This window comes from Tachypleus tridentatus, chromosome 8 (assembly GCF_004210375.1).
Source record: "Tachypleus tridentatus isolate NWPU-2018 chromosome 8, ASM421037v1, whole genome shotgun sequence".
In the NCBI taxonomy this organism is placed as follows: domain Eukaryota; kingdom Metazoa; phylum Arthropoda; class Merostomata; order Xiphosura; family Limulidae; genus Tachypleus; species Tachypleus tridentatus.
The window spans coordinates 63,015,854-63,304,211 of NC_134832.1; the positions used below are offsets into that span (position 1 = coordinate 63,015,854).

Below are 288,358 nucleotides of genomic sequence, written 5' to 3' on the forward strand. Positions count from 1 at the left end.
GTAGTCAGCCCAAGAAAATTTCGCTGGCGTAGAGCAGGACGATTCGACAGGTTGTCCGGCAAGACACCAGTCGATCGTAGAACCAGATTAAGGCCCTTACCGACGCAGAATGCAGCTCAAGAACAATAAGACGGCATCTACGAGAGAAAGGCTTTAAAAACCGTAAACGTCTTCAAAGGCCACGCCTCCTTCCACACCATGAAACAGCTCGGTTAAACTTTGCTGAGAAGCACCAAACATGGGGCGTAGAAAAGTGGAAAAAGGTTTTGTTTTATAATGAGAAAACATTTAACGTGGATAGCCCAGATGGCTTCCAACGTTACTGGCACGATAAGGATATCCCCCCGGAGACATTTTCTACACGACACAGTGGAGGAGGTTCCATCATGATCTGGGGTGCTTTCTCCTTCCATGAAACAATAGAACTTCAGGTTATACAGGAGCGTCAAACAGCAGTTGGCTAAATTGGCATGATGGAGAGAGCATCCTTATTGACTGAAGGCCCTGAAAATGACTGGATCTTTCAGCAGGACAACGCTGCAATCCACAATGCCCGCAGGACAAAGGATTTTTTTATGGCGAATAACGTGATTCTTTTGGACCATCCAGCGTGTTCGCCCGAACTGAACCCCATTGAAAATGTTTGGGGGTGGATTGCAAGGGAAGTCTCTAGAAATGGACGTCAATTCCAAACAGTGCATTATCTTCATAAAGCCATCTTCACTACTGGAATAACATTCTAGCCAGCCTTCTGCAAACGCTTATATCGACCACGCCAAAGCAAATGTTTGCAATTATTCTCAATGACGGGCGTGCAACTCACTACTGAGACCTCTTTTTGGGCATTTCCTACCCTGTTAAGGACTTCTTTTTGGTATGATCTTAAACTTTTGACCAACTAGTATTTAGGCTAAATTCATAGTGTTCACATTTTCCCTATTAAATGCTAAAGAGTTTTTTATTTCTATTTTCCCTTTTCTTATTTTCATTTTTCGAAGCTCTACTCAAATGAGTGGTTGAATCTAATAACACAAAATGCATATTTTTTCATGTTAATTGGCCTTTAGATTTTGGCCAGCAGTGTATTTCGATAAAAACCAACGAGTATAGCTAATAATATGTACTGTTCTTACGTTCTTTTTGTAAAGATCAAAATGTGTTATTTCCTGAGTTGGACGCACACTTTATTAGCAGTATTTTCAGCGGTAAACTGGGTGTTATCTCACATGTCACGAGAATTTCGTGATGTTTATGATTTTAATTTTATTTATTTAAGATATTTATGTTATTCCTAAATCCATAAACTAAACTGACAATGAGAAATAATTTCTATAAGAAAGATGAAATAATAAAAATTGATATATTAAACTTTTAAACCGATACTAAGAAGATTGCTGAAGTTATATTAAAATGGTTTTGAAACTAGTCATCACAGTCCATTTCGCTACATTCACTCATGATCTGTCTTCCGCATCATTGGTTTTATTATGGTTGTAAAAGGTTGCAACTTCGGGCTGTAAGGTCCAAAGCACACAACTTCTTCTTGAGAGCTTTCAATAGATCATTTATTATATCAGGTCATTACATAAATAATGTCCGAAAATTCAACACAGAAAGTGCATCATCATTTCTATCTTTGTAGAAGGTTTTAATGACTAAAATATGTAGTAGGACGTGTATAAAAATGTTCAGACAAATAGAAGAAACTAACCCAACTCCACTCTTTCAGATCATTAATCATATAAATCTATATGAAGATGGATGTGTCTGAGGAGCACATTAGGCATATAATGCTTTATGAATTTAAAAAAGGCAATAGTGCAGCAGAAACTACACGAAACATTCAAGGTGTTTATGGTGCGGTGTCTCTCAATGAAAGAAAATGTCGAAGAAGTTCAGATCAGGTGACTATAGCTTAAGTGATGTGCCACGTTCAAGCCATCAAATTGAGTTTTACAATGACTTGCTGCTGGCTGCACTTGGTGAAGATTGTACTGTAACAGTTAAAGAACTAGCACAAAAGCTTAATTAAACCCATTCAACAGTTCACCGTCATTTGCAACAGCTTTAAAAGGTGTCATAACTTGGAAAATGGGTCCCCATGATTTAACAGAAGCCAGCATTAGAGCAAGAGTGGACATTTGCACTTCTATGCATTGTCGTGAATGTAACTCACCTTGTTTGGATAAGTTAGTGAGTGGAGATGAAAAGTGGATATTTTATAAGAATGTTAAGCGCTGCAGACAATGGTTCAGTGTAGGTATGCTGGCCAAAGCACAACCAAATATGGACCTCCACCCTAGGAAAATCTTGTTAAGCGTTTGGCTGGATATTGCTGATGTGATCCATTTTAAGTTGCTGCCACTCAATGTAACGACTACATTAGACTTCTATTGTCAACAGTTAGAACGCTTGAACATTGCACTGAAAGAAAAGAAGCCTGCTTCGATCAGTCGTAAAGATGTTGTGTTACACTAGGATAATGCACGGTCCCATACAGCAAGGATCACATCTGCAAAGATTGAAGAGCAAAAGTGGGAAAACTTCCACATCATCTTTAATCTCCAGACCTTACCCCATCTGATTATCATCTATCTATTCCAAAGTTTGCAGAACTATCTTGATGGGAAAGAGCTTGGAACACATGAAGATGTCAAAACAACCCTCTCTACATTCTTTTCTTCCAAACATCAAAAATTTTATAAAAGTAGCATTCACAAGCTTGTGAATCGTTGGCAGGAAGTAGTTAATAATAATGTAACATACACTATTGATTGGATTATATTAACAGCAATTGAAATCTCTTCTCTTTTTCTAAACCTAAATTCGGACATTACTTAAGGGTTGACTTGATACGATAATAATGATTTCATAGTGGTTATTTTAACGGTCTGGTTGCACAAATTAAACAGAGACTGTGTATTCACATGGAATACCATTCTCCAGCTGTCTGAATTATGTAATGGTTAGGTGGATATGTTGTGAAAGCTATGTCATTCTTTCAGATATTTCTTGATTATGTTGCGCACTGTTACCTGGGTCACGTAGCTTTTGCCACTGACCTTCCTGTTTGTGTATTGTTATGTATTACAAGACGACACATTTTGCCTATCATGAAAACATACAACTTTCTCTGGGTCTTTTTCTGAGTGGTTCTGGTTACCCAAGTTGATTCTTTTTTGTTTGTTTTTCAATACCATGCAATATACAAAGTTAAGTTTGTGTCTGTTTGTTTGCACCTTTAAGCTACCTGTTCCTTACACGTTTCCAAATTTCTTGATCAATCAGCACCAAACTTGAAACAATAATATAGGATGACATGAATAAGGTCATGAAACTTGAAACAGTAATACAGGATGACTTGAAGAAGGTCATGAAGAGGGCGGGAGCAGGACTCTCCATTTTCTGTATTAGTAAACATCAATATGTGTCTTTCTGTTCCTTATTGATTGAGAAATGTGTAAGAACCAAATTTAACACAATAATACAGGATGATACGAAGAATATCATGTCGAGGAAGTCCTTCCATCTAATTTCGGGGAAAAAAACAACTACCAAATCAGCACAACTTAGCACAGTGATACAAGATGCCAAGAGAAGGATCATGAGTGGGATTGACCCTATCTAATTTCATATTGATAAAGTTCTCGAAAACAGTATGTTTTTGTTCTTGTTTTGATACCTTTATGTATTTTTACTGCACGTTTAATGTTCATTGTGTTAAGATGATAAATAGAAACACAATTTCCTTTCATTTTTTACAAACAACTTTTTAGTTCACTCGTCCAATAAAAGGGGACTCCACTAGTTGAATATAAAGGAAACGATCTTGATTCACAAAGTAAAGCACAATCAAAGTTTGTGTATTTTTGCACTGGGGCACTTCGGAACTCTTGATCTCCTTTCTGACCAAATTTGCTCCCCAGTGATACAGTTGTATGTCTGCACAAAGCTACACAAAGAGCTATATGTGCTTTGCCCACCACGGGTATCGAAACCTGATTTCTAGCGTAGTATGTTCGCAGACATACCCCTGTACGACTGGGGAGGTGTCATTTGAATAATTAAATATATAAAGGAAACTAGAAACAAAATGAAACAACGAGAAAACATAGTTACTGTATACACAAACAAATTAATGCTGCTCTTCTCATGATGTGTGCCCTACCCACTTTACTATTAATCGTTCCCATAGCAAAATAAAATATGTTGAAGTTTAATAATGAAGATAGTTAAAACATTTCATTTAGAAGTTCGAATGTTTTTTAAATTATTTGTTTGTTTTTGAATTTCGCACAAAGTTACTCAAGGGCTATCTGTCCCTAATTGAGCAGTGTAAGACTAGAGGGAAGGCATCTTGTCATCAACACCCACGGCCATCTCTTGGGCTACCCTTTTACCAACGAATAGTGAGATTGACTGTAACATTATAACGCCTCCACTGCTGAAAGGGCGAGCATGTTTGGTACGACCGGGATTCGAACCCGCGACCCTCAGATTACGAGTCGAACGCCTTAACCTACCTGGTCATGGCGGGCCTTAAATGTTTTGGAATAACTTATACCATCATCATCAAATTTTTCATATTTTACTGAAAGACCAAGTAAATAATCTGTGGTTATAGAAAGATGTTAGTGTAAGTTTTTAAGTGTGTTACGAAAGTTTATAGGCTAAAACATGGAAGGTGTTGTTGGTACAGGATATTTAAAAAAGGTTATTTTTTAAAAAGAGAAACGTGACTTGAAGTTATCATATTTCTTTATGGTATTTAATTTTTTAATAGAAATTATAATAAATTATAATTAAATCTAAGCGAAATATTTATTCCAACAAGCGAATCATGTACGTTTTCATAACATCTGACAATACATAAAATACTTCCCAAGTTCGTTTACAGTTTCCTAATTATTTTGTCCTTGAAAAAGAAATGGTGTAGGAATCTAAATAGCTGTGAAAAAACCTACTGTTCACAAAATCTCATTAATGAATATAGTTATTAAGATAATTAATTTCGTTGTTAATATTAATTATAAATTTTCTGCAACATTCTTGCGATGAGTCATTTATAAAGCTATATCCGGGCATGTAGTAGAATCACGTGATTTCATAAATGTCTTTCAGGAAAATGGCGACTAACAATTATTATAGTTTTACTGCCGGTGGTGTTCAGTATGGGTAAGCATATTATAATTAATACATTGCCCCAAATCTTGCCTAATTGGTACGTAAATAAACAAGTGACTTTGAAATTAATTGAATCCTTATTTTTAGGAAATATGTTAGACGTTTAAATAAATTGTTTAACTACCGGTGTTTGTTTTTTTTTTACTTAGGTGGTATACATAATAAATACAGTAATACTAATAGTAGGCCTCGTAGTTGTACTGTTGTAGTACTAATATAAAGTTATAGACTCTTAGTAATATTTATTGCTTCGGTATATTTACTGTACTACTGGTTATTATAAGCGCTCGCCTTTTTATATTATGCTATTTACTGTTCGGAAAAATGAAAACTAATGCATTTTCAAAAGTTTTCGGTGGTGTACAGAAATGAGAAACTACATAAACACTGTTTATTGTCGCCTAGCCGTTATCTTTCATGTAAACTTGGAAAACTAGGCCTAACGCTTTCTTAATACAAATTGCTGTGCCATTGTTGATGTCAGTCTGGCTACCACAGCGTTACGTGATAGTGTTTGGACGTTAATACTGTTCTTGACTTTGTATTGCTGCTACTTTTACTAGCATTGTATTTTTGTTTGCAGTTTTAAACATTATGCTATAAATATCTGAATGTTAAGCAACATCTTTAGGCTTTGTAAGAATTAGTAGAATACCTGCAACATTGAAGTTCAAATACTGATATACACTACTAATAACTAATATATTTCAAAGTTACTGTTTGACTCAGCTCATTTGATGTCTGTAAGACAAGCATATTAATTTATATATTATTACACTTGTTTGATTGTTTTAGAATATTTAATCATAAGGAGCATGTAGAGGCATTGACTTCATCAAATATTGTCCTGAGAGATGTCAAGGTTCAGGATGTATATATGTGTTGCATGTCTTAACTATGGCTTTGCAAAGAATCTTAGTATTTGGCCATAGAGCATGCATCATTGCAGTCACAGTTGCAAATATATAAATCTTCCATCATTAAAATGCTAAAATTTTATACATCAAACAATAAATGAAAAATTCTGTAATACTGTAACTTGTTATGTTCTTGCTGTTTTTCTACTTGTTGTAAATCAGTTACAAAAAAAAAAATCTAAACATTCCTTTATGAACAATTGGTGAATGTTGACTCCAAAACCACATTGATGGTTGGTGAGTGCTTGGTAAGTTCAGGTCAATAACATGGTTGATCAGCAGCTTATCTTCATGCTTTTCATTGTTGTGGTGTGTTTTCTTTCATGCAGAAACACATAAAACTTTAAAACTATTAATGGATAATTCTTTGAAGTAACTAAGCTGTATGATAAACTTTGTGGTTCTTATTTGATAATTTAAAAGCTGGTATATGTAATTGTTTATATCCATATCTGCACAATTCTTACCAATAGCGAATCAAAAATAAAAACAATGAATTGGAACTGTAAACTGTGTGTTGGTTTGGTAATGGTCTGCTTGATAGCTTAGAGAATGGCTAAAGCCAAGAACTTGTAGCAAGTACAATAATTATATGCTATGTAATATACAATAATGAAAGTGATCAATGTGAACAGTGATGATGTCATTTGTAAATAAAATCAGTGTAATGTGAAATAAATTATTTGTAATAAGGATCAAATAATACAACTCAAGCCTACAGAGATATGATACAATTAATATCAGTATTAAACTGAATTCAACTACCTTATAAAACTGAATGAAAATTGAAAATTACTAACTTGACCTACTTGTTAAAGTGGTTCATGTCAACAATTTAAATTTGTAATGCACACCAGAAATGAGAAAAACAAACAAACCACATTCTCACTCTCTCTTTCTCAGTGTATTTTACTTTAGTTTATAGATGAAAGTAACTTAGACATAAAAACCCCTTGGTCTGGCTATGTATTGCATATGTCACATTGCTTGGAATTCTGTTTCTAAACTTTTTAGATTTCTTCAGGTATTGAAACAGATGTTCTGCAGCTAGTTTTTAACAATAAACTTCAAAGGACCTATGTAATTGAACAACTTCAAAACTTTTACAGGGGTGTTTCTCTGACTAAATGTCAAATTTTTATATTACAATCATATCCATCTTTTGAGGAACCATTTCCCACCAGTTCGTCATGCCTTACTGACTTTTATCCTCTTGTGTTTATGGGAATTATTGTCTCTCTTTTCTTTGGTTGTGATGTTTTTGTACAGTGAAAGGTAGAGACCCTGTTAGAGGGTGATGATTTGACGTACCGACAAGGCTTAGTTAACAATATTATGTTTGAGAATGGGCATTTACGTATAGAAGTAACATAATACATTAGATTCATACAGTTGGTATTTATCGAGGAATGTAATGCAAGTACATTCCATATAATGCTAATAACTTTACTAATCAAGTTTTACTAATAGTATAGCCACTCATTATAATTCATTTCATGAATAAGTTATTAAAAAAGTTTGTCTTTCACTTTTCAAATTCAGATACACTGAATGAAGTCTAATATCCTGAACTAGAAGCTATAATGTGTTAATTATTCTGTAAAATAATGTAAAAGAGGTGGAGTTTATAATGAGTATGTATCTCTCAATCATGGATATTACATTTTAAAAGTAGCTAGAACTCCACCTCTTGTACATTATCCAGTAAATTGGGTAGAGTTCTTAATGGGTATGTATCTCTCAATTATGGATAATACATTTTAAAAGTAGCAAGAATACAAAATCTCTCCTGTATTTAATAAGTAAATATGTAACTTCTTACTTGCTTTTTTAACATGTGGTTGTTAACAGTTTTCATTTATCAATATAATTCAAAACTTGTGCACATACATTTTACATGAAAGAATCTTATTAGGTATACATTTTATCTTGCTTTGTCACAATAATGCAGTGTTTCAAATTGCCTGATAAAAATAAAGGTTTTACTTGTATTGTTTCGATTATAAGCTTGTGTGGAGTGAAATGTCAGCTTACTGATATGATTATTAAGTATTTATCATTGATTGTTCAGTAATTAATTGAAATTTCATTGTAAATTTAATCTTTTTTTAACTGTAGAGTTTAATGATGAGTTTTTTTTTTTGTTTTTTTGCTATTTACAGTTTAATAAAACTCTTAACCATGGATGGCAATGGTGAGAAGATATGGGGGGGGGGACCTGGAAGCATGCTTCTCCAATTGTTGTGTTTTGAGAGAGCAAGTAGCATGAAATACCTTAAGTTATATAATAACAAATTCAAATCAAGTGGAAGTACAATTTATAATTTAAGCATAGTAATTTCACTACACAGAAAAAGACAGCCCAAGGGAGAGATCTGTGGAAAGTCATTTTTATAATAAATATCTTGAAATAAATTACTATTTCGCTTGAGGTATGACAGTGTATTAGAAAATTGTAATTTATTTTAACTTTTGGTTCTTCTGTTACTAGTTCTTACTTTTCATATCTTTGTTTTTAAGTCCATTTTACTGATTGATTTTGAATTTCTTAGAACTTTCAAAGTTGGCTCAAATTTATAGTATGATCCAAATTTAGCTAATTTAGTATTAAGAGTGACTGAGAGTTTTTTGTTAAGTCCATGATATGGATGTAGTGATGTCTACTTTCTTATGAGGCAAGGGAACCATCTCTTCCCCAGCATTAGAATGTGGTGTGGCCAAAATTATTTCTGTTAATAAGTTATGATTTGTAAAAAAAACAAAAAAACAACAACTTTTATAACATCTATAAAGTATGGTGGTTTTCTCTGATTCTTTGACTTTTGCTTCATACCAACATTAGTTGGTATTCAACACAATTTTCCATTAGTTTTTAATATATTTTAATAAGAGTGGGGTTTTAAAAAAAAACAGTACTCCAGTAAGAACCACTTTATTATAATCTGAAAGGTGATACCAAACTTGTTGACATAGTCGTAAGATAGTTGTTCAATGAACTTTTTAATTCAAATCAACAAATGTGATAACATAGCCTTTGACATGTGACCTGTGTTGGTAGAGTTGATCATAAGTCATATGTTGTATGTCCTTAACATTTGAGATATAACTGTTATTTCAGTATAAACCATAAAGGATGTGTTTGCAAATCAGCATATTACTCTTGATGGAATAAGATGTTGCCACATCTAAATGGAAAATATTTTTTTCTGTACACATCAGGTGATTGAACCTTAGCTAAAGGATCACATATATTTCAGCAAGGCTAATATTATGAACTTAATAGAGAGCATTCAAGCAATTGTGCATATACTTTTACTAATAAAGCAGAGAATAACCTGAAAATGACCTAAGAAGGTTGAAACATTGTTCTCTGCTTTATTAGTAAAAGTGTTAATATCCATATCAGCCACCCTGAGATACATTTTTACTTTAGGTGGGTTTCTTGTCATCACAAATGTGTATATACTGGTAGAGATAGACTTTAATCAGCCACATAGACTCAGATCAGGGATATATCTATCTTACAGGGTTATGATGATTTCATGACTTAGCATCCAAACTTCCATCTGTGAAAAGTTTTGTGGACGTGCTTAGATATCCTGTTTATTTTGCTTCATACTTTATTGTCAAATACTTTCTGCCAAATGCTTCGACAACTCCCCCCTTCCACACAGAACAACTATATTGCCTTGCAAAGCTATTTACCTCTCCCACCATCAATAATGTCACATTTTGGTGGAATACAAATTCATTTTTGTAAAGAACTTGTTATTCAGAACTCTAATGATCAAACGTGGCACAGTTATTTGTGAAGGAAGCTGAATTTCAGCAAAACCTCCAAAGAAAAATATAAATTCAAATTTGTCTATGGCATAAGTATTCTGCCCCAAGTCAATATTTGGTGGAAGCACCTTTGGCAGCAATTACTGCTGTGAGTCTTTCTGGATAGGTCTCTACAATCTTTGCACAGTGGGGTATTGTTTCCTCATTCTTTCTTACAAAATTGCACCATTTTCTGACAAGTTACTTGGTAATTGTTATTGGACTGCAATCTGTAAGTTTTGCCATAAATTTCCGAATAGATTTAAGTCAGAACTTTGACTAGGCCACTCAAGGACTTTTCCTTTGAAATTACTGTAGTGTGCATTTGGCCTTGTGTTTTAAGTCATTATCATACAGGAATATGAATTTTGGACTGTTATTTTCTTGGCTGATACAAGCAAGTTCTCTCTAGGGTTTGTTTGTATTTTGCACAGTTCATCTTCCCATTAGTCTTGACAAGTTTCTCAGTCCCTGCTAATGAGAATCATCCCTATAACATGATACTGCAACCACCATACTTAATTGGGATGGTGTGGACTGAGTAAAGCATTGAATTTTAATTAAAAAATTTAGTTTTTGTCTTGTCTGACCATAAAACATTCAGTCACATGTTTGAGGTGTCGTTTACATGCTTTTTTCTTGCTACTTGCTCATGCAGCTCAGCTTTGTGTAGGAACCAGGATGTTGTTGATGGATGAACATTGACTTTCATCTCAGATGTGGAACCTTGAAAATCTTTCAAAGTCACTGTTGGCTTCACGGTGATATCCTTAACTACTTTTCTGCTTGCCTTGCTGCTTAGTTTGGAAGGGCAGTCTAATCTGGATAGTGACTGGATAGTATCAAACACATTCCATTTTTTAATAAGGGACTCCACTGTACTCAAAGCAAAGGGAAAAGCAGTGAATTTGAAATTTTCTTGTAACCTTCTCTTGATATGTTCTTCTTTATCACTTTATCTGTGACTTGTTTGGAAAGCTCCTTGGTCTTCATGGTTGGTTTATTATAACACTGTGTGAGTTGTAGCTTGAACAGATGCATTTACTCTGAAGTTAAACCACTTTATGTATCAACAGACCATTATACTAAAGACCTTTCATTCTAATCTTTTGCACCTGAACTGATTGAGTTGCCATAGCAAAGGGAATGAATATTGATACAGTTGATAATATTTTAATTTCCTTTGAAAATGTAACTTATTTGCACAATATCAGCATTTTTTCAACTTTTTCCGTTTTGAGTATATTGTGTAGATTCTGAATATAAAGTTCTGTTTGAAAGTTTCATAATTGCAAGTTAAGATGACAACAAAATATGGAAACTTCACAGAAGGGTGAATACTTTTGCAAAGCACCATATTTTTTCGTGCATCTGCTAGAGATTTAAATTACTAGTTTTGAGGTAACCTCCACCTAAGTTCACATGTTTAATGTGAACTGCACTGGGGGCATGATCATATCAGCACAACCTCCATGTACAGTAACTTCCCTTGACTGCACTTGCACTTTTTATTATTTTCCAATGCATTGTCTGGAATAGATGTATATTAGATTTCTTCAATTGCATGAGATTTGCAGTAGTTTACAAAAGCTTAATATTTTTATTGGTTTCACTGGTTTCATTTATTATTAAGGAAGGCTACCCAGCTAGTTTTTTATTCTACTTCATCACACAGTAGTGACGATATTCCTAAGATGGTACCCATTGTGGCTACTGGGGCTCATTGTTTGTGGTGGATGTGACATTGTTCCACGTACTTATTAACCTACTTACTAAGGCTGTACAATTTCTCTGTTAAAATATTTTACAAAGAACCAATTATACTTTTCAGTTCAATATCATTGGCAAGTTTAGAAGTTTTGTACTTATACAGTAGTCTATATCATTGACAGATAATAAACTGAAAGGTCTCAAGATAGGCCCTTGAAGTTATCAAGTTACATTTTCAAAATGAGAATGATGCCTATTTATTTCAGTATTCTATTTACTTTAAAGACAGTTTTAGTTTTTTTCTCAATTCTCTAAACTTATACTAATTAACTAATTATGAGAAATCTTATGAAAAGCCTACTGAAAATCTATGTATGAAATATAATATTTGCCACATATATTTTTGTAATTTATTTCACCTTTAATTCTCATATTTCTTAAAGAATCAGAACTTTAAACATTTCAATTTAATACATCTTAAAACAGTTTCAAAACAGTGAGGAATATTTTCTTGATTTTTATGTTGACACTTGTGGCTGCTTAATATAGATAATGTTTGGTTTATATTTAAAAAATGTTGTAAGTCTCAATTTTCTGTTTTTAGTATCACATGATTAAATTGATTAATTATATTATTTTGGATGTGATATTTTTTGTTAACCATTTAGCTTATCCTCAAGTTTGTTTTCCTCCTCAGAACGGCCCAACCAGCAACTTACCAGACTAATCAGACTGCAACACCTGCAGCAGGATATACTGTGCAACATCCAGCAGCTGCAGCTGCTCAACCTTATGCAGGAGCAGCAGCCGCAGTGGCTGTAGCAGCAGCATCTCGTACAATCCAAGCTGGGTATGAGACTTACCAACCTTCTACAGGTCAGACCACTACAACCTATCCATTTGCATCTCGTCAACAGGTAAGAACTGCATAAGGTCTCATGTTGCGATACTTCTTTTTTGAGTACTACACTAAAGAAACATAAGTTTCTTGGGATGTTTTGTGAATAATAATTGTATTTCAGTTTTAATGAGTTTTTTACAAATATATATCTGTTGTTGGTATATTTCCCTCTTATTTAATGTGAGATCTTGATGTGAAGGTCATGTTTATTTTAATATTGCCTTTTAGAAAATCTCTATGATAACACCTTATAACATTAGATTGGAAAGTGCATTAAAACATTTCACAGAAGGTGTATATATATTTGGAAAATGTGCCATACTAGTATAATTTTTTTGTTATTAATTCCATGAAATTTGTTAAGAGTACTCTGCCAAAATTTATATTTGTTCTCCAATTACATAACTGTACTTTCTTAAATAATGAAAATGTCATAAATTCAGATGATGTCTTCTTATTTCAGAGTGCTTATGAAAAGGTTCAGGCATATTATCCACAGGCAGCTCAAGTTGGATATTCTACAACTGACACTGCTACAGCAGCATATCAGTCAGGTGAGTTTGTTAGTTAATGGCATAATAAAAGTTCAGAGGTTGTTAAAATACATTTCTCTGATCAAAAGAGACACTTTAACCAGAATTTACCCATTTATTTGTTTTCAAGTAATTTTGTATTAAGTAACCTCAACTTAGTAAATGTATAGTAACATTTGAATATTTTCTGTTGTCTTTATTTTTACTTTGTTCCCTGCTTCTTGATTCCTCCTCTCGAGGTTGATTCTTGTGAGTGGTGAGAAGGTTCTGTACTTTGTTTACCTCCTCTGGGATCTGAACATGTGGTTGCCATGTGTGAAAACCTGTGAAAGGGAGGAGAGGATCCTGGTGGTTGATTGATGTCTGGAGCACAATAACACACCACATTGGCCTTCAATTCCTATAGGCCAGTAGCCTTGGTATGCCCCCTCAGCATCAGTCAGCTGGTCCTTTTGGGCTAGGGTCAGTTAAGTATCAGTGTTGGGCATTCTCCACAATTATTCTTGTCATTTTATTTGATGCTAGTGTTTTGGAAATGTGGTTGCAAAGTCCTGGTGTTGCTGCAGTACATCCCATTGTAAGACTCCATGATGGGTGGGGTCAGTGAGCACTGAATATTTCTTTTATTATGGATTCCCAAAAATCTCAAAGAAATAAAACTGTAAAAACTCAGCTCATTGGTAAATGACCACACCTTGAAGACTCTGACCATTGCTATTCATTTTGCTACTGTACCTTCTTTTATTACTATTTTGCATTCCTTGTTAGAAAAACCTTTAGGACAACTATTTCCTTTTTTTTCTTCTTATTTTGAATGGATAACAGGGGCTTGCTGATTTTCCAAATCACTCAAGAAGCTATATCTCAGAATCCACAAAAATTGACTGAGCCTCCAATATGCAAAATTATATAGTATCTGTAAGCTTGGAAAAGATCATTCTTATTAGACAGAAGATCACATTTTAAAGACAGCATTAAATTTATCTAAAGGCTGTATTGAATCGTCATAGCTTTTCATAATTGATGAATATACAGAAAAAAATTGGCTGATGCTGATTTCGGGAAACCTTAGTAGAAACCTCATGACTGAATTTTATTTGTGGTTCTAAGTATGGAAACTTTCCAAAACTTTCAAGTAATATTTTGACCTTTAATTGAGAATGACAGAAGTATTGTAAGTTTTCAGTTAATTTCAACTAGTGGGATATGGCTATAAGAAATATGTTGTTTATCTTATTTCTGGATGTTCCTCTGTACCATTATAATAAAAAAACAAAATGAGAGTGAATGCTCATTGCCAGCGATATTTTTGAAATTTTATTTTTTATTGCAAAAATTATGAACTATAAAATGTTTACACATAATATGAAACTTGTAAATGTTGGGTTAAGTGTTAAAACAATGTTTATTTTCTTATCCAGTGTTTAGTGAGTAATTATATAATATTAAGAAGTGTGCATCTATGGAATTTTAATATGAAATAAAACAAATTTTAAATTTTGTTATAGAAATTGTACAATAGATTCAGACATTAGGATGCTTTAGTGTATGTACATCAAAACACTTTTTTTAAACAAATAATATGAAATGTAATGAAAAGTTAAAGATTTTATGAGCAAGAATTGCAGTGTGATATTTCTAAGGTGTCCTGTATCTGCTAAACCAGCAAAAAGGGAAGTATGGGTAATTATAAAACTTCCCTGGATCTTTACTTTTTTTCTAGGTATAACTTCAAATATTGTTTATGGATACAGCAGTAGTACTGCTGCTCAGTTAGCAGGAGTCAAGAGTAAAACAACTGTCACTAAATATCCTCATGCTGGAAACAGTGTTGTACAGTCAGTAGTGGGTGAGTATAAACTAACTTGTTTAATATTTTGTTGCTGGAAACAGTAGCATGAGTGAGTATTGAGGTGTCAGAAAACTGAATGTTTCTTCAGAAAGTAGATTCTTTGAAATAATTTTATTTTATGTTGTAATGCAGACTTTAGTTTACGTAACCTTTTTCTGTATTAGTTAGACACAGTAACAAAAAATTTGTGTGTTCGTAAATAGATGTTACTATTGCAAGAATTAAGCTATATATAATAAACAGTTGTGGTTTACTGTTACAATTTACAGTCATTCTAGAAAGAAAAAGGAAAACTTAGATTTATTTCCTAATTGTTCGTGATAATTACAAGATCGATCAAATTGAAACTCCCCTCTAAAGTTAGGATAGAGAAAAATTTAAAGTTTTCTAAACAAAACATTTGATGTTTATTTTTGAGGTTATAGAGATTATACAAATCAAATTTGACAATTTTCAGATGAAGAAAAATATTTTACATATTAATATCAAATTAGTTTGTATGTTTCATAGTCAACATTCTGAAACAAAAATTCGGTGGCAAATTGTTAATTAAAACATGTAAGTAAAGAACCTTATATTTTGTGTACAGAAGCCATATAATACTGATAGTCTGCAGAATTTTGTGAAGATACAGAAACAGTGTAAAAATATGTAACTAATATCATGGTAACTTTGATGGTTACATAATAGGTGCAATGTGCCTAGCCCTGTAGTCAGAGTTAAAGGAGTGGTATTACTTTGCTGACAAAATACTTTTAAAGTACATGCCTTTACCAGAGTATTTAGAATTGAAAATGATGTACAAATTATTGGAAGGTTCATCTATTCACCATGGTTTGTACAGTTGATACTTTCTAATCAATCCATAAAATAATCTTGATTTTTATCGTCAGCAGTGCTTGCTGTGATATATTGTTGTACAGGCTTTTCTGGAATCTTGAGAGGAACTGACATGTGTAAGGAAAAAATAATTGATTTATTGTATGACAGCACATAGTGGAATGTCAGTTGACAACATCTTGTGTAGAAGTTTTAAAATAAAGAATTCATGTGTGTGTGCAGCTGCAGTGTACAGAAAAAAAAATTAATGTCGTGTAGTGAATGGGTTAAAATATTTTTTTGTATACTTTTCAAAACTCGTAAGCTCTAGTTTGACAAAAACAAAATCATAACAGTGGTATGTTTTATGTAAAATGTGTACGTATGTCATGGAAAATATTTTTGTAAACTGTTGAATTGATGAGTACTGTACCTGGTCAGTGTATTCTTGGCAATAGCAGCAATATATCTTTAGGTTATACTCTGTCATCTGAATGACGATAGTCTTATATCAGTAAATTAAAATCCTCTCTTTTTATTGGTTATGAACAGAATATTAAAATATGCGAGAGAATTATTGTCCGTTTTTGAAAGATAGGATTTGCTACAAGAGGCATGACATCAAAAAGTTTTGTGTTATTGTATAAATATCACACTGAAGCAAGAGGATTGAGGTCTGTGAATTGTCATTTGAGTATGGAGATATGTAGAGTATGTGTGAACATTATCAGAAATGTAGAATTTTGTATAGGGGAGAAAAATCTAAAATGGACAATTTGGGACAAAGATGTGTTAAGTCATTTGGTGAAGCGGTGATTAGAAATTAAATACTTAGTTTTGAATGAAGAAGTTAACACTTATTTTATAATTCAAATTTTAATATTTGTTTTTCAGAAGTACATTCCTAACTACTGTTTAATTAAATTGTGAACGTAAACTCTGTAAACATTCATCATAATGTGCACTCTTTGACCTTGTCATATAATTAAGGTTCATTAGAATAATAATGAAATAAAACATGTTAAACTGTTTGAATATACAGCTATTTATTATTAGGAGTCATAAGTTTCTGAAACATTTTACTGGAAAGTTAAAGAAATAAGTAAGAAAAACCAAAAGTTAGACTTTAATTCAGAGTTTGATTGGATGTGACATGTGAAATGTTTTCATGCTAATTTCCATTGAATATAATTAGTCACACAGCCTGTAGTTGAAAAACAGAATTAATAAACACTTGTATTATGAAACTTATTGTTTCATTGTCATAAATTAAAGTGCTACTACAAAGCTACGACTTCTTTGTAAAAAAATAAACAGTAGTTGATACTTCAACAAATGTAATTATTGAGAAAATTAAAATATACCTGAGAACTTTTACCAGTATTTTTTAGATGTATCAGATGTGTTACTCATGTAGGTAAATATATATACCTTTTAGATAAATATTTCTCACTCTTTTGTTGTTTTTTAAGCTACAGGAAAACCTTCATATTCCACAAATACAGCATATGCATCCCAACGTCAAGTGCAAAAAAACCAAAACCTCCAGACTGGAGCTGTTTCATCTTATTCTTACACAGGAAGCACTGTTGGAGCTTCACCTTCCACTTATTCCACTTATAATACAGGAAGTACAGGAAACTACTCAAATAAAAGTATTGCTATGTTTTTATTAGTTACTCTAAAGACCATGAGATAAGCCTACTTTTAACTGCCTGTTTTATGTGAAGCCTTTTAAATTTTTTATTTTGGGATTTCTTAAGATCATAAATTACTTAATGTTTTAAAAGATCATTCACTGTTTTTGTAAATAATCATTTTGAAAAATGAAAAATAACTCACTGTAAAGTTTTGGTAATTCATATAAAAATAATTTGTTAAAAATCTGTTAACTATTCAAGTAAAATAATTTTTTTCCTCAGCTTCAGTATATGGACATCAACAACAACAGTCAACCCAGTCTAGTGCAGCTGTTGCTTCTAACAACATTACTAACCAGCAAAATACTACTTCCATTGTGCAAACTCAGAAGACCCACGTTAACACTTGGTCAGGTTTTAAAAGAGGACCAGTGAGGTTTCAAAAACCAAAACTTCCACCAAAACCAGAACAGTTACATTATTGTGAAGTGTGTAAGATTAGTTGTGCTGGACCACAGGTTAGATTTTGTTTATTTGTTTGTTGATGTACTTAGTGTAAACTTAGCACTTGATAAGAATTTTACACACTTAAAATTCTGATGTATATGTAGTGGTTATAACTGTTTAACCTTTTCCATACAGGTAGGAGTCAGAGCACATCATTATATTTTGTAGTTTTAGATTCAAAATTTTAATAAAATATATTATGAATTTATTTTCATAAATGTTAGAGTTTTTAATTCAATTTTTTAGTATTATACATTATTTAATTTATTAATTCAAAAGTAAATATTTGTTTAAAAAATGGGTAAGTATTGATTTATTTGGTGTCTTCTGATTTTACTCTGATTGTATTTCGCCTGGCATAAAATGCAATGTCTACAGTTTTTAATAAATTAGAAGCTCAAATTACCAATACTTAAAAGGTCAGGTCAACTCACATTTACAACTAATGTCAGTATTATTAGTTAGATGCAGTATAAAAGTCAGTAAAACAAAAATATAAGTAAATTTATGCTTTTATGAGATTTAAGATGTTTCAAATAAACAGGTATTGTTTCCTATTACAATTTGCTGTCATTCTAGAAAGAAAAAGCATAATTTAGATTTATTTCTGAATTTTTATGGAGTTATGAGGTTGGTCAAGCCAACAAATCCCATAGAGTTAGGATAGAGAAAATAACATAAAATATGCTTTTTTCTTTAAAAAAAGCATGTGGAATTTAAGTAGGAGGTTACAGAAATTATACAAATGAATTTCACAATTTTCAATTGAGAAAAATATTTTTATTTTAAAATCAAAATTATATTTCTTGTTGTATAGTCCAAAAACAAAAAATTCAGTAGCAAATCTTTAAAATACTTATTGTAAAATCTGACATTTTGTGTACAAAAGCCATTTAATTTTTACAAATATTCTGCAAAATTTCTTGAAGGTACTTTGTTGGTCCTGTAGTGTTAAATGGTTAACTTTCAAAATATTTAATCCTTTAAATTCTGCCTAAATCTTCTACTCCCAGTTTTTACAAGCACTACTGTATAAACTCAATTAGATATGAATATGTTTTTGAGGTTCATGGCTTTATATGTAGTGTTTCATTTCTTTTTAATTCCATTAACCTAGTTATAATTTCATCAGTTAATTTTCTTGAATAATGACCAACTATCTCTTAAATTTTATAAGTGAAATTTAAAACCTTTTTAAAGTTTTTAGTGCCTGCATGCCTCTAAACTGTATATTGGTTTGTTTTATTCATGATGAGTACTAGCACTTACATTTGTTTCTACCACTAAATTGTTATTTGATAAAAGTGTTTGTGTGTATCTGCTTATAATTGGCAAATCTAGCACATAACCTTAGGGAATGGCATTCAGATCTGCTCCTCATGTGTTACCTATCTCTCCCCTCAAAACCCATGTGTCTTCCATTTGCATTGCACGGATACATCAGCTAGTAAGCTATATAGATTCACAAAGAAAGTTGTGTAATTTTAATCTTCTAAAGGCAGTAAAAACTAAACTGCATGTTTCTGTTTGAGCTTATGTGTGTTCTGTATCTCACCAGGGTCTTTACATATAGGTGTGTCTCTAACTCTTTAAAATAAATATGCTCTCCAGCTAAAATCTGTTGTAAAATGGAAATGAGAAGTTTCAAAATGATGTAAATATCTTTTCATTCATTTCTAACAGCATTTTTTCTCCTTAAACAAGTACACTAATAAATGTTACAATTGAAGATTGAACAAAAATAAATTTATTATTATTATTATTTATTATATTATAAACAAGTTTGTTTAGTAATTGTTCCCAACTATTTAGAAGCCTGTGATATTTCATTACTTTCTATATTTTGTATTTGTGTTATTTTATGTCTGTCTGTTAAATACAGAAATATTTGCCTCCATCAGTAATTCTGGTTAGTATATTCACATTTAATGAATATGGTGATTTTAAGGAATGTGCAATAATGTATGAACATTGACCATTATATAGTGTTTATACACTTTTTAGAATGCTATGTATTTATTTCAGAGGACAAACAGATACACTGAAGTGAACGTAAATGAGTTAAAACTGTTTGGTTATATAAAATGAAACATTTTGTTCATTGACAGCAAATGAAAATTGATTTTTTTATTTTTTATATTTTAATTTGTGTGTATGTGTGATTATTAATCACAAGCAAATTGTGTATGGTGTATGTTCATTTAACTGTTTCTGATATAATTGTAAGGCTTTGGGCTAATGGTATAAAAAGCAGCTGTGTAACTGAAAATGTTTGTTTTTTTTATATAAAAGTAGTGTTTCCTAACAAACTTTCACATTTAAAAGCTCACATTTCCACAAATTTCAATTCTAATTGTATGATTTTTTTTACACAGTATTATTTAGAAAACTTTTCAAGTTTTATACAGTTTGATTCATTAGTTTGTGATCTCAATCTTTATTTGTGGAATTGATATACATAGGTTCCAATGGCATTAAGAAGGTTAAGCTCAATTGCCTTGCTGCATACTTGAGCAGAAACGAATTAGTTTAATCTGTTGTTTATTTTTGTTCAAATACAGAAATAAAATACCTACAGTGTCATATAGTGTGTGGAGCTTGAAATCCTGAAGAGACTGTCAAAAGAATGAAACCTAGAATGATAATTATTCCATAGTGGTCGTGTTGAATGAATGTGACAGTTGGATAAACGATGCTAAGCTCTTTTGACCTGTTTGAGGGAAAAGTTTTTTTTATTAATCAAAAGAATATATAACTTATTAAATGCAGTTGAGGAAATACTTAATAATAAGTTGTTTTGTGTATAGCCCTGTGTGAATGATGTTAGTATTTTGCACCACCTTGTTTTTATAAAACTACACAGCAGTGTCTAATTCAAAATATGCTGTGAGCATCTTCATAAAATTTTACAAGTTCATAGTAAATGTTAAAAAATATTGTACACAAAAAAAAATTATAATTTTTACTAAAGATTTTTATGTGAATTTACTGAGTCAGTCTGACTCGGACACTGATTAGTCTGCATGCAAGGTGGTATTTTTGTTAAAAATAAAAATACCTTTTCATATTTCATTTGCATAGCCTTTATAACCTCCTAAGTGAAGATCAAATAATGTTTTCATTAGAATTTTATATCTTATTTTGTTTACCTTAACACTAAATGTAGCAAAAGTTTAACAAAATGAAATAAAATCAAAAATGCTTTTGTTTTTGTTTACTAGAATGAATACAGATTGAAGTAACAATTACAATAACTTATGTTAAGAGCTATTAAGTTTCCACATTTTTCACTTCGTTTTATTGTTCTAGTGCTGTTAGAACTCTGTATAACTCTTGTGACAAGAAGTAAATCACTAAGTGATATTCCAGAGTAAACTCAGGTCACATTACATCGCTGATGTCTGCTTATTCCTTCTTCAAGGAATGATAAGATTTTTTTTTCTTCCGTTTGAGTTTCATTTTGAAACATAATAAATTTTTTAATTATTACATTTTATTTACTTTTGTTAAAAACTATATATCAAAAATGAAAGATGTACATAAAAAATCTAGAAACTTATTACTTTACCATTGCTCTAAGCTATTTATGCCTGCTTTTGTATATCTTATTTTTATGTAATTATGCTGGTTGTTCAAAAAATATTTCAACCCGTAAAATAGTGTGTCCCAAAAGTTCTTTTTAGCTAACCTATAAATAAGTTCAAAAAATTTGTTACTTTGTAGAGTATCAGTTTTGGTCTGCTTATCAAAGTCTGCTTGAGAACTGATGTGTTTTATTAAAATAAATTAATAGACAACTGTCATAATCACACAGTTCAAAAATGGCCTTTACACTGGTTGTAAACATGTACCATTGACAATTTAGACATGAGGAAGTAAGTGATTTTACTAACATGAGAAGTTGGAAGGAGTTTTTGTTGGATGTAACAAATTTACTGATAAATCACAGAATTAAAAAAGTGAAGGTTCTTAAATTCTGACCTGTCAGTTTCTATAGCTGGTGTTATGTAATTGGTGGTCATTCTGAAACCCATTTAAAGAGGAAAATTCAGATAGATAACAACTAACACTTGTTAAGAATCTATTTAAATATATTCTGTTAAAAATTATGAAATGTTTTGATGCATACATTGAACTTACATTCAAAATTTAATCTAATTATTTCAATTCCATAAAAGGTTGTAACGTGTATTTGACCCAGCTGTACACACAAGAATAAAGAATTCCTTTTACTTGATTTTAGGCTCAAGCACTAAAATATTATTAGAGGAAAGTTTTCTCTTAAATTTTGTGTAATTTCTAACAGACATACAGGGAACATTTAGAAGGACAAAAACACAAGAAAAAAGAAGCATCATCAAAACAGGGAAATAATGTACAGAATCCCAGGGGTGGAACATCTCTTCGTTGTGAACTGTGTGATGTTACCTGTACTGGAGCAGATACTTATGCAGCACACATTCGTGGGACAAAGCATCAGAAAGTGAGTTTGCAAGTGCTGGATATTGTTTAGACTTAATTGTTAAGGTCATTGTGTCTTAATGGTACCTGTTTAAACTGAATGTGATCAAGCTATAAATTACAGGTTGTCTATTTTTATGTGCCCAGTGTAATATATGGTTATCGATAATAAAATAATTAGTTCTGTTAAAGAATGACAGTATTCATTGATTCACTGTAACTCATTTTCAGTATACAAATGAAAGGCAGGTCCTGCTTTTATGATAAATGTATGACAACATACATTTTTTTGGAAAAATACCTTTCTGATAAAATAACTAATTTGTTTATTTACAAGAAGAAAATGGCAAAATCCTCATTCTATGTAATTTTATGGGAAACTAGTATCTGTCTGTAAGTTTGTAATATTGACTAAGCTTGTAGTTGATTATATTCACACACTACTCACAGGTGTTTTTCATACATTTTGAGAAGGTGACAAAAATGAATGATTAAAAACAAGGAATCTTTCATTTAGTTAACAAAAATTATTGTAATTATTGTTGTTTTATTATTATAGTGATAAAAACTTGTTAGGAAATTCATGGTAATAAGAATTAAAGAACATCTTTAGAATTTTGAATTTGGCACTATGCAGTGATAAGTAAAGAAGTAAATAAAATAAGTAACAATATGTAACAAAACTTTTACTTTTTCTTGTTCCTGGGCAGAAAGTGTTATTTCCCAATTCTTATGCCTAAATCAAATGGAAAAAGACACATTTTTCTCTTCAAACTTTGCTTTTGTGACCTGGGAGCATATAACAAATACATGATGGAAGACTATATTTGGGGGCTAATACGTGAAAGTGATTTGCATTGCAGTCGCAAATCTCAAAATTACTCACTTCTAAACATTTTTGTATAACTTTAGTATAAATACATGTAAATATTGATGCATATGTTTTTATTCGGACCTTATGTAAATAAAAATGTGCTAATGTGCCCTTTTTTTACATAGGAAATAGGTTAATTTCTAAATTTCATTATCCAGGTCATAAAAGCAAAGTTTGAAGGGAATAATGGCCATTTTCTGTACTTTTACAATACAATCACTTAAGAAATAACACATACTATCCAGGAACAAAATTTGTGTTACATAGTATAATATTGGATTATTAATTCTTATTTTAATTTTAAGTGACTTAATGATAATTTCAGTTTATTTGTTTATTTACTGTTATTCACATTGTGACTGTTATTATTCATGAAAACTGATGTATATCTACACCATTGACCATTAATATGTCTGTCATATCCCAGCTGGCCTGAGAAGCCCTGGTATGGGGAAAATGCTTTGTCATTGGATTTAACAAATGTAGTGTGGTTGATACAACATATTTTCCTTTACCTTCACTTCTATGTTTTTAAATAAAATTTAATTTATTTCTTGTTAGAACTGTTCTTATAAATGTTTTTCATGAATTCATAGGTTGTAAAGTTGCACACAAAACTTGGTAAGCCAATTCCTTCAGATGATCCTGTAGTAATTAGCACCACCTCATCAAAAGGTTCCAAAGGTAGTGATGGCAGTAGTGTTAAACCAGATGCTGCATCTGGAGACAAGAAGACAGTTTCGGTGCCCAAAATAAATTTTGTGGGTATGAATTCCTCTGACTTGTGAAAACATAAAACCTAAATAAACCAGTTTTATTAATATTAATTTTATACATCTTATATTTCAGCTGCATATAGAAATTATTAGTTCCTTATTCATCGTACGCAACAGTAGTTTCAATTTCATTAAAAAAAACTAAATATGTAAAAGAATTTAATAGTTTTTACTTAACCATAAACACTTCCATAAAAACAAGAGTTGTATATTGATAATCCATACTGTAAAAGTTTTATTTAAAAATAGTAATGCCTTGTCTTGACAACAGAATCAAGAATTTTTATTAAAATTAAAATTCCAATATTAAATATATAACTCCAACACAGAGCTGGGCAATTTGATTAATACTGTGTGTTATCTGTGAGCCTGGATTACATCAGTTGGTGTAAAAAAACTAATTTATTAATCTTTTTTTTTAACCAGTTTTTCTAATTATTACTGTTTTTTGTTACTTCAACAGTTGTTTAATTAAGTTTTGGTTTTCCTCTTATTTGTTTTTCAATTATTACAACATTTCACCAACTCTATATGGGTTTGACTGACCTTGTAACTGATTGAAGTGAATAATATTGTAAAGGCAATGAATAGTTTTGGTTCATGATATTTTTTCATATTTAACAGTGACAATAGTAGAACTAGGCAACACAAATATAAATTTTTGCAGGGTAGGAATCATTTTCAGCTAAGACAGTTTCATTTTTCTAACAGGGAAGTTGGTTTTTGAAATGGGTTGCCTTCAGAATTTGTAGAGTCAGCAAATTTAAGTGAGTTTAAGAAAGGCTTGATAACTAAATGAATAAGTGCTGCCTTTAAAATTTTTTTTTAATTTCTAGAATTTATTTGAAAAGATGGAATAGCCAAGATGAACTAATAGGTGTCCTGTTTTCCCAAAACCTTATGTTAACTACTACATGACCATGAAACTACATACTCTAATTCTGAATGTAAACTTTCATCAGACATAATAAGCCTGTTTTACAGATTTATGTTTGAAATTTAATTTAGCTATTTTAGTATTAATATATGGTAACAAACTTGTCTTAAGAACAGTTTATCAGTCATTTTATGTTAAAAAATTGTATTTTTTTTATTTCAGAAGATAGTATGTAAACTAATTCTTTGTTTTGCACCCTCTGAGTCACACAACATGATTGTACTCTGTCTTCTTGTTTATAGTTTTTTCATCTACACTTATAAAGACTTTAGATTATTCAACCAATTAGAAACACATACTGTAGATACTAACAAGCCAAAATATGAAATTTTACTTTCTCTTTGATATACTGAGATATTAATATATTTTTTGTTTATTCAACTTATAAGACATACCCCTCCCATCCTCTGTCTTTCAAGAAATACTTGTAATTCTCTCTGACAATGCTATTAGACATATTTATAATCAATAGAAATATCATGTTTTGTATCACATGAATCAGGCAGTTGGTTTCTTTTGGCTGTCAAGCGGAGAGCATATCCTTGATGACGAGAGAACATGTTTAAGCTAAAGATATTGTTCAGAGAGCAGGAATGGTACTTTTAACCTGTTTATAATTATTTAGAAAGCAAGAAAAATTATAGTAGTTTTGGAACATTCTATTCTAGTGCCAAATATATTTTAATCCTGCTGAAATGCTTATCTGAAAGATCCATGAATTATTTTATGACAACCAACATATTGAGAATAAAATACAGGTTTACCAAGCCAAACACAAGTGCAAAAGGCTCTAAGGCTAAAGTAAATACTAAATTTTGTTATATATTTTAATGAAAATTTTATTGATTAAATAAGAAAAAAATTTAAATATTTTTTTTAGAAATGCACAAAGAAGTGTCATTGTATGATGTAACTCAGTATTTTGTTTACTTTAACCCCAAGTTCTTGCCATGTAATGTATTACATTTGTTACACTAATTAAACACAATTTAAAGAGTGAATAGTACAAACCTGAGGTTGTTCAGAATAAATGTTATTTGTCTTTTGCTGTCTGTAGTCATTTTTAAAAATATTTATTTTATACCTTCAACTTTTTTATACAGTTAGTGTTAGGATAGTAAAGTATAAAGTTTTTTGTAACAAAAGAAAAAAATTATATTCCTTTAAGACTTTGAGGGTATGCGAATGAAACATTAAGATTACAAAATGAAAAAGGTGTTTTTGTTGTTACCAGTAACGTCTTTATAAATTCACTAACAGATCTTTAGTCAAAATATTTTACTAAAAAATCTGATTTTCTTGTGTACAATAGAATTGTTTGTGATGTTTGCTTATTAGATTCTGTGAATTTACCCATTAGTACTTTAAAAGTTACAGTAGTTTTAGTTCCAGTGTGGTTAAGATTAATGAAAGTAACATTGAAGGAAGAAAATATAATCTGTTAATAACAGTTTATCATACATATTGGTGTTACTGCTGATGCTACATCATTGATGAAGCCCTTCATATGGTGAGTGTTGGATGAAAATGAAGACCTGCTTTTAATAAATATCATGTTATATATGAAGCTCTAAATAATGCATGCTGGGAGATGCAGTTTTATGTAAAATTGTTTTAAACAATTATACATATGAACACACTATAACAGGCATAAGAAAAAGCTGAAAAAAAATAAATGTAATAAAGCAAAGATGCAAATGTCAAGGGGCTTTTGTACTAGACTTCTAAATTTGGAGTAGTACTACTGTATATTATATTTGGTATTATAAATCAAGTGAGTAAGTTAAAGAGTCTTAATTACTTGAATCCAGGAACACACAATCTCAGTATGTAATTTATTATTGCCTTTTTCTTTATGTTCACAACAGGTGGAACAAAACTGAATACAACTGGATCTCAAGACAAACAAGAAGAAAATAAATTGGAAGAAAAAACTGAGGGTAATACAGGTTTTCCTGAATTATTATTCAACATGTTTGATAAATATGTAAGAAATTAAGAAAGCTATTCCTAGTTTGTCTAATTCAATACATTTTAATGTAAAGGTGACCTAACTTGTACAGTAAAACCTGTCTAAGGCTGAAACCTGTACAAGTCAGAAATATCAAAATTCAGCAGCATTATCTTAAGATTCTTCTTGTAAAAAAAGGCCCTCTATATGGTGAAACCTGCATAACATGGATGGAAAACTATCTTTCACCTACCTCATCTACTAACAAGTAAGATTAAAACCTTAGTAAGGCAGAAAAAATTTTGATTAAATTTTAATTTCTTATTTAATAATTTCTTTAAATATTAACAAATTCTTGTTTAATTAATAATTTGTTTAAATGTTAATAAATTCTCTATCATTTTGTTACAGTAAGTATTGGTTAAATATATTCTGTTCTTTTTTCTACCATCATTAATTTTGCGGTTAAATTAAACAAAAGAATGGAACAAGAAAATACGAATATTCTACTTTTCCTAAATAATGCAACCTTTCACCTCAAAGTTTAACTTAAATGTTTGTTTAGTCTTTCTGCCTCCATGTACAACATCAGTTTTACAGCCACTAGATAATGGAATTATACAGTGTATAAAATTGAAATACCGAGTATTGATGCTTCACCATATTATTGCAAACATGGACAACTGTAAGAGCATCTGAAATGACATAAAAATTGATGTGTTAGATGCAATTGCATTTTTTTTAAGTCATTCAATCAAAGGAGTAAAAGATGAATGCATAATAAAGTGCTTTGGAAACTGTGGATTTATTCTTAATAATGGTGGAGATTGTGGCAAAGTTGTGTGTTATGATGATTCTAGTGAAATCCAAACTCTGAGAAAATTAATGCAGATGATTCTGTGAACATGAAAAGCTTTGTGAATGTTGACAAGAATGTTTTAACAGAAACTGATGAAATTTATTTAAAATCTATAATGGAATTGCAAGATGGTAACAGTTTGAGAGATTCAGAAGATGAACAAAATGGAAAAGATAGTGAAGAAATAGAAATTCCTACTTCATCGCAAGTGTTAAGTTACATTGACGCTATCAAATTGTATGCAAAAATGAAGGGGGAAAATTAACTGTGAAAAGGCAGTAGAATTGGCGTTCTCTTTTAACCACATGAGAAAGCCTGTGAAAAAAACAAAACAGTTGAAATTGAACTCTTTCTTCAAATAAATTTCATTAAGTTTTTGTGTATTTACATATATTTTTGTTCTTATTCTAATAAATATACCATAAACAGTATAATAACTTTATTCACAAACGTCTTTCTTCCTTTGAGTCAAGCAAGTGTAATGTTCTGCTCAAAAATTATATATAATTAAGGAAATGCATATTCACTATGTCTAAGCCAGAAAACCTGCTTGAGCTGGAAATTTTACTTTGTCCTGTGCGATTCTGCCTTGGGCAGGTTTTACTGTAGTTTGTTTTACTAAAATCATTTTAGTCATAAATCTTTTCTTTTGGGGGATTATCTAAAGGATATAGAAGAAAAATGTTCTGTACAAAATAAATATAAAACATTAAAGTTTGTTAAAAGATAGGCTTTGAGGAGAAAATAAACTTGCGATGAAACATTATTAATTATTTCTTACCCTCTTGTTATGGGTATGTGAAAGTATGTGTTAGGATGTGTTTCAGACTTACCTTGAAAATGTAATTAAACTACTGTATTATTAGTGTATACAAGTAAAAATGATATAAAAAGGTTGTTAATAAATCAAACAAGTTCCTACAGGCAGATCAAGTGTACATTTACAGAGTTGCATTCAAAATTTAATTAAACTACTTTATAATCATAGTATATAGATAAATTGTAAATCAAATTTTAATATTCTTTAAGTTTTTATGTTCCTATTGTTATAGAAAAATATTCAAACACTAAATCTCTCATAGTATGAAAATTGTGACATTTTCTCTTCAGGTGCCTATTCTTTAATTTATTTATTACCTGTTAAAAAATGATGGAATTTAATGTAATTTACTCATTATAATATAGTTATTACTCAGGTAAAGAATGATTTTTATTGCTTTTAATCTTGTATGTTTATGGGATCATAAATTATAAAATTAGACCCACTTGCCACACCCACCTTGTTATCTTTTGTATTTCACAAATTGCCAATAGTTCTCTCTGACATTTAATACTATATTATTTATAACCAATAGGATCTATCAATTTAACCTGTCAAATGACCTACTATATTACATTCCTTTTTGTGTAAACAAATTGTCCAGTTTGTTTCAAGTTCAAACTTGATTGTCATGGGAAAAGCATAAGGGAGCTTAGCTGAATTTTAACAGTTCTTATTGTATAGTTAGAACATCAGAAAGATTGAGTATTGAAAGACGATGTGTGTGCATTTTACATGTTATTATCCTGTGTTATTAAATGCATTATTTAATAAGATAAAAATTTTTGTAGTGCCATTAGTATAAAAAAAGTTGGGTTATTTTTCATTGAAAGTTTTCAGTTTAAAAAGAACATACCCAGGTAAGTACTGTCTTGTTTTACACATGTATTCTGTATTTAGTATATTATTTTATTTACTGTAAAAGTAACTAAAATCTACAAATAAGAAATGGATTAAGTTAGATTGGGTAAAATACAGATTAGTAATGATGATAATAAATTTTCAGGGAGTATGCTCGTGAGTAGCTCCTGCATTACGTAATTTGGTATGGTAACATGAGCTACACATTCCAAAAGTGCTTTACAACTTATAATGCCCCACACAAGAGACAAAACAATTATTCGTTCAAGTGCCTCCTCAGTCACTGGATTCCCCTTCCAATAACAAAAACCTGCCCACCCGACCCAGAGCAGGATCCATGGAGGTTGATAGACCTCCTCCGACTAAAGACAGTAAAGAAAAAAGACGTGGTCGTAAACCGAAGGGTTCTCCAGCCACTTCACCTACCCGCTCTTAAAATGGCCACCTTGATACAATGGAACTGTCGAGGTTTACGTTCTAATCTGGATGATATCAAAACGCTGATTGCTTCCTACCATCCTGTTTGTCTTTCTTTACAAGAAACATTTCTCAAAACTGCTGATACTGTCTCCATTCGGCAGTTTTCTCTGTACAGAAATGACAGGTTGTGTGATGGTCGAGTACATGGAGGGGTGGCACTGTTGGTTGATCAACACGTGCCCACCCTGTCTTTGTCACTCAACACACCCTTGGAGGCTGTAGCCATCCGTGTTTCCTTGGGTCATACCATCACTGTTTGTTCTCTGTACCTGTCCCCTGGAAAGACATATGATCAATCAGATCTTGATGCTCTCGTTGAACAATTGCCATCTCCATTTCTAATCCTAGGGATTTTAATGGACATCATCCCTCTGGGAAGTGCTATTATTGATGGGAGGGGCCGATCTGTAGAGCGGATGCTCTCTGATCACAATCTTTCTCTTTTCAATACTGGTTCTTCCACTTACTTTCATGCACCTAGTCAGTCCTTTACCGCTATTGATCTCTCAAACATGAGATATATTGAGTGGCAACTACAAACCGCCCTCAATTGTGTACGGAAGTGGACTCTGGCGAACGGCTTTAATTTCTCTCTCTCCAAAACTGTATGCATGCACTTTTGCCGCCGACGGGTATTCACCCTGATCCTGAACTTCATATCGGTGAAGTTTTGCTGCCAGTGGTCCCGGAGACCAAGTTCTTGGGGCTTATCTTTGATCGTAAACTGACCTTTATACCACACTTAAAGCAGCTTCGGGTCAAATGCACAAGAGCACTGAACATCCTCCGTGTTCTCTCTTCTACCAGTTGGGGGGCAGATCGCTGTTCAATGTTAAAGGTATATCGTGCTCTTATTAGATTGAAACTCGATTATGGATCAATGGTCTATGGCTCTGCCAGACCCTCGGCCTTAAAGATGCTGGACCCCATTCATCACCAAGGACTTCGACTCTGCACTGGGGCTTTCCTGCCTCTCCAGTTCAAAGTATATACATTGAATCTCATGAACCTTCTCTACACCTTCGCCGTTTGGAACTATCTTTACAATATACTTCGAAACTTCATTCCTTACCAAAGCATCCCACCTGGAAATGTGTTTTCCTTCCTCGGTGGGCAGTACTTTTTCAGAACAGACGATCTGTCATTGCTCCATTTGGCCTTCGCATCCGGGCGCAATTGGATGAATTGGGTCTGTCCTTGGATAACATTGCAGATTCCACAGGTCAGCCCATCCCACCATGGCTTATTACAGCCCCCAAATGTGACCTTTCTTTCAGTCACCTAACAAAGGTAGATACTCCAGATTGGAAGTACCGTCTTTTATTCAATGGATATCTTTCAAACAATCATTCAGTTCCCATTTATACAGATGGTTCCAAATCAGGTAATTCAGTGGGCTCTGCTATGGTTTGCTATGGGTCAGTAGTTGCGTGCAGAATCCCTTCTACAGCTTCTGTGTTCACTGCTGAACTGTATGCCATATCTCTTGCCCTGGATCATATTGCAGCTGAGCAGTACTCCAACTGTATAAATATACTGATTCGCTTAGTTCTATACTTGCCTCGGAATCGCTACACGTTAGCTCACATCCTATTCTCGCTGATATTCGAAACCGACTGGCCCATTTCTCATTAGCAGCTACTTCAATCCAGTTTTTCTGGATACCAGGCCATGTTGGTATTCGCGGGAACGAGCTTGCATGCATGGCAGCTAAATATGTCTACTTCAGCACCATCACTCCTATGCCTATTCCGTACATGGACTATGGTGTTGTCTTCAAGGCTCGGCTCCGTGCCAGCTGGCAGTCCACTTGGAGTGAGCAACATGACAACAAACTTTTTCAACTCAAACCCAAAATTGGACTTTGGCCGTCTAGCTTCCGTAAAGTTCGGAAGGAGGAAGTTGTTCTCAGTAGGCTACGCATTGGTCACAGTTTTTTAACTCATCATTTTCTTTTATCTGGTACTGATGCACCAATGTGTAGTTTGTGTAACACTCAAATCACTATCAGCCACGTTTTACTTTCTTGCCATCGTTACAATTCTCAACGACGGCAATATTTTAAACATATTTTTTCCCAGGGTCAATCTGTAACATTGGACAGAGTTATTGGTGATGGTGACTCTGTCCACCTTGATAATGTTTTTTAATTTTTTAATGGCCATTAATCTTTTTAATCTGATTTAAGTGTTGCATATTTATTCATTACACCTTTTTAATTGTGGTTCCTTTTTTACAGTTTTAATCTCTCTCCTTCAATTTGACATTGGACAATGGCCAGAACATTAAATAACTCGACACCAGGACTGGAAAGGCCAACTTCAGGTGACTAACGCTACTGTTTGAACTACTCGTTAGTCGTCCTGGCGAGTTGTTGTTATACTTTTGCTGCATATCATTTCACACTTTTACTACTTAACTTTTTAGTCCTGGCCATATTGACTCATAACCCGGAACCAGGACTGGAAAGACCAACTTCAGGTGACTGACGGTGGTTTTTATACTTACCTGTTAGTCTTCCTGGCGGGTTACGATCATTACCATTCTGCTACAGGTAGTTCTTTACAACTTTGTTGACTGGATGTCAACATTGGTTTTTACACCATTTTCTGTTTTAATTGCTGTTTTGTTTTTACCTTCATTTACTTTTACAAATTTTACTCCATTTACTTGACTTTATCTTTTTACTGGACATTTGGCTACTCATTGTTACAATTTTGCTATGTATCTTTTAAAACTTCTATTCTTTTACATTTTGATACTGGTTGCCATGACACATAACCCGGAACCAGGACTAGAAAGACCAACTTCAGGTGACTGACGGTGGTTCTTGAACTTACCTGTTAGTCTTCCTGGTGGGTTATGATCATTACCTTTTTGCTAGAGTAAATACCTTACAACTTCTTATACTCTGCCTTCTATCTTAACATTGTAGACTGGGTGTCAACATTGGTTTTATACTTTTTTGTTTTACCTTCATTTCCATTTATGTCTATTACTACATTTATTTATTATTTTTTTTTACATTTTTACCGAATGTCTGGCGCAGATAGCCTCGCTGCTTTGTGCCATAAAACACTAAATCAATCAATCAATCAACTTATAATGCACAGGTACTAGTTAGACGTGGTTCAAAGGGCATGAAATAATAAAATTTAAATACAAATAGATGTATATTGCTGTGAGTTTAAAGCTACTTAGTATAAACATAGTTTCATACTACAACTTGAAGTCATTCTAGAAAAAATAAAAGATTAATTTTGATTTGTGTTTTTTCATGTTTGTGTTTTTTAGTGGTTACCTTTTATGGAGTTAGGGTAGACAAATAATAGAATATAAAGTTTTACTTTTAAAAAAGTTTGAAATTTATTTAGAAAGTTTTTAGAGATTACACAGTATTTGACAGTTTTCATATGGAAAAGAGTATTTTAATCTTTACATGGAAATAACTTTGTACTCACAGCAGTCAACACGCTTGACTCTGTGTATATTAAGAAGAAATTTCTAGTAAAACATTTTATTAAAAATTCTTATGTGCTGAGAGCTTGTGAAATTTTGTGAAGACAGACAAACATAAAAGATTAGTTTGGGGTCACGAACTTGGCCAAATTGGCTAAGCTCATTGTGAGAGAGTTAATTTTAAAACAGTAGCTCATCTCTTCATAAAGAAATGCCATCCTTCTTACCTATTTACTTATGGAATTTGCATGCCACTAGCCTTGGATTAATTTGCACCTAAATGTCTTGCAGCAAAAGCCTTCCACTAAGAAGCACAGCATCCATGCGTAGTAACAATTAGCTCCCTGTGCTCTTACACTTGCGATAACATCATTCTTTTTCTCAGCATTGTGTGACACAGACATGTTCAAATCTCATATGGCTTTGATTTGATGAGACTTTCATTTGTTAAAGAAACTTTAATTTTCTTTTTCCTGAGCTTTAGTTTCAAAAGCTTTAAAATTTGTCCTGCCTTTACTAGGAACAGTAACTTCTACTTAGTCCTACCTGAGTTACTATGCTGTGGACACAGGTGTCCTTACTACTACTGCTCCTAGGGTATTGGGAATGTTTCAGATTTTTTTTTTATCGTGCTATGAATTATCACATGCTTACTAGGCATCCTACCGTATCCCAGTAGCTGATGTTTCTCCTTGGTTAGGAATGGCTTATTTGACTACAAATTTAACATGTTGTGCTTTGCATGGTGCCTTATTCAAGGTATGACTTTACCCTTCCACTTTGGGGATTTCCTTCTTGATTATTTTTCTTTCATTATCCCTTGTCTGCATCTTTTGCTATATATATATATATTTTTTTTATTTCATTGACCCAAATTTTGGGACTTAATATTTTAATCCTTCCATCTTATTAAGTTTTATACTCTTTCATTTCTTTAACAGTTCCTCACACACCCAAATATCTTGTCCCTTTCATGTTCTGATTTGCAGGAATATTTCCTTTTCTTTATAAATTGTCTTTTATATTTGTTTTGCCTGCTTTTGGGATAGAATGCCCCTTTTGTTTTCAGTTTTGTTTGTTGGTTTAGTTTCCCCTCTTTGCATATTTTTCTTTTTCCTACCACCCTCTTATTTGAGGTTTTTCATTGTGCCATTTTCTTCTTTTTTGCTAGCCTAACCTGTTTCACTTCTGCTCTATTCTTCCTTACTTTGTTTACCTGCCATAACTGTGTACTTTCTCCTTGTATGCATGGTTTTCATTGGACTCCCGTTTTTTGCCTGTCCATCTGTGGAGGTATTTATTTTTTTCTCACTGAAGACCTAGACCAAAGTTGTACAACTTTAGTTCTCATTATCTTCCTAGGTTTTTTCTTCTTCTTTCTTAACCTTGCCCTTGATTTCTGTTTTTTATCTGGATCATTCTACCCATAATTTTTTAATACCCCATTACAGGCTTTCCTCTTTTTTTTCTCATCTTTCCTCTGCCTGACGTTTGGTTCATTGCTCTACATATTAGTGAGTATCATTCCTATTATATTTGACTTTTTCTCTTTACTTGCAGTTTGTCTCAATTTCTTTCAGCAGTTGTTTATTTTCTCCCATGGTCTTTTTCTCAACTTCTTTCCACAACTCTTCTTACTTCCTTTTGTCCTCACTCTTTAGGTGTTTAAGAGAAATAGTAAGTTTTTTTATGATAGTCAGTCATTCTAGAAAATAAAAATGAATTAATTTATATTTTGTACTTTTGTGATGGTTACAAGGTTGGTCAAATCAACCAAGCACATCTAGAAATGGGTAGAAAAAATAACGTAAACTACAAACTTTTCTTTCTTAGGATATTTAAGAGGTTATATAAATGAAGTCTGAAAACTGTAAGATGAATAAGTGTATTTTTAATCTGAACTTGAAAATCACCTTGCACTTGTCAACACTGGACAGATCTTTAGAAAAATCATACTTCATTAAAAAAATTGATTTTTTTTGTGTAAGAAAAAGACTGTTTACTGGACTCATAGTAAAAGGTTATAATTTCATTGTTGTCTGGCTACAGGGTCATTCAAAAGGAGTATTGAAGGAGATAAAAACTTTTCATTGCTGATTTTCTGGACTCTGTTATAGATGTGTGTGGGCTTATAATACTAAAAATCTTGTGATACCTGCAGTGGATGAAGCTAAAATTACGTAGCTTTGCACTTAACAACAATCAAAATATTTTTCAGTGAAAAATAAAGAGCAATGAATTTTATGAACAATTTTTATAAAGTGACTGGATCGTGGACCCATTCTGACCTGTATCAGACCCGTGGTCTATTGTTGAAAGATTGAAATTCTTTCATGTGTGATATGAGTTATCTTTGTGCATCAATAAAACATTCATGAGACATGTCAGGAAAGTAGAAAAAAATTAATAGTATGATCAGTTATGGGAACTGGTTGATCATAATCTTATGATCATAGATGTTTTTTAGGATCACATTGTTGTTCTTTACTGTTGTAGAATTTTCAGTTTGTTATATTTTGTTTTTGATTACATAATTTTTCTAATTTACACTTTTATCTTGATTTGAAAATAGAAGTGTAAATGTGTTTTATAACAATTCATAATGAGCAGCTGCAAGTGAACTACGAAGTAGTCCAGTTAAAAAAAAAAAATTAAAATGCTTTTTAAGATTAATTTAGAATATTTGCTATTTGTTGATTTAACTCGTAACAAGATTGATATGTTTATTAATTTAAAATTAGCAATGACCCACAAAAAATTGGTGGTAGTTTTCCTGTCTTTCACATGATCTTTTCTTATTTTTATTCATGGCATTTAAGTTGTGCTTTCTTGGAAGAATTGTATGTTAGATGAATAAATCATGGTCTGTTTGAAAACACTTTATGCAGTCAGATAAACTCATGTAGACATAACTTTATTAAAAACTTCACATGTAAAGTAAACAGTGAAGTAGTGGTATTTATAAAAGTATACAGAGTAAGAAACAGTTACAAGCATTCATTGTATAACACTGTTTTAGAAGTTGAAACGAAGAAACACTTCAAAATGAAGAACATAACCAGTAGTAAAGAAGAAAGTTGCTAAAAGATACAAGACTTTAAAATGGACCAAAGTTAAATTATTTCAAACTCTGAAGTAAATGTCAACTTGTAATGAAGGCAAACTAAACTGAATATGCAGAAACATCTGAATATGTCATGATAGGCATGTGGTTTTGAATGAACTGTGCATGCATATTTTAGACTGAACTAAGTTGAGAGTACCCATAGAAATTGTATTTAGTGTTCATCATTTTTTGGTAGGAATCTACATGTGGGTTAAGTGTTATTTCAGTGAAGTACCTTGCAAATAAAAACTATAGGTGAAATCTAATCTTTTCATGCCTAAAAATGACACTGCATACCTTATTTTTACATTGAAACTTTTGACTAAGCAAAAAACATGCAAGGTGATTCTGAATTGAAAAACCAATATGCAATCTGATTACTTAAGATAATGGCTTTTCTAGTAATGTGACACTAATTAACATCTAATTGAAACAAACAGATGCAAGTGTATTATTTATATAGAAGATATATTGGCTGGTGATGTAAAGTCAATTTTAATAAAAACTGGCAAAAGAAAGGTAAATTTCTAGTTATATAGTCTTAAAATGTTTCAGAAAATATATGCTTGTAACTTGTTTTAATAAAGCATGCACCACATGCAAGCTGTTATAGTGAAATTAGCATAATATTGGCATTGTAATGTTGCTAATACAGTGAAAGTTAAAAGAAATGTTTACTGTAAACTAAGTGTTATAGCATTTTGCTTAAATTTTTGTTGTTGTTTTTGTGGTTAGATACCAAAATTTATCTCTCTAAACTGGATTCAAAAGCTGATATTCAGCCAGTAGGTGAGTTCTAATTTTTGTACATCATGTTTAAAGGTGTCTTGAGTTTTCAGTGTTATTGATAAACTAAATAAAGTAAGAAGAGAGAGCTGTTTTTTACATATTATTATCTTTCATACATCTTCATGGAAGTCAGTTTGATAATTTGTATGCAAAAGCTCAATTAACCATTTCATTTTATAAATATGATGTAGCATTTTGAACTTTTATCTAAATCTGTGAATGGCTTCTCCAGGTTATTTTACCAACATATAAATTGTCAAGTTGATTTATACATTGAAAGTACTTTTAGAACAGTATAGTTTTTGTTATAGGGCAAGATTATATAGATGAAATAAAGAATGATGATGGCAAAATAATCAGCTTCCAGTGCAAGTTATGTGAATGTAGGTTTAATGATCCAAATGCTAAGGAAATGCACATGAAGGGCCGTAGACATCGGTTGCAATACAAAGTGAGTATAATAACGGAAAATTTCTGAAACTGTTCCAAATAGGTAAATTTGTACTTTGTTATTATATTAAAATAAAAATTAATACTTAAAAGCAGAAAGTAATTTTTAGCAATATATAAAATAATAGAACTGCATGTCCCCCAAACCCAGTGGCACAGTGGTATGTTTACATACTTGCAACGCTAGAAATCGGGTTTCGATACCCATGGTGGGCAGAGCACTGATAGCCAGTTTTTAACATTCTTTTTTGTTATAATTGTTGAATGAAAATATAGTTTTATGTGATGTAAGGATATGTATCTTGAATATTGCTTTCTTTGTTGTGAGCCCAAAACAAACAAAAACATTAATATTTAATTTTGTTCCATTGTTTTTTAAATATTTCATTTTCAAAAAGGCTTATTTGGTTTAAAGTTGTAAAATTTCTTTATATCTTCATATTTATTGTTGTTAACAGAAAAAGGTGGATCCTGAGCTTGTAGTAGATATCAAACCAAGTTTACGTCAGCGCAAAATTCAAGAAAGTACTTTACGTCGGCAGCAGCTTCATGAAGAATTTTACCGACGTCGTGAAGAAGAACGTTGGAGAGAAGAGTTGAGGTAAGGTAATTTAGTTTGATTCAGGATATTTGTGTTTTGTCTCAAAACATTTCATGTGATACATTCATGAAACTTTCACACATAAAGTTGTTACTAACATGTTAAAATTTCTTTTTCATTTCTTTCCATAAGCATCATTAGTCTAAACAACCTTAAACCCTATATCTTCCCCTTTAACACCATTATAGCTGGTGGACAGCTTTCTAGACTTGAGAAGGCCACTGAGATTGTTTTTGTAATAGGTTTCACAGCTAAAGTAAGATAAGTAGTTTTTACCATGTTTTAACATTTTGTTATGTAACTTTGAAAAATTTATTTCCTCTTTTATCGAAAGAAACCTTTTTTTAATGTTTTGAACTTTGACCCTGTATCCAGTTTCATTTATTTTTCGTCTGAAAAACAGAACCCTAACATATGTTTTCTGTAGTTTTCTGGCTATCTCAAAATGTTTATTCATATTTACCCAAACTCTAGTATCTTTTACAAACAGAATTATGTAAAGTTTTGTAATTTGTGACATAATTACTGCTTTCCAAAGAAATATGTTGATAGGAGGTTTTTTTTATAATATTACAGCAAATTAGCTGGAAACAATAACTAATAAATGTTAGCTTCCAAATGAGATAAAATCAATGGCTGAATGTTATTGGAAAGAAAAAATTATTATGTGTGAAAGTCATTATAAAGTAAGTAACACCTGTGTAAATAGAAATGTATACATCAATTTCTTGAAAAATGAGTAATGCAGATTCTGAGGCTGAAGAGCAGGATTCTAATGGAAATAGAAATAAATGTAAGGTATTTAATAGTTTCAGTTGATTGTGTTTTGTGTGTGATAATCTTTTTGTGTTACATAAAGCACAGGAATATTTTTTTATGAGAAGATGAAATAATGATATTTGGAATAAGTGAGTATAATAAGCTAAGAGTTGTATGACAGCAAACTATTTAGGTAATAGTAAAGCAATCTTATTAATATGCCTTAGTAGATTACTCAACACATACAAATACAAGAACTCGTTAGTTATTTAGCATAGGTGTATTTTACAAGTGCAGATTGTATTTATGGAAGTGAATCCTCCTACTGTTCATCAATCCTTTGTTATTTTTGCACATAACTATTTTGATAGCTCAGTAGATAAAAATACATTAATGAAAATAAAACATATTAGGCCTAACTGGATATATAAAATGGAACTTTCTGAGTGATAGTATTATGAAAACAACAAAGTTGTATTTCTATCTTTATTTTTCAGTTGTAATATTCTTTTTATGTTAGAGCTTTCAAGTTTTATGAACCTATAATAAAATTTATATAATGTCAGTAGAACAACACAGACACAGTAATTATAGTTTTTATTCAGATGGTAACTAAGATAAATTTATATGGTTTTAAGCACACAATTAAAAGCAAAATTTTGAAATTTGATACATTTGAACCTAAAATATGATACAAATAGTAAACCAGTTTATATTTTTTTAAAATCACATATTGTTTTGTAGAAAATGGGTTAAAGTTCATGCAGTTAGGTTAAACATTTTAAGTGTAAAAACAAATGAGTCGCATCATGTTGACTCTCAGTGACTTGTTGGTATGTCTGTGAGTTTATGATGCTAAAAACCAAGTTTTGTTAACTGTGGTGAGCATAACAAACATAATTCATTTATAGCTTTATACTTAATAAAAAATAAATACACCGTATTACCCCATTTAGGTAAAATTAATACTGGACTTCAAGTTAAAGTAAGTGTCAAAATACAATTATCTTTAAAAACAAAATTTAGTGCTGTTTATGAGAATACATGAAGAGAAAATATAACTATTACCTGTGGTGTGGTATTCACTCTATAGTTCTTAATGTACAATACACAAGTCTGAAGCTGTTATTAGCAAAAACATGTTAACTATTTATATGCAAAAACAGCTCGTTTGGGTTCAGAAAATATTTTACATAGAAGAGAGAACAATGTTTCGACCTTCTTCGGTCATCGTCAGGTTCACAAAGAAAGAGGTAACTGACCGGAAGCTGACCACATGTATGAAAGGGGTTGTGTAACTGAGTGTCAAAATGTAGAGGGCGGTATTAGATGTTTGAATATATAATTTTATTTATTTTATTATATTAATATAGGTATAAAGGCATTCCTTTATATTGGTTTATTTTGGGTTTAAGTTGTTGTATAAGTAAGGCTTCTTTAATTTTGCATTTGTTTATGTTTGTTTCTTTATTTAGTATTTGAGTGTTTTCTGTGGTTATGTTGTGTTTATATAACTTGCAGTGTTCGAAAATGTGTGAAGGTGACTTTTTATGTTCTTTGAATCTGGTTTCCATTTTTCTACTTGTTTCTCCAATATAGAACAATGTAGAAAAGAACAACTAACCCCTAATTTTGTAAAGGTAAAACTTTCAAAAGATTTTAATACATACACAAACATTATCCAAAATTTACAGAAAAAACTACTTAAAGCCATGTTGAACACAAAATACAAAGAACTACATGACTTACAAAAACAAAAAATGAACCTAGACCATCAACTGGCATGCTGCATTAAACCAGAGATTTACGGACTTGTACAACGAGACATAAACCAAATCAATATTAAGAACGACAGAGACAAAAAGATCTGCCACAACAAAAAACTAGAAAAACTAAGATGCAAACAACAGAAAAGACACCAAAACGACAAACCGTTGACTAACCTCATAATTAACAGATCTGACTGTCAATTAAACACAGACGAGATACATCTACTTAACAAAGGAATCAACTTCGCAATAGCACCTAGGTACATTCCAACCATAGAAATCAAAACATGTTTAGAAGACCTAGCCAGGAGACTTGTGATACTTTCTACAGAGAAGAAAAACAAGGAAACAACCAAAAACAACCAACAGAAAGAAGACAACTTAGATCATTTTATTGACATCCAACAACAGCCAAACTTCCCAGGTAAAATTACAAATTTATATTTTCCAGAAACACCTAAAAACAACATCTTAAACGATTTTTTCAAAGAATTTTCTCACAAAACCATCAACATAATTTCACAAAACAGAAAACTAAAAAACAACCTTACAAAAAGAGACATTAATTCCATTAAAAACCTAAAACAAGACAAAAACATAAAAATTATAAAAGCAGATAAAGGTAACGCTATAGTCATAATGAACACAAATGAATACATCCAAAAAATGAATAACATCCTATCAGACACTAATAAATTTAAACCAATACACACAAATCCAACAAAGACACACGAGACGTAACTGAACAAATTACTACTACAAATGAAAAAAGCCAACACAATTTCACAAACACTTTATTCCTACCTACATAAAACCGACTCACGCCCACCGCAAATACGGCATCCCCAAACCTCATAAACCAGATTGTCCATTACGACCAATAATGTCCACATATGAATCGTTTAATTACAATCTTGGTAAATACATGGCATGGGCATTCTCCAAATATGTAACATCAGCCAGCTCATTCATCAAAGACTCTTTTAATTTCAAGTCTAATCTAAATCAACTTAATCATAAAGCCTTAATGGCCAGCTTCGATGTTATATCCCTCTTTACAGAAGTTCCAACTGCTGAAGCCTGCAAGATAGCCTTATAACTCTATATCCGAGACCCTAACCCATCTATAGACATTCCCAGCAACCAATTAGCAACCCTCATAGAATTCACCACGATGAAGACAAACTTCATGTTCAACAACCACAACTATATACAAACAAATGGTCTAAGCATGGGCAACCCAGTGTCACCAGTTCTAGCCAATATTTTTATGACACAAGTTGAAACACAAGCAATTAACACAGCATTGCATCCACCACTGTACTGATACAGATATGTAGACGACATGATTGTGGGATTCACATCTACAGAACACACGCTTAATTTTTTCAATCACATTAACGCTATACATCCCAACATCAACTTCACATGTGAACAAGAAGGAAGCAATCAAATATCATTTCTTAACCTCAAAATTACAAGAACCGATACACAATTCAAAACAGAAATCCACCAAAAAATCACCATAAAGCAAATAAAACAGCTATAAAACTATGCTCACAAGATAAAATTAACGACAAATTAGACAAAATAAAACAATACTTCATCAACATCAATAAGTTTCCTCCACAAACCGTAGAAAACATTATACACACACACCTAGACATAAAGCAAAATCAACAAACAAAAGTAAATATATCTCACAAATCAAGAAATCACAAAACCATATACTGCTGCATACCATATATTCCAGACATCAGCAGAAAAATAACCAACATTTGACAAAAACTGGTAGCAAAATGTGACATTCCAGTTAATACCAAATTTATTCAAAAACCAGGCACAAAACTGAGGTCTATACTATGTAAAAACTACACTGACAAATATTACACTAACATTATTTATAAAATACAATGTGATGACTGCCACGACTTCTATATTGGAGAAACAAGTAGAAAAATGAAAACCAGATTTAAAGAACATAAGTCACCTTCACACGTTTTCGAACACTGTAAGTCAAATAAACACAACATAACCATAGAAAACACTCAAATACTAAATAAAGAAACAAACATAAAGAAACGCAAAATTAAAGAAGCCTTACTTTTCCAACAACTTAAGCCCAAAATAAACCAATACAAAGGAACACCTTTATATCTATATTAAAATATAATATAATAAATAATAATAAAAAATAAATAATATAAAATTGTATATCCAACATCTAAGCCTGCCCTTTACATTCCGACACTCATTACACAACCCCTTTCAAACATGTGGTCAGCTTCTGGTCAGTTACCTCTCTCTTTCTTTGTGAACCTGACTTTGACCGAAGAAGGTCGAAACATTGTTCACTCCTCTACGTAAAAAATGTTCTCAACCAAAACGAGCCGTTTTTACATATATTTATTTCTCTACAAGTGGGTTTTCTCAACATTGCTGAATGTTAGTCAATCCCACTATTTGTTGGTAAAAGAGTAGCCCAAGAGTTGGTGGTAGATGTTGATGATTAGCTGCTAAATTAGGGATGGGTAACACAGACAGCCTTTGAGTAGCTTTGTGATAAATTTAAAAAACAACTAACTTTTTACAGATCAAAAGTGTATAAAAAAAACTAAATGAGTGCCAGATGTTCTAATACTTAAAGCTAACCATGTTTTTATATCAGTTAAGTTTTATTTTACACAGTTCTGCGATTGTTGTACCCATAAGCTTGATTTCATTGGGTTCTGAAAAGATGTGGAAGTTTTTTTCTTCAACTCTTACCAAACTATGTATTTCAAAATGAAAATATATAAAGTTAATGTCTTTTACAGCAATAATTGGTGCTGCAACTCAATAAAAATTAAAGTTTTTCAAGTGTTTATTATTCAAACTACTACATTATAGCATGTCACTAAGTATTCTTTGTCACTAATTACAAATATATATTTTCTTATGTATTTGTTCTGTATTATAGTATAGCTAACAGTTATACTAAATGTCTAAACAACACATACCTGTTTGTCAACAACTATATATCAATATTTCAAGACTTATGGAAGAAGAAGAGAGAATGTATTGGGAAGAACGTCGTAGATTTGAAGAAGAAATTGAATTTATGGAATGGCAAAGGCGCTCTGGTCGGGATCCTAGAGGTCTACCCCCAATTCCTGTTCCACCACGTTCAGTGTTTGGACCTCCTCCTATGATTCCCCCAATAATGTCATCTGTGGTAAGTAAGTCATTTAACAGAATTATGAATCTTGCTGACATATGTCAATTTTATCATTATCTCTTAAGTTTTATTGCTTGGTGATAAAATGTGCTATCTTCTAAAGAAGTCTTGAGCTTAAAATTTTAAACATCAATGTACAGGGCTACACTCATTAGAAACACGTTTAGGTTTCTATTTAAAAAATGGAAAGTGAGTGCTACATGGAAATATGAGACAACTTCAGAAGTAAAATGAATTAATAATAATGAAAAGTAATAGCAAACCTGAGTCGGTTTTTCACTTGAAGTATTGTTTTTATGAAGAAGGATGTATTTAATATTTCAAGATATGTGAAAACTCCTTGTTAGAAATAATGATTTGCAGTATGCTCCTTTAATGTCAGCATCAGGCTTTATAAAAAGTATCTCTTCTCTGGTGCAGAACAAATTTAAGTTACTAGAATTTAAACATAATCTAAAAATCGAGTAAATTATCTATAAAAATAAAATTATAGATAACACTAAAAGTAACTAAAACCTATAGCTTTAAAATTAAGGTCATTTTATAACATTCAGTTTAGATACTTATGTGTCAACAAAAATACTTTGATTCTAAAACTTGAGTAATATAAATCTTGTAAACATACATGAAAATCTCTTTTGTTTCAAGACTTTAATTTAGTGGGCACTTAAAAACGTGTGTAAAAGAACCCTTGTCCTGATTGTAACCTTATGTGTATGGGGTCAGTCAGTTGACCAACCCTTAACTGTAGAATGAATGTTTGCAGTAATTCCAAAATTACTTTGTGCAACTTTTTGTTTTTCATGAGATGTTCGCAAAAAAAACGCAAACTAACGTGGCAGGGGTTTAGTTTAGAGAGAGAGAAATTGTAAGAATTCTCTCTCCAGCTGGGGTGTTCAGGAACGTTGTGGTTCCTCTTCATCCCCTTTCGTGGAAGGTTATTGAATTTAGCTGTTTTTGTTGTTTTTTTTAAAAACTTTTTTTTGGGTGAAGGAGTGAAGTTGGCCATAATTAACATCATTCATGAACAAGGCTAAGGTATCACTGGAGAAAACAGCCAGATCCCGTCTCGAAAGGCAGCTGTCACAGTAAATGTGAACACAAACAACCCGATTCAGGGCATGGCATTAAAGTTGCCTAGGCTAGGATCCAAAGATCCAATGCCTTAGTTTTTGCTGTGGGGGGGGAAACAGGAGCACCCCGAGAAAAACCCACTTTCACAAGACAAGTGCCGAAAGTTATACCTGTCCCATGAGATGTTCTGTTTGGCCAGTTATTTTTAACATTGAGTTCTTAGTTTACTCTGTTGTGAGTTTTCTAGAATTAAAAGAGTGTATAATAACACTATTTCAAACACTGCATTTTCATTTCCATTACTGATGATGGGTTTCTCCCAATTTTGAGCTCTTAAAATTGGTTGAGATACAGGATACATTGAACACTGTTGAAATACTATTTATATTGGCCATTAGAAACAACAGCAGTTGCTGTGGTATAAATGCCTTTTAGAAGATAAGAAAGTATAATATATATTTATATTTTTCATAAGGCATTATGCTAGGTCTATTATTATGTTTTTAACACTTAATTCATGATTTAGTTCTTTACAAATGTTCAAAAATTGGTTTGGTTTGTTTTGTTTTGAATTTTGTGCAAAGCCATATGAGGGCTATCTGCAACAGGCTTTGTTAATCTAGCATTAATGAACTAAATGTAAGGCACTAGTGTACAACACCCACTCTCAGCTACTGGTCTACTCTGTTTACCAGTTACAGGATTCACTGTCATGTTCTAACTCCTCTCATGGCTGAACTGGCAGCCTTGTTTTGTGATGGGGATAAAACTATATGACTTCAGATTGCAAGCTTGAGTATCATAACTACTAGTCTTCAAGAATTGAAAGAGTGTACAATAATACTATTTGAACTATTCTCATCTGTCCATTGCCCATGATGCATTTTTCTCAGTCCAGAGCTCTTTTGTATAAACTGTTCTTTATGACAACAGTTGTTACTGTGTGATTGTCTTTGACCTTATTGTTACAAGCCACAGGTCAAAGATCATGTCACAGCATTTGTTGAATGGCATTCATCTACTGTTCTATGAATTTGTCATTAGGTTTAGTATCAAATTGTAGATTATAGTTCAACTTTTCATATAATGTGTTGTTTAATTTCCTAATTTAAAAGTAAATCTATAAAAATAAAACTTACTTAAACATTGATTTTGTGTCATGGCATGTTGAATGCAGCATTGGTTCAAATTAGATGATCGTCAGAGTACAAACTCCATAATTTTATGCAAATTAGGATCTCAAATTATCAATATTTAAAAGGTAAGATGTAGAACAAAAACATGTCTCTTCTGTATGATGAGATATCACTGTTGTAGTGCATCAAACACAGTGGACCCCACTTTCCTTCTTTGATTTTTATATATACTTAATTCTACCTATATGATGTATGAATGACAAACCAAAACCTCAGAATGTCCCAGAAATGGTTTTCCCAGCCATTTTCAAATATAACAACATTGTTTCTTTTAAGATAAGCCTTTGTGCTGATAAGTTGAGTTTTTAGTTTGTTAGAAATCATTTTTATTGACATATAGCTCTCTTACTAAACTTGATACATTATAATAGGTTTCGTGGTTATTTAAAAGTATATATAAAAGCTAAAAAGATTGCTATGTTTCACATTCTTCATGTGTGAAATTTCTTAACTCTTAGCAACCTTTGACAAGCAAGTACAGAGTTCATAACAATAAGAGGTGATTGTTTGCTTTACTTCTTTATTTAATATAATTTTTAAGAAAAAAAAATAAAATCTTATTTGTAAATAGTAGTAAGATTTGGATTTTACAAAATACTTGTCCACTTAAACACTGAAGACACATCGCTAAGTAAAGACAAGAGGTCAGTTTTATATTTCTGGGTATGGTAACATCAGTGCATGTGTGCTGCATCATTGTAACTTCTGTATCTTAGTCCTTTAATGCTGAAAAGTCAATGTAATAAAAATAATATATATAAATGTATAATGTTATTTAACTACTTAGATTACTTTTCTGTTTTAGAGTTATAATTGGCAGTCATTCTGGAAAGAAAAAAGCATAATTTATATTTACATCCTAATTTTTTTCATAGTGGTTACAAGACTGGTCAAATCTATTGACAATGTGTAGAAATTCTTATTTATAGTGAAAATAAGAGTTTTTTTTTATAAACATTTGATGATTATCTAGAAGTTAAGATTTCACATATGAAATTTCAAAATTTTCTTATGCACAAAAGTATTTTTAATCTTAAAATGACAATTACTCTGCATGTTGCCTAGTCAACAATCTGAAAGAAAAAACTTACAAGAAAATCTTTAAAGTATTTTAATACTTAATTTAAAAACCTGGTATTTTGTGTATGAAATCTTTGTAAAGGTTATTAATAATTCTAAGCATGTGCATATATTAACAAAAATCATGGGATAATTACCCTCATAATTATCTTAGTAGTTATGAGCATGGTAAATTACACCCAACCTGTAATGAAAGGGCTAGAAAGCATGACTAATAACCCTCTTGCTACGGCCATCATCTTCTGTGCAGGTCATGAGGTTTTAGTGAGTTACATTCAAAATGTGATTAAGCTACTTTGTTATCATGGAAGATGAGTAAATTTGGCATAAAAATATAGTTAATAACTGAATGTTAATAGTATACAAGTTTTAATTTTAATCCTGAGAATTATGACTATGCATTCCCTCTTCTCTAATATATTTATCAGCTTTTCAAGAAATACAAAATTTAACATACTACAATGTCACAATCATTCAGGCAAAGTGTAATTTTCACAACTTTCGAACCTATTTAGTTACAGAATTATAAAATAAAATATCAGACTCCTCTTGCCACACACATTTGTCACATCATCTCTTTCAGAAATTGACAATAGTTCTCTCTGACATTTAATATACATTATTTATAACCCATAGAAAGCTAAGATTTTATTCTATCAAATCATATATTCTTTTGTGTTGGTTTTTGTACAGAATACTCATTTTTGTGTTGTTGTTTTTATACAGAATGCTCATTTTTGTGTTTTTTTGTATATAGAATGCTCATTTTGTGTTTTTTTTGTACAGAATGCTCATTTTTGTTTTTTTTTGTATATAGAATGCTCATTTTTGTGTTTTTTTGTACATAATGCTAATTTTTGTGCTCAGTTCAAACTTTATTCCCACTACAGTTTCAGTGAAATTAGCTGCATTTTTAACAGCTCTAGTTGTATTGTTAAAAATTTAGAAAAATTGTAAGAATTATTTTATATTGTCTGTTTTGAAAATTGATTATTTTGTGTTTTACCAGTATTTAATTAAGTAAAAACATTTAATGGAGTAGTATCATTAGTATGAAAAAGTAGGGTTAAGTGTTATTGACAGTTAAAAGAAGAAGACCCAAGTAAGTACTTTATTTCTTGTTTTTTCTGTGTTTTCTTTACTTATTATAAAACTAACTAAAATGTAAAAATTGGAAACTTTTAAGATTGATAAATTAATTGACTTTTCATGGGTATTCTCAGGAGTAGTCTGTGCATTATGTAATTTGATATTGTAATGTGAGCTGCATATTTGCTACATGATTTGCATCTTGTATAGTGTGAATATAAGTTAGACATGATTGAGGGCAATAAAACAATAACAAAGAAGTATGAATAGGTGTGTAATATTCTCTTTGTATGTGTTATGAATATTGCTATCGTAAGTGTCGGAGAGAGATTTGTTTTTGAAAGACGGTGTAAATAGTTTGTGCATTTGATGTTTTGGCATATCTCTGTAAAGTGGAATGATTAGGGGTTGTAAGTTAAGACATTAGTAATATATACAGTAAAACTGTGGAAATTATGTGACAATAAGATATCATAAAGGGTTGATTTGCAACAATTAATTATCATATACAGAGAAGATTTAGAATTTATTTTAATATATTTCTCTGAAATTAAGAGATTAAATTTAATATATAAGGTCATCCCTTAAGTAATATGCAATTTTAGGTTCAGAAAGAGAGAAAGGATTTCAAATGCTTTTAATGTTATTTAATCAATAATGTATGTTCCATTATTATTAATTACTTCCTACCAACGATTCACAAGCTTCTGAATGCCACTTCTATAAAATTCTTGGGGTTTGGAGGAAAAGAATGTAGAGAGGGTAGTTTTGACATCTTCATGTGTTTCAAGCTCTTTTCCATTAAGATAGCTGTGCAAACTTTGGAACAGATGATAATCAGATGGGACAAGGTCTGGAGGTTAAGGAGGATGTGGAAATTTTTTCCAGTCTAGTTCTTCAAGCTTTGCAGATGTGGTCCTTTCCATATGGGGCCATGGATTATCCTGGTGTAACAGGACACCTTTATGACTGATCAAAGCAGGCCTCTGTTCTTTCAGTGCAGCGTTCAAACACTAACTGTTAACAGTAGAAGTCTGATGTAATTGTTACATTGAGTGGCAGCAACTCAGTGGATCATACCAACAATATCCCATCAAATGCTCTACAAGACTTTCCTAGGGTAGAGGTCCATTTTAGGCTGTGCTTTTTTCAGGTTACCTGCACTGAGTTATTGTATGCAGTGATTAACATTTTTATAAAATATCCATTTTTCATCTCTAGTCATTAACCTGTCCAAAAAAGGTAAATTACATTCATGAGAGTGCAGAGAAATGCAAATGCCCACTCTTGCTCTAAGGTTGGTTTGACACCTTCCAAGCTGTTGCAAGTCACGGTGAACTGTCGAATGGGTTGAATTAAGCTTTTGTGCTAGTTCTTCAACTGTTACAGTGCAATATTCATCAAGTGCAGCCAGCAGCAAGTCATCGTAAAACTCAACATGATGACCTGAACGGGGCACATCACTTAAGCTGTAGCCACCTGATCTGAACTTCTTTGACATTTTCTTTCATTGAAAAACTCAGCAGCAGAAACTACACAAAACATTTAAGGTGTTTATATGCCTAATGTGCTCCTCAGACACATCCATCTTCATGAGGGTTTATTTGATTAATGATCTGAGAAAGTGGATTTGGGTTAGTTTCTTTTATTTGTCTGAACATTTTTATACACGTCCTACTACATATTTTAGTCATTAAAACCTTCTACAAAGACAGAAATGATGATGCACTTTCTGTGTTAAATTTTTGGACATTACTTATGGGATGCCTGATAGTATTCAAATTTGAATTATAAATTTTATTTTAATGTCAGAGTTACTAATAGTAATAATAAGTTGCTTAATTAAATTTTGAATGAAACTCTGTTAAAGGCTATGATGTACTTTTGTTGGTACTATCAAGCATGTATACATAGGGTTCAAGCCTATAATTTGTGTGATGGTGGATAATAGGAAAGAGAAAAGTCATTTATATCCAGTTGCCCAGGAAAGTTTGCATTGTTGATATATAACATTGTATTACTATTATAGTACAGGTTAGTGAATTGAAAAATTTGAAATGTGTTACATTGATGGTAATTGTTATATATACAGTATCCTATACTTGTTTTTGCAGGGTTCACCAGTCTCTCGACCAGATTCTGCTGATGATCGTCATATCATGGCTAAACACTCTTCTATTTACCCAAAAGAAGCAGAACTGAATGCAGTACAGACTGTTTTAACTGACACTGAAAAGGCTTTGAAATTAGTTTCTGATTACTTAACTGAAAGGTTTATATTGTATCATTTTTTTTGTTCTTGTGATTATACAACAAAATTTTATGTTTTTTTGTGACCATTTTTCAGAAAAAGACAACCAAAAACTTATCTTTTACTACAGTCTTGGTGAATGCAGCCAAGTTCGTAACCCCAAATTGACTTTATTTTTAATAATAAATGAAGAATGCACATGAAAACAACAAATACAGCCTTTTTCTTGTTGTTGATTGTAGATGAAAATGAAACCTACTTTTTTTTATACCAATGGTACTGTTATGCTAAATTTTTTTATATAATTAAGTAATGCACCTAAGAATACAGAATAGTATCATGAAGTCAGACAATGTCCTACAACTGTAATTTTTCTGACTTGTGTGATAAGAACTGCTGAAATTTTAGCTAAGCTTGTTTATGTGTTTATCTGGTTTGAACTGGAAACAAAATAAATAATCCTCTCTATGCAAAAAGTATAATATGTCGTTTGGAAGATTAAAGCTCTGGCTTCTTATTGGTTGTAAACAGTATGGTATTAAATGTCAGAGAGAACTATTAGGAATTTGTGAAACAGAAGAGATAATGGGGGTGTGACAGATAGGTCTGATTTTCTAGTTTGTGGCTCTCTAACCAAATAAGATTAAGGGCTATAAAAATTATACTTTGCCTGAGTTATAAATATATAAAGTAATTAATGTTAAATTCTATACTCTGTGAAGGGGTAGTAAATACATTGTAAAACATAGAAAAGACATACAGCTGTATTCCTAAATCAAATGTTTTAAATCATAGAAATAAAATTTTACAAATACATCTTTTAATCTGTAAATCACATTTTTAAATAAAATTTCAGGCATGACTGTCATAATCCAATTTGAAAAATACTGCTTTATTTCTGTTTTTTATATATTTTATTTTTTGTTATGAGTTTTAGGTTGTTTCATGTCACAATGAGTTGGACATTTCTCATAGTAACTATTATGTCTAAAACATCTTGCAGAATTTTCTTCTAATGAGAATTGATTTTAAAACTTAAATTTTAAATAAAAATTTTACTTTTTTTTTATCTGAATAGTGAGTCAGCTGAAAAGAACCAAGAAGAAGAAGTTGAACCAAAAAAAGATATTAAGGAAGATGTGAAGAAGGAACCAACTGATGAAAAGGAAACAAGGTATATAAATGGAAAATATTTGATTTAAATATTTACCTGTTCTTCACTTTTCTGGATGTAATAAATTTGATGTTTATGTTGTCACTGAAATCATTCAGCTTTCTCAGAGTAAGGATTTAACTGTTTCAAAGTTGAATGTAAACAATATCTTATTCACAAAGTGTAGAAAGATAAACTGTAATACTGTAAAGCTCTTTATATGAACTTTTATGGTGCTAATAATATAATATAATCCATGGTAATATTTCAAAAATGTTTTTTTGTCTTGTCAGTATATAGATCAACACTAATTAATTAACATAGAATATTAACATTAAGGTTTTAAAGTTTTGTCACAATAAAGAAAAATATCTGTTCTTTCCAAACATATACATTATGTAGTAAAGTAAAATGTAATTTTGACTCCCAAATTGTGTAATATCTCTTTATAATGTATTACCAGATGAATGTTGTATTGTTAGAATAAAAAATGTGACTATTGTGTTATGAAGAATGTTTTAACATTCTGACATTTGTTTATGATCACATTAATAAAAATTTTGACTGCACACTTTTGCCAGTGTTTTTAAACATTTCGTAGAAGGAGTGTCGTTTAAGCTAAAACTTTTCCCCATCCTGAACTTTCAAACAGACATAAAATAACATTACATTTTATTCAAAAACATTTCACAAATACAAACATTGGATCATAATTTTGAAATTATACATAAAAACAGCTTGGAGCTATGCTGTTTCACATCTATGACAATAAGAAAATTGTTGAAAACATAGTATATTTCTTTTCTTGGACTAAAGAAATCTGTTAGATAGTACAACTGTTTTATATTGGGATTTTTAAATGAAGACTATAGTTTGTACTTGTTTTGTAGTTTTCATTATTTCTTTTAATTCAGTTTGTGAACTGATAATGGTTAGAGTAGTGAAATAAAGTAATTGCATATTGTGTACCTAATTCTGAAGAAAGGCAAATGTTACTTAGTTTCTGACTTTCCTATTATTAACTATCTCTCATGTTTCTGAAATTGTATTTTAAGGTTGAAAAGAAAATAACATCAGTATAAAAAATTGAAGCATGATAATAATTTAAAACTGTTCTTCAGATCTGTCTGTGAATAGCATCACCTTGCATTTTTTTCTTATTATATTTATTGGTATACTATGATTATTTCTCTGGTATTCAATGTTCATGATACCAAAACATCTGTTGACTGTGTTTTTCTTTAATACTGAAGGTAAAAAGTAATTAAAACACATACTTACTCTTACTTAGTGAGCTGAATGTTTCTAAAAACCAAGAAAAAGTAGTACAACTGTTGGTTCACCCTCAGCGTGTATTGAAAGGTGTTATGCGGGTTGGAGGTTTAGCCAAAGGATTGTTGCTTACTGGTGAAACTTCGGTTCAGCTTGTGGTTATGTGTGCTGAAAAACCAACAAGAACTTTGTTGGAAAGAGTAGCAGACAATCTTCCAAAGCAGTTTGAGGTAACGTGATACTAGTTGTTATTATAATGTGTTTTAACTGAGTACTCCTTCCTCAATAATGAAGTAACTGTTATGTGTCCAAAATGCTCATCTCTTAAGACAACTAATAATTTATTTTCAGTTTATAGGGATGCAAAAAAGCTTTTTATATGCCAGATTAGTAGGCCTGAGAAATGTATTATCCTGTTTTTTTAACTTCTGAGAATTAACTGAAGTGTAAAGCACATGGTTAACAGAATAGTTTACTTGCTATTGGTCATCTTATTGGACAACCTTATCATTTTTGTCCTGTGCTTAACAGTATTTTATTTCTCTATTGTATTTCTTCTTTACGTGCTACAGTATAATATTTTATGTTACAGTCAAAGTTTATGCAACCACATTTTGGCAGTTGTATTGTAGTGCATCCATATTGTCTCTAATTTTGTCACATTTTGCAAATTTCAATATCCTTGTTTTTTTATTAGGAAAACAACTAATTAACTTCTGTACTGAGTAACATACTTCTTGGTTGGGGCCTGTAGTATCACTGAATATAATACTACTTTAGTCTGTGAAATGGCTTAGTCACAACTATAAAATCACCTAAAGCTTGCAGCAGAAGAATTTTACATGTATTAAAGTAAACATATGAATTGTATATGGATGTATCATAATTTGAGCTAGCCATATTCATCAAGAAAAGAAACTTGTCTGTTTTGCTTTCAGAACCAGTTGAAAACATCTGATAAATTGGTCAAAAACAAAATGTAATTAAGTGTCCTTGTTTTATTTAATAAACTAGATTAACCTTATAAACAGTAAGTTAAAAGAACTTAAGTAATTAGTAAAGGGCACCAGTTCTCTAAGATTTATGTTGAGACCACATTCTTTTTTTTTTAATAAAGGATCTCCATGTGCAAAGCTGTATTTCTTGTCACTAATGTTTCAGAGAACAATGGAAGGTAAATCACAGGTGAAAGATCAGTATTTTATTGATCTTCATATTTAATACACACAGTCTGTGGAAGTGATTGAGTTTAACAAGAACTTGATATTTTGTGTATGTCCTCTTTTGCTTTAATAATTGCAGAAAGTCTTTCAGGCATTTTGTAACATACCTAATCAAAGTGTCATTTGGTATTTTACTCCAAATGTCTTTAGTACATTCCCATAAAATTTCTTTTAAAGTAACATCTGATTTGTGAAGCTTTTGTTCTATTAAATCCCAGATCTGCTCATTTGGGTTGAAATTGGGGCCCTTGGAGGACATTGCATCATTTGAATGACTCCAGAAATTTATGTAAACTCTATGCTCTTTGGGCCATGTTATAACAAAGCTTAATTTATTGTGTTAAACACTGTTCTTATCAAGGGTTATTTGTGGAATGCTACTCAATTAATTTCTTCCAATAGACACTAGAACCATATGATATCTTCTTTCTATATAGTGAAGACACTGTATGGAGTACCATGACAGTGATTTCTCATACTGTAAATTTGATCAGTATGTTAATTCAATCAGAACCCTTATGACATGTCCTTGGTATAGGTATATAGGAATTGTGCAGAATGAAAAGTATTCTTACCATGGTTGTTTCAATTGCAAACAGGGATCAGTGAATTATTAATATAGTGTTAAACTTCACATGATGTAATGGGATGGAAAAATTAGCTCCATAAAATGTAAATAATGATAAAATAGTTCCTTGTTCCAACACTTTTGCACAATACTATATGTAATGGCAGTATTTTTAGTTTTGTAGTATGCAGTTATTTTAAGAGGTTTGTTAAGGAGTGAGAATAAGGTATCAGTTGATTTTCTGTTTTTTCCTTCCTTAAAGGTTGTTGCATCACAAACAAATTACGAAGTGAAGCGATGTGTAGAAGAAGCAGCAATTGTGGTCCATGCAGAATCAGAACCTGCTGTCAAGGTGACAGTAACGTTAACTTCTCCACTGATGAGAGATGCTAAAGATACAGAGGGAAGTAGTACTGGTAGGTTTTGTTAACCTTTCTTGAAGATTAAAATGTTGCTGTATTTTCAGTGTAAGTAATTTTTTCAATGCCTGATGGTTCTTGTTAAAGTTAGTATAGATACTCACTTTTATTGTGTTAGCAACAATACATTGAATAAATATAGCGAATAGGTTATTTGATGTGATCGTGTTTAATGCATCAAAAGATCTCTCAGTGAATCTTTGTATTCCTATAGATTTTTTTATTATTTTTGAGTTTTCAATAGCAAAAGAAAAGATTAAAAATGCTCTAGGTTTACAAGTACCATTTACATCTTAAGTCTAAACTGTTCCAAAGTTTTAAAATTAAGATTGTAATGGAAGAAATTGTTTAACTGTTTCAAAAAACATCTTTTGTATACTATCACAAAGCTTTGTTTTGATCAGAAATTTTACAGTTAGGTAGATGTATATATTATGTCCCCCACTTGTACAGCAGTAAGTCTACAGATTTACAACACTAAAATCACGGGTTTGGTTCCCCTCGGTGGATTCAGCAGATAGCTTGATGTGGCTATAAGAAAACTCACATGCAGTACTGGTGTAATGTGTATATATTCTGTTAGATTAATTTTGATACAACTTTTATAAAAGTACACAGAAAATATATATATAGATACACATTAATAAACAAATATAATTGTACAGTCAGGTATATACACATTTACACACGTGTATATTTCAGAGAAAAATAATTCAATTTTGATAAAGCGTATTTGTTGTCCTAAATCTGTCGTATTGTATCTGCCTGATATCTAGTGATGAATATTAAAACTTTTATCAAATTTCAGTTAGTTACGTTCACACCAAATCTGTCGAAGAAATTGGCATATAAGTTTTAAAATTTTAGATAAATAATTTAATACTTGTTGTGATAAACCAGTTATACATGTACACACTTGTATTTGAAAAATACAGCTTTAGTTATTATAAAGAACACTCAATATCATACTAATTAGAATAGCTTAACTTTTTATTACAGTTAAGCTTTAATATGTATGTGGGTTACATAAGCTATGTTTCTCAGTAGTGTTGTATTTTTTCATTTTAAATTCATAAAGCTTTAAAATTATGTTGTTCAGTTTTATTTCACCAGTGAAAATGCTATACATAGTGGGCAATAATATTTACATACACATAGAATTACAAATTCACATCAAACTTTGTTTGTAATATATTCTTTTGAACATCATAGTTTACCAAAAGACTATTATTGTTTAATAAGAGTTCTCAGTGCTTTAGAAATCATTTACTTTATTCTTTGATAACTTTAAAGATGTTATTTTTAACAGTATTTTCATCATATATAATTCTTATTATATTAATTTTTTTAGAATTTATACAGTAACTATGAAGTTAAAAAAGTACTGTCTTAGCTATTGACAGAAAATGAAATTATCATTTAGCTTGGAATATGTACAGTAAATATTTTCTGGTCTTTGATTTAGTGAATATTTTAATTTTTTTTTTAGAATTACATAGTAGTTTTGTTTTATTTTTATCACAGTATTATGGTTTGGTAAGTTGGTATATGAATATATTTGTTTCCTGTGGTTTATATTGATGTTTTTTTTGAGTCTTTGAAACTAATTTTATTGATGTATCTATGTAAATTGCACATGGTTACTAAGATTTAACTTTTGGGCTTTTAATAATGAAAAAATAAATGTTTGTAAAATAAAATTTACAGTAATTGTTCCAGTAAAGCTTCGGTACAGATTGTGTTGTTGTTATTAATTGTTGTATATTTGTTTTGGTAACTCAGAAGCCTCTGTAGTTGTTAACTGCTGTTGTGTAATATGTATATTTTGTTTAGTCCAATTACACAGATTCACCAGCCCTACATTTAAAAATCAACACCACGAGGGGAGAATGCTCTGTTGTTGTAGGTGAACCAGAAAGGATTTTTGATCTTATGAACACTGTGTTCATTTGTTTTTGATGTAGAATATCATGTAATATAACTTGTTTTTTTTTTTTTTTTCCCAATCAATACTGAGAAATAGGATGAGTGTGCCTTGTGCATGTACATTTGTGTGTGTGTGTGTGTGTGTGTGTGTGTGTGTGTGTGTGTGTGTGTGTGTGTGTGTGAAAAATATATAATATATATTCAAAACACTTCCAGATTTGAGTTATTTTTTATACTGTTTTTGTTAACTTTAAGACTGCTTTTCAGCCTATCACTGTACAGGAGAATGTGTGTTCTCCTAAAAGTCTTAAAAGTGGGTCTTACATTTGTTGCCTCCAGTTTCTTCATTTTGAAAACACATTTTTCAGCTCTATAACTCACATTTAAACTATGTTTGACACACTTTCTCCATATATGGAGATCTGTCAGTAAAGCAAATTTTCCAGAATCTGATTATATATCTATCTTTATGCACATAGGAAAAAAAAAAAAACATTTTGTGACTAATTTGTCACTAGTTGTCATTGTGTAGTGAATTTTGTATTTAAAATTCTGAGAAGTGAAATAACCAAGTATTTCTGTATTTTAAGTAAATAAGTTATTTCAAGAACTTTCTTTCATCAAACAAAGTGTACTCTTGGCCTGAGATTGCAGTAGTGAATGAATCCTCTATAGTTCTTTCAACTTCTTTCAGAAGCTTAACATTTCATGAATTGCATTGTTTGGCAGACATTACTAAAGCATTTGTCATGATTGACAGCTTTGGAAGAAGAATGGATTGAATTCATTTGACATCAACAGCTGCAAAAAACATTACAGTTGCAAGATAACTTATAATTAGATTTAAAAATAAATCTTGGAACAGAATACAACTTAGCAAATAATTTACTGGGCAGATCTGTAAGGGAACGTTACATTATTTTTAGTGAGTTTTAATAGTTCTGTTTCTATTGAAAATATTATTCAAGATAGTAATGCTAATAAAAATCTGAAGACCCACAAAAAAAAATATGTAACTATTGCATTTAAAATGTTGTATGAGTCATTGAAATCTTCAGTTATCTTGTAACTATTACATTGTAATTTCCTTTAGGCACATACACTTCATCTTTCATTATTTGATAGACGGAAATCTCTCTGTAGGTGATGACTTTAACATATAGTTTTATAAGAGAAAATACAAGGTACTGGTTAGGTTAATTTTTTGCATGCATGAAGCAGAATATAAACTTGTTCAAGATTTTTAAAATACATGTTTCTGATTTTTAAAGGTATTACTTTAACCATGTTACCTAATTACCTGCAGTTTCTTCTCAGCAAATTAGTACCAAGTATTGTTATTCACCTTTTATATTAAAATAAAAATTACTTCATTTTGTGCACTCATAGAATAACTTGTACATTGTATGCTAGTATTGTACTGTTTTAAAGTATTGTTTCACTGTTTTAATACTTAAAACATAAAACTATTTTTACAATAATATTTAACTTTACATAATTGAGTACTCACAGCTTATATTTAAGGATGTATCTGTATGTGTATTTGTACGTATGTATAAATGTATATTTTAATCATAAATTAAGTGTACGTTAAGACAGTGCTGGGAAGATGTGAGGCATTAATGATTTTGTCATTTTTGGTTACTTTGTTATTTGTTGTGACTTCTCAGATGTGATAGTGATTTTATAATTTTAGTAGATGGGCACAGTGGTGCTGTTTTGAAGATCAAAAAACCTTTCTAATGTTGGTTTACCTTAATGCATTAATCAACTGCTATCATCTGGTTTCTAGAGAGTGTTAAAGACCCACCGGATGTGTTGGACAGGCAGAAATGCCTGGATGCCCTGGCCGCCTTGAGACATGCTAAGTGGTTCCAGGTTTGCACCCTTCTACTTTTCAGCCTCTTGTTGGTGTAATCATAACATTGTTTTGAATAGCCCTTGTGTTCACTAGTTTATTCCAGTGAATGAAATTTAGAAAGAGTTCTGTTTTACAGTATATGATCAAGTCCACCTAACATTTTTTAGAGGACGTCCCCATGTGAAACTGTTTGACCTAACACTGATCAAATCATCTTAAGTATTGTGATGTCATGAAATTACACTCGTCTTTAAGCCTTGTTTCTACTTTCAATAAAGGACAAGGTTTGTATATTTTTTGTTTTTTTTTGTATGGTTCCTCAGCAGTTTGCAGCTTCCTAAAATTTAAACTATTTAGAGTACCCTAAAAAATGTTACATGGATTTGTAAGTATCTTGAGCAATAAGCTGTTTTGAACTTCTTTAAGTAAACATGTAAACTTGTTTTTTAAAGTTTTTGGTAACTTACAGATTTTTCATGGACAGTGAAATTTTTGAGTAAACACTTTTATATGATTTTGAAATGATCAGTTTACAGGGTTCAACACATGAGGCTGGAAAGTTCAGAAGCAAGGTTATTAAAAACTATTCATAATATTGAAAAAAATTCTGAACTGCGTGTATTTTATCAAGTTTTCTAGCCAAAAAATGAGCATTCTTTTACTCAGTTATTCTTATTGTTAGAGTAATGGATCTTGCTTGTAGGCAGGAGGAATGAATAGGATTCCACAGTTTGTATAATTGATAGTTACCAGCTATTTTTTAACTGAGAATTGTACAGAATTGACTTCAAAAAAAACTTACAAACTCATTTTATTTAGATTAAGTTAAAAATTTGACAGGTTCTGAAAAAATTAGAATGTTGAATGTGCAAACTGCTTTTCAGTGATATTTCATAACATTGAATGGAAAATGCATTCTTCTATAAAGCTGAAAATAGAGTTTTATAAAGCTGAGTAATTTTCAGAGATATGATAAATTTATTTTCACTATTTGATTACATTGCATTAGAAGTATTTGGTAAAGGCATGAATTGAAAAAATACATAGACATCACGGATTGTTGAAAAGACTAGGTTTGTGAAATTGATAAATTAGGAACTCCTGTGCAAACCCACAAATTGAGAAGTTAGATACAGTCGTGATCTATGTGCTTCATTATTTCTACAGTTTATAAAAAAAATGGTAGTTTTTTTTTTAAAAGGAGGAATATATGGCAGAGAGTTATAACAGGTCTTGGTTAAAAAGCAACTAACTGGTAATGCTGCTACCACTCCACCTGGCTGTTATGTCTACTAAATTCTATTTTTACTGGTCTAATGACTACACTGAAAAAGAAAATAGTTGTCACTGATGTGAAATGCTTTTGTTTATGATAGAAATACTCTTGTGTTACAAACATCCATATGAACTAACAAATAGGTTTCCTACATCACTTCAAACTGGCAGAATTCAAATTTTAAACTTTAAGTTTAGAAATTCCTTCACTAAGTTTACTTTCTAAGCCTTAAAACTGATGCTTAGCATATAAATATGAACTTTAATTGACATGATAAAAATATGGCAGATATTTTGAAGCATATGAAACTACAGTTGACACTTAAAGATTAGATCTCAAGCATTCCTCAGCTTTAGAATTGAGTTTGTGACAAAAAAATTCATCAATGCTTTAATGAACAGCCATTATACATTCTTGATGATGAGAAACCCACTTGAAATAAAAATGTATCTCAGAACAGCTGGTATAGGTATTATCACTTTTACTGATAAAGCAGAGAACAACATTTCGACCTTCCTAGGTCCTCTTTAGGTCTGTTACTCTGCTTTATTAGTAAAATGGTTAATACCCATGCCAGCCATTCTGAGATAGTTATTATATAGGCATGAAAAGAGATAACAGAGGAATTTCAAACTTAGGAAGACTAAGATATATTAACAGAGGATGAAAATACCACTTCTATTGATAATGCAAGTTATAAAATGTTAAATAACTGTAGTTAACACAAGTTTAAAGAATTATGTTTAAAAGGCAATTTTAAGTGTTTTCTCAATGTTTAGTAAACTAAATTTTTAACTGACTGGTTGAATAATCATAAGACAATGCAATTTTTTTTTTGCCTATGAAACCTTAAAATAATTTGCCTCTAAATAAAAGATTTTGCAGTTTTTGTGAGACAAGATTTTGTTTAATGTTAAGTTTGATTTAGTAAAAAACCTACTGGCTGTAAATATAAGATCAACATTACAACCAGTATAATTAATATTTGTGATAAAAAGTAATGTCAAACTACAGGTGTTTTTTTACAGGCTTCTTTAATTTGTTCATTGCAGTTTTGAACTTAAACGTCATAAAAACGGTCTAACTTGACTGTCATAACTATCAGGTCTTTTGGTATACTGTACTTCATCAGGTTTTGCTGTTCGAATTCCTAACATGAAAACCAATATTACATTTAGGGAAAAGAATAATAATGAAAATAAAATTTTAATAGTGTTATGTTCCTTGACTTGTACTTGGAAATTTCATGTCAGTATTTTTAAGCAGATGTTTCTTTAGTTATTGTTCTATAGATCTTTACTATTTATATGTTTATTTTATACACTTACAATTATTTATTTGGTGAATGTGATTTATTTTTAAAGGTTCAGTTGCCTTCAAACACTTGATTTTGCTTGTTTTGGGACATTTTAATGTGCTGTTGCAGGTCTATCAGGCTAGTACAGTTAAATTGTGATAATTGTATATCTTAAAGTTGACTATAGAAAACTGCTCTTTAAGCTACACAGATGTAGCTTGTGTGGTTGTAAAAAATAGTTACAATGGCAAGTTTAGACTCGGTGAGTTGAGTTGGTAAAGAAAGCTTAGGTGTTAGCTTATTGTGATGTGACGACAGGCATCCAAAGATTGATGAGTTTTGTATCTTAAATTCTCAAATATTTGGTATTGATTATATGTGGAAGTATTTTTTTTGTATTTCTCCTGAATATCAGTTGTGGTACTTTGCTAGCCATAGGAATTGCATTTCCTAATATAAATGATATCTTTGGGAAGCCTAGATATGTTTTACTTGCAAATGAAACATGTGCCTTGCCTAAAACAACTTACCCTATCTATACAAACTACTAAACAGGTAGAGACAGTTTCAGTGATTTTTCAGTGTAATAAATTGGACATTAATGAAATTTGAAGGGCCTTGCATATGCATGCAAATCAGCCAGTCCTAAGTAAGTGGCTCAAGTTCAGAAAAGCCAATTGGAATCTCATCTTTTGACACTTCACTCCACCACTAACACGAGTATTCTATTTCAGCTTTTTTGCTAACATTTCAACACAACTGTATAACAGATTTTTGTAGGAATGTGATTGCATATATTTTACAGCTTTATCTCAGCATGACAACAACCAGCTATTTCACAGCCACACCATCCAATAAACACACCACTTCTAATTTAACATTGACAGGATGGAGGTTTGCCCTAGCAGATGAAAATGCTGCCTCCAAACCAGCTCAATCAAACGAATGAACATTGTAAAACCTTCCAATAAATGAATAAATGTCATATATCCTCCCATAATAAACTTGATAAGGTTGTTTTTATACTCCAGTTGGTGAACAATTTTGTTTTTATGGTTTCAAGAAGGTGCTGGGGAAGAGCCATTTCTGCATAATTTTTTTATTGGTAGTGTATTTTAGTTTCTTCATTAATGAAGAATTCAAGCCAGTCTATAAAAACTGTTGTTTTGGCCTTATGTTTCACAGTACAGCTAAAGGTAATTATAATTCATTTTGGTTGTGTAAAGATAAAACTGTCATTAAGTTTAATCCTAAAGGAAGTAGAGATTTAAATTTTGCCTTTAAAAATACTTGAAGATTAATATAATTTATTATAGAATTTCTATTTTAAAAAAAGTCTATTAAATTACTTGAACTCTGGTTTATACTGGTTGTGTTTCACTAGACTTGTTGAAAAATGTATTGGTAAAGGTGTTTTTGATTTTGTGTTATTGTTAGAAACAGCCAGTATATTAACTGTAATGTTTTTAGTGGCAGTTTTAAATACTGCCAGTTTTTGTAAATTATGGGTTTTCTGAAGATGTTTGTTCATATTAATATCAATACTTGTAATTTATACACTTGTAGGACCAAGTTAGGGTTATGGTGCAAAATAGGTGTACAGCTGGGTGTTTCAATAATAATAAAAAAGGTTCTTGTGTGTAAACCATCTGAATTACTTTAGTCCATACTGAACAAAAGAAAACGTATTGATTTAAATTAACATTTCTTGAAAGTATTGTAGCATTGTGTGTAAGTGAGAACAGTCAAAGGCACAATACAGTTCACTCTTCATTGACAACCAGCCAACCTACATTCTATCAGCTACTTTTCACAAAATCTATGTTGTTTCTTTGGAGCCAGAGGATCATCCCCTGCTTGAATACCTGCATTGTTTGTGGCATTATGTGATAAATCAAGACATTTGGAAAACTGTTTGAATTATGTGGTTATGCATGTTTGTAGAGTGGTTTAACAATAAGAAATCACATAATACTGAAACAAATGAATAGATTACGCTGAGTGGTTTAAGAATAAAGTCCAGCTGATGCACGACTTTGTTCTTGGCGATTGGCTGGTGAATAAGCATTACTTCTTTAGATTATCCTCATAAATAGTTAACTAATTATATGGCAAAGGAAGAGGGAAGAGTCTGATCACCTGATTTTTTTGTATAGCATTAATTAAATTTTATTTAAAAATTGAAAATAAATAGTTTAATGAGTTTATAGTAACCCAGTGGGTACTATTACATTCCAGCATGGTTTTCAAAGCTGGTTAGTCAAAGAGATGAGCAAACATTGAATGATCCATTTTGTATTAGAGTTTATATAATATGTGCTAGCAAAAAATCTCCTAAACCTCACTGAGAAGCTTCTTGAGGATTATTTTCTTTGTTAAATCCAGTATTTGTTTTGCAGCTAATATTAAATTCCTTTAGCTTCAAAGAATTTGAAATATGATCTATTTAACAACAGATAATATAAGTATATAATAAAGAATGTGATGGAAAACAAGGTTCTTTGTTTGTAGGATGAACACAAAATATGAACTAACAAATGATTTCTGTTATTTTGAATGTATTACACTCATTTAGAGATATCTTCCTGACAGTGATAATGTTTAGTTATTCAGAATTACTTGGATCTTCTTGGATCTGCAGGAATTTTATATGAAAAAATATATCTGGATAGTTAGGCAAACAAGTGATTATTTTAGTTTAACTGCCATGGAAAAAAACTTTTCTTTAAACAATCATTATAAAGAAAAAATCAAAACGTTGAAGAATTGATATGAAAATCTTGTGCAATGAGGACTTAGTGTTCTTAAAAGTGTTAGTTCTTTACCATTGTTGTTTGGGATAAACAGTTTTCAATTTTCAAAGTCCTTAAACCACCACGCTTAGCCAAAAGTTGTTTAAACTAAATGTAAATTTTGCCATGAGATCATATATTTTTCCAAAGGAGAAAAGCTTATTCTTTACAATTTCTATAATAAAACTCCGGATTTTTCAAGATGACTTTGTAGTGTAATGATTATCAAATAACTTTACCCAGAAGGTTTAAAAAGTTAAATTTTCAGTATTCTTACAAAAAACTTGATCTCTGTTTGAAATGTTTTTAAGAGACATCAAGAATGAGTGATACATAACAAAGTCTGTCAAGAACAAAAGCAGACATCTGATTTCTTGGTAACATGAAGTTTGAGACCACATTTACATTTTTTTTATTTAAATACTGAACACAGCCCTACCCAGTTGCTCAGCAGTAAGTCTGAATGCTTTTAATACTAAAATGATGGTTCAGTAACCATGGTGGGCAAAGCACAGATCGCCCATTGTATTTTGAGTTAAATATGAACATTTGAATGTCAATTTCTGATTATTTTCACACATTTTGTACCTCTTTGACGTGTGCTGATTTTCAGTAGAATTAGGTTGCAGATAGCACGTAACATACTAACATTGAGGTTTAATAAATGCTGTAAGATAAATGGTAGTTTAGTTTGGTATGAGAAAGTTGCAGCTTAGTTTGACTTGCATTTATTATCATGGTAAATAATTTTGTGGTGAAAAATATCTTATAGAAAGGGGGAAATATATCATTGGCATGTATGAAGAAACATGATGTATCTTTAGAGATTTTCACTGCATTTTTTGGAACAGAATTAGTATCATAAGATTAGTAATAGACAACTTTTGTATAGTTATTGTGATTAGTCGAATGGGAATATTGCCCTGATAAAATGGTAAAGTAGATAAAAAACTGGCAGAATATACCTTTTTTGATTTGTAGTACTAACAACAGGTAATGTTTCCAAAATAAAACTGATTGAAATTACATTTTGATATATTATTTGTACCAACAAGTAGTTTTTGTAAACTGAAACTTGCTGGTGTAGCAGTGCACTACATGGTTTGAAGTATTTATGGTACTCTTTACCTGTAAGCTTATAAATTTAAATTTATGTAATTTCTCTTAAGATATGAAAGTTGTATTAGAGTTTCACTATTTAATCTTGTTTTATTTTCCAATGTATATTGCAGGCAAGAGCAAGTGGTTTACAGTCCTGTTTAATTGTTATTCGAATTTTGCGGATTTGTGTCAGAGAGTTCCAACGTGGAGCAAATTAAATAATTGGGTAAGTGTTGTTCATGTGTGATGAACCTGCTGCTAATTCTAAATGTAATACAGAGTAATTTATATGAATTTCCATATTGTATTTTGTAGTAACTTTTGGTTTTTAAACTCAAGTTTACCAGTTATCACAAAATTACATGTATTGAATATAATACCAGTTAAACAGTAGAAATTAAATAATAAATATCTTACAAAAAATATGTGATGTTGGTAAGAGTTTAGATGGATTGTTTTGTTTTAGGCATTAGAACTCCTTGCAGAAAAGGTGATCAGTAGTTGTCCTCAACCACTGAATCCTGGTGATGCACTTCGTCGTGTTTTTGAAGCAGTGGCCTCTGGTGTTATATTACCAAGTTAGTAGCTTGGACTCAAAAGTTTTTTAATGTTTCAAGTTGTATTTGACTTACAAAATATCAAACAAAGAACTTGTAATGGATCCTCTAATAATATAATTCAGTTTTTTTTCATTTGTAAGTAAAGCATGCAACATGTACTCCAGTCATACTTACCACAGCTCAAATTAGTTTCAACAGTATAATACTATTGTATAAGTAAGTCTTGTTACAACATTACAGTATAGGTAGGACTCAAAAATCAACACTTTATTTTTCCTTCAAACTAACATACCTTGAAGTCTCATGTAAGAGGTGAAAGTGGTAGTTAAACTTTAAAATTTTAAGATATCAACCATATTATAGAATTTGTCTTGTTATTTGTATACATACAGATTTGAACTACCCTTTTGTGTTCAGCAGCTTAATGTTTTTAGGTAATGTTACATCACTATTAACTTTGTTTAAATTATATTTTTCACGTAACATGTCAATGAATTACGCCTACAGTTTATGTCAGTCAGTTATTTTGAGAATTAATCAAATACAGATGTAAAACCACTGAATTAATCATTTTAAAAAACTAGAAATTTAAAAGTCACATTACAGAAGGTGAAATTTAGATTTGAGAGTTCAAGTTTATGAAGGAAAAGTAGCAGTAGGAAAACTTAACTTGAGAACTAAAAGGCATTGTTTAAATTACCACATGTTTAAAATGGGAAATGTTTAATTAGTTCTTGTTTGTTGTTCTCTCAGTTTATATTTAATGATGTTTTATTACACATACTTCTGAAAGCTACAGTAATGTGTCATTAATTCTTCATACTTTTTCATGTACGCCTGGAACTACAGTTTAAATTAACTTTTTTTTTACTCAGTATAAATGTAAATATTTTTGACAAAATATTTCAATATAAGGCAAACATCATAATTCATATAAAACTTGTTTTTATTAAAGAATAATTTATTTAGTGATAATACTATTTGTTAGGACTCAATATTTGAATGAAAATTTAGTCTAAATGTTTAGGCGTTTACACATAGAATATGAAATTGTCCACTCGCATATCTGTTACAATGTGAAAGAAGCATGGAAGAAATTTCACATTTGTTTTTGGCCTTTTTATCAGAAAAAAAAAAAACATCTTCCTACTGTGCTCTTTTTTAATGGAAAGTATATTGAAATGGGTACAAAGACATATCCTGGCACAGTTTGCATATAATAGAAATAGAGAAATACAAACAGAAATGTCTTATATTCCTGATTCCTTCTACGAACATGACTGAATTTTCCTCAAAATGGTTCCAGACTTTGATGGGATGTGAAAAATTAGTCTGTACTAAGGAAAACTGAAAATTAATTCGAGCTCATTTTACAGCACTAATGAGTAGATGCCAAGTAAAATGTGTGTTAATGGTTATTTAATAAAAACCAAGCCTCTTGTTAACTGTATCTTACTATACACTAGTAATGCATATTTTTTGCCAAAAAAGAAGTGTATAGGATCAGTAGATCTGAAATTATAAGTTAAAAATGACTATAAGAATATCAGTTGTCAGATTTTGAAGAAAACATGTTTAAAAATCAGGTGCATTAAGACTGGGAATTTAGATAGTGTAAAGATTGTGTAAATTGTGCAATTAAGAGTGAACAATTGTTGTGATATAAAGAAGTGGTGATTTGAATATTTATATGAATATCTTTTACTCAAATTAAAATATTAAAATATATAATGTTATGTCTTGGATTATTAACTGTTTTTGTTCCAGGTTTAGTGTCATTAAAATAATTTAATTAAATTCTGAATATAACTTTTTCTGAATATAACATGTTTGGGAGACCCAGCATCTCAAGTTTGAGAGACTACCAACACAAAAATTTTAAAACAGTTTATGCATTGGTTCCGAAATGACAATAGTTTGAAAATATATTCTTAATACGTGGCATTATCTACTGAGCGAAACCAATGTTAAAAAAAAAGTGTTTTGTAAGTGTTTTACATAACTGTGTAATATTTTCTAAATATATTTCTATGTAAAGTATTTTTTAAAAGCTCAAAAATAAGATCAATTTAATTTCACATGCCAGTGTTCCCCAAACTTTTTGTGACGTGTGTAGATAAGTCCATACAGCAGACTTGCAGTACTCCCCCAACTAAGACATGGAGAAATGATTGTGTATCAAGGAGAAAATAAATTTGAAATTATAATTAATTTACATTACTAAATAAAAATTACTTAAAATTGAAAAACATTCTGCAGCACACCTGGGACCCTTCCACAGCACAACTGTGTGCCACAGTGCACAGTTTGGAGGAAGCACTGTTTTATGTTACTATACAATATAAAATATAGCATAAATGTCAAATTGTGTAGTGGCTGTTGATTCTTTATAGTAGATGTCTGTGATTTGTTGGTGATAAATATAAACAATGAATGGGCAGCACACAGTCCACATGTTTCAGAATAAGCAAATCTGAGGTAGCATATGTACAAAACCTTGTTACACTATAAGTTATCACATTTGCATCCAGAACTTTAAATAATTGTCTTTCTCTCTTTTGTCAAAGCCCATACAGGTGAGTTTAATTAATTTAGAACACCTATTGACAAGATAATATTATCTTCTACTCTGTTATCACAATATAATTAGTGATAAATTCACTTACCTCATGGGTTACGACAGTTGTGTACAGAACTTTAAGTAATCCTCTTTTATGTTAAAATCCACACACGCTGGTTCAGCTACATTAGAATCCAGCTGATGAGTTATTCTTCTCTACTCTGTTTATTACAATACAGTCTACAATTATAGCTTTTTAAAAAGTCACCTCTATACACTTTTTATGGCTAAACTAAGACATAGTCAAGATCTATATATTTATTTATATCCCTAATTTTTTCTATCATTTTCATTAACTTTTATTAACTGTTTGGTTTACACAGTTCTATCCAGAGCTTTAAATAATTCTTTTACATTAAAAGTCCACACAGGCTGGTTTAGTTATTTTAGAACACAATGACATAAGTTATTCTTCCCATCTATGTTGTTACAATACAGCTATGAAACTTACTTTAAAAACTGCTTATCAGGGCTAAACTGACAATCTCTCAGTCTAGATCTAATTATCTGTCACTTCTTTCCTCATCCTGCATTATTGAACATCTATTTATAAATTTTTCATTTAAGGCCTAGAACTGTCTAGCCCTCTAGTGATGATTATGTTACACACACCAAGGAAAAACTTAGAAGCTTAAAGTTGCAGAGTGTCAGCAATAATAAAAAACTTGTTATAACTGTCTCAACTTTTAACACACTTGTTATGAAACTAAATAATCATTAACAAAATGAAATAACTCTTAAGCTAAACAGTCTTTTCTCTCCCATCACAGACACAAATTGTGTGTTTATTAACTAATACACAATTTATAATTTCTGTAAATTTATTAATGTAACTCTTGAATCTATGATACAAATTTCTGAATTAAAATATGAGTTAAACGTTATCCTAAATAGTAGTGGTACTCTCTTTAACATGCATAGTACCATGATCATTATTATGTTTTCCTTTTAAAACTGATCTTGAAAATTATGTTTAAACATTATCTTATCTGAAAAATTTCAGGTATTATCATTTGCAATTGTACTGGTTTTAAGTAAAACTATTTCACTAAAAATAAATTTCTAACAGAAAAATATCTTTCATTTAAGTAAGGAAAACATTGAAATTTCTCATGTGATAAAATGAACCATTTTTGCCAATTTTGATCCATATGACACCATCTGTTTAATGCATCATTTAACATTTCAATTAACAGTTGTTTTTCTTCATGTTTTGCCATAAAAATAAAATTATTACATCCAGGTCTACTTGACCAGTTTATCTTTTAATGTCTGTCATTTATGTATTATTCAACATATTTTGAATGAAGTGTCCAAGAATTTTTATTATTATTGATATTATTGGTGGAACTTGTTTTATTTAAGCTGGTCCTGGATTGCTGGATCCTTGCGAAAAAAATCCAACAGATGCAGCTGCTAAACTTGCCAATCAGGAGAGAGAAGACATAACTGCTAGTGCACAAGTAAGTTCCTCAAAGCAGATTGTAATTTTATTACTCAGGTTATCTGAATAAAGTAGAATCCCATTAAAGTATACCTCAATATAATGCAGATTTGGATATAACAAGGTCAATGTTATTCCCAGTTTTCTGGCAGGATTATTAAACCACAAGTTGAGAAGTTTCATTATGACATCAATGGAAAAAGTTCTCAATTTAAAGCTAATGATTGGCTGATTGGATAGCTTCAGAAATGGACACATCATCAGCCAAGTTTTTGTTCTCAGAGAAATTTACTTACAAGATAATAACGCTACCAATTCCTACCCAAGTGAATTGAAAGTGCTATCGGAGGGGGGTGGATACACTGCTAAATATTAATCTACAACTGTTATGAATGAAATACTGATTATGAGTTTACATTAACAATACCAGAGAAACAGTTTTAAAACTATTTAATATTTTTATTATATTTTTTAGCCAAGCTACATGGGTCGTACATGATTTGTAGAAAAATATTGCATTGTAAAGAAAATAAAAATTCAGTCATAAAATGTTGAAGAAACTTCAATTAAAAAAATGAAAAATTGAATCAAACTTTACCATTATTATTTTATTACAAGTTACAGATTTTACATAGAGAAGAAAACTGTAAAAGCAAGTGAGGATGTTTCAATCACTGATACAACCTTTCTCAAGCACACAAGGGTCTTTATTGATATGTAGAATAACAAAAAATAGTTGTAAACATCTCACTAAACAATTGTATTGTATATATGCTTTGACCTAAGAGATTGGGTGTACTGCATATTTTTGCTGTCCAAGTTACTGGTTTATCAAACTTGCAGTGCCTTTTATATGTTGTTTACATGTTAACCCCTTCTTCTGGCTATTCAACAGTAAAAAAACTTGTGGGGATTAGAATTGTTATAAATGAACTAAATATAAAATCAAGATAACATTCTATGAAATAGGTTTATTAAAATGTATCAAGTAACACCATACCTGGGTTTGTCCTGTCTCATCAGTTTCAAGCTTCTTTCTCATTGGCAGAGAACAAATAGCTAAGGAACAAAATGATAGGTTTTTTGTGTATATTCAGTACAGACCATTTTAGAATATTACTGTAGGGCCATAATTCTCTGGCTGTTCCTCACTTCACAAAACAATTGCTTTTGGAACAGTAGAAAATTGTCTGATTTAAATTATTTCAATATTAAAATAATAAAAACCATTGTCAGGTTGTATTATACATTTTTTTTACTAGATTGTGCTGTAAGCCTTTTAACTCCTTTCATCTCATACTTTTTTGGAAATGAGCTCTAGAAAATTTATTTTTTTAGTTTGCATTTTGATAGCCTTTTCTAATATATTAGTGACACAGAAGTTCTTGTATGATCTGTTACACTGCATAACAATTGCTTTGAAAAGTTTTTACTGATTGTGACAGTAAAGTACAGTGGGTGTGCACACTGTAGTTTTGGTTTTGCTTCATCACGTAGTAACTCTGAGAAATGGACAGTTAACTGTTTACCGGCAATAACGTATTTAATTGCGTTTATGTTTCTAATACACTGTTAAGTTCAGCATAATTAAAAGTGTTTTGCTTCTGATTTTCGTTTGTATTCAATGTCCGGTGCATCGCGTTGCAGTGCCCAACAGTAGTCAGCAAGCATTGACATATTCCAGTTGCTCTGATATTGTTTTTTCATTGTAGCAATGTCCTGGTGAAACTGAAGATTTTGATGAAACAGTACGTGATGAGCAAATTTGGATGCAATTTTCGTGATCAGCAGCCAAAAATTTATAAGGAACACACAACAGTGTTCAAGAAGCAAAAACTTTGTTGTGCAGTGTTATTTTACTTCTGCAAAAAATATTCTTGATAAAATAGTATTACATATCTGGAATTATACTTTAAATACTATTTCAGTGTGACAACACTAATAATGTTTTCTTCAGATACATAATTCAAAATAAATTTGATAGAAATCAGCACAAGCAGTGTTTCTAATGATGTTTAACAAGTAAAGATTGTAACATATAATAACGTGAATACATTTATTAAAAATATGACAAGAAATTGTTTGCCTAAATTAATTATTTCTCACTTTATCTTTATTCAAGCAAATATGTTTTAAAATATGAATGATTCCTGAGTTATCTTGAACAAATCACAAAAAGGGTTAATCTTGCTGTTAAACAACACAGTGTAGAATTCTTGAAATGTGCAAGCACTTGGCCATAAGTTAGGTTATGGAATATTTTGATTCTTTCAATTTCTTGTGCTTATGGCTTTTGAAATGTTTATCTAACCATCCTTTTAGAAATTATTACTTAAAAAACTACTACTTTTCTATGTGGCTTCATTAAAAAGATGCTTATGTATAAATGTATATGGATAAGTAATACTCAGCTACACACTCTCAGCGTCCACTTTGTTTCTAGGTTCTTTCTTCTTGGAGCTATGGTAGTCACACACACAGACATACCCTTTTGTTATTATAGATTTGTTATTAACACTTTTTCATATCTTGTATTAATTAGCACAGTGTGAATAACTGTTAACTAAGGAAATTTCATAATTTTCTTTCTCTTTTTTTATTTTTATGTGTGTGTAGAACAAATTACTTACAAATTTTCTTATGGCTTTTTACTCTCCAGCATGCCTTGCGCTTAATATCATTTCATCAGATCCACAAAGTACTAGGCATGGATCTCCTACCTCCTCCCAAATATAATAGAGGACAGTTTAATCGCAAACGGCGTCGTGACAACAATACAGAAGTTAATGAGGGAGAAGGTGAGGTGCTTCAAACTTTATATTTGTTGTTATTTCACTAAATTGTATATTGCATGTGTTGTGGAATAAATTATGTTTCAGTGTATATGTTTTACCTTTTGAAGTTCTAAGCTGATATCTTAAGTAATTGCCACTTTCTATATATTGCTGCAAGAAGCACGCACACACACACACACACACACAGACATTTTTAAGTATTATTGTTGAGATTCATTGGATGAATGTCATGTAAAGCTGGAAACCCTGGAATGCAGTTTAAAATGCTTAAATATTACTGTAGGTTAAATGCTGGATATGTACAGTCATTGTGAAAATCTGTATCCTTTATAAGAAATGAGAATATGTATGAATAATAAACTACTTAAGAAACCCGTTGAAATATAGTGCTTTACAGACCACAAAATGAACGTGTATAATGAAAATAATATTTATACAAATCTTTGTAATTTTAAAAATATTTGCAAGCTTTTCCTTACAAACATGATTAAATATTTAATAGCTTTCATATGTGGGAAATGCGTTAAATTATTAATGAATTTATAGACAGGTTGTATATGTGTTTCTAAACATTGATTTTTGTGTGTGGTGTGAATGTAGCACTGGTTCATACTGTGTTTTGACATCACAGAAATCCAAAGCCTATAGTTTTGTTTATATTAGGAACTCAAATTACTGATATTAACAAGCTAGACTGTAAAATAAGAATCTCCATTTCTCTCTATTTTCTGCAATATCACTCATACAGAATGAAACACAATGGCCCTCTTTACTCACTTCTTTCCACTTTTGGAAATGGTCCCTTGTATATACTTACTCTATATATGAAATGTGAGGAACTCATTGAAAGCTCTGAATGTCTCCCCCAGTGGTTTCCTTGTCCATTTTCAAATATAGTGGCATCATTTCTTTGTTTCAAGACAAACCTTCATGCTGGTGAGTTGAGTTCAAAGCCTGTTCAAAATTTCATATTTTTCAGACCCAAATACATCTTGGTTACTAAACTTTATAAATTATGATGGATTTCTGTGGTATCAGCATAGTAATGTATGATTTTTTGGTATTATTTAAACAGAAGACCTGAAATAATTATTTATTTTACAACCTCCATATGCGAAACTTCGTAAGGCTTAGCAAACTATGATGAGCAGCAACCAAATACAATGACTGTAACTAGAAGATAATTATTTTTTTCCTTTTCTTTATTTACTGTTCTATGTTTTTAAGAAAATAAGCTCAAAAAGTTATTTGTAAATGATACTAATATATATATATATATATTATAACTGAAATGTGATTGTATTTTATAAAATACTAGCCCACTAAAACACTGCCAAGACAGATCACTTTGTAAAGGTCAGTTTTATATTCTTGGGTATGGTGACATGGGTGCATGCATATCCCATCATTGCAACTTGTGTTAGCCAGGTGGTGCTTCTGAAAAGTTATTATAATAAAAACAATAAATATATAAATGTATAATGTTATGACATTTAAGCTATTTAAACTAAACATTTGTGTTTTCAAGTTATTATTTGTAGTCATTCTAGAACACAAAAAAAATCTTTATTTCGTAATTTGTATGGTGGTTAGAAGATCATTCAAATCTACCAAACACATACAGAGATTCCAATTTTATTGTGAAAATAGTTTTATCTCAAAACATTTGATATTTTTCCGGAGGTTTTAAATATTTCACATGTAAAATTTGAAAGTTTTCTAACACACAGGTATTTTGAATCTTAAAATCATAATTACTCTGCATATTGTATAGTTAACATTTTGAAAGCATAAAAATTATGATAAAATCTTTATAATTAAAATATCTTAATACTTAATTTTAAAACCTGATATATTGTGTACAGAAGCCTTGTAATGTGTGCCAGTAACCTGCAAAATCTTGCAAACGTGCATACAGTTCCAAAAGTCACAGTTCAATTACTTTCATGGTCATGAGCTGGTTTGATTCCACTAGCTTTTATAATAAAAGGGTTTTTGAATCTGCCATCAGACTATAGGTGATTTTAATTTTGCAATCAAAAGTGCATTTTGGTCAGCAGTAGTGTTAAAAGTGTGTATATTCTAATACAGTGAGAGTTTAAAGAATATGTAACTTTCAAATTACCAATTCATTTTAGTATCCTTAACTATATATAAGTGGAGTTCACACGTTGCTTTCTACTTTTGTATAGAATATACAGGGAAACTTGTAGCAGTATTTATTGCATTATTAACAATACTTGTTTGTTCACATTTTTTTTTCATGTGTGAATCCTACAGTACTAAATACCCTGAAACCAACAGTCATAATATCAAACAATTTGGTGTATAAAGTATGAAAACATATTTTGAAAACCAATAGGGTATTCATGTTTTTATTTTCATTTTTACTAAAAATGTTTTCAGGTTCTGTACAAATTGAGTTTCCCTGTTTGGTATTAAATACAGAAACTGTACATTTTAATGAGTATAACTTGTATATTTTGGTGTTTTAAAAGTAATTGCATGATAATTCAGAGCACATTTTACTTGTAAAATAACCATATTAAGTAATAATCTTATTCTCATGTAGCACCCAGTGTATATGTGTAATGAAAAGGGAAACTTAACAGAAGTTTCTTTGATTGTAAATTGAACATGCCATGCATGATGGAGATCATGTAAAAAAGTAATGTCAAACTGCAGGTGTTTCTTTACAGGCTTCTTTAATTTGTTCATGTAAAATATAAAAAATCATGTAAAAAAATGTGCTATATTTCAGGAACAGATGAGAAAAAAGATAAGAAAGAGGAAGACACAAACAATATAGAAGGAGCTCAGGAGAAAGAGACCTTACTGTCTTAGCTTAAGGGCCTAATGGTTTTAAATGAAGTCTACCCAGCTTCTTTATTATTATGTCTTTTGTATAATCTATACGTGACAGAAATTTCCTTGATGCTGTGAATTTTGTCGATATAGTTTGTCATGAAAAGGAACGTGTTTTTGTATGTGGTACAACTTTTATTTCTTACAGTGTCAGTATTCCTACAGTCTCATAGAGATTAAGCATAGACCACATACTAGCTAATTATACTGTTAGGTCTTCATCATTTAGTTGAATAGAATGAATGATTTGAAGTTTTTTTAGTTTGTTTTGTAGATTATTTGTCTCAGTTTTGTGGTGTTTCTTTACGAGCCTGTACTTGCAGCCCTCAATTTTTCAAGTATTTTACTAGTTCTTGGGTGATCTATATTCATTTTTTCATATCTCAACCTTGGTTAAAATAACATATGTAATAGATTCTGTTAATATCATATTTAAGTATGAATTGCCATGTTTCTTATTGAATTATATTATTTTCATTTTTTTCTCATTAGAAGTAATGGATACAAAATGGCATCATGAATTCAACTTGCATTTAATCAGTTTGATTTAGATCTGTGCATCTTGTAAAATAACGTAATCATATCTACATATTAATAATAAAGTTAAGCATAGAGTAGCATATATATAATCATTACTTTTATTAATGAAATATATGACCAAAGTTTAAAAAACAAATTTTGTATTCAAACTCAAAATAAGAGGAAATTGTTTTTGATTTTTTAAATTATTAAATTTTTGAGCATAACTGAAAAAGAACAACTTTCTGGTCTTAAGAAAAGTGTAAAACAAAACAGTCAGGAATGTTTGAAGTAAATAGTAATTAAGATAATCTCAGTGTGTCCTTATTATAAATTATTTCCAAAGGACACAACTGTTTCATATGTTTAAAGTAGGTAAGTTTGAATGTATGATATTGTCTATTTAGCACTGTTATGACATTTTAATTCATTTGACTAAAATTGTCAGTATTTACATGTGGCATTAAAAAGTAAATAAATAACACTGTGTTACTGATGTTTGCTCTAATTCTAATTTCTAAATTACTTAAATAATTGATGGTCCTTAAAGTTTCTTTGTTGGTGTATGTCTAACATTAGTAATCTACAGTTACATTTCTCAAATTTTTGTTTTTGAGTACACAAATCATATTACTCTTGCATACTTTCTGTAAGTTGAAACATGATAAGTAAATCATAATTCAAGTGTATTGTATCTTGTACGTGTAAATTTATTTTGTAAAGATGGAGCAAAATGTTCACAAAATGTAGACAGAAGTGAAACATTTCTTGCCCTTTGTGTATCTCATCTAACTTTTGAAGTTAGAGTTCATTCATAAATGTAAGAAAGAAACTAAAATATTAGTGTTATGCTGTTAAGTAAAAGTACAGAATACTTGTTTTAACAGTTTTTCATCTACGTTTACTTGAAGAAGCAACCTATAGATTTAGGGTTGTAAAGAATTTAAGTATAGTTTTGGATTGTACCTGTTAAGTAATTGGGCCAAGAATGAGCCACAGCAGACTTGTATCATAGGTGACTGAAATTGATAGTCAAGTCCTACTATTTGGTCTGTTCATAGGTAAAGATTTGTTTGTGGGTTGTGTTTGCTAGCTTCTTTCTGTTTTTTTGTCTGTCATCTGAAAATCATGGATAAACTAGTGCTGACAACTCTGATGTATCTTTGTGTGAAATCTAACAAAACAAACGTTTTTTATTTTTTTAATCTTGTATATTGTTACACTGATACTGTGTTTTACTTCTAATACTAATCATTACTACATAGCAGTGAAGTAAGCTTTCTTGTATAATGAGTACAGTTGGTGACCATCAAAATTTCACAGCCATGTATGAGTGTCTGAAATCAAAATAACTTCCTTAGTTAAGTGTTTCAGTAAATATATTCATACAATTAAATTGTCCTTTTACAAATATAATTACAAGTGAAAGTTGCTCTAAGGGATTCAGAAGATTGGCCATGACCAGCTTATTGTAAAGTATAGTGGAAGACTGTATTCTGTCATGTATTTAAATATATGGAAACGGGAAATATTTATTATACAGTAGACTGTAAAAACATACCAATCTAGTTGGACAAAAAATAAAGTTAACATAGAATAGTGTGAACACTAACCTACTAAAATTAAAAGTTATTATTATTACAGAACCTATAAGATGCGTGGATAATTTGTGCCCCTACCTTTTGTTTTTTATACCTCATGATGAATCAGTAGCAAGCCTGATGACTTGTATTTCCTAAAATTTGAGTTTTGATACATGCAGGGTAGAGCACGGTTAACCTGTTGTGTAGCCTAGTGCTTATAACCAGTTATTTTTTTTGTTTGTTTTTTTTTTCTTTTCGACTCTTACGTTTGCGGGTTATGAGATACCTTGGTTTGTTGCTGTACATTATTTTATCTGGTGATAATTCTCTAATTCTTTGTTTGATGGTAGGTTGAATCAAATATTTATATTTCTACCACTTTATTTTCAACTATTAAATTGTAATGTTTTCGTTTGTAGACCCCTCAGTGTGGATTCCTGTACGTGGTGAGGGGACCTCCCAGGGAAGGTTCTGTTCTATCTGGTTACCTTCTCTGGGATCTAAACATCCACCCACGTGTTTGCCGTGCGTGTACACCCGTGAAGGGGAGGAGAGGATCCTGGTGGTTGAGGGGTCCAACCCTAACACACCACTTTGGCCTCAAATTCCTGTAGACGGGCGGCCTTTGGGTGGCTCCCTTGGGTCAATCGGCTGGTCCACTTGGGCTAGAGTCAATCAAGTACCAGTGTTGGAAGTTCTCAACGGGTGTTGTGGACATTGTGCCTGATGCTGGTGTTTGGGTATAGTGCTCACAAAACCCTGGCGTTGCTGCATTGTCCTTGCGTGACTTTGTAGTGTGTCCCCTTGTAGGGCTCCATGGTGGGTGGGGTCAGTGGGTACCGAAATTTTTTTTTCCTATGGATCCTCTAAAAAATTTAAATAAAATTGTAAAAAACAGTCAATGGGTAAGCGACCACGTCTTGAATACTCAGAACAGCAATCTTCAACATCAGTAACACACGTACCTCATTTTCTTATATTACATTCTCTTTCAGAAAAACCTTTAGGGCAAATGTCCCCTTTTTTTATTCAAAAGGGACTAGAGGGACTTGCTGGCTCTCCAAAATCAGTAAAGAAACTTCAATCTGGTGACATATTGGTTGAAACATCCACATCCCAACACAGTGAACTCCTCTTGAATTCAAAGGCAATTGGGGATATACCTATTGAGATTACACCCTATGCTACCATGAATTCTTCACGAGGAGTTATTGTTGAAAGGGATTTGAAGAACGTTCCCGAGTCAGAGATTCTCGCTGGTCTCTCCACTCAAGGAATTTCTGCAGTGAGGCACATCTCCACTCGCAAAGATGGAGTTACACTGCCAACAAATACCCTCGTTTTAACATTTACTTCACCACGTGCACCTGCCACCATCAAGGCAGGTTATCTCATTTGCAGGGTTCGGCCATACATACCAAACCCTCTTCGATGTTTCCAATGTCAGAGATTCGGCCACTCAAAGACATCTTGTCGTGGTTCCCTGACATGTGCTCATTGTGGAGGCAAGGACCACGATGCCTATGACTGTGACATGAACCCACATTGCGTAAACTGCAATGGTTCTCACCCCTCTTACCTTCATTCTTGCCCAAAATGGTTTGTGGAAAAAGAGGTGCAGCGTTTGAAAACAACACATAACATTAGTTATCCTGAGGCTCGGAAATTGCTGTCCACAACTCCATCTCCGACATATGCTGCTGCACTTCATTCCACAACTACAGTGGGAGTGCAGACAGATCTCTCTGTGCCTCCAAGAGAATCGTTTTCAAAACAAATGAAAAGCCTTTTGACCTTCATGGTTAAAAAGGTTGATGAATCGACTTTCACACCCATCTCTGTTCCTCCCATACCTTCCAACAAACCTCAAGATCCACGTCCTTCAGTTTCAAATACAGGCATTTCTTCTGATACATCTTTTTCTCCCACCACAAGAGACAAAACAATTATTCGTTCGCGTCCTCAGTCACTGGATTCCCCTTCCAATAACAAAAACCTGCCCACCCGACCCAGAGCAGGATCCATGGAGGTTGATAGACCTCCTCCGACTAAAGACAGTAAAGAAAAAAGACGTGGTCGTAAACCGAAGGGTTCTCCAGCCACTTCACCTACCCGTTCTTAAAAATGGCCACCTTGATACAATGGAATTGCCATCACTGAACAACTCCCTCTCACTGTTGCAAATGGGCTGTATGTCGACGACTTTCACATCTCATGTCAGTCGTCAAACATGAGATATATTGAGCAGCAACTACAAACCGCCCTCAATTGTGTATGGAAGTGGACTCTGGCGAACGGCTTGAATTTCTCTCTCTCCAAAACTGTATGCATGCACTTTTGCCGTCGACGGGATATTCACCCTGATCCTGAACTTCATATCGGTGAAGTTTTGCTGCCAGTGGTTTCGGAGACCAAGTTCTTGGGGCTTATCTTTGATCGTAAACTGACCTTTATACCACACTTAAAGCAGCTTCGGGTCAAATGCACAAGAGCACTGAACATCCTCCGTGTTCTCTCTTCTACCAGTTGGGGGGCAGATCTCTGTTCAATGTTAAAGGTATATCGTGCTCTTATTAGATCAAAACTCGATTATGGATCAATGGTCTATGGCTCTGCCAGACCCTCGGCCTTAAAGATGCTGGACCCCATTCATCACCAAGGACTTCGACTCTGCACTGGGGCTTTCCGTACCTCTCCAGTTCAAAGTATATACATTGAATCTCATGAACCTTCTCTATACCTTCGCCGTTTGCAACTATCTTTACAATATACTTCGAAACTTCATTCCTTACCAAAGCATCCCACCTGGAAATGTGTTTTCCTTCCTCGGTGGGCAGTACTTTTTCAGAACAGACGATCTGTCATTGTTCTGTTTGGCCTTCGCATCCGGGCGCAATTGGATGAATTGGGTCTGTCCTTGGATAACATTGTAGATTCCACAGGTTGGCCCATCCCTCCATGGCTTATTACAGCCCCCAAATGTGACCTTTCTTTCAGTCACCTAAAAAAGGCAGATACTCGAGATTGGAAGTACCGTCTTTTATTCAATGAATATCTTTCAAACAATCATTCAGTTCCCATTTATACAGATGGTTCCAAATCAGGTAATTCAGTGGGCTCTGCTATGGTTTGCTATGGGTCAGTAGTTGCGCGCAGAATCCCTTCTACAGCTTCTGTGTTCACTGCTGAACTGTATGCCATATCTCTTGCCCTGGATCATATTGCAGCTGAGCAGTACTCCAACTGCACTATTTATACTGATTCGCTTAGTTCTATACTTGCCTTGGAATCGCTACACGTTAGCTCACATCCTATTCTCGCTGATATTCGAAACCGACTGGCCCATTTCTCATTAGCAGCTACTTCAATCCAGTTTTTCTGGATACCAGGCCATGTTGGTATTCACGGGAACGAGCTTGCATACATGGCAGCTAAATATGTCTGCTTCAGCACTATCACTCCTATGCCTATTCCGTACATGGACTATGGTGTTGTCTTCAAGGCTCGGCTCCGTGCCAGCTGGCAGTCCACTCGGAGTGAGCAACGTGACAACAAACTTTTCAAATCAAACCCAAAATTGGACTTTGGCCATCTAGCTTCCGTAAAGTTCGGAAGGAGGAAGTTGTTCTCACTAGGCTACGCATTGGTCACAGTTTTTTTAACTCATCATTTTCTTTTATCTGGAACTGATGCACCAGTGTGTAGTTTGTGTAACACTCAAGTCACTATCAGCCACGTTTTACTTTCTTGCCATCGTTACAATTCTCAACGACGGCAATATTTTAAACATATTTTTTCCCAGGGTCAGTCTGTAACATTGAACAGAGTTATTGGTGATGGTGACTCTGTCCACCTTGATAATGTTTTTAATTTTTTAATGGCCATTAATCTTTTTAATCTCATTTAAGTGTTGCATATTTATTCATTACACCTTTTTAATTGTGGTTCCTTTTTTACAGTTTTAATCTCTCTCCTTCAATTTGACATTGGACAATGGCCAGAACATTAAATATCTCGACACCAGGACTGGAAAGGCCAACTTCAGGTGACTAACGCTACTGTTTGAACTATCCGTTTGAACTACTCGTTAGTCGTCCTGGCGAGTTGTTATTATACTTTTGCTGCATATCATTTCACACTTTTACTACTTAACTTTTTAGTACTGGCCATATTGACTCATAACCCGGAACCAGGACTGGAAAGAACAACTTCATGTGACTGACGGTGGTTTTTATACTTACCTGTTAGTCTTCCTGGCGGGTTATGATCATTACCATTTTGCTAGAGTAAATATTTTACAACTTTGAAGACTGGATGTCATAGACCTCCCGCGGGGTGGGGCATATCTGCAAGTAATACGACGTATATAGATGCATAAAAAGAATATTAATACGTGCTAAGTTCCCAGCTGGTACAGCGGTAAGTCTACGGATTTACAATCCTAAAATCAAGGGTTAGATTCTTCTCGGTGGACTCTGCCGATAGCCTCATATGGCTTTGCTATAAGAAAACACCCATGCATGCTTAAGGAGAAAGTATATGTAGATACGTGTATATATAAACACAGCTGCAAGTGGGAGTTTCAAATTGAAGAGTGGTCAGTGGCGTGTCCAGGATGTGATTCATTGGTACTTTTAAAGTAGTTTGGTCGCCCGCGTCAGTTGTGTTTTTTTGTTATGGCAACCTTATAGGGTCCTGTAATTTTCGGATTCTTTACAACCCATTTGGCCTGTCATGGCCAAGCGCGTAAGGCGTGCGACTCGTAATCCGAGTGCACATAATTTGCCTTAAAGGCTGGAAATTCTGATCAGCATCTACAAGTTGATATCAACGAAATCCCAAATATATCACAATTACGACCCTAATAATTTCCAAAGCCTAATAACTTGTTCTACATTTCGTAATTGTAAAATATTTTACTTTAAAGTTTGTGTAAGACCACAATGAGAGATCTGCTGTTTACATTGCGGGAAATAAAGCCTAGACATTGTAAGTCTGCAAATATACTGTAGGTCTAGCGGGTTGACTTATAAAAAGTTAAAGTAAAGAAATATTAAAAACTTAAATCCTAAAATTTAAACTTGTAATATAAAATAATTTGGGCCTGGGCGTGCGACTCGTAATCCGAGGGTCGCGGGTTCGCGCCCGCGTCGCGCCAAACATGCTCGCCCTCCTAGCCGTGGGGGCGTTATAATGTTACGGTCAATCCCACTTTTCGCCCAAGAGTTGGCGGTGGGTGGTGATGACTAGCTACCTTCCCTCTCGTCTTACACTGCTAAATTGCGGCCCTATGTTCCTACATGTAATTTAATGGTGATAACTAACTAACAAACAACCCATTCAGCGACACTGCTGCCTTAGAGGTATTGATTGATCCCACAGGCGCTTTTTAAAGGTAGTGGTTTAGTTTGAATGACCGTGTCTGACAACAAAAATAGTTGTACGGATGAAAATAAAGCAACAGAACCAAGAATATTGAAGACGTGATTTGTATAATGTAGTTTTAGATAGTTCGTGAATTGAAAGGAATGAGGGTTCGTATCCATTAGTGTTCTAGCTTGAGAAGCATCTGCATTTACAATATAAATTGATATATGAAAACTCCAATGATTCAGATATAAATGCACGTATACCCACACTGTTCATCCAGTTAAAGGCCTCCCATGATTAAGAGGTAAGTCTGAAGGCTCATAATTCAAAAATCCGGGTTTAGATACCCGTAGTGAGTACATTACAGATCACTTTCTCGTGTAGCTTTGTGTTAAACTACAAACAACAGTTAAAATAATTATAAAATGAGATACGGATAGAGAAGTTTAGCTTCAATATCTTAAGGGGATAACCGCTATTTCACTGATAATTAATATCAAACTCTTTACAAATTAGTAATGGCATATTAACGCATATTTTTTTTTCTGTTATAAAGGTTAATTCTTTTAAGGCAGATGGGGCTGGATGTAAACTAGGATTCAGACTGTCGAAATATTGAACTGAAAGTTCATGGTTGAGAATGGGGAAGGGGGTATAAAAACAGTATTTGATTGGACCAACCAAATAGTGAGTGTCACTGACTAGCTGCTATTTCTCCAAAAAAATATATCGATTCAAAATTAGGGACGGATAGTGCGGCTCATCGAACTATACAGTCAAGAAAGTTTCGTGTGTGATTGTTGTAGCTGCTACGAAGGGGCGCTAAAATCGCAGTTCCTAGAACTGTATACTTGGCTCAAAAGATGGAGGATAAAGATTTATCACTTTTTTAAAATTATTCAAGAAAGTATTTAAGTGATTCAGAATATTTTATTTTGTTAGAAGTTTAGAGATAAAGGTAAATGTAATGCTTTTAATTCATTTATGTTGTAAAGAATTGAATCTTAAATACTTAAAACTACAGTAATCGGTGTTTTACCACAGGACTAGTAACTGTAAGTTAAAAATATTACGTATATATTTAGAAACTAATAACCCTGACATACAGGCACTTTCGAAACTGAACCTACATTACTTGTTCTTGAATTAGTAACTTGTGTCGATTTGTGCCATCGTTGACCAAATTCAAATGTTTTTAAAAGTATTGTTTTTTTGTTTGTTTGTTTTGGAATTTCGCACAAAGCTACTCGAGGGCTATCTGTGCTAGCCGTCCCTAATTTAGCAGTGTAAAACTAGAGGGAAGGCAGCTAGTCATCACCACCCACCGCCAACTCTTGGGTTACTCTTTTACCAACGAATAGTGGGATTGACCGTCACATTATAACGGCGACCGGAATGCGAATCCCCGACTCTCAGATTACGAGTCGCACGCCTTAACACGCTTGGCCATGCCGGGCCTTTTAAAAGTATTTAAACGTTTTTGTCCAATTTTGTGGTTTTTAAGTATGATTTTTAATCAGTAGTAGAATATTATTGTAAATCACAGAATAGCCTTATTTATTGGAAGAATATGTTTGTTTTTACTTTAATTAACCATAGTTGACAAGTGTTGTATTGTTTGTTTTGAATTTCGCACAAAGCTACTCGAGGGCTATCTGCGCTAGTCGTCCCTAATTTAGCAGTGTAAGGCTAGAGGGAAGGCAGCTAGTCATCACCATCCACCGCCAACTCCCAATGAATAGTGGGATTGACCATCACATTATAATGCCCCCCGGCTGAAAGGTGAGCATCTTTGGTGTAACGGGCCCATTGGTATCAATAGCAAACCCTGATGCATGCCTCAGTTTGAATAATACATACATTTTAGTAGAGGTACGAACACTACTTGTGCGATATCATATTCATATGTTTTTGTTTTTTTGAATTTCACACAAAGCTACTCGAGGGCTATCTGTGCTAGCCGTCCCTAATTTAGCAGTGTAAGACTAGAGGGAAGGCAACTAGTCATCACCACCCAGCGCCAACTCTTGAGCTACTCTTTTACCAACAAATAGTGGGATTGACCCTCACATTATAACGCCCCCACGGCTGGGAGGGCGAGCATGTTTGGCGCGACGGGGATGCGACCCTCAGATCACGAGTCGCACGCCTTAACACGCTTGGACATGCCGGGCCATATTCATATGTACTTAATATTTCTATTATATGTAAAGTGCCTTCAAAGTTTCATGTTTTATAAATGCTTCAAAGAGTCATTACGTAACAACAATGTATACTTCCACTGGTCTTACATGGCTATACATGAGGGTTCTTCATCTTTGCACCTGCACTTTCTAGAATACGTAGGTTGTGTTTTACAGCCACACTTAAGAAGTTATTTGTAAGCCTTTGAAGTCTCTGCTAAGAGGGCTCGCTTTGATGTCCATGCCGTTGCCACTATGATCCATCCAAAACACTTTGAAGATGCTGCACGTTGTAAAAGTCTGAAGGATGGTTGCCCATATGCTTGCCTGATATAGTGCTCTATTCGAATGTTGCAGAAGTGTTGTCTGAAAAACAAAACAATGGATTATTATCTTTTATTAAATATTAAGGAAAACAGAAGTAGAAGGCAAACAGTTCAGTAAAAAGATTGTATTTGGGTTGAAAGAATGTGTTCCGTGCAGAGAGACGTCTTTAGAAAGAGACCACTCCACAGTTTATTGACTGTCTCTACATACATCACATTGTCATAGAGAAAACAAGTGTATCTTTCCAGCAATTGAAATGTAGAGAAGATCAACTTAGGAGTCTCAAATGGTTGTGTTACCATGGAGATAAAAGCCACTTTGACGGCTGGAAAGGACTTCCAAGCCTCCCAGGCTGATATTGAGTTGCTGAAGGTTTTTGCTCATTCCAAGTGCAACTTATAGGTCAATATCAACAGACAGTAGGTGGACGTTGAAGAATCACATTGTATATTACTCATGTACATATGGTCCTTGTACATTTCTTAAGAACACCTCTGACGTGAAGAGCATACTCTTGAAACACATCGTAAATCTGAACAAACCAGTTGCAATGAAAAATCGTTGATGCTATAAATTAATCTTCTGTCAAATGTACAAAGTATTATCGTAGTCTAATTTGTTGCAAATTTGCATGTAAGAAACAAATCTGATGGGATATAGACTTCTTTTCCAGCATCACAGTGTTGGACGGACACCTTTTCTGTAAAAAAGTGGAACACTCCTCCTTGTTCTTTGGATATTGCAAAAGTTCTGGAAATGCGGTGGAAGGGATCCCTTTTTCTATCAAGGTCATGGCCAGGTGGTTAAGGCAATCGACTCGTAATCAGAGGGTCGTGGGTTCGAATCCTCGTCACACCAAACATGCTCGCCCTTTTAGCCGTGGGGGCGTTAAAATTTTACGGTCAATCCCATTATTCGTTGGTAAAAGAGTAGCCCAAGAGTTGGCGGTGGGTGGTGATGACTAGCTGCCTTCCCTCTAGTATTACACTGCTAAATTAGGGACGACTAGCGCAGATAGCCCTTGTGTAGCTTTGCACAAAATGCAAAACAAACTGAACCAATCTATACAGGTGATATTTGCTCAGAGTGCAACATTGGGTTGATCTACGTTGTCCGATATAAGAATTGAAAATTCCTAATGGTTGATAATAAAACTTACTACTGTCACATTGCTTATACATTATATACAAACAACATCAAATAAACCTAACATTTAAATCGTAATATACGTCTATATGTTTTAAAAAAAAAAAAGCCATCCAATGGCTCACAGGTAAGTCTCTGGGCGTTTCACACTGATAATTAGATTTCGATACCATTGGGTGATGACAGACCACTGTGTTGCTTTACGTTTGACAACAAACAAACAAATTTTATTCTTGATTTTGATTCTGCTGTTGCCACACCTACGTTTTTATTTATTGAATTTCGCGCGAAACTACACTAGAACCACCAGCGTTAGCTGTCCTTAATTTTAAAATGACGAGCTAGAGGGAAGGCAGTCAGTTAACATCCCTCACCAACAAAGTTTTACTACTCTTTACTACCGAATATTAGAACTGACTGTCATATCATAATGTTCCCCGTGGATGAAAGGAGGTACTGTTCTATGGATTGCAAGTTGAGGGTTCTGACAACCTGGGTACATAAAACCACTTTCACAGTACACACCTCTCAATAATCAATATTTAAGCCATAGATACAAATTTTCAAAATTAACTGTCATAATAATCAGATTGTTCAGTAATCAGTATCACATAATAATCAGATTGTTCAGTAATCAGTATCACATAATAATCAGATTGTTCAGTAATCAGTATCACACTAATATCCAAGAAGAATAAGTTTTGCTCATTAGTTTCGACTATCGAAACAATTTCTTGACGTTTTGTCTTTTATTCTGGCTCTAACAGAAGACAATTAAAATATACATAAATTTCTGTTTAACGAAGGCTTCCTCATATGAGTTTGAGATTCACTGCTAAATAAAAAATAAATATATAAGAAACCTAACTTTTTGTTTATAGAAATATGAGAAGGTCAAAGGTTTTTACTGTGTTTTTACTCAAAGTTTTGTCCATACAATGTTTTGATGTTTGTGCGATCATTGTCATGTACACAAAGTTTATGTTAAAACTCAACTTCTGTTTGTGTTTTAAACAACAATCTATCGATGAACAGTTGTGATCCGTGATGACGAACAAATCCACTTGCAGAAAAAAATATACACGTAAAAACGGCTGGTATAGATGGAGAAAACCCTGTGTACAGCAGCGAACAACGTTACGACCTCCTTCGGTCACCGTCAGGTTCACAAAGAAAGAAAAAGGTGACTGACCGATAGCTGACCACATGTTTGAAGGTTGTTCAATTGAGTGTAGGGATGTAGAGGGCGTGCTTAGATGTTTGATTATATTTATTAATATAAAAATAAAGGTGTTCCTTTGTATTGGTTTATTTTGGGCTTGGGTTGTTGTATTAGTAAGGCTTCTTTAATTTTGCGTTTGTTTATGTTTGTTTCTTTATTCAGTATTTGGATGTTTTCTATGGTTATGTTGTGTTTATTTAACTTGCAGTGTTCGAAAACGTGTGAAGGTAGCTTTTTGTGTTCTTTGAATCTGCTTTCCATTTTTTTACTTGTTTCTCCAATATAGAAGTCGTGGCAGTTATCACATTGTATTTTATAAATAATGTTGGTGTGGTGTTTTTCAGTGTAGTTTTTACGTAGTATAGACCTTAGTTTTGTGCCTGGTTTTTGAATAAATTTGGTATTAACTGGAATATCGTATTTTGTTACTAGTTTTTGCCAAATGTTGGTTATTTTTCTGCTTATTTCGGGAATATATGGTACACAGCAGTATATGGTTTCGTGATTTTTTAATTCGTGGGATATATTTACTTTTGTTAGTTGATTTTGCTTTTTGTCTTGGTGTGTGCGTATAATGTTTTCTACGGTTTGTGGAGGAAACTTATTGATGTTGATGAAGTATTGTTTTATTTTATCTAATTCATCGTTAATTTTATCTGGTGAGCATAGTTTTATGGCTGTGTTTATTTGGTTTCTTAGTATGTTGAGTGTTTCTTTTGTTTCATGTGCTGAGTCCCAAGGAATGTATAGTCCAGTATGGGTGACTTTTCGGTGGATTTCTGTTTTAAATTGTGTATCGGTTCTTGTACTTTTGAGGTTAAGAAATGGTATTTGATTGCTTTCTTCCTGTTCACATGTGAAGTTAATGTTGGGATGTATAGAGTTAATGTGATTGAAAAAATTAAGTATGTGTTCTGTAGATTTGAATCCAGCAACCGTGTCATCTACATATCTCTACCAGTATAGTGGTGGATGTAATGCCGTGTTAATTGTTTGTGTTTCAACTTGTTTCATAAAAATATTGGCTAGAACTGGTGATACTGGATTGCCTATTCTTAGGCCATTTGTTTGTATATAGTTGTGGTTGTTGAACGTGATGTTTGTCTTCATCGTGGTGAATTCTATGAGGGTTGCTAATTGGTTGATGGGTTAGGGTCTCCGATATAAAATTCTAAGGCTTTCTTGCAGGCTACAGCGATTGGGACATCTCTAAAGAGGGACATTAACACGAAACTGACCATTAAGGCTTTATGATTAAGTTGATTGAGGTTAGACTTGAAATTAAAAGAGTCTTTGATGAATGAGCTGGATGATGTTACATATTTGGAGAATGCTCATGCTATGTTTGAACCAATAATGAACACGAATGAATACATCCAAAAAATGAAGAACATCCTATCAAACACAAACAAATTTAAACCAATGCTCACAAATCCAACAAAGACACACGAAACACAACTAAACAAAATACTACTAAAAATTAATAAAACAACAACACAACTTCACAAACACTTTATTCCTACTTACGCAAGACCGACTCACGCACACCACAAATATACGGCATCCCCAAACCTCGTAAACCAAATTGTCCATTGCGAACAATATTGTCCACATATGAATCGTTTAATTACAATCTTGGTAAATACATAGCATAGGCATTCTCCAAATATGTAACATCAGCCAGCTCATTCATCAAAGACTTTTAATTTCAACTCTAACCGTAATCAACTTAATCATAAAGCCTTAATGACCAGTTTCGATGTCATATCCCTCTTTATAGATGTCCCAATCGCTGAAGCCTTTAAGATAGCCTTAGAATTCCATATCCGAGACCCTAACCCAACTATAGAAATTCCCAGTAACCAGTTAGCAACCCTCATAGAATTCATCACGATAAAGACAAACTTCATGTTCAACAACCACAACTATATACAAACAAATGGCCTAAGAATAGGCAATCCAGTATCACCAGTTCTAGCCAATATTTTTATGACACAAGTTGAAACACAAACAATTAACACAGCATTACATCCACCACTATACTGGTAGAGATGTGTAGATGACACGGTTGCGGGATTCACATCTACAGAACACACGCTTAATTTTTTCAATCACATTAACTCTATACATCCCAACATTAACTTCCTATGTGAGCATGAAGAAAACAATCAAATACCATTTCTTAATCTCAAAATTACAACAACCGATACACAATTTAAAACAGAAATCCACCGAAAAATCACCCATACTGGACTATACATTCCTTGGGACTCAGCAATGAAACAAAAGAAAAACTCAACATACTAAGAAACCAAATAAACACAGCCAATAAAACTATGCTCACCAGATAAAATTAACGATGAATTAGATAAAATAAAACAATACTTCATCAACATCGATAAGTTTCCTCCACAAACCGTAGAAAACACCCAAATACTAAATAAACATAAACAAACGCAAAATTAAAGAAGCCTTACTTATACAACAACTGAAGCCCAAAATAAACCAATACAAAGGAACACCTTTTTACCTATATTAATAAATATAATCAAACATCTAAGCACGCCCTCTACATCCCTACACTCATTTACACAACTCCCTTCAAACATGTTGTCAGCTATCGGTCAGTTACCTCTTTCTTTGTGAACCTGACGACGACCGAAGAAGGTCGAAACGTTGTTCGCTCCTCTCATAAGAGTTTTCTCTACTCATACCAGCCTTTTTTACGCATATACGATGAATAGTTGGTTGTTCAACATAATTTATAATCGTGTCTTAGAGAAACTGTTTCTTGTGTGTGTGTAAAACGTTTGATTAGGTTCAAAATAATAATCATAAAAATATTCAAAAGGGTTCCTGGGTGTTGGCTAACTGTCGTTTCGTTAGTTGTAATTATTAAAGCTAGTTTAGTTTTTCTTATTAATGCATAGTTCATGTTTCAGCAGTATGATAGCGTTTTCTAACAGAAAATTTGTGGTTATTTTTTACTCGTGTTCTTGATAGGGAGGTTTGTGATTCGGGTACTTATTTTACGTCATGTTTCACCAGGCACTTGTTATACTGTATAATGGAAATATTTTATTAAATGACGGAATAGTCTTCTTAGCAAATGTTTGATTTTTTATTATTAGAATAAAAAGAATCTAGTTGTTATATCAAATGAATTCTCTCCACCAAAAAAATAAAAAAATAATTTTCTGAAACAATCTTACGCACCTTGCGGTTCTCAAAGCCTACAAAAAGCACCCAATTTGAAGGCCTTGTAGTCAAAAGAATTTTAGACAAAAAGTTTAAAAACTATCTTCTTGCAGCCAATGCTTCGAAACAAAATCTGCTTCTATAAAGAATAAGCCAAATATGCTTGTCAATAAACTTTGAAAATTATGCACTATTCACGGAAGAAAAAAAAAATTGTAGCGTCTTAAAACTAATTCTTGTTTAATAATAAGAAAGAGAGGTTATGGATAATAATTAGTCATTGACCAATAAATAATTGCGTTACATTGAATCTAATGAATAATCACATAATATGTGTTTTAATTAGAATGAAATTTCAATATATTATTTTTGTCATATCTTTATTTGAACCACGAGGCCATTTGTACTTCATTATTAAATAATTGTTGCTACAGATTAATAAAAGTGACTATTTCTATTCGAATAATAAGTATACGATAATCAGAATGTCGTGTAAAAAATGTAATAGTTGTAATATTATAGGCCTCACAACATTATTTAAGAGGCTATGAATATGCATTAGGGCAAACTATAGTAGGCCTGTCATTTGACGTTATATTGGACTTTTTTTTTCTGATTGGGTAGATTTTATTTACTGTAGTAAATCTAATTACAGTTTTGTAATTACTTTGGTTTATTTATTCTTCGATTGTAAGTTTTCTGTAGGAAATAAAATAATAGAGAGAATTTATATGTCATATGTATAGGAAAATAAGTACCAAAAGATAACTGTGACAAAATTACAACCCATTTGATGTCTAATGTATTGATATTAAAATCAACACTTTTTTGTATTTACTATTAGACGTTAACCCTGAGGATTCTTTGTGATTACTATCACTAGATGGCGGAAACATCTGCACGCAGTATCAATTCTTCGCATTCTCAAACTTGACATGACCTATACCTCAGAGGAAAGCATTTTAAAAAATGAGAAAATATTCATTTTTTAGTTCATAAATATCTAATTATATGATTATTAATTTAGTAGCTAATTTTCTTGTTTGTACTGTGCATTCTAAAGGATATAAAAATTAAACCTATTCGGCTGTATTGGTAATATTACAGTACAGGCCATAATGTGTTTTTAAATATAAATATAGTATAACTAGTAGTAATTCAAACTTAGTTTAATAGAAATGGTACTAAGATAATCACAGGGGGTTACTAACTCGTAAAATGGGAAAAGATACGTATAAAAAGTTTTGAAGCAAATTTGATGAATTTAAAAAACGCATAAACTTTACATGCTGTATTTAATATACTAAGAAATGTAGCTCGTATCAAATTAATAAAATTACTATAAAATGTGATATATAAAATGTATGAATATGTTTATCAATAAAATTTCAAGTATTTGTTAGGAGTTTTTTAGCTGTTATAATACTGAGAATCTCCTAATGGCTTCATAATAAACAAATTATGCAAGTGATTAAATCTATTTCTGTCCAAAATTGAACGTTTACTCTTTAGATTTAAACAAAAAAATATAATTACAAATGTAAAACCATGTTTATGAATAATTTTTCAAATGCAAAATTGTTAAAAAAGAAAGAAACCGACCTCCTAAATGAAATTATATATATAGTTTTCTGTGATGTCGAGAAACCCACTTGTTGAGAAATTTATATGCAGAAACGGCTCGTTTGGGTTGAGAAAATGAATATAGTTTTCTGTTTAAAATATATTTTAAAGCTGTAAAGAGATGGCGCCACAATACGATATTGTTCATTATCAGGTCCGTTGTTCTCTGTTCAGTTACACATTTGATATGTGTAGATAAATAAGTAGGAAAGCTGCAACAAAAGTCGAATATTTTTTTCTAAAAGCAATGCTTCACCAGAGCAAGAAAAAAAATCTAAATTACTATAATTATGTATTAAGTGTAAATTATTTGATTTAAAGACAACTTAGGCTATTAAATTGATACTAATAATAACAACGTACAGTATGAAAAGCAATCAAAACTCGTCTGCAACAGTTAAAATATGCTTAGAGTTTTTCATATAGGATAAAAATAAAAACTATATAGGTTTTATTTTGAATATTTTAGAATCAAAAGTTTTTGTTTTGTTTTTCTACTACGATTAGGTCAAAGTTTAAACTGTGTGAAGTGGAATTATGAATAGAATTATTGAGAGTTTTGCTATTATAAATGTATTTCTTATGTTTTTTGTAAATACCTAAATAGATTTAACATATATTTTGATGAAAACAAGAGCTGTTTACGAGAACCTATATTTCTTTTGTTGCTCTTCGGTGGTTCAGCAGTAAGTGTGAAGGGTTATAACGCTAAAACTCTGGTTTCGATACCCGCGGTTGATGGAGCAAAGATGCCCCATTGTATATCTTTGTACTTAACAATAAACAAACAACAAAAAGTATTTTCTGTTTAAAAATCTTTTTAACTCAAATATACTTGTGGATGTATCTAGATCATATTCTGGTATAACATACAATTAGAATGAAATATAATTTTATTTTAAAAGCAGTTTTTTTGCGTTTCGTCTATGATTCATGTCGGTTTTCGACCCAGCATGGCCACGTGGTTAAGGCACTCGACTCGTAATCCGATGGTCGCGGGTTCGAATCACTGTCGCACCAAACTTGCTTGCCATTTCAGCCGTAGGGGCGTTACAATATGACGGCTAATCCTAGTATTCGTTGGTAAAAGAGTAGCCCAAGAGCTGGCGGTGGGTGGTGATGACTAGCTGCCTTCCCTCTAGCCTTATACTGCTAAAATAGGGACGACTATCGCAGATAACCCTCGTGTAACTTTGCGCGAAATTCAAAACAAAACAAACAAACCAAATCGGTTTTGATCGTTTTATACCTCGGTAGGCCAGCGGTAAATTTAGCAACTTTTATTGAAAAATCTGGGGTTCGATTTTCCTCGAGGGACAAAGAACAGATTACTCATTGTGTAGCTTTGTAGCAAGAAAAGAGCAACTTTCGACGTTTAACCAAATATCCAGCTGTAAATCCGTATATTACTATTTTAACTCAAAACCGAAGAAATAAAGATATGATAATAACATGTATCGTATTCTATCTAAAGTATTTTAGTATTGTAATGTTTCTTGTTTTTTGTTATTGTTCGCTTGATGTAGTGGAAACACGCAGGTTTGTGGGAGGTGTTATGAAAACTGAGTTTAAGCTGTCTACATTCGATGTGCCTAGGAGAATAATATTAAGAAAAAACGTTGTTGAAACAACACCTGTAGACAAATTGTTGATCTTTGGATATATATTACGAAACATGTGAAAGACACTTTTCTGGTCGAGTTCAAAAATACTTTAATATTGTGACAAAAAAGTTTGTAGGTACGCTATTTCGTTTTTATTTGCGCTCTGGAGGACGTAAACAGAGAAGTCCTTATTGTTTTGATTATGATTCGTTACGTGCACGAGGCAGTCCCAAGGGAGAACCTTGTCAGCGAGGCCCGCCCAGAAACGCCGAGACCGATGACATCTCACTTCACTATCTTTACTGCAATCGGCTTCTTTCCTAAACAACCTTCTGGGACAAACAGATAGATATTAATGACCTCCACAAACTTCGTTGTGAAGACGCGAGTCCACGTGGTGTGAGTATCAATAGAAATACCCGGATGTACAACGATGTCTGGTGCACACATTGGCTGAGCTTGTAGGAAGGTGGAGCCAAACTCTAGAGAAGCGGAGAAACCGGGTGCTGTTACAAATAGAGCGAACTGTTCCTGCTCTGGGGTGTTTAAGTAACCGCAGTAAAATTCGGGCGTTATGAATATATGCCACAAAATGAAGCCAGCTACCTGGTTGTTTTCACGTGTTCAAGTAACGAACGTCGAGGAGAGAACGTGAAGTTTCAAAAGTGAAACATAGACTTCATTATTAATTTGTCGAGAAACCGATGGTGAAGCTGATGGAGCTCGCTATGCACTTTGCGGTAGTCATTGCCGTAACGGTGGTGGGTTTGTTATCCGCCACGGTACCTGCTGCAACAGCCCACAGCTGTGCGATCGCTCGGATGAAATGTGCTTACCGGAAGGGCTGTGGGACAGCTCTCAGGAGTTATATTATCGATTGTGCGAGCGTATTAGCCGGGAAAGCTTCGAGCTGCTCCACTCTGTGTAAACGCGCGTTGATATCTTTGACAAGCACTCCAGAAGGTAAAAAACTGATGGCGTGTAACTGTAATGGCTCGGAATTCTGCCAGCTGAGTAAAGAACGTGTAGAAATTTGTCGCCCCGAGGTCAGTCGGGCTACAGCCGAAAACGTTGTGGTTTCCTGTTCCGTGGCTCATTGGATTTGTGTGGCTGATCCGCCGTGTTCAGCGGCTCTTGGATACTACCATCACTTTTGTCGCAAGATGTTCCACGGATATCAGTGTACTCACCGCTGTAACAATAGTCTAGCAATACTCAACCGTCAGGCTAAAGCCGAAAAACTCAGGACGTGTTACTGCGACGGAAACGAAGATTTTCCCTGCCGACAGATGAGGTCTAACACGGAACGTTTGTGTTTTGGCAGGGACGACTTTGAGCTGGGAAAGAGTTCAGCTGGAAACGAGAAAGGACACAGCCGATCAACTGCTCCTCCAAAACATGCTCACGTGGGAACGTGGGCGCTCTGGGTTTTAGCCTTTATTTCAATTTTTAGATGCTGGTGTCGTCTTGAAATACAGAACATTTATAGAAGGTGACAGAAAAAAAACAGCTGTTCTAGAGATCTCATTGGATGATGTTTGGTAAGTTCCAAACTTTCATATAGATTTGAAAGTCATTGAATTTATTAAAATTGTTTCTCGTTCAGATATCACGTGCTGAATTTGTGAAACTAAGTTACCAGCAGTGTTGTAGTTTTCTAGAAGTTCGTTGTTCGGGCGTGCACTGGGTTTGGTGGCACTAAGTTACCAGCAGTGTTGTAGTTTTCTAGAAGTTTGTTGTTCGGGCGTGTACTGGGTTTGGTGGCACTAAGTTACCAGCAGTGTTGTAGTTTTCTAGAAGTTCGTTGTTCGGGCGTGTACTGGGTTTGGTGGCACTAAGTTACCAGCAGTGTTGTAGTTTTCTAGAAGTTTGTTGTTCGGGCGTGCACTGGGTTTAGTGGCACTAAGTTACCAGCAGTGTTGTAGTTTTCTAGAAGTTTGTTGTTCGGGCGTGTACTGGGTTTGGTGGCACTAAGTTACCAGCAGTGTTGTAGTTTTCTAGAAGTTCGTTGTTCGGGCGTGTACTGGGTTTAGTGGCACTAAGTTACCAGCAGTGTTGTAGTTTTCTAGAAGTTCGTTGTTCGGGCGTGTACTGGGTTTGGTGGCACTAAGTTACCAGCAGTGTTGTAGTTTTCTAGAAGTTCGTTCTTCGGGCGTGTACTGGGTTTGGTGGCACTAAGTTACCAGCAGTGTTGTAGTTTTCTAGAAGTTCGTTGTTCGGGCGTGTACTGGGTTTGGTGGCACTAAGTTACCAGCAGTGTTGTAGTTTTCTAGAAGTTCGTTGTTCGGGCGTGTACTGGGTTTGGTGGCACTAAGTTACCAGCAGTGTTGTAGTTTTCTAGAAGTTCGTTGTTCGGGCGTGTACTGGGTTTGGTGGCACTAAGTTACCAGCAGTGTTGTTGTTCGGGCGTGTACTGGGTTTGGTGGCACTAAGTTACCAGCAGTGTTGTAGTTTTCTGGGTTTGGTGGCACTAAGTTATCAGTTGTTCGGGCGTGTACTGGGTTTGGTGGCACTAAGTTACCAGCAGTGTTGTAGTTTTCTAGAAGTTCGTTGTTCGGGCGTGTACTGGGTTTGGTGGCACTAAGTTATTAGCAGTGTTGTAGTTTCTAGAAGTTCGTTACGACTGTTGTTATTCCCAAAGTGATTTCATTTATCTTTTGAAGTCTAAGCTGGTTCATATTTAACACTTCTTTAGGTATACAAAAATGACCCATGAAAGTCAGTCTTTATTTTCTGTTTGTTTTCTCTTAGTTTTCATATTTTTTTACATAATATCGACAGCGAAACGAACATTTTGAATCTTAGTTACAGGTGATATCAAAGGTCGGTACTTACAAGCAGAATTCACTGTTAACCTTTATTTTAACAATTGCATATACATATCATACACACATATTTTTCATCAGTATAGTGGCTCATTACATGTATTTTCATTTGTCTAAAAAATAAAATCTCCTATAAGTAATGTAGTGACCACCAGTAAGGACACCACATACTTTACCGGAAAATTCAAGCATGAATTATAATTGTTTAAATGTTTGTAGAAATAGAAAACAATGTTTACGTCACGGTCTCATTTGAAACTTATCCTTTGTTCTTTAGATTACTTCATATAAGCACAAACTACTGAAAATTATTCGTATTAGCTAAGCCTCCCGAACAAAAACAACAAAAAAGAAGAAATGAAAAAAGTACACGTCACAGATACGTTTCTCTTCTCCCACGTGCTTCTGGCCAGGCAGGCGGGTAACAAGAACAAACTAATCGACCAACGTTGGTTTAACCAACGTTATTGTCCGCTTTGCTCGGCGGGATCAGAGCTTCTTACCATCTGTCGCCTCATTGACAGACAACTGGTATCCTTGTGGATCTCTCGGGGATATCTTAATTTCACGGAGGGCGGGATGTCGAGGGTGGGTTGAAACATTGCCGCAGGAAATATTGCAAGATGTACGTTCTTATGTTTGGAACTAGTTTGTTTTGAAGTTCGCGCAAAGCTACACGAGGATTATCTGCGCTAGTTGTCCCTAATTTAGTAGTGTTAGACTAGAGGTAAGGCAGCTAGTCATCACCACACACCGCCAACTCTTGAGCTACTCTTTTGACCAACGAATAGCGGGATCGACTATTATAACGTCCCCACGGCTGAAAGGGCGAACGTGTTTAGTGTGACGGGGATTCAAACCCGCGACCCTCAGGTTACGAGTTAAGCGCCCAAACCACCTGGTCTGTTTGGAAGGACAATAAACAGTTACTTGTACAAAGATCACGTGATACATGCAGATCCTATGGAAGGTGTAAAGAATGAAGGTATTTCCTGACGTCACACTAAACCAGATAACATAAGTACAGAAGTAAATGAAAAAGGAATAGCTGATTCGTTTGTATTCTTTGGGCAAAGATAACAAGAATTATTCATCCATAACACTTCTAATTTCGAAACGATGGAGTAGAAGGAAGGTCAGCTGATAAACACCAACCGCTGTTAACCTTTGAGTTACTTTTGTCCAAACAAATAATGAATCTTATGTCGCATCTACAGACCCAAAGTACGGAGGGTGTTCTTGCGGCAAAATAAAGCAAACCACAATTCTCAGGAAAATCCAAAGCGATTTATCAAATAATGAAACTGCCACCATTCTTCTACCGATTTAAACACAAACATAAAACATTACATTTATTATACATCGGACACTTCTAGTAGTTTGAAATACCTTGGAAATAGATATGATTGTGTTTTTATCAAAGATATATTTTATTCTTAGTTTTGAAATTCTAAACAAGTTCCCTGTTTGTTTCTTCCATTGTGGGATATATCGTTTACATAAATTAGGCGTTACTGCAGGGTTAACAACGGTTTGTCTGTTTATATTTTATATTTGTGGTCAGAACTAATGTTTCATGCGATGGTTAACAGATTTCGAAATTGTGTACCTTTTAATCGTATACTTCAGATTATTACACCTAGTATTCGGCACAACTCATGAATTAATATTTTAAAACTGGACTGGTTAAGTTACTGAACTGGAAATGTGTTTATTAAAATAAATATACAATGTAATATAATTTCAGACAGTTCACTAATCAACATATATAAAAACACCTGACAAAAATGTATTGTAAGCCATACTTAAAACTCAGTTACAAAAACTTCCTTTTCATACGTAGTTTTAAAAGTTGGTCCGGTTCCCACTAGCTAAAATAGAATTTTGTTCCTCAAAACAACAAAAACGGACTGTCATGTTTTCCTAATATGGAGAAACGTCGATTTGTTGATTGGCTGTTCTAGTTGCACACGAACTAACAAGTCACTTGACACTTTTCTAGTAATACATTAACAAGTCACTCAGCATTTTTCTAGTAGCACGTGTACTAACAAGTCACTCAATGTTTTTAGTAACACATGCACTAACAAGTCACTCAACATTTTTCTCGTAACACATGCACTAACAAGTCACTCAACATTTTCTAGTAACACAAGTACTGATAAGTTACTCAACATTTTTCTCGTAACACATGCACTAACAAGACACTCAATATTTTCTAGTAACACAAGTACTGATAAGTTACTCAACATTTTTCTCGTAACACATGCACTAACAAGTCACTCAATATTTTCTAGTAACACAAGTACTGATAAGTTACTCAACATTTTTCTCGTAACACATGCACTAACAAGTCACTCAACGCTCAAAAATTCAACTACATGTGTTTCTGATGTCAGAAAATTAATTAATTAACTCTTTAATGAGCGGAAATGCAAAACTTTCAGTTGAGTTTAGATAGTAAAACAATAGTTTTATTTTATTAAGTTAAAATAAAACATTCTTACTATTAAATTATCTCAAATTAATATTTAAAAAGTTATTATTTTAATTAGTTAAATTAAAATTACATGTAATTATTATTTAAACTAGCTTTAAAAAGAAAATATTGATAATTGTTTTATTACATTAAAATAAAAAAATTGTGAAATAATCACTAATTTGCGCTTAACAACAAACAATTATTGTGTTTAAAAATCTTTTAATTTGACTACAGTTGTTCATGCATGTAGATCATATTATGGTATAACACCAAATTAAATACAATTTGATCTCCTAAACAAATACCGTGAACTCTCGGATAGATCAGTCCAAGATTAATTTATAATCTCTGGCGCTTCTTATTTGTGTGTGTTTTTCTTATAGCAAAGCCACATCGAGCTATTTGCTGAGTGACACTTCTCGTATTTGCTAAAATGGTTTCATTTGACTTTCGAAATCTTAATAGCTTCTTAATTAACATTCAAAAATGACCCATGAAGGTCAGTTTCTAGGGACATGACTTTAAAATCCCTTTGTTTTCTCTTAAATTCCACATTTTTTCCGTATTGTCTTCAACCAAACACAAAATATTAACTTGAAAGGTGACTTAAATCGTTCTCTTATCTTTACATCCAACATTTGAATTATCGTGTGTGTTATAGGAAACTACAAGTTTAAGATTTGTTTTTCTACTTTGTAGAACAGGAATTTACCATTACAAATAGACAAGGCCCGGCATGGCCAGGTGGTTAAGGCACTCGACTCGTAATCCGAAGGTCGCGTTATAATGTAACGGTCAATCCCATTATTCGTTGCTAAAATAGTAGTCCAAGAGTTAGCGGTGGGTGGTGATGACTAGCTAGTTGCCTTTCCTCTGGTCTTGCACTGCTAAATTAGGGGCGGCTAGTGCAGATAGCTCTCGTGTAGCTTTGCGCGAAATTCAAAAACAAATAGACAATTTCCTGTAATTACTATACCACATAAAGAAACGTATATAAAGTGGTACTGAGAATACTATTTTTATTGACAGTATAACCAATATTACCGACAACCACAGCCTAACTTTCACACTATGTCGTGCAAAGTATGTTATGATATTACGCTTAAACATATAGGTTTAGCACCAGTTAACGATGGTGGTATGATTTTTAGAAATTATGGACACATTTTACTTCAAGTCCTTTAGTGGACTTGCTGGGTTATTTTCACATACATCACTATCTCGATATTTTAGAACAGTGTGTAGGATTGCCTAACTTACATTTGTGGGAAGACATTTATTTCACAGTGAGTGGTTTATTTCCTTCAATAAAAATCTTTTGTTATCAGTAAAGTAAGGTTTTATCTCTGTTCCATTTTCAAATACCTGTTCAAGGACTATTTTGTAAAATCTCCATCTCTTTCTAGGGATATATACATCAGTCTTTTCTCTCTCTCTTTCTAGATATATATACATCAGTTTTTACTCTCTCTTTCTAGAGATATATACGCCAGTTTTTTACTCTCTCTCTCTCTATCTGTCTAGATATATATACCTCAGTCTTTACCTCCTCTCTCTCTGTCTAAGATATAAATACCTGTCTTTACTCTCTCTCTCTAGAGATATATATACCTCAGTCTTTACTCTCTCTCTCTAGAGATATATACTTCAGTCTTTACTCCTTCTTTCTCTGTCTAGATATACATACGTCAGTCTTTACCCCCCTCTCTCTGTCTAGAATCTCTAGATAAACATACGTCAGTCTTTACTCTCTCTCCATAGCTTTGAGATTTCAAACGTGAATTTTTGTAAATCTGAATTTTTATTATTGTTTAAGAAATCCCTGCATGTAAATATAAAATTTTCAATAAAATTGGTTCAGAGAACCAACAAACCCCCTCTACTTCCGACTGTCTTTACCCCCTCCTTTTTACAACGCTTCAAAATGTATTTATTTCTGTCTTAGAAGAACGTTAAGAGAGAAAGATCACATTTAAGTGTCTGTCTCTTTCATATATATTATATATGTATACATGTATGTAAGAAAAATTGAAACTTACTCTAACGAGTAACACAAACTAGTTAAATTATCGGGAAAACAACCAATACGCAAAAACCACACTTGTTTGGAACGATGATTTATTTCCTTTTATTAGTTTTTCAAGTAAATCAGTGCAGCCACTCTTGAGAGCTGTGATTAGAGGTCTTCTGTATGTAGATCTCGAGTATCTGGCTAAGTATAGATGCTTGCTTTCAATGATCCTTTGTTTGCCCTATACTAATTATCATATGGGCCACTGGATCCATTCCTGATAAACCCCTGAAATCCATCAACAGTTACAGTGATTAAGAATCTTTCAGTGGTAAGCCGGTTTCCTACAGTTATAACTGTATACATTAAAATGTACAAAAAGGGTATCAAAGTTAATGACACGATTAGCTCTGATGCTATCGTGACCCGCTTTGTCGCGTGCTTCCGAGGTTATTCAATCCCAAAAAGTCTAGGAACGAAGAACGGATCACAAGCGTTTATAGTTTGTTTGACAATTGTTTATTTTCTACTTGTCAATGAGCTCTTATGCCTCTTAAGTGGGCGGTAAACATTCCTTAAGAAAAAGAAAAGAAGAACGTTCTCCACCGTTCGTAAGTCTTTGGGATCTGGTTCCACAGTTTCACCAGACACGATTTTATTGGTGGAAATATCGTTGACGTTTTGTAGAGTGTATCTAATAAATGTAAAACCAATATATTCTAGGAAAACTGTCTTTTAAAACGATCACCAGTTTACTTGTGGAAGTGTTTTGTTATTTTTTTTAGTTTGTAGTTGATAATCTATTATTTATATCATATTATCAAAACTGGACACTAGGGTGCTTTTTCCAACTGTAAATATTGATTGATGAATAATTTAAAAAACAAAGTAGAAGGCCGTATACTTTGAAGGTTTTCTAATGTCATCTTCTGTAGAGTAAATCTAGGATTTGAAATTTGAATGAAAAGTGCTTTTCTCTTTACTTATAATCCGTGAATTTTGCACATTCTATGTCTCTAAACATCAAATTACAGTTTAAGGACATTTTATCTTTCTTAAATTAGTATTTGTTTGTCTTCAGATACTTGCAGCCGGTTAACTGATCCTGTCGTTAACTCTTGGGTTACTTTTGTCTGACTAAATAGTACATATTTACTCCACTCCGTATTCTCTCTCTCAATAGAGGTGTATAGGTTAGTCGTTGCTACACTTCAGTGAAGAGTCAACTGTCACCCTCATAACGCATCCACGACTTCTCAGTTTTTTCGCGGTAAAAGGACAATAATAATAGACACACAAATTCACAGCCCATCATACTAACCACGTAATTAAGATTATCACTAGTTGTTGTGGTTTCCAGATTTTAAAATACCATTGAGGTCAAGAACTTAAAGTCCAAGCTGTTATTTATCCAATTTTTAATCTAATTACCAAATGGTGTCAAGATTGATTTTAGAGTAAAATAATTACAATACAGTAAAAACAACTATGTTACTGCTTTTAGAATCGTATTACTAAATGTCTTTCAAACTTTGAGTTGAACGTTTATGCATTAAGAGTGTGTGTGTGTATGTTTTCTTATAGCAAAGCCACATTGGGCTATCTGCTGTGTCCACCGAGTGGAATAAAACCTCTGATTTTAGCGTTGTAAATCCGAAGACTTTCCGCTGTCCCAGCGAGGAACTATACATTAAGAAGGTGTTAAGAGCAATGACGTCAGCTTTACGTGAAAACTAAGTGAAGAAATTAGATATTGTAAAATTAGTTTAAGCCAAATTTGAGTTTCACGTACACTCCTAACATTTATAGACTCGCTCGTATTTTCTTCTTTTCAGTTTGGCAAAAATCGAACCACATGTTTGTTAGTTGTGACATAAAAAACAACTAAGCTTTTCCCATTGATGGGCAAGTTCTAAAAAATTATTTTTGCTACTATGTTTTTCGTTATTTTTTAAGCATTAGTTTGGGGTTTGTACTTCAAAACATTTAAACACAAAATGGTACACGAGTCTATAGAAATAACTACACCTTTTCCATCAATAGTTAAGTTTTAAAAGGATTATTTTCTGTTACTATGTGTTTCATCTTTTTTGTTTTTTAGGTAGGCGTTCGTACTTCGAAAACTTTAAATAAAAAATGGTGCACGAATTTGAAAAGTTTCAGAACCACTGTATCATAGAATATATCCATTTAGATCAGCTGATTACTTATACTGCGAGGAATTTCATATTTTTAGATATAATACATTAATATTCATTGCTGATTGGGCACAAATTCCACATACACGTTTTATACTGTGAGCTACAAACGTATATTGTAGTACTTGAGCCCAATGTGCAAACAATTCCTACATTCAACTCTTACATTGATAACCAGAAAAACATGTTTCGCAGTATTTTAGCTCAATCTGGTAAAACAATTGATACATTCAACTTTTTCGCTGGAAACCAGAAACGTGCCTTCCAGTATTTCAGCTAATAAGCAGCGCCGGTAATAGTAGGTCAAGATTACTAACGCATGACGAACTTAACCGCCCCCTACAGGCCTTCGACAAACACCAGGCATGATTAATCGAACTTTGAATCTCATCGTAGCATGATTCCAGCTTCACCTTGTTGATGGTGTTTTGTACTCGTTTGTTTTTTTCGTAGCTCACATATACCTCTCCTTTCCCATACAAATTTTACCGCCTCTTGCTTTAAATTGTTAGATTTTTTTATTTTGTTACAATTTTAAAAACACTTTTCCTTCCATCTGTTGCGAGTATACAGAAGGATACATGTTGTATTGTTTTGGAATTTCAACCTTTGCTCAGCTTCATTAAGCGCTATGAGGCAATGTTTTTTCGAAAATATATTATAACAAAATAAGAAATTATCACATTAGATTATAGCACGGTGCAAAAGATACTGTGCGTACAAATATCATACTGTGCTAACGTTATGTGCTCAGTGGGTTTTTATGACAGTAAAAGGTTTCAACCAGTTCGTCAAATTCCAATTTAAACGAAGACTAGAAACTGCGTTTTGGTGGAAATGACAAAGAAAACAAAAAACGGTTGATTTTCCTAGTAATATGTAGTAAAAGCGCATATAGAAACTAATAAAATATAGAACGTAAGACTATACACCAGATATGCGATTGTTAGTTGTACGTGCACTTCCTGATGAAAGTCCTGCAGATGTGGAGCACTTCTCAAATGGGTGAAGTATTTTAAAACTGAAACTTCATACACATGCAGCTGCGAGCATTGGAATTCGTAAAAGCATAACTGATGAAAAGCTACTCCGCTAGGGTTCGCTGGCTGCAGACTGTTGATAACAAGGTGATGGCAGGCACACTGCGGAAACTTTAACTGGAAACTAAGTATAGTTACAAAATTGAGATAAATTCACTCGCAGCTGCCACCAGAAATGCCGGTTCTGTGGATGATAGCAGTGATAAAAAACAACAATAACAAATTTTAATGTGATGGAAGCAAACAGACAGATGTGTTGTCGCATTACCAGATGTCACATAAAGTTACTTATAATGTCATTTACTTCTGTCAACCTTCTATATCACAGCTTTCCTCTAGTTCTTCCCTTTTCGCAATTCGTTGTTGACGAGAGTACCTCTAGGGTCAATCTAAGAATTCAAATAAGTAGCAAAGGCAAGTAGAGATTTATTGCTCTTTAATTTCTGTTCGTGTCACGTTTCGGTCATTTCTGAAACACTGAAACTACGCGTAGTAATTACACACGGTTGGAAAAATACAGAAATTAGATACACTATTTAGTTTGATGAGCTAAGACCAAAGTTTGTTTCAAGAACATATACACGTTGTTTAAATTATACTTTTGTTTAGGAGACGGCATTATTCTAATGTTACTACTGTCAAATGAAATACGATTTTCCGGATAAAAACAAACAAACTTTAAAGGAATAAATATTACGTTATGAGATAGTTTTGTTTTAAATTAGTAAACAACACAAGTTAGTAGGGTTTCGAGTCCCTGTAGTGAAAAACAAATGTTTGTTAATTCTGATTTATTTAATCTTGCATGTAGGCCTTCACCCACCAAAGAAAAGAAAAGAGAACAGCATTACAACATAATTAATCTAATTGTAACCCTCCTACTGCGGCACAGCGGGTTGACTGATGACTTTAGCACTAGAAACTGGCTTTCGATACCTGTGGTGGGCAGAGCACAAATAACTCGTTGTATAGCTTTGTGCTTAACTTCAAACAAACAAACTTCATTATTAAGTTTGGTTTTTGGTTCACTGTCTTCAGAAATTACTTTGAAGATATAATTTGAAAACACTTGATTTCTTTTTTTACAGTACTGAAATACTATTATAATAAATAATATTTATATAATTAATTTGTATTATATTTGTATGAATTTATATTATATTATAGACTTCATCTAATATTTGCACTCGTATTTTAGGATGTTTCATGAATTCAACATCTTTGTTATCGTTACAAACAACAACACCTATGCAAGAGAATTTCTCTTGCTCAATATTCTGTTCTTTCTACTTTAGTTTGTTTTGAATTTTCGCGCAAAGCTACTCGAGGGCTATCCGCGTTAGCCGTCCCTAATTTAGCAGTGTAAGACTAGAGGGAAGGCAGCTAGTCATCACCACCCACCGCCAATTTTGGGCTACCTTTTTTTTACAAACGAATAGTGGGATTGACAGTAACATTACAACGCCTCCACGGCTGAAAGGGCGAATATGTTTGGTGCGACGTGGATTCGAACCCACGATCCTGGGATTACGAGTCGAGTGCCTTAACCACCTGGCCCTTTCTATTTTAGACGAGTGATTAATATGTTATTTAAAACCGTTCTTGTAACTGAAGTGTATCCAATACAGTATTTTAAATTCCTCTGCACTTTAAAACTAAACTAATTTAGCAATATTTCCTCACTAACAGTTTGTTTTCAAAAATAAATTGAATAAATTGAAAACAAAAATGGGTTGCTATAGTAGGAGAGATTTCTGTACCAGAGTAAACGAGTCCTTTTAAGATCCTTATCTGTATATAGTAAATATTGTGTTGTATGACACTGAGTGGAGATTTAAACAGGCAAGAATAAATGGGTTCAAGTACCGCAAACTTAACGTAAGATATTCCGTGCAAACCGATTCAAAATGGCGACATTTTTGACAGGGTCAAATGATGGAGTACTCTCATGCGTCGTGTCTCTCTTCTGCTTAAGTAGCCAACAAAGATTCCCACCATTTGAAAATTGGATTACTTCATAGAATAGTAGCTTTAGAGGTTTGAGGACTTAGGAATATCTGTATTCTTTTGTATGAATGAAAAGAATTACCCACGCCACGTCTTTAGGCCTTTTAAAGTGGAAAGTGCAAAAAGATGTAAGTAGATATTTTTTTATAGTTTGTAATCAACATACTTCAACGCCAAGATAGCTGCTTTTATAAATGAGGTTTGTCACGCATATGTTCATTTTTATGTTTTCCTTTTGATAACCATACAACCAAGCTTAAGCGCTTCCTGGGATGGATCTTAGACCCCTTATCGTCTGTCGTTGATTGGTTTACAGAAAAAACAAATATTATTGTCTCATTTCTCAAAATATCTATTTTAAAACAATCCTGACAGCTACAACAATTACTGAACACTCTGTGCAAGTGACTGGCTGTTTTTAGTTTTATCTACTCATTTCTGTTCTGAACCAGTTATGTAATAAATCTTGTAAAATAGAAATGATGACAAGAAGTTATTGAGATTCTAGTCCGTGTTACCGTCCGATTTGAATACAATAACTCAAAATAATACCTTTAACACCAGATAAGTCTGTATAAAAATATAGACTAATTAGATGTAGTAGACTAGAGTGGCTGTGATGTTTTACTTATAATTGCTTCTGCAATTATTTTCATATTTATTGCACTGTAATAAATCACCCTATTAGTGTCCTTAGTAAACTTTTTGAGTCGGTAATATTGCTTGTTTGTGAATTTTGCGAAAAACTACATGAGGGCTATCTACGCTAACCATCCCTAATTTAACAGTGTAAGTTTGTTTTTTTGTTTTTGTATTTCGCACAAAGCTACTCGAGGGCTATCTGTGCTAGCCGTCCCTAATTTAGTAGTGTAAGACTAGAGGGAAGGCAGCTAGTCTTCACCACCCACCGCCAACTCTTGGGCTATTCTTTTAACAAAGAATAGGGGGATTTACCGTTACATTATAACACCCCCACGGCTGAAAAGGCGAGCATGTTTGGTGTGACGTGGATTCGAACCCACGACCCTCGGATTACGAGTCGCACGTCTTAACCCACCTGGCCATGCCGAGCCCCAAAAGAAGATAAATTAAAGAAAAAGGTTAGATAGTTCAGGATGTCTCGTTACAATTTGCTTGAGTAACAAGGATTGGTTTGTTTGAAATTTCGCACAAAGTTACACGAGGGCTCTCTGCGCAGATTAACAAGGAAGAAATTGCTAGGCTAAACAAAAGACATATGTTCAATTTATTATAAATAACAAACAAAATTGTTTTGTCTGCTTCATGAATCGAAGATCACAGGGAGTAGAAACTTAGTGACATCATGAAAAGTTTAATAATAGTGTGGGTGACAGTCGTCTGCTCAAAATTTAAGGGTGCTGTAAAATCAACTCAGTAGCTACAAAACTGCGCCATTGATATATTGTGATATCTCTTTATTTGTATCGTGTTCAACGTATAGAAGGGTTGTTGGTAATGGTTTCTTTCTTTAACAAAAAAAAACCACCAAAATTCGAGGCCAAAAGAGGGCGGGATAATCTTCGTGTGGTGTCTGCTCGACCCTGAGGCATATTGTGTGTGTGGTGGAGAGTAGTACGTGGCTTAGTGTGCGGTTGGTTTGTCATTTTCTTCCCTACTTACATAAAACAGCTGCAGAAAAATTTAGCAAGACTGTGATTTTATTTTTTATGCCGTAGGGTCATTTAATAAATGTAGTCGTAATGACTCAATTGTTCATCTTTTTACAATTTTCCCCAAGCCTGCTAGAAGATGCAGTCGTTTTAAAACGCTTAGGCTTAATATAACAGGTTTATAAAGTGGTTACTACTTTAGCGAAGTTTCGAACCGTTTAGAAACAAGGTCATGGTTTTATCATAAGAGGCTAAATATATATTATAAGTATACCTTTGATAATGGACTGAAAACCCGACGTAGTTCCAAATTTCATATTTAAACGTAATTAAATTTCAAAACTAATAACGACCGTTTGCATTTACTGTGAATTTTACACTAATAAAACAATCAAAGGTTTGTCGGGTTTGTCATAACGTTATAGCAACGATAAGACAGACCATTATTATAAATAAGATAATTTAAAAAATTAAACTTAAAATGGGGTAATATGGATCATTAAAAACTAATAAAATACAAAGATATTTTCAAGTTATAGCTAAAAGTAAAACAAAGTAGGCTGGAAATATTGTCTACATTATTTTCTGAAGCTACGAATCTCTATTTTGACGCCTCCCCCAGTAGCACAGTGGTTGGTATGTCTGCAGACTTGCAATACTAGAAACCTGGTTTTAATACCCGTAATGGAAAGAACACAGATAGCTCATTGTACAATTTTGTGCTAACATACAACCAAATGTAAAAAAAAATCCTATTTTGACTCCAAGTTTTTACTACTTATCAAATTTAGTCAAAACAGAGATTTGTAGCTTGAGAAATTAACGTCGAGAGTATTTCCAGCCAACTTTGTTAGCACAGATAGTCGAGAGTATTTCCAGCCTACTTTGTTAGCACAGATAGTCGAGAGTATTTCCAGCCTACTTTGTTAGCGCAGATAGCTTAGTGTAGCTTTGCGCGAAATTCAAAAAACAAACATCTTTTGAAGTTTTTGTTGTAGCCTTGAAAATAGAATTTTTGCATTTTGATTTAGTTTGTTTCTGTACATTTCTGACAATGACTGTTTCCCTTTTCAAATTAACAATTATTAATTTTCTTGTTTCTTAAGGGTTTTTTTCATGTCCATGTATGGAAAACAAATTTTAAGCTACATACTACTTACACATGGATTCATTTGAATGTTACATGTTTTGCAACAGTTTAGTGTTGCGTTTGCTTTCTTTCCACCCAACCATTCATTATTCACTGAGCCAAATGGTTTTGTGGCTGCGTCTTCGTGTAAACACGCATTTAACAAGCGTCAGGGGACGTCGTTCAAAACAGCATCGTATTTATTGTTATGTATTTATATATATGTAAATCAATTTTCAGTGAAAAAAATCAGCCTTTTTTCAACAGGTCATGGACATTTGCAGCATTTCATGTAGTATGCATGTCTAAGGTTTGGTGCAAAATAATACCCAGCCGATTTTGCTATCATCTTCTGAAACGTGAAATATGAATGAATAAAATAATACCAAAATACAAAATTACAACTTCTGGGCCAGCATGGTCAGATGGTTAAGGCATTTGACTCGTAATCTGAGGGTCGCGGGTTCGAATCCCCGTCACACCAAACATGCTTGCCCTCTCAGCCGTGGAGGCATTATAATATGACTGTTAATTCCACTATTCGTTGGTAAAAGAGTAGCCCAAGAGATGACTAGCTGCCTTTCCTCTAGCCTTACACTGCCAAATTAGGGACGCCTAGCGCAGATAGCCCTCGAGTAGCTTTGCGCAAAATTCAAAACAAACCGCAACTTCAGCGAAGTATGAAAGTCAGTATAATAAATCACCTCTTACAAGAGTAAAGAAGTAAACTGCAGTAATAACTTACTGTTAGAAAACTCGCTGAAATAGTAGCAGAAAACCAAGTCGACACAGAGTGCAACAGTTATACCCAAGTAGACACAGAATGCAACAGTTATACCCAAGTAGACACAGAGTGCAACAGTTATACCCAAGTAGACACAGAATGCAACAGTATACCCAAGTAGACACAGAATGCAACAGTATACCCAAGTAGACACAGAGTGCAACAATTATACCCAAGTAGACACAGAGTGTAACAGTATACCCAAGTCGACACAGAGTGCAACAGTATACCCAAGTAGACACAGAGTGCAACACTCAAGAAACAACGAAGAAACATATTATTTTCCAAAACATCGAATTTTTTCAATGGCGAAATGTGAAAGACTTAGAGAAAATTTTCAAGATGAAAAAAATGAAGACGCTTAGATTAACGTTAAAACTACCCTATAACATACTCAACCATTTAGGTTTCAGTGAAACTTACATATTCGTTTTTACTGTAGTGGTTTGTAAAATTATAATCAATAGAAATAAGGCTGAAGACACTGTTATAAATATACATATTGTTTTATAAAACGAAGTGTTTCTAGCTAGTATAAAACAGAGAATTTTCAACAAGTATAAGATGCTTGAATAGCATATGTTGGTAATGGTTGGTTTGGTGTTTTATAGCATATGTTGGTAATGGTTGGTTTGGTGTTTTATAGCATATGTTGGTAATGGCTGGTTTGGTGTTTTATAGCGCAAATCTGCGCCATGCTGGTAGTGAAAAACAACTTAGAAAACTTTAGGATAGAAATCTCGAGTTTCAAGAAACAACTCAAAAATAGCTCTACAATCTGAACAGCTTGTTTAGTAGCTGTGGGTAGAATTTGGTGCAGTATATTTAGCTGTTGTCGTTGATCTGAACAGCTTGTTTAGTAGCTGTGGGCAGAATTTGGTGCAGTATATTTAGCTGTTGTCGTTGATCTGAACAGCTTGTTTAGTAGCTGTGGGTAGAATTTGGTGCAGTATATTTAGCTGTTGTCGTTGATCTGAACAGCTTGTTTAGTAGCTGTGGGTAGAATTTGGTGCAGTATATTTAGCTGTTGTCGTTGATCTGAACAGCTTGTTTAGTAGCTGTGGGTAGAATTTGGTGCAGTATATTTAGCTGTTGTCGTTGATCTGAACAGCTTGTTTAGTAGCTGTGGGCAGAATTTGGTGCAGTATATTTAGCTGTTGTCGTTGATCTGAACAGCTTGTTTAGTAGCTGTGGGCAGAATTTGGTGCAGCATATTTAGCTGTTGTCGTTGATCTGAACAGCTTGTTTAGTAGCTGTGGGCAGAATTTGGTGCAGTATATTTAGCTGTTGTCGTTGATCTGAACAGCTTGTTTAGTAGCTGTGGGCAGAATTTGGTGCAGTATATTTAGCTGTTGTCGTTGATCTGAACAGCTTGTTTAGTAGCTGTGGGCAGAATTTGGTGCAGTATATTTAGCTGTTGTCGTTGATCTGAACAGCTTGTTTAGTAGCTGTGGGCAGAATTTGCGCAGTATATTTAGCTGTTGTCGTTGATCTGAACAGCTTGTTTAGTAGCTGTGGGCAGAATTTGGTGCAGTATATTTAGCTGTTGTCGTTGATCTGAACAGCTTGTTTAGTAGCTGTGGGCAGAATTTGGTGCAGTATATTTAGCTGTTGTCGTTGATCTGAACAGCTTGTTTAGTAGCTGTGGGCAGAATTTGGTGCAGTATATTTAGCTGTTGTCGTTGATCTGAACAGCTTGTTTAGTAGCTGTGGGCAGAATTTGGTGCAGTATATTTAGCTGTTGTCGTTGATCTGAACAGCTTGTTTAGTAGCTGTGGGCAGAATTTGGTGCAGTATATTTAGCTGTTGTCGTTGATCTGAACAGCTTGTTTAGTAGCTGTGGGCAGAATTTGGTGCAGTATATTTAGCTGTTGTCGTTGATCCGAACAGCTTGTTTAGTAGCTGTGGGCAGAATTTGTGCAGTATATTTAGCTGTTGTCGTTGATCTGAACAGCTTGTTTAGTAGCTGTGGGTAGAATTTGCGCAGTATATTTAGCTGTTGTCGCTGATCTGAACAGCTTGTTTAGTAGCTGTGGGCAGAATTTGGTGCAGTATATTTAGCTGTTGTCGTTGATCCGAACAGCTTGTTTAGTAGCCGTGGCAGAATTTGGTGCAGTATATTTAGCTGTTGTCGCTGATCTGAACAGCTTGTTTAGTAGCTGTGGGCAGAATTTGCGCAGTATATTTAGCTGTTGTCGTTGATCTGAACAGCTTGTTTAGTAGCTGTGGGCAGAATTTGGTGCAGTATATTTAGCTGTTGTCGTTGATCTGAACAGCTTGTTTAGTAGCTGTGGGCAGAATTTGGTGCAGTATATTTAGCTGTTGTCGTTGATCTGAACAGCTTGTTTAGTAGCTGTGGGCAGAATTTGGTGCAGTATATTTAGCTGTTGTCGCTGATCTGAACAGCTTGTTTAGTAGCTGTGGGCAGAATTTGGTGCAGTATATTTAGCTGTTGTCGTTGATCTGAACAGCTTGTTTAGTAGCTGTGGGTAGAATTTGGTGCAGTATATTTAGCTGTTGTCGTTGATCTGAACAGCTTGTTTAGTAGCTGTGGGTAGAATTTGGTGCAGTATATTTAGCTGTTGTCGTTGATCCGAACAGCTTGTTTAGTAGCTGTGGGTAGAATTTGGTGCAGTATATTTAGCTGTTGTCGTTGATCCTGAACAGCTTGTTTAGTAGCTGTGGGTAGAATTTGGCGCAGTATATTTAGCTGTTGTCGTTGATCCGAACAGCTTGTTTAGTAGCTGTGGGTAGAATTTGGTGCAGTATATTTAGCTGTTGTCGTTGATCTGAACAGCTTGTTTAGTAGCTGTGGGTAGAATTTGGTGCAGTATATTTAGCTGTTGTCGTTGATCCGAACAGCTTGTTTAGTAGCTGTGGGCAGAATTTGGTGCAGTATATTTAGCTGTTGTCGTTGATCTGAACAGCTTGTTTAGTAGCTGTGGGCAGAATTTGGTGCAGTATATTTAGCTGTTGTCGTTGATCTGAACAGCTTGTTTAGTAGCTGTGGGTAGAATTTGGTGCAGTATATTTAGCTGTTGTCGTTGATCTGAACAGCTTGTTTAGTAGCTGTGGGTAGAATTTGCGCAGTATATTTAGCTGTTGTCGCTGATCTGAACAGCTTGTTTAGTAGCTGTGGGCAGAATTTGGTGCAGCATATTTAGCTGTTGTCGCTGATCCGAACAGCTTGTTTAGTAGCCGTGGGCAGAATTTGGTGCAGTATATTTAGCTGTTGTCGTTGATCCGAACAGCTTGTTTAGTAGCTGTGGGCAGAATTTGGTGCAGTATATTTAGCTGTTGTCGTTGATCTGAACAGCTTGTTTAGTAGCCGTGGGTAGAATTTGGTGCAGTATATTTAGCTGTTGTCGTTGATCTGAACAGCTTGTTTAGTAGCTGTGGGTAGAATTTGGTGCAGTATATTTAGCTGTTGTCGTTGATCTGAACAGCTTGTTTAGTAGCTGTGGGCAGAATTTGGTGCAGTATATTTAGCTGTTGTCGTTGATCTGAACAGCTTGTTTAGTAGCTGTGGGCAGAATTTGGTGCAGTATATTTAGCTGTTGTCGTTGATCTGAACAGCTTGTTTAGTAGCTGTGGGTAGAATTTGGTGCAGTATATTTAGCTGTTGTCGTTGATCTGAACAGCTTGTTTAGTAGCTGTGGGTAGAATTTGGTGCAGTATATTTAGCTGTTGTCGTTGTAATCTTTGGTGTTTGAAAGGCTTAGGAAAAGAAGCTTGGCCAAAGATGATGAAAATACTGAGAAAATAGTCCTTTCCTTTGGGGAATCCAGATTAAAATAGTCCTATGACCCGCGCAGGAGTTTTTGTTAGTAGGTTTACCAAGGTTTGAATACAGTATTTCTAGATGTTTATATTCAGGCTGGTAAATCAGCGATGATGATATGAAGTACAAATTGAGGAATATTGGATTTTATTTAACAATCGTAAAATCAAATTGTGTTACTATTATCAATACTCTAGTGGTAAAGATAGAAGGCCTTAGGTGTTGTTTTGAGAGCAAGCCTACTTTATAAGATGATTTTTTGACCGTATGCTGTATTAGAATTTTTGTGAAAACCCTGTGCGAGCCTCATTGTAAATTACTATCGTGGTTAATGATAAAGTCAGTTACCTTACTAATCAACTCAGGCATGTGACGGTCAGTCATGTAATCTGAAATGCAAACGATTGGTTATTTAGCTTATTATTTTTCGTAGTGATCCTAAATGTATCACATAATTTAAAACAGTTCAAATTGTTCTCTGCCTACTGCTAGATACCGGTAATATGATGCCTCGCTGCTGGAGATATACATCGTAAAAATAGAAGCAAGACATTCACAGCAGACTGTTGTGAATAGACTACAATTTTCTACAAGTGTCATCACTGGTATAGTTGCTTGGATACGTTTATAAGATATACCATCATCTAAATCATGAGCAGACGACGGTGATAGTTAATATTAACTTTATTACTTTAGACTATGTTCAAAATATTTCTTACATTATCATATATATAACGAGATATATTTCTTAGATAAATTATTTATTTCCTTAACAGAAAAGTAATACTTTCATTGTGTGTATTTGCATAAGTTGCTTATTCATGAGTTTTTGCTTCTGTTTCTGCAGGTGTCGGTGCACTTTGAAAATTCCTTTACCGGAAGACCTTCTGGGGTTGAAATTTCTCTTCCTATCTAAGAAACCTGAACATGTCTACCTCTGTAGTAGGGCGCACACTGTTCACAACTTTGTTCCAGCACAACTTTAATAAGAAAAAGATTTTATGGTCTACCTCGGTGAGGTCTTTGTTCCCGGTGAATAAGGAAAAATAGAGATAAAGAGCAGTATTCGCTGAAGATGAACTTATTCAAGACCACACTAAAATACATATTATTATTACATAAATGGCTTTATTTCTTTAATTAGAAAACCGTTTATCAGTTCAAGCGAAACTGATAGATTTGACTTCGTTTTATCTATGTCTAAATGACAATAATAAAGTGGAAAAAATAGATTTTAAATGAAGCTCTAAGCCTTACTTGAATCACGTCGCTATCTCATTGTCACTGACAAAGAAAATGTGATTTAAAATAACTTCGTTTAATTAAGCAGTGAGTTAGAAATATATACAGTGGCGACATCCTCATTGAAATAAACGTGTATGCCGAATTTTACATGACGAGTCTTTTCTTGTCTTGTATTTCTATTTATATAATAGTAAAACCTGAATAAAATGGTGTTTTTTTTTAAAGAAAAGTTTTAGATAAAGACGAAAGTGGTTTATCATGGCCTATCATAATGAAAAATAAATTAATATTGCTCTGAAGAGACTAAAACGAGTTTTATAACGAGAAGTTAAATTAGAATCACTAAGTACATTTTCGGTATATTCGCGAAGTTGAACAACTGGCCATGGTAACGGTATTTAACCTTTGGTGGAATGGTATTGGGTGTAATGCTTCCTTCTGTGCATCATAGAAAAAGAATAAAATTATTAAAGTAACACAAGTCGTAAGTAATGGATGGTAACCACGTGGATGAATACAATATCGGAAAAAAATTATCGAATTGGCAAAATTTCATTTATGAGTTGAAGCATCCTGAATTCCTAGGACTCAAACATCGTCTATATGACTAAAAGTATGTAAGATACAAATTAAATCTTGTCGGAAAGATGTTGCACCGTACAAAATATTCTTGCTCATGGTTTGGAGTAAGTGCCTGAAATATTAATACAGCTTTATAGAAAATACATAAACTGAATAATTTTGTGATTATGCTTATTTTAAATGTCCTAAAGTGTGTATAGTGTGTATGTAGTTAAAATATTTTTAATGTGAAAAAATTATACTTACGTTATTGTATTAAAATATAGTGTTATTTTCCTTTATAAGGATGTATAAGAAACACGTTGCTTAAGTTAATATGTATAGAAAAGTGAAATAAACTTCAAAGTATAAATCGAAGTTTGGCCTTTTTTATTGTTATTTGAATAGTGTCAGTGAGATGTGCATTTAATACGAGTTTAAATAATTTGAACCTAAAGCTTAGTTAATTATAATCCTTTTTAGCATAAACTATCCACTATAATTTTAACGGTTGTCTCAGTATATAGTGTTGCATGCTGGGCTTGTAGTTACGTAGATTAGAATAAACGCACAATATTACTATCCATACAATCATTACACTGTGTAGTAGGTGAGGCAGGCCTAACGGTTTATCGATAGTGTGAATAGATTGTATTTGTTTGTTTTGAACATTTAAATCAAAAGATGTATACTTTTAACGCAAAGCCTGTTTGTTTGTTTGTTTAAATTTTATCCAAAGCTATCTGCGCTAGCCGTCCCTAATTTAGCAGTGTAAGACTAGAGGAAAGGCAGCTAGTCATCACCACCCACCACCAACTCTTGGACTACTCTTTTATCCACGAATAGTGGAATTGACAGTCACATTATAACGCTCCCACGGGTGAAAAGGCGAGCATGTTTGGTGGGAGAGGGATTCGAACCTGCGACCCTAATATTACGAGTCGAGTGCCTTAACCGCCTAGACATGCCGCGCCTATTAATTCTTTACCACAGGGTTGTTTATTTAGAAGTTTCATATGAAGACATATGAACCTACTTTATAAACTCAAAACCGAAGCCGACTGAGATTTGAATCCATTATCGAACACACCACAAACAAATAAAAACACTTCAAACCTGACTAGTGACCATTAATTACATATGTACTAAACATTTAGATCCGTGCATAGGATTTCTAAAATAGTCTAGAACGACTAATTACACGTCTTCAACATTAGAACTAGAGAAACCTAGCTTATTACTATACTAATTTCTAAACATTTTGGCAAAGTAAACTGGAGTGAAGTCATCAATAGTATACGTATATTATGCCTCGTAGAATGGACTACGAGATTTAATAACCGCTAGTAACGTGCAATCTGAAATGAAGAAAATAAGAGGGGTCTTCTAACTACAATTAAAACACGGCGTGAGGAACAGATGCTGAATGAAGAAAAGAAGGGGGATCTTCTAATTACAATTAAAATATGGCGTGAGGAACAGATGCTGAATGAAGAAAAGAAGGAGGGTCTTCTAATTACAATTAAAATACGACGTGAGGAACAGATGCTGAATGAAGAAAAGAAGAGGGATCTTCTAATTACAATTAAAATATGGCGTGAGGAACAGATGCTGAATGAAGAAAAGAAGGAGGGTCTTCTAATTACAATTAATATACGACGTGAGGAACAGATGCTGAATGAAGAAAAGAAGGGGGATCTTCTATTTACAATTAAAATATGGCGTGAGGAACAAATGCTGAATGAAGAAAAGAAGGGGATCTTCTAATTACAATTAAAATACGACGTGAGGAACGGATGCTGAATGAAGAAAAGAAGGGAGGATATTCTAATTACAATTAAAATATGGCGTGAGGAACAGATGCTGAATGAAATATGTTCTCATTTAAGTCCTAAATTACTGTCTTGTGCAGCTTGTTTTTACTGTCGTTTGACCAACTGACTACGACCGGAAAGCTGTGGTCTAATATTTATAATTAGCTGAAGATTGTTTATAGTATGACCTAAAAATATTTATAGATTCAACACAGTTGGTACAAGCCCGTGGAAGGGAGTGATAATTGTTCAATGCCCTCATTCTCCGGTACCAAACCTCTACGTCTATTCGAACTTGCCTTGGCCTGCGGATCGCGGGATCAAAACCTGTCATCAAACATACTTACCCCTTTAGCCATAAGGATCTTATAATGCGGTGGTCAATAAATGATGTTGACAAGCTGCCTTCTCTTTCGTCTATCATTTCTAAATAAGCACTGCTAGTGCATATAGCCCTCGATTAGTTTTACGAAAATAAATTCAACAAATCAACAAAGTGTAGCAATTTATGACTCAAAATCTGCGCATGCGTAAAAGTGTATGAGAGTATCTCGAGATATTTTTCCGTCATATCTCATATACACAATATTTTCCACGGTCTTGTTATTTTAGTGTATTATGGAGCTGGCTTTTCCATGATTTTTCATATTGTAAATTTGAAACAACGTATGTTATCAGCATATTTTGAAGTGAAAGACAACTGTATTACCGGAAAAAGTTGTAGCTTCCTGACCAAAAAAAATATATATATATATTTTCCTCGCATGTGTTCAAATCAGAGCCAGCTTCGAGCACTTAGACGTACGCGTTATAGAAAGGTGTACACATCAATTGACAGAACACAGCTTACACGATAAACCTAATCACAGTTTTTACATTTTGGATAGCGCAGTCATGGTTGAAATGTTAATCTGGTTTCCTTTATGGCTTATATTCAGCTATCGCTTGGAGACTGGATAAAGTATCACTCACTTTTCTGCAATATATTCCAATGTTACTAGGATTTTCAACAAAAGAAAAAAATGACATGGAAAATTCTCGGATGTGATGTTTTATTTGTATTTTCCAGCACCTATGAACTACATGGACAGTGCACTGCAAATGCTTCACAGATGTTGTCCATTTACACATTGCCATTACGAATTTGTCACAAGTTTGATATCTGACTTATTATTCTTTACTTTTTTAAAATTCTAACAAGATAACTCTCATTGATTCCTGCCTCCAGTAGTTCAGCGATAAGTTTGAAGGTTAAAACGCTAAAAACTGGGTTTTGATACCCAAGGTAAGCACAGCACACAAAATTCATTGTGTATCTTTGAGCTTACGTAAGAAAGAGATAAAGGAACATTTGCTAATCTTACGTAAGAAAGAGATAAAGGATCATTTGCTACTCTTCAACAGCGCTTTCGATTCATCTGAACATTGTAAACATCTTAATGAAGAATTCTTGTTATATTTTCTCTTTGAAATTCCTGTAACTGAAATTAAGTTACAATGCTTTATGGGTCAGGTGGCTAAGGCAATCGACTCCTAATTCGAGGGTCGCGGGTTCGAATCCCCGTCACACCAAACATGCTCACCTCTTCAGTAGTGGGGGCGTTATAATGTGATGGTCAATCCCACTATTCGTTGGTAAGAGAGTAGCCCAAGAGTTGGCGGTGAGTGATGATAACCAGTTGTCTTCCCTTTAGTCTTACACTGCTAAATTGGGGACAGCTAGCGCAGATATCCCTCGTGTAGCTTTGCGCGAAATCTCAAACAAAAACAAATTTATCTTAAATGAACAAAAAAATAGTTCGATTTATTGAAATATTAGAAAATTATTTTTATGTATTTCCATCGTGATAAGGAAATACGACATTTATTCTTTATGTAGAATAAAATCATGGTACTTTTTTGTACAATGATCTTTCTTTCTGATGGAACTATTTGAGGTCGGTATGTTTCGCAAGAACAGAATAAGAAGTACGAAAACAGATACATTCATTGGGTTTTATTAAACATGATATTACTTCACGTATGAATTACATTTGTGAAAAAGCCTGTGTTAGCAATGAAACAGTAATCTTATGACGAAACACTTCATATTTTACTAATATTACTTTTTTACTGCATACGTAATTTCCATTCAACTTTGGATTACGTCATAGACACTCCCCAGTGGCACAAGTGTATGTCTGCGGACATAACAATGTCCAGGTTTCGATAACCGTGGTGGGCAGAGCACAAATAACCCTTTGTGTAGCTTTGTGCTTAACTACAAACTGATACATCATAAATGTATAAAGATATGTCGTCATTTTTATGCACAACTTACTTCTCAGTATTAAATCCAGGTATTGAACAAATATATAGTTTTTTAGACAATCACAGATTTTTGCGTTATTCGTTTTTACTTTCAATCCATGTTATACATGAACCGGAGTTTGCCAACAAAGACCACGTCATGAGCAGGATAGGAAGAGAGGAAAAGGATTTTGGGGTCCCGCTGACAACAATGACAAATGAAGCAAAATTTCATGGCACGACAACGAGCTAGTCAGGGGTCCGTTTCGATTTACGACAACGGTGTGACCTCTGACATTCACGAAGTGTTTCCATGGTAACGACGACACTATATTCTGCCCTATTGCCAATGAGGGAGTTCGTATTCTTCGGTCTTCTCACAAGACAACCGAGAACAAGAATTATGGGACAGACATGTTTTTCACCTCAAAAATAGTTGTCGCCTTCGCTGTTTCTTTTTCTTTTCCTTCCCCACTCTCTCTTGCAAACCACAGTTGAGTCAGAACCACGTGCACAGAACGTGTATGGAAGTGTACTTGAGATACAAATCTCATCTTAAGCACATGTCACCCGAAAATCGTGGATCATATATTTGTCATCGCTTTCTGATCCAAAAAGGGAAATATCTTGTAAAAATCTGAGTATATAAATTTCAAATATGACATTTGGAGTAGGGTTAAATCTCACGTTACGAAATTATAATAATTGTTTTCTGAGATATAGGACAGCTTTTATTATATCTATTCACACAATAAGTGAAGAAGTCACGTAACGTGGATAAAAGTCTGCGGACTTATGATGCTAGAAACCGGGTTTCGATACCTGTGATGGACAAAGCACAGAATGCGCATTATGAAGTTTGTGTTTACCTTCAAACAAACCTTCATAAAAAACAAACAAACAATAATAACAACTTATAGTTTGTTTTATCATTTCTCCAGCAAATAAATACTTTCCAGATATTTCTCCTCTATCAAGGGCTAAGGGTTGCCCGGAGGTACAGTTCTGTATTTAAGGGATAAGAAGCCAAGACAATACCGGAGAGTGTTTTTCGTGCTCTAAACTGTAGATGCGTTGTAAGAGTAACAGTGAATACCTTAACATAGATGGTGGGTTTTAACATGTTATTGTCTTGCTGCCTTGTCTCCCTCTATTCAGCAGCTCAGGGACGGCGCCATAAACACCAAATATGATTTATTCACTAAAGACTAGTGCAAAATTTCTTTATTTTCCATTAACGAATAAAGTGCTTCTAATTTAAATTATTCCTTCACTAAATGAAGTTTTTTTGTAATTTTGAACTAGCACTCCTCCATAAAAGAAAAAAAGAGTGTAGTTTTATTGTATTATTTGCCCAACGAACAAAATGTTTAAAAACACAGGCTTTTCTATCTTTGTTAATGGAAAAGCTTTTGATTTGAAGTTTTAGCCCGTTGAGAATAATTTAAACCTTACATTTATTTTCTATATTGATGAAAAAAATTGTAAGTTCGGTTATCAATTAAAGAAAGAGTTCATTAGTTGAATTTGTTTGTTTTTCATATTTCTCGAAAAAAGTGCTTTGAATAGAGATCCCTAATTCTCTATTACTGTAATAGTTTGAAGAATTATGTCTCAACCAACTAATATAATTTATTGTTTGTCTATTCCTTTAGCTCCATTAAGGCAGATAGCTTGAGACTTGGAATATCTGTTCATGTTTATGTTCTCGTTTTCATAAGGTTTGAGGTTGAAGTGTGTGCGTGTGTTTTGAAGTTAATAAAAAATGTGGCTAGGATTGTATGAAGTCGTAAACATGTGGTAATGTGTAAAGTTATCTTATTTAATATATTTTTCACCAGTAAATAAAAGCGCTAAGCGGAATGCATAATTTTATTATTTTCAACGGTTTTCGCTCTTCATATTTATATAAAAATTTGTCCTATAGCCCAGTAATTGATGTTATCCCTACTAAAGTTGAGTGTTTTAGATTCACGTTACGAATGTTAATTGATGCTATCCCTACTAAAGTTGAGTGTTTTAGATTCACGTTACGAATGTTAATTGATGCTATCTCTACTAAAGTTGAGTGTTTTAGATTCACGTTACGAATGTCATTTATTTTTTATATTAGATCTAGAGCTTATGTGCATCTGTATACCACTGTGGTAAAACTAATTATTAAAACTTCATTGAACTTTTTAGTGATTTTTAGAACCTCTTAGAAATCCAAGTGTTTTTTTTTTCTTAATAGTTTTCTTTGTACAATCTGTAATTCTGTACAATATCAGTTAAGAAGCATTTGTATCAAATTAACTACTGAATAAATATTTTTGTAAATTTTCAATTTAGATAAAAGCATTTATTAAGGAATATAACGAAACATATTATAAGTATAGTAGTACTTAAAAGTAAGAATGGGCCAGATGTGCAATACAAATTAAAATCTTAAACACACTACAAATATCATGTGAACAAATCTTTATAGGTACTTAACATACACTGATGAGCAGTAAACAAGCTTCAGAGTAACAAGCCACTGAAGTGCTTAAGAAAACTGGTAGTGAAAACAAACATTTCACAAAACCACAAATTTGTCAGTCCGACTAGCTGACTGATTAACGTTGATGGAAAGGCATAGCTCTTTCCTGCCCTAATTTTATGTAAATCTAAATACACATGACTGAATTACCTTTCTTTGGTTAAAATGATTTTTCTTAATTTTACTTATAACCTCGGTAATAACAAGTAATAACAATAACAATTTTGCAGCACTACTAACAAATTAACAATACACTAGTAGTCATGTTCTATGATTATGAGCCCGCGCTGTAAGTTGCCAAGTAACAGCCCACCCTCGTATCACACGCGGGTGCACGATTGCTTATGTGCACGTGCTGTGTAATCCGTCTGCAGCTGTATCAGCTAGATTAAAAAAAGTGAACAAGTAGGTTCTCTAGATCTAAGTTCTAACTATGATCTAACCTTTGAAAGCATGGTTTTCAGTTTTATACTTCTCACTCGAGAGTTCTGTGTTGAACAAAACAATTTTATTATAGCAGTCGATGCTTAAGACGTGAGTCTCCTATATGAGGACGCACACTACCACTGCTAAAATCTGACTCGGCTTTGCTCGGGTGTTCTAGACAGAAATAAGAATAAGTTTTATAATTTACCTTTATATTGTTTTCAAACTAAGTGTGACCCACTGACATCTAAGTTTGAACATGGCACATAGTGCAATTTTTAAAATATAACAAGAAAGGAGACACTTTTAGGTGGTGACCTTGTAATGTATTTGTCACAGCGAAGAAAGCATTACTACAAGAATAGAGATATGATGAATAAGAGTAATGTTGAGTAAGTCTTAGCCATTAATCCAGCCAAACAATAAGCTACCATCCTGGCTATATGACAGAGAAACTATAGCAAATATATTAGCAAAAGCCACGAAATATCAAGAACTAGCTCTAAGGAAAACTCTGAGAAGGACAGATGTGGAGCCTAGCCATTTTCGAGACTTAGTACCAAAAAATTTTTGGGACATATGTTAAAAAACGTTTAAATAAAAACCAGGAAGTAGGAATAGGAGCTCCAAAACGTAAGGAAAGAAGGGCCTAACTGGCAGAATAACATTACAACACTTGATGGTTTCTGACACAAGCAGCCTCAAAGTGGGTGCAACCATCATTCCTACTTTGTGTTTTACTTGTAAATTTGATCCAATTATACACTTGAATTTTGTCAGTAGCTAATCCTTTTCAAATACTTGACAAATTTCAACATCTTAAAAATCAGGGGTTTTGATATTATTCTGTTGGCCCATTCCTAATCAGTTAGATAAATATAATGTCTTCCATAAGCAAATTATGACGACCAGAGCTTCCTTCGGACTTCCGACATCAAACATCCCTCTCATGATGTCATGTATTTCGTTAAGGTCACGTAATTTTATTACACACATTCATTGCTGAAACAAGATTTACATCAGAGAAATTTAGCTCCATACACTTTTCAATTAGTTTCAACAATTACCAAGTTACAAAAGCACACGAAGTAGGAATGAACGTAAAGATGTCCACGCCCACTTTGAGGTTGCACAGTGTCAAAAACCATCAAGTCCTTTAATTTTCCCCGTCCATTTCTACCTTGTTTTCTTACTTTTTGATGTTATTATTAATTATTTTTAAACCTTTTAACACCTTTATAAAACTGAAACTGGAAGCAAAATAATGACATATGATCTATGTTAATCTTAAATTGAAATTCCGAACAATTTGTATTCGTAAGCCACGCCGTCAAGGCATTATTATAACTGAAGATTGCATCACAAGAGTCTAGATTTCAGACAATATGCCATCAAAAAAATGCTACATTTTCATAAAATAAATAACATAACACACATAAATAAACCGTGCTGAAAATGTTTAAAATGATCTAATTTAGAATAAAGCTCATTTAAAGAAGTTACGTAAAAATGATAGAGATGGTTATTTTGTCTACTTCTGATTTCAACATTTCATTCTACACAAAGCAGTACATAACGAAAACTTTTTAAACAGCATACCTATGTAATGTAAGAATTACAAACTTATCTACATGTAACAGCATACCTATGTAATGTAAGAATTACAAACTTATCTACATGTAACAGCATACCTATGTAATGTAAGAATTACAAACTTATCTACATGTTTTTAAATAATTTTTTTAATTTATTTCTGGAAGACAATTACAAGACTCATGTGCATCAACCTTGACCTTATGGTAAACTAGGAATCCAATGTGCAAACACATCACGTAGACGACACCATTAATGATTACCTTTGATGTGAGTGTATAAATCATTCATGAGGTCTTTCACAAATTACTGCGCATGTTTTTGTCGTTCATAACGTGTAACAACAGTACTGAAATGCACGAAACTGTCTTGTACTATGCAAAAAGTTAATAAAGTGATTTTAACTATCTTGTGTTGTTGGAAGGCATTTAACTACGTCTACATAACCATAAAAACAAAGTTATTACTAAAAGCTATCTATTTCTCTCAGTTGCTGCGTGAAAAACTCTAACCATTTTTATTCAAGTTATTTGTATATATATTAAGAAAACCTTCAACATTCAGTATTTCTTTAACCATTATATTTTCTAAAGTTATGCGATATATTACTTGAAGCAATCTAACATGAAAAGATACGCTTACCAAACTGGTGTGAAGGTAATGGTAATTTTTAGCATAAACACCTCGTGTCATACATGAACTAAACACCATAGTCAGAGACCAATAAGCCTAAACATAGCAATATCTAATTTGTAATTGCCAATAACAGGAATGGGAGAATCAGTCAGGAGCATCCGCTGGTCATGCGGCTACTCTAAACAGAATAGTGGTATTGACTGTTTTTGTTATGATGTGTTCACAGATAAAATTACGAAGCGTATTAAGTAGGGTATTATATCTCGAACTAGGGATATCCACTAGATGGTGCTTAATTCTAAAATTTCTACACAAATTTTTCTTATTCAGTGAATCTAATAAACGACAGTGACATACATAGGAGGCTAAACGTATCATGTATTTAGGGTAATTTTATTTAGAGAACTGTGACCCAATTACTACAATAAATGGATTAATATAACTCAGTCAAAGAAGCTAAAAAGTGATATTCTTCAAAACCTGAAGAATGAACTGTTTTCACTAACGCAGTAAGGCCCGGGATGGCTAAGTAGTTTAGACGCTTAACTCGTAATCTGAGAATCACGGGTTCGAATCCCAGTCAAACCCAATATGCTCGCCTTTTCAGTCGTGAGAGCGTTACAATAGGAGGGTCAATCAAACTATTCTTTTGTAAAAGAGTAGCACAAGAGTTGACGGTGGGTGGTGATGACTAACTAACTGCCTTCTCTCTAGTCTTACACTGCTAAATTAGGGCCAACTAGCGCAGATAAACCTCGTGTAGCTTTGCGCGAAATTCATAAACAACAACACTAACGTAGTAATGTTCTTACACTGAAATCATTCAGTGTTTCCCAAACTCGTAGGCGTGAAGCTTTTTCTGGGGTGGCCTCTAAAAATTGACCGAAAACAAAGATACTGAATTAATTCTTATTCTAAATAAACAATAAACCGATAAAGAATTGTGTTGATTTGAATAAATGATACTCTATGTCGAAATAAGATGTTATACTACGACACTATTTCAATCACCATCCTATAGTTATAGGGACTCCTAGACTAAAAGAGTTTGGGAACCACTGCTCTATATGTTGGCAACTAAATAACTGATTATCTTTTTACAGAAAACTGGAATAAGTTGAGAGTTGAAACCTGTTTAGAATTTTTTACAAAATAGGCCAAGTATGGAAACATTTGCAAAAGAACACAGAGTTAATAGAAGTTTCATACGTCTGACGTAGTTTGAAATACCACTGACTGATACATATATAATATCACCTTAACTCTGAATCTTCGAAAACATCTTGAAACACACACTTGGGTGATAAATTGTTGTTAAACTGTCCAATGGTAAATTAAGACAAGTTCCGTCGGAGGTAGGTTTACATACATATAATGCTAAAATATGGGGATCGATTCCCTAAGGGGACAGAGCGAAGACAGCACATAGTGTAGCTTTGTGTTTCAACATCAACCTTAAAACATATATTCATAGTGGTGATAGTTGAAATGAGGAAGCTGAAATTCAAGTTTAATTTCAAATGTTGCAAAGTATGAAACATTTAAAATGTACTCTAGCGGTTTGAGATTGTACTACTGTTTTCTCTTTAAACTTGCTCGTTCATCATAACTATCTAATATATCCACTTTTTATGTCAATCCAAGGAAACGTTAAATGTGAAATCCTTAACTACTCATACAATCGGATACATCTTCTTAGATAATAACCTTTAAAAACGATCATAAGAAAGTGGTATTCTGTTCTTTTGGTAAGAAATAAAATCTTAACTTTCTTTGAAATTTTTAATGAAGCCCTAACACTTTTGTGGTGAGTGTTTGTTTCAATAGCAGCTTGTAACAAATGAAATATTGATGTCAGTAACTTATTAAAAAATAGTCACTTGTTTCAAAACATATATGGAAAAAATAATTCAATTTAAATTTATACGCCCACTATACAGACAAACTAACAGAAATGATTTAAACTGTTTACCCTATTATAAGAATCTTATTTACGTTTCGTCGAGTTACTAGCAATAGCTAAAGTTACTTTAGCCCACAACAATCTCTGTACATAGAACAGACTAATTCGTTGCCCTGATTGGTGTTTTGATATCACGTGATGTCGTAGGGAGCTGAATAAACCAATTTCGATTTCATTTGTTGATGAAGTTTAAAAGATTTCCACCCTCGCAAAAGATCAAGTTTAAATCGATAAGCAATCGAACGAATAATTCGAGTTTGGCAACCGTTTCTAAAGCCAAACGAAATCGACGTTTAATGTAGACCAGCATGGCAAATGATGCACACGCACGCCGCCTCATCACTCCAAGAAGCCAACGAAACAAATGCCACGCAAGGTCCTTATACATATAACACGAATATGTATTTTCGTATAAAAATGCGCTATTTCAACCTTAATGAGGGTTTAACCTCAACTGGAAAATTACATTTACGTTTTACAAAAATGAAATCCATCAAATCAGGAATACTCACTTATGTCGTTTACCATTTAAAACATGGCAATAAAACACAATCTCTCTCACTTTAAGCGAGAACTGAAGAACCCCTCCCCGCAATTACTAATAAGGCATTTTTTGACAGATTAAATTACATAATGCTACACAGCAGCTAACAAAGCCTTTTCTTGATAATAGAAGGAATTTTTTTCGCACTTAAACTATTAGTTACCCTGGTTTGCACTGTTTAATATTTCTTTATTGTATTTGTCTGTATTATAGAATTTGTATTGCAAACCCAGTAATATTTTCAAAAGAAAACAAATTGACAAAATGACAATTAAGAAAATCAGTTCCGTGAATACTGTTGAATGTTCTTTTTTATCATGCTCCGTCATTTATTTACCCTTGTGGGAGGATGGCTGGTCAGAGATATTGTTTTTATTTGGATGTATGTGTAAGATTTTACATTTTCACCCGAGTTTAATCACTTTTAAGCAATTATTGAGTGTCCCTCAAGAACCAGTTAGTTAACTTTAGGTGGATGATGTCAAAGGCCAAAGCTACATTAAAGGTCAACGAGTTTCGTTATGATGGAAACCAACAGGAATTTGTAAAACATTCAAAATTCAAGACTGAGGAATTGTTTCATGTATATTTTAAGTTAATTACTGCCAAACAAAAAAAACATTAAGTGATGAGAAATGGATTCCCAAACTGCCTTTAAAGTTGATATTTATTTAACTTCGTGACCCTACACTCTAAGTACCATAAAATATAGAGATATATGATCATATGTTGAAGGATTTAAAATTTCATCGCAAGCAGTTTGAACTTTTAATGTATTTATCACGTAAAATCTGTTACTTATTTGGCGCAACTCTGACCGTAACATAATGAAATAAATTCTGCGTAAAATACGACCTGTTTTGTACATTGAGTTGCCAGGCACACTGTGTTGAAACGACTTGGTCAATAAATATTTAGGCAGATGTGAAAAGCACATCTGTAAATCAAGACACACTTCTTGTACATGTTGAAAGAAGAGCCACCTGTAGTGTAGAAATCCAAATCAACAAGGTATATTTGACACATCAGTAACAAACTGCAACAGCGAGTCTCCCATCACGTGTGGAAGACATCAGCTGTGAGACGAGGTAGTGTCCTTTAGTGACAAAATCTACGGTTAATACAGTAAGAATAAACAATGTTACTATTTCCAAACAAATTCCTTATAATTTTTTCATTCTTTCACTTGTAATATTCTAATCACAACTACGTTTATAATTCTTCAGAGTGATTTCAGTTTAGAGAAATATAACTTGTGGTTTTATCGCATTATTTTACTGCTCGGATGGTGTTAAGTGAATCTTGTAGTATTAACACTAAAATAACGTGTAAATAAAAGATTTAGATTATAATATGGATACATTCATCAACGTACAAAGTAAATGTTTCAGTAATCTGATTATAGGATACCGCCCCCCGTTTTATCCTATAAACCTAACTTTGATAAAATAATGACTGTAAAACTGCTATCCATGGTGATTTCGTCATGTATTAAAATATAAATAAATAAAATGACAATATATTTACTTTTTTCCCATTCACCCCCGAAATGTAATATATTTATATCTATATTACGAGTAAACCTGCTGTTTACGTTTGGAACACCTGTCTACATTATTTATGATATTACAATAATTTCTTATTATTGTTATTCTAAACATACCTGTTTGTGAAGGAATATCTTCCAAGTTTCATCATTCTTATGAGGGTTGGTCGGATGGATCGGTGTTCAACAATTACTTTAGAAATACGTTATTTGTTTATCTTCACGTAAACTATCGGTCAGCGATAATACGAATTAGAGCTGCGAGACTAAACAGCTCTAAAAACCACTATAAGGGTTAGGGTGGCCAAGAAAGGCCAAGCGACTCCTGCTGGACTTCTATACCTCCCCACCACACACGTTGTGAGGGACCACCCAGGTTGCCTGCAGATCTACCCTATGACGCAATCCTATGGTGTGATTTTGACGTCCATTCTCGTGAGTGTATCCTTAAAGTTTGTTGGGTTTTTTTGCTACTGGGTGTTGTTGGACACAAAAAGCTTTGCGGGTGTATTGGTTCTTAAAAATATTATAAAGGTTTTCTTTTGTATATAATTGGAAATGAACTGGCAGCTTCGAATTATTTCTATTACTTTGATCTCTTGAGTCTAATTTACTTTAACGAAAGCAACTAGACTACAACATTTGTTTTGAAACCTTAACCACGCAAGGGGGAATTTGCAAAAGAGAAATGTCTCACTGAAGTATATACGACTTTGATAGATTATACTTCGCAAGTGACTCAATTACTCGTAAATAACGTTGATTAGCAAATAATTAAGGTTACAAAACGGATAGTTAACTTGTACACCCCAAATCTGTGTTGGCCGAGGGTGTGTTTCAATTAAAACGATAGGACTTATTGCTTTAAGTCAGAAATGTTTCTCTAGATGCACAAACTGGTTCAAAAAATCTACAAGAAAAGCATTTAACAATGCAGTTAAATTATCTTGGACCAGTTAAGTGTAAAGTTTAACTGCATAAAGAAATTATATTCCAAGTTACATTCGTGTTTTCACAACAGGTTATGTGATTAGGAATAACGGAACACCATATAAACACTCAATAATAAAATTATAGCGTGCTGCTTAGATGTTGAGTATCCACAAATAACATACATACGGATGTTTGATTTTGAATTTCGCACAAAGCTAAACGAGGGCTATCTGCGCTAGCCGTCCCTAATTTAGCAGTCTAAGACTAGAGGGAAGGCAGCTAGTCATCACCACCCACCGCCAACTCTTGAGCTTCTCTTTTACCAATGAATAGTGGGACTGACCGTTACATTATAACGCCTCCACGGCTGAAAGGGCGAGCATGTTTGGTGCGACGGAGATTCGAACCCGCGACTCTCAGGTTACGAGTCGAGCGCCTTAACCATCTGGCCATGCCGGGCCCCAGGTACATGAAAATACATTAGAAATTCAGCACTACGACTGGCTGTTCTGCGAACAACGTCCTAAAACAAAACCTGAACATAAATAAACCTTTTCTTTGAACCCTGTAATTTTTTCAAACATGTTATTTGATGTAATGTTTTGTTACACATTGTTAAAAGAAACATTACAATTCGCACGCCAGTAATAAAAGTATTTACACTTCTACAAATTTAGTTGTTTCAGAATGTTCGTGATTTACTGTCCATAATTTGAAGTGATAGATTAAGGAGAAAGCAATTACTCAATAGTATCCAAAGACAGCTCTTGGGTTTCTCTTAACTGACCTAGTAATGGGATTTAACTGCAACCCTTATAACACATTAGTAACTCTAATGTTGTTAAATTTTTCTTAGAGTAAAGGGTCATAAACCTTTAATTTCACATCCAAGCGTGCTAAACACTAGGCCTAACTATTATTGAAACACAAAATATTCGCAGAAAAGTTGCGTTTTCTTAATTTTAAATGTCTGTCATTTTTTTAAATTAACTTTTCAGCTTTTTAGAATCCAACTGGAGGCAGACAGTTTCTCGTTCCTTCTCCTCAAAATACACTTTAACATTCAAAAAATTTCTAAGTCAAAAACCACCTAAAAAATAATTAAATCTCTCCAATTTTCAACATAGAAATTTAATTTGATTATTTGTCAATACAATCCCAGATTTCTGGCAGGGAAAAAACGCTGGGATATCTGTGCAAATTAAACAATTAATATACCAAGTAACTATTAGGATCTTCCCTGAATATGACTCTCACATATACTTTCGATAAAACAGACCTACGAATTTAAAGCGTCATAAAAGTTGTTTTCGTTTTAACAGCGGATTTTCCATAATTCAGCTAAGCAGATTTTGAAAATAATATTTATTTATTTCTATCACGTAAAGATTGTTTTACATATCGGGAAGAAAAAAACAAGTCTTACTTAAATCAAATTATTATATCGTTTACCACAATGAACATTTTTATTGTTATTTTTGATAACAAAAATACAAACAAACTGAAGAAAAGGGAAGAACATTGATGTCAAACGAACATGCTTCATCATTCACGAACTTGCATCCTCATTCATTCCGAATTCTGTTGTTGTTAAAGCTACGGCTTTTATGTATCGTGTTGTGATATTTTTTAAAAAATTTGTACTTGATGGAGAAAAATGGAGATCATTTTTGCATTCAGCGTACAGGAATTACTGTAAGAACATGCAAAATTTAAGACAACAAAACCATCGCAGGTCTGTGCAATCAGCTTAGGACAAGAAGAAAACTGAAGAATCTACGTGAAGTTACTTTTAAGAATTAGCTAAAAGACAAAAAAAAAAAAACCAACAGTTTTTCATGAAAATATTTGTGCTTTAACTTACGTAAGTATTAATGCTAAAAACTAGTTTTATCTTTCCATTAATTGACTTTTAATTTTCGTTTTAGATAACTCCATAAACTTTCTTAAAGATTCCGTTTTAATTCTTATGGGTTTTGTTTGTTTGAAATTAAGCATATAGCTACACAAATCTCCATCTATGGTCTGTCCACCATGGCTATTTAAATTCGATTTCTAGCGTGTTAAGTCTGCAGATATATCACTGTGCCACTGGGGTGGGGGAACAAGTCTTATAGGGCATGATGATTGGTTTCGATTATCACATCACTAAATCTTTAATGTAATATACTGATCACGAGATCGAGACCTGTCACAAACATACCCTTCAGCCGTAAGAGCGTTAGAATGTTATAGTTAGTCCTACTATTCTTTGGTAAAGAGTAGTCCTAGAATTGGCGGTTGGTATTATTGACTATACTATATGTCTTCCCTTTAAAATTCCAACTTTAAAATTAGAGACAGTTAGCACTGATAACTCTTGAGCGGTTTTATGCAAATAAATAAACAGTCCCGGATTCGAAACTAATAACTGTTCACAAAAATGCGACTTTATTCTGCAAAATTTTTCTGCATGTAATCATTTCTTCACTGATTTGTTTTTTGTGTGATTCATAAATACGCTGCTGTTACTTTTATTATAAATAACTACTTCGGTATTCTTGTTAATTATTATGTTATCTATGGTTGAACCTATTTTATGATTATCGTTATTCAGTGATGTCGAGAAACCCACTTGTTGAGAAATTTATATGCAAAAACGGCTCGTTTGGGTTGAGAAAATATTTTACATAGAAGAGCGAAGAACGTTTCGACCTTCTTCGGTCATCGTCAGGTTCACAAAGAAAGAGGTAACTGACCGGAAGCTGACCACATGTTTGAAAGGGGTTGTGTAACTGTGTGTCGAAATGTAGAGGGCGGTATTAGATGTTTGAATATATAATTTTATTTATTTTATTATATTAATATAGGTATAAAGGCGTTCCTTTATATTGGTTTATTTTGGGTTTAGTTGTTCGCTCTTCTATGTAAAATATTTTCTCAACCCAAACGAGCCGTTTTTGCATATAGATTATCGTTATTGTTATATTTTCATTTTAAAATAAGCACTATTTGAAATATGAACTATTTTTACTTCCTACTAAAGAATCTTTTCGTTTTTTTCTTAAACGAAACGGTATGGAACATTTCACCTATGTGTGTGTTTTTTAGTACAGTAACTTTAGTTAATCATCAAAACCTAAGGAACAACGTTCAGATTTCCCTATAAAACATAATTTATATATAAATATTCCAGTAACAATTGTGTTCTAGAAATAAGCTTTCAGGAATTAACGGGTTGACTTTTCTTGTCGAATTCAGATTAGAACTTGTTATGCTTATTTACTCTCATTGTTTGAAACTGAAAGTTGATTTACTTATGTTCTCTATAAGCAGAAATATGAAAAAACAAAAGCAATATAGCATGGGAATCTCTAATCGTATTGTCTAAACAGAAAGCATAAGATCATGTTAATTTATTAAAATTACATCTATAAAATGTACGATTTTAATAACAGATTGAGCAAGTTAGATTAAAAAATAAGTGTGTTTGGAAGGTCTGGCATAACAAATAGTTTGCAGTCCATTAGGAACGTTTTTTTTTTCTTTATGTCTTATACGAATTATTGTTGTACACATAGAGACAACGAAAGTATCTGTGGAAGAGGATAAAGTTTACAACGATATCGAAACATAACACGTGAAGAAAAGTTGTGACATATAGCGCATATTAATTTGAAAAATTATATCAACTGGTGATAAAGTATCGGGTAATAATATATTGTAGAACTATCATAACTTAAACTTGCGTTTGGATTTGTATTAAAAACACATGAAGTAATCAATCAGAGAAAGGATAAAATACAAAGTTCCTCGCTGGTACAGCAGTAGGTTAGAGATTTTACAACGCTTTTATTAGGGGTTCGATTCTCCTCGATAGGCTCCGCTGATAATTTGATGTGGATTTGCTACGAGAAAAAAACATACATATATAAAGATAGGTATGGAATTAAAACATTATGTTGTATTATATAAAATTTACAGAATATTCTGCGAGAAAAAGATGTAAAACAATAAATTTTCCTTTCTTTTTTTTTTATTTTCAATTAATCACTTTAAACACGTGCTGTTTGCCGACGTCACAATATTTCCATATCATTCTTGAAGCAAATTTTTTTTAACAAAGATTCAAGTCGGTGCGAATTTTAGAAAGAAGATAAAACACTGAATTATTTCAAACTAAATCACTGTTGAAGAATGTTTGTTTGTAATTAAGAACAAAGCTACAAAATAAAGACTATCCGTGCTCTAGGTATCGAAACCCGGTTTCAAGCATTTTAGTCCGATGTTCCACCTGGGAGCTGTTGAAGAAATACACAATTAGATACTCTTTTGATCAATTTTATTTATTATGTTTTTTTTTCGAATTAAAAAAGTGGTTGAAACTATTACTTTCTTCATTTATATAAGGTAGATTTTTGAACAGTTGTAGTTGGTTTGGTTTGTTTTGAATTTCGCGTAAAGCTACATGAGGGCTATCTGCGCTAGCCGTCCATAATTTTGCAAACTAAGACTAGAGGAAAGGCAGCTAGTCATCACCACCCACTGTCAACTTTTGGGCTATTCTTTTACCAACGAATAGTGGGATTGAACATGACATTATAGCGGCTCCACGACTGAAATGACGAGCATGTTTGGTGTGACGGGGATTCGAACCCGCGACCCTCGGATTACGAGTCGAGTGCCTTAACCACATGGCCATGTCGAGCTGAACAGTTATGAAAAGATGTAACGTGGTTTTCCAGATGTTTTGATCTCTAGCACCAGTTGTATCATTATGTACTTGTACTACCAGCTATTTGAGTTAATCTTTGTGCTCACTTAGCAGCCCTCAAAATATGAGCTAAATCTACGCTGTAAGTCTTTTCGTTGTATTTATTTATTTTTAATGATTGCACATTAGCGAGTTGAATGTTTTTCTCTGCTGTGGTATCTTGGAATCGGAATCGTTGAACATTCTTCGACTGCAGAGTAACGAAAATTATATTTCGATCGTTTTTCTCGTATAATGATGGATCGCGCACGAAACTGCTAACGCACAGTGGCGCTAGTATCGATGGGGTCCCAGCATGCTTCACAATTTAAGAGTTGTATGTCTGTAAGCCTGTTTGTATGTAACATGAATTTCACTTGTTTTTCAGATAGTTATTCTACAAATTCTACAAAATGTAGTGAGAAAAGGAACCTTAGCACGATTAAGACAGTAATTAGATGCAGTAGAACTAAAACTACTGTCGAAAACCCGATTTGACTGACAGGTAAACAAAATAGTAGGAGTGGCAAATACAACAGCCTTATTGGTTTGTTACATGAAAACAAGCATGGTTCCGATATGTTGGTAAGAACCTTGTGCTAAATTGCTGAATAAAACAATATAATTGTATATCTGAGTGAAAATAATGATAATGATTAACTGTTGTTTGCATTTAAATATATGTATATGACTGTCACTGACATTTTATAGGCCTAGCTAGGGCTAACATAGTTTCCTCTGGTGTGTCAACTACTAGCTGGTTGAAGCGTTTTATCGTTATCTGTATTCACTTTTCTTGTCATGAACTGCAGTGTGATTCTCTTGGACTACCTGAACATCCTCTGAACGGCACCTGGTTTTACTTGTCTTTTTTTTAAGTGAAGGTTCAAACAACGAAATAGAATATATACAGATGTGTTTACTTCTGTAATATTTACTGACAATCACTTCCTAGGCCTACTACAAACTGTAATATGCGGGGTAAGTATTGTTGAAATGTTAATCTATATGAAGTATCATGTATTACATAAGCCTATAAAATGGGAATAAGTTTAGATAAGTTTCTAAACCAAAACTCTATTAAACATGGGCCTGCCGTAACTAGTTTCAGATACATAGATATCAAGCGAGAAGTGGCCGTGACAAACAACTCCTTTCTTCAGAGCCTGGCATGGCCTAGCGCGTTAAGGGGTGCGCTTCGTAATCTGAGGGTCGCGGGTTCGCGCCCAAGTCGCGCCAAACATGCTCGCCCTCCCAGCCGTGGGGGCGTTATAATGTGACGGTCAATCCCACTATTCGTTGGTAAAAGAGTAGCCCAAGAGTTGGCGGTGGGTGGTGATGACTAGCTGCCTTCCCTCTAGTCTTGCAATGCTAAATTAGGGACGGCTAGCACAGATAGCCCTCGAGTAGCTTTGTGCGAAATTCCCAAACAAACAAACAAACCTTTCTTCAGTTTCTATTGGTATCATCTGAAATCATGAAGCCACTTTCTAGACAATTGCAGATTTGAAGGCCATGAGTATCCAGACATACAAGAGAATCGTTTGAGGCCTTTTTGAACAATTATGCTTATGAAGCAAACAGAAATATATAGTGGTCGTTCTTCCTCTCTAAAATAATGCTAATAACCACCTTTGTAGTAACGTCATGGAAACTAGATTAACTGTTTCTTGTCATGTCCCGAATGCTCTTGCTACAGCCGTATTTGCATCATTGTTTACGCTAATTACTTAAGATAATATCACGTAATGCTAAACGCTCTTAATTAGGATCATTTCATACAATTTTGTGAATTTATGCTTAAAAGTTGGCATTTAATAATAAATAATAACTGTCTACAGTCTTCTTTTGAAAACGTAAGTTAGAAACTACTACTCTGGTTTGCTTGGCCTAATCAGTACTTATGTATCTCTCACGTTATAGTTTTGTTGCTCTAAATCAAGCATCATTAATAATAAAAAAATAAGCACAGTCCATTTTTACTCTTAAGTGAAGTTACAGCTTAAACAAAATGCCATTTGTTTTTATCTGTTTGTTTTTAAATTTCGCGCAAAGCTACACGAGGGCTATCTGCACTAGCCGTCCATAATTTAGCAGTGTAAGACCAGAGGGAAGGCAGCTAACTAGTCATCACCACCCACTGCCAACTCTTGGGCTACTCTTTTACTAACGAATAGTGGGATTGACCGTAGAATTATAACGCCTCCACGGCTGAAAGAGCGAGCACGTTTGGTGCGACAGGGATTCGAACTCGTGACCCTCAGATTACGCGTCGAGTGCCTTAACCACATGGCCATCCATATAAATGTCAGACTCACGTGACTTTTCGCATAGGTGTGCGCAAGAAAGTTTGGTGAAAATTGGATGGATTTTGTTTAATAACTAGAGGTTGATATTTTGACCAAATGTGTCACGTAATTGTAGGTTGTAGATATCTGTCAGTGTACCAAGTTTGAAAAATCAGTAAAAGTTAAGTATGTGTTTCTATCAAATAAGTATTTCGTACCATTGGTGCGAAAAAAGAAAAGGAAGAAATACGCGAGATATAAAAATTGGAGATTTTATACGTCGTGTATTTCTCAATGGAATAATGTGGGATTCAGTATGTGAAGACCAGTAGAGCACATCCAACATATGATATATGTGGTAAGGTTTTATACGTCTTGTATTTCTCAATGGAATACTGTGGGATTCAGTATGTGAAGTCCAGTAGAGCACATCCAACATATGATATATGTGGTAAGGTTTTATACGTCGTGTATTTCTCAATGGAATACTGTGGGATTCAGTATGTGAAGTCCAGTAGAGCACATCCAACATATGATATATGTGGTAAGGTTTTATACGTCGTGTATTTCTCAATGGAATACTGTGGGATTCAGTATGTGAAGTCCAGTAGAGCACATCCAACATATGCTATATGTGGTAAGGTTTTATACGTCTTGTATTTCTCAATGGAATACTGTGGGATTCAGTATGTGAAGTCCAGTAGAGCACATCCAACATATGATATATGTGGTAAGGTTTTATGAGTTATGTTTTCGTTATAAAATCGTAAATCAGCTTGTGAATAGAAGAGTATATTAGAGCTTGTATTGAGTGTCTTCCCCTTAAAATTCTGTTGCATCTCGTCTTTTTCGTTTTGAGCGAGTGCTGTTTTTGTCACAGATGTTGGTGAACATTCATACCGTGTATGTATATGAAAAAATATATAAAACTGCTCGTCTGAATTTTCACATTCTAATATTAGTTTCTGTTTCCTCTTAGTCTTATGCACCGAGTTACTGTATAACAATAGTGTATACTCACCACTAGGTGCGACATCAGCCAATACAGATATTATTGTCTTGCAACTTTAAGAAAACCCAATCACTGCACGTTCTGTAGTTAAACCCAGCCACTTCACTCCCTGTAGTTTTGACGGGATGCTCTGTGTCAAATTATGTACAGTTGAAATACTTATCTGGCTAAACTGAAAACCCTGAAGACCTTTTATCTATTTTATCTATTTCTCCGTTAAATGTAAAAAGAAAAAGTTCAGCTTGAGAAACGTAATACTGTAGGTTTATAATGAGAAACGTCTGATTAATTTTAACAAGATTTTGATTAAAGATTATTCATGTGAAGCACAAAACAAATTCTATGTTTATTACATATAAACCTTTAATACTTATATGACAGTGACATTAAATGCACATCATACATGGACATATCTGACTAAATTCAGATTTTGAAATCAACCACGTTATATATTTTCAAGTAACATTTTTTTCAAAGAAAGAAACACCTGAACCTGTATAACTGCCAATAAATAGCTCGTTAGGAAGAGTGGATTAGTTTGGAAATTAATCTTCTTTTCAACTAGCTGAAGTATCCGTCTCCGTGGGACCCGGTTTGGCCAAACGTGTTAAGGCGTTCGACTCCTAATCCGAGGGTCGCGGGTTCGAATCCCGGTCGCACCAAACATGCTCACCCTTTCAGCCGTGGGGGCGTTATAATGTTACTGTCAATCCCACTATTCGTTGGTAAAAGAGTAGCCCACAAACTCAATGAACCTCCATACCAAATTTGTTGAAGATCCAACCACACCGTGTGAAGTTGTTAAATGGACATACAACAGACAGTACTATTATATTTACATAAATCCAACAACTTAAAGTTCAAACTTCACAGAAGCCATTATTTATAGAATATAACAGAAATAGGTCTTACCTTTATATTAACATACACGTGTGTTTTTCATAATTATTCAAAACTAAAGGTGCAACATAAACGAAAGATAAATAAATGATATGTATATATACATAGTTTTGATAAATCACTTGAAACTAACAATGAAAATACACAGGTTACAAATCGACAAACGTTCTTTCACTGTTATTTTTAGTTGATGTTTGTACTTAAGACTAGACGGTTAGGGCGCTAGACTCGCCATGTGAGGGTCGAGAATTCGAACCCCGTCTTACCAAAACATACTCGCCCTTTCAGTCGTGGGGATGTTATATATGATGGTTAATCATACTATTCGTTGGTAAAAGAGTAGTCCAAGAATTGGCGATGGGTGGCAGCTGCCTCCAGTCTAGTTTTACGCTGCTAAATTAAGGACGGCTTTGGCAGATTCGTGATGACGAGTTAACCTCTTTGTTAACCTGAAGATGACCTAAGAAGTTGAACCGTTCTTCTGTACTTTATTCTAATTAAAGTTTTAAAACCCATGCCAGCTGTCTTTAGAATTCAGGCCAGAACATATATTCCTTGTAGCTTTGCGCGAACTTCAATCAAATTCAAACCTGTCTTTGAAATTGACAGCTTTATTTGGCGGGATACCACTTTTGACACACTCGTTAAAACTATCGAATAATAAACAATGCATGGTATACAAGATTTTCTGTTTTACATTATGTTACCAGGATCGGTGGTTTTCAAGGGAAACTGTTATTTTGCAGAAACCCTGAGAAAATGTTCATCAAATTATAAAAGCTATTCTTTAAGGTGGTGATTTTTTTAAATGGAGGCTTTTGAAAATAAATTAACTAGATTTTGTTATCTAAATTACAAAGTCACCTCAAGTGATACATGACTTATCACTTAAAAACACTTGCATGATAAGTTTCAATCCGTCTTCAATCTCAGTTGTACTGAGTTTTCTTTTATTCGAAACCTAGAGGCACCAATTTGAATGATGTTTTTCAGACTCATGCTGTATCATGAATGCTTCACAGGATCTACACAAACTGTTACTCTTGTATAAGTTTAATTTATTAAATAATTAAAGTATACTTCCATGTTCTCTCCGTCTCTATTTTTTTATTACCAGCATACCTAAAACCCACTTTTAAATTGACTTGAAACTACGACACAGCAATACAATTATACCTAACCATTTGGTTCCAATTCAACGGCACAATTTTTTTTAATCCCTGCACTCGGTATTTGAAGAATGCTTTGACGAGGATACGCGGCCCTGTTAGAGTGTGATTAAAGTTCAAGATAAAACTTAAGCCTATAAATCTCTGTATGAGAAGGATTTGTTAGAGGTATTGACTCTTGCTTATTACACGAGAGAAAAACATAGATAGTTTTAGATTTACATTACGACATTTGAGGAATCTATTAAAGTAATTATGTTCAGTGATATTTTATACGGGCAACATAATTGAAATTTAACACAATGCGTTGTAACTCAAAATGTTTTTATTTCTGTGAAACGACAAAACAGGAATGTAACATGGTTGTTAATTCGCTTCATTGTTCATATCTAAGTATGTGGAAGAAACGAAGGAAAGTACACATGTACAATTGATTAATTAACATTTTGATAGGATTAAATACTTTTGTAAATCCAACATGAACTTTGTACAGCTAAAAAGAGAGAAAAGCGATAAAAATACTCACTTATTTGATTATCCATATTCAAGTTAGACAGGATAATTTGACATCATTTGTGAAAGATGAATTTCTAAATGTCAAATAGATAAAAGAATATATATAAATGTGTCTGTTAGTATAAGTCAGAAGACTACACTATTAGAATAAACAACAGGGGAAAAAATTACTAAATCTGTAGTCATTTTTAACAACTGATTATTACGGAACCTGTATGGGGTTCTTCAAAAGAAAGCCAGTTAAAATAATAAACAGAGTTATTCTTGAATTATTAAATATTCTAGAGTCCGTGATTACCTATGCTTAAGTAGTGTGTTCCTCATACTTGTTTAAAATGTCTAACACTTTACATGAAACCTGTTGTTTAATAAAAGTTTAAAATCTGTACTCGTCGTTTCTTCAAATAAAAATAACCACACCATAGTTCTCTCAGATAACCACATCTGACCATAGATATATTCCGTACTCTCATATAAAATTATAGATTCTCTCCAGAACCTCATATTGGACAGCATGTAGAGACTCTTTAAGCCCTATATCTGACCACATATAATCTTATTTTAGTGTTCACCATATCTTTCGAGCTTTTGTGCTAAAAATAAAATTCACTCTGAAAAGAACATACTGGATCGCAAAGATTACTTTCTCAGAGGTAGTTTGCAACATTAATGTAACAAAGATGGAAAGGAGATGATAATATTTTTTCTTGCTATCCGTGGGAGTCATTTAATTAAAGGATGAAACACTGGTTCCGCTAGATAATTTTTAGTGTTTGTATGTTACAGTCATTTTCAATTTTAGGGACTACTTTTTACGAGTGTTTCTTGATGTACGAGCTTTCGACACAATGCGGGGTAGAGATAAACAAACAGTTTTTACAATAATATAGTTTTAACGATATATAGATATATATTATATTCACGTGTAACAGGCTTAGTAACCAATGTACAATATTCTAAGAGAGTAAATGGCACATTTTTTTTAACTTTTGCCTGAGATATGACGATTTAATTTTTCTTTTCTGAAACATAAATTTACTTGTGATTTTGATTTTTGACCTGATATCCCTTAAACCAACTCGACTGTTTCTAGTTTAATAGGCTTTGCTCTAGATAGTTAAAGTGCATGAAGGAAAGGGTCCATAGAATTTGTAAAATTAGTCAAGGTAAGTAGATAGTGCTACACGCGCTTTTCTAAACCTTTCCAAAGGTCAAATTGAATGCGGAACTTTCACGACAACTCGAACATAAAAAGAATGATAATTACACTTCCCTTACGTAACCTAGTTTACTACATAAAAGCTATTGTTCGTTCAAATTATTACGTAAATAATGCCTTAAAGTATTCTTATACAGTGTTATAGTCAGCCTAAGTAGGTCTAATATTAAACGACAGGCCTCGTCGGCAATTTATACGGCAGTTATAGCGTGAAATACATACCGTGTTTCTCCGATAATAAGACCTACCCATAAAATAAGACCTAGTGTGATTTTTGGGGATAGTTTTAATATAAACCCTACCCTTAAAATAAGCCCTAGTTAAGAGTGGCAGGAAGAGGAAAGAAATAAAAAAAATAATTTATTAATTAGTTTAATAGTTAGTTAATTAGTTTGTTTAAGTATTAATCAGTTAGTTTAATAGTTTAATAATAGTTTATTTTAAATGGTTAGTTTAATAGTTTTACTTTGTAACTTCATTTTTTTAATATATCAAAATAAGACATCCCCCGAAAATAAGCCCTAGTGTCATATTTTGGAGTGAAAATTAATATAAGCCCTGTCTTATTTTCGGAGAAACACGGTATTACATATCCTTCGATATTTTCTCTCGTAACTCCTCAGGATTCATATGTTCTTATATAGCACAAAAACATTTGTATATTTTCATTTGGCACCAGAAATATTGATATATCTTATGTGTTGGAACACTACAAATATGCCTCACAGAAACATAACTTGTATGTTTACTTCTGTTATGGAATTATCAAACAATATAACTGTTTTTTACGGTAAGTTGTTGAAACATAAACACTGAAGTTTCTGTCATCTCATTGTTAAGCATTGCAACGGACTTCTAATGGTATATCGATGAAACGTTACATCTATGTACTTTTTCATGGCGTATTGTTAAAACAAGAACACTATTAACGTTGCGGATACCTAATAATGAAATATTATAGATATGTATGTTTTCATAATCTAACTTACAAAATATTTCAATATAATTATGATCTTGTTACATTATCATTGTACAACATTATAAATGTACTAGATTCCTTAATCCAATTATAGATGCACTGTATTATTTTAGTGTATGACCTAGAAATATATTTCCAAAAGTTACTCGTGTCATCTACACCAGCTTCTGATGATTGTACGTATTTTCAAGTTGAATACCCTCTACGTCACACGAATTAAATAGCCGTTTCAGAGACCCCTATAGTTCACGTACATAACTACCATTAATTAAAAATAGCTGGTTATAAGATATAAAATAAATAAACAATATTTACCGCCTACGCAGTTATATTTAATCAAGTACAGAGATGTCAAAGTTACAAGTGCAGATCATTTCAGTGACAATTCGCGGCTCGAACATTGGGTTTTCTTATTCGCAGCTTGGCATTCCAACCGCTTGGCAACACTCGGCCTTAGATTCAGGTCACAGTATTTTAAAGTTTAAAAAAATCATGGGCTGCTCTACTAGGGGCGGCTTGGTATGGCCAGGTGATTCGAACTCTTGACTTGTAATCTGAGGGTCGCGGGTTCGAATCTCTGTCACACCAAACATACTCGCCCTTTCACCATGGGAGCGTTATAATGTGATGTTGGTAAAAGAGTAGCCCAAGAGTTGGCGGTGGGTGTTGTTGACTAGATGCTTGCCCTCTGGTCTTTCACTGCTAAATTACGGACGGCTAGCGTAAATAGCCCTCGTGTAGCTTTGCGCAATATTAAAAAAATACAAAAACTAATGAACTATCACATTCAAGAAGCAACGATGACACCGACCTAGCATAAAATAGCTAGTACGGAATAACTGTTTTGATTTATTTACACGTAAAAAAATTGGTTTCAGTTTTGTTTTTGTGAGAAAAGAACGCGAGTGATTCGAATTTCGAACACTTTGGGTAGGTTTACCAATTGTCCCAAACACGTAAGAAACCAGCAGTATTAACAAGAGGGGACCACATTACTCTTTTCGTAATGTACCCCAATTTATATCAAATCTTTATAAGACTAATCCTTTTTTATTTCCCCAATAATTTTTCCTCACAAAAAATTCAGATATAACAAATAAAACGAAGTACATGTATTATTTACTCGTACGTTGATATTATCTTATATGTATTACAAGAAAATTTGCTTGTTTGTTTTGAATTTCGCGCAAAGCTACAAAAGGGCCATGTGCGCTAGCTATCCGTAATTTAGCAGTGTAAGACTAGAGGGAAGGTAGCTAGTCATCAACACCCACCGCCAACTCTTGGGCTACTCTTTTACCAACGAATAGTGGGATTAACCGTAACATTGTAAAGCCCTCACCTCACGACTGAAAGGGCGAGCATATTCGGTATGACGGGGATTCGAACCCGCGACCCACAGATTACCAGAAAGATGGATAATGTGATAAAATTCGAAACAAATTGATGTCATATATTCTCTTTCAACATAGTACAAACAACATTTTTGTCTCTTTAGTGTTTGTTGCGTCTTTGTGAGCCTGTTTCTTCGTTTTTTAAACTTTCCTATACACGTGAAATGTTTATGTGAAGTAGTTATTAAACAAACATTTTCAATGAATCCCAAGAAAGAACCGCTAATATCTAATTATTTTCTTAAGTTCTCAATAATAAATGTTTACTCCAAGTTATGCAAGTAAGCACAAACTTAATATTTACGCAAATCTTCAATCTAACGTTACACGCGATTTCAAATTGCACACAACAACTGTGAGGTACGTCACTGACCTTGAGCATTCTTAACTTTCCCTCTCTCACACATACACACACTTAGGGGTTTTCCCTCGACTGCCATTCAAGACCTGCGGCTTGCTTTTGCAGTCACGGACACATTTGGAGCTTGAATGCACTCAACACATTCATATTTAACATATATACAAAATAAACACCAAAGAAAAATAACGTCACGTGTGACAAACATGAAAATCAAACATACACAATGGGCTATCTGTGTCCAGTACACCACAAGTATCGAAACCCAGATTCTAGTGTTGTAAGTCCGCAAAGATACCACTCTGCCACTGGGGAGCTATATATTGCAGTATTGCTGTATTTCACGACCATGTATCGCTATTTTTTTATGGTTTATTTGTAGAAAAAACAAAAACATACAAAACAGTATTACTATACGATAAACACATTACTTTGGATAAAAGAACAGTCACGTACACTAAATTATCGGTTTCTTTCTATTCGGTTTACTTATAAAACATTGTATTCTAAAAGTTGAATAAACACATTACTTTGGATAAAAGGACAGTGATATAGTTTAGTATCGGTTTCTTCTTGAATAATTTGTTTATAATATATATGGAGAATAAATATGTAATTTGGGTGAATATGTCACGCAACTGCTTTCACTGATATTTTCGCACATAAGTTTCTATGAAGTAATGCTTAGGACTACTTCATGGATTCGTTTTTAATAGAATTTCAGTCAGTATCTGATGCTGACCTGTGGTCGAAACACTGCAAGATGGAAAAGTGAGTGAATAATAAGAGATAATAGAAAATTATTACATGACTATTTTCTCATTCATCTTATATGTATATTCATGGTTTACTGTCATTATGTTCAAGATTCAATTTTTGATAGAATAATCTATATAAATATGACAGTACTGTCTGTTGAATGCCCATGTAACTACTTCGCAGGGTGTGGATGGATCTCCGCCAAAACTGGTTCATGGAAAGATGTATAACACAATATTATACACGAGTTACTTCTTATTTCACGTATCTCTTGTAGTTCATGTTTTTAGTCAGTCTACATACACAGACAGATAAAGAATATATATATTTTTTAATTTAGCCTTCCTTAATTTAGCAGTGTAAGAATAGAGGGAAGACAGCTAGTTATTACCACCCACTGCCAACTCTCGTGGTTACTCTTTTACCAAGGAATAGTGGGATTGACCGTCACATTATAACGCCTTCTCAGCTGAAAGCGCGAACATGCTTGGTGTGACGGGGATGCGAACCTGCGCCCCTCAGATTACGAGTCGAGTGCCTTAACCACCTGGCCATGCCGGGCCAAGTATAGAATGGGGGGAAGCCACAAGTCTCGCGCTATCGATAAAGTGAAACAGATATTAACTGAATTCTTGTTTATGTATTGTTGAGTTTTTTTCAGGGCCACGAAACTTGAATTACGTCTCTGTTATCTAACGGGGTAACATTAAACAAAGTTTCTAAGCATTATTATATTTATTCTCTTCACTATTCGCTTGCGTTTGAAGTTTCAATCACTTGTATCAATTAGTTCTTACGATATAATTTTGTAGCTTTACCTTTCTAGTAAACCCATAAACATGCTTCGTTCTCTACAATAGGACTTACACTTTTTTTTTGAACTTCCAAACCCTGAGAACTTCATATTACTATCAGTAGCTAACATTCGGAATGTGAGAAACGGTGAATTCCCTGTTTCTCGGTCAATAACCGAGACAACAATTGTGGAATTCACATTTTATTACATACAGTACGATACCTAACTTACTCGATCTGGAGTGTGTTATTAATATACACACATCACAATAGTCTTCTGATAAGTTCCACCTGCTTCTGTGTTCTACAAGGCGTCTTTGTTAGAAAACAGACGACCCTGGAGGTAATCATTAATACAACAATCGAAGCTTTTCTTTACAGTTTTGTACGGTATCAAAAAGTAAAAGTAGTTCTTTGAAATTAACCTTCTCGCCATATTCACCTAGTAAGCAAACCGAGTAAATATCTTTCACCACATTCTTCTAGTAGGCAAACCGAGTAAATATCTCTCACCATATTCACCTAGTAAGCAAACCGAGTAAATATCTCTCACCATATTCACCTCGTAAGCAAACCGAGTAAATATCTCTTGCCATATTCACCTCGTAAGCAAACCGAGTAAATATCTCTCGTCATATTCACCTAGCAAGCAAACCGAGTAAATATCTCTCAGCATATTCTTCTAGTAAGCAAACCGAGTAAATATCTCTCACCATATTCACCTCGTAAGCAAACCGAGTAAATATCTCTCACCATATTCACCTCGTAAGCAAACCGAGTAAATATCTCTCGCCATATTCACCTCGTAAGCAAACCGAGTAAATATCTCTCGCCATATTCACCTAGCAAGCAAACCGAGTAAATATCTCTCACCATATTTACCTAGTAAGCAAACCGAATAAATATCTCTCACCATATTCACCTAGTAAGCAAACCGAGTAAATATATCTCACCATATTCTTCTCGTAAGCAAACCGAATAAATATCTCTCACCATATTTACCTAGTAAGCAAACCGAGTAAATATATCTCACCATATTCTTCTCGTAAGCAAACCGAATAAATATCTCTCACCATATTCATATAGTAAGCAAACCGAGTAAATAGCTCTCATAATATTCTTCTCGTAAGCAAACCGAGTAAATAGCTCTTATCATATTCACCTAGTAAGCAAACCGAGTAAATATCTTTCACCATATTTTTCTAGTAAGCAAACCGAGTAAATATCTCTCACCATATTCTTCTAGTAAGCAAACCGAGTAAATAGCTCTCACCATATTCTTCTAGCAAGCAAACCGAGTAAATATCTTTCACCATATTCTTCTTGTAAGCAAACCGAGTAAATATCTCTCAGCATATTCTTCTAGTAAGCAAACCGAGTAAATATCTCTCACCATATTCACCTAGTAAGCAAACCGAGTAAATATCTCTCACCATATTCATATAGTAAGCAAACCGAGTAAATAGCTCTCATAATATTCTTCTCGTAAGCAAACCGAGTAAATAGCTCTTATCATATTCACCTAGTAAGCAAACCGAGTAAATATCTCTCACCATATTCATCTAGTAAGCAAACCGAGTAAATAGCTCTCACCATATTCTTCTAGCAAGCAAACCGAGTAAATATCTTTCACCATATTCTTCTAGTAAGCAAACCGAGTAAATATCTCTCAGCATATTCTTCTAGTAAGCAAACCGAGTAAATATCTCTCACCATATTCACCTAGTAAGCAAACCGAGTAAATATCTCTCACCATATTCATCTAGTAAGCAAACCGAGTAAATATCTCTCACCATATTCACCTAGCAAGCAAACCGAGTAAATATCTCTCACCATATTCACCTAGCAAGCAAACCGAGTAAATATCTCTCACCATATTCATCTAGTAAAAAGACCGAGTAAATATTCGGAGATAATTTAGACTGAAATAGCCTATTGTTTTAACTCTCAAATTGTTGATGTGTTTTAAAACTGGGGTCCAAATATTTCACCGTATGGAACACTTCTATGATCTCATGTTACAATACTCAGTCAGTATAAAGTAATGACGAAGGAGTGGATGAAGCCACGCATTCTTCATGTAAGACACAGATGAGACACTAACTGTATTGATGGTAGTTTTGTTTCCATGTATTTTTGTGTAACTCTTACTGTTATTAAATCGTCTGTAATGTGCAATCAGATGTTCTATTTTAAAGTAAATTTTTAACAAATTAAATGAGGTCTTGTTTGAAGCAGTTTGTTTTATCTTCACACATAACAACGAACGACAAATGTTTACAAAAACAGCTACTCACAAAGATATCTAAGAATTGAGGTGCGTGTGGAAATTCCTGTTTATTTACGGATGAAACGAATTTCTAAATAAGTTGACAGAAATTGTCAACCCATGCCACACTCTGTTGTTTTAACTGTAGGCTAACACGTTTTACCCTATGCACGACCTTTCACAAAGATAAATATTTTCATTGTCTCTTCTGACAGCAGTAATTTGTGTAGACACGTGACTTTAGAAGTGCAGTTGAGGTGTGCTAGTTATTTTTGATGCGACATTCATGCGGGGAGACGTTACACTAACTTGTTGTTGCTGCTGCTGTTTTGTACTTCTAGTTGTTTTTATCTGCTTAAAGGCGATTGAAACTTAAGTTAAAATTAATGACGTAAAATTGAGTAAATACTGGATTTGATCGTTTAAGTAGCTTTGAAGCCACCGCCGGTACTAAAACCATATAGATGTCATGAAGGTTTTTATCATTGAACTAAAACCACACAGATGTCAAGAAGGTTTTTATCTTTGAACTAAAACCACATAGATGTCATGAAGGTTTTTATCTTTGAACTAAAACCACATAGATGTCATGAAGGTTTTTATCTTTGAACTAAAACCACATAGATGTCATGAAGGTTTTTATCTTTGAACTAAAACCCCATAGATGTCATGAAGGTTTTTATCTTTGAAATGTATAGAAAAGTTTTATCGGATTATTTTTTTAACGTTAATGTAAAAATAACGTTCGAATAATATTATCTGGAACGCTTGATATAAAATACGAATAATGCAAAAAATACATTTGGGTTTGTTAAAATTGTACGTTTGGGTACTCTGAGAAAGCGGCGTGCGTCTCAAAAATGTAAGTGTATGTTGGTTGATCTAGAGGGTAAAATAATTTATCGGATCTCATAATGAAACTTAATGTTACCATTATTCTTATGAATTTATATTTTCATACTGAAGGATGATCGAGATATGAAATGTAGATAGCACCGTTCTCTGTAATAGTGGTAACGTAGACAGCCAGGTCTCTGTAATATTGGTAATACAGACAACACAGTTCTCTATAATACCTGTAATGAGTTTTATGGAAAACTGTCCTAAAATAACAATTATTACATCTGACAATGTTGAATTTTAAGTATGCAACCAACTCTATCTGTTTATCCTACAGTTTCTTCATTTATTAATTTTTATTCGTCGTTGTGTATTTCTAAGAGCCCACGAGCTAAAATACACGTAATAATATGTCAACAATGCAACAATATAATGTCAACAATGTACTCAGTATCAACAAGATCTTCCTTCGTAAATACCAGTTTTGGTTTGGTATTGTCATACTACTTGACAACACACCTAAACAGTTACACGTGTCGTACAAATTGTTCCAGATATCAAACCCATACTACTTGACAACACACCCAAACAGTTACATGTGTCGTGGCAAATTGTTCCAGATATCACACCCATACTACTTGACAACACACCCACAGAGTTACATGTGTCGTAGCAAGTTATTTCAGATATCACACCCCTCTAACGTTACACTGTAAGAGCTGCTGTAATGGGTTTTCATTGGTCGTAAGACATTTTTCTTTTAGGAAGGATTCTGGAAAGGTCTGCTCATACACAAGTTACACTGACGTTAGGTTATTCGACAAATATCAAGTGTATTTGTTTTGGAATTTCGCGCAAAGCTACTTGAGGGCTATCTGCGCTAGCCGTCCCTAATTTAGCAGTGTAAGACTAGAGGAAAGGCAGCTAGTCATCACCACCCACCGCTAACTCTTGGGCTACTCTTTTACCAACGAAGAGTGGGATTAACCGTAACATTATAACGCCACCACGACTGATAGGGCGAGCATGTTTGGTGTGACGGGGATTCGAATTCGAACCCTCGGATTACGAGTCGAACGCCTTAACTATCGGGCCATGCCGGGCCGACTAAAGAAATAGGAAAAATTATAAAAGGGAATTATGTTATATGTAAATCAGCTAAGGTGAGTGTAGTTTGTTTTTTATATGATGAGAACTAAATCAAACTAAAAGTTAAAAGTCTTGCTGAAATAGGATGGTGGCGCCACTAATTTTCTCTCTCTCTCTCGATGTATATAATGCTGTATTTACTCAATGTATTCAAGAATAATATGTATTAGGTACAGTCAAAACATACTTACCATGTAGTCCCAAGAACCACTTAAATTGCCAGCGGTTACAACAAAGAAAGCATTGACATGAGCATGCAAATAGTTAGACAAACAGTCGCTAGGCGGTGTTACTACGAATGACATCATTGCTAGAGCGGCTCTTTGATCCATCAGTGTTTCTTAAGTACACGCTTTTCAGTGTTTTGAAAATGATTCTCAAACAATTTTCACTCTATAAGTGGATGTACAAATTAACTCTAAATTGGTTTTCATGAAATTCCTTTTTGGGGTAAAATAACAATATTACTGTCATATCGATTTAAATTCGTATTAAGTTTGATTCAATAAATGTTGAGCAAATAGAAAATATAGAAGGTTCTTATTTTATATTCTAGCTTGTCAATACAGGTACTCTTACTTCCTAATACGTAAAAAGCTGTAAACTTTGTATTTGGACAACAAAAACTATCTAATTTTAATCAATACTGCATTCAACATACCACGTGACACACAAACACAGCCCGGCATGGCCAAGCGTGCGACTCGTAATCTGAGGGTCGCGGGTTCGCATCCCCGTCGCGCCAAACATGCTCGCCCTTTCAGCCGTGGGGGCGTTATAATGTGACGGTCAATCTCACTATTCGTTGGTAAAAGAGTAGCCCAAGATTTGGCGGTGGGTGGTGATGACTAGCTGCCTTCCCTCTAGTCTTACACTACTAAATTAGGGACGGCTAACACAGATAGCCCTCGAGTAGCTTTGTGCGAAGTTCAAAAACAAACAAACAAACACAGAAATGGATATTTTAGATGTTTTTCTAATATTTTAAATTAAAAATAACTAAAATTGGAATAAAACTATTTATAAAATAGTAGTTTAATAACAATAAACGCGATGACATAGCCATGTCGATTGTGTTAAGGTTGGCGATACAAAATATTTTATATCACATATAGCTAAAAGTAACATATTTTCTATCACATATAGCTAAAAGTAACATATTTTCTATCACATATAGCTAAAAGTAACATATTTTCTATCACATATAGCTAAAAGTAACATATTTTCTATCACATATAGCTAAAAGTAACATATTTTCTATCACATATAGCTAAAAGTAACATATTTTATATCACATATAGCTAAAAGTAACATATTTTCTATCACATATAGCTAAAAGTAACATATTTTCTATCACATATAGCTAAAAGTAACATATTTTCTATCACATATAGCTAAAAGTAACATATTTTATATCACATATAGCTAAAAGTAACATATTTTATATCACATATAGCTAAAAGTAACATATTTTATATCACATATAGCTAAAAGTAACATATTTTCTATCACATATAGCTAAAAGTAACATATTTTCTATCACATATAGCTAAAAGTAACATATTTTATATCACATATAGCTAAAAGTAATATATTTTCTATCACATATAGCTAAAAGTAACATATTTTCTATCACATATAGCTAAAAGTAACATATTTTCTATCATATATAGCTAAAAGTGACATATCTTATATCACATATAGCTAAAAGTGACATATTTTCTATCACATATAGCTAAAAGTCACATATTTTCTATCACATATAGCTAAAAGTAACATATTTTATATCACATATAGCTAAAAGTAACATATTTTATATCACATAGCTAAAAGTAACATATTTTATATCACATATAGCTAAAAGTAACACATTTTCTATCACATATAGCTAAAAGTAACACATTTTCTATCACATATAGCTAAAAGTAACATATTTTCTATCACATATAGTTAAAAGTAACATATTTTCGAGGGTTAGAGAAAGACTACTTAATTGGATTGAATATTTAACCGAATGAAAGAAAATAAAAACTTATTAATGTAGTCCAGTCAAAATGGACCTTTGTTACTAGTGGTGTTCCTCAGAGATGAATATCTGATAGATCTCTTACTTTTCTTATATATATATTAATGATACATGGACATAATCGTTAAATTAATAAAGTTTTCTGTTGACATTAAACTCTTGGGTATTTTAACTATGTTGGAGATATTGAGATATTACACAATCAATAAGCCTGGATCGATTGATAAGTTGGACAAATAATTGGCAAATGACCTTCCAAATTTATCTTTAGTTTCAACGACTCCCTATAGTGGGCATTATTTGTACGAATAAAATCTTCTGTCAGTTAAAAGTAATACTTTAATTACCAACCTTGTTATGAAAGTAGTTTTTGGACTCGTAGTTGAAAAATTTAAAATTCGAGGTACTTTATAAACCTTATTGTCTCAGTTGATTCAATTATACAATGGGTGTACCAGCAGGCAGCTGGCTATTAACCTATAATGCACCTTACCAGGGAGAATGTGTCAACATTTTCGTACGTTTGTGCCACAGGAAACCAACACCAAGCACCTGTTTGCTTTACAACAGCAAAAATTACTGGTATGATTCAAAAGTTAACCGAATAACAACAACTTATGTTCACTAAATTAAATAAGAAAACCGGCAGGATTCATTGAACAGCAACCTATGTTCACGAAGTTAATCAAGAGGACCAGTGGGACTCAACAGTTCACTGAATAAAAACAAGTTAAACTGACGTGATTTCTCCGAATTTAAATTTTCAACCTGAATGATACTTTATGCACACGCTGGCTGAACGATAAGGTCAGACACTTCTATCATTTAGCTGTCCCTAATTTTGAGGCCCGGCATGGCCAAGCGTGTTAAGGCGTGCGACTCCTAATCTGAGGGTCGCGGGTTCGCATCCCCATCGCGTTAAACATGCTCGCCCTCCCAGCCGTGGGGGCGTAATAATGTGACGGTCAATCCCACTATTCGTTGGTAAAAGAGTAGCTCAAGAGTTGGCGGTGGGTGGTGATGACTAGCTGCCTTCCCTCTAGTCTTACACTGCTAAATTAGGAACGGCTAGCACAGATAGCCCTCGAGTAGCTTTGTGCGAATTTCCAAAACAAACCCTAATTTTGAACTACTGAGAAGAGCGAGCCAGTGGCGCCCGCTGCCACAATGACGTTGTTCACAGTAACTTGAATCACTGTCATTTGTATAATGGGACTACATGTGAAAACACGGAGCGTTATTTATCAGTGTCATAACGTATCGAATCTCGGATCCCTGGATCCACAAACAAACACATTAACCATTGGAACACGCTTGGCTGAATTGTCTGAGAATCAGCCTTTTTAAGCAAATTGTATTATTAATAAATAATTAAACTAGTACAGCGAGACTAAAGTTTCTATCTTATGTTGAGAGTCTAAAGTGAAAACACCTAATAACTTGCAACTGACAAGGTTCAAAAACGTGAGGCTCACGAGGAGTTAAAAGAACAAGTTTGTCGTGTAAGAAAACACATGAGTTTAAGAAACTTAATCTTTTTACACAAAATATAATTAATAACTTAGTAATACAAATGCAACTCGCTGTATGAAATTAACTAAATAAATAGATATATCACAATACAATAAACCCAACAGCTTCTGAAAATGAGCTTGAAGAAACGTTTGAGCTAATAAACAATTTTATTGGTTTGTTTTGAATTTCGCGCAAAGCTACACAAGTGATATCTGCGCTAGCCGTCCCTAATTTAGCAATACAAGACTAGAGGTAAGGCAGCTAGTCATCAACACCCACCGCAAACTCTTGGGCTACTCTTTTACCAACGAATAGTGGGATTGTCCGTGACATTATAACGCCACCGCGGCTGAAAGGGCGAGCATGTTTGATGCGACGGGGATTTCGAACACCTTAACCCACCTGGCCATGCCGGGCCCATCAACTTAATAGTAACAATTAAAATGATTTTTGTATTTTCACACTAATATTTGTCTCCTAGTGTTCAGTGATATGACACCTATGTTAGAAAGAGAACAGACAGTAGATTATGGAGCTTTTTACTTAATTAAAAACAGAAAATTAACAATTCAATCTAATTTACGTAATGTTCTGTTTACATTTACAGTTTGCTTTTAAAATAAAATATTAAATCTGCTATTTTAATCTTACGAACCTTATAGTTTTCTGTTATATACTGCATACGTTTTAGAAAGCTAATAGTGTTATTACTGTTAACATTTGTATAGACAGTATTACTGTTAACATTTGTATAGGCAGATAGTTCAATAACATGATGAACTCACTGTAGAATATTTCAACTTATATCAACTTGTGATTACGTTATAAATGTGTATGATTTAAATGGAAGTCTATTATTTGCATTTTTTATTGGTTTAGCATAATAATAAAAACATCCATTTATAAGTAAAATATTAAACCTACTATTTTTTATTGTAACTTTAACAGTTTGCTCTGATATATTGCTTATGTCTTATGTGTATGTGGTGTTTCTATTGGCAGATGATGCTACTAAAGACAATATTAGCTCAGTCTGTGAATTATCGATTAATCAATAATATTTTACCATATTTACCTGGTATGCTTTTTACAAATATCGGTCCTAAACAGCACAGAGTTTTCAAAATACCATGCACTAATTTAACTCCCATCTTACTGCTTCATTAGTTTGGTTTTTATGAACTAAATATACTCTTATGCTATTCCTCTATTCATATAATTATGAATTTTATTATGTATAACAGTAAATGAGTCCTTGACAAAGTATATCATTTTACACATGTTGACAATTGCCTTATAGTTTTCACTTACATATGTTTTACAAAGGTGAATGAATGATAGTACTTGGTAAATTGTTTTATTAAGGTTCTGTAGGCGAATGGTATTACTAGACATGTTGAATGTTTTTATAAAAACAGACAATATCACTATACTTTTGTAGTATTTTGTGCAGATTTCAACTTGCCTCAACTTATGTTTATAATTTCCATCTATATATTTAACTTTATATTAAATGTGTTTTATGAAAACAAATGATGCTAGTAACGGCAGAAAGTGTTACTATATTCTCGTAAGACAACACATAAGTTTCAACTTGTCTCAACTTGTTTGTAATTTTCAGTCTACATTTAATCTACATGACATACTCTTGACAATTACCAAAATTTTGGAGGTAAAACACTTATTGCTAATTAATTTCTATAATTAATACATTGTAGAATATGTAATAGTCCTGAAAATAATGATTACTTAATTCATCACATGTTGTACAATAATTTTCATGTTTAGCCTCAAAAGTTGATTTGTTTTCCCAAAATTTCAAGACTCTATGTAAATAACTGTGTTTAACCATTACTATTGTAGAAAATTATATTTTTACCTTTTGTACGTACCTTTCTGAACATTAAATGATAGATGTTCTTTCCACTTCTATCTGAGGTCATTAACAATGAACAGAAACAACAGAAAGATCAACACGTATAACACACTTCAACCTTATTGGATGTTTAGGTTGACACAACACAGCTGACAGTATGTCATCTTTTACTTAAAAAAAAGGGGTGTGATAGAACTTACGATCAACAAGTGTAGGCTCAGCGGTATGTCTGCGGACTTATAATGCAAAAACCGGGTTTCGATACCCGTGGTGGGCAGAGCACAGATAGCCCATTGTGTAGCTTTGTGCTTAATTCAAAAAACAAAAAAAAACAACAAGTGTCAAAATTTACAATTAAAAAATTAGGAATGGGAGTACCGAAAACAAGGTAGGAATGGATGGGAGGACATTAAAACACTTAGTGGTTTTTACCATGGTGCAATCTGAAAACATCAAAAATACACTAATACACTATATACGAAAGCTACATATATGTTAGTTTATAAAACACATATCTATAAATGTCTAGATTAGTCTTTTATGATAAATCACACATCATGAATATTAGTTTCTAAGAAATATGTTTGAACAACTAATGCAAGTCTATATTTATATTGCTGATATAAAACGCATATTTCATCATAGCCTGCTCTACTACCAGTAATATAAGTAAGCAAATTTTAAAAATAACAAGCAATATATGCAATTAAAATACAAATTAAAACTGTAAATATAAGTTGAAATTTGTTGAAATATTTATACAATATAACAAAAGTATAGTAATACTGTACATCTATATGGGCAGATGATGCTAATAACGGCACTGTTAACATAGTTCTTAGGATCACTGATTGGTCAATGGTATTTTGCCTTACTTGCCCATAGAAACATTATTCTCAGTAACACTATCAGCCTATAAAAACACCTTCTGCATTTGTAAAACACATAAAAACAACAATGTCAACTCAACGTTTCACAAATTAGATTCAATTACTAATTTTACGATTTTGATTGATAAAGTTGACGACACGTTCATCTGCATCTTTCTTTTATGGTTCCCTTGGGAATTATCTGAACCCTCATTATACCAACGTGCACTCTAATACTTGTACCCCCAGTAATACATCGGCATGTCTGCGGACTGCCAATACTAGAAACCGGGTTTCGATACCTGTAGCCCAAATAACCCATTGTGTAACTTTATTCCAATCAATCAGTCATTCTCTAACACCATTTTATGGCTTTCTACAACAGCAAACAACTTCTGCTGGTGAAATGTCATGGTGGCTTTACAACTTCTGTCTGTCAAGTGTTCCTTATCTTAATGTATGTGTCAAGCTTTATTATCATAATTAGAATTGTATTTATTTAGGTTTTGTTGTTTAGTACTTTTAAATAGTCGTTAGAAATTTATATATAGTACTGAAACAATTTGACAAAATTCACACGAAATGCAAATGAATTTAAAATACTTACAATGCATAAAACTACACTATGTACGATTCATTAAAAAATAAAACAAAAACGGACAAATTTCGCATTATATATTAAAACTATTAAGAATTAATAGTTTCTATAGTTTAATATTCAAATAATCAAATAGAAGGCTATTAGAACCTAAAAGGTAATAATAATAAAGATGCTTAACTACAATGGTAAAGGCTCTTCTGGTCAGAACACCAAATGAAAATGCCTCTATTTATATCTTTTTAAAAAATGCAGAGATGTCTATTACAATATCATCATGTAATGTCTAAACCATAACAGCAAAAAAACAACAACTATATTTTAATAAGTAGCTTAAAGTTTATACTTGTGTGTTTACATACAGCTTTAAAGGCATGCTACAAGTTCTTACGCTGTAATATACAACTTCAATAGGGTTGCGATGATGCTTGTTTGAAATTATCACTATATTACGTATCTTTGGTTTTAGTGCAAATGATTAAGTCTGTTTATAGGTTTATTTCCTAAAATTAATTCAGAACAGAGAAAGTAGCAGATTCGAATACATTATAACGTTTTGTCTCAGACTTTACAAATCAACAAAAATAACAAAACATGTTTTTTTTATGTTTTATAGTGAAGTACAGTACTGTGTAAATGCGTTAGAGCAAAGAAGTTAAGAATTAGATTTCAGGTTACTCTTAAAGAACAATGGACGGTAAATTACAGATGAAACATTAACATGTTATTAATCTTCATACTTAGTACAACAGAAACTAAGTGGAATTGCTTGAGTTTAACAAACAGTTAATATTTCGTGTGTCCCCCTTTTGATTTAATAACTACAGACAGTCTTTCAGGCATTGTTGCAACATATTTAATCAAAGTGTCTTTTGGTATTTTACTTCAAATATCTCTAACACACTCCCATAAAGTTTCCTTGGAAGTAACATTTGATTTGTCAATATTTCGATCTGTCAAATTCCAAATATGGGTTCAGATCGTGGCTCTGTGGGGCCGATTACATCAATTGAATGACGCCAGCAGCTTCTTTCTTAGCTAAGTAATTTCTTCATATGTTGGATGAGTGCTTGGGCTCTTTATCTTCTTGGTAGCAGAATACTTTACCAATAATACGCAAACCACAAGGTATGCCATGATAGACCTGTATCTTATGGTACTTACACTGGTCCATTATTCCATCTATTGTGTAAATATCTCCTGTCACCTCACCATAAAACACCTCCAAACCATCACACTACCTCTCCCATGCTTCAATGCCTGTGTTATACATTAAGATAAGTGTCTTTCACCTTTCTACTAAAAGATGTACAACCTACGCATTGAACCAAATCATCAACAGTCCAGTTTTTGTATTTCTCAGCATATCTTAGTCTCTTGATAATATTTGAAGATCGAAGTAAAGATTTTTTAACTGTTACGTGACCAAATATTCCATTCGAGTTGAGTCTTCTAAATGCTGTAGATCTGAAAACTTTTCTGTCATTTGGTACATGGTCCTTTATTTCACACATGACATCAGTGTCAGTCTTCTTTCTGTTCCAAAAGCTGCATAAACAAAGATATTTAACATCAGTATCATTGAGTTTAGGTGTTCTGCCTCTTTCTTTCCTATTTTTAAATTTACATGTCCTGGTCTCACAGTCTAGGGTGTACCTGACAGTGCTTGGGGAGCATTTCAAGTCTGCAGTAATTTGTCAAAAGTCCACCCAGAATCATGTAAAGCTTTATGTCACAAACTCTCTGCTCTACTGATAATTCTCTATGCTTTTTGAGTCGTTGGCATGGCAACAAACTATAATATGTTAAACACTGTTTATATCAAGGTTTATTTATATGGTATTATTAAATCGCTTTCTTCTAGCATATACCGCTACCATATGCTAGATCCTTGCAAGCTTCTTTCTATATAGTGAAGACACTGTATGTGGTACCATGAGAGTTGTTGCAGACCCTAAGTTTCATCAGTATGTTTATTCAAACAGAACCCTAATGGTATGTCTAAATAATGGTGAGTATTCTCACCTTGGTTCATTCAGTTGTCAGCAGGAAGCAGTGAAGGTTTAACATTGTGTTGAAATTTACATTCTATAATGACATGGAAGAATTATCCCCATAAAACTATAAATATGAAGAAAATATTATCTTGTTCTAACACTTTTGCACAGTACTGAATGTATACAGTAGATGATATCCGCTAGCACTTAATCAACTGTGTGCATCAAGATAATTTAAAAAAAAAACTGAAACATGTCGTTCCTCAGCCGTGTTAAGCAAAGTTTAATATCTTGTAACAGGTAAGAATTCACGAACACAAAATCAGTGGCAAATGCCGCTATTTACCTCAGACAACAGTATGCTACATACTCAAGAATAATCTCCATCTAGAAACAAAGTCAACAGAGTATGGGTTCACCAAGATAAGGTTTACAGTCATGCCTACCATCCAATCATTACATACCTCAAGCAACTGGAAAATGGAACAGACATTCCTGCTATTCTATATGAATGCATACAGTCAAGTCTCTGAACGCAGTGACTGAGGATTCCTGTGTGATTGGACTGTTGAACAGACACTAAGAAACTATTGTCCTCTTATATTATAGGGATTATGGAACATAAACAGGAATTTGTACTGTGTTTTGAACACGACAGCTATACGACTGAGTCTTTTGTAATAGAAACTGTGCTGCAGAGCTATTACTAACATGCACAGTCGTCAGATACTATATGACCAGACTCGGAGATTTGTATCTAAAACGTAGTCAGACTCCGAAATCTTTAATGTAAATAACTCAACCTTCTTGTATAAAAAATGTCATTAAAATTAGCTATTAGGAATCAATTTCATTAAATAATTCCCAAGTACAAAAATCAAAGTAATATCACATGGGTATTGGAGATAACACCTGAATACACCGAGTACGTGTAGAGTGTATTTGTAAAGTGGAAACTGTTGACGGCTTTAATTAATTCTTAATTAAAATCGTAACGTTGATTTTAATTATTTACTAAATTTTAAACATCGGTTTGCTACATAGGAAATACGATACAGTTTTAACACCTTACATAATCTCGAGAAGCGCTTAACTTTAAAATTTTGTTTTCTTACAGCAAAATGCTTGGATAATTCAAAGTACTGAACTGCCACTTCCGTGCTAAAGCCAGTCAACGAAACTAGAAAAAAAAAAATCATAGCTTCAAAAACAGAATAAATATCAATGAAGCCCAGTAGAGGGTTTCTAATGGCGCCAAATCATAATTATTGATACTTAGGTTATTACGTTTGACTAAATTAAGCCAATTTTAGGCAACTTTTGCGGGCGTAATCGTCTTTGAACTACACGCTTCACTGATCAGTAGTTGAGTATAAGACACTTTAAAAATTCTTAGGAACACTTGTATACAGTCACGCTAGATGTTTCTGACATAGGTAACGGCGCCAGACTTCTATAGTGCCTCGTTTCACAAATTGGTTACACACAATCAAGGAATGTGGTGTAGGAACTACCCTTGCAGTCACCGTCCTATTACCGCTTTCTCACAAACTATTCGTATTTCAGGATTACCTTAAGCCCCAATTTAATGCGTATTTTCAGGTGAAGATGGTTTCTTCTAAATTATGTCTATTATCTTTTCTCTGTCGTCACGTCTAGCAAGAAGAAGGAACGGCGGACGATAGAAATGTGTCCAGTTCTGGTTTTGTAACACATACAGGACAGAGTTCACTCACCACACGTCTAGCGAGAGTGGACCTCTTTCCAAAATACGGTTATTTGCTGTCGGTCTGTGCTAGTTTCGTAATTAGGCCTAATGGACGTTGTATCGCGTGTACACTCACTCTCGTTTGACCAGTTTTTATCTATTGCACGAAGGTGCTTACCCGACCTTCGTAAAGGGTCTTATGTTTGTTGAAAAGGCAGATTGATTACACTATAGCTAGAACGATAAGGCCTTGGAGCTATCGGATTGCTTGACATATCATGCGATATTCAGGAAGAACAATATTTCATATATTCTAGATGTATATATGTGCGAGTACACATGGTACAACACGTAATTCGACACAAACCGAGTGTTCATCTTCTGGTACACGAAATGTATATGGCTATGATAAGAAAAAATTAGTTCCGCATGAAATAAAAACCGTGAATCACGCAAACTCGTAGTGCGTATTCCAAATATTAATCTCATTAACACCTAGTAGAATTCTACCCACATCAATCACGATAACATATTTCTCGTGAATATAAACAGCCTTAAGGGATTGGAAATTAAACAGATGCACTTGATATGTATTACAAAAGAAATCACAAGAAAACGTGCCTTAAAATATACGTAACTGGACCTTAAAGTCTGTGAACTTCAAATGTTTTTTCTTTGTGTAAATGTTACTGTTTAATATGCTTATCATATTAGCACAATTCCGTAACCTTACAACATTTATAGATATACATCAGAAGTATTGTGTGATCTTTTCTTCGAACAATGTTGGATACAGTAATACTAAACTTTTCGGGAGCACAGAATCACGCATGTTAACTCAGCAAATATTCAAACATTCGAATCATTGAAGCTGAAATCTTACTGTTAAGTGTTAACCATCTTCCGTGGGAAAATGTGAAACACGGCTTCGAAATTTATCTAAAATAGTTTTACGTAAACTCTGCAACCATAAAAGTTCCTGTGTACCTTTCAAACTGTTTGAAATATTAAATCGATTTCTCAGTGTAGGACGTCTATATTGTTGACACCAAATCCCCCTTATTTTAACAGTTTTCTTTTATTTGAAATTAGAAGAGTTAATCTACGTCCCTCTTTCGAGAGGGGACACGGCATGGCCAGGTGGTTAAGGCACTCGACTTCTATTCTGAGAGTCGCGGGTTCCAATCCCCGTCGCATCAAAAATGCTTGCCCTTTCAGCCGTGTGGGCGTTATAATGTGACGATCATTCCACTAGTCGTTGTTAAAAGAGTAGCCCAAGAGTTGGCGGTGGATGGTGATGACTAACTGCCTTCTCTCTAGTCTTACACTGCTAAATTAGGAGCGCAGATAGCCCTCGTGTAGCTTTGCGCGAAATTCAAAACAAACAAGCTTTAGAGAGGATTAGTAAATACGTAATTCCACGTTTTAGTCATTGAGGTTTCTTTATGTTTTTTTTTCACGTTCAAATACTGTAAAATTATTGTTAATGTTGATTACAAATGGCGTTCCTTTTTAACCGTTCAATAATTTTTCTTTTGTCTGTGTATGGTTTAAAAATAGAAAATATTTATTGTATTTTAGTTTTTAGGTTAGAATACGTGTATGTACTTGATAACTTGAGGCACCAGTCAAACAAACAAAAAAAAATCCTCCAGGAAGAAACGGACAATGTCCATTTTACCCCGCTTACCGTATGTTGTTGTGTTTGTGCACAAGCTTGGTAGTCACATGACCTTCATAAAGATAGTTTGGTGCTTTCTCACAATAGAGGTTTGACTAGTGCACGAGCGTCTGACAGCTGACTAAGCCGTTTCCCAAGGGCTATTGTCAGAATAAGACGGATTACGATATTTGACTTTTAAGACCCGTATGGTAATCTGTCTTCGCACGTCAATGACGGCTAGATTTCCTAATAGACTCTGTCTCAGAGTTAATTATGTGTCTCCCTCTAGTGTACTAAATATACACTAAATTACCAATCCGTTTATTCACTTCTTAGAATAGTTTTTAATAAGAGAACTGATACATAGTGATATTTGCGAAAAAAGAGTAATATTATGGTATCCAGATAACTTCTTACAATTAAAATCAAATTAATCACACTGATTTGTACTACTGACGAATTTGATTCTTAACACTTGTTATTCACTATGATACAACACTAATAGATTGTAGTTATACAGTGGAGCGCCATTAAGCCGCGAACCAGTAAACCGCGAAATCGCTTAAGCCGCTGTAGCAAGTCTTGTGAGCGAGGATTATCGCGGCTCACCGCTAATTTAAAAACGTGTAAAAACGCGGCTTACGAATTTAATCCTGGCTTTATAACTTCAAGGGGATATTTAAAAAGGATTTGCTTTAATTTGGGGAATAAATAAAATATATTACAATAGAAATCGACCGTTAATCTACTTTATCCGCTCTCTATGTCAGCTTTATGGAGGCCGCCATTGTTACCGAATAACACCTCTCCATACATTAAAGTTAATCTGCGGTAAATCCGTGAAAAAAGTGATCAATAACTAAAGTATTATTTTTAATTCGATAATCCGATATAATGATCACGCAATGGCCCGGATGAGGCTCCTCGGCGGAGCTGTTGGCGACTTCGGCTTTTCAGTCACAAAGGTTTAAGCCGCGGACCACTTAAGCCGCGGTTAAGCAGGTTGACCCGCCAAATACTGCGGCTTAACGGCGCTGCACTATATTGAAGATACTAAAATAATAAGTAATAGTGAGTCTTCCGTGGCATTATTATTAATGTCTCCGAAGGTTTGTGGTTCACGTCCAGGTTGGGGTTATCTATGCTCTATAATAATGACGATCAAATCCCACTGTTCTATCAGACAATAGTAACCAAAGAGTGGGTTACTATAGATGCCTTCCTTCAAAATGTGAGAGGGTTATAGGCCGATAGCCCTTGTGTAGTTTTGACGATGTTGTAATTCATGTGTAACAAACTAGTATGTATATCAATTCTTTTGAACGAGATCTTTTAACATTCACTTTGAAGGATTGCGTTTATTTTAATCGCAAAGCTACACAGTAAACGAAATGTGATGCGTGCGTCCACCGAACGGAACTGAACCTCTAATGTTAGCGTTATAAGCCCCAGAACTTTCCTCAGGTCCTGTGATAGAGGATGTCATAAGATAAAAAAAACTTACAAAATGTTAATAAACTTCATCTACGATTGACTGAGAACAGCGCCTATGTGATTATTGAGCCTGATTGTTATTGTCTAAATGTTTACTGACACTTTGTACTTTAGCAGTGCTTGAAAGTTTTCTATGAAGTCTTGTTTATCAACAGTGTAGTATATATTAACAGGTTTATGGTTAACTTTCATCACTGGAAAGTAAACATGAATATGTATATTGGTGAAATTCGGTGTTTGTCGTTCTCATGTGGCCATGCAAAGCGCTCCACTCGAAATCTGAGGGTTTCATGTGGCTATGCAAAGCGCTCCACTCGAAATCTGAGATTCATGCGTTAGAATCCATGTTACACCAAACATGCTAGCCCTTTCGGTCGTGGGGATGTTGTAATGTACAGTCAATCCCACTATTCGTTGGTAAAAGAGTAGCCCAAGGGTTGGCGATGAGTGGTGATGGCTAGCCGCCGTCCCTCTGCTAAATTAGGGATGGCTAGCGCAGACAGCCCTCGTGTAGCTTTGCGGGAAATTCAGAAACAAACTTGTTCTCCCAACAAACTGTTAATCAATAACAAGTGGTTCTTCTACTTAACCTGTCTCTATAGTTAAAGTGTTAATCAATAACAAGTGGTTCTTCTACTTAACCTGTCTCTATAGTTAAACTGTTAATCAATAACAAGTGGTTCTTCTACTTAACCTGTCTCTATAGTTAAACTGTTAATCAATAACAAGTGGTTCTTCTACTTAACCTGTCTCTATAGTTATCTACTTAACCTGTCTCTATAGTTATCTATATACCTGTCTCTATAGTTATCCACGAAGTTTTTGCTTTATACTAAATTATCAAGGGAAGGAAATTATGAAACTTCAAAATATTTTAAAATTCAATTTCTCACCGCTGGTTGAAGGTTATTTGCCTACATCTGGTTAAATTTGTTAAGTAATTAGTTAGGCAGTTTGAAGATTTTCAACAGCATAAAGTTTCCCAATTCGGATACATCGTCTACCTATGTCAATTGATATTTAAAACATTAGCAAGCAATTTTATTTTCTGACATTAAGCCTTCACTTTCGTCGCTGGTGCTGTGGACTTTGCTTACGGGAGATCTCAACTTATATGTGAAAACAAAAATAGCTTTAAAGATAAAAAGTTTATACTCCGTTAAACTATTTTGTTATATTACATGCAAAAATTACAGTTAAAAATTAACAATAATTTACAACTTTAATTTCTCAATGATAGATGACTATACGAGAACTTGTTTGATTAATAAACAAAGAGCTAAATAAGTAGAAACAACTTTATAATAATTATCCTTTATATTATTTTTAGTGTGTTGGCTGAATTTGCATATTAGTACGCATTCGACACTATTTTAATAGAATTTTTCTGTGGAATACAGCGCGTATTATTTACAAAAACTAGACCTAAACCAACAAAGAAGGCAGATCCACCTGTCAAAAGCAATTAAGTTTCGTTAGGTTTCTTTCAAATTGATTTGTCAAAGTTTTTTGATTCCACGTTTTTAACTATCACAAATGCTCTCTGGAGGTTCTGTGTCAAGTCCGGGGACGTATAACGCTGATAATCCGGTTTAGATATCTGTGGCGGGCAGAGGACAGACAGCCCATTGTGTATACTTTACGCTTAACAACAAACAAACAATTACGAAGTTAAAACCAAGAGTTATGTTTAGTCTCAGACATTTATGTATAATGAACAACGTATTACTGTCGCTACTCCTTCATACGAAAATAAATATTCAGTTGCAGCTGGAGTTACTCAAATATATTAAGACATTGTAATAATACAAGTTACGCCAACGTTTTTATACGTTAATCACAACTAGCTTTAGCAAGCGATTTAGACCACGTTACGAGATAAAATAAACAAATTTATTATTTAAGATGTAAATCATTATATACTTTACAGGAATAAATTAACTTTTATTATCGTTTACAATGTCAGCCCAGAACTGTTTTCGTCCGAGATAAATGAGCGACAGTGTGAACTTGGAACGTAACAAAACGTGCATATATCGTTGCCTGTGGGCAGCGTCCAAATAAACATGGTAAAAGGTTTCTTTCAGCGACTATAAAGATCCGTATAGTGCTCAGTTCTTAACCCCACTTCGCACGAAACCCTGAATGAGTCGTTATGTAAATTAATCTCTTAGCTTTACTTTTTTAAGATTCCGAGAAAGACAACGTCACATTTAAGCTTATGGTATAGCTTTTGTATTTAAGTTTTTGTATACACAGCCATTGTATAGCTTTACACAAAACAACAAATAAAGAATAGACAATGTATTCTTGTTTACATAGACGACTTAAATAAGAAGCTTTGAAATAAAACTTGTTTGAATATTTGTTTTTAATAATAGGAACCATGCAAGTTGTAACCACACTCAATAGGCCAGTAATCATCCATTATATACAATATTTATAAAGACAAAATTTATCGTGTTTTTTTCTTACTAAGTCTTGATAAAAATTACAATCTTAAGCACTGATTACAACAGTAGTCGCCGATTTATACCTTTGATTAAACAGGCCTGGCGTGGCCTAGCGCGTTAAGGCGTGCACTTCGTAATCTGAGGGTCGCGGGTTCGCGCCCGAGTCGCGCCAAACATGCTCGCCCTCCCAGCCGTGGGGGCGTTATAATGTGACGGTCAATCCCACTATTCGTTGGTAAAAGAGTAGCCCAAGAGTTGGCGGTGGGTGGTGATGACAAGCTGCCTTCCCTCTGGTCTTACACTGCTAAATTAGAGACGGCTAGCACAGGTAGCCCTCGAGTAGCTTTGTGCGAAATTCCCAAACAAACAAAACAAACCTTTGATTAAAAATCCAAAATGGGGTATTTGCGTTTTATCCACTGCGGGTATCGAAACTTTATCATTAGTGTTATAAGCCCTCGCACATTCTGTTGAGCTACCATAAAATATGAAGGAACTAACATGCGTAAGCAGCCTTTGGTTGTTTTCACATACATTTACCTCGTATACAAGTTTCACTATAAACTTCAAAAATGAACAAGAGCGCCATCTTCAGGTGTTTAGTAATAGTATTATACAACCATTCAATAGATCCAAATGATAAATGCCTCTAGTGAATGCAATCGAACTGCATCAAGTTCTTTATGTTAAAACCTGTGTGTTGTAACGTTGGTTACGTCCTTAGTTTAACATATTTGAGCATGAAAAACCCTACTTTACTGAATAAAAAGTTACAACCTTAATGGCCATATTGGATGTCATTTATCCTGCTTACGCTGCCAGCAGAAATTAAAAATTGTTTTTGATACATAGTAAGGCACTTACGTGTCAAATCAGAGAAGTGTTGAACTTGTAATGATAAAAGCATTAAACCTCGCACACACGTACAGCAAGAAAGGAAACAAAAAGTTATAATATAGAACTGTTATTATATTTTGAAACAGTTTTATTTAAAATATAATCAATATTCAAATCCAAATGAAATAGCACATCATAGGTAATAATCGAATTGCCAAGTACTCTCTGTGACAAGCTTGTCACATCCGGGTTTCGTAACTTTTTGTGTGGGTTGGCGTTGCCTGGTAGTTAGCGTGTCTGATAACTGTCAAATCTCTGTAATCGGTCACATGAGTGTAGCCCGTTAGTTGGCGTTGAATGCCGTTGACTAACTGCTTTCCGTCTTGTCTGTCAGTTTAAAATTGTGGACGACTATGCGCAGATAGCTTTTGCAGAGCTTTGCATGAAAATTCTAAAATAAACAAGCTATTGATATTGAACAATAGAATACCTAGTATGGTCGAAGTGTAATCGTATATGCACGATTACAGAAATTTGGTTATGCTGGAGTTATAAGTGGCACAGACTGTAAAAATGTTAATCGTTAATCTCTGTCAAAAGTTCCATGTTTCTCTGTTAGTCCTATACATTGTCCATGCTTGTTCGCCATCAGTTACGGATAGTTTGGTTTGTAAGTCTTGTCAGAGATTTACCCTAAGAAGCTGTTTTAGAAATAGAGACTTTTCGGAAATACGCTTGTTCTCCAGAAAAGCGTCTTAACGGAATGAAAATCAAAGAAACGTTTCTTTTGAAGCGGGACGTCCTACTGCGAAACCTTGTGGCCTCTCTTTCCTTCGTTCTAGTCGTTCGTTTCCGGTGGATTTCACCAAAGAAGGCGGAGAAAGGATGCACTTAAGGCTTACAGCCTGTCACCTACGATGTCTCAATCAGAAAATCGCCCCAGTTTTCCAGCGGTGTCGGTCGATTCATTATGCACCCTACTGAGATATTCATTATGAGAGCCACTCTTAATAGTGCGTGGCAGCACCTTCACAGACCCCTCACTTTCCTGACAGCCTTAAAATTACAGGACTAACAATACCGGCTTCAATAACACAAATCAAGCTTGAAAGCAAATAGCTGCGTTCGTTCGCAGTAGAGTTGAATGCGCTAAGATGCTGTATTCAGTCGCGGTACTTGCAAGTAGACCTCATCAAAAGAATGGTTACGGAAGAATGGTTCTTGTCTTGAGCATCCAGTTTTCTACGTAGATATTTCTCACGATGACTGAACGTTGAGCAAAATGTTCAGGGTATAATGGCTTCCTGGTGAAACCAAAAGGTTTGTTTGTTTGTTTTGAATTTTGCGCAAAGCTACTCAAGGGCTGTCTGTGCTAGCCATTCCTAATTTAATAGTGTAAGACTAGATGGAAGGCAGCTAGTCATCACCACCCACCGCCAACTCTTGGGCTACTCTTTTACCAACGAATAGTGGGATTGACCGTACTTTATAACGCCTTCACGGCTAAAAGGGCGAACATGTTTGGTGTGACGGGGATTCGAACTCGCGACCCTCAGATTAAGAGTCGAAAGCCTTAACCCACCTGGCCATGCCGGGCCTCAAACCAGAAGGAAATGTTCAAATATATGTGCGTAAAGTGTTCAGGTGCGAACTTGGGGAAAGAGAGGAAACACTTGGGAACTCTTACTGGAACGTGCAAATATGTCTTCTTTTATTTAATGTTTTTTATCCTGTTTCTGATGGCTTCGTCAAGTACAATTCAACATATAAGACAAGTACATTTGAAAACTTTCTATGAAGTTAGTAATTAACTCCAAACACTCGAAAATCTAATTTTGTATTTATTAAACTTCTATTTCACTATTTTTTTATAATTTTTAGGGCTGCTTCTCCCACAACAATGGCTTACAACAACCTTCAACTTCGTTCGTTTACGTACAACTCTTTACTCTAAACCGTAGTCCTCGAGAGAAGGATTTGGTTATTTCTCTTGGAGCGATTATGATTATAAGAAATAATGGTTCTAGAAAGCCGAATTAGGCCGGATTTCGCACAGAAAGGGGGAGGGGAAGAAAAAAGTTACAACCGCCCACTCACAGGTTCAAAGACGTACCTTGCTATTAGTTCCTTCACGTGACCACGCATATATAAAAGGTGTGCTATACCCTACGGCTTTTGACTGGATTATAGTTCCAGTGCGTGCTTTCGGCGCTGCAAATGAAGCCGTCACCGGACATGTCCGATTTGAAGGGAGGTCGGCTGCCGCCATAAAGAGGGCACGCACGCCATTGAGTCATGAATAATGGGCTTGAAGAACCAGTTAGGTCGTGCCTAGCGCGTTCTTGTGTTTGTAATCGGCTCTGATGAAAGAACCCGTTTACTTGGCATTCCATAGCATAAGAGGCCTGAGTAGCTAATTGCATCTTGTCTGTTGTCAACATTCCTTTCTTCATGGGCGAGGAAACAGCTGTTGAAACACATGAATGGAAAAAAGAGTTTTTGTTTTGTTTTTAGGACTATTAAGCTAATTATGCTTCGATTTTAAATTTAATTATGTACAGAGCGACACCACGCGGTAAAAGAATTAAGTACTCCCCAATAAAATGTGAAGCATGTGTTTTATTATTGCAAAACTACATCAGGCTATCTGCTGATCCCACAGAGTGGAATCGAACCCCTAATTTTAGTGTTGTAAATCCGTAGACATACCCCTGTACTAGGGGCGGCAAAATGTGAAGCATAATGCACCCTTGAGAAACTGAACGCGAAAAAATCCTGATTTGTTTCGAGATACGAGGAAAAAAATCTTATAAAAAGCATTTTAAAACGCAACTTTTTGCACAGTTTCTCACCTAAAGGCGCTGTAAGAAAACAAATTTTAAGAAATTTGTAAACATAACATTATTTTGATATTATTCAGTTAATAACGGAGATTTTAAAGTTCGATATCAATGGTATACAACTTAAAACCTATGAATATTTTAATCGATATATGTTATGTTGTTTTTATTTATAGTTTGACCCAGAGACTATGAATAAAGGGTTTGTTTGTGGTTAAGAACAAAGCTACACAATGGACCAGCTCTGCTCTGCTACAGGTATCGATCTACAGTATACAACATAGATTTATATACCTGCGCCATCGTAGGCACTAGATAAAGACTTGCTTGTTTCAAATTAAGCATAAAGCCATGCATTGGGCTACCTGTGCTTTGCCTATCATGGATATCGAAACTCAGTTTCTAGCGATGTAAATCCGCAGACATAACGTTATGCCACTAAGAGAATAATAAAGGGAAAGCACTAGAACTTTTAAGGGCTATAATTTAACATTGGTTAGAACTATCAGTGAAAAACTTTGTTTTGTTTTTTACTGATCGTTTATTTACTTTACTGGTTAGAAGTTGACGTATGTGTTAACTTGGACTTCATTTATTTGGCTAAATATCATCATCACTTTACGAGGAATTATACGACATACATGAATTATACAACATACATGAATTATACGACATACATGAATTCTGCGAATAAAATAAAATTTTAAACTGAATCTTTTTAAAGAAATGATTATTTAAATGTTAAAGAAATGTAGCCATGGAAACATATTTTAAAACGAACACATTGGAAACGATTTGTTATTCAAGTAGTAAGTAATAAGTTAATATTGAAGAGATTAGTTAATATATTGTTCTCATGCAACTTAATGGTCTAATTTTTAAAATAAAAAAGTACTTATATATATATATATATATTTAACAAATAATAAATTCAGAAAATCATATATACATTTTTACTAGTTTGAATAGTAAAATATTGCAATAAATCGTAAAGAATATATCGCATGAAAGCGCTACGCTAAACACGAAATAACGTACGTTAGTAACTTTAAAAAAAAATGTGACGAGTGGCAAGCGCATGCGTGTAGAACGAAGGTTATTTGTTACGTCAATGAAGTCACCATCTCTTTCAACGGAGATCCTGTACAATTGCGGAACTTGTATATCCAGCAACGATTTGTGGTGAGAAAACAATACAAGATAATCGACAAAACGCCGTTAACCATCATGTGCCAGAGATAACACTATCATCAGCTAGCTGGAGTGCCCGTCTTTTGGACGTATAAAATAAAAACTCGTTTGTAACAGAGAATAGGATATTGCGCTTCTATCTGTTTTTCAGTCGCAGCATAACGGCTAAGAGAATGGATCTCAATTTATTATGTTTTGTTTTTTTTAAGTACATACTTTTAGCTTATAGTTCCATCATTTCTTGACCGACATAAGATCTAATTACAGTTTTAGACTTGTGAAGTCAAACCCTTTCGACTGATGTATTTGACTATGCTCAAGGTCTCATAGATTAGTTTACTCTGATCATGCCTAAAATAATTTTAGTTTGAGGGAAGGATCCTGATGAGGAACAAAATCGAATCGTGTATACTCGCGCCATACCTTTGGTATTACTAGTGTACAAAAATCTATACAAAGCAACGCCAATATGTGTGTGTCTTTTTCTGTGAGAAGTTCATGGGAAGTTTTTTGAAGTTATAGACCTCCCTAAGATCAATTAGTGATACTCTTCACTCATTTGTGCTGATCAGTCCCGTCTGCAAGTTACCAACAAAAAACTATCAATTAGTGATACTCTCCACTGATTTCTGCTGATCACTCCCGTCTGCAAGTTACCAACAAAAAACTATCAATTAGTGATACTCTCCACTGATTTCTGCTGATCACTCCCACCTGCAAGTTACCAACAAAAAAAACCTGAAAGATTTCATACTTTCTGCAACCCTCGAGAATATCCTTTCCTTCATTTGCGGAGCTGACTGTTGGCATCAGAATCTCGAACCAATTATTTCAAGATTGGTTTATTTGGAAATTTGTAAAAAATTACATGAGGTTTATCAACGCGCTCGACGTCCCTAATTTAGCAGAAAAAGACTACAAGGAAGTTAATTAGTCATCAACCCCTGACAGCCCCCTCTCAGATACTTCTTTGCCAATGTATAAAGGGATTGATCAAACATTGTGACGTCCCCATAACTGAAAGGATGAGTATGTTTCGGGGGCCAAGGATTTAAACCCGCAACCCTCAGATCGCAAGTCGAGCGTCTTAACCACTAGGCCACTATTTCAATAGAAGGATGAAGTTTGATAGCTATTCTTGTTTATATAACGGGGCTCGACAATGCTCTAACTTCTAAAGATTAGAGTGCGTTGTTTCATTAGCTTATTATCCTTATTGTTAAGAACATTGTATTGAAAAAAAATGTATTGGTTATAAATGTTTCCTTGTTTTGGATTGATTATTTGAATACAATGAATCACAAATCTACACAAAGGGTTATCCATGTACTCCCTGGTCCTCGGTATTATTAGTCCGGAGACTGTGGGCACGACATGGCTGGCCAGGTGGTCAAGGCTCGCGGGTTCGAATTCCAATCACACCAAACACGCTCGCCCTTTCAGCCGTGTGGGTGTTATAATGTAACGCTCAATCCCACTATTTGTTGGTAAAAGAGTAGTCCAAGAGTTGGCAGTGGGTAGTGATAATTAGCTGCTTTCCCTAATTTAGCAGTGTAAGACTAGAGGGAAGGCGGCTAGTCATCACCACCCACCGCCAACTCTTGGGCTACTCTTTTATAAACGAATAGTGGGATTGACCGACACATTATAACGCCCCCACGGTTGAAAGGGCGAATATTTAGGTGCGACCGGGATTCGAACCCGCGACCCTCAAACGCCTCAACCCACCTAGCCATGCCGGCCCTTATACATTTTCAATTTTTATGGTGCATTTCTAAATTGTGTGTAGTTTTTTTAATATATTTATTTTCACGAATATTTTGTAGTCATTGACAGGAAACGTAAGAAGGCGAAATCAACAAAAAGTGCACTTGTTCTTTTTTTTAACAAGTTGATCTATGTAGGACACTTTTTAGGTTTTATATTATCTGTTCCTTAAAACAAAATTGAACTTTCTAACGTATTCGCATGTTCTTGAGAACAGAAAAGTAAAATAAATGTGTTTCGCCAAATACAGTGTGTAGTGAGTCCTATCTCAGCGTCTCCCGCTGGCCAAGTGGTTAAGGCACTTGACTTGTAATATGAGGGTCGCAGCTTCGAATCCCCGTCACACCAAACATGCTCGCCCTTTCAGCCGTGGAGGCGTTGTAATATAACAATCAATCCTACTATTCGTTGGTAAAAGAGTAGCCTAAGAGTTGGCCACGAGAGGTGATGACTTGTTGCCTTCCCTCTAGCATTATACTGCTAAATTAGGGACGGCTAACTTAGATACCCTCGGGTAGCATTGCGCGAAACTCAGACCAAACCTCTCACCCGCTGGGAGAGCGGTAAGTCTTTGGACTTACAATGCTAAAATCATGGGTTCGATTCTCCTCGGTGTACCCAGCAGATAGCTTGATGTGGCTTTGCTGTGAGAAAACACACACCCATCTGACAAGAAACAATGTTTGTTTTGTTAAATTTCGTGTAAAACTACAGGAGGGCTACCCACGCTAGCAGTCTCTAATTTTGAGATAATAGACTAGAAGGAAGACAGCTAGTCTACACCACTAACCGCCAATACCTTTGTTGCTCCAAGGATCTAGGTAAACATTTAGGTCAACAGGGCTATTATGATAGTCCAGGGGCTAAGCCCCTGGTAGAGGTATATTATTAGAGCCTCAGTGGGGATAACCAGTCTGAACATTACTTTAGGCGTATTACACACATGCGAATACAGCCACTAATTAAAACTCAAATACTCAGAAGTCATGGACAAATTTAAAAATTGCAAACTGAACGAATAATCAAACAGTGCACGTGACATTAAACAATATGTATTTTACTGTAATATAATATGATTATTCATAGTGTAATGACTTTCAGAACATTTATTCATGAAACTTCTAGAATGACGGTACGTATTTAAAAAATTAAAATTTCAAAATTCCGTCCGATTTCATTACCAGGTGTGACTTAGCCGCTGTACTCCTTGACACATGTTTTATGCCGTGTTTTAACTTTAACGACTTTTGGGATAACTTCGGTAACTCATCTCTGGGGTTGCGAATAAAAGTTACCTGAAACGTCATTGCCCATCGAATGAATATGTCACCCGGAGAATTCGGTGCTTCCTAGATGCTCCCCGCTAGTACAGCGGTATGTCTTCGGATTTACAACGCTAAAATCATGGGTTCGATTCCCCTGGGTGGGCTCAGCAGATAGCCCGATGTGGCTTTGCTGTAAAAAAACACACACGCTTTCTGGATTGTCGGAGGCCATAACCTACCTTTCCTCGTCTGATACTAAGTGGTTACAGCTTAGGATGAAAACATGTTTCACAAGATTACTGTCTGAATGGAAAGCCACGTTGGAAACCTTTTGTTGTTGTTTAATCATATAGTTGATCAGTGAGGTGTCGCAGTAATCTTAGAAATTTATCTCAGATGCTACTCGGAATTTAAACAGGTTTGCGGATTTTCACCCAAAGCTACACAACAGGCTATTAATGTGTATATGTCCCTAATTTTGAACTAATACACTAGAGAGAAGGCAGGTAATCCACACCAATCCTACCAGCTCTTGAGCTACTTTTGTCAGACGAATATTGGGATTTGACTGTCACTCTTATAATTCACAGCTCCAAAGATACAGAGCGATTTACTTTATTTTCTACCTCTTTATTTGTGGTATCGGAGTGCGAGCTAGAGATCCTCAACTCCACACAGTCCGCCATGTTAAATAGTGGCCAATTTCGGCCCTCATTAAAAAAAAAAGGAAGTTTCACTTGTCATTGATTTTTAACATCTTTGTGAAAAGTTTTTGAACAGTTGAATTTTTGTATAACATTATTTGAATACCAGTAATAAAAGAATGTTAGGTGCTTAAGTGTATAGGTCAAATTAAAAATTAAAAGAGAAAGAGAAAACTCTATTTAGAACTAATCTTGAGATAATGTTCTCTCGAGTAATGTACCTCATAATACGTTTAGCCTCATAGTACCTTAACTTCTACTAGTGTCAGAATTTAGATTAGGTATAGGGATATTTTGAATATCTGGTGTTCGAAACAAGAGAAATAAAAGCCGAAAATCGGATATTTTGAGTTCATTAGCTTTCAAATAAGAACTATGTGACTTAGGTTAAATTTAAAATTCGAATTATTTTACATGAGCATCTAAAACTTCTCTGAGTCGTTCTTCAGACATCCAAACACTTATTTTGTCAAGACACTAGCGACATTGCCTGCAAAAGAGCAAACCCAGGTGTTGCATTATTCTTGTATTTGTTTGTTTTTGAATTTCGCGCAAAGCTACATAAGGGCTATCTGCGCTAGCCGTCCCTAATTTAGATAATTTTGAAATTGTTAAAGTAATGTGTGTGTTTTTTTACAACAAAACTATAGCGAACTATCTGCTGTGTCTATCGAGGGTATCGAACCCCTGATTTTAGCGTTGTAAATTTGAAGACTTACCACTAGCCCTCCGGAGATGAGTGAAAAAGAAACGTTATTTTATAATAGTAGACATGGTTTGAAGAATACGGCATATTTTGAAATAAGACATAATTTGAAACTGCTCAAAGTTCAGAAAAATATATGATATTTTGATTAACGTAGGATTAGTTTGTTTTTAATTTCGTATAAACCTACACAAGGGCTCTCTGCTAGCCGTCTCTAATTTTGCAGTGTAAGACTAGAGAGAAGGCAGCTACTCATTACTACCTACCGCCAACTCTTGGGCTACTCCTTTACCAACGAATAGTGGGATTAAATGTCACATTATAACACCTCCACACCTGAAAGGACGAGCATTTCTGGTGTGACGGGGATTCGAACTCCTGAGTCTCAGATTACGAGTCGAGAGTCTTAACCACCTGGCCATGCTGAGCTACATCGTATGAAGACTACTCGTTATGTTATAACTGTATATGTTATAACTGTATTGTCAAAATGTGAAAGAAAAAAAACGATCTCGAAATTCCGTTGGTTAACAGTAGTCGAATAGATTTTTTTAAGTCTTGAAATTTCCATATTTCAGTTTTTAAAGTCATAATTTCACATTAAAAGTTTCTATTAATAATTATTAAGTTTATGAACTTATTTTTTCTTCTTTTTTTACTAACGTATGAGCCTCTTAAATCTGTTTGGTTTTACATCTAAAATTTTGTATATTACTGTGTTAAAATTTCATGTCAGTTGAAAATATATGTTATTCATTCTATTAGGACAAAAATCGTATTTTTATCATCGTCCAAAATGGGAAAATAAAAAACTATTTATTATAAACTGTATTTTGCGACCGTACTTCTTCCGACACCATTAAAAACCATTTCATAGCTCTTCTATTACTTTGAATCTGAATAAATTACCACAACTACTATAATTATACACAATACGTAGATTTTGTTCCATATAAGTTATTCACGGTATTCATAAACATAAGGATTTAGCATTTGACACTTAAATTCCTCGTGAAGAAAAACCGTGCTTAAGTTCGATCCATATTGTAGTAACGGTGATAGATTATAAGGTGGGCGCTGTCCACCCTATATTTGTTTGGCAAATGCAGTGCTTCGTGATCCTAACTGCACTGTTATTTTCTTATAACAGTCCCTCAGCAGCTCAATGGTAAGCTTGATAGTTTATATAACGCTAAAATTTGATATTCGATCCTTGCAATGAGCACAATACAGATGGCCCATTGCTAAGCTCTAGCTTATTCCTTTATGATTGTATCAGAGTTGCGTTGCAGGGCTACTTTTCTGGCTGACTGATTATTAAAAACTTAGTCTCGTAATGAAATTGTCACGACACTGGACTCTTGAAAATATTCAAGTAATTTGTTTGTTGTTTTTTTTCAAATTTCTCGCAAAGCTACACGAGAGCTATCTAATTTAGCAGTGTTAGACTAGAGAGAAAGCAGTTAGTCATCACCACCCATCGCCAACTCTTTAACTACTCTTTTACCGACAAATAATAAGATTAACTTTCACATTATAACGACCATGTGGCTGAAAGGGCGAGCATGTTTGGTGTGACCGGGATACGAACTCGCTACTTTCAGATTACGAGTCGAGTTCCCTAACCATATGGTCATGCCGGGCCTATTTAAGTGAATACATCATTCAAGTGAAAGTCTACGATAGTTAAATGGATTTCAAATTTCTTAACAGATAGAACAGCACAAGTAAAAGTAAATAAAACTATATCCAACTCATTTAATATAACCGCAGGAGTGCCCCAAGGATCAGTCCTCTCTCCACTTCTATACATAATTTTCGTCAGTGACATACCTTTTCCAAATCTAACATACACACATAATTCACAATACGCAGACGACATTGCTATCTGGAGCACCTCCAGAAACCCAGTGATGGCCATGTCTCGCGTACAAGAATCACTAAACAACGTCTCAACATGGAGCAACAAGTGGAGAGTTGTATTAAATCCAACCAAAACACAAGCAATTACCTTCTATAGGAAATTAAAAAAGCAAAGAAAAAATCTAGAAAAAAATAAAATTATCTCTCGGAAATACAACCATTAACATGAGCAAAAACATCACATTCCTTGGCATCACTTTCGACACAAAACTAACATGGAAAAAACATGTTAACAATATACACTCATCAATTAGAAAAATGATTTCACACCTAATGACTCTAACCAGTAGACAATCGAAATGTTCACCAAACACCATTATCCAAATATACAAGGCTTACATCCGTCCACTAATAGAGTACGGATGTCAAGTAACATGCAATATGTCAAACAACACACTCCAGAAAATCCAAGTTCAACAGAACAGAATACTAAGATCTGCATTCAGTCTACCGTCATTCACGTAGGTAAATTATATACATCAAATTAGCAATTTACCAACACTAAGAAATAGACTAACAGAAATATCACATAAATATTATCTAAAAGGAGAAAATAGAAACAAACTAACGGCATCACTATACAAATTAACTAGTGCACCAACAAAATACATTTCATCTTACAACATATTTCAAGAATCACAAATTACACAACAAAGTATCTAAAGAAATAAATTCATGTCAATAATATGTATCCCTTTTTTTTTTTTTTCAGATATCAGGCACACGATAGGCAAAACTTTCGGCGCCTGTCCTGTGAAAGTGGGTTTTCTCGGGGCACTCCCGTTTCCCCCCACAGCAAAAACTTAGGCATTGGATTTTTAGATCCCAGCCCAGGCAACTTTATTGCCAGACCCTGAGTCGGGTCGTTTGAATTGAATTCATGTTCATATTTGTTTGACTTCTTCCTTTCGGGAAGGGACCTGGCCATTCTCTCCGTTGCTGCCTTTGCCTCCGTCCAAGATAACATTTAGAGTGACATCCTCCACCCAAAAAAAAAAAAAAAAAAACGTTGTAACGTTCCTGAACACCCCAGTTGGAGAGAAAACTCTTCTGATTTCTCTCTCTCTAAACTAAACCCCTGCCACGTTAGTTTGAGTTTGAAGTGGAAGTCGTTCAATATCGGTGTTTTAAAAGTAATTAAAGGAAAACGTGTTATTATAAGATAATATCAAAGTTTCCAGCGTTTTTCCAGTTTAATGTGTTACAATTCTTTCTATTACAAGATTTTCCTTCAATTCCTTACACTAAATGTTGGTCTTTACGCATTATACTATCATGTAAATTTAGATACTGTGATCAAACTAATGATGTGTAATTCTTTATAAATCACTAAGTAATATGTACAGATTAAAAAACTGTAAGTTTCATTAGACATAAAATGAAGTACATTGGGATAAATAATATTAAGAGCTCAGGACATCCACCGAACACTGCTTCTAGGCCTCGCTGTTCCAGACTCCCTCGTGCATGATATTCCAGCAATTTCGCCCAGATGTCGTGTCCTTGTTTTAAAAACTGCTCAAAAAAGGCAACCAGTTGTAAGAAATAATGAACGTGGTGGTTTTCCAACTGTTGTTTTCGGAAGAAGAACATCAGAAAGTGCCCTAAGCAAACTTGCCAGTGGGACGTATTCCATGTCACAGTGAAAATAATTTAGCTTCCCAAATTGAGATGTCAGCCCTCCAGTGACAAGACCAGTCACCTTGAGAACGCCGCTTGATAATAAGAGGGAACAAAGGGCATGACGCGCAACGAGTCCCGCCCATTGCTGTTTGTTTTTTGCTGTGTGAGGATTTCTAGGAAAACGAAGATGTATGCAGGTGCACATAATATAACTGGTATCTTTCCATCTCGAGTTGGTGTATTTCTTTAACCAGCCCATCTGTCCAACCCCATTTCTGTCTGTACGTATGTACTTTGTCATTTTGGTGAATATCATTTTATCTATTTCTACGCTTGTATTATTTATAAATGTATATATAATATGTGGATGTACCCACTTTATCATTAACCGTTAAATACATGCAAAAATCCGTGTTTTTAAGCTCTAGAATAATACAAACCATATTCCGTGAAGGCTAGAAACTTACGTGTTTGACTTTATAGTAGTGGGTTTGAAAGTAATCCTTGATTTGTTTAATATTATTTTGCTCAAGTTATTGCCGTAGATCAGGAGCGAAATATGATTTACAACGTACTCAGAAGAAAAAAAGATTTACGAGGTTCTGATAGAAAAACATTTCTTTCTCAGAAATGGTGGCTTTTCTGGAAACAAATTTACCTTTTATGCTAAATATGATTTTTGCTAACACCTTATTGGCTTACCTGAAGTAATCATAGGAGAATACAAAATAATATGATACTGTGAATAAAAGATGTTGATAATCAAAGTAAAATATAATGTACAGAATAAAAATGTTGTTTAATTGGCCTATCACTAAGGTACGTTTGTTTTAAAATTTTCGCGCAGAGCTGTGCAATGGGCTATTTATACATAGCCATCCCTAATTTTGAACAGATAGACTAGTTTATTTGTTTGTTTTCTGAATTTCTCTTAAAGTCGCACGAAAGTTATCTCCGCTAACTATCACTAATTCAGCAGTGTTAGACTAAAGGGAAGGCAGCTAGTCATCATTACCCACCATCTTGGGCTACTCTTTTACCGAGAATAGTGGGATTATCTGTCACATTATAATGCTCCCAAAGTTGAAAGGGCGAGCATGTTTAGTGCGACAGGAATTCGAAACCGCGACCTTCAGGTTATAATTCGAGCGCCCTAACCACCTGACCATGTCTAGCCAGATAGACTAGAGTGAAGGCCATTATTCAACAGCACCTACCACTTACAGTTGGTCTATTTTTATCTGATCGAATAGTGTGATTTAAATTTTACTTTCATATCGCGCCCACGGCTTCAAACGCTTTGTTTTTTTACAGCAATGATCCGAGAACTATGAACTCTTTGGTTTACAATCTTAACCATTTGGTCAATACTATCACTTATTAAAAAACAGTTAGTGTACAAAAATACTTCTAAATACTGTTTATGAAGAGAAAGAACCAAGCTAATGTAAAGTGAAAACTTTTCTGAGACACTGGAATGGAAATGTTCCTGTCTCACACGTATTTTTAGTGTTAGTAGCTATGAGTTCTTTTATTATTTTGTAGAGACCTAGGTATCTTTTATTGACAAAAAACTTTGTCTAAGGTTTTTACAGAGACCTATCTACCTACTTTGTATTGAAAAAAATCCGCAAAAACATGGTATAAGTTTTTTACAGAGACATGTCTACCTCTTATTAAAAAAACACTAAGTTTCTCTAGAGAGACCGATCTTCCTTTTACTTAAAAAAACATGTCTAAGTTTCTGTATAAAGACCTACATATTCTGTTGTTGTTATTTTGAATTAAGCACAAAGCTACACAACAGGTTATCTGTGCTCTGTCTACCAGGGATATCGAAACCCGGTTTTTAGCGTTATAAGTCTGCAGACACACCGCTGAGCCACGGGGGGGGGGCTTCATACCCTGTACTGAAAAAAGAAAAACACTTTTAGTTTTTCCTGTTGGTTTTCATCATTCAGCATTCAACTGATTTTTATCGAAATTTGTTTAGTTCACAGGGCAGTTTTTTCTTGAGCTATATAATTAGATATTTACTTTGGAGGAAATTGTACAAACATCTAGTCTGTCTTTGAAGCTAGGATTTGCAGATACGATCACGTGGTGTTGGAATACTATATATTTTCAAACATCTCTGAAAGTTTGTTTGCTTGTGAATTTCGCGCAAAGCTACCCGAGGGCTATCTGCGTTAGCCATCCCTAATTTAGCAACGTAACACTAGAGAGAAGGCAGCTAGTCATCACCACTCGCGGCCAACTCTTAGGCTACTTTTTTACCAACGTATAGTGGGATGGATTGAATATTACAACGCCTCCACGGCTGAAAGGGCGAGCATGATTAGTGTGACGGGAATTCGAACCCGTGACCCTCAGATTACAAGTCGATTTCTGAAAGTAACTGAGCAAAAAAAATATGTTTATGGGAGTAAAATTAATACATTAAGAAGAGTTATCAACACTCCCATATATATATATATATATACATATAGATATGCACATATATATGCATATATATACATATAGATATACACATATATATGCATATATATACAATATAGATATACATATATATACATATAGATATACACATATACATACATATAGATATACACATATATATACATATAGATATACACATATATATGCATATATATACATATAGATATGCACATATATATGCATATATATATATACAATATAGATATACATATATATACATATATATATATACACCCATATACATATACACATATATGTGGTGGGCTACACGAAAAACGATGTTGGACGGTTATAAGTGAAATTCCAATGTTTCCATGCTTTTCAGTTTCGGCGATATAGATGTTATTGCAAGTTGTTCCATGTGTATAAAACAGTCCACGAAACGACAATAATTCTTAATTTAATATCATGACTGTGAATTACACTTGAGTGTAATATATATATACAGAATTTTGTTGGAGCTGATTCATAAGATAGCGATTGCGAACAAAGCTGTCAAATAAGACCGTGTTAAAATGATATTCTCTGGTGCTGAGAAAAAAAGTTTCACAATATGAAAAATGTTCCAGATTCATGTGTTCAAATTTTAATATGACATTAATACTACTGTAATGAATTTAGTAGTATGTATTTATTTTACTATTGATGTTTGTTTCATGTGAATATATAGTTAGAAGTGCGTGTAACTTATATTGTTAAATGTGTATTGCGAAAGTCCCAGCTATTCTCTAAATTTGTAGAATATTCTTGAGCGTAAGAGTCAACAATATACGATACCTACGTGTAAAATACCAGTATTGTTGCTTTTGCTGAAATATCTGGAAAATCTCATTTTAAGCTTATAAAAGGTTTCCAACGCAACGCAGGGAGGATGTTGTTGGTCTGCTACAGTCAGTATACTATAAACTTCAAAACCTATAATTGTGATTAACACTTATTAATCGGAAAATTACAGGTATTTGACCAGGAACTTCGAAGAATCAATTTCGGACTTTAGTATTTCTAAGAGGACATTATATATCTTTGGCTGTGAAAAACTCACATGTGATTAGCGAGAACTGTCTCTGATCCCCGTTAAGTGAACTGTACCGAAATCAGCTCGAAATTAATTCACTCATCGTAAACCGCCGATAAAATATTCGCTTCCAAGAAAGATAGAATACTCAATATTGTAAGTTTGTATAAACTTATAGTCGACTGGTATTTTTCCAATGTATCATAAAATGCGCTTTTTGAGATTGAAAACAATGTACCATTTAGTTTCATTAAAAATATTTTTAAACCCTCTATCATATATACCAGTTTTGACCGTAAATTTGATGTCTGCAAAATGTAAGCTTCAAAACAAATTAAAATTAATTATTTACAACAACATTAATATAGCAACTACCGCTAGTTTCAAATTTTCACAATTTCTTATAGATTACACTATTTTATCATTAGTTATACTAGTTTGTATTGATTACTTTATTTCCCATGTTCAACATTATTACTAATTTTTTGCTATAAATGTCGCTTATAAAATTTGACTCGTTCTAAAGGATTGATTAGTTTATGTGACTTTCACATTACTTTCGTCAGTACACTATAAACTGACTGCATGTACAGTGCATAATGAAAGTCAAATTAATCACGTGAGGCACAGCTCGTGGCATGTTTAATAAAGTATTTTATTATTATACTTAATTTGATTATTTAATTAGAGTATTATAATTGTATTAATTATCGGGGTTCCAGTATCACAGCTGCATGTCTGCGGATTCACATCACTACGAACCAGGTTTCGATACCCGTAGTGAGCAAAGCAGAGACAGCCCACCGTGTAGTCTTGAGCTTATTTTCAAATATTATTTATTGTATGATTTTGTTATTCATATAATTAGTTCTTTATTACTATAAACATTAATATCTTGCTGTGCCATCTAAACCATCTTAAAACTTAACTATATAGTTCAACAGTAGTATGTGTTGCAGCACTTTATCCCAGATGTCTAAAGTTACAAAGATTTGGGAATTTTCGCACAAAGCTACGAAGAAGGTTACTTACATATAGCTGACCCTAATTTTGAAGTTGTAGACTACGGTGAAGGTAACTAGACAAAAGCGCACACTCTCAACTTTTGGGTCGTTCTTGTGTGAAGAACGTTTTTGTGACAAAACAACAGTTTAAGCTAATCACTAAGATTAAACTGCCGGATTTTAATGGATTTTCAATGATCACAATACGTTGTTAGAGATAATTATGTAAATGTTAATAACTCGCATTTTTTTTAAGCATGAAAAAATTACACTCTTGAGGATGACGCAGTAATGTACGTCGAAACATGTGGAATGTATGAGCCTGTTTTTTATTAATTTTATCATGTACAATAAGTTATTTGTATTTTATTGTAATTTTGAGACTGTTTGAAATAATCGTTGTTTAAAAAAATGCGAGTTTTTAACATCGAACATTTCAAGGAATGATTACATTATGTAAAGTTTAACATATACTGATGACAATATTCAAGGGACATTTATGATGTATCATGAAATGAACCAAGGTTTTTGTCTGTTTTGTAAATAAAATGTATTCTCTTGTCGTATTAGTGGAATTTGTTACTTATAATACTTTATTATGAAAGCTGTCTCTTGTTTGGTTAGCGGTAAGGTTATGGATTTATAACTCTATTTCCATTCTCCATGATAGCCAGAGAACAGATACCATGTTGTATAGTTTTGCGCTAAAATAAACAATTACTTGAACTGTCTTGTAGGACTAATTTAAACCTATTTGGCCCGGCATGGCCAAGCGTGTTAAAGTGTGCGACTCGTAATCTGAGGGTTGAGGGTTCGCATCCCCGTCGCGCCAAACATGCTCGGTCTTTTAGCCGTGGGGGCATTATAATGTGTAGATCAATCCCACTATTCGTTGGTAATAGAGTAGTCCAAGAGTTGGCGGTGGGTGGTGATGAATATCTGCCTTCCCTCTGGTCTTACACTACCAAATTAGGGACGGCTAGCACAGATAGCCCTCAAGTAGCTCTGTGCGAAATTAAAAAAAACAAACAAACTAAACCTATTACGTTAAACCTATTAAGCTAAACCTATTAACTGGAATTATGGCTGCAAATATTACTGACAGTGAGGTACCCCCCAGCTGATAAATCAGTACATTCTAATCTCTATTATAAATAAGAAGGGTGTACTAAACTAGCTATATTTATTGCTAATTAATACTTAGTTCTGATTTAGATAGCTTGTTCTGATAGGAAGCTAACAATAGTGTAAACGTTTTAATTGTATTAAGAAGGTATTTTATTCTCCCATTGACTTAAGGATAGCCTTTTGAACATTGGATGTATTACCCATTTTCTAAATATATATAAAAGTCTGTTATGAGTCATTCAAAGTAACAGTTTAAGGGAAATAACACTCTATTTATCTCTATTCTCTATTGAGTTATTAACATTTATTTCATTCGTCACTATAAAATTATAGTATTTACCTAACGACGATTTATCGACATGAATTTACTGGTGTTTGTACGAATATCTATAATTCTTATTTGTTTTTACATTTGGAGTGTGCAAGAGTCACAAACAATGGATAATAGTGCACAATATTGTTACATAAAACACAAAATAAACGACAATAAATTATACAATGGAAAGTAATTTTATAAGCGAGTCCTTTGTTTGTTTTATAAAGCATTACAAGTTGTCTACATACCGCATTACAGGTTATTTATGTATGATTGTGGAATATTGTTCTATAAAGGTTTTGTTTTCTACAATTACATCTCTTGCATTATGTATTTTAGTTAATTATAACTTTTAAATATTTAGTTTGTCGATACTAATAAAATTGTTTGTTGTACAAAATATTTAAATTATATATATGATTGTTAGGAATGCTTTAACTCTTATATTTCTCTCAGTTTCAGCAAAGCCCGGCATGGCCAGGTGGGTTAAGGCGTTCGACTTGTAATCTGAAGGGCGAGGGTTAGAATCCCCGTCGCACCAAACATGCTCATCCTTTCAGCCGTGGGGGGCGTTATAATGTGACGGTTAATCCCACTATTCGTTGGTAAAAGAGTAGCTCAAGAGTTGGCGGTGGGTGGTGATAACTAGCTCCCTTCCCTCTAGTCTTACACTGCTAAATTAGGGACGGCTAATGCAGATAGCCCTCGTGTAGTTTTGCGCGAAATTCAAAACAAACAAACAGTTCAGCATGAATTTGTTTTATGTTATTGTTCATAAATATATTGTAAAGAACAGTCAAGAATGGAACACCAGTTGCCGTGAAGCTGATAAATTCGTAGATGAACAAACTTGTACAACAAAATTATTCAGTTACGTTCATTTTTCATCTCACGTCTCATTTCTTGATCTAGTCACGCAACATCTAACCCACCGATAAAAAAAATGACACTTCGTAAGTTTTGCGTTTAATGATATTTATCTTCATACTTGAAGATTAATTATTACAGAAGCTAAACTAGAAACATGTTTCCACTTAATCTACACGTAGGTTCAATATCTTCAGTTGTCGATACTGGTTCTAAATAACTGCATTGGTTAAAGACAACGAACTTAGTTCTATACTGACGTAACTTACGATGTGTCGATTCACAGTCTGAACCAAGAAATCTTGCATGTTTATTTTTCAGGTAGAAAGAAAGCTTGGGCAAAGCAAAAATATATTCCCCTAGAATAAATGGGTATATGTAATATACATATGTCACGTCTTATATTACAAAAGGAATCCATATTTAAAACTAATCTTTTCTAAGTATTTACTCATTATATTCAATGTGAATAACATATTTATCTATAACTGGCAGCACGCTGCATATGTTGTTAAATATTGTTACGATTGCTAAGTGTTCATTTGGCAAGCCATAAAAACTGTCTTCATTCATCGTAAATAACACTTGCCACAAGGTCAGTGGGTCTTAGCTCATTTAAGACCCAGATTTTTAAAATTATTGTGCAAACATAAAGAACGTCTTTCTGGTCATATTAATATCGCTTTATAGTAAAATGTGACAACAGTAAATATATCTTTTCCACAAACAATGATAAAATTGCGTTCTTATGAAAGAGGGCAACACAAAAAACAAGTTTGTTTGTAGTTAAGCACAAAGATCCACAATGGGCTATCTGAGCTATGCTAACCATGGGCGTCGAAATTCGATTTCCAGCTTCAATCCTGCTTTTGGATTAACAGAGGTACAGAGGCGGCAGGTGCTGCTTACTAGTTACTCTCTCTCTTAACAGTAATTCTAAATTATGGATGGCTAAATTTGAACAAAGGGGTCCACTGATAGGACTGTTTAGCACGCGGGTTACATTAGGTACTATTCTGGTTGAAAATACCACATAATCTACGAATAAGATAAGTCAATTATTCTTCCACATGAAAACTTAGGAGGTATGCTTTGGAGTTATGTAAAAACTATGAAATATTCAATGCTATGTAACATGAAACACACATGAAATGCCATTTTAAAACTTATCAATTAGAGAAATAACCTGTTTACTAAACAGGTTCTTTGAATTTGAAAACACAATGATGCATTTAGTTTCCCTATTAGTCTTGTTGTTCTGACGTTATGAAAACCTGTCATTCACAGTAATGCAGCTGTAATCAGCTTCTTTATGATGAAAAGTCAAATTAACAACCGCTATAGAGTCAGTGACTAACTTACCGCAGAGAAACTATTTAAGAAATGGCGAACATCTTGCAGTAATACATCAAACTTAACCATCGTACCATTTATATGCTGCTACTGCAACGCGTTATCAGTTATAAAACCCCTTTTATGTTTATATCTTTTGAGACGCTCATTCTTATTAGCAGAATCTGAAGTGTTTTTATATCTTTTGAGACGCTCATCCTTATTAGCAGAATCTGAAGTGTTTTTATATCTTTTGAGACGCTCATCCTTATTAGCAGAATCTGAAGTGTTTTTATATCTTTTGAGACGCTCATTCTTATTATCAGAATTTGAAGTGTTTTTATATCTTTTGAGACGCTAATTTTTATTAGCAAAATCTGAAGTGTTTTTTATGTCTTTTAAGAAGCCCACTCTTATTAGCAGAATCTAAAGTGTTTTTATATCGTTTGAGATGCTCATTCTTATTATCAGAATTTGAAGTGTTTTAATATCTTTTGAGACGCTCATTCTTATTAGCAGAATCTGAAGTGTTTTTATATTTTTTGAGACGCTCATTCTTATTAGAAGAATCTGAAGTGTTTTTATATCTTTAAATAAGCCAATTCTTATCAGCAGAATCTGAAGTGTTTTTATGTCTTTTAAGAAGTTCATTCTTATCAGCAGAATTTGAAGAGTTTTATGTCTTTTGAGAACCTTATTCTTATTAGCAGAATCTAAAGTGTTTTAGTGTCTTTTAAGAAGCTCATTGCTATTAGTAGAATCTCAAATGTGTTTATGTCTTCTGAGAAGCTCATTCTTATTTGCAGAATCTGAAGTATGAAACAGACGAACTTTGACTATGCATCAGTGCTGCTCCTGAATACAAACTGTTTATACGTTACAAAAGCGAAACAATTATTTTTCTCCACCTTCCTCAGATATTCTATTGAACAGATGCCTGAAGAGGATGGCATGTTATTTCATATATTTGTTTAATATATGCAAATAACATTTAAATTTGCTTGAAATTTACACATGAAATGTTAAAATTTTGCCGTTATTACTCAAATAAATAAGATAGTGATAACCCCAAATCTCGTGTATCTTACTTCGCCAGTGTGTTACCATGAGTTATAACATGAGAGTAGGCTTAGTGAAAGGGTTTTTTAGATATAACTTAAGAACAAGAGTCCTGTTGGTCTATCTAAGCTGTTATATTCGTTAAACTAAACGTTCAAATAAAAATAAAACACTCAAAGCCAACACTTTTCATTTAAACATATATCAAGCTTTCCCTTCAACTCCCTTAAAATTAACAACATCCAACACATCTGAAGCCAACTCGTTACATAAGAAATACCAGCAAGTTAATGTGGTTGGAATAAATGACACATAATAATATAGTTTCACACTCTTTGATCTGCTTGGAAACCTACTAATCTTTCTCAATTAGGCTTCAAGGATACAGACATCTGGTACCTCTTTTTCTAGACTATTATGCAGAAATAGGGTATTAAACTGAGTGTTTGGGCTTCAGTGAAGCCCAGTTAAATAGTTTCAGAATAATTATTAGGCTACTTAGAAACTTAAACTACGAGCGCCTTTTTTTGATAAAGCCAATAAATTCGGAGCCCTACAGGTAACCAGAACATGAAAATTTTATTAGTCAAGTTTTTTTGTTGAAGCTGTCCAAGGTTCAAGCTTTCGACATGCTACTAAAGTCGTTACATGGCCGTGTTATATAAATAAAAGTCGACCTGACCATCTGGAAATAATAGTCCTATAGGTGGCGTGTACTGCTAACTGGATGCCTTCTTGTGATAATTGCTGTTAAATACTAGGGTTGGTCAATATCTGAAGATTAGAGACCGTGACTTGGTAATATATCTCACGTATTGTACTGGTTGATGTTCTGGCTGAAAATACGAAATACTAAATGTTTTTTTAACACTAACTACACATGATATCTTAACTTCTATTAATATACTTCAAGTGAATTTGCTCATTTTTCGGTTTCTATCTTTAGATAACTTTGTAAAATTTGTAAAAGCGTCGTATTTATAATAGTTAATTTTCTAATGGAGATTGCGGATCTTTAATTTGCGTAAATAACCACAATGGGCGATGGGTTAACTTTTCCTGCAGTAATAATTTTGGAAACTATTAAATTTGGGATAACAACACTGAAACCAGCACTTTTCACAATTTAGCGGAGAAAAATCTAAATAATATTTAAAACATTCGTGTGCAAAGATATTAAATAAAAGCGACACAAAATTTACAAAAGACAAAAACATATAAGGTTATTAAAGGTATGTTTAGTTCAATCATTGATTACAAGAGTTTAACTACTTTATACAGAGACAACTTTAAGTGAGCTTGTTCAATATTACTTAGGGTGAATCCACCTTCAATGCGGAGCAAATATTCATAACTCGATCTACAAAATTATAAAAGCTGAATGTTGCTGTGATTGAATATGAGATGTAGATTCTTTTTCATTTTTTTATTTTAACTTCGTCATTTCCACTGTTTATAAAATTATATTCACCTTTTTAAAACTTTTTGACGCTCATATTTAATAAAATTTTATTTGTTTGTTTGCTCAATTATGCACGAAGCTACTAGAGGGATTTTCACGCCAGCGACCCCTAAACAAATTATTTTTGAAGATTGAAAGTTATCTTTTAACGACAGTAATAGCCAAAATAAGTACAATCGGTGGAGGTAAAATGAGATATTTAAATTGTATATTAAATCATGGCGATAGTGAATGATATATATGTATGTATATATATACACTGTTGTGTCACGAAATTTAAAAATAAATTAAAAACGAGGAGAGAAAAATAAAATACTTAGGTTATACTATTTTATGTTATTACATACTGTAGTTCAGAAACGTAAATACACGTATAACCTCTTATATATCGAAAATATTTTTTCAAGAAAAATCGAGATAGCACTTGAAGAATCAATTTTGAAAACGGAAGAACATGTCTCAGTATTTTCGTTTCAACCTCATTAAGTTTAGTTTATTGTTTAAGTTAAAAGCTTCACAATGGGCTATCTATGCTTTGTTCACAGCATGAATCAAACGCTGATGTTTAGCATTTAAGCCTTAACACCTATCTCTATACCTTTGGGGTCCAGCATGACAAACCGAACACACTTGCCCTTTCAGCCGTGAGGGTGATATAATGGTTAATAAATCACACTATTCGTTCTTAAAAGAGTATCCCAAGAGTTGGCGGTAGGTGGTGAGGACTAGCTGCTTTTTTTCTAGTCTTAAACTGCTAAATTAGGAACTGCCAGCGCAGATAGCCCTCGTGTAGCTTTGCGCGAAATTCCAAAACCAAATAATGGAAGCTTCGGTAGAGGTATTTTAACGTTGGAAATTAAACATGATAAAACTTTTTATTGATAATTAAATCATAGAAATCTCCCGTGTATGTAAAACATACGTGTTTTTCTTATAGCAAAACCACCTCGGGTTATCTGCTGAGTTCACTGAGGGGAATAGAATGCTTGATTTTAGCGTTGTAAACCCGTAGACTTACCGTTGTACCAGCGGGGAACTATAAAACAATTCTTTATTCGTTTTACACACTTTCAGGTGTAATACTTAATTTAATTATGTAAGACGTGTAAGAACAAGCCTTTATGTTTCTAATACTTCACTACGTTATGTATTTAAGACTAACCTCAGAAATAAACTACCCATATATGTGACTTGATATGGAGTAATCGCTTGTATGTATTGTGTAAATATTAAATGTAGTTACATGCATGCTTAACCAAAGGAGCGAAACAAAAACAAATCAACGTAAGTGGATTAATTGGAAATACTATTTCATTTCCCACAGTGGACACAAAATTATAAAATCGTTATTATAGAAACGGTTTAAAGATAGTGACTGACTGATTATTCACCTGTACTACACATTAAGAAATAAGAAAGCAATGTTCTAAGTAACACATCAGACATCTCTACGGTTAAGACACGGCCATCTCTAATTTGTATTTGCAGTCTAGAAGAAAAGCAATGAATCGGCTGGCTACACCCTCTGCCTGAAGCCACTTCTGCGCGCTAAACACGTTTGGTGGTACCACGTCTCTAGTAAGAAGACTCACGGTTTCCCAGTCCAATACACTAACAGGTAGGCTATGCTCGGAACTATTTACAGACTGAAGAAATTGAAGTCCAAACAGTATTTAATCAGAACTGTCCTCTTCAAGGAGATGTGCGTACCCTGGAAAGTACATTTTAAAATTCAAGAAACTTACGAGTGCGTGAAAATTTTAGCCGCTTATAATTTTGAAGTAATGAATTATTTTAAACGTTCTAGTGAGTTTCGGAGATTAAAATATAATGTACAATTCGTAAGACAATAATAGTGCTAGAAATTCACTGGCCTAATGTATGACTATTTCTGTTTCTGCTAATTAGCCTTCCAGTGGCACAACGGTCTGTTTGTGGATTCCCACCGCTAGAAACCGATTTTCGATACCCGTGGTAGGTAGAGCACAGATAGCACAAATAAACTGTTAACTAAGTAAAAAGAAAATGTAATATTATTATGGGACTGGTTGCCAATAAGAGAGATGATGTAAATTATAAGACTCATTGCAGTGAAAGATAACGTGGTGTGACCCACGGTCGCAACTATATTATCTACATGACACCATGCATATCTAGAATCATAACAGGATGACGGAATTCGTAAAAATAATCTGGTTACAGCCTTCAGTTTGAAGTTTCTCTTTCTTACTTAAAAGAAACAAAACAAAAAAACGGTGTCAACCGTGTTACCAAACCCGAAACGGGTACATATGAACTTTCAGTCACCCTTTTAATTTCCTCTCGCGAAGAGATTCTTCGTTCATTAGAGAAGTCACCGGAGGCTCTTATTGACAGATTTACGGTTCACAGCTGTTCAACCATGATAACGTTTACAGGAAGCAATACAAACTTACACCGACATCAACTCTAGACGCATGCGTGTAGGAGAGTTAGAACCGCGAGCTTTAATTCCCAATTGGTTTCAGATTTCTTCGTTGTCAGATATAAATTGAAAGAGCCTCCCCCCCCCATTTTTTTGCCCTTTATATAAATTAGGTTCATTATGGAAGTGAGGATAGATCGAACGCTCGGCGCCAGTCTGCGCTAGTACAGTTTTCTACGTCAGCACTCCTCCTAAAACAAACAAATACTTGAAGAAGGATTATTTCGAGAGGTCCCGGTGTTTCTCACTCTAATTAGGCTTAACTGGCCTGTAAATATGTTAACAGTGCTTAACACATCAGCACAGAGGTATACTTGAAACTGCTTAAGATGTTGAGTTGCCGCACACATAATACATGCTAGCATTGTATTTAGATTTGATTAAATTCAAACAGTATTTTTGTAAAATATTGTGTTTAACAGGAATAGAACATATATAGGATTTATTATAAAGCACTTAACATCACAGTTCCAAGAATCCCCTTGAAAGAAACAACAGATTAATTAATGTATTATAGCGTTACTGAGAATGAGAACTTTAGGAGCCATTTCCTGATGTCCTCTTGAGTTAAGTATTTTTATAGTTCAATATTCTTCTATGTATGAAGATGAAACGGTTTACAATTGTATCCTGGATGTAGTTTTATTTATTTCGACGTAAAAGTCGACCACACAAGATAAAATATTTACTCTCAAGTCTGTCAAACGATTTTATCGCATTTCCTGACGGCTCATCGATAAGCCTGAATACTTATAACGTTAAATTCGGTGCTCGATCCCCGTGGCTGACAGTCTATTGTGTTGCTTTGTGGTAAAACAGTCCAAACAACCAGGTTTCACTACTTTGATTAGACACACAAGTTTAATAAATTCGCATTTACCTACACGAATCGGTTTCAAAATTATAAATACTACCAATCATAAGTTTAACTAGAACGAGAATAAATTTGGTATAAAAATCTGCAAGAATGGCGAACATTCATTGCTAAATGTTAGCGATGTTTTTTCTACGTGTATTATAATCACATGCTATTTTGTATTTACAATAACAATGAGTATCCAGATCACAATTATGATCACAAGATAATCATGTGTCAATAAATGAATACCATTGAATATGAATTATGTAAACTTTATTCATTGATACAGTTTTTCCCATGATGCAAAATTATTCTTCCCACCAACACACAGGTTTCGAATGATTTAACTTCAGTGAATCATTACAAAACTGTCAACATTTTTGTGTATGTATTTGAGTTTACAATAGCCAAACGTGCAGAAATTTGATACTTAGAATGAAGGAACACAACAATGCGGTAGAAAAACGTAAAGTAAATCACTTAGTCTCAGCAGAATATGTTGCAAACATGTCTCATGTTATAGCTGGAATAATGTTAAATTGAAAAAAAATGGGTGGAGTTGAAATTTAAATTAAATAACAGAGAAATAATAGAAATAAAAAAACAAAGATATTGTGCAGAACAAAGAGGTTGATTCAAGTTTTGTTTGCTTGTTTTTGAATTTCGCGCAAAGCTACTCGAGGGCTATCTGTGCTTGCCGTCCCTAATTTAGCTGTGTAAGACTAGAGGGAAGGTAACTAGTGATAACTACCCACCGCCAACTCTTGGGCTACTCTTTACCAACGAATAGTGGGATTGACGGTCACATTATAATGCCCCCACGGCTGAAAGGGGCGAGTATGTTTAGTGCGACGGGGATGCGAACGCGCGACCCTCAGATTACGAGTCGCACGCCTTAAACGCTTGGCTATGCCGGGCCGATTTAAGTTCAGGAAAACATTACTGAACATGTGTATTAATTATTGTTTAGTCGTGATCAAGTTTCAACTTTTATTCCTGAAAATAGTGTTGTAAGAACACAAAAATATGTAGTCATTTTACGAATGATCCCTGATTTTTAATAGATTATTTATTGTGAAATTATTTTAACTTTCTAATTGTACATGCGTCATTTAAATACTATGTAATTTCAATAATGTTATACCCTCCACTTATGGCTCAACGGTAAGCCAGTAAGCGTATAATACTACAAATTGGGTTTCGATACACGCTAGCCTATTGCATAGCTTTATCTTTTACAACAAGGAAATAACATGGCCAAAACCGTAAAAAAATTATGTAAACATAATTTAGAATTAAGGGTGAAAACATCAGCTAAAATCATTGATATACATATTGTATCATTAAAAAAGTAATGAACTGTATATTGTGTTTGGGTTCAAAAGCATTGCTACAGCAATCTGGGCTCGGCATGGCCAGGTGGGTTAAGGCGTTCGACTCGTAATCCGAGGGTCGCGGGTTGGAATCCCGATCGCACCAAACATGCTCGCCCCTTTAAGCCGTTGGGGCTTTATAATGTCACGGTCAATCCCACGGTTGGTAAAAGAGTAGCACAAGAATTGGCGGTGGGTAATGATGACTAGCTGCCTTCCTTGTAGTCGTACACTGCTAAATTAGGGACGGCTAGCGCAGATAGCCCTTGAGTAGCTTTGCGCGAAATTCAAAGCACACGCTACAGCAATATAAGTTTTTAAGTCTAAAATGTTCCAGACAAAAGTCCAGACGGGAAGACACCATAATTCATAAATTCAGTGTGAACATGATTCAGTATACTTCACAAAACCAAGGAAATAAATCATATGTATGTAGTTAGAATCAACAATCGTTCAAAGACTTATTGCACGAAGGCAGATAGACTACTGGGAAAGTTACAGCCAAATACTTCATGTATAACTTTGATCAAAACGTTTGATTTTGCATCAGAAAGGATGAAAGTGATGACAAACGATAGATTGGCAACAAAATACTGAGTTTTCTGAAGGTATGTGCGATGATCTGACGCATTAAAAGTGTGAAGATAAGGGAAAACGGTGAAACATGTGGTATAGCTACAAGAGTGTAGTGTATTCTTTGATAGATTGTTTAGACAGAATATTCATGATAAAACTTTGTAGAATGGACGCCAACTTGCCTGTTGTAGAGACACAAGTGTGGAGTATGACGTTTCGAAAGTCTTTCGACTTCAGTTGGTAGCCTATTAAATCTCCCATTTTACACTTACGAAAAGATCATTATAAGCAACATAGGATATTCCATACCTGGAAAAGTGGTGTCCCAAAATACTGCTGTGGACTGAAAGACGTTGTTAGGCCTAATGTTCACTTGGCAAGACCTTATAGACAGGTACCTTTTCCATGTCTTCATTTAATTAAAATTATCAACCAATATCCGTCAAACAGATACACTGATTATATTTCCTTATCCTTATTTAAAATAGTTACTACCTTTTATTAGTAATATTTCTTACCCAGTAGAGTGCTTCATTATTTTTCGCTATTGATCTAACTTCGTTTTAACTTTCTGGAAAAAAAAATATATATATATATATAAATATACCATATATACCACTTTTTACCATAATAAATATTAAAGTTTCTTTACAAAGAAATTCATATATATATACTTTAGTTCAATTTTTGGGAGAATCAATGGCAAAATTTACTCAGAAAGCTGAGATTTCACACTTGTTGATTTATTTCTGATGGCAAAGATATGACGTAATACTTCAGCTGTAAATAATATTAAAAATAATCTACTATTCCAAAAACTAAAAAGACGCTGCATAATAATGTAAACTAAAGATCATGTAGCTAATAAACATGGTCGTAAACTTCAGTATACTGAGAATTTGAGTCACGTAATAAGTCATTCACCTTACGTTCAAGATAATCATCTATAGAGACGTTCACCTACATTTTAATCACTGTAAGAACTACAGTGCTTAAAATGATATTAAACTCATATATTCAGTCTCTTTGAGAAATGTATTTCAAATCATATATAAGCACTTTGGAACGTTTTCTAATATCACTTCTTGAACGATTTCAAATGCAGTTATCCAGCTGTATCCGTCCTCACAGAGCACCGAAAAAGTTGTATATATATGTGTGTATTTCAATTTTTTTAGATGTCTCTTTGTAGCACAAAGTGTGGCGTGGTCAGTTGTTAATATATCCAGGATATGAATACGAAGATTTTTGGTTCATGCCTCGTTGCCACATAAAATATCTCAACACTTTGGGGCCATGAGTTTGCTATATCAATGTCAATAAAAGTGTTCCAACAATTTACGATAGATACTGCTGACTCATTAGCTACCACCTAGTGTATAACTTTAAAATTAGGGACAACCATGTGCAGGTAATCCTGATGTAGCTTTAACTAAACAAAATACTTAGAGCAGACTTAATTTTAATGTTTATTAAAGTAAATAAACGGGTAACTTTATTATTTTATTTAGTAATTTAACACTTTAAAGTCATTTACAGTAATAATAATAATAATAAACGAGCACAAGTGATCCCTCAAAAAGCTAAAGTTACAACGATTTTTTGTCGCTTCGATTTTCCTAACTAGAGTTCGAAATGTAAAAGAACCGGGAAAAAAGAAAAAAGAGAAATTGTTTGTTTGTTTTTTGGAATTTCGCACAAAGCTACACGAGGGCTATCTGTGCTAGCCGTCCCTAATTTAACAGTGTAAGACTAGAGGGAAGGCAGCTAGTCATCACCACCCACCGCCAACTCTTGGGCTACTCTTTTACCAACGAATAGTGGGATTGACCGTCACATTATACACCCCCACGGCTGGGAGGGCGAGCATGTTTAGCGCGACGCGGGCGCGAACCCGCGACCCTCGGATTACGAGTCGCACGCCTTACGCGCTTGGCCATGCCAGGCCATAAAGAGAAATAGGAGCCGTCTTTTTTGTTTTGTTTTTTAAGAATGGGCAGAGAAAAACGTTTTGCTGGCCTACGTTCATAAATTTTTATGACACATTGCGTATTGTATAAAATAAAGTGTAAGGTACCCTCGTTGAAACCTTCTGAAATTCGGTGGTTTAATTCTAAGTCATAGAAAGCAAGTTTGGTGGAGAAAAAATTTTAGCGACAGAAACATTAATGTATCAAACGTTTTCACTCTTCTATAGTGACCAACCAGATGGTTAGGGCGGTCGACTCGTAATTTAAGGGTCGCCGGTTCGAATCCTCGTCACACCAAACATGCTTGCTCTTTCAACCGTGGAGTAGTTGTAAAGTGGCAGTTAATCATACTATTCGTTGGTAAAATGGTAGCTCAAAAGTAGGCGGTGGGTGATGATGACTAGCTTCCTTCCCTCTAGTCTTACACTGCTAAATTAGGGACTGCTAGCGCAGATAACCCTCATGAAAAGAAATTCAAAAAATAAACAAACATTCCTGAACTAAGGCAACGCCCCATTCCATAAAACAAAACAAGGAGAACGTCGTTCCGCCCATTTTCATAATGTTTGTTTTTTGTTTTTTAAATTTCGTTCAAAGCTACTCGAGGTCTATCTGCGCTAGCCGTCCCTAATTTAGCAGTGTAAGACTAGAGGGAAGGCAGCTAGTCATCACTACCCACCGCCATCTCTTGAGCTACTCGTTTGCCAACGAATAGTGGGATTGACCGTCACATTATAACGCCTCCACTGCTGAAAGGGCGAGCATGTTTAGTGCGACCGGGATTCGAATTCGCGACCCTCGGATAACGAGTCGATTACCTTAACCGTCTGGCCATGTCGGGCCGCAGATGTGTCGGTAACAACCATTTACCAAAATCTATATAATAGTGAGTGTTGCAGTTCGTCATTTAAAACGTGTAGAGACTGAAAAGTAAATAGCTTTACGTCTAACTTAACAATAGAAGTAACAGAATGAAAAGTAAATAACTTTACGTCTAACTTAACAATAGAAGTAACAGAATGAAAAGTAAATAACTTTACGTCTAACTTAACAATAGAAGTAACAGAATGAAAAGTAAATAACTTTACGTCTAACTTAACAATAGAAGTAAAAGAATGAAAAGTAAATAACTTTACGTCTAACTTAACAATAGAAGTAACAGAATGAAAAGTAAATAACTTTACGTCTAACTTAACAATAGAAGTAACAGAATGAAAAGTAAATAACTTTACGTCTAACTTAACAATAGAAGTAACAGAATGAAAAGTAAATAACTTTACGTCTAACTTAACAATAGAAGTAACAGAATGAAAAGTAAATAACTTTACGTCTAACTTAACAATAGAAGTAACAGAATGAAAAGTAAATAACTTTACGTCTAACTTAACAATAGAAGTAACAGAATGAAAAGTAAATAACTTTACGTCTAACTTAACAATAGAAGTAACAGAAAAATGTTCAGAAACTCCAGAGAATTGAATATTCCTCCAAAAATTGAAATACTTAATGACAAATTTCATTATTAAACTAATATTATTAAGTGAAACAAAGTATTGTGCCTAAAAAAACAGAAAGAAAAGGGCTGATAAATTGACGTTTTTTGAAGTTAGCACAAAGCTACATAATAGGCTATCTGTGCTCTCCCACCGCGGGCACTGAAACCCAGTTTCTAGCGGTGTGAGTCGGCAAACGTAGCGCTGTTCCACTAGGGAATACTGATAAATTCAGAAAAAAAAATACAAGTTAATAGTAATTATTGTAATAGACAAATATACTATGATTTCTATGAAATAAACACAAGTAAATCTCTGCATGTTTTATTTTATATTTTCAAAATTGTAAGAAAAGGCAAACAGATTCAACACACTGCTAACTAAATGTTCCTTGCTAGTACAGCGGTAAGTCTACGGATTTTCAACGCTAAAATCAAGTGTTCGATTACCCTCGGTGGACTCAGCGGATAGCCCGATGTGTCTTTGCTATAAGAAATAACACACACACACACACGTTAATAAATTATATATCCAGATGACACTTTGGCCACCTACTTTATGAAACGTTTCATTATAGTCTTGGGGAGAAATATTGTAAAAGTGGTTATTAGACTCTGCGAGTCGTTTATCATTCGTTTAACCTATCTAATGACAAGGGAAGGGGTAAACTAAGTCTTATCGATATCTTCGTGTTTATGTAGGACAATGAATGCTCTGTTTTCAATTATTTGTAATTTAATCCTGTTGTAAAACGTTGTTTTGAACCAGATAATTTCTAACTTTAACTTAGATATTACGTTGCGTTGTAGACTCACGAACATTCTTCTTGTCAGAAAGTAACTTGATAAGGAATAAAGAATATTTATTGGTTTGTTTTGAATTTCGCGCAAAGCTGCGCGAGGGCTATCTGCGCTATTGATTGGTTTTAACAACAGTTTTAACCCTATGATCGGTAAAACAAGTAATAAAATCCCTTAGTTATTTGACTCGAGGGACGTAACGTGTAGAGAATATAACTCACACCTTTGTGGATTATAAACTGCTATATTACTAAATTGTAGAACATTTACACCAAAGAAGTGTTTCAAATAGTAACCTAATTTCACACTGGGAAATGCACTGGTATGAGGGATCATCCACATTATCTTGTTTTCACAAAGTGTTACCAGTGTCCTCAGGAAAAATAAAAACACTTTAAAAACACGATCATAGAGACAAGAATGGACATAACAGGTAAATTAACGTTTTCGTGTGTTTTTTTTTTCATGAAAGTCCCAACTATTAGAACTATTCTTCTCCATCTAAGTAGGCCAGGCGTGGCTTATGGCTAACGTGAGAGCCTGTCAGTCTGAGAGTTCCTGTCTCGAATCCCTTTGCCACAAAATCGCGCTTCGTATTTTGAGGCCTCGAGTACCCTATAAAACTGAGACTCAAATCCAAACAATACATTAGAGTAGTCCAGAAGCTGGCGATGAATGCTGCTAAATTACTGTAGCCGTTTCGTACTTATGTTCGAATTTCCGAAACAAACAAACAATCCATCTAAATGTTTTTCATAATTTCTTCGTGGAACTGCAGTCCTATACAGAATTCTGGTTGCAACATGGTTTGTGGTTGACAAAATTAATACAAAGTGCTGAAACATATAGAAAACAGTTTCATGAAAATACAGTCTTGTTAATACCAAAGCATCATTTCCTTCAACGAGACTAAGCTTTCCGTAAATATAGTTGATGTAGTTAATCAGTAATTGAGGCTCACATTGTCGACCACACAGATGTTACTCTTCCATGGTGGTCGCACACTATCTTTAACTTAGTTTTCGATACTTAGCAGAGCACCAAAATGTTATACCTAAAACTGAAGTTTCACATATCAACAAATGAAACTTGATATTTTCAGCAACAAGCAACATTTTCTACCTTTCATCACATTGGAGGGATCTTTGAGATGTTTTGTTTTATTAGGAGGAATCGTATAATTTTAGTAGAAACGTAAATATAAACCATCAAGAAATCTGGTCCACATTCCACTCAAATAAAAAAAAAAGAGAGAAAATATAACAATAGAACTTACCAATAAAATGGGACACCATTAAACATTCCTAAATAACAGTATGTAACAAAATTTTTACTTTTTGTTCCTGGGCAGAAAGTGTTATTTCCCAATTGCTTATGCCTTAAGTAAATGGAAAAGACCTATTTTTATCTTCAAACTTTGCTTTAGTGACCTGGAAGCGTATAACAAAAACATGATAGGAGACTATATTTGGGGCTGATACGTGAAAGTGATTTACATTACAGTCGCAAATCTCGAAAAACTATTCACTTCTAAACATTTTGTTCATTTTGTATAACTTTAGTATAAATACATGTAAATTCTGATTCATATGTTGTTTTATTCAGACCTTATGTAAATCAAAATGTGCAAATTTGTCCGTTTTTATATAGAAAATAGGTTAATTTCTAAATTTCATTATCCAGGTCACAAAAGCAAAGTTTGAAGGGAATAATGGCCATTTTCTGTACTTTTACAACACAAGCAATTAAGAAATAACACATACTATCCAGGAACAAAATTTGTGTTACATAATGTAATGAGTAATATCATGTCACCATAAAACACGCAATAAAACGGTCACCATAAAAATCTAAGTAATTAGTACCAAAACAGCAACGATAGATCACTATGAAAGTCTAAATAATTAGACCTAACAACAACAACATATCATAAACGTCTGAATAACCAAAACATAGCAAGAATACCTCGTCACTATAAACAGTATCTATCTATAAATATAGGTTACAATAAAAGTATGGTTAAACAATTGATAACTACTAATAGTTATAAGCGACTATAAAACATGATTAACTAATCAGTATCTAACAGTAACTATAAGTCACCATGAAACACGGCCAAATAACTAGTACCTACCAATAACTACTGGCCACTATAAAACATTACTAAATAATTAATAACCATCAGTTGCTATAGGTCACCATGAAACACGGCCAAATAACTAGTACCTACCAATAACTACTGGCCACTATAAAACATTACTAAATAATTAATAACCATCAGTTGCTATAGGTCACCATAAAACATGGCTAAATAACTAGTACCTACCAATAACTACTGGCCACTATAAAACATTACTAAATAATTAATAACCATCAGTTGCTATAGGTCACCATAAAACATGGCTAAATAATCATTACCTACCAATAACTACTGGCCACTATAAAACATTACTAAATAATTAATAACCATCAGTTGCTATAGGTCACCATAAAACATGGCTAAATAATCATTACCTACCAATAACTACTGGCCACTATAAAACATTACTAAATAATTAATAACCATCAGTTGCTATAGGTCACCATAAAACATGGCTAAATAATCATTACCTACCAGTAACTATAGGTCACCAATAAAACTGGGATTTGTTTTCTGAATTTCAGGCAAAGCAGCTACACGAAGACTATCTGCGCTAGCCGTCCCTTATTAGCAGTGCAAGATTAGAGGGAAGTTAGATAGTCATCACCACCCACTGCCAACTCTTGGGCTACTCTTTCACCCACGAACAGTAGGATCGACCGTCACATTATAATGCTCTCACGGCTGAAAGAGCGAGCATGTTTGGTGTGACAGGGATTCGAACTCGCGGCCCTCATATTACGACTCGCGTGCCCTAACCAACTGGCCGTGCACCTACCCTAAAAACAAATAGCTAGCAGTAAGTATCAATACGAATATGTAACAATATTACCACAACTATATAATATTTATATGTCAGTTTCAGCAAAATTTCATCACTGCAAAAAATAATGTACACACTGCGTCTATCAGTGACAGTAAGCTTCTTTAAGAAGGAAGTGGATGCATAAGTACTACTAACAATTTGTTGCTGTAACAAGCAACTGTGTAGTAAATGTGTGTGGTATTTTCTGGTTGTTCTAATTTTCCTGAAGTGACAACGTAGATTACATATTGATGATATGTTTGTCAAAATTTTTGTTACCCCGGTGGGGCAGCGGTAAGTTTACGAACTTGGAACATTACAGTTCAGGGTTCCATTCCCGGCTACAAACACGACAGAGAGCCTGATGTAACTTTACTCTGAAAGAAAAAAGTTATTTATGATGAAACGATTCTTTATTATCTGACAAAGTGAATTTGAAATAAATAAATATAGGCTGTACCCGTATATACAATAACAACTGAGATAAATTTACTAATATATTTATTTTAATATTTATGTTTTTTATGTAAATATATACTTAGAAATGCGTGTATCTTACATTGTAAATTTTGTTCTGCGAAATTCCAGCCTGTTCTTTAAATTTGTAGAAGATTCTTGAACGTAAGTCAGTAAAATAAAAAATGTAATTCAGTGTGTATAGGTGGACAGACACAAAATTGCTTCCATAGGCCTAGTGTGTTGACCAGCAGCTTGCTTCTCTCAATACTGGATTTTGTGAAGATAAGCAATGGAACTGAGCAAGATCTAAAGTAAGCTTTGGTCCTTTCCTTCTTACTGTCAGTCTCTCACATAATTCGTCAGCATAACATAGATATTATCCAATCAGCCAACAAAGAATATTACAGTTGTTGAACCTTTCATTACTTATGTGCAATATTACCATAATATATCCTTGGATAAAGTAGATACGTACCTGCTGTAAGGAATAAATACACAACGGCAACCAGAACAAACCAATTTGAAAGGTTTTCTAGACCACGTCTTTATACAAAACTAAATAACTAAATGAAAAATTTTGAAAGTTCATACATTATTAAAACTAGGCAGTGGATATACGATTTGTCCGCATGTTACAGTTGCATAGTAATATATAATGCTTTAACATTCATTAATTAACAGAATTAATTACTTCTGTCTAACAACAGAGGTAACATTACAGTTTTTATATATATAGGTTAGTAATTATAACACAATGTATCGACATGCTTTTCTATAATAAAAAGTCCGTCAAAATAACTTGTTAACGTTAATAATACTTGGTCAATCACATTGTATAAGAACGTTCATAATTATAGAAAAAAAATAATAAATTTGTCTTTTAACAACGAATTAGAATATGAATTAAACCTTTTGACAGTGAAATCATGTTTAAAATTAAATCAAGCTTTTCAAAAATTAATTCAAACCACAATAACAAAACATGTAATGTAGATAACAAGCTTTATAATGTAATGCGTTACAAAACTGTTAACACAATTATGATTTGGAAAAACACTGAATGCAAAAATTAAATTTCAATAAAAGATACAATACTGATACACAAACCATTTAGTGGTAGGTAATATACTGCAAGAAATAACTCATAATAGTAACAAAGTTATATTTTTATACAAATGTATCGGTGTATTAAAAACACAAATATATGAAACTTATTAAAGAAACCATTATAGACAATTGACTATATTAAACTATAATGTACATAACATCTCTGAAAAATATACAAACCATAAATACATGATACAGAATATATGAAGTAATGTATTACTTAGTTACATAAGTAAATAATTAAAAATATAAAATATTTTAATTATTATATATTAAATGTTATATTAATATGTACATTAAATATTAAAAATATAAACAGTCATAATTTTAACAAAAAACGTACAATAATCAGCTAAAAGCTTTTAAGATATAAAACAATAAATTATAAGAAACTCTTGAGCGACAGGTCACAGATCAAAGGCCATGTCATCGAGTTTGTTGACTTGAATTCAAAATTTTATTGAACTACTTTTTATGAATTTATCTCAATAAGATTGGTATCAAATTGTAGATTATAATTCACACTTTATTCTTTGATAGATTGTTTAGGCAGACTGTTCATGATGAAGCTTTGTAGAATGGACGGCAACTGCCTGTTATAGAAACACAAATGTAGAGGATGACGTTTCGAAAGTCTTCACCTTTCGTCTTCAGGTCAGTGTATGTTGAACGAAACTTCTCCCCAACAGTGGTGTTCAGGAACGTTGTAGTTCCTCTTCGTCTTCGCTCATGGAAGATTATTCATCTGTACGTGGGGGTTTTCCTATATTTTAATTTGGCTTTATTTAAAGCAATGAAGTGTGGTGGGGCAGTATGTAAATGTCAGGTGAGAAAGCCAAACGAGACAAAGACGGCAAAAAGGAAGTGGACAAGTCCGGAGCCCGCCGGCAGATAAGAAGCAAGCCGCAGACCAATCCCGCGAGAATCTGTGGAACGTCCCGTGATCAGGGCCACGGAGTGGCTCGGATCTATAAATCCAAGTGCCCCAGAATTTGTTGTAGGGGGGAAACGGAAGTGTCCCGAGAAAACCCATTTTCACAGGAGAGGCGCCGAATATTCTACCTGTCCTGTGCCCAGAGCTGAAAAGGAAAAAAAACAACAAACATATATAAACCTAAACTATATATACATACCTTATTTATGTTGTGTGTTTTATTGAGTGATTTGTGACTGTTAAAATATTTTGTATGGCGAAGTGTAGTTTGTTGGAGCGCTGCCTAATTTATATAGTGACCCAGTTAGTTCATTTCCATGTTCTGCTTTTAAGTAATATTTGTATGCTATTTCAGTTAGTCTATTCCTAAGGGTGGATAGCTTACTGATTTTGTGTATGTAGTTGACAGGTGTGTATGTTGGTAGTCGGTTTGCTGCTCTTAGTATTTTATTTTGTTGTATTTGGATATTCTATAACGTGTTGTGAGAGATGTTGTATGTGACTTGACACCCATACGGACGGATGTAAGCCTTGTATATTTGAATGCTGATTTCAGGTGAGCAGTTTGAGTGCTTGCTAGATATGGTAAAAAAATTGCCTGCTACAATCTGTCAAACTTTACCGATTTTTTTTTTCTTTTTAGGTATCACAACATAAGTAATTACTGATAGAGTTAAGCTAAAATAAAAATTTTCTGCTGGCATTCTCATCAACTAGCACTAATGTTTGTGTTTTATATACATACACACTGCTGGCCAAAATCTTAAGGCCAATGAACATAAAGAAAAATATGTATTTTCCGTTGTTAAACTCAACCACTTATTTGAGTAGAGCTTCGAAATATGACAATAAGAAAAGGGAAAATAAAAATAAAAAACCTTTTAGCATTTAATAAGGAAAATGTGAACACTATGAAATTAGCCTAAATAGTAGCTGGTCAAAAGTTTAAGACCATACCAAAAAGAAGTCCTAAACAGGGTAGGGATGCCCAACAAGAGGTCTTAGTAGTGAGTTGCACGGCCGTCATTGCGAATAACTTCAAACATTCGCTTTGGCATGGTCGATATAAGTGTTTGCAGATGGCTGGCTGGAATATTATTCCAAGTGGTAAAGATGGCTTTACGAAGAACATGCACTGTTTGGAATTGACGTCCATTTCTATAAACTTCTCTTACCATCCATCCCCACGCTGGATGGTCCAAAAGAATCACGTTATTCGCCATGAAAAAGTCCTTTGTCATGTGGGCATTGTGGATTGCAGCGTTGTCCTGCCGAAAGATCCAGCCATTTCCACACAAGCTAGGGCCTTCAGTCGGTAAGAATGCTCTCTTTAACATGCTAATGTAGCTAGCTGCTGTTTGACGTCGCTGTATAACCTGAAGCTCCATTGTTTCATGGAAAGAGAAGGCACCCCAGATCATGATGGAACCTCCTCCACTGTGTCGTGTAGAAAATGTCTCCGGTGGAATATCTTTATCGTGCCAGTAACGTTGGAAGCCATCTGGACTACCCAAGTTAAATATTTTCTCATCATAGAACAAAATCTTCTTCCACTTTTCTACGCCCCATGTTTGGTGCTTCTCAGCAAAGTTTAACCGAGTTGTTTCATGGTGTGGAAAGAGGCGTGACATTTGAAGACGTTTACGGTTTTTAAAGCATTTCTCTCGTAGATGCCGTATTATTGTTTGTGAGCTGCATTCTGCGTCCGTAAGGGCCTTAATCTGGTTCGACGATCGGCTGGTGTCTTGCCGAACAACTCGTCGAATCCTCCTGCTCAACGCCGGCAAAATTTTCTTAGGCCGACCACTTGAAATTCTCGTTCCGTATCCCTCAGGGTTTTTAAAGAAATTTGCAACAGCAGTTTTACTACGCCCAATCTCACCAGCAATGGCACGTTGAGAGAGTCCTTGCTTTTGCAGCTCTACAATTCTGCTACGTTCAAACTCTGTCAACTTTTTTCGCCTTTACCATGTTTTTACCCAATGTAACACAGGAGATGTGAGTGGGAGATGTTGACAACGTTAATGCTTGAACACAAATGCCTAAATGTCGTTACATGTTTACCGATTAACGCTTCGTTTCAGTATGACCAGCTAGTATTTAGGCTAATTTCATAGTGTTCACATTTTCTCTGTTAAATGCTAAAAAAGTTTTTTACTTTTATTTCCCTTTTCTTATTGTTATCTTTCGAAGCTCTACTCAAATAAGTAGTTGAGTCTAACAACGCAAAATGCATATTTTTTCTTTATGTTCATTGACCTTAAGATTTTGGCCAGCAGTGTATTTATATATACCAACATATGCACTCAGAACTAACACAACTCCCTCACTGCAGGCAGAGAAGTTACACGATTAAGTGTAATGAAGAAAATCTAGCAAGCATTGTGCAGTATGCTCCATAAAACTTCTGCCACTCAGATGCGTCAAGTGAATGAGCTTTAAATACTGAAAGAAGGTTTGCCTCATAATATCACACATTAGTTTAGAAAGGAAGGATCATTTTATCCTTTTAATCATTGATTTGTTAAACATATAGCTATTCTAGCTTATGATAGTTTACTAACTATCGCCCAATATCCTATATGTATCTCATGCTGTGAAACTATAAAATAGCTCGGAATCCAATGGTTGGTAAACCCTTTTGGCCACATCAATCTCACTATCAAAACATTGACTTGGCTATCACTTGATACCTAATCAATACCTAAATGACATATTCTTAATAGCTCAGAAAGCAAGGGTTGCAATACCGTTTGAGCCGAGTTTTAAACTTCTAGCAACTATTTTCAATTGTATAAGCCACTGAAGTATTAGATATTACATCTAGTCACTCTACCCGTATCAACTAATGATACTCAAGTGGTAGTTATCAGATACCACCCCCATAGCTTGGAAACTAAGAAATGATACTTCGTTTTAGTCAGTGAACCTACAATCAATGACTGTCCTAGCTCTGATGTAATTAACTGGAGATAATATGTGGATGTTTGGCTGATTATCAAAACTCTCACTTACCTATAGATCCAGTGCACCCTCATTTTGCTAATTGTTAAGTACTTTCAGCTCTTTCCTTATCATTCTTCAGGTTCGAGTGAGATAAAATAGTGCTCTCATTGTCCTCTGACTCATACGTAGTGTCATCTGATTCCCACTGAAACCAGTGTAATAGAGGTTTATTGACACATGTTTTAATATTTCTTGCACTTCTTGACTGCTAACACTTGCATATTAATAAATCAAGATGTCATGTCCATTGGAACCCATTTGCTTCTATGCCACTAGCAAATAACAAAACCCCACCCAATTTCCACACTGGCATATCTGCTACTTCACTGTTTTATGACAGCACCTCTTCTGTCATAAGGTAGCTTTTCTTAACTGTTGGCACGTGAACTTATACCCCTCCCTAATAAAGTCTTGCATATATTCTTGTGAATACTGTTGGAGATCTGATTAGAAGGAGGATCATACATTACATCTTCAAAGAGCAGAACTTCCCACTAAAACATGAGCATGTTCAATAAACAATCTATAGATCTCCGTTCAGTTGATGTACGGTAAATACAGTGAGGATTAACAAACATTAGAAACATATGCTTAACTGTCTGTGTTACCAATTTTGCCAAACCATTAGATCTATTAGATCCAAGTGAATTTATTCAGATGATTTGAATTGTGCTACCTTCCAGTACTTTGCTAACATATTATATTAGCTATAGACCAGTGGTTCCCAACCTTTTTTATGCCCCGCACTCCGAAAAAAAATTAATATGTTCTCGCACCCCTCACAGTAATTATTTATTTAAGAATAAAGGTGAAGGTGGCGAAAACAAATGTTATCTCGCACCCCCACTGCTATAGACTGTGCTAGTGTATCAACCAGAGCATAAACGACGGCGTACTTTGTGATACAGTTGCTAATCACAGTAAAAATTGATAACCACGTTCTGTATTGATATCCAGAGTTATTATCTGTAAATGAGATCTAAGAATTTAAGCTCTTTTTCTAGGTAGCGCACACCATTCAGTATTGACACCAGCTCTAAAGCTTTTGGCTCAAACGTGGCCAGAAGAGCCATTATTCAATATTAGCACAAGTAAAAATAACACTTTTGGGAATACCCCCACTTTTATTATGGATAATCGTTTGCATTAGAGCTCTAGGGACCACTAGCTGCGGTACAAGCTGAGAACCACGGTTCAGAGGTTGATAGCAACTGCACAATACAGTTTCTCATACTCATAATTGTATATTATACAATTACCACAGGTTATGTGCATACAGAACAAGATTAAGCCTGGTTTCTTCAGTTGCTCTTCCAAGAGATCTGGAACTAGTAACAGCAGAATCCATCCACTAATAAAATTCATACTGTACGGCTTAAAATTTTCATAGTACAAGTGGCTTCAACTCCCACATACCTATCCATGGCCACGATATTCAAGGAACAAATAGAGGGTCTCATCATATAGCAATCAAGACAATCCATTGGTATTCTTATGTTGTTGGCCTGGATGATGCTATATAACTAAATCATATTGTGATGCTGTTATTCCATATGTAATAATCTCTTCTTCAACCATCTCAACAAAACATGGTCCATTTGAACAGTGAACTTTATTCCAGTTGCAATGGTGTTTTACAACAACTGCTATCAGTTCTTTCTTTTTTGTTTTACATATCTATGCTCACAGTTTTGTCATTGACAAACCAGTACCTGTACGTCCACTAAAACATACTTCAGAAATTGAAATGCTTGTTCGCACTCCAAGCTCTGTCTGTGGTGAGTTTTTACTTTAGTAAAAACCCATAATGGTATGAAAATTCTAGAATAAATGAATAAAACACGTTGACATAACGACATAAAATCATGAAAACTGCAAACTTCTCACTCTGTAATTGGTTGAGGCAATCTGTAACCACCGCTATATTAGCAGTATATGTAGAGATGCTATTTTTACCCATAATACAACAGAGAGATTTCACCTACATGTGCATGAATGCACATTTTCCTGGTTTCATTAAGCCTTTGTTTTCTTGTATGTTGGAATACCAGTTTAAAGTTTTCATCTTCAGACTCGAGTGTATGACTGCATTATGCCATCAGCATATTACCTACATTTCTCTCAATGCAGCTTCTGAAGTGCAAATTTCATTGACCTCTGAAAATGACTGTCATGTTACATGGTCGAATGGCATTATGCAAAATTCATATAAGCCATCTCCCATACTAATGGTAACCTTAATTCTACTGTCGTAATCTATTTCGTCTTGTCAGTATCCAAACATAAGATATAAAATACTGAATAAATAGAAAACTTATATTGTGTCCTGATATTCATCTGTTGCTTGAAATAGAAATGCATGACACAAGTTGCTGCATTCATCTGTCAAAATCAACAAAGAACCTAGGCATATCTTCCTTCTTCCTAATCATCACCACAAAAGACGACTAAACACTCTCTGAAAGTTGTATGGCTCTGTCCTTTAACATACACTATATCTCAGTGCTGGCTACATCCTTGATGCTCCAAGGAAGCTTACATGTCAGATGTTTAATTATTTCTGTTTAACCAGGTCAAACTGCTCAAGTAATGACCTGTTAATGTATTGCATTCAAAAGTTAATTAACTAATTTTAGTATCAATTATTTCAATATAAATGACATCCAGAAATACCTTGTAATTCAAATTGTTATATTATTTAGATACTTTTAACTTCTTAATTTCGAACAAAATATTTCAAATACATCATTTTTTATGTAAATCATCTGAGCTCCAAATTATTCACTTTAGAATATTCTAATTTGTAAAATACACTGTTACAGTTTCAACCAATTAAAAGTATGCATATTTACAAATTACAGTTTCAACCAATTAAAAGTATGCATATTTACAAACAAAAATCTAATGTTTCTACCCCTACCTTCTTTATTTGTTGAAATATCAAAAATTGTTTAACTCGTTCCTCTTTAGTTGACTATCGAAGGCATGTTCACAATAGAAGTGGACTCTCATCTACATAAAGCTTACAAGTATTCTTTGGAATTTAACAGGTGATCATTGTTTTACTAGTCTAAGCGGCTAACAATTTATTAACCTATTCATAGTTTACTCAGAAAGCCAGGTAAATTATTGTAGTTTTAGGGCAGTCTCTTACATTCATGATATATTTTCTAAAATGTACACTTGAGTTTTGTTTGGACTCAGAAACATGTGAAACGTAACACGACTGGAGAGTGTTTTACTTCAGTGAATACTAGAAACCCTTGTTTTACATTTTTATTTATTGATAAGAACAGTAACTCAAGACCTTAACATTAACACAAAGATATCCAATGGTTACAGCACCACATTTTCCCCGTCCTATATACTCTGTGATATTTTTAAATATAATTAATCCTGCCCCTAAGGGCGCCAAGGTAGGTTCTCAGAATAAAGGGATATTCGACAGGATATTTACTATAAGTAAATCTTTATTCTCTGACTAATTGAGTTCACGAAAAATAAAGAGGGACCAAACACAAATGCACATTGCAATAAATAATCTTTTTTTTTTTTAATTTAGTTTCCAAATAGACAAACAGTGAAAAGTGTGATTTGCTTAAAATAAAAACCACTCGCTTTTACTAAATAGTTTTGCTTGAAGTTTCCTCCATCTTATTCAGTCAAAATATTGTTCCAAATAAGCTGAGAGATTGTGATTAAAGCAAAATATCAGAGAAACTAGACCAACCTACATGAGTCGCCATTCCCAAGGGAACATAAGAAAGGTCATAGTCTCAAGCAATCACCTGAATGCTAATGGAAAATTGTATTGCCTAATTTTTTAACATTGCACGTATCTTTACCATGAAAAGGTGAAAGATGCTACTCTCGGTGAATAACACAGAACAATTGGTACCTAGGGTTTAGCCAACATGTCATGTGAAAACCGTAAATACCTGCAAAAATAGAAAGATTTGAATAGGAAATACACGGTGCGCTTAAATAATACATATATATATATATATTATTGTCAGCTTCAATATGTCACAATAATAACTAACTCTATACTCTGTATCTATTAGTATCAGTAGCATCACTATAAGACAAATGCATACTCTGTACCTGTCAGTATGTACGTGTATTGTTACATATTACGACTTATTTCGGACAAGTCTCCCAGTTATTACGTTACGTATTACGATTTCAAATAGCCGAAAATTTTAATTTTTAATTTTGAAGTTAACTGAGTTTCGATATGTATCAAACTTATGATATTTGTCAACAAGATTGATGCATACAATTTTCTTTATAACATGAATATATTTCAACATACAAATAACAATACAATTTATAATAGCAGTTACTACAAAAAATGGTTTATATATAAGTTTTAGAAACTTACAGACTATACTGAGTCTTCTATATAGTCTAGAACTGCATATTTTATCGATGGTCCAAGTCCACGATAAACAAATTAATTCTGAGTTGATATTTTTACACCTCACTTAAGCGAGCTTGCTGTTTTTACTTGGCTGGTCCACACCGCTTACAAGCTGACCTTTTACCGATTAAGGTATTTAATGTCATCGTAGAAATACTAACGTCCGAAATTAATTTACTAAAGATTGTAATGTTCGAAACTGTAACAGATTTACTGTTGTGCATTTATTTTAGTGCCTACGCTTGTTTCTGTGTAGTTTTCTTTTTTGCATGTGATGTATATTGTTTACTATTTATTGCGCAAATACCGCTTGTTCTCGAAATTTGTAGAAGGTGTTTGAATAAGAATGAACGATGTACTAAGTGTGTATATAATACTAGTGATTCACAGTACTGTCGCCAAGAAAACTTTGATGAATGTTCTAGAATCTCGCCTGATTGGTATATAAAAACCGACTCGCCGAGAAACAAATAAGATAATTATTGTTGATCAGCTACAATCAGTGTGCTATAGGCCCAAAAACCGATAATTGTGATTAACGCCTTTTAATAGGAAAACTATAGAATTTGAGCAGGAGCGTTTATGGTTTTCAAACATTACAAACCATTCAACTTCAGTGTATTACTCCGGACGTTAGAATTTCTACGAGGACATTAAAGACCATCGCCAGAAAAAGTCACTTTGTAAAGTTGTGAGACCAACCAAGCTAGCTCGCTTAAGAGAAGTGTGTGACAATATCAACTCAGAATTAGTCTGCTCGTCGTGGACTTGGATCGTCAATAAAATATTTAGTTCTACATTGGATATAAGACTCAGTGATGTTTGCAAGTTTGTAAAGTTCTTGTATATAAACCATCATTTGTAATAACTATTAGTAATAAACGTTATTATAATTTTTTGTTTTTATTTTTGCATATTAAAAGATATTAATGTTAAAAATTTGTGTGGCAGATAACCTAAATTTAATACATATTAACATTTAATTAACCAATAAGCCCGAATTGAAATTTCTGGTTATTGGAAATAGTAATACGTAACGTTCGTAATATAATAAATCGGAGACTCGTCTGACATAAAGTATAATTCGTAACAACATCTGTAAATGTTCCTGGTCAAATATCTGTAGTTTTCCGAGGCTTGTAGTATACTGACTGTGGGAACCAAACAGTATTCTAGTACTCTCTCTTGGTGCGCCGGTTTATATACTTCAAGGCAAGATTATGGAATGCTCAACAATATTCGAAGACAAGCTAGTGTTTTCGTAAGCCATATATTGTTGATTCTTACTCTCGAGAATCTTTTACAAATTTAGAGAACATGCGGCACTTGCGCAATACACATCCAACAATATACGTCACATGTATCAAATGAAACAAACGCAGATATTAAAATAAATCTATAACAGTAAATCCGTTACGCTATCTATCAGTATCGGTAATAGAATGCCAATGTAAGACTACTTACTGTCTACCCTGTAGTTATGACTAAAAATATGCCACTAAACACACAACTGTACACAATTACGCAGGAATCATGTCTCGAAATGAAAAAGAGCTGTCACTGTTAAGAGTGGTATGTACTAAATGTTGACAACTGAGTGATGTCACATATAACAAATAGTTTTCTACGTTACCAAAATACAGGATGAAAGAGCTTCCACTGTCTCTTTAACTCTTTAACATATTGAGTGCCCATTGTTAAAGTGTTGAGTCGTTGTGGCTCATTCAAGCTTTACCATCTTGCTTACAAAATCGTAAGTTATGTACTTGCATAACAATGTGAAAACAAAAAAGCAAAGTTTGACCACATATAGTATTTGATAATTATACAATTAAAAATGACTTATTTTAGTTCAAGCGCATAAAAACGTTTTGTTTTTGTTTTTAATAATCAGCATAAAATATTTCACTGGCACAAAACTAAATACTGTAAAAAACTTTAAAGCAAAAAGGTGTGTTACCACTGGAACGTGAAGGGGACTAATCACGTGATAGCAAAAACTACACATGTTCATACATTTACTGAGAGAATCAGTGTTCGTGTAACTTGTAAGTCAGCTTTTATTATAGTAAAACCTTGACACGAGGGCGTTGTGTAACACGAGCTGCACAGAGAGTCATTATTCTAGCCTAACCGAAAGGCGCAAAGCCTGCCAACTCCCCGGTATTAAGACATCAAATTTTACTTCAAACGAATGCAGGCCTAGCAATACATTATTACTTGCTAGAGGCAAATAACTAGTCTTGATGCAGCGTGCACCGAGCCTTCTCATCACGTGTGCCAAGCCGAACCCATCAAAAAGACGGTTTGGCCCATGTTACAAGCCATAGCATTTCCACCCGTTTCATAACGGAAAACCACTTCAGATTTATATTAGATAAGGAACAGTTGTTGTTTTTTCCTTTGATGAACTTTTACCACACACACACAAATAGCAACTTTTCTATTTAAATTAAACTATACTTTATAGTTTGCAGGCAAAAACAATTCGCACCGTGATGTAACAACATGGCTAAAAAGTCTTCCGTTAAAACACATTAACTAAGTAAATAGGAACAAAAATCATTAGTAATCGTTGATAAGAAATAAAAGTAGTAAACTAGGGTTCAAATATTATGTTTGTGATAAGAAAAAGTTTACGTGTTAATACAATCTTATTGCTTAACGAAATTCTATTGCTTGTATATTAAGAGAGCAATAATTCCGTGTTTTTAACTACAAATAGGCACACAAACGTGATCAAAAACTAAATGTTTAGCAAAACAAGTACACTTCAAAGTATTTTTTTTTACTAAAAACAGTCACGCTTGTTTTAAATATTTTACTGCTTAAAGAATTAGCGATCTACGATTTTTCGTTTAAAGTAAAATTAGCTCACTTATAGTTGATTAACAAAAAAAGTGATATGACAATATTATATTTTGTATTAAACTTTAAAGGTTTCACACAAGTAAGCTGTTTGTAGGAACTCAACCAGGTCACGATTGCTAACATTGAAAACAATTTTCCAACAAACAAAAGTAAAGTCTAATGATAGTGATTAAACTTCAGACTATTAATACTTTTATAACAATGACTATTAAACCCGGTAGAAAAAATACACAATATTTAATAAGCACACATAGACTGAATCAGCACATGGTATAATTTTATATATATATATATATATATACATAAAAAATTATTAATCAAATGCTGATATCTAAGTGAGCTGGCTGAAAATGATAGGGCGCACATGAATGTCTCCAGATAAAAGCAAAATTATGATCACAAATATAAAAACAACGACAATAAGAGTTCTATGTTTTTTACAGTTTTAGAAATAATAATTAGAATATAAATCACATCTTGTCGTAGAAGTAGAAATTATTTTCTTTCCCTCCTTAAACCATTGGCGCTTTCGTAACTACTACGCTGTAAAAAAAAAATATATATATATATATATATATTTCATAAACTTTTATTGGACTATAGGAGTGGCAGTTGAAGAAATAGTCTGATGTTATGTCCATTGACCCCTGAACTTCGTTATCACAATTTATTTTTTAATGTGTCATCCACTCAAGAAGCTTTATTACCTCTCTTTCTAGCTTTCGCTTTTGATGAAAAACTAAAACCGAAACTTGTAACACATTCCTAACTTGTCTTTAACTAACAAGTGAAAACAGACTTCATTATTCTTTCAGTTCGGGACACAACATTTACAAACATGTGTTTTTTATTCACAAAACAACTGGTATGGGTATTAAACCTTTAATTAAAATAAAGTACAGAACAAAGTTTTAACCTTCTTAGGTCATCTTCAGGTTAACACAATGGGAAACGTGTTTGCACAAATAGCAAGAGCTCATAAGCGCAATAAAAATGAATGTTTTACAATTATTAAATACACTTCATCTGCTATATCAGTGCCGACGAGGCCTTTCGCATAATAGGAAAGCTCATTGTTAGATTGCGTTAGAATCGCACACATATTTTAGAAAGAACACGAACAGGTACTCTCGCTGTGCACGATATATTCAGCCTTAAATGCAAGACCATTTTTGATATCCGCAAAATGTACATATGAAAGCGGAATTCGATTTAAGTGAAATAACTCTTTAGAGCATTGGAGTAAAATTAAGTTACATAAAGAACAATCACGAACAGTTGTTGTGATTAACTGACCCACATCGTACGTACTACCACGCATGCTAAGCAGTTTTTGTGTTTAAGAGTAAACCCCACAGACGATGTCTTTGAGAACCCAGCGCACTCTGCACTTGCGACCCAACACAGTCAGATGGTTAGGGCGCTCGACTCACAACCTGAGGGTCGCGAGTTCGAATCCCCGTCACACCAAACATGCTCGCTCTTTCAGTCATGGGTGCGCTTAATGTTACAATCAATCCCACTGTTCGTTGGTAAAAGAGTAGCCCAAGAGATGGCGGTGGATGCTAATGACCAGTTGCCTTTTTTCTACTTTTACATTGCTAAATTAGGGACGTCTGGTGTAGATAGCTCTCGTGTAGCTTTATGGGAAAGTCAAACCAAACCACTCTTCACTATGGGGCCGTAAATTCGATATAACAGGGCCGGTCAATCCCCAGTATTTGACTAGAGTAGTCCCAAAACTGGAAATATGTATGCTGTTTCTCTTTAGCCCATCAATTCAAAATTAAGCACGGCTTGTGCTGATAGCGCTTTGTGTAGCTTTGCGCGAAAATCTGAATCAAACAAACCCTCCTGGAGGAAACTCAGACAATATGTGTTCTTTACCATTCTACTTTGTTCTAATTTTATTATGTGTTAAAGATAGAGAGAGAGAAGGAAAGATAAACTAGCTTTTCAGATGAAATCTTTGTCACTGTTATCGAATGTGCAGTGGCAGAGCTAAAGTACAGCGTTTTTCTGTCGCTGAGGCTCTCAGTGACCCCAAATCAGGTGACCTTTAACTTAAAAACGATAAAAACTTAAGAAGTTTCTCCCAGTAGCTCAGCGGTGAATCTAAAAGCTTGTAATGCTAAAAAGTTTGGTTTTGATACTCAAGTAAGCACGTCACAGGTAGTCTGCTCATTGTATAGCTTTTGGCTACTTGTGCTGTGCCTACTTTAGGTATCAAAAAGAAAAAACAGGAACCTTAATGAAGTATACGTTTCTCACAAGTTTCCTATGCGAATTTTAATGTTTCGAAAGTGTATTAAATTGCATCACTTACCACCTAAAAATAAATCTACAATAGCATAAATAGAATTCACTTAACTTTAAAAAAAGTAAACAAAAAGACAGTAGTGGAATCACTGAATAACCTACTAAATATAAATTGCTTCAGCACGTGCATGATGTATGTTCGTTTGGAAAGGAATGGATATTTATGAAAGATTATTTTGTCTAAATACCCAACGAATATCTCATGTCCTAAAACGAATAACCTAAACTATTATCTTGAAATGAGGGGTCACATGCCAAAAGAGATAAAACAAGTTCTTTGAGAGGGATAGGTCGATAAACTAGTTAGTTGTCAAGAGAGGCGAGTTTGTGAGATGCAATACATAACGAATTTAATATATGCAAGGGCTTCGGGCGTTGTTGCGTTGAAGAAAAGTCACGCTTTTCATATCTATAATGATTGATAGTTTAAATGCTGTTACTGACATAGCGGAATGAACTGCTCTAATGACTTGCGGTTTGCAGGCACCATTTTTCATAGAGCAAAAGTAATGCCATCTTTATACGTGATTAGGTTATTATTTGTTTTTAAGGGCAAAGCTACACAATGGGTTCTATATGTTTTATCCATCGCAAGTATCAAAACTAGACTTTTAGCATTATAAGCCCTCAGGCTTACCGCTGAGCCAACACTGGGCATGATTACGGGCAAACTAACACATGTTTCTTTAGCTTTGTTTGTATTTGTAACTTGGAAGAACTCAACATTTGTATTTACCGGCCGCAGACAATTTATCACTATGCACACTAACAGGAAAAGAGATAAAACAAGAACTGCCGTTAATTATTAGTATACTAACACAATATTGGCCAACAGTGTGAATTTTTAAGATTTATAAGTGACATATTCGCATCTATGCAGATACGTCCCCAAATTTAACGTTTATTTAAACAGCTATACGAACTAAATTTACGTATGATCCTTGTCATATAAAATTTTACGTGAAACAACTTAGCCATTCATTTCGACAATATAAGCAGTAATAAATATAACAAAGTTTGAGACGTTTGTCTTGTCATATTAAAATTCATTTGGCATCTTTATTTCTAAATGCAAGAACCCTAATCTTGTTTGTTTATAGTGCTAAGCACAAAGGTATACAATGGGTTGTGCTCTGCTCACCACAGATGTCGAAACTCGGTTTCTAGAGTTGTAAATCCGCAGGCATGTCGTTGTCCCACGGAGGGGTAAATACTCAAACACAAATATCTTCAGCATATTGGCCTGAGATTTTATAAGTTGGAGAAACCTAGAAAATAAAACGAATTAAATGTTAGAAGCTTCAAGTTATTTCTATAAAATATTAAAATGTTTCTAAAAAAGAAAAAATTACCCATTGAGTAATTTAACATTTAAAGGGGACTGAAGTATCTTATATAAAAGTGTTTTTGGGTGTTTCGTATAGACTATAATTAGTTTTGCTTACCAGATAATACAGCGTTTACTAATTTGAAGGGTGGCCTACATAGAAATATAACAAAGAAACAAAAAGTAATCAGAATTTGAAACGAGTTTACAAGACTTTCTAGAGCTTTTTGGCATCTAATTTAAAGTTTTTAGTAATATTTATATATGTATGAGTAAGAGATGGACATTGCCAAAATGTCTTGTTTAATTTCCATTTTGATCAAAAGCAAAATGAAAACACTAATGTACTGTAGATTGTTCCTAATCCGTTTAGTGTTAGCAAGTCAGTATTAATTAGGGTTGCCATATTTTGATAATAAAAATTAGCTCAACTATCTGGATAGGTGGTTTGAAGAAGCGCCACAAACACCTCCAACTAGTTTTGGGTGAGACTCACAGCTGAAGATGCCCTTTTTTATATTTCAAGCATAGAAAGTTTGTAACTAGACATACCCTGGAAGACAAAACATATAATTTATAGATTTATCATGTATAAAACATTTTTATTAACTGTAGAATATGTTCTTATGAAATTCAATATGTTGTATACTGAACTGTAAAGAAGATACTGTTCCCCCCCCCCGGGTGGTTTAGCGGTAAGCCTGGAGACTTATAACGTTGGAAGTAGGGTTCCAATGCCCGTGGTCCCGGCTTAGTCAAGCGTGTTAAGGCGTTCGACTCATAATCTACTCCCCATTTCACTACTAAATTAGGGACGGCTAGCGCAGATAGCCCTCAAGTAGCTGTGCACGAAATTCAAAACAAACAAACAATCCAATGCCCGTAGTGGGCACAGCACAAAAGCCCATTATGTAGCTTTGTGCGTAACTACAAACAAACACTATATATATTCATAAAAATGGATAATCAGAATACTAAAACCTCATGGTTGCCTACTATGAAGCCACAGTTAATTAGATGGGCGTGCTAATCAGAGCTCGAGAAAACATTTTATTAGTGGACTCCATTTTTAGGATGATGTTATCCTCAACACTTAAGTAATGAATATTGGTACTCAACACTCTGTTTAATTAATTATTATTTTTACTTATCCTTTGGTTTTGTAAAATCTATTCATTTACTGCTTGTTTCAATTTTAGACATCTAATAGCAACTTACCAAACAAAGTGCACGCTTTCAGAGCTGCTAAAATGTAAGTTAGCAACCAATAGATTATTTGATCTAAACATGTAATGCAGCTGCTGCCATCTGTGGCCTTAATATATTAATTTACTAATAGGCCAAATCAATCTTTACATTTCCGAAACGGCAACAACACATTGAAGAAAGATAAAAAAGAAATACTTTCGTGCTGTTATTGTGAGTGATTTATCTTCTAAAAGATTAGAACTACAGAAACAAAATACGTTTCAGTGTAGCTTAAATAGCATAATATTATGTTAACAAACAAAGGGGACAATACTGCTGCCATCTGTTGTCAAATACCTTTACAGAAGTAATAAGTTTCAGGATGGCATTACTGATACAAGGACTTAAAGGTGTTTTTTCACAAAGAGTCAGTATTATTTGTTGTCTTCCTATAGCACGGAATGCGGACTAGTAAAAGATAATATATACGTATACACACACACATATATGGATTTCAACAACGTATTAATTAGATCCTTTATGTTGTTCACTCAACATAAATCTGTAATAATAAAATAATCTGTGTATGTGTGTGTGTGACCGCCAAATCTTCAAGATGGAAGAACCTTAGAGACCTGCAACTTTTTTATGCATACTAAAAGGGTTCTGAGGGTGTGCACTTTGTATTTGTATTATTTTTTGGGGGTTTGACTTTTAAAATTTGGCTCGGCATGGACAAGTGTGTTAAGGCGTTCGACTCGTAATTCGAGAGACGCGGGTTCAAATCCCGGTCGCACCAAACATGCTCGCCTTTTCAGCCGTGGGGCGTTATAATGTGACGATCAATCCCACTATTCGTTGGTAAAAGAGTAGCTTAAGAGTTGGCGGTGGGTGGTGATGACTAGCTACCTTCCCTTTAGTCTTACACTGCTAAATTAGGGACAGCTAGCCCTCGAGTAGATTTGTACGGAATTCAAACAAACAAAAACAAAAACGACTTTTAAAAACTGGGCTAATTCTTTGCCTTATAGTTTTGCCTATTACCTTTAAGCCCCATAATTCGCTTCCTGAAGGTCTATAAAGGTGTCATATTTTTTCTACTTCACTTAATGAATGATCATTGTGTGAACATTTTCTATTCTATACTTTTTTCAATACAAATATGAGAATTAAAAATAAACGTTGAATTGAACTAAGTTTGGGAAATTGCAACAAACAACGGGAAGAAAAATATGAATCAGAGAACACTGGAGAATTCGAAAAAAAAAATCCAAATAAAAACAAAGGAAGAAAAAAGAGTTTGAGAAGCTAAGGCAGAACTATTTATTTTAATAAAAGAGTTGAACTAAATTAAGTTTGGGAGGTAGTAAGGAACAAATCAATTTAAAAATTAGAGCATTGGGATAGCTATATAAGTAATTAAGATAATGCAGACGCTTGACTGGTACACTGAGGCCGCTGTGAATCATGAAGAGACTTTAGAATTTCTCAATGGAGTGTGAGCATTTTATGCCAGTGTCAAATAAAAGTATGAAGGCTTAAAACTCTAAAAATCCTGATTCGATACCTGCAGTGGCAGACTAAAGATAGTTAGTTATGTAGCTTTGCGTTTAACAGTAAATGAACAAATGAAATTCGTAACAGTAGTGACGTTTTGACTTGTTCAGGATAGTATTTTTTAACGAGATAAAATTCATTATGCGGATATTAAACTATACTATCATCTATAAAATGGTTAATCCGCAGTTTGAAAGCTGTGTACATCTCAGAAACCTTAAAATTAATGTGATGTATTATCACCATATATGATTTCAATCTTTATACCTACTAATATTTCGATGTGTTTATAATGTTACGTATAATAATTTTTTCAGACGAGTCTCTAATTTATTATGTTATGTACGTCATGTATTACTATTTCAAATAACCCGAAATGTTAATTTGAGCTAAGTAGTTAACTAAATATTAATATGCATAAAGTTTATATTATTTGCCAACAAGATTGATACGCACAATTTCCTTTTTGACACAAATAGATTTTAATATACAAACAGTTATTACTAATAGTTATTAAAATGATGGTTTATATACAATGGTTTTACAAACTATACTGAGCCTTCTATCCAGTCCAGGATTGAATATTTTATTTATGGTCCAAGTCCACGATGAGCCAATTAATTCTGAGTTGATATTATACATTTCGCTTAAGCTAGCTAGTTCGGTTGGCCTCACACCGGTTACGAGTTCACTTCCTACCGAGGGAAATATCCAATGTCCTTGAAGAAATAATAACAGTAGCTGTCTAATAATAATAACACTTGTTTCTCGGCGCGTCGGTTTTATATATCAATCACGCGAGTTTTAGACTTTTCAACAATGATTTAGCTCGTTTCCGTAAACAAATATTGTTGATTTTGCTTTCAAGAACTCTCTTCAAGTTTCAAGAAGAGGCGGGACTTATAAAATACACATTCAAGAATATACGTCACATGCAAAAAGAAAACTACACAGAAACAAGCGTAGGCACTAAAATAAATGTACAACAGTAAATCTGATATGACAAAAAACTTTAGTAAATTTAAAATTATTATAATTAAGACCATATTTTTGCGTGTTTTCTTAAATCGTGCGATTGAAAGCGTTATATAATAGTTTCTGGTTATTTGTTTTGTCCATACCCACTTACAGTACCGTTTCGTACTTGAGGACGAAGCGAGGTCAAATGATTAGCGTGCTGAACTGAGAATCGGAAAGGTCCATCATTCGAAACTGCGATATGTTGCTGTGAATGCATTATAAAAGTGACAGTTAATCTCACTATTCGGTTATGAGTAACTGTATAGGCAGTGGGTACTACAGACTAGTTGCCATCAATCTTGTGAACAGCTCTAAATTAGGGATGGTTATGCCTCAACTTTGGGATATCAAATTTGGCTGTTTGACCCACGTGTCCTATAAGATGACGCTCAGGTTGAAAATAACCAATTACTAGAAAATTTTGTTAAAGGTCTTAGTTATCCTGAGTTATCATGATGAGAACAACACAAAACCTGTTGTTTAGAATATTCTAAAATCTTTATGAATTTTATTTGTCTTGACTCTGCATTGGGATTATAACGTTATCAGTTTGTTTAAAGTTTAGCACAAAGCTACATAATGGACTATCTGTCCTCTGCCAACAACTGGTATCGAAAGCCGGTTGCTAGCGTTGCAAGTCCGCTGACTTTCTGCTGTGCCACTGAGGAACAACATTATCAGGACAGAAACCAAATGTGTGTATGTGATTCATGCACGCTTTCAATATTTTATGTAGTAAGTTTTATGTTAGTGATTCAGGAATTTCTGCCAGCATATGATATATATTTTATTTGTTGTACATTATTTTCTTCAATACATTCTAAACATTGTTGTTAAGTGACAGGCATAATATCTTTAGCTCTTTCGATATCATATATTTTATTGATCAGTTTGTTACATGTTCCTGTGAGATCTTTAAAGTTCACAGGAAACTTATGGACACGCGAGTCAATAAAGAGGCTGTTATATTTTTGCAATACGCGAACTGTTCTTGTAAAAATCGATTTTTCGTGTTATTATTTCTACGCGTCTCTTAAATAAATTGTCATTTTACTTGGCTCCTCTGCTAGATGGTTGAGATAATGTAGTGTATTGTTCTTTACCTTAGCTCCTGAGTTCTTATATTTTTGTTTTTCTTGTTTTATAGCGTAGTGCTACACAATGGGCTATTTTCTTTCTGTCCAATGCGGGAAATCGAACTCCAAATATCAACGTTATAAGCCCGCCAATTTATTGCTGACCAATAGGAGGGACCATGATATGTAAGTAAGAAATTAAACTTAGGACCTTACTAAGTACTCTAAGTTGACTGATCAAAGTTACATTAAAACGTTTATTGGATATTTTGATAACAAATGTCTCGTTTCAAACGTGTTTAGAACTATACAATTAGATTGTTATGCTACAGTCTTTGTTTTTGTTAAACAATATAGAAAACGGTTACCCACTATACTTGTTATTGTTAAACACTAGAGGAAACGGTTACCCACTATATCTGTTATTGTTAAACAGTAGAGAAAACGGTTCTCACTACATTTCTTGTTGTTAAACAGTAGAGGAAAAAGCTACCTACTATATTCGCTATTGTTAAACAGTCGAGAAGTAGTTACCTACTATATTTGTTTTTTGTTAAACCGTTGAGGAAACAGTTACTCACTATAGTTGTTATTGTTATACAGTCAGAAGTTGTTACCAACTATATTTGTTATTGTTAAACTGTAGAGGAAATGGTTACCCACTACATTTGTTATCGGTAAACAGTAGAGGAGCGGTTACCCACTATCTTTAAGTTAGAAGAATGTTAATATTCGATATATAGCAGAGCACTAAAATTTATTTTCTGTAGAAGATTCTCCGATATAGAAACACCTGTGAACAGCTGCAGATTTGGTCTAGTGATTTAAATAAACTTTCCGTGTGAGAATATTCAACTGACTTTATTCATTATAAAAAGAAAATTGCCAAAAAAACGAGCAGATTTCCAAGTGCAGTGACGAACAGTCCTTACTCCGAGCTATGCGATTGTTAACACTTCCTGCGAGATGTATTAACTCAATATTAAATGTTGGCTTAGCTACGAAAAGACTTTACTTTTGCAAAGCTGGGAATGAGACTGATACAAAAGAGTTCCTGAATTTCAAACATTAGCTTGCTTTGTTCAACAAACAGTAACACCTCGTAACCTTTGTTCCTTGACATCAGTGATCAGCTACTAAGTTCATTTGAGGTCATACTTCGGCCAGCAAAGGATATTCCAATTCTCGATCGTTTAATCGAGACTGAAACTACACTAAAATATTCCTGCAGACATCAAATATCATACAACTAAAGGTTAGAGTGACTAGAGTAAAATAACATGTCATTCCCTCGCACCACCTGTTGTTATCATGACACTACAAGGACTCGCCTCTCTCACAAGCCTATCTTTTGGCAGATGGTTAAAGTTAACTTAAATTCAGTTAGCTTTAAACCAGCGGTGTAATCTAAAAACGTGTTAATTAGCTTTATTCTGTTCCTAAAACCCTTGCACTTTACAATCAGCACAAATCGTTTTGAGAAAAAAAGCACACAAAACACATTAGAAGATTATGCTACAAATATATTCTTTAATAATGATTAGCATCTAAAAAGAAGACTTCAATTACGCAATACATAGGCATGAAAAATCTTTTACTAATAATTTTAGAAAAAAGGGATCTGGTATGAACAAGTGATTAGGCCGATCGACTCGTAATCTGAGGGTCGAGGGTTTGAATCCCCCTCACATCAGACATGCTCGCCTTTTCAGCCGTGGGTAAGTTATTACGTTATGTTCAATTCCACTATTTCGGTGGTACAATAGTCCAAGAATTGCCGATAGCTGATTTTGATAGCTGCCTACCCTCTATTCTTACACTGCTAAATCATGGACGGCTAGCGCAGATAGCCTTTGTTTAGCTTTGCCCGAAACTCAAAACATACCAAATCAAAACAACATACACAAAGTGTGGTAGAGCAAACAAACGTCTTATGTATCTCATATAATCCGTTAGCATCCTCTCTGGAGAAATACGATAAATATAATGGCCGCTATTGTTGCAGTAATATATAAACTCAAATGAAGTTCATACGACAACAGTCACCATAACGCCGATATAAAAAGCCGTTTCGTGAGTTATACCCACTTCCTAGTTTGACCCGTGACCTTACAACTCCATGTCATAAGGCTCTTCTGCTGCCAATGATTACCAATTAATTAATAACATTAAACGGTGTAGAAGGACATCAAGAGGTGGATGTTGAAAGCGGATACCAGAAAGCACCCCTACCGCCACTTCTTCTGCCGCTACGTCTTAGTAAATCGTCCTGATCATCGCGCAGTTTTAAGTATATACACAGTAAGTTCTTAATACTTATAAAACATTTTGATGAGGTAATAACGAATACTATAATAATATGTTATGTTCTAATTATATTGTGTGAAACGTAGGATTTTTGCATTTCTTATCATATCAACCACCCTCACATTTTTTAAAGTTCATAACCCGCAAAAAAGACAGGTACCCCATCTTGTATTATATAGGGCTCAACACTAGGTCCATTTTGCAGCCATTTCATGATGGTGCTGTTTAGCACCTAGCCCTGTACTAGCGTTAGGTGGTTTCTAATCGTTTTTGGTGGTCTGCCAAGAAGTTTCGCTTCACCTCATATCTTGTTCGGTTGCCTATTACCAGTTATAGCAGCTATAACTCTTCTCTCGATACTGATGTTCTATCACTGATGACCCAGCACCATGGTCTTCTGGCTCACCCATTTGACCCTGATTTACCCAAGGCTTAGGTACCTCAAGATGCACGTAGCTTTGGGAATATCTTTCTTTGTGCTTAAGAATGTGGTGCTTCCTTAATAGATGTAAACATATTTGATGGCAGCACCATGCCAACATTCTCCTTTATTTCTTGGCCCCTCTTTCTACCTTCGCTAATGGGATAATTGGCAGTGTCAATAAAGGTTAATGGTCGGTCTTAATGCATGTATTTTGCACAACAGTGGTATCCTTTGTCAGTGTGGATGGTACCTCTATGGACACACACTATGGCAGCTCATTTCCCTAAATGATTGGTGATGATCCTGCCGTTGTTGGGGACTGTACCAGTATGGCGAGTGCTCCCATATAAGATGTATCTGTCAGCAAACTATGGGCTCAATAAGTCAGGTTCTATGTCTCCTTCCATTAACATAGAAGTATTGAGTCTCCTCAAGGAGTTCAGATGCTTCATACATTAACGAATTGTGATTCATGTTGAGTGCAACCAAAAAGTTCAGAATCATCTTGTCTTGATCCGCAATACAGTTAATCCGAAGGAAAGAGAGGCTGGCAAGTGCAAAAACTTGATCATATTATACTTGGTAAAGGTTCTACCAAATATGTACGACTAAACAGACTGTAATGTTAAAACCTTGAAAGAAGTTCGGGCCAAATAACATGTCTATAGGCTTAACGTATACTCACACCCACATTTACCTGTAAAGCATGTTTCCGAGAAAATATAGGGTCTCCTAATTCCCTAACTCTTTTGACTTTCAATTCGACCAGCTATGTTTGGTCATGGTGCCCACTGTTGTCTTTACCAGACAGTTGTCATATGTACATCATATTTTCCAATCTTGCCAATTATCTGACGTACTATAAGTTTGTCATAAAGGCAGCTCTCAGTTCCAGTAAGAAGGAAGAGATTAAAGACTACACAGTCGAGCTGACTCGAATCAGGTGTGCTGACCTCACCAACATTTCCAATGTGTAACAGGTACAGTGGGAATTATAAAGCATCAGTAGATGGGCAAATCATTTTATCCCATTTTACACTTACAGCCAACATTTTGATGTACAATGATATTTTCCACCTACATTTCAATGTTGAAGACCTTGGTTTCTATAACTGCATTACATAGTAGCAATGATAGAAATCTTGTATGGATTAATCTATAGAATACCACTTGTAAATAAGGTTTGTTTGTTTGTAATTAAGCACAAAACTACATAATGAGCTACCTGATCTCTGCCAACAACAAGTACTGAAACCTGGTTTCTTGCATTGCAAGTCCACAGATATACTGCTGTGCCACTTGGGGACTGTAAATATGGAATTACTATAATTCTCTCCACCACATATTATCATGTTATCCACCATTTTTGGTACAATATGGGCAGCATTCGATAAGTTATAATAATGTATTAGTTTTCCTGAGTGACTTCCTCTGTAATACACCCATATCAAGGATACGTATTCCAGATCCAAGATCAGAAAAAACTATTTCCATTCTGTGAGAAATACTTCCAATACAGGCTCAGAGCTTTGTCTCTTCTCAAACATCCAGTTTGTTGCTATTTGCCAGAATGTAGCCTGCATTCACTGACCTTAGCAGTAGCATTACATTGAGAAATTTGCACCTCAGCAAAGTACTATTAACGTTACAGGTTAGCAGGGGCTTGCTTGGTGTCTGGAGGGAATTAGTTATTCCACTGTCCTAGTGCCGCCACGAGGTATAGATAATTCCTCTGCCAGCATCCCACAAGCTCACAGGCAAAGCAAACACTATGCTTTTCTTATCTTACAAGTGGAGGTATCAGTTTTAGCTGTGGTAGACATCCTGATGATGGGATTTGTGGCAACATCTGCACTGTAAGAAAGTTTGTATAGCCGTACTCACTTATTGCAGACCAGTACAGTTTCCTCACAACCTTTTCCTGTTGAGGTAGGTATTTCACTGGCAGCCCATGACTGTATTTAGCCTTATGTTATGAAAGTATTTGCTTCATACCATTTCTGATGGAGTCGTCACTGCAGTTGCTCTTGCAGGCTATCATATCTCTGACAGCTTGGTTGAAATAACAACCTTGAAGCATGTTGTGATGGACACGGCTACAATATCCCTCACCACTTGTATTCATGAGTAAATTTATTGGGTGGTTTCTCAATGTATTTATATATCAGTTTGTCCTCCCTATCTTCAGAGGTCATTGCCAGATATACCTTCCCAGGAAAATAACAGATATTGTCTGTACATGCAACCAGTGTCATTCATTGATGATTTTCTTTCCTTTTGAGCCTTTAACTTGGTCCTATAGCTTATTTTCCACACAGTCATGCTGATAACACACTCAATAGCAACTGCTTCCCGATCTTCCTTTTGCTCGTCATCCATGTGATAAATGACACAGAGGTTTAGATAATTAGACATTAGACAACCTGCACCTGAGCCGATCCATTTCAGGCTATGGTTTTCCTGAAACATTTCTGGAAGAGTCGAGATCTTCTCTTGCTGCACCATTGAATGTTGGTGGTATGACCTGTATTGCTCAGGGATCTGTATTGTTTTCCAAAAACTCTCCTGTTTGATTCTCTGCTTAAACTTAGCTAATATATTAGTTATGTCACAGGTATGGACTGAATAAATTTGTCGTTCAGGGAAGGGGCAGTCAGTTGTTCCCAACAATTTATTATTCAACCCTGCTTGGCTTTATGGTTTTTCATAATTAATGGTGCAACACTCGCTTTGGAGAGGCGCAATATCCCCTATTCAATGGATTTTGATCCACGAGTATTTCTCTGTATCGACTGTTCTAGCTGATAGAAATCTTTCACCAGTGGCAAACTCAGCCTCTGTCCACTAGATGTCGGTGGTACTGATCAGAACCAGATTTGTACATGGTCACAAACTCAACAATTTCTAATCCACTCCAACAGTCGACACTGTGACTCATCCTCAGGGATACTAGTTCCTCCATTAGTCTGGGTGCACCAGATGCAAACAGGTCATCCTGAGTCAGCAGTTGCAGACCGACTGATTTTATATACCTTTGCGTTACCAACGAGTTCTAAATCCAGGGATCTCTTGGACTTGACTCTAATATGCAATCATCTTTTATTGGCACTCTGAAAAGATCAATTTCTTCATGGAAATGCTACTTTAAGCTCTTTTCTAGTGATTAACTATGGGTTTGTACACACTCACTCGAAAAATTTCACGATAAATCCTGTGAGTCACAATACCAAAATTTCTTTTTTCTATCTTACGTGCTTCTCAGTGGCACAGTGATATCTTTGCTAAATTATACTGCTAGAAACCGGGTTTCGATACTCGTGAAGGTAGAGCACAGATAGCCCTTTGTGTAGCTTTGTGCATAATAATAAAACAAAATAAAAACAATCTGACGTTTGGTATTTCCAGTTCAAAAATATTTTCCGAGAAGTTTTTCTAACAGAAATATCCACGAAGTGCTATACGTTCAGCCAAGTGACTTAAGTGAACTTTCATTACGATAGTATTTGACTGAGATTTTGAGGTTAGTGTGAAAATATAACTTGGAATGTGATGTATTAATGTTTCATCAGTACAAAACATTTTACCCCTAGAAATTCAGTATGATTAATTTTATAATGTATTGGTAGTTAATAAATTAAAGCAGACAACACGTTCTATAAATAGAAAGATATTAAAGTCAGTAAATTTCATAATGTAATATAGTAGTGGCTGATCAACGTAATGTGATAGTGCCCTATGTAGTAATAAAGGAATATATAGTGTATTATTGGTCATTCCTTGTGTTCTGATAGGACGTTCCATAACTTTATTAAAATTCAAAATTATCAGCTGTGCAATCTGTTCGCACAGATATCGAGTACATTATATCAAAATAGCATTCACAGCCGCTATAAAGTGGCGAAGAGGAACGAAATGAATCAGAACTACATATTATAATTGTTTAGTTTTCAGAAATAATGCAATGTCACCAAACATTAATTACTCTTTATAAGGATATGCAGCAGCCCTTTCAGATACAAAGTATTCATATCTTGAAATCGTAGAGAACTCTTCAGATTGAGGACTTGTAGTTTCCAAGATATCCCTTATTCTCAATGAGATTGGACAACAAAGAAATATGGATTAACTTGGGTAAAGACCGTCCAGAAAAAGACCTGCAAGAAGTTGTACTTCAGCTGTGATTAGTGCGGCATCTTTTGACAAGTAAGAATTCGTGAATACAAAGACCAATGACAAAAGTTGTTTTTGTGTCCTCGCAAGAAAACACTACATATAATAACTAATAGGAATCTTCCTTTGGAAAAAAGCGAAAAGAATAAGGGTTTATTAAGAAGGTTTTCTACCATACTTCCTATCCAATCACATCTCAAGCAGCTTGAGAATGTAACTGATATTCAGGTCACTCCATACAAATATACATAAGTCATATTGCTGAAAAAAGAACTTCTGGAAGAAGGAAAGATAAACTAGCTTTTCAGATGAAATCTTTGTCACTGTTATCGAATGTGCAGTGGCAGAGCTAAAGTACAGCGTTTTTCTGTCGCTGAGGCTCTCAGTGACCCCAAATCAGGTGACCTTTAACTTAAAAACGATAAAAACTTAAGAAGTTTCTCCCAGTAGCTCAGCGGTGAATCTAAAAGCTTGTAATGCTAAAAAGTTTGGTTTTGATACTCAAGTAAGCACGTCACAGGTAGTCTGCTCATTGTATAGCTTTTGGCTACTTGTGCTGTGCCTACTTTAGGTATCAAAAAGAAAAAACAGGAACCTTAATGAAGTATACGTTTCTCACAAGTTTCCTATGCGAATTTTAATGTTTCGAAAGTGTATTAAATTGCATCACTTACCACCTAAAAATAAATCTACAATAGCATAAATAGAATTCACTTAACTTTAAAAAAAGTAAACAAAAAAGACAGTAGTGGAATCACTGAATAACCTACTAAATATAAATTGCTTCAGCACGTGCATGATGTATGTTCGTTTGGAAAGGAATGGATATTTATGAAAGATTATTTTGTCTAAATACCCAACGAATATCTCATGTCCTAAAACGAATAACCTAAACTATTATCTTGAAATGAGGGGTCACATGCCAAAAGAGATAAAACAAGTTCTTTGAGAGGGATAGGTCGATAAACTAGTTAGTTGTCAAGAGAGGCGAGTTTGTGAGATGCAATACATAACGAATTTAATATATGCAAGGGCTTCGGGCGTTGTTGCGTTGAAGAAAAGTCACGCTTTTCATATCTATAATGATTGATAGTTTAAATGCTGTTACTGACATAGCGGAATGAACTGCTCTAATGACTTGCGGTTTGCAGGCACCATTTTTCATAGAGCAAAAGTAATGCCATCTTTATACGTGATTAGGTTATTATTTGTTTTTTAAGGGCAAAGCTACACAATGGGTTCTATATGTTTTATCCATCGCAAGTATCAAAACTAGACTTTTAGCATTATAAGCCCTCAGGCTTACCGCTGAGCCAACACTGGGCATGATTACGGGCAAACTAACACATGTTTCTTTAGCTTTGTTTGTATTTGTAACTTGGAAGAACTCAACATTTGTATTTACCGGCCGCAGACAATTTATCACTATGCACACTAACAGGAAAAGAGATAAAACAAGAACTGCCGTTAATTATTAGTATACTAACACAATATTGGCCAACAGTGTGAATTTTAAGATTTATAAGTGACATATTCGCATCTATGCAGATACGTCCCCAAATTTAACGTTTATTTAAACAGCTATACGAACTAAATTTACGTATGATCCTTGTCATATAAAATTTTACCTGAAAGAACTTAGCCATTCATTTCGACAATATAAGCAGTAATAAATATAACAAAGTTTGAGACGTTTGTCTTGTCATATTAAAATTCATTTGGCATCTTTATTTCTAAATGCAAGAACCCTAATCTTGTTTGTTTATAGTGCTAAGCACAAAGGTATACAATGGGTTGTGCTCTGCTCACCACAGATGTCGAAACTCGGTTTCTAGAGTTGTAAATCCGCAGGCATGTCGTTGTCCCACGGAGGGGTAAATACTCAAACACAAATATCTTCAGCATATTGGCCTGAGATTTTATAAGTTGGAGAAACCTAGAAAATAAAACGAATTAAATGTTAGAAGCTTCAAGTTATTTCTATAAAATATTAAAATGTTTCTAAAAAAGAAAAAATTACCCATTGAGTAATTTAACATTTAAAGGGACTGAAGTATCTTATATAAAAGTGTTTTGGGTGTTTCGTATAGACTATAATTAGTTTTGCTTACCAGATAATACAGCGTTTACTAATTTGAAGGGTGGCCTACATAGAAATATAACAAAGAAACAAAAAGTAATCAGAATTTGAAACGAGTTTACAAGACTTTCTAGAGCTTTTTGGCATCTAATTTAAAGTTTTTAGTAATATTTATATATGTATGAGTAAGAGATGGACATTGCCAAAATGTCTTGTTTAATTTCCATTTTGATCAAAAGCAAAATGAAAACACTAATGTACTGTAGATTGTTCCTAATCCGTTTAGTGTTAGCAAGTCAGTATTAATTAGGGTTGCCATATTTTGATAATAAAAATTAGCTCAACTATCTGGATAGGTGGTTTGAAGAAGCGCCATAAACACCTCCAACTAGTTTTGGGTGAGACTCACAGCTGAAGATGCCCTTTTTATATTTCAAGCATAGAAAGTTTGTAACTAGACATACCCTGGAAGACAAAACATATAATTTATAGATTTATCATGTATAAAACATTTTTATTAACTGTAGAATATGTTCTTATGAAATTCAATATGTTGTATACTGAACTGTAAAGAAGATACTGTTCCCCGGGTGGTTTAGCGGTAAGCCTGAGACTTATAACGTTGGAAGTAGGGTTCCAATGCCCGTGGTCCCGGCTTAGTCAAGCGTGTTAAGGCGTTCGACTCATAATCTACTCCCCATTTCACTACTAAATTAGGGACGGCTAGCGCAGATAGCCCTCAAGTAGCTGTGCACGAAATTCAAAACAAACAAACAATCCAATGCCCGTAGTGGGCACAGCACAAAAGCCCATTATGTAGCTTTGTGCGTAACTACAAACAAACACTATATATATTCATAAAAATGGATAATCAGAATACTAAAACCTCATGGTTGCCTACTATGAAGCCACAGTTAATTAGATGGGCGTGCTAATCAGAGCTCGAGAAAACATTTTATTAGTGGACTCCATTTTTAGGATGATGTTATCCTCAACACTTAAGTAATGAATATTGGTACTCAACACTCTGTTTAATTAATTATTATTTTTACTTATCCTTTGGTTTTGTAAAATCTATTCATTTACTGCTTGTTTCAATTTTAGACATCTAATAGCAACTTACCAAACAAAGTGCACGCTTTCAGAGCTGCTAAAATGTAAGTTAGCAACCAATAGATTATTTGATCTAAACATGTAATGCAGCTGCTGCCATCTGTGGCCTTAATATATTAATTTACTAATAGGCCAAATCAATCTTTACATTTCCGAAACGGCAACAACACATTGAAGAAAGATAAAAAGAAATACTTTCGTGCTGTTATTGTGAGTGATTTATCTTCTAAAAGATTAGAACTACAGAAACAAAATACGTTTCAGTGTAGCTTAAATAGCATAATATTATGTTAACAAACAAAGGGGACAATACTGCTGCCATCTGTTGTCAAATACCTTTACAGAAGTAATAAGTTTCAGGATGGCACTACTGATACAAGGACTTAAAGGTGTTTTTTCACAAAGAGTCAGTATTATTTGTTGTCTTCCTATAGCATGGAATGCGGACTAGTAAAAGATAATATATACGTATAGACACACACATATATGGATTTCAACAACGTATTAATTAGATCCTTTATGTTGTTCACTCAACATAAATCTGTAATAATAAAATAATCTGTGTATGTGTGTGTGTGACCGCCAAATCTTCAAGATGGAAGAACCTTAGAGACCTGCAACTTTTTTATGCATACTAAAAGGGTTCTGAGGGTGTGCACTTTGTATTTGTATTATTTTTTTGGGGGTTTGACTTTTAAAATTTGGCTCGGCATGGACAAGTGTGTTAAGGCGTTCGACTCGTAATTCGAGAGACGCGGGTTCAAATCCCGGTCGCACCAAACATGCTCGCCTTTTCAGCCGTGGGGGCGTTATAATGTGACGATCAATCCCACTATTCGTTGGTAAAAGAGTAGCTTAAGAGTTGGCGGTGGGTGGTGATGACTAGCTACCTTCCCTTTAGTCTTACACTGCTAAATTAGGGACAGCTAGCCCTCGAGTAGATTTGTACGGAATTCAAACAAACAAAAACAAAAACGACTTTTAAAAACTGGGCTAATTCTTTGCCTTATAGTTTTGCCTATTACCTTTAAGCCCCATAATTCGCTTCCTGAAGGTCTATAAAAGGTGTCATATTTTTTTTCTACTTCTCACTTAATGAATGATCATTGTGTGAACATTTTCTATTCTATACTTTTTTCAATACAAATATGAGAATTAAAAAATAAACGTTGAATTGAACTAAGTTTGGGAAATTGCAACAAACAACGGGAAGAAAAATATGAATCAGAGAACACTGGAGAATTCGAAAAAAAAAATCCAAATAAAAAACAAAGGAAGAAAAAAGAGTTTGAGAAGCTAAGGCAGAACTATTTATTTTAATAAAAGAGTTGAACTAAATTAAGTTTGGGAGGTAGTAAGGAACAAATCAATTTAAAAATTAGAGCATTGGGATAGCTATATAAGTAATTAAGATAATGCAGACGCTTGACTGGTACACTGAGGCCGCTGTGAATCATGAAGAGACTTTAGAATTTCTCAATGGAGTGTGAGCATTTTATGCCAGTGTCAAATAAAAGTATGAAGGCTTAAAACTCTAAAAATCCTGATTCGATACCTGCAGTGGCAGACTAAAGATAGTTAGTTATGTAGCTTTGCGTTTAACAGTAAATGAACAAATGAAATTCGTAACAGTAGTGACGTTTTGACTTGTTCAGGATAGTATTTTTTAACGAGATAAAATTCATTATGCGGATATTAAACTATACTATCATCTATAAAATGGTTAATCCGCAGTTTGAAAGCTGTGTACATCTCAGAAACCTTAAAATTAATGTGATGTATTATCACCATATATGATTTCAATCTTTATACCTACTAATATTTCGATGTGTTTATAATGTTACGTATAATAATTTTTTCAGACGAGTCTCTAATTTATTATGTTATGTACGTCATGTATTACTATTTCAAATAACCCGAAATGTTAATTTGAGCTAAGTAGTTAACTAAATATTAATATGCATAAAGTTTATATTATTTGCCAACAAGATTGATACGCACAATTTCCTTTTTTGACACAAATAGATTTTAATATACAAACAGTTATTACTAATAGTTATTAAAAATGATGGTTTATATACAATGGTTTTACAAACTATACTGAGCCTTCTATCCAGTCCAGGATTGAATATTTTATTTATGGTCCAAGTCCACGATGAGCCAATTAATTCTGAGTTGATATTATACATTTCGCTTAAGCTAGCTAGTTCGGTTGGCCTCACACCGGTTACGAGTTCACTTCCTACCGAGGGAAATATCCAATGTCCTTGAAGAAATAATAACAGTAGCTGTCTAATAATAATAACACTTGTTTCTCGGCGCGTCGGTTTTTATATATCAATCACGCGAGTTTTTAGACTTTTCAACAATGATTTAGCTCGTTTCCGTAAACAAATATTGTTGATTTTGCTTTCAAGAACTCTCTTCAAGTTTCAAGAAGAGGCGGGACTTATAAAATACACATTCAAGAATATACGTCACATGCAAAAAGAAAACTACACAGAAACAAGCGTAGGCACTAAAATAAATGTACAACAGTAAATCTGATATGACAAAAAACTTTAGTAAATTTAAAATTATTATAATTAAGACCATATTTTTGCGTGTTTTCTTAAATCGTGCGATTGAAAGCGTTATATAATAGTTTCTGGTTATTTGTTTTGTCCATACCCACTTACAGTACCGTTTCGTACTTGAGGACGAAGCGAGGTCAAATGATTAGCGTGCTGAACTGAGAATCGGAAAGGTCCATCATTCGAAACTGCGATATGTTGCTGTGAATGCATTATAAAAGTGACAGTTAATCTCACTATTCGGTTATGAGTAACTGTATAGGCAGTGGGTACTACAGACTAGTTGCCATCAATCTTGTGAACAGCTCTAAATTAGGGATGGTTATGCCTCAACTTTGGGATATCAAATTTGGCTGTTTGACCCACGTGTCCTATAAGATGACGCTCAGGTTGAAAATAACCAATTACTAGAAAATTTTGTTAAAGGTCTTAGTTATCCTGAGTTATCATGATGAGAACAACACAAAACCTGTTGTTTAGAATATTCTAAAATCTTTATGAATTTTATTTGTCTTGACTCTGCATTGGGATTATAACGTTATCAGTTTGTTTAAAGTTTAGCACAAAGCTACATAATGGACTATCTGTCCTCTGCCAACAACTGGTATCGAAAGCCGGTTGCTAGCGTTGCAAGTCCGCTGACTTTCTGCTGTGCCACTGAGGAACAACATTATCAGGACAGAAACCAAATGTGTGTATGTGATTCATGCACGCTTTCAATATTTTATGTAGTAAGTTTTATGTTAGTGATTCAGGAATTTCTGCCAGCATATGATATATATTTTATTTGTTGTACATTATTTTCTTCAATACATTCTAAACATTGTTGTTAAGTGACAGGCATAATATCTTTAGCTCTTTCGATATCATATATTTTATTGATCAGTTTGTTACATGTTCCTGTGAGATCTTTAAAGTTCACAGGAAACTTATGGACACGCGAGTCAATAAAGAGGCTGTTATATTTTTGCAATACGCGAACTGTTCTTGTAAAAATCGATTTTTCGTGTTATTATTTCTACGCGTCTCTTAAATAAATTGTCATTTTACTTGGCTCCTCTGCTAGATGGTTGAGATAATGTAGTGTATTGTTCTTTACCTTAGCTCCTGAGTTCTTATATTTTTGTTTTTCTTGTTTTATAGCGTAGTGCTACACAATGGGCTATTTTCTTTCTGTCCAATGCGGGAAATCGAACTCCAAATATCAACGTTATAAGCCCGCCAATTTATTGCTGACCAATAGGAGGGACCATGATATGTAAGTAAGAAATTAAACTTAGGACCTTACTAAGTACTCTAAGTTGACTGATCAAAGTTACATTAAAACGTTTATTGGATATTTTGATAACAAATGTCTCGTTTCAAACGTGTTTAGAACTATACAATTAGATTGTTATGCTACAGTCTTTGTTTTTGTTAAACAATATAGAAAACGGTTACCCACTATACTTGTTATTGTTAAACACTAGAGGAAACGGTTACCCACTATATCTGTTATTGTTAAACAGTAGAGAAAACGGTTCTCACTACATTTCTTGTTGTTAAACAGTAGAGGAAAAAGCTACCTACTATATTCGCTATTGTTAAACAGTCGAGAAGTAGTTACCTACTATATTTGTTTTTGTTAAACAGTCGAGTATCAGTTACTAACTATATTTGTTTTTGTTAAACCGTTGAGGAAACAGTTACTCACTATAGTTGTTATTGTTATACAGTCAGAAGTTGTTACCAACTATATTTGTTATTGTTAAACTGTAGAGGAAATGGTAACCCACTACATTTGTTATCGGTAAACAGTAGAGGAGCGGTTACCCACTATCTTTAAGTTAGAAGAATGTTAATATTCGATATATAGCAGAGCACTAAAATTTATTTTCTGTAGAAGATTCTCCGATATAGAAACACCTGTGAACAGCTGCAGATTTGGTCTAGTGATTTAAATAAACTTTCCGTGTGAGAATATTCAACTGACTTTATTCATTATAAAAAGAAAATTGCCAAAAAAACGAGCAGATTTCCAAGTGCAGTGACGAACAGTCCTTACTCCGAGCTATGCGATTGTTAACACTTCCTGCGAGATGTATTAACTCAATATTAAATGTTGGCTTAGCTACGAAAAGACTTTACTTTTGCAAAGCTGGGAATGAGACTGATACAAAAGAGTTCCTGAATTTCAAACATTAGCTTGCTTTGTTCAACAAACAGTAACACCTCGTAACCTTTGTTCCTTGACATCAGTGATCAGCTACTAAGTTCATTTGAGGTCATACTTCGGCCAGCAAAGGATATTCCAATTCTCGATCGTTTAATCGAGACTGAAACTACACTAAAATATTCCTGCAGACATCAAATATCATACAACTAAAGGTTAGAGTGACTAGAGTAAAATAACATGTCATTCCCTCGCACCACCTGTTGTTATCATGACACTACAAGGACTCGCCTCTCTCACAAGCCTATCTTTTGGCAGATGGTTAAAGTTAACTTAAATTCAGTTAGCTTTAAACCAGCGGTGTAATCTAAAAACGTGTTAATTAGCTTTATTCTGTTCCTAAAACCCTTGCACTTTACAATCAGCACAAATCGTTTTGAGAAAAAAAAGCACACAAAACACATTAGAAGATTATGCTACAAATATATTCTTTAATAATGATTAGCATCTAAAAAGAAGACTTCAATTACGCAATACATAGGCATGAAAAATCTTTTACTAATAATTTTAGAAAAAAGGGATCTGGTATGAACAAGTGATTAGGCCGATCGACTCGTAATCTGAGGGTCGAGGGTTTGAATCCCCCCTCACATCAGACATGCTCGCCTTTTCAGCCGTGGGTAAGTTATTACGTTATGTTCAATTCCACTATTTCGGTGGTACAATAGTCCAAGAATTGCCGATAGCTGATTTTGATAGCTGCCTACCCTCTATTCTTACACTGCTAAATCATGGACGGCTAGCGCAGATAGCCTTTGTTTAGCTTTGCCCGAAACTCAAAACATACCAAATCAAAACAACATACACAAAGTGTGGTAGAGCAAACAAACGTCTTATGTATCTCATATAATCCGTTAGCATCCTCTCTGGAGAAATACGATAAATATAATGGCCGCTATTGTTGCAGTAATATATAAACTCAAATGAAGTTCATACGACAACAGTCACCATAACGCCGATATAAAAAGCCGTTTCGTGAGTTATACCCACTTCCTAGTTTGACCCGTGACCTTACAACTCCATGTCATAAGGCTCTTCTGCTGCCAATGATTACCAATTAATTAATAACATTAAACGGTGTAGAAGGACATCAAGAGGTGGATGTTGAAAGCGGATACCAGAAAGCACCCCTACCGCCACTTCTTCTGCCGCTACGTCTTAGTAAATCGTCCTGATCATCGCGCAGTTTTAAGTTCTTAATACTTATAAAACATTTTGATGAGGTAATAACGAATACTATAATAATATGTTATGTTCTAATTATATTGTGTGAAACGTAGGATTTTTGCATTTCTTATCATATCAACCACCCTCACATTTTTTAAAGTTCATAACCCGCAAAAAAGACAGGTACCCCATCTTGTATTATATAGGGCTCAACACTAGGTCCATTTTGCAGCCATTTCATGATGGTGCTGTTTAGCACCTAGCCCTGTACTAGCGTTAGGTGGTTTCTAATCGTTTTTGGTGGTCTGCCAAGAAGTTTCGCTTCACCTCATATCTTGTTCGGTTGCCTATTACCAGTTATAGCAGCTATAACTCTTCTCTCGATACTGATGTTCTATCACTGATGACCCAGCACCATGGTCTTCTGGCTCACCCATTTGACCCTGATTTACCCAAGGCTTAGGTACCTCAAGATGCACGTAGCTTTGGGAATATCTTTCTTTGTGCTTAAGAATGTGGTGCTTCCTTAATAGATGTAAACATATTTGATGGCAGCACCATGCCAACATTCTCCTTTATTTCTTGGCCCCTCTTTCTACCTTCGCTAATGGGATAATTGGCAGTGTCAATAAAGGTTAATGGTCGGTCTTAATGCATGTATTTTGCACAACAGTGGTATCCTTTGTCAGTGTGGATGGTACCTCTATGGACACACACTATGGCAGCTCATTTCCCTAAATGATTGGTGATGATCCTGCCGTTGTTGGGGACTGTACCAGTATGGCGAGTGCTCCCATATAAGATGTATCTGTCAGCAAACTATGGGCTCAATAAGTCAGGTTCTATGTCTCCTTCCATTAACATAGAAGTATTGAGTCTCCTCAAGGAGTTCAGATGCTTCATACATTAACGAATTGTGATTCATGTTGAGTGCAACCAAAAAAAGTTCAGAATCATCTTGTCTTGATCCGCAATACAGTTAATCCGAAGGAAAGAGAGGCTGGCAAGTGCAAAAACTTGATCATATTATACTTGGTAAAGGTTCTACCAAATATGTACGACTAAACAGACTGTAATGTTAAAACCTTGAAAGAAGTTCGGGCCAAATAGCATGTCTATAGGTTTAACGTATACTCACACCTACATTTACCTGTAAAGCATGTTTCCGAGAAAATATAGGGTCTCCTAATTCCCTAACTCTTTTGACTTTCAATTCGACCAGCTATGTTTGGTCATGGTGCCCACTGTTGTCTTTACCAGACAGTTGTCATATGTACATCATATTTTCCAATCTTGCCAATTATCTGACGTACTATAAGTTTGTCATAAAGGCAGCTCTCAGTTCCAGTAAGAAGGAAGAGATTAAAGACTACACAGTCGAGCTGACTCGAATCAGGTGTGCTGACCTCACCAACATTTCCAATGTGTAACAGGTACAGTGGGAATTATAAAGCATCAGTAGATGGGCAAATCATTTTATCCCATTTTACACTTACAGCCAACATTTTGATGTACAATGATATTTTCCACCTACATTTCAATGTTGAAGACCTTGGTTTCTATAACTGCATTACATAGTAGCAATGATAGAAATCTTGTATGGATTAATCTATAGAATACCACTTGTAAATAAGGTTTGTTTGTTTGTAATTAAGCACAAAACTACATAATGAGCTACCTGATCTCTGCCAACAACAAGTACTGAAACCTGGTTTCTTGCATTGCAAGTCCACAGATATACTGCTGTGCCACTTGGGGACTGTAAATATGGAATTACTATAATTCTCTCCACCACATATTATCATGTTATCCACCATTTTTGGTACAATATGGGCAGCATTCGATAAGTTATAATAATGTATTAGTTTTCCTGAGTGATTTCCTCTGTAATACACCCATATCAAGGATACGTATTCCAGATCCAAGATCAGAAAAAACTATTTCCATTCTGTGAGAAATACTTCCAATACTGGCTCAGAGCTTTGTCTCTTCTCAAACATCCAGTTTGTTGCTATTTGCCAGAATGTAGCCTGCATTCACTGACCTTAGCAGTAGCATTACATTGAGAAATTTGCACCTCAGCAAAGTACTATTAACGTTACAGGTTAGCAGGGGCTTGCTTGGTGTCTGGAGGGAATTAGTTATTCCACTGTCCTAGTGCCGCCACGAGGTATAGATAATTCCTCTGCCAGCATCCCACAAGCTCACAAGCAAAGCAAACACTATGCTTTTCTTATCTTACAAGTGGAGGTATCAGTTTTAGCTGTGGTAGACATCCTGGGACTTGTGGCAACATCTGCACTGTAAGAAAGTTTGTATAGCCGTACTCACTTATTGCAGACCAGTACAGTTTCCTCACAACCTTTTCCTGTTGAGGTAGGTATTTCACTAGCAGCCCATGACTGTATTTAGCCTTATGTTATGAAAGTATTTGCTTCATACCATTTCTGATAGAGTCGTCACTGCAGTTGCTCTTGCAGGCTATCATATCTCTGACAGCTTGGTTGAAATAACAACCTTGAAGCATGTTGTGATGGACACGGCTACAATATCCCTCACCACTTGTATTCATGAGTAAATTTATTGGGTGGTTTCTCAATGTATTTATATATCAGTTTGTCCTCCCTATCTTCAGAGGTCATTGCCAGATATACCTTCCCAGGAAAATAGCAGATATTGTCTGTACATGCAACCAGTGTCATTCATTGATGATTTTCTTTCCTTTTGAGCCTTTAACTTGGTCCTATATCTTATTTTCCACACAGTCATGCTGATAACACACTCAATAGCAACTGCTTCCCGATCTTCCTTTTGCTCGTCATCCATGTGATAAATGACACAGAGGTTTAGATAATTAGACATTAGACAACCTGCACCTGAGCCGATCCATTTCAGGCTATGGTTTTCCTGAAACATTTCAGGAAGAGTCGAGATCTTCTCTTGCTGCGCCATTGAATGTTGGTGGTATGACCTGTATTGCTCAGGGGTATGTATTTTTTTCCAAAAACTCTCCTGTTTGATTCTCTGCTTAAACTTAGCTAATATATTAGTTATGTCACAGGTATGGACTGAATAAATTTGTCGTTCAGGGAAGGGGCAGTCAGTTGTTCCCAACAATTTATTATTCAACCCTGCTTGGCTTCATGGTTTTTCATAATTAATGATGCAACACTCGCTTTGGAGAGGCGCAATATCCCCTATTCAATGAATTTTGATCCACGAGTATTTCTCTGTATCGACTGTTCTAGCTGATAGAAATCTTTCACCAGTGGCAAACTCAGCCTCTGTCCACTAGATGTCGGTGGTTCTGATCAGAACCAGATTTGTACATGGTCACAAACTCAACAATTTCTAATCCACTCCAACAGACGACACTGTGACTCATCCTCAGGAATACTAGTTCCTCCATTAGTCTGGGTGCAACAGGTGCAAACAGGTCATACTGAGTCAGCAGTTGCAGACCGACTGATTTTATATACCTTTGCGTTACCAACGAGTTCTACATCCAGGGATCTCTTGGACTTGACTCTAATATGCAATCATCTTTTATTGGCACTCTGAAAAGATCAATTTCTTCATGGAAATGCTACTTTAAGCTCTTTTCCAGTGATTAACTATGGGTTTGTACACACTTATATATCTCACTCGAAAAATTTCACGATAAATCCTGTGAGTCACAATACCAAAATTTCTCTTTTCTATCTTACGTGCTTCTCAGTGGCACAGTGATATCTTTGCTAAATTATACCGCTAGAAACCGGGTTTCGATACTCGTGAAGGTAGAGCACAGATAGCCCTTTGTGTAGCTTTGTGCATAATAATAAAACAAAATAAAAACAATCTGACGTTTGGTATTTCCAGTTCAAAAATATTTTCCGAGAAGTTTTTCTAACAGAAATATCCACGAAGTGCTATACGTTCAGCCAAGTGACTTAAGTGAACTTTCATTACGATAGTATTTGACTGAGATTTTGAGGTTAGTGTGAAAATATAACTTGGAATGTGATGTATTAATGTTTCATCAGTACAAAACATTTTACCCCTAGAAATTCAGTATGATTAATTTTATAATGTATTGGTAGTTAATAAATTAAAGCAGACAACACGTTCTATAAATAGAAAGATATTAAAGTCAGTAAATTTCATAATGTAATATAGTAGTGGCTGATCAACGTAATGTGATAGTGCCCTATGTAGTAATAAAGGAATATATAGTGTATTATTGGTCATTCCTTGTGTTCTGATAGGACGTTCCATAACTTTATTAAAATTCAAAATTATCAGCTGTGCAATCTGTTCGCACAGATATCGAGTACATTATATCAAAATAGCATTCACAGCCGCTATAAAGTGGCGAAGAGGAACGAAATGAATCAGAACTACATATTATAATTGTTTAGTTTTCAGAAATAATGCAATGTCACCAAACATTAATTACTCTTTATAAGGATATGCAGCAGCCCTTTCAGATACAAAGTATTCATATCTTGAAATCGTAGAGAACTCTTCAGATTGAGGACTTGTAGTTTCCAAGATATCCCTTATTCTCAATGAGATTGGACAACAAAGAAATATGGATTAACTTGGGTAAAGACCGTCCAGAAAAAGACCTGCAAGAAGTTGTACTTCAGCTGTGATTAGTGCGGCATCTTTTGACAAGTAAGAATTCGTGAATACAAAGACCAATGACAAAAGTTGTTTTTGTGTCCTCGCAAGAAAACACTACATATAATAACTAATAGGAATCTTCCTTTGGAAAAAAGCGAAAAGAATAAGGGTTTATTAAGAAGGTTTTCTACCATACTTCCTATCCAATCACATCTCAAGCAGCTTGAGAATGTAACTGATATTCAGGTCACTCCATACAAATATACATAAGTCATATTGCTGAAAAAAGAACTTCTGGATTTTCGTGGAATAATATTGTTGTATTTAGCGCTAGAAACAGTCGTCCACATGACGTACATTATATGAATCATGGAAATCCTGCAGGAACGAGTGATGTGCTTTGAGCACGACGGCTTTTCGACAAAGGCTTTTGCAATGGAAACTATGATGCAGGGCTATTGCGAAGATACATGGTCCTCAAATATAGCAAGACAATATGTGGCGACATGGACTGAAATGATGTGGTCAGACTGCAATTTCGTTTTAATACAATACGCCTTCGTACTCGGCATCCTGTACAGTATTAGTTAAATGTGTTTGTCACAATATTTTGTTCATAGCAATGCATATGGTGGACTTCCGTCAATATGACCAATTAGTGGATTCTGTTAAACGTTAGTTGATTACTAGTAATGAATTAATATCAATTTTATTAGGTTGTCCAGAAATAAATGTCGTTTTTGAACTGCGAGGTTTGAAAAAGTTTTGTAAAAAATGCTTTAATCAAAGTAAGCACCATTTGCTTCAATACACTTTTGCCAAAGTGTAGCAATGCTATTTATGCCCCTGCTGTAGAAGTCGGAGTTTCTATGGTCAATGAACTCCCTGAAAGCTTCTTCTGCAGCTGCCTCGTTTTGAAATTGTTTATTGTTCAAAAAGTTATCAAAGTGCTTGAATAAATGAAAATATGTAGGGAAATGGTCTGGTGGATAAGGTGAATGAGGCAGAACCACAATCCCCAACTCGTTCAATTTTTAAAGCATCATCCTTGACAGGTCTCATAACGCCAGTTTTGTTGATCTTCAGTCAGCTCATGCGGAACCCACCTATTCAACTTTTTCGTCTTTCCAATCGCACTCAGGTGGTTGGCAATGCTTAATTTGCTTGTGTCTAGCTTTACTGCAAACTCACGTACTGCTGTGTGAGGGTCTGTCTCAACTGCTTCCCTTAAAGTGTTTTTCTCTGAGGATGACTTCCTTCCACGACCTTCGTGGTCTTCAAGACTTTCATCTCCATGTCGAAACCTTTAGAACCAACGTTGAACTATATGGTCAGTAACAGGTCTATGGCCGAATGCCTGGTTGATGTTCCGTGTAGTTTCGGTAGCTTTTCGTCCACGTTTGAAGTACTTCTTGCCCATGCTGTCTTGAAGGTTGTGAAACTTACTCTGAGTAGAGTTGAAACAACAGACAACTAAGACGGCTTGTAAGCGACAAGCATTGGATTAAACCAACCAACAATAAGTTACCCAATATTCATCTTCTAAATGTCGTTGTGAGAATTCCGACATTTATTTCTGGACAATCTAACAGTAAACTATTCAGAGAGATTGTTATTATTCTTCAGAGAGCTTTCCATATGTGAAGGAAAATGTACCAACTAATGCGTTTTATACAAAATAATATACACAAATGTCTATGTATTTAACCCACCTTTGCGTTTTAATACCTAAAATGTTTGTCTTAGATCGTGCATGGTTGGCATGACAACTTATACACTTTATCAGTAACTTTAAATGTGTTTTATTTGTTACAGGAAATCTGATAACACAATCACATCAAGATACTAAGTGTGTAAATTTCACAAAAGGTTTATCTCACAAGACCGATGATGATGTTGATAATAAGATCAGGTAGACAAAGGTTAATTGTCATGGTTTTAAATGATCTATTAAAAAAAAAAGTGTAAGAGAAACACACCCTTGCAGATTATGTGTTTTCAATGGCTATGTGTTATCTTCAGTACGTTAGTTCTCATAAGCAATTGCAAAATGTCATATTGTATATTAAAGGTTAGTGGTAACTAATGGCTGAAATAGTCATGAATTTCACCCTTCCACAAGGGCTCGGCATGGGCAGATGGCTAAGGCACTCAACTCGTATTCTGAGGGTCGTGGGTTCGATTCCCAGTTACACCAAACATGCTCGCCCTTTCAGCCGTTGGGGCGTTATAAGTGACGGTCAATCCCACTATTCGTTGGCGAAAGAGTAGCCTAGGCGTTGGCGGTGGGTGGTGATGACTAGCTGCCTTCTCTCTAGTCTTACACTGTTAAATTAGGGACGGCTAGCGCAGATAGCCCTCGAGTAGCTTTGCGCGAAATTAAAACAAACAAACAAACAAACAAACAAAGTACCTAAATCAACTTCCTCAACAAATACGCAAACAAAGATACACTAACTGATAAATTCCTACACAGGTCACTAAATTCAGTGATGTCGAGAAAACCCACTTGTAGAGAAAAATATATATGTAGAAACAGCTCGTTTCAGGTTCATCTGACATTGACCGAAAAAAGTCGAAACGTTGTTCACTCCTTTACGTAAAAAATTTTTTCTCAACCCAAAGGAGCCGTTTCTACATATATATTAGGTCACTAAATTGTTTCGCAAAATATTGGCAAAAGAATGATCTACTATGTGAACTCGACCGTTTTTATATACAAGATGAAAATAGTCCTAAGTACCTCTCCCCATTAAGATTTATGTAAGAAATTGAAATAAATTAAGTCTACTAATACTAGACATAAGATACCATCAATAACTTTAATTTACTGTGATAGCATTAAGAAGGGTTGTGTATGTGATGCTCTTGCTGAAATGTATAATTATTGAAAAATGTGAACAATATCACTGGAACAGTTCGGGTAATTTGGACTTTAACACAGTCAGAGAAAGTGAAAAGTATATTCAACACATTAATATTAATATAATTACAAACATGAGCATTACACTGAAACTGGTCAAAGTAAAAGTGCGGGTTAGCTAAACTTTAACCAATAATGACAATATTTTAACCAAGTTCCGTAGAGAGAAAGAGGTCTTTTGGACTTGACCCTTCTATGTCTACGAAAGCGAAATGAAGCGTGGACATATGGAGAACCCCTTCCGTCTTTGTCTAGTGCGGAAGGTTTAAAAAAATAGTCTTTTATTAACCTCAACAGCCAGTTAAAATCGTCCTTTCAACCGTGGGTCGTTATAATGTACGGTGTATTTGTTGTTAAAACAGTAGTCCAAGAGTTAGAGACGGGTGGTGATGACTAGCTGCCTTCCTTCTAATCTTACACTGTTAAATTGGGGACGGTTAGTGCAGGTAGCCCTCGTGTAACTTTGCTCAAAATTCAAAACAAAGAAACAAATCAAAATTAGGAACGACTAGCGCAAATATCCCTCATGTGGCTTTGCGTGAAATTAAAAGACTACAACAAATACTTACCATATACGTCTTACCTCAATCTAACATTTATTATTAAGAATTTCTGGGGTCCTGAAGTTATGAAACAAAGCGCATAGAGTCAGAGGTTCGAATTCCCTTCACAACAAACATGCTCGCCATTTCAGCCGTGGCTCATCTGTACGAAATCTTCCATCTGTGAACTTTGTGTGTGTGTGATCTTCAAATCTCATTAGCTGGAGATGTTAGCTTCCGTAACACGTTATTTATGTATTCAATAAAATGAAAAAGGTACTGTAGGTATAAAGTATAAGCCATGTATAAAGCTTATGATATTCACATTGGCACATGTCATTGTTGAAACTCTAAGCCATCAGGTTCAACATAAGACAAAAATTATAATTTTAATGAATAGTTTTATTTGTTAAATGCGAGAGAGATGCCAATTAAGAATACTTGCAATGAAATATTTGAATATACAGAAAAATTCAAAATTTCTTAGCACTTCATGCATTGAAACTCTAATAACCAACTTTACTATGTGTACAATTAAGGAATTATAAAACTTGTGATGATTCTAGACAGTTGTAAGACTAGAGGGAAGGCAGCTAGTCATCACCACTCACCGCCAACTCTTGGGCTGCTCTTTTACTAACGAATAGTGGGATTGAGCGTCACAGTATAACGCCCCCACGGCTGAAAGGGCAAGCATGTGTTCAATAACATAATAAAACAATTCATTTCATATGATGAGAATAGGTACTGTATTCACGTATAAAGCTTATGATATTCACACTGACGTACGTCTTTTATAGCGGGTTACGCGCACTTCGTAAAAACAAGTTGTTTGCACTAATGCAGCGGCATGTCGCCACAGCTATGAGCATTGGTACCACAATCAACATATCTAAACAACGTGTACAATTCCCGGTCATTCAAGGAAGATTTAATCGTTTTAATATTATATGTCACACCCCTTTCTTATGAAGATTTCTAAAAGCTACAGAGAAGGCCCCGGCATGCCCTGATGGTTAAGGCACTCGACTCGTTATCTGAGGATGGCGGGTTCGAATCCGCGTCCCACCAAAAATGGTCGCCCTTTCAGTTGTGAAAATCGTTATAATTTTACGGTCAATCGCACTATTTGTTGGTAAAAGAGTAGCCCAAGAGTTGGCGGTGGGTGGTAATGACTAGCTGCCTTCCTTCTAGTCTTACACTGCAAAATTATGGACGACTGCGCAGATAGCCCTCGTGTAGCTTTGCGCAAAATTCAAGACAAACCAAACAAGCAAAACCAACATTGTAGATTTATGGTTTTAGTATTACATGTCATAACCCTTTCTAATAAAGATTGAATATCTGATATTACAAACTAGTGGATATTAGAACACGCGCTAACTGGGGAATTACGTCCTGTCACTGATTTTTAAGACAACATGATTTACCACTGACTGTAAAATGTACATACTTAAATATTTCGATAACACCAGATTGTTTGTTTGTTTTCAGAACTTCGTGCAAACCTTCATGAGTTTAGCTTTTAAAAACATCTTGTAGCATGTTCACATTTTCCTTGTGATTCTCAGTGTGAGTCTAGAAAAGTTTAGCCCCAAAAACACACCATAGCATGTTCACATTTTCTTTGTGATTCTCAGTGTGAGTCTAGGAAAGTTTAGCTTTAAAAACACGTTGTAGCATGTTCACGTTTTCTTTGTGATTCTTAGTGTGAGTCTAGGAAAGTTTAGCTTTCCATAGTTTAAAAAAAAAATGCAACATGCCCAAACCTTCTTTGTAATTCTCAGTGTGTTTTCTGTTGAAGTTTTGCTTCCTGGTACAAACAGTGTTTTAAAGAATCATTTTATATAAGGAATTTATTTCATAACTTTGTAGAGATAATGAATTCATAAACTTTATTTTATTGGTACTAAAATAGTAGTTATATCCTGAAGTGATAGTTTCAAATAAAACGTAGTTTTTGTGTTTTGTTTTTATCTATAACATCTACAGAAAATAATGGTTGTTTGTTTTGCATTTCGCGTAAAGCTACACAAGGGCTATCTGCGGTAGCCATCCCTAATTTAGCAGGGTAAGATTAGAGGTAGTCATCACTACCCACTGCCAACTCTTGGGCTACTCTTTTAATAACGAATAGTAGGATTAATCGTCACATTATAACGTCCCTATCCCTGAAAAGGCAAGCATATTTTCAAGAAAGTAATAAAACAGCTCATTTGATATCATGGGAATAGGTACTGTAAGTGTAAGTCACGTATAAAACTTATGATATTCACACTGACATACGTCTTTTACAGATGGTTACTCGCACTTTGTTAAAACAAGTTGTTTACACTAATACAGTGGCATGTCACCACAGCTGTGAGTCTTAGTGCCACAATCAACATATCTAAACAACGTAGAATTCTCGGTCATTCATGGAAGACTTATGGTTTTAATATTATATGTTTCAGCCCTCTCTAACGAAGAGTGTGAAAATTCAGAAGGAAGGAACCTTCAAAGTTGACCATAAAATCTAAAAATTCTCTCAGAAGAACATTTATGGTTGTATCGAGCTCCAAAACCATATTTCAAGCCGAAGCAACGTCATCACCCGCAAAACGAAGACTGTTTAATGAAAGAGAATCTCTAACCCCAAATGTCATTGAATTATTCTTGTCGAATCTATGAGTTTCAAGTAGCCAAGGGCTCACGAGCTTTCATCCAGACCTCAAAATAGAAAAACAAATGAGAAAGATTCTCGTAGAAACTAGAAATACAGCGATTCATACATCTACATATTTTCCATATTCCCCAGTGCAACAACAGTCGAATTTGGAATGACAGAGTTCTTGAAAACCGACATCATCATACTGTGGATGGTCAGTGGGAAATTTTTCTAGCGGAGGGACTAGTTCAAAATCAAACTTACTTCTCTTTGCAAAAATCTTTTACAACTGAAACTGAGAAGCCAGACAATAATGCTTAAACGTGTTCATCAGACTGACAGATCGACAATAGTTAAAGTACTTCTAAAAGCAGAACAGGACCTAGAACATGGGTATAGCACAATGTAATAACCTCAGCAGTAAACAATGAAATGTTCCCTGAAACTGAAAAATATTTACTTTATGAAAGATTTTCATCACTTATCCGAATCTTAAATCTCTGCAGAAAATAATACTCAACCTAAACAAGCCGTTTTTACATATATATATCTAATTAAATTAATTGTATTTATACGTTAACAATACGAATTATAATTTATTTTGATTTAATATTAAGATATTATTAATAAAACACTGGTTAATTGTAAAATTGTTATTGACATTGACAAATGTGTTTTTTTCAAATCTGTCAAGGAATAAAACTTTAGGCATAATAAAAGTGATAAAACACGCTTTATTGTAGATAAAATAAGTCGACTTGGTATGTTGTATTCTTAGACCTTTATCGTTTTTCCATACTGATTTCAAGTTTTCGAAGAAAGCAAGTATCAGGAAGGTTTATTTCATATATAAGATTCATTCATACTTTTTAACTTCACGAAATATATTATTGATGTAGAGCTGAGACCATGACTGGTTTTTACATTACCATCTCGAAATCCAAAATAACATCGGCTTCCTCCAAATTATAACATGTCACCACCACTGTCACTCCTAAAACAATTATTACATCTATAACTTAAAGCAAACTATAACATTTTACCACCACTGTCACTCCTAAAACAATTATTACATCTATAACTTAATGCAAACTATAATATTTTACCACCACTGTCACTCCTAAAACAATTATTACATCTATAACTTAATGCAAACTATAACATTTTACCACCACTGTCACTCCTAAAACAATTATTACATCTATAACTTAATGCAAACTATAACATTTTACCACCACTGTCACTCCTAAAACAATTATTACATCTGTAACTTAATGCAAACAATAACATTTTACTACCACTGTCACTCATAAAACAATTATTACATCTATAACTTAATGCAAACTATAACATTTTACCACCACTGTCACTCCTAAAACAATTATTACATCTATAACTTAATGCAAACTATAAATAACATTTTACCACCACTGTCACTCCTAAAACAATTATTACATCTATAACTTAATGCAAACAATAACATTTTACTACCATTGTTACCCTTAACACAGTTACTTGTAAACTGTAACATTTTACCACCGCTATTACTCCTAAAACAATTACATTTATAAGTTAATGTAAGCTGCAATGCTTTAACATCATTGTTACTCCTAAAGAATCACATTTGAACATTACAATGATACGTAGCATTGTGAACATACTTATACGAAACTGTACACATATTTGTGATAAGATTTATTATGTGATAAGTTCCTATGCTTATGTTCGTTATTTAGGATGTTCAACGTATGTAACGAAAAAAATCTAATGTAACAACTATTTTTGTGTTGCTAATGAAAAATGGAATGTTTCATAACGTAATTATGGTCCAAGATTATTCTTAATTTTATGAAGAAAGACACATTGGATTTGGTTCCAGGAAATGACAAAACCCGCTGTAGTAATCAATAGAAATTACTAAGACAAAGGTACACAATGTCGCAATGTACCTGAAATACATTAATGAAATCGTTTCCTGCAAGGTGATATAAAACCCACATATGCGCGTGTGTGCGCGTGCGTATTAATGGTATAGGTCGGTAGCGTATAACAGAAACATCAGTTTCATTAAAAACTACAATTATGTAAAACCACGAGTTTATTTTAAGATTGTGTCGTCTTTCTCATACAGAATGACGTATTTAGCTCCTCCAATAATATTTACAGCTATAAAAACAATAATTTGTTAATAATTTTTGTACAGTATAAAATATCGCTTCTTCAAAAATTCATGGTTTGTTCGAATATTCACACAAAACTACAAAATGATTATCTACAATATGGATCGATATGCTCTAGCATGCACATCGATAAGAAGAAACATAACCCTTATGGCATGCCTCAAATGGATCCCATTTGGTTGTACTGCCCTAATTCTTCCTTATATCCAAGGTCCGGCATAGCCAGGTGTTTAAGACACTCGGCTCGTAATCCTAGGGGCGTGGGCTCGAGTCCCCGTCGCATAAAACATGTTTACCCTTTAAGCCGTGGGGTCGTTATAATGTTACGGTCAATCTCACTATTCGTTGTTGAAAGAGTAGCCCAAGAGTTGGCGGTGGGTGGTGGTGAGTAGCTGCCTTGTCTCTAGTCTTACACTGCTAAATTAGGGACAGCTAGCGCAGATAGCTCTTGTGTAGTTTTGCGCGAAATTCAAAACAAACCTTATATCCAGCACGTCCCTTTCCAAATATATGGACCCGGGTTGAACCTGTAGCACAGTTTTAGATTTCAAAGTAAGAGAACCGCGTTCGAAGCAGTGGTATAAGACACTATGTATATTTACCTCCTACTTTAAACTGTATGAGCGTTATAAGAGTGACAGTAAATCCATTAATGTGAATGGTGGGAGGTATCTTGCTGCCGATTGGCTGCCTTTCTTCAGGTCTTTATCAAAAATTATGAAATACAGCATATAATCGCAGTAGCTTTGTTACGAATACGAGATACAAATACAGAATACCCTCCAAATTTGTGTCTATCGACACCTTTTGAAAACCACTTTAAATACTAAGTGTCTGCGATTTGTTTAGTTGGTTTTTTTGTAATTTTGCGCAAAGATACACGAGGTTTATCTGCGCTAGCCATTCCTAATTTAGCAGTGTAAGACTAAAGGGGATTGTTTGCTTTTAATTTCTCGTAAAGCTACTCGAGGGCTATCTGCCCTTGCCGTCCCTAATTTAGCAATGCAAGACTAGAGGGAAAGCAGCTAGTGATAACCACTCACCGCCAACTCTTGAGCTACTCTTTTGTCAACGAATAGTGGGATTGACCGTCACTTATAACGCCCCCACGGCTGAAAGGGCGAGCTTATTTGGTGCGACGGGGATTCGAACCCGCGACCCTCGGATTACGAGTCGAACGCCTTAACGCACCTGGCCATGCTGGGCCGTGTCTGCGGTTGTCATCTCTGCTACAGAATTCATAGACCATAGGAAAAGCAACTAGTCAACAACGTACACAAATAATCAACTCTTAGGATTAAACAATCACTTTCAAAATACACATATTGCACCAAAATGCGAGCACAATTTTACGGCAACAAAACATGTACTTCGGATCTTGAACAATTCACCTTGTTAAACAATGAGAATGTTAATGGCACTGAGAAACAAAATAATATGAACTAAAAACTGGTCTATGGAGTCTAGGTACCTTACAGGTAACAGATTATTGTAAATAAACGTTTAAAGTAAGCAAACAGCAGGTTTCCAAATCGCATAAACTTTAATTTACATAATCCACACTGTAATATTCCTTTGTGTAATATTTCACAAGGAGGTGAACCATGTTCTTTTGCTGTTTTTTCTTATGGATCCCCTATTTAAAGTTCACAGGACATCTGTTGTTGTTGCAGGCTAAAGTGAATTAAATGTGTGTTCTAGGCGGTTGAATCCCGTTAATAATAAGTGAAGAGCTAACAAGATTCATGGTAACAGTTATTACAGTAAGTCATCAATCAAAGATAAAAATTCTGTGTTTACCAACCACTCAACTTCCACACATTCAAATATGCAGGAGGGTTAAACACGTTACACATGGTAACTTATCTCTTGTTATGTGTGTACTTTATGTTATTAAACACTTTAAAACTGAGCAATCACGTGACTTTATCTATCAAACACAGGTATATCTTCACATGGTATAAGGATATCCAAGCTATCGCTAAGTGAACATTTATTATTTATAACTGCGGCAGTAACTTGTTAGAAACAGTTCTTTGTTATTTTACGTTTTCTTTTAAGTATTTGGAGACATTCTACACTTGAATCTGGCTCGACTGAAGAAAGCTTTAAGGAAGGTTATACCAGTAAGACATAGTTTTTTGACCAATGATAGCGGAAGTAGGTAAGTTTTGTTTTCGTTACAAGAAACTCTAACAAATTATTTTTTTACTTAGGGCTTTCTCAAAGACAGAATTACGGAGTGTTTTCATCTAACATTTCTCATGATTAAAATCAGGAAGGGAGTTTGCTACTTTGTATGCATACGTGCTGTGACCTCAAAACAACTTATAAGTACTTACAAGATTTCTAAAGTCAGGATGCATAGATATCGACTTCGAAGTTTATGGTAATTGTAAAATGTCTAGGTATATATATATACCTACATACAGGCACTTTTAAACATCTGTCTTACGCTTACAAAATATATTGTCAGAAACCATTTTAAAATATTAAAAACCCCAGTATATACTACCTTAAATTACGATATTTTAATTACCAAAAACCAAAATGGCCACGTGGTCAGGGTGCTCGACTCGTAATCTGAGTGTCACGGGTTCGAATCCGCGTCCCTCCAAAAATGGTCGCCCTTTCAGCTGTGGGAATCGTTATAATGTGACGATCAATTCCACTCTTCGTTGGTAAAAGAGTAGCCCAAGCATTGGCGATGGGTGGTGATGACTAGCTGCCTTCACTCTAGTCTTACACTCTTAAATTAGGGACAGCTAGTGCAGATAGCCCTCATGTAGCTTTGCGCGAAAGTTCAAAAATAAACAAACAATGAGGAACGCGCAGAGGATCTTAAATTCGTCCTTTCTCAGTAAGCAATATCATGTTCTGTCCGCGTATAATTGTGCAGTAACTTAAAACAGAGAAAACTAAAAAGACTTAGTAGTACACTGCTCTGTATCAACAACGCTGCAGACATAACTGCCAGATTTCTAAATAATGTACAGCAGTAACGGGTGATGTAGGAATGTATGCATTTTGAAAATGTTCATACAATTATCAGTTTAAAATAAAGCTGTGTACTTTCCTATCAAGGTCACTCCTAAGATTATTTGAGAACAAGGTGCTGTTTATCTTTTTGTTGCTCAGTATCAGTGTAACTTATATGCGCTGACAGATATAACTTTACTTCGGTTTATCGTTCAACTTTATCTATTTAACTTATTATCAAGTGGGTTTCTAGCTCTGTATGCATTATATTATGTATATCTTAGACACGATTACTTCTTTAGGCACATTATGCGCCATATATTGCGAAACACATTTACTGAAGTCCGCTTTATTTACCTTTCTGTAGTAATAGTGGACCTTTAACAACAAGAAGAAGACTCATAAAATGAATGACATAGGATGGGAGTATTTTACCAAAAATCCTTTATACTAGCGTAAAATAACTGCGCTTCATGGTGGGACTAAAAAAACCCCTCATTCCCAGTGTTCGGATCAAGAATCTTCACCATCCATAATTACTTCTATAAGCACCTTCACTATCCATAATTACTTCTATAAGTACCATCACTATACACAATTACTTCTAATCAGATTAGGGTAAAGGCCCCATTTAAATCTATCTCTGCAGAAGAAGAAAATCTTATTGAGCTGTCTTGTGACAAGACTTTAAAAACAAAGTTTGGCAGCATGGAACTGAGTTTTGGATATCAGTAAAAAATGAGTATCCGCTACTAAATGCTAAAGCTCAGCGAATCTTAATTCCATTTGCGACCTCATATCTGCGAAGCTCGGTTTTCGGCGGTTGTTGTGATAAAAAACAAGTACCGCGCGAAAATCAATGTGGAACAGGAAATGATGGTGGCGCTGTCTAACCTGAGTCCAAGGTTTGAAAAGCTGTGCAGTGCCCAACAGGCACACACATCACATTAGTAATTGTGGTTATTTAAAAACGAAATAAAAATATTGTTTTTACTTTCAATTTACGTGTTTCATTCTTTCAAGCGGCTACTAAGTTGTTGGAACATAAATAAGTAAGTATTAAGTTGTTTGGACCTAACTACTTAATAAACGGAAATGTTAGATTTTCCTTTCGCCTAGGGGTGCTGTGAAAAAGTTGTTGAGACACTAAGGGCGCCGTGAACCGAGAAAGTTTGGGATACGCTGAACTAAAGAATCTGCAATAAAAGAACCTGTCCTAACAGTTATACATCTGTTCCAGAAGATGGCGCAGTAGACAGTTTAGCAACTATATAAAATAGTGAATTGGCATGTGTTTGTCGATTTGTCGTTTAAGTTTGAATTTGTGTTAATAATAACGGTAATACATATGATACAAATTACTGATGATATTATTTTGTGTGAATCAAGAACCATACGAAACCTACATATTACGTATTATCTTCTATATTCATTATATTAGAGTTATGATTACTTTCGGAAGATAGAAGGAAAGGGTGTAAGGCGGGACTTAATAACAAACTTGATTATCCTATTGATTGTAAAGTTGTCAATCACTATAAAAAAGTAGGTTTAATATTTTAAAAGGTCTTGAGAGCACTGTTGAAAATTTCAGAGAAAATTGTTAAAGAAGAAATGAAATCCCCCTCATTTTAGCATTGTCCCCTATTTGACCTTCTCTTCCTTCCACCTCTCTTACCATGCAACATGTATCCTCACAGGTTTGATTCCCCCCCTACAAATGGAAGTTTACCTCCGATCACTAACGAGAAACTTGCAATAAATTGAAAAGTCAAACTTTTGGTCGTGAAATTAATACTGTTACAGCTTAAATCTTAACTAGTTTAGAGCTATTCCAAATCAGCAATCTAAATAAATCGTAAATAAAGGATGACCATAAAACCATTTTGTTTTTGTTTTATTTCATATCATTACCCGGAAAGGGAGCCAAAAGCCGCCTGGAGGGGTCACTTGTTTAAACTACTCACACCACACAATACAGAAGTGTGTTGTCTGTCAGTCAGTCAGTAATACTAAAAGAGATCACATAAGGAACGTTTAACATTGCAATTTGCACTGTAGTGTCGTCAGTAACATTTGCGCATGTTTCTCAAATCATGTACATTGCGGGTATGCTATCTTAACAACCAATCAGCATGTGCATAACCTATGTGCACCCGATTGAGAAATGATTTGCCGTTGCAATTTTTAAAAGTCTTTCCGTTAATGTTTGTTTGTTTGTTATTCTTGAATTTCGCGCAAAGTTACACGAGAGATATATTCGCTAACCGTCCCTAATTTGACAATGCAAGACTGCAGGGAAGACAGCTACTCCTTTTGTGAACGAATAATGCGATTGATCGTAACACTATAAGCCTCAAGGCTGAAAGGGCAAGCATGTTTGGTGTGACGGGGATTCAAACCTGTAACCCTCAAATTGCAAGTCGAAGACCTTAGCCACCTGGTCATGCCGAGCCTCAATGTCAATTGAAAGGGAGATGTTAGTTTGAAGCACATTAAGAAACAAATTGGAACGACTAAGAACGTTTTCATGTAATTATTCAATAGAAAAACATTTGCTAGACATTTCATAATATTAGTATATCTATAACACAATGCCATCAAACACATTTTCGTAATAAACCTCTTGTAGGACAGTTTTTCACTGTTATATTAGACTTAAAGATTTTTTATAATACTGCCTAACTCTTTTGTGCTTTGCCCGAAAAACATAGTTTTTCGACACGTTAAAAATATACTTTCTGTAAATGATTTTTATCAAATCATTTAAAAGCAAGTTCAAATTGTAGAATATCTTTGGTACTTGGCAAATTTTCCAATATTCGTGCATGAACTCCTGTTTGAGCACCAGCCCTATAAATTGACCCGTCCTACTCCTGGCTTCGATTGACATGTTGAGACATCTTTTTTCTAAGTAGTATAGTGTTTATCTCCCATTTCTTTCATATTATAACTTGATACTTCGTGAAAGCTCTGCCAGTTTTACACGTTGTCATTAATGATTACTGTTCCATAATTAACAACAAGGCTTAGATGATCAACTTTTAACGAAATGACTTACATCAAGAGAAAGGTTTAGTTTGAATTTCGCGCAAAGCTACTCAAGGGCTATCTGCGCTAGCCGTCCCTAATTTAACAGTGTAAGACTAAAGGGAAGGCAGCTAGTCATCACCACCCACCGCCAACTCTTGAGATACTCTTTTACCAACGAATAGTGGGATTGACCGTCACATTATAACGCCCACACGGCTGAAAGGGGCGAGCATGTTTGGTGCGACGGGGATACGAACCCGCGTTCCTCAGATTACGAGTCGAATGCCTTAACCCACCTCGCCATGTCGGGCCCAAGAGAAAGGAAAACAAGAACTGATAAATAAATAGTAACTTGTTTGCAGGACGCGATCTGACATCACTCGAGAAACTTACTTCAGCATCACGTGGTTTTATACGTAATTTCAATACGTCGAACTAAAACAAGATTAGCTAATCTTCTCATTTTCCACATAACGTAAAGTAACTATGAACAATTTAGTAATATGTAGTTACGAATAATTATGCATATACTCAAATTACTATGTAAACCAACGCTTAATAAAAGTGATGACGCAAATACATTGTGTGACTTTAAAAGTACTGTACAAATTTTTAAATACACGTCTAACTAACTCTACGTTAGATAAATAATTAGTTAAACCGCTACATATCTATAATTAACTTACGCTGCTAAATTTTTCGTTTAGTAAAATTCAATTGTTTCTTTTAACATTGTCAAGTTGATTTACATAAGACTATCCTTGAATAGTCATCCATAAGTTTTAGCTGACATACTGGAAGGAAGGCAGCTGGTCAACAGCATCCGCCGTCAACTATTGGGTTACTTTTTGAAAAGTGATATAGACTGTGTTTTTTTGTTATGACGACATTTCAGGAAACGTCTGTAATTCATCCTCATAGTTCGAAAAACGTTGCCCGAAACGCTGTCGCCCTACGACTCTCTCGTCCAGAATATTTAATGTTTACTACGATGTTAATCTATAATTTACGTTCGTTTTTTAGCTTTGGATCAAAAATATGCGTTACAAGATTATTTTTATGTATAAAAACTTCGTATTTGAATATTTCTTTTGTTTACAATTACCGGAATCAGTTTAAGAGCAAAATATTCAGTTTATATTGTGTTTCTAAAATGTTAATTAAATAATGAATATTCAGGAGTAATATTTATAATTTATAACTGGATATAATTTATATTGAAATTATAATTTGTACAATTTTTGCACATAAACACTTAAGAACTGATTGTGGGCCAGCGGCGTAGTGAAAACATCTGAAACCAGGGCGTATCGTCCAAATCCCAACTCAGATTTTCGCTAACTGTTAAATTTTCCACCAAACATGGAACGTATCAATCTAACTAACACTTGAAAACAAGGGATTTCTTTAGACATGATATTTCTGATAATATAGTAATATATGATGACAAGTATAACAACAACACCTTAATTAGCCTTAGTCTTATGAGAACACCGAAATTCTGGGTAAACTGGTTGTTAATTTGGATCCTCCTAAACATGGCGCCCATACACCGAAATTACAGTTTATATAATTTTTGCATAGAAACACTACCATTTGGGGCTGTTTACCTTCTGCTTTTCTATCGTTATTATAATATAATAATAACATTCGAAATTTACTGCTCTTTGCATGATGCAAAGTACTGACTACGGTTTATATAGTAGACAAATGATTTGTAGTTGCCAGGCAACAGGATACGTTAAGTAAATAGTTCTTAGCCTTTAGTCAAAATATTTGCTGGTTACCATGGCAATATTTATTGATAGATGCTTCCAGCGGAAGTTTAAGAAATATTAAAGATCATAACTTTCTTTATTTATTCCATTCCTCATTGCTTTTCAATTTTGATGCACATTTAAGTATTCAATACGCGTGCAGAGGTATGCGTGTTGACTGTTCTTGAACCAGGATATTTATATGCTGCTCTAAGTCGTGACTCCTGAATTTCCAGTATGACTAAGCAAGTACCACTTTATTAGACATATATATCTGACATATTTCTGCCGTGCCAAGATGAAGCCATATGGGCCATGCTCTTGTTTATGTTTTGTTTCTTTAATGTCTTTAAATTAGGATCTTCTCACATCAAAACAAATCAATTTTCAAAAGAATGATATACTAGTATTAATATTATGACAAATGTCGCTGTTTGATAACCATCGTGAATTATGATGTTCTGTATTTAAAAAAACAACAACAACAACAAAATAAGAAAGCTGATGACGCAATAAAAATCATTTAGATGATCAAGTTCGGGGAATTTTCCAGTTACTATATAAAGTGTTTTTTTACAAGTGATACTCGTGAAGGACAGTAATATTGCTTAAATTAGCAAGGAACTCTATAAAAGGTGTTTTTATTTAATCACAGAGATACTTAGGAATTATTATAGTTGTCGCATAAAGCTATACATGATTTATTATTTTTAAAAAGCAGTTAAAAAACTATAAGTATAATAAACTTATAACCTTCACTAAAACGAGGACATTAATAACATGTTTCTTTATTCATCATTAGGCAATGTACTTATTCATTTGTTTGAACATAAGCACGAAGCAACGTAATAGGCTATTTGTGTTGTGCTAATCAGGAGTATCTCATTATATCAATTAAAGGAGAGATTATTAAATACTTGGATTACTTACGATAGTTATAGTAATGTCATGGGGTGCTGAGTCAATAGTGAAATACTAAGTCTGTATTTACACAAGTGATAATAATTTGAACATATATATACCGTAGTTACACCAAGTGTCTTAAACTTGATAACCTGACAACTGTTTCATAGAAAAATTGCCCCTCACAGCCATATTTATTATATTAATATAACTGATTAAAAAAGGAGAAAACACACACGTATTTCCTGTATTTCACAGACGAATTAATTATATAAAGCTGTATAAGTAGGAGAAAATAACGCATATTTCATAAATTTCATGTTAAAGTTTGTTTATTGTAATACAATAAAAATATTGAACTATGTAAACTTATATCAAAAAGATATGGCTTTAAATAAACATTCTAAGATTTTGAAAGGTTCAATAACATATCACCAAATTATATCTCAATGAAAATATTATAAATTTGAAACACCAGTTTCATATTTTATCCTACTTTCGTTACCTACAACGAATGTTGATATCACACGCATAAGGCAATATTATGTGTAATCACTTGACATTTGATAGTGTATGAAGGGTAATAGTACAGTGTCTTTATGATAAAAATGAAAAACAGTGATAGAAAAGCTTAAATGTACAGAAATCAGGAAATGTTAAAACATGTTGGAAGTACAGAAGTGTTGAATGTACACAACTAACTAGAGTGACGAAGATTTTCAAACTGAAAAAATGCCAAGTCCAGCCTTTGCCCCTAATGTCAAAGTGGTTATTACAAATTTGAAATAATTTAATTTACTTTAAACTTATTGAGCTATTCCACAATATTTTCGACTAGACTATATTAGCATTGTTTCTGAAAATGTTTCAACTGTTTTTTGGTGGTAGACACACACATACACACAACAACAACCTTCTGTCTGGTCTGGAACTTCCTTGGTATTTTATCGAGAGTTCACAATGAACAAATTAATTTTGCGTTGAGGTAGATACAATTATAAAAGTCATTTAACAGGGAGGTGTGAGTCCACCCAGGAAAATCGAACCCCTGATTTTAGCATTGTAAATCCGAAGACTTACTGCTGTCCCAGCGGGGGATTAACAGGGAGGTCCTTAGCTCTGTTTTCTTCGATCTTCGCCAGCCACACGTCGAATTATCCACTACTAAGTTATGTAATTACTTCCTAAAATACTAATATCCGATGTGAAACTGGTAAAAGTAAGCTTGTAAGCGGTGTGCGTCCAGCCAAGAATAAAGATTTAGCTAGCTTAAGCAAAGTATAACAATGTTAGCGTAGAATTCGCTTATGGTGGACATGGACCGTCGATAAGATATTTAGTTCCAGACCAGCTAGAAGATTTAGTACTGTTTGTAAATTTGTAAAAGTACTGTATATAAACAATAATTTGTAATAACCATTATCATAAATTGTATTGTTTTTATGTTTCCATATTAAGATATATTTGTGTTAAGAAAAAAATCGTATATAACAATTTTGTTGGCAAATATAATAAATTTAATACCTACTGATATTCAGTTAGCTTTTGAATTAAAATTTCTGAAATCGTAAAACGAAACATGATAAATCGGAGGCTCGTCCAAGATAAATTATAATACGTAACAATATTAATGACACAAGTTGAAACACAAACAATTAACACAGCATTGCATCCACCACGAAACTGGTACAGATAGTAAACGACACAATTTTCTACGGTTTGTGGAGGAAACTTATCGATGTTGATGAAGTATTGTTTTATTTTATCTAATTCGTCGTTAATTTTATCTGGAGAGCAAAGTTTTATGGTTGTGTTTATTTGGTTCCTTAGTATGTTGAGTTTTTGTTTTGTTTCATGTGCTGACTCCCAAAAAATGTATAGTCCAGAATGGGTGACTTTTCGGTGGATTTCTGTTTTAAATTGTGTATCGGTTCTTGTAATTTTGAGATTAAGAAATGGTATTTGATTGCTTTCTTCCTGCTCACATGTGAAGTTAATGTTGAGATGTATAGATTTAATGTGATTGAAAAAATTAAGCGTGTGTTCTGTAGATTTGAATCCCGCAACCGTGTCATCTACATATCTGTACCAGTATAGTGGTGGATGTAATGCTGTGTTAATTGCTTGTGTTTCAACTTGTGTCATAAAAATATTGACTGGAACTGTTGATACTGGGTTGCCCATGCTTAGGCCATTTGTTTGTATATAGTTTTGGTTGTTGAATATGAAGTTTGTCTTTATCGTGGTGAATTCTATGAGGGTTTCTAATTGGTTGCTGGGAATGTCTATTGATGGGTTAAGGTCTCGGATATGGAATTCTAAGGCTATCTTACAGGCTTCAGCGATTGGGACATCTATAAACAGGGATATGACATCAAAACTGGTCATTAAGGCTTTATGATTAAGTTGATTACGGTTAGAGTTGAAATTAAAAGAGTCTTTGATGAATGAGCTGGCTGATGTTACATATTTGGAGAATGCCTATGCTATGTATTTACCAAGATTGTAATTAAACGATTCATATGTGGACAATATTGGTCGCAATGGACAATTTGGTTTATGAGGTTTGGGGATGCCGTATATTTGTGGTGTGCGTGAGTCGGTCTTGCGTAAGTAGGAATAAAGTGTTTGTGAAGTTGTGTTGTTGTTTTTTTCATTTTTAGTAGTATTTTGTTTAGTTGTGTTTCGTGTGTCTTTGTTGGATTTGTGAGCATTGGTTTAAATTTGTTTGTGTTTGATAGGATGTTCTTCATTTTTTGGATGTATTCATTCGTGTTCATTATTGGTTTAAACATAGCATGAGCATTCTCCAAATATGTAACATCATCCAGCTCATTCATCAAAGACTCTTTTAATTTCAAGTCTAGCCTCAATCAACTTAATCATAAAGCCGTAATGGTCAGTTTCGTGTTAATGTCCCAATCGCTGTAGCCTGCAAGAAAGCCTTAGAATTTTATATCGGAGACCCTAACCCATCAAACAATTAGCAACCCTCATAGAATTCACCACGATGAAGACAAACATCACGTTCAACAACCACAACTATATACAAACAAATGGCCTAAGAATAGGAATCCAGTATCACCAGTTCTAGCCAATATTTTTATGAAACAAGTTGAAACACAAACAATTAACACAGCATTACATCCACCACTATACTGGTACAGATATGTAGATGACACGGTTGCGGGATTCAAATATACAGAACACATACTTAATTTTTCAATCACATTAACTCTATACATCCCAACATTAACTTCACATGTGAACAACAAGGAAGCAATCAAATACCATTTCTTAACCTCAAAAGTACAAGAACCGATACACAATTTAAAACAGAAATCCACCGAAAAGTCACCCATACTGGACTATACATTCCTTGGGACTCAGCACATGAAACAAAAGAAAAACTCAACATACTAAGAAACCAAATAAACACAGCCATAAAACTATGCTCACCAGATAAAATTAACGATGAATTAGATAAAATAAAACAATACTTCATCAACATCAATAAGTTTTCTCCACAAACCGTAGAAAACATTATATGCACACACCTAGACAAAAAGCAAAATCAACTAACAAAAGTAAATATATCCCACGAATTAAAAAATCACGAAACCATATACTGCTGTATACCATATATTCCCGAAATAAGCAGAAAAATAACCAACATTTGGCAAAAACTAGTAACAAAATACGATATTCCAGTTAATACCAAATTTATTCAAAAACCAGGCACAAAACTAAGGTCTATACTACGTAAAAACTACACTGAAAAACACCACACCAACATTATTTATAAAATACAATGTGATAACTGCCACGACTTCTATATTGGAGAAACAAGTAGAAAATGGAAACCAGATTCAAAGAACACAAAAAGTCACCTTCACATGTTTTCGAACACTGCAAGTCAAATAAACACAACATAACCATAGAAAACACCCAAATACTAAATAAAGAAACAAACGCAAAATTAAAGAAGCCTTACTTATACAACAACTCAAGCCCAAAATAAACCAATACAAATGAACTCCTTTATTCCTATATTAATAAATATAATCAAACATATAAGCACGCCCTCTACATTCCTATACTCAGTTACACAGCACCCTTCAAACATGTGGTCAGCTATCAGTCAGTTACCTCTTTCTTTGTTTGTGAACCTGACGATGACCGAAGAAAGTCGAAACGTTGTTTGCTCCTCTACATAACATTTTTCTCAACCCAAACCAGCCGTTTTTACATATATAATATTAAAGATATGTTCAATAAAAGACAGATACCCACGATTTAGGAAAACTTATAAATTGCTGCAGGTAAAATTTACCAGTAATGTTACGCTTGCGCTACAACATCACATCAGACCACAATGAATCTATGAAAAATTTACGCAATTACATTTTCCTTATCATAAAAGCAAAGTATTTTAGTTTGGACACTCACATGCGGCTCGTTGGTTCAAATTCTGTTACCGAATATGTTCGCTTTGCTCTAGGGGCATTATCATGTGAGAATCAATTCCACTTTTATTTTTAGTAAAAGAGTTGATCATTTGTTGGCGATTGGTGCCAATCTATCTTTTCCAAATTAGTAGCCTTGCACGAAATTAAACACATATTATTATTTTTTTTAAGTTTCAGTGGTGTTTCACATACGTCAGAACTAACTAAAAGATATAACCAAGTGTATGTTACGTAGGTTGAAAAAAAAACAAAGAAGCAAAAGTAAACAAGGAAAAACAACATAGTTAAAATTAATTGGAAGAAATGAAAATATTTAAAAAGAAAAACATGATTTACGAAATAAAATGTAGAGTCAGATTTTAACAATGGATATAGTCTTAAGACTAAAACAGTAAAAATACTGACTTACTTCAATTTTAAAAATTTGTGAAAAAGTTTAATCACCATGATGGCATGCGAAAAACCCCAACACTATAGGGCTACTGGATATAGGGAAACGTCCTTCACAATGGTGATATGTAAAAAAAAAAATGATATGTTAATATTTAGTTAATTTACCTAGGAAGAATACAAGCAATATTTCTTTATAGGCCTATATTCACAAGCGAAAATATCTAAAAAAGTTGTACGTTACTTGATAAGAGGCCCGGCATGGCCAGGTGGATTAAGGCGTTCAACTCGTAATCTGAGGGTCGCGGGTTCGAATCCTCGACGCACCAAACATGCTTGCCCTTTCAGCCGTGGGGGCGTTATAATGTGACAGTCAATCCAAGGATTGGTAAAAGAGTAGCCCAAGAGTTGGCGATGGGTGGTGATGACTAGCTGCCTTCCCTCTAGTCTTACACTGCTAAACTAGGGACGGCTAGCGCAGATAGCCCTCGGGTAGCTTTGCGCTAAATTCAAAACAAACCACTACAAATTACCTATTCCTCTTGTCTTCATGTCTTCCTAATTTAACTGTTTTAAATCCAATAAGAATTGAACACTATTCATAAAACTAATGTAGTTTATCTTAGACTGATGATGCACTTAGAAATCACAATATTTTATCAATGATAAATTACTATAATAACTAGCTGTAGAATCCGTTCCCTGGACGGAAGTTATGTAAATTTATGGTTAACGAAAGTTTATCTTAGGAGATAAAATTTGGTTCTCTTACTTACTTTTAAATAAAACCCGCAAAATGTAAACTGCAAATTTGCCTATACTTCCATATAAACCTAATAAATCTTCAAGCCACATTTGGTGAAGATCCATCAACGGGGCTGATGTAATGGTAAAAAACGCCTATAAAATTCGGAAAATGCAAAATGCAAGACTGAAAATGTTTTAACAATATTGGTTAAGATCCATTCACACCCTGCGAAGTAGTAACATGGACATACAATGGACAGTAAGTACTATTATATCATATTTACATAGTTACAATACCTTTTCAAATTGATTCAAATTACAGTCTCAAATATGATTCCAAGATAACCAAGGCAAAAAATGTTACATTTTATCTCTCAATAAGTTTTTAAAAAGGTCTAACGTTAGGTCGTAGAATAACATTATAAGTTTATTTATCGATCGCATTAAGTAAGTCGTGTTAACTCTAATTACACTAGAGTAAAAATGTGCATAAGTTAATGTTATCTTTATCGAATATAAGCCGTACTTAATAAAGGCTTAACTACTGTTAGGCTTAATACAAGTAGACATAGATTTAGGCGTCTGCGGTGAGAATCATTTTGTATTATTACGAAACTGAAAATTCTGATACATCAGCATTCGTTCGCTTACTGTTATTGTTAGTTAACTGGAAATATGACCGATCATAGTGTCGACTGTCTCTTAGCACTAAGGTAAGTGTTTGTTTGTTTGTTTGGGAATTTCGCACAAAGCTACTCGAGGGCTATCTGTGCTAGCCGTTCCTAATTTAGCAGTGTAAGACTAGAGGGAAGGCAGCTAGTCGTCACCACCCACCGCCAACTCTTGGGCTACTCTTTACCAACGAATAGTGGGATTGACCGTCACATTATACACCCCCACGGCTGGGAGGGCGAGCATGTTTAGCGCGACGCGGGCGTGAACCCGCGACCCTCGGATTGCAAGTCGCACGCCTTACGCGCTAGGCCATGCCGGGCCTAAGGTAAGTGTAATTTATAGATACTAATAGTCAGGAACGAGTATATACCTGATTGCTCTAGCTGTTAATTTAAGGAAAGATGTCAAATTAGTATCTTGAAATTATCAGAACCAAATAAAACAAACATCTTGAAAGCGGTATTAGTCCTAACGACAGGTCTAACATTACTTTTCACTACCAACCGCTTACTAAGATCTCGGCACCTCTCCTTATATTTCACATTTAAATTCCAATTGGTTGGCGATTGCTGTTTTGGCAAGTAAAAGCTTTGGAATTTGAATGTAAACTTGAAAGAATGTTAAATGTAATTATATCCCGTTTCTTTTACATAAATTATATATACATATGTATGTTATTATTATTCATTCTGTATAGCTGATTGAAAAGTAAGAATTTACGCTTTTGATTTCTGGGAGAATATGTAAAGAGCCTAGAAAAGTGAAAGAATAACTGGAAAACCTGTATTTAAAGAAGCACTGTTGCAATAAAGATACTAATTTGACAGACATGTTTTGCGGATCTCCATTTGAATTTATATAAACCTAAGTATATAAATAGCAAGAAGTTTTTATTGTTATCCATAACAATGCTATTTATAATACTTCGCTTGTGCAAAAAACACTTCAGTAATAATTAATATGAAGACTAATGTCATAAATGCTTGAGCACTCAACACTTACGTATTGAAGATTTTAATAACCACTTTTTGATTGTTATCATTAAAGAAATATAAAGTAAGATAATGCACTAGAAACAGGGACAAGATAAAATAAGGATTAAGTAACAGCACAAAAGTGCAGCACTCACCGAGACAAAACGAATACTGGAGTCCCAGGAAAAGATTCCCCATGGTGATTATTAATTGTAAATGTGGTGTGCTAGATTATATTCTTAACCCTCGTCAGAGTCATGGTTATGTGGTTCTGTGCCAGTTCCGACCAAATTTTTGGGTATTTTTGTCTACCCTGAAATGTAGCGTGGACAAAGTTTCTTTCCATATTTAGCCATATTTATTGTTAAGACAGAAAGATGATGAAGCACGTGTTATTGGATTATCACATTCAATATCATTGTCAGACGCTACAGTTTGATGGTTATATATTGATATGGCTGAGATCATTTTGGTGTATGCCTAACATTGATGATTTGATCACTGAAAACTGCCTGGGTGCTGTACCAATGAAGTTAGATCTTCCATTTGCACGAAAAGCCACCAGCCAGATTTGAGCTCTAGAAGGATTTTTTCTGGTTTCGGAATACTGGTCTAATTGAAGGTGAGAGTACATTTGATATTGTACATGTTTGGTGACAGAACATACTACAATAGGACATTTCACAGATTTTTTGGACTCTGGTTAGGCTTGGTTCTATTGGAGTGTAAAAATGTCACTGGTGTCTCAGCCATAGCTATCATGTCTCTTAATGGTCGTATTTATTGATAAATGAAGTAGGTGAAAGACTGTTTTCCGTCCGCGTTACGCAGGTTCCGCCACATAGAGGGCCTTTTATAAGAGAAATCGTAAGATAATGCTGCAAAATTTTGATATTTCCGGCTTGTACAGGTTTCCGCCCTATACAATTTCCTGCTTAGACAGGTTTTACTGTATCTGACTAATGAAATTATCTCCCTATTTCTATTTATTGGAATTTCTTCCGGTGAGCCAAGGCACAGTTTCCAATGTCCTGCCAATACATCAGGAAAAGATTCTGTAAACGTGTGAACTGATGAATAAAATTGGTTTAGTCAGTAAATTAATCAATAATGAATAGCATTTATTGATTATCTTGTTTCTTCTTCAAGAAAGATGACCAGCGATATTTAGGATTATTCTCAGTTAAGATGAACCAACAGTTCCCTGTTGAGTTTTCTCCATTTCAGTTTTTTTTTTTCATTTGGTCAGCACAAGATTTAGAATTTAAACCAACGTCTTAACTCTAATATGCATAGATTGCAGAGTAACTTTTAGTAGCGCAAGAATATGTATAGTCCAATAATGAAACTTGGAATGAGGTACTGAACGAGGAACGTTACAACAGATAGAACTACAAATTGACTAAGTGGTGTTACATGTTAGTGAGATCAATACACAGTTAAATTTATACTTGTATGCACACAAACTTAGCCATAAATTGGTTTGAAACATATCCATTAAATAAACTACTGTATGGGCTGCTTGGAATGCTGTTTATGGCAGAAGCTCGATTTTGGACACAATTTTCACATCCCTGTTTCTAAGTAAACCTAGATTGGAATTATATTGATATTTAAATCTTCGAGAGTTAGTTTTTTGTAACATAATTATTGCAATTGTAGTTATGATTAACAATTTCTAAAGATTTAGAGTTTATTGGCACAAGGCAACAGGGTGATTTCTAAATAACCAACACCACTACTAGATACATTGGTCACCAGCATTTATATGTACAAAAGTTTGTATATCTTAACTCCAAATTTCAGATTTGCTTCTCCATTTATGATGTAATCAGTAAAGCTGTTAATGTGCATTAGCACTGGCACTTTTGATACCTTATGGGCCTTTAGACCCTGCTTTACGCAGATTCTGATTAATTTCCTGATTAAGATTTTTGGAGGCATTTGCTATAACACAAGTTAATAACCAACTTTCGATAGCTTAAAACAATGGCTGTTCATAACTGGTTGTAAAAGTGGCACAGATTAAATGTACCTTCGTTGTATTCTTCAGTGTATATAAACTTACTTAATCTTGCTTCTCTGAAAGGAGTGGCCATACTAGATATTGGTTTTCTCGGAGCTTCTAAAACATTAATTGTGGTATTCAAACATTGATGGAATTAATTTTGTAGAAAGTCTCGCAAATGTCCAGGATCAAGACATTCAACAAGTGGAAGAAGCTCTCATAGTTTGAGAGACAACTTGTTTTATTACCCAGACAAAAAAAAACTTCAGCAATATTTTTACCTATACACAGCTAGCTTTAGTTTCAATATTGATGGATATATCATTTATTTAATGAACCTGAATAACATTGCATTTTCTAGCTACAAACCTGACTTAAAACGAGTAAAATAAACTAGGTACCTTACAGTGGCGACGCTAGGCATAAGCAGACTTAGGCAATTCGCACAGGGGGTCCGGGGATAATATAGAGCCTCCGATTAACGATATTTTTTATTATTATTTTCATTTAGACTTTAGTTTTTGCCTGTTTTAGTAATTAATTAATTTGAAAAAAAAACTTTTAGCGAATACGATACAAAACAGATCACTCATTAACACACGGGCCCAACATGGCCAGGTCGTTAGGGTGCTCGACTAAACATTATTCGCACACACCTAAACAAAAAGCAAAATCAACTAACAAAAGTAAATATATCCCACGAATTAAAAAATCACGAAACCATATACTGCTGCATACCATATATTCCCGACATCAGCAGAAAAATAACCAACATTTGGCAAAAACTAGTAACAAAATATGACATTCTAGTAAACACCAAATTTATTCAAAAACCAGGCACAAATTGGAGAAACAAGTAGAAAAATGGAAACTAGATTTAAAGAACACAAAAAGTAAGGCTTCTTTAATTTTGCGTTTGTTTATGTTTGTTTCTTTATTTAGTATTTGGATGCTTTCTATGGTTATGTTGTGTTTATTTGATTTGCAGTGTTCGAAAACGTGTGAAGGTAACTTTTTTGTGTTCTTTGAATCTGGTTTCCATTTTTCTACTTGTTTCTCCAATATAGAAGTCGTGGCGGTTATCACATTGTATTTTATAAATAATGTTGGTGTTGTGTTTGTCAGTATAGTTTTTACATAGTATAGACCTCAGTTTTGTGCCTGGTTTTTGAATAAATTTGGTATTAACTGGAATGTCATATTTTGTTACTAGTTTTTGCCAAATGTTGGTTATTTTTCTACCTTACTTATACAACAACTCAAGCCCAAAATAAACCAATACAAAGGAACACCTTTATACCTATATTAATAAATATATCCAACATCTAAGCACGCCCTTACATTTCAACACTCAATTACTCAACCCCCTATTTTTTTCTTTGTGAACCTGACGATGACCGACGAAGTTCGAAACATTGTTCGCTCCTCTACATGGAGCTTTCTCTACCAATACCAGCCGTTTTTTACACATATATTTTTCTCTACAAGTGGGTTTTCTCGTCATCACAGTTACATTAATGTTTAACAGCACAGTTGCACTAAAGACATCCAGATGGATGGTATATTAAATAAAAGAAAATAAATACTCACGCTATCATTTATATATCAACTTGCTGAAAGCCCATTATATGATGGTAAATGCTCATTGATTATGCTGCGGAAAATCTGTTCTAAATGATTATTTTATTAACGTATTTTCTAAAACGTAATTAAATGACGATAATAATATATGCAATAAAATGTTTATTCGTTTTCTTGTAATTTACGATAAAATAACATTTTTGTGTATACCTTGTCATGCATATGTATGTATGCCTATGATATTTTATACTTGTATAAGATTACATATTCAAAACGTAACATTACGCTAGTAAAAATACAAACATGAGCGGTAAGATCTCAATAGCATGTCAAGTGAACGGCAAATTAAAAAATTAACCTCAAATGCAAATTAAACTTAATAATATTTGTTATATTATATTTGTGCATTTGCATATTCTAATCGTGGAAAAACATTCTGTAATATTGTAAAAATAAAAGAACAGTGTTCGGGTCCAGACATTTGCAAACAGAATTTTTTTCCTTATAAAAAATATTACGAAAAAATAGATTTGGCCTCTGCGTCACAAATTAAATTTTCAATTGCACCTTTGGTGGAAAAAAATCTTTAAAATGTATTCTCAGTGTGGCTGGTATGGGTATTAGAACTTTAATTAAAATAAAGTACAGGACAATTCTTCGACTTTCTTAAGTTATCTTCAGGTTAATAAACCAGTTGAAAAACCCTCTTTGTTTTAATTAAAGTTTTAATACCCATACCAGCTGTCCTGAGAGTACATTTTTACTTCAAGTGGGTTTTTCGTCATCATGAGAAATCTGTAACGTTATCATAAACTTTAAGGATTAGAAATACCCGTAGCACGAATTTTAATTTATTGTTATCGAACTCTTAAGTTTAAGAAGAAGAAAAGAAGCTTTTTAGGCTTACTTAGTAAAATATTTCACACGAAAATATGCTAGGGCCTACTCAGCAACATTTTTTATAGCTTACAATATCATGAAAATGTATTTGTTTTACTTATAAAGCGGAAAATATCGAAATTTGAAAGCATTTTATCACTTGTTAGAGTTAGTACACAAACATTTTAGCGAAATAACTGATCCAGATTTTTTTACACCTTTATACAATCAGTTTTACAAAGTCGTCTGCAATAGATGAAAAAACTGGTACTGATAAAATATTCCTATATGGTCAAAGTTCAGACTCCGCGACATATAAATTATGGTAGCAAAAGCAAAGTATAGGGTTAGGGCAGATTCATAAATATTTAACATTTCAGAAAAAAATGGTTATAAAATTTTCCTAAATTAAAAATACAAACTTACTGAAGAATATTGTATTGTAGCGCTATCTATTTATTTTCATGGATATTTAAATTACGTTAAAAGCTACATCTTTTTCATTTACATGTGCTATTTTTCAAGTATTACTTATATGAACTAATCATAACATCAACTAAATGCAAGTTAGCAATATTTATGAAAGCAAAGCAAATGTAGGAATTTAAAAAAAATCAGTACTTCAGCGTGCAATCCTTTAACGTAGCGCCACCGTGTGGTAAAACGAGACAGAAATCAATTCACAGAAAATAATCTCAGCAGATCCTTTTGTCCCGGCTGCTTGCTAGCTTTCCCGCAGTGATGTAGCTTTTTGAATGCGTGGTCTCTTTTCATGCAACAATACAGAGACGAAGACGTTGATTTTGGTCATTCGTTATTCTATGGCCCAACTGACGTTGACGGAGAGTATTCTTTGTGGCCATCATCGGAGTAAGTTAAAACTGTAGCATTGTTTCTATTTTGTACAGCATATAGATGTAGAAGGAAATTATTTTATTTCGTCGTAAGCTTAACAATGTCGTGTATGACAGTTGTAATACTTTCGCCACTGTCTTTATATAATGAGTACAACATAAAAGGTCTGTGAAACTTTGGAAGTTAACAAATCATTTATATGGTTCACGTGTTGATTTTATTGAAGTTATTCAATTAATGTTTCTCCAGTTATAAATGCATACAGTGTTTCTGTTATTATTCTAAATATACCAGTGATAATTTAAAGTACATAGACTGTATGTATACCACCATCTAGTGAAAGAGGAAACTGGAGAAATTCGATCACTATCTCCTGTTGTGATCCCCAATGTCTTATTTATGTTTAGTCATTGCTGGAACCATGAAATATATGCAAAGAAAACTCTTTGACACACCCCGAATCATTCCTAGTTGTTTAAATCAAACTTGGCAGGTCCAAATACAAGCCTAGAAGGCGTTAGAAGACAAACAAACGCGCACAGTTCTCTCAAATTATAGCATGATACTGTTTCTAGTATGAATATGTAATTAATACATACAATCTGCATTGTCCTATTATAAATTTTTCTTTTTTATTCTTAACAGTTTATTGTGTAATTGTCTTTGTGTGTATACAAGTCTTAACTCTTGACTGAAACTTTATTGTTGCTGAGAACGTCTTACTTTGGCAAAATATATTTTTCACCTATAGTTTGTTGCCTCGGGAACTAGTAAAAGTGCAACTCTTGACACTTATAGGAATCTTTTACGTCTCTTTATTGTAAATAACTATAATAATTCCTATTTTGAAAATTTAAATATTTTTTAATAAATAATGGTGTGGTACTGTAGCTTCTAATGGTTTGGAAAATGACTCATTATTCGAAATTAAAACAATTATGTGTTTGTGCTTTTCTTATAGCAAAACTACATCGGGCTGTCTGTTGTGTGTACCGAGGGGAATCGAATCCCAGATTTCAGCGTTGTAAATCTGTAGACTTAAAACAATTAAAATTTCTTACAAAATTGTTGTTTTACGTTAATTCGACAACGTAATAAGAGAGTTGAGTCTAAATAAAATGTAGGGGACAGAGGAATGAAAAAAGGAACAAACAAGACAATAGTATTATAATTGGATAAAATAATATATTTAATCCTATTTTTTTACTGCCAGTATGATTTTCCATCGAAAGATTTTTTAAACAATTACTTTAGTTTGACGGTAAATACACCATAAGTCCGCATATACATTTCATATGAAGATGAAATATGTGTTTTAAAAACAATTACGTCAGTGTGAGGGTAAATACATCATAAGTCTATTGCCAGTAATTGTGAAATCTGTACACGTGTGAAGACGAAGTGTATATTTGTTTGAGCCCTAACTTCTCCCAGCCTATCGGGGCCAATCTCAACCAACTATGGGGAATGTCAAAAAGGGTTCAAAACTGAACTAAATCTTACTTCTGTTTTGAAAAGTCTGTTCATTAATTACTGCCACCTTATTGAATAAGGCCCGGCATGGCCAGGTGGGTTAAAGCGTTCGACTCATAATTCTAGGGTCGCGGGTTCGAATCCCCTTCACACCAAACATGCTCGCCCCTTCAACCGTTATAATGTGACGGTCAATCCTACTATTTGTTATTAAAAGAGTAACCCAAGAGTTGGCGGTGGGTGGTGATGACTAGCTGCCTTCCCGCTAGTCTTACACTGCCAAATTAGGGACAGCTAGCGCAGATAACCCTCTTGTAGTTTGCGCGAAATTCAAAAATAAACTATAGATTATTAAATTTGTTCACATGCGACAGACATTGAATAAACAGTATTATGAGCTAAACTGTATTTAAACTTAAGTTAAAACAATGGCACCAATGAACAATATTATTTTGTATTTATTTAATGCATCATTGTTTACTCGGCAGCTTGTTAAGAATGGCTGTTACTTTCAATTCTACTCCCCCAATCCAGTAGAACAGTGATATGTCTTCTGACGTACAACGCTAGAAACCTGCCAGATTTCAGTATCTGTAGTGGGTAGAGCACAGATAGCATATTGTGTAGCTGTTTCCTAACTTCAAACAACACTTTACGAAAATTTCTCTGCATTTTCAAGCACAGTTATTAAATACGACATATATTATAAACACCAGCATGTTATTGCTTTAATGCTGATACTTTTGTTTTTGCCATCATATCGATTTTAAATTCCACAAAATATTTAGTGTCCCGCCAGATTTATAAATTTAATCACATGTTATGAGGTAATCTCACTCTATTAAATTGTAGTTGAATAAACAGTTTACTTCTTCTGATGGACCAAATGTATTGGTTGTACTTGTAAAACATAATTCTTGTAGAAATAGTTTACTTCTGCTGACGGACCATATGTATTATGTTCGCAGCCAAGGACATGTAAACTTTAAAATAAGATGTATATATGTTGATACATTAAACAAAAAACGCTTGCTGAAGACCCTCCCACATCCCATAAAAATACACACACACATATACTCGTGTATCTTTAAATTTTTCCTGTCAGCATTTGTTTCTTTGTAACTTTTATATGGAAAGTGCCAGTGAAATATGTCTAGAACTCGAAATAAAAATTTTAATATGGTTCAACTAGAACTCCTGAGTTGCTCAAAACAGCTAAACGATGAAATAATAAACAGGCCTCCTGAGATTAATACGTAAGAGTTGAGAACCGCGAACACGTGTAGTGTAATGGCTGATCTGTTTCAAGACTACTGTGGGAGAGGAGACTAGTTTCTGATGCTGCTATTCGGTAATTGCAGCTCGCGATTTTTTTAAAAGTAATTATAGTGAGGTGATGTGAGTGACGTATTTTATTTAACAGTATAATTGATGTCTTGTGTATGGTGATTAAAGAGTTAATGGTGATCAGTTGAAGTCTGCAGTTTCAGCTGTAATGACTCTCGTCATCAGGCCGATGATAAAGGCTGTTTATTGTACGTCGTTAAGAGGATGTTTGTCTGGTATAATTACAGCTATCACAAACTGGTGAATACGAAACGTTAGGAACGATGATCGCTTTAAGTAACTGGTTTTCTGTTTCACTTCGTAGGTAAGTAAACATATATCATTATATATTTGCGATTCATAAATACAGAGAAAATTCGGCTTGCATGAAAAATTAGTTCCAAAACAAAAGAATTATTTTATAATCCCATGGACTGGCTGTTCGGATTCATTTTAAGGTAAAGTCAACCTTATTTATTCATATAATCAAGTTTATCAAACACGGAAGTTTTGCTTATATGATACTAGAGGAACTTTTTTTATCACGTGATGTGCAAACTCTAACTTCGTAAAATTGTTATCCTGTGTGCATGTAGATTTGCAATAGGGGTCGCGATTTTTCCGTTTCCCGTTACGGAAAACTTTATTTTTCGCCGTTTACAGGGTGCAAATATGACTTCATGAGTACGTAACATACGAATCTAATGCACCGGCACTACATGTAATCGGCTAGTCATTTTAAGAGAAATTATTTCAAATTACGGCTTTTATAATAAGGTAGAATATTTTTTGGACAGTCACGACGTTTCAATCACTGATGAAATTATTCTCAAGTACACAAGTTTTCACGGTAAAAATATCTTATTGTAATAAATTATAAAAATTGGGTTTAGATATATCACTTAATATTTTGTTTAATCTGGTATGAAACTTCTTAACCAGAGGATGTCTGTATAAACTGACAACGTACATTATTTCCCAATGAATGTTTTGTACTGTGTGTGAAATATCTCACTAATTTTTAATAAGAAGGGTTTGAACGCTGCATATTTTTAAGTTATTGCTAAGCCAAACAAAAACAATAATTATATATTTATAGTAGGAAAAAGTGAAAATAATAAATCTAGAAATAAGATTAGCCCTCCATACATTAAAATCTTACTTCAAAAGTATACGTCTGAAAACACTTTCGAGGACAAAAACGCGTGAAAAGTTTTTGGACCTGACAGAATTACCAAATGTTAATTATTGGACCTGACAGTATTACCAAATATTAATTATTGGACCTGACAGTATTACCAAATGTTATTTATTGGACCTGACAGTATTACCAAATGTTATTTATTGGACCTGACAGTATTACCAAATATTAATTATTGGACCTGACAGTATTACCAAATATTAATTATTGGACCTGACAGTATTACCAAATATTAATTATTGGACCTGACAGTATTACCAAATGTTATTTATTGGACCTGACAGTATTACCAAATATTAATTATAGGACCTGACAGTATTACCAAATGTTATTTATTGGACCTGACAGTATTACCAAATATTAATTATAGGACCTGACAGTATTACCAAATGTTATTTATTGGACCTGACAGTATTACCAAATATTAATTATAGGACCTGACAGTATTACTAAATGTTTTTTTATTGGACCTGACAGTATTACCAAATATTAATTATTGGACCTGACAGTATTACTAAATGTTTTTTTATTGGACTTGACAGTGTTACCAAATGTTATTTATTGACCAGCCATGCATGTTCTACTTTCCTCTTAGCTTTCGAGAGTATCCCGCTGGTACAACGGTAAGTCTATGGATTTACATCGCTAAAATCACCGGTATGATTCCCGTCGGTGGACACACACCTAAGCTTTTGAGAAAACGAAGTATTCTATTTTTTCCAGAAAATTAAAGACACAATAAGCAACGAAACTTTGTTTGTAATTATTTATATTATACAGATAGAAATAGATGGCTCTAAATACCCACTTAATGTTTGGCGAGCATGGCCTAATAGCTAGCATGAAAATCTATAGATCCTAAAGTCTATGGCTATACCTGCGTTATAAGGGTAATGATCAATCCAACTATTAAAGTAGCTCAAAACTAGCCAATAACGGCCTTCTCTTCGGTTCTTTTTGTTATAAATTGGAAAAGGATAAAGAAGCTTTTGCAAATGTCGGACACAAACATATTTCTCCGTTTTTATTTTATATATAGCAATAATAATAAAAATAAGTCACTTGCGCAGTGGTTATTTATAAGTTCATGATAAGTATTTGTTATTTCCAACCAGAATGACGCGTTATGCAACGCATTAGTTTAACAATTAGGTGATACCCGTTTTGAGATACATTTTGACTCTTACTTATGAAACACTCAGCTCATTTGAAAACGTTTAGCAGTTTCAGTGGCACAGCTTAGATTAGAACCTTGAACCTTCTGATCAGCTTGTTACAAGTACAACTGGTAGCCAATATTTATATCTAACGAAAATCTTGTTTGTTTGCTAATTGAACATTTGTACATCCGTTAAATGTCACGAATGTATAACAGGCATGTTAAGATTGCAGACATGGACGGAAAGTAATTTCACTTTAAATAAAGCATCACGCATCTCAGCAAGCAAGCGGGTTCGATCCACGCTGCAGACCCAGGATAAATACTCAATTGAGTAGCTTAGCTTTAAGTTTAAACACAAATTTGTTAGTAAATCTTTCATAAAACTGTATAAGGTTCTGAAGCACTGCTATTATCAAAATAAGTTTTCAATGTTTAAAAAAATAAAATATAAACCATATCAATTTACTTCTACGTGTAAAATTTTCTGTCAAATAATTGTATGCAAAGAACTTTGTTTTTCTTACGGATTAGTCTTGCAGGATTAGTGGCAAAATATTTGTTACTTAACACTCCAGATGCATAAATAATAGAACTGGTACATTTTGTATGCGATTCTAAACTCTTATTATGGTTAACGTCTATCTCCCTCCCCCAAACAATTGCAAAATACATTTCATTATTCGTGCCTTTACGAAAACGGCTGCAGTTAGTAAATGAGGCATCTCCGAGGCAACCAAAAAGTAAAACAAAAAATAAAACATGATTTTTGAATGAAAACTACGTCACCAATTTGCGTTACGGGAAGGTATTTGGGGTTTACTAATATGCGATCAATAGTCAAGTTAAGTATGAAAGATCAGAGAGGGGCCAGGGAAACAGAATGTCAACATATGGAAATGAGTCAACCATCTCCCGAGATGCTATCAATTCAGCACTGCGACGTGATATATATATATTACATATTTAGCACAATCTACATTTTGAAACGTGTGACATCATCTTAACAAATCAAAATAATAGTCTTTCAAAAAACAAGTCTTTCGGGAATGAAACAATCAGCTGCAAAGATTCTATAACATTTCTCTGTTAGTATTGTCTACTCTATTCTATATAAAGGTTAGCCATTCAATGAAATGATTGTATAACTAATAAAAAACAAACAGAAAATGTGCATAGAATCAAAGTGAGGTAGAGAGCTATATAGAAGGAGCAGAAGCTATTCAGAACAGAATATGACTTGTATTCTAAAAGTAATAACGAACAGATAAAGTTAGAATTATTCATGATGCTAGGAAAACACATAGGTTCAACAAATTAATTTCATTAAAAAATATAATACCTTATAACCTGAGCACCTTCGAAAGATGGACCTCTCTTCTTTACGGGCAAACTAGGAAAATCCGTTCAAATGAAAGAAATGACAAAAAACAGAGCAATGATTTATAGCCCGGCATGGCCAGGTAGTTAAGGCACTCGACTTCTAATCCGAGGGTCATGGGTTCCAATTTACGTCACACCGAACATGCTCGTCCTGGGAGCGTTATAATGTAACGGTCAATTCCGTTGGTTGGTATTGGTTGGTAAAAGAATAGCCCAAGAGTTGGCTATGGGTGGTGATGACCAGCTGCGTTACCTGTAATCTTACATTGCTAAATTTGGGACGGCTAGCCCAGCTAGCCCTCCTGTAGCTTTGCGAGAAACTCCAACTAAACCAATGATTAATAACAAATCATGTTATAAAGATAATTTAAAGGTATAGAAATTGACGGGCAGATTGAAAAGGTTAATAACACTCAACGAACTCCCTTAATTGATTTTAGAACTATGTCAACATTATTCTAGAACATTTTAGTTTCAAATTACACGTTTATTGGCTACTTTCTTTTCTCTTTTTCAAGCTCATGTTTAATTGGTTGATTTATATTATGTCCTCAAAGTTTCAAAATTTGCCGGAAATACACACTGCTGGCCAAAATCTTAAGGCCAATGAACATAAAGAAAAAATATGCATTTTGCGTTGTTAGACTCAACCACTTATTTGAGTAGAGCTTCGAAAGATGAAAATAAGAAACGGGAAAATAAAAATAAAAAACTTTTTTAATATTTAATATGGAAAATGTGAACATTATGAAATTAGCCTACATACTAGCTGGTCAAAAGTTTAAGACCATACTGAAACGAAGCGTTAATCGGTAAACACATAACGAAATTTAGTCATTTGTGTTCAAGCATTAGCGTTGTTATCATCTCCCATTCACATCTCCTGTGTTACATTGGGTAAAAACATGGCAAAGGCTAAAAAGTTGACAAAATTTGAACGTGGTAGAATTGTGGAGCTGCAAAAGCAAGGCTTCTCTCAACGTGCCATCGCTGGTGAGATTGGGCGTAGTAAAACTGCTGTTGCAAATTTCTTAAAAGACCCTGAGGAATCGGGAACAAGACTTTTAAGTGGTCGGCCCAAGAAAATTTCGCCGGCGTTGAGCAGGAGGATTCGATGAGTTGTCCGGCAAGACACCAGTCGATCGTCGAACCAGATTAAGGTCCTCACGGACGCAGAATGCAGCTCAAGAAGAATAAGACGGCATCTACGAGAGAAAGGCTTTTAAAACCGTAAACGTCTTCAAAGGCCACGCCTCCTTCCACACCATGAAACAGCTCGGTTAAACTTCGCTGAGAAGCACCAAACATAGGACGTAGAAAAGTGGAAGATGATTTTGTTCTCTGATGAGAAAACATTTAAACTGGATGGTCCAGATGGCTTCCAACGTTACTGGCACAATAAGAATATCCCGCCAGAGACATTTTCTACACGACACAGTGGAGAAGGTTACATCATGATCTGGAGTGTTTTCTCCTTCCATGGAACAATGGAGCTTCAGGTTATACAGGGGCGTCAAATAGCAGCTGGCTACATTGACATGTTGGAGAGAGCATCCTTATTGATTCAAGGCTCTCGCTTGTGTGGAAATGACTGGATCTTTCAGCAGGACAAAGCTGCAATCCTCCAATCGTTACTATACATCTTTTAAAAAGATTATGAACCATTCTCGATCCTCCAACCGTTACTATACATATTTTAAAAAGATTATGAACCATTCTCGATCCTCCAACCGTTACTATATATCTTTTAAGAAGATTATGAACCATTCTCGATTCTCCAACCGTTACTACACATCTTTTAAGAAGATTATGAACCATTCTCGATCCTCCAACCGTTACTACACATCTTTTAAGAATGTTTTTTTTTTTTTAGAAAACTGTTAATAAATCGAATGAAGGAAGACATAAAATTAATGGACTATATCCGGACCGTTTCTTCTGTTTTTGCAATTTGTCCTCAGGAAAACTGCTGATGAACTTTGTTTGTACCTTTGCATCATTAAAATTATTTATCTTTTCACTGGGAAATATTTACATACTGTAAAGCATTCTCTTTATTAGATGTTTTAAAATGAAAATACAGCCTTATTCGGTGCATATGAAGACCAAAATTGCCTTTTATCAACCGTTGTTTTTGAAAATTTTTATAATATTTTCTCCTCTCAAATACTGCTTTCTTATGACCACATTAAAAACATCAAAAGATAATTTGAAACTAAGTTAATATCCTGCTTCACTAAGTTTATAATATGACCATTGCTTACACAGTTATCTGACATTAAACGTAGTAGTTTCTAAATGACATTTTAAATCATGTGCTCGAATAAAATGGTCTTCATTCTGTATAAAAATAAGAAGTTGAAATTTACGTCAAACGACTGTTCATTTTTGTGTAGCTGCGCTTCGTTATTTATGTAACTTACTACTAACGCCACCACATTTTTATAGTATTTATATAATACTTCACATTTATATTACTAATAATTTTAAAATAACATTAATGAAAACTTCAGGAAAATGTTTCGCATTCAAGTGAATGTCAGTCTTGCTTTTCTTTTGTATTTATACAAAATTGCTGAGGCTATCTACCGCTACACAATAGGCTATCTGTACTCTAACCACTGTGGGGTATTCAACAGTATATTTTAGCGTTATAAGCCTGTAAAAATGTCGATGACTTACCAAACGACCTCCTATTTGGAACTACTGACCAGAAGGAAAGCAGCCAGTCAACAATATCCCACCACCCACAACGCACCCACTCTAAAGGATTGACTTTTATAACGCACAACAGTTTAAACTGTGGAGAATATCTTATTGTATCCGTGATGACGAGAAAACCCACTTGTAGAGAAAAATATACATACAACAACTCAAGCTCAAAATAAACCAATACAAAGGAACACCTTTATACCTATATTAATAAATATAATCAACATCTAAGCACGCTCTCTACATTCCTACACTCAATTACACAACCCCCTTCAAACATGTGGTCAGCTATCGGTCAGTTACCTTTTTCTTTCTTTGTGTACCTAACGATGACCGAAGAAGGTCGAAACGTTGTTCGCTCTTCTACATAAAAATTTTTTCAACACATATCAGCCGTTTTTCAATATATATCTTGTTGTATCGTACAGTTTAAACACAATTCACCAACAGGTGTTCCACAGCAGGTTTTTATTTCCTAATAATGCTTAATGTTCTATAGCATTAAGAAAGCAAGTACCCAACTAATAATTCAGTGTATTATATTTAATGTGTTTTAGGCTACATTTGTTAATATACCCCTCAGGTATAGTGTTTTTGGACGCACGTCACTGAGAAAACAGCCAACATGTTAACTCCACCCAGGTACAGTGCTACGAGTGTTTGTAAACATCAAGAGATCATGTCACTTCATAACATAAGCCATGAAAAAGAAAAGAAAAACAAGAAATATTTGGTGGCTGTACGTTTTACAGACAATAAATAGGAAAAACCTTTTTTTTTTTGCTAATCAGTGTTTTGATTGCACTTTTACACAGGTAATGACTTAATAACTCTAATATCTATATTTACGAATATTAACTCTGTTAATCATTAAGTGTTATTTTATTTTTAATCATGGAAGGTACGTTTAATATAACGTGTGCGAGGGGAATCGAGTCCCTGATTTTAGCATTATAAAATCCAAAGTAAAATAACAGTCTCACCGGAGGGACATTGTTTAATATAGCGTTATTTTTCTTATTTAAGGTGGCTTCTTAATCCAGAGAGGAGTATTGATGTCGGCTGTATTTTTTTTTAAGTTTAGGTCCTTATATTACGTGTTTATTTTTATGTCACGTAATAGCTGCTTGGTATAAACAGTATAAAATGGGAATTAGACTATAGTTGAATGTTGTTTGATTTTGTGAATCCTTTAAACTGGGAGATTTATTATTCAGGCAGCAGGTTTATTAGTTTGTCTGCTACTGTTCAACGATCAGTTCCTATTATGCATGTGTTTCACTGAAGTAGTGTGCTTGTTTTCAGACATTCTCGAAGAGCTACTTAGTAGTTATCTGCGTCAGTTGTCTTTGATTTTCAACTGATGTATTAGAGGGACGACAGCAAGTTAACAGCACCCACCAGCAGCTATTTACAAAGAAAATGGTGGGATTTGGTCTTATAAAGCACTCACGATCCAAAGAGCTAACACTGGAACTCCAGATCCATTGTATAAACGTTCATCCACGAAGTACCAGAGTTATAAGCAATACAGTGCGTACGAAACAAATTAACAAGTAAATGGAATTGTTGTGTTAGTGCCTACTGTGAACTTTGATTCTTCAACGAAAGTTAATGTAGCTGATTTATGGAACTTGAAATTAAAAAAAATAAAACTCTTTCATTGTTAAGTGAGGTGGACTTTGCGTTATTTCTACCAAATAACGAAACAAAAACAACAAACACGAACAATAGAAATAATTGTAACAATAGGTTTATTTTAGTTATTTTATGCACTGATTTATAAAATTACGTACTTCTAGTCATTTTGCTACATAGAAATGTTTGGTGTTGTCATATATCTTCCTTTAATCAAAAGTTTGTTTTAAAATTAATCACTATGCCTTGACCCGGTTTCTAGCGTTGTAAGTTCGCAGACATACAGATGTGCCACTCGAGAACTGATTAAAAATTATTGTGACTGTGAATTCGGAATCTAAAGTTTGAGCTGTTTGTACTCTGTACGTGTACACTTTTATATTACCTTTAACTTTTAAAGCTCAAACCATAGAAATGTTACGTTGCTTCAGGTAGTTATGAAACATATGAGTGTTGATTACGAAATGTACTATCGGAGGAATGTATACATGCGGAAAGCATGTGTCTAGAAAATTTAATACATTTATAATATCAATATTGGAACTCCAAATTCTGTGAACTATTTTAAACAATAGTTTCAACCACGTTCATGTTTATGTTATTTTCAATGTATAAATTATCGCATTCTTATAACATGAAAGACACTCGAATATTGTTAATCTACCTCTTGGTTCGTTCTCATTGAAACGTAGCACGTGGTTTGATTTCCAAGTATGGCGATAATGAAAATGCATTCTTCTGATAAAAAAAATCACGTGCAGCACAAACAAAAATTTTCTTTACTTCATAGAACCTTAGCACGTTACTAAGTTAATACTTGGATGAGCAGAGTCAGGTAAGACTTCTTTTTTTTTCTCATGGAGAAAATTGATACATATTCGATTCAAGTCAAGTGAAATACGGAAATGATTTACTAACGTTTTTTACTGAAAAAGTAATAATCCTGTATATATGGTTTATCCCTGAAACCTCTTGAAGACTTTAAAGAAAATCTGAAACTGTGAACCTGGTTGTTGCAATAGGTAGGCCTAACTCATTACGTGATATTATATCGCGGACCAATTGTTTAATGATTATATATTTAACCACATTTGTACCGATGTTTCCAGAAGAGTTTAGGAATTAACAGAACCTATAGACTTGGGTTAATGACTTGACTTCTGTTAGTAACAGGTTTTATGATCACGTACATATGTGGGGGTAGTCAGACATGAAAAACTGCATTTTGTTTACATTTACTTTGTTTTTAAATTATCAACGTTCAGGTTGTTATTTAACTGAACCATAAACAGAGACGTTATTTTCGGGAAAGAATGTGGAATAAAGAAATCAACTGTTCTACGGTAGTTGATATAAAAAAGTAATTAGTATCTGCTGATTCAAGATACTTTTTAGTTTCAAACTTACAACATCATATTTGTGTAATTACAAATTTAGGCAAAATATATTATACTTATTATAAATACTAAATTCCAAGACATTAAGAATACCAATTATTAAACATAAAAAATTATAGTGGGCACAAACATTTCCTGACTGGTCCAAAATTTACTTGATATCAGAAGCCTAAAATTAATATTTTCAGCCAGAACTTTAGGTTGCATCCATAATGTTTCATATATATAAATATTTTAGGTTCTTTAAGACAATATTTAAAATTAGTCTGTGAATGTTATTCTGTTTGTAAGTTTTATAGAAGCTCTTTAATGGATTATTTTACTCTATTCCAAAAAATTAGGAAAACACGTAAAATGATATTGAAAAGAAATGTATCAAGTAAAAACAACGTTTCGGCATTGTCAACGTGGTATCACGAAATGATACTTATTGTATTTTCTAAACCAGTGTTGCAAATTGTATGTTATACTTCCTTAAAACCATAGTGAAATACTTTATTCTTCGTTAGTTTTTGTAATAATGAGAGTCTTTACTCTCCAGGATGTTGAGAAACAGTCCTTTATCACAAGATGAATGACGATTGGTTTAACAGATAAATCGATAACTACTGAACATGACCATACGCTTATATTGTTGTGACAAACGTATTGCAGTAGTTACCATAACAACGAAAAATTCGTTACAGTACTGTTACTATTACAGTAATAATCGAAATAATGTGATAACATGTTAATATTATTTAAAAAATATCCAAAAATGTTGTAGCAAATAATAATTTCATGTGGTCATAACAAGCTTCAAATACGTTTTCTCGTAGAAATATATTTTTCGGTTTCTATGTAAAAAGGAAACTTTTACTAAACCTTTGCAGGGAATGTACGTTTGTGGATATTATTTATTACGTTTCTTTGAAGAATAAGAATATATAGTTTTCATAAACTTCGTACAACTACAACATTTCAGGACTAAAGAGTGGCATTTTGATACAAATTATCTTAAGATGTCTTAAACGTATTTGCTTCCTGGTTGTTTTATTTCTGCAATTCATTAATGTCTCTATGTATTATTTTTATTTTAATATCACATTCCTTCAATACTTCTACCATGCTTTTTTAAATTATTGTTTTCCTCATTTTTATAACGATTCTGCAGAACTTACGCCTCATTTTGTGCGTTTTCTCTTAACAAACAAATATTTTTGACTTGTTTTATCTTTAAGCGTAGAGCTATACAGTGGGCTGTCTATGTTGTGTCCATAACAAGTATGGAAACAAGTTTTTTAGCGTTTTATGTCTTCACACTGAGCTAGTGAGGAGGCCACTTCGATTTATTTATTCTT

At 34.0% G+C, this 288,358-nt stretch overlaps 3 protein-coding genes, 2 long non-coding RNA genes and 1 pseudogene across 21 annotated transcripts in view; 3 read left to right on the forward strand and 3 right to left on the reverse strand.

The window, feature by feature from the left end:
- Positions 1-5,029: 5,029 nt before the first annotated feature.
- LOC143222521 (zinc finger RNA-binding protein-like) lies at positions 5,030-77,125 on the forward strand (annotated as a pseudogene). The gene is made up of 23 exons (XR_013012287.1): positions 5,030-5,175; positions 12,331-12,550; positions 12,998-13,088; positions 14,791-14,916; positions 17,211-17,393; positions 17,661-17,896; positions 22,192-22,368; positions 23,817-23,985; positions 26,802-26,873; positions 37,205-37,258; positions 37,570-37,709; positions 38,167-38,309; positions 43,871-44,051; positions 50,608-50,765; positions 51,823-51,918; positions 53,189-53,399; positions 55,223-55,376; positions 59,098-59,183; positions 65,764-65,858; positions 66,099-66,210; positions 70,178-70,275; positions 72,916-73,054; positions 75,813-77,125. The product of XR_013012287.1 is annotated as a zinc finger RNA-binding protein-like (transcript).
- On the reverse strand, positions 74,098-130,076 carry LOC143222523 (uncharacterized). 3 transcript variants are annotated; one of them, XR_013012289.1, is made up of 2 exons: positions 129,835-130,076; positions 74,098-74,488 (listed from the first exon to the last, which is right to left on the reverse strand). It is a non-coding gene; the product is annotated as an uncharacterized LOC143222523 (long non-coding RNA). The 3 variants fall into 3 exon arrangements; XR_013012288.1 differs by lacking the exon at positions 74,098-74,488 and adding an exon at positions 85,309-85,937; XR_013012290.1 differs by lacking the exon at positions 74,098-74,488 and adding an exon at positions 129,046-129,282.
- LOC143222522 (uncharacterized) lies at positions 93,600-189,311 on the forward strand. Of its 3 annotated transcripts, none has more exons than XM_076449131.1 (2): positions 93,600-96,232; positions 189,052-189,311. In XM_076449131.1, the coding sequence occupies exon 1, from the start codon at positions 95,396-95,398 to the stop codon at positions 96,185-96,187; it is 792 nt and encodes a 263-aa protein (XP_076305246.1). In that variant the 5' UTR covers positions 93,600-95,395; the 3' UTR covers positions 96,188-96,232; positions 189,052-189,311. The 3 variants fall into 3 exon arrangements, with proteins under 3 accessions (XP_076305246.1, XP_076305247.1, XP_076305245.1); XM_076449132.1 differs by lacking the exon at positions 189,052-189,311 and adding an exon at positions 115,072-115,342; XM_076449130.1 differs by lacking the exon at positions 189,052-189,311 and adding an exon at positions 115,427-116,758 and having other exon boundaries at positions 93,610-96,232.
- LOC143222524 (uncharacterized) lies at positions 134,150-145,329 on the reverse strand. Its single transcript, XR_013012291.1, has 3 exons — positions 145,233-145,329; positions 141,278-141,341; positions 134,150-134,537 (listed from the first exon to the last, which is right to left on the reverse strand). It is a non-coding gene; the product is annotated as an uncharacterized LOC143222524 (long non-coding RNA).
- A 14,921-nt stretch (positions 189,312-204,232) lies between the features above and the next one.
- On the reverse strand, positions 204,233-220,979 carry LOC143222525 (uncharacterized). Of its 2 annotated transcripts, XR_013012292.1 has the most exons (3): positions 220,911-220,979; positions 219,507-219,633; positions 204,233-205,891 (listed from the first exon to the last, which is right to left on the reverse strand). XR_013012292.1 is itself a non-coding variant. In XM_076449133.1 (2 exons), the coding sequence occupies exons 1-2, from the start codon at positions 208,782-208,784 to the stop codon at positions 205,594-205,596; spliced, it is 321 nt and encodes a 106-aa protein (XP_076305248.1). In that variant the 5' UTR covers positions 208,785-210,052; the 3' UTR covers positions 204,810-205,593. The 2 variants fall into 2 exon arrangements, 1 of the variants encoding a protein (XP_076305248.1); XM_076449133.1 differs by lacking the exons at positions 219,507-219,633; positions 220,911-220,979 and adding an exon at positions 208,762-210,052 and having other exon boundaries at positions 204,810-205,891.
- Positions 220,980-238,342: 17,363 nt separating this feature from the next.
- LOC143222526 (uncharacterized) overlaps positions 238,343-288,358 on the forward strand; it is a 91,115-nt gene continuing 41,099 nt past the window's right edge. For 3 of the 11 annotated variants that reach the window (XM_076449134.1, XM_076449139.1, XM_076449137.1), the window contains exon 1: positions 238,343-238,458. In XM_076449134.1, coding sequence (XP_076305249.1) covers positions 238,358-238,458 — 101 coding nt within the window. In that variant the 5' untranslated portion in view covers positions 238,343-238,357. Of the gene's footprint in view, positions 238,459-255,481; positions 255,644-274,585; positions 274,745-277,597; positions 277,854-286,304; positions 286,457-286,513; positions 286,644-288,358 lie in introns of those variants that run through there. The other 8 variants (XM_076449142.1, XM_076449145.1, XM_076449143.1 and 5 more) reach the window with 7 other exon arrangements.

Coding starts and splice junctions, on each gene's coding strand:
- LOC143222525 (XM_076449133.1), bottom strand. CDS start 208,784: ATGAGGGTGCACTGGATCTATAG. Junction 205,892..208,761: donor AGGGTGCACTGGATCTATAG/GTAAGTGAGAGT, acceptor TTTCCTTTTCAG/CTCTGGGCACAGGACAGGTA.
- LOC143222522 (XM_076449131.1), top strand. CDS start 95,396: ATGGTGAAGCTGATGGAGCTCGCTATGCACTTTGCGGTAGTCATTGCC.